At 43.2% G+C, this 242,546-nt stretch overlaps 1 protein-coding gene and 1 long non-coding RNA gene across 3 annotated transcripts; one reads left to right on the forward strand and one right to left on the reverse strand.

The window, feature by feature from the left end:
* The first annotated feature begins 28,300 nt into the window (after window positions 1-28,300).
* LOC129834713 (spondin-1-like) lies at window positions 28,301-192,156 on the forward strand. Of its 2 annotated transcripts, none has more exons than XM_055899948.1 (16): window positions 28,301-29,069; window positions 29,721-29,827; window positions 65,912-66,045; window positions 72,244-72,317; window positions 72,861-72,983; window positions 84,419-84,567; window positions 165,349-165,413; window positions 173,881-174,103; window positions 175,669-175,809; window positions 178,746-178,821; window positions 179,352-179,534; window positions 183,496-183,666; window positions 184,136-184,303; window positions 184,544-184,708; window positions 189,913-190,206; window positions 190,985-192,156. In XM_055899948.1, exons 1-16 carry the CDS (start codon window positions 28,835-28,837, stop codon window positions 191,146-191,148), a joined length of 2,472 nt encoding a protein of 823 aa, XP_055755923.1. In that variant the 5' UTR covers window positions 28,301-28,834; the 3' UTR covers window positions 191,149-192,156. The 2 variants fall into 2 exon arrangements, with proteins under 2 accessions (XP_055755923.1, XP_055755924.1); XM_055899949.1 differs by having other exon boundaries at window positions 173,902-174,103.
* On the reverse strand, window positions 61,805-86,276 carry LOC129834714 (uncharacterized). The gene is made up of 2 exons (XR_008756295.1): window positions 86,042-86,276; window positions 61,805-62,367 (listed from the first exon to the last, which is right to left on the reverse strand). It is a non-coding gene; the product is annotated as an uncharacterized LOC129834714 (long non-coding RNA).
* Window positions 192,157-242,546: the final 50,390 nt, after the last annotated feature.

A 242,546-nucleotide genomic window follows, 5' to 3' on the forward strand; every position in this document is an offset into this window, starting at 1 on the left:
CTGTAGGACACATTCCACCCCTCTCCACTGGATAAAGGTTCCTGTCCGACCCATTCCACCCCTCTCCACTGGATAAAGGTTCCTGTAGGGCCCATTCCACCCCTCTCCACTGGATAAAGGTTCCTGTAAGACCCATTCCACCCCTCTCCACTGCCTGCTTGCCCTGGCTGGGGATTACAGCTCACAGAGATTGGGGCTTAGACTAGTCCAGGGAGGTGACGTCCACACTTTTAACTAGGCTCACACAGATCTCCATGAGCGCCTCGTTCAAAGCCAGACCCAAAAGCACAGGGATATTGATGGACTTACTGCTAAACTGCTTTAATAATGGCTGGGTCTGAGACACTAAGGGCTGGTGAATATCATTATACAACAATGAGAATACTTGGGAAAGACAGAGGTGGAGATTACATGACTATTACTATTAGGCAACACAATGTAAATCCACCTGGATGTGGACAGAGGATCGGATACATGTTAGTTTGACTCTCCCTTTATGTGTAGTGCATACCCATACGTTAAGGGTTGGCAAGCAGCGGTAGAGGAATAATTTAACTTCATTATGGGCAACTGGCTATACACTTTCAACGCATATATTAAAACAAGCGTATGGGTAGAGGTATGGTTTACCATGGCTAATGTGCACACCTTGCTAATAGCATGTACAGCCCCCTCACAAGAATTGTCTATTAGCATGCAGAGTATTGGCACACCTAGCTATTAACATCGGAAGTCCGCACAGCCTGCTAATGGCACGGACACAGGCATCCTGTTCAGCTTGCTATTAGCCTGGCTATCCTGCACAGCTGGACTAGCGCAGCATCCATATCTTACAGCTGGCCCTTGGCACGGTTATAAGTCACAGTCGACCAATAACAGGGAAGCTCGGCTCCACACTTGGCTAATTACACTGGAGCTCCCTTGGTGCCACGCTATTCTAGCAGACGGCAAGACCTCATTGCGGCCCTGACCCTGAAATACTTACCCATGGCCACTTCCCCGGACGACGACCAGAGAAACCAGCCATCATCCATCATGGAGCTAACACTGCAGAGGAGAGAGGGAAAGAGAGAGAGAGGGAAGGAAGGAGGAGAGCAGGGAGGAAGGGGGAGAGAGGACAGGGGGTGAGGGGAAGGTTGTAGTGAGAGGGGGGAAGGAAGCAAGAGGAAGGAAGGAAAGGTGGAAGAGCAAGCGAAGAAAATGAAGAAAAGAAGGAAGAGAGGAGGGGGGAGGAGGAAACGATTGGAGGTGGGCTTATGGAACACTGCCTTGCACTACCTTGCAGCTTGGTTCCCAGTAGGCATTACACAAGCGCATTGTGAAAAGCACAGTGTATACTCATCATTGCCTTAGCTCAAAAATCCAACAGAACAGCTACATCTGTAATTGACTCTTTTGAAACGTGTAATTTGTTGCTTGCTCTCTTATCCCCTCCCTCTAGCCTGCTCTCTCCATTCTTCTTTTCTCTCTCACCCCCCAGCCTATATTTTCCCTCCTATGTGCTCTCTCATCTCATATCACTCTCTAACTTCCCTCCCTCCCTCTCTCTCTCCACTTTTACTCTATATCCCTCTCTCCTTCCCTGTGGGAAGATCTCAATTGCATTTTCCTCATGTCCCCTCTCCTTGTCTCCTTCTCAAAACCCATTGGAAGAGAAGGTTAGAGGGGCGGGACATCTGGCTTTCTCATCCAATGGGATTTGAGAAAGAGACAAGGAGAGAGGAGAGAGGACACGAGGAGTATGCAATTGTGATCTTCCCAGAGTTTCTATACTGAATGTAATGAGGTGAGTGTATATACACTGAGTGTACAAAGCATTATGAACACCTGCATTCCATTATATAGACTGACCAGGTGAATACAGGTGAAAGCTACGATGCCTTATTGATGTCCACTTCAATCAGTGTAGATGAAGGGGAGTAGACAGGTTAAAGAAGGATTTTTAAGTATTGAGACAATTGAGACATGGATTGTGTGTGTGCCTTTCAGAGGGTGAATGGGCAAGAAAAAATACTTAAGTGCCTTTGAACTGGGCATGATTGTAGGAGCCAGGTGCACCGGTTTGTGTCAAGAACTGGAACGCTGCTGGGTTTTTCACACAACAGTTTCCCGTGTGTATCAAGAATGGTCCACCACCCAAAGGACATCCAGCCAACTTGACACAACTGTGGGACGCATGGGAGTCAACATGGGACAGCACCCCTGTGGAACGCTTTCGACACCTTGTAGAGACCATGCCCCCACGAATTGAAGCTGTTCTGAGGTCAAAAGATGCTTCACTCAGATAGATGCAATTACTGGGATTTTAGCCCTCCATTACACCGCAGCTTCTTGTCAGCAAGTAAAAAGAAAACAGCCATTCACCCCTCCTCTTCCTTCCCCCGGTCATGACAGTCTTGAAATGAAGGCGAGGGGTCGTGTTTCGCTCTCTCCAGTTCACCAGAACTATAAACAAGGCATAGCGTGAGATATGAGTTAAGGTTCAAATGATGTGACCGCTCGTCTTGGTTTGGGTACATATGCTCAGCGTACTGATTGAGTCAGCCGCCTTAGAGTCTCGCCTCAGGAAAGACTGCAAGGATGGTAGTAGTATTGTGCTGGATGTGGTCCTCACATTGCACCACCTGGGACTGTTTATTGGAAAGGAGATATTCTAAACATGAATTCAGATTATATTGAAGGTAATGTCCCTGCATTATTTCAGTACCACCTGAACTGAGAAATTCAGAAAAGTAAAATCCCAGCCACACCAGGTAAAGCAGGGTAGGCAGATGCAACTGGAGTCAATATACAGTATGTTCACTTGCAAAAACAGAGCAAATATTCACCCCTATACACACATGCCACATTAACTCCCATTGGCGCACACACACACACACACACACACACACACACACACACACACACACACACACACACACACACACACACACACACACACACACACACACACACACACACACACACACACACACACTACATTAACTCCCAGCGGTACACACACACATACACACACACACTACATTAACTCCCAGCGGTAGACACATTACTCAGGTGAGGACAGCGGTGTAGCTTTCCCTCCCACACACACGTCTCACTCAATGGGTTCTGACCGCAGGGTTGAAACACATCCCATGGGCCCGTTATGATAGTAATAATGAAGAGATAGGCGGATTACCCGTTTATCTTGAGCCACAAATACTCTGTAATCCGCATTGTAAATATATGAGGTTTACTTTGTTAATCATTGGAAATCTATAAGAAATAAATCAATACATTTCTGTTTTGAAAAGTAAAACATTTTCTTCAAGTCTCTGTACCGTACCTTCTGTGCTTATATCACTTATTCTCTCTCTCGAACACAGGTAAGACCCTGCATCCAGAGCCCAAGTGGCTGTGGGTGTTTTGCCTCAAATGTCAAGGAATTCATAAAAAGCCCATAAGGAACGCAGCTCACCTGCACAAAGGCAAAAGGAGAGGGATGTAGGGAGAGACGGGGAGAGAGTCTGTGCTCAGAGCAAACCAACTCACCTCTGTGCTTCACTTCTGTGCCATTGGCACCCCCAGGCTACCACGGGAGATCACTTTTGTGGTTGCCGATGGCGATTTACATATTTATTCATTTGAAATTTTGCAGGACGAAATCTTGTTTTCAAGTCTCCAAACGAAAAAAGCTAAACTAACAAACAATACTTAGTAACAACAATAATATGACAACTATTACATTCTCATCGACGGGGCTGTAGTGGAGCAGGTTTAGAGCTTCAAGGTCCTTGGTGTCCACATCACCAACAAACTAGAATGGTCCAAACGCACCAAGACAGTAGTGAAGAGGGCACGACAAAACCTATTCCCTCTCAGGAGACTGAAAAGATTTGTCATGGGTCCTGAGATCCTCAAAAGGTTCTACAGCTGTCAGGATTCGAGAGAATCCTGACTGGTTGCAGCACCGCCTGGTATGGCAATTGCTCGGCCTCGGACCGCAAGGCACTACAGAGTGTAGTGTGTACGGCCCAGTACATCACTGGGTCTAAGCTTCCTGCCATCTAGAACCTCTACACCAGGTGGTGTCAGAGGAAGGCCCTAAAAATTGTCAAAGACTACAGCCTCCCCAGTCATAGACTGTTCTCTCTGCTACTGCATGGCAAGCGGTACCGGAGCACCAAGTCCAGGACCAAAAGGCTTCTCAACAGCTTTTACCCCCAAGCCATAAGACTCCTGTACAGGTAATCAAATGGCTACCTGGACTATTTACATTGTCTCCATCCACCTCCCACTCACCAACCCCTCTACTCTCTGTTTATCATCTATGCATAGTCACTTTACCTATACCTAAATTAGCCCGACTAACCGGTGCCCACACACATTGACTCTGTACCAGTACCACCTGTATATAGCCTCGCTACTGTTATTTTCACAGTATTTTATTGTTTTTGCTTATCTATTGCTAATACCTATTTTTTACTTAAACAATACACTGTTGGTTAGGGCTTATAAGTAAGCATTTCACTGTAAGGTCTACTCCTGTTGTATTTGGCGAATGTGACAAATGAACTTTGATTTGATTTGAAGTCCTATGAGTGTCATCTGATGAAGATCATCAAAGGTTAGTAATTCATTTTATCTCTATTTGTGTTTTTTGTGACTCCTCTCTTTGGCTGGAAAAATGGCTGAATTTTTCTGTGAGTTGGTGGTGACCTAACATAATCGTTTGTGGTGCTTTCGCTGAAAAGCCTATTTGAAATCGGACAATTTGTTGGGATTAACAACAAGATTACCTTTAAAATGGTATAAAATACATGTATGTTTGAGGCATTTTAAATTGTGATATTTCTGTTGTTTGAATTTGGCGCCCTACACTTTCACTGGCTGTTGTCATATCGATCCTGTTACCGGGATTGCAGCCATAAGAAGTTTAAGCCTCCCGCTTTTTCCTCCAAACATAACAATGACCAAACAGTTCTATTTTTGTTTAATCAGACCAGAGAACATTTTTTCAAGAAGTACGATCTTTGTCCCCATGTGCAGTTGCAAACCAAAGTCTGGCTCTTTTATGGTGGTTTTGGAGCTGTGGCTTCTTCCTGGCTGAGCGGCCTTTCAGGTTATGTCGATATAGGACTCGTTTTACTGTGTATAAAGATACTTTTGTACCTGTTTCCTTCATCATCTTCACAAGGTCCTTTGCTGTTGTTCTGGGATTGATTCACACTTTTTGCACCAAAGTACGTTCATCTCTAGGAGACAGAACATGTCTCTTTATTAACCGGTATGTCAGCTGCATGGTCCCGTGGTGTTAATACTTGCGTACTATTGTTTGTACAGATGAACGTGGTACCTTCAGGCATTTGGAAATTGCTCCCAAGGATCAACCAGACTTGTGGAGGTCTACAATTTTTGGCTGATTTCTTTTGATTTTCCCATGATGTCAAGCAAAGAGGCACAGAGTTTGAAGGTAGGCCTTGAAATACATCCACAGATACACCGCCAAATTGACTCGAATTATGTCAATTATCCTATCAGAAGCTTCTAAAGCCATGACATCATTTTCTGGAATTTTCCAAGTTGTTTAAAGGCACAGTCAACTTAGTGTATGTAATTTCTGACCCACTGGAATTGTGGTACAGTGAATGATAAGTGAAATAATCTGTCTGTAAACAATTGTTGGACAAATTACTTGTGTCATGCACAAAGTAGGTGTCCTAACCAACTTGCCAAAACTATAGTTAACAAGAAATTTGTGGAGTGGTTGAAAAACTAGTTTTAATGACTCCAACCTAAATGTATGTAAACTTCCGACTTCAACTGTACATACATACATGCATATTAACAAATATGGTGAAGTTTCTATTAGTTAAAAACAGATTGAAACAATAGGGCTTCTTAAAATTCACTGTGTGATTGTAATGCCCTGATTTCTATTTGTAAACTATTCCAGTAAGATATGCCTTTGTATCTGAAAGTCTTACTCAAACCTCATGATGTATTTTGTCATTTCTGTTGTCGAAAGGAGTAGTGTGAGTCTTGTAAAGTTAGGTGTTCCTTAATATGTACAGGGAAATGTGAATTGATACATTTCAACATTTAAATATTATGCAGTAGCTACATCAAAATCATTTTTTTTTTCAATGTGAATTAAATCCGAGACTATAAGAAAGGAACTTGTGGTCAGAGTTTATGGTAATATGGCAAAATCCACAATAAGAGGCAATAGGTAGAATCATATTTTGTGGGGTATTTGGTATTTTATTAGGATCCCCATTAGCTGTTATAAAAGCAGCAGCTACTCTTCCTGGGGTCCACACAAAGCACAATACAGAATGACGTAATACAGAACATCAATAGACAAGAAGAGCTCAAGGACAGAACTACATACATACAACTACATACATACAAAGTCAAGGTCAGTATTAGCATAGGCAATAGCATTACAAAAGTCCCATGGCCAACCATAGCATATAATGTCACAAAGTCCAGTGTGCATGTCATATTCTGTGGTTTTTTTCTGTATTTATATCTCTCTGTAAATGTACCTTGACTTTAAATTTAATCTGAATACATATAAAAATGTATCATTATAATGACAGACGTTTTACTACGATGTATGTGTGAGGGCTAGGGGGTTTCTTTTAGAATATAAATGTCATACTGACTGAAAATCACCAACTGTGCAATTGGATTTTCTTTAGATAGCATTGTGGTATTGTCCTTGTATTATATAAGCTAGCCTACAGGCTAGAGAGATCTCTCAGCTATAACACATGCCATGGTTTCTTACTTTTATTTGTGCGGATACATGTGGAGATAAGCATAATATCTTGCATAGCCCAAAACAATACTGATACTATAAACATATTTGTGTGCTTACTCATTTATGCTATATGACAGATTTTCTTCTCAGTTCTGTGTAACTCCTTATTTACCCACCAGCACGTCCAGTATATGTGCATAAAAACACGTTTGCAGTCAGCACTTCACCAAGCTGTGTGTGTGTCTTTGTGTTTGTGTGTGTGTTCATGCGAGTGTAGTGTACGCATATGTATATGCATGTGCTGTGTGTGTGTGTGTTCTTCGAGTGTGTGGGAAGAAAAGAGACTGTATCACCATCCTTTGTGACATCATTCCCTTATTTGTGTTGAAATTAGGCCTTTGATAAATGTGCATGTCTTTTCAAGCAACATTTCTCTTACATTAGTCTGACATGACCTCATTCTGTCAGGCCTTTTTTGTGAGCATTTAGCTGCTGTTTAATAACAGCATAACAGCTTGAATGGTGATAAAGTGAGATGCCTGTAGATGAGCTAGAGAGCACTGTTGCGCCTCCAGGCGTGACATTCAGGAAGGGAAAACACGAGTGCGTCTTCACGTTAACAAACTCGCCTTCCCAGCGAAAGGTCAGCAACCGAGGGGAAGGCCCAGTCGTCAGAGTTGCTTGGAGGGGGTTGTAAACAAAATGACTGACATTGTGAACAAGTGAAATGCATTAGGACTGATTATTGATGATGGTGTAGTATGTGCAGTAGGCTGTGAATAATGACATACTGTTAGTTCAATCTGGGTAACAGCGTTATAGAGGGACTGATATGATCTGCGTCACTGAGTTACAGTTTTTCTTAATCACGTACAATAATTTTGGGGAATAATTTTGTCGATTTTCTAAACAGTGTCCACAATACACAGAACTCTGTGGCCTATTGCAAAAAAGTAAAATGCATTTTCAAAGTCTAGTTGCCTTCTCAAAACATAAATACATTCATCAAAACAATATTATACACTTAAAATTGCAATTACATTCATCAAAAGAACCACCATAATTAGGCTATCTCTTGAGTACAAGCAGAAAGTTAGTATGTCTTTAAAGAATCTCAGTAGAATTATGGGCAATTACTCTCCTTTTATGCATATTTCACCAAACAATTTCATACACATACAATCTAATATTATCCCTGATGAAAAATGTAATAAAAAATAAGCACCTTGTGTGCAGGATTTATTCACACAATCCGATTCCATGTGTTCAATACATATGTTGGTTTGCTTATAGTTTTGTAGACTTTCGATTGGCCCTCAGAAACACAATCCGCAATAGACATAAGGAAAGCTGACTACAATAGAGGAACACAACTAAATCCACACCAAAGGAAAGCTCTATAATGAAAGGTCACAATGTTGGAGATGATGACTTAGAAGTAACCCAACTTCATTCTCTGCATGTCTGCAATATTGTAAAAAAATCAAGAATAATTACACAGTCCCCATTGCCTATATTGTACATGTTCAAATCCTATCCAAAGTACAACAGGTGTGGACTTTACAGTGAAATGCTTGCTTAGATGCCCTTTCCCTACAATGCAGAGTAAAAAAACAACATTTAGAAAATAAATAAATATACAGTAACACAAGCCAGTGCAAGAGAGTCAGTGCCCCAAAAAAAGGGGGGTCAATGCAAATAGTCCGGGTAGCTATTTTATTAACTGTTCAGCAGTCTTATGGCTTAGGGTAGAAGCTGTTCAGGAGACTTTTGGTCCCAGACTTGGTGCTCCGGACCTGCTTGCCGTGTGGTAGCAGAGAGAACAGTCCATGACTTGGGTGGCTGGAGGGTAGCATCCCACTTGGCCAAAATCCAGAAAAAAGCGCGTCAAATTAAAATATATTACTATAAAAATCAATCTTCCATGAAGTCACACATGAAAGACAGCAAATTAAAGCTACACTTGTTGTGAATCCAGCCAACATGTCTGATTTAGAAAAGGACTTACGGGGAAAGCACACCAAACAATTATATTAGCTCAGTACATAGCCACAGAAAAACACAGCCATTTTCCCAGCAAAAGATAGTAGTCACAAAAAGCAGAAATAGAGATAAAATGAATCACTAACCTTTGATGATCTTCATCAGATGACACTCATAGGACATCATAATACACAATACAGTTATATTTTGTTCGATAATGTGCATATTTATATCCACAAATCTCAGTTTACATTGGCGCCATGTTCAGAAATGCCTCTAAAATATCCGGAGTAATTGCAGAGAGCCACGTCAAATAACAGAAATACTCATCATAAACTTTGATGAAAGATACATGTTTTACACAGAATTAAAGATACATTTGTTCTTAATGCAACCGCTGTGTCAGATTTAAAAAAAACTTTATGTAAAAAGCACACCATGCAATAATCTGAGACAGCACTCAGATTTAACAACATTTCTCTGCCATGTTGGAGTCAACAGAAATACGAAATTACATCAGAAATGTAATTACCTTTGATTATGTTCATCAGAATGCACTGCCAGGAATCCTAGCTCCACAATAAATAGTTGTTTTTTTCGATAATGTCCATTACTTATGTCCAATTAGCTACTTTTGCTAGCATGTGTAGAACACGTGTCCAAACGCTCACGCAGATGCAGGCAAACGTCGGATGAAAACTTCAAAAAGTTATATTACAAGTCGAATAAACTGGTCAAACTTAGTAGCGAATCAGTCTTCAGGATGTTGTTATCATATATATCCAATAACGTTCCAACCGGAGCATTCCTTCATGTCTGTATAAGTAATGGAACGCAAGGCGATATCATGAGGAAAGCGCATGACCAAGAACTGGCAATCTGCCTGACCAATGACTGAAACACCTCCCACCCGGCCCCACATCACACTAGAGGCTTCATTCAGCTATCTACAGACTGTTGACATCTAGTGGAAGGCGTATGAAGTGCAAACAGATCCATATATTACAGGGAATTGAATAGGCGATGACTTTAACATCGACCAGTCTCAGAATTCTCACTTCCTGTTTGGATTTTTTCTCAGGTTTTTGCCTGCCATATGAGTTCTGTTATACTCACAGACATCATTCAAACAGTTTTATAAACGTCAGAGAGTTTTCTATCCAACAGTAATACTAATATGCAAATATTAGCATCTGGGACAGAGTAGGAGGCAGTTCACTATGGGCATGCAATTCATCCAAAAGTGAAAATGCTGCCCCCTATATCAAAGAAGTTAACATCACATTAATAATTTCACAAATAGTTTCATCTTTACTCATTCATTTTATACAAGAATTCGATGCAAACCACCATAATTGAGAAATGTACACATTCATAGATATAGTTATGTGTGTTTCCTGTCCTTCGTGAGGTCATCAAATGAAACACATTCAACATAACTGTCCCTTAAGTGTCCATAGACCCTTCCCATATTCTCACAAATCCTTTGTCCACTCTGTGGTCTCTCTCTCTGCATGAAAAGGGGAAGAGAGTCTCCGCCAGGAATTTACTACCTGAGATAACAGAACCTGGGTGTAGGAGCGAGTGAGAGAGGGGGAAGCCATGATATACACCCAGAAAGGGCCACATCATGACACTTGCTTCCTCCAAGGCTCTGATTGAATCTTGATAAGCAACATTAGACGTGCCAACACCAGGGTTAGGCTCAATTCTATTTACATTTCTGTTAATTCAGAAAGTACACTGAAATTCCTATTTGAATTATCTTCAATGCTTTTCAGTTAGGAACATTTGTATTTGGAATTTGGTGTACTTTCTGAATTGAGTAGAATTAAAATGGAATTGATCCCAATCCTGTCCAACACACACATTCTCCCTCACACACAGGCACACAGACCCAGACACATTTTTTTTTAAATTAAAATGATCTCACTCTCCCCCTCTCAGCCCCCTCCACACACACACACACACACACACACACACACACACACACACACACACACACACACACACACACACACACACACACACACACACACACACACACACACACACACACACACACAAACCTATTCCCCCTAAGCTACTTCTTGCTGTCAACCTGGTAAACAGTGCTTGAAGCTGTCAGTTCAGATTGTGTGTATCAGTCTGTATTGATCCCTGTCTTCATGTTGTCGCATTCTATCTAACAGAGTGTAGTTCAAAGACCTATAATGGTGGCTGACATCCGTGCTGAGCAGAGCTGAGTGTTATGTCTGTCTAAGTAGCCCAGTCTGATTCCTCTTATCGGCCCCTTTTGTTCAGATAGGTCCTACTCAGGTTGACATGTGGAGCAGATGGGTGTCTGGGGGAACTCAGAGCTTAGCCAGAGCTACAGGTGTAGCATCTTAATTTGATTACGCTGTTGCAGGGGTAATCAAATTATAATCCACATAATAATTCACATTTTCTGTTGCTGCAGGATTATTTTCCTGATGTAGCAAACTGGCTCAAATTAAGATCCTACATCTGTTTTTACAACTACGCTGGATTCAGGGAATTGACGTTAAAGGTCAAAAATGTCTGGCTACTTGAAAAATAATGCAGGATGAATCAAACCTGCTACTTATATCAAGGCTGTCAAACAGATTCCTACAATCCACTCACTGTCTTAGATAAAACTTGGTTTAGCCAGCCCCTTTATCACTGCCCAACACTCTCCTTCTCATTTCTCTTTCTTAACAAACGTTGGCTGACCCTGGCTGCATCTGAGGCAGGGGTTCAATAGCTTCTGACAGGGTGTATGATTTCCTTAGAGCCACTCGGATACGCCCGAGCCCCTCCAGAGCGGGAGACAGGACCCAATGAGTGACGCCTCAGCGGCTTCCCGTACCTGGGGATGTGGGTCCCCGTACTCCCCTCCCCCTGTTCAGCTCCGTCCACCCAACTGACTCTAATCACTTCTGAAGGACCCCATACGCTACCAGCCCTCGAGTGCACACATTTCACTCGGGCATTTAGACGGACATCAAAACGCATTACTTCAGAAATCACGGGGAGTGTGTGTGTGTCTGTGTGTGAGGCAGGGTGTGGAAATGAAGACATTAACTCTGTCTGCTGACTCAGAGCAACCTGTACAGTTCCTGAGTGGCAGAAAACAGAAGGTCTGTTATGTGTTTATCCTACCAGGGTTATTGAGTACAGCTTGTAGGGAGGTCAGGTAAAAGTAGGCTATAGTTATGATTAAAACATCCTATTGTATCAATCTCTATTTTCATCAACCTTCTGCCTATCTGTCTGTCTGCTGGCATTTCTGTCTAGATTGACATTATTTAAGTCCATAAGATTCCATAAGTCACATTTACATAGATTTTCTTGGGGTTTATACAGTGGAAGTCAGAAGTTTACATACACTTAGGTTAGAGTCATAACAACTCGTTTTCAACTAATCCACAAATTTCTTGTTAACAAAGTATAGTTTTGGCAAGTCGGTTAGGACATCTACTTTGTGCATGACACAAGTCATTTTTTCCAACAATTGTTTACAGACAGATTATTTCACTTATAATTCACTATATCACAATTGCAGTGGGTCAGAAGTTTACATACACTAAGTTGACTGTACCTTTAAACAGCTTGACAAATTCCAGAAAATTATGTCATGGCTTTAGAAGCTTCTGATAGGCTAATTGACATAATTTGAGTCAATTGGAGGTGTACCTGTGGATGCATTTGAAGGCCAAGACCTTAGAAAAAAATTGTACACTTCCACAAGTCTGGTTCATCCTTGGGAGCAATTGCCAAACGCCTGAAGTTTCTACATTCATCTGTACAACCAATAGTACATAAATATAAACATCATGGGACCACGCAGCCGTCATACCACTCAGTAAGGAGACACGTTCTGTCTCCTAGAGATGAACATACTTTGGTGCGAAAAGTGCAAATCAATCCCAGAACAACAGCAAAAGACCTTGTGAAGATGCTGGAGGAAACAGGTACAAAAGTATCGTTATCCACAGTAAAACGAGTCCTATATCGACATAACCTGAAAGGCCGCTCAGCAAGGAAGAAGCCACTGCTCCAAAGCCTCCATAAAAAAGCCAGACTACGGTTTGCAACTGCACATGGGAACAAAGATCGTACTTTTTGGAGAGATCTCCTCTGGTCTGACGAAGGCCCACAGAGAGAGACAGAGGAAATCAAAGAGAAAAGAGAGAGAGAAGGGAAAGATGCAGAGATGAAGATCAACTTTAATCAGATTATAACTTTTTTGAAGATAAACTTTTCACAGTGGCAACATTATCTACATTAAGATAGAAAAGTTTCATAGTGTTAACATTATCTACATTAAGATAGAAACGTTTCATAGTGTCAACATTATCTACATTAAGATAGAAACGTTTCATAGTGTCAACATTATCTACATTAAGATAGAAACATTTCATAGTGTCAACATTATCTACATTAAGATAGAAACGTTTCATAGAGGCAACATTATCTACATTAAGATAGAAACGTTTCATAGTGTCAACATTATCTACATTAAGATAGAAACGTTTCATAGAGGCAACATTATCTACATTAAGATAGAAACGTTTCATAGTGTCAACATTATCTACATTAAGATAGAAACGTTTCATAGTGGCAACATTATCTACATTAAGATAGAAACTTTTCATAGAGGCAACATTATCTACATTAAGATAGAAACGTTTCATAGTGTCAACATTATCTACATTAAGATAGAAAAGATAGAAAAGTTTCATAGAGGCAACATTATCTACATTAAGATAGAAATGTTTCATAGTGTCAACATTATCTACATTAAGATAGAAACGTTTCATAGAGGCAACATTATCTACATTAAGATAGAAACGTTTCATAGTGTCAACATTATCTACATTAAGATAGAAAAGATAGAAACGTTTCATAGAGGCAACATTATCTACATTATGATAGAAATGTTTCATAATGTCAACATTATCTACATTAAGATAGAAACGTTTCATAGAGGCAACATTATCTACATTAAGATAGAAACGTTTCATAGTGTCAACCTTATCTACATTAACTTTTTATGGCTGCAGGGGCAGTACTGAGTAGCTCTGATAAAAGGTGCCCATTTCAAACGGCCTCGTACTCAATTCTTGCTCGTACAATATGCATATTATTATTACTATTGGATAGAAAACACTCTCTAGTTTCTAAAACCGTTTGAATTATATCTGTGAGTCAAACAGAACTCATTTGGCACAAACTTCCTGACCAGGAAGTGGAAAGTCTGAAATCGATGCTCTGTTCTACTTCCTGCCTATACATGGGCATGATACGTATAAGTATACGTGCACTTCATACACCTTCCCCTGGATGTCAAGAGGCGGTGAGAGAAGAAATTTCGTGTTTATCTTGGTCTGAAGTGGAATACAAGCTCTTTGTATGACGTGTCCGCCCATTTCCTGTTTTCTGGAGAGCGCGAAAGGGGACTTGGATTTGCCTTCTGTTTAGCTGCCGTTATAGGCGACTAATATCTCCGGCTTTGATTTTATTTGATACATGTGACCATATCATCGTAAAGTGTGTTTTTTCAATATAGTTTCATCAGATTATTGAACATTTTTCGAGAGTTTTACCGTGTTCCATTCTCTTCCGTTTGTTGACATGGAGAGCTTTGAGCCACTTGGCTAGTGCGCTTGCTAATTCAAGAGGGAAAATGAACGTTCTAAATCCAAACAACGATTGTTCTTGACAAAGGACACCTTGTCCAACATTCTGATGGAAGATCAACAAAAGTAAGAAACATTTTATGACGCTATTTCATATATCTGTCGTGCATGTGAACTAGTCGCCGGCGCCCAACTCAGCTATACCTATGCTGGATGTCGTAATGAAGTTATTTTTTAGAATTCTAACACTGCGATTTCATTAAGAACTAATGGATCTATCATTTCCTATACAACATGTATTTTTTTGTTATGTTTATGAATAGCTATTTGGTCAGAATATGTGTGTCAGAAAACGTGTCAGAAAAATATCGTTGCTGTTTAGACATTGTGGAAAAAGTAGCTAAGATAGCAACATGTATAACCACTGATTTCAGCTCTAAATATGCACATTTTCGAACAAAACATAAGTATATGTATTACCTGATGTTATAGGACTGTCATCTGATAAAGAATATCAAGGTTAGTCAAAAATTATATATCCTTTGCTGGTTTGTTACGCTCGCTAACTTTTACTGCTGGGAAATGGCTTGTCTTTCTGGCTATTGTGGTAAGCTAATATAACGCTATATTGTGTTTTCGCTGTAAAACACTTAATAAATCGGAAATATTGGCTGGAATCACAAGATGCCTGTCTTTCATTTGCTGTACACTATGTATTTTTCAGAATGTTTTATGATGAGTAATTAGGTATTTGATGTTGGTGTCTGTAATTATTCTGTCTGCTTTCGGTGCAATTTCTGATTGTAGCTGCAATGTAAAAAATGATTTATACCTGAAATATGCACATTTTTCGAACAAAACATAGATTTATTGTATAACATATTATAAGACTGTCATCTGATGAAGTTGTTTGTTGGTTAGTTTGGTTGGTTCTTGGTTAGTTAGGTTGGCTTTGTGCATGCTACCTGTGCTGTGAAAAATGTCTGTCCTTTTTTTGTATTTGGTGGTGAGCTAACATAAATATACGTGCTGTTTTCGCTGTAAAACATTTTAAAAATCGGACATGTTGGCTGGATTCACAAGATGTGTACCTTTCAGTTGCTGTATTGGACTTGTTAATGTGTGAAAGTTAAATATTTAAAAAATATATATTTTGAATTTCGCGCCCTGCACTTGAGCTGGCTGTTGTCATAAGTGTACCGACGTCGGGCTTACAGCCATAAGAAGTTTTAAGATAGAAACGTTTCATAGAGGCAACATTATCTATATTAAGATAGAAACGTTTCATAGTGGCAACATTATCTATATTAAGATAGAAACGTTTCATAGTGGCAACATTATCTACATTAAGATAGAAACGTTTCATAGTGGCAACATTATCTACATTAAGATAGAAACGTTTCATAGTGGCAACATTATCTACATTAAGATAGAAACGTTTCATAGTGGCAACATTATCTACATTAAGATAGAAACGTTTCATAGTGGCAACATTATCTACATTAAGATAGAAACGTTTCATAGTGGCAACATTATCTACATTAAGATAGAAACGTTTCATAGTGGCAACATTATCTACATTAAGATAGAAACGTTTCATAGTGGCAACATTATCTACATTAAGATAGAAACGTTTCATAGTGGCAACATTATCTACATTAAGATAGAAACGTTTCATAGTGGCAACATTATCTACATTAAGATAGAAACGTTTCATAGTGGCAACATTATCTACATTAAGATAGAAACGTTTCATAGTGTCAACATTATCTACATTAAGATAGAAACGTTTCATAGTGGCAACATTATCTACATTAAGATAGAAACGTTTCATAGTGTCAACATTATCTACATTAAGATAGAAACGTTTCATTGTGGCAACATTATCTACATTAAGATAGAAACGTTTCATAGTGGCAACATTATCTACATTAAGATAGAAACGTTGTATTGTGGCAACATTATCTACATTAAGATAGAAACGTTTCATAGTGTCAACATTATCTACATTAAGATAGAAACGTTTCATTGTGGCAACATTATCTACATTAAGATAGAAACATTTCATAGTGGCAACATTATCTACATTAAGATAGAAACGTTGTATTGTGGCAACATTATCTACATTAAGATAGAAACGTTTCATAGTGGCAACATTATCTACATTAAGATAGAAACGTTTCATAGTGTCAACATTATCTACATTAAGCGCACATAAACACATACACACATATTGTACACTTACATAGAGACATACAAACACACTTACACATACATACACACATACTGTACACATACTGTACACGCACATACACACATACACACACACATGCACACGCAGACAAACACACATATACACACAGACACATACATACACACACACACATACACACAAACAAACACACATACACACATACACACATACAAACACACATACACAAATACAAACACACATACGCAAATACAGACATACACTTAATGGGTTAAAATAACAACATAGTCATTAAACAGCAACTAGAAGAAGACATATGTCATACATATGGAGGTATATGTTTCTATAGACAGGCAACACACAGTCAGTCCTGTCATTAGATGAGCTGCTTCCTTCAGGAGTGGATACCATTGCGACCACTTCATAACCAACCCTGTGATCGTTTTGTGACCGCGGCGTCACCAGCTAGGAAAACACAACACGGGTGTCTGGACCGGAGGCGACCGCCTCGCGTGCCGGTGTAACCACATTCAGAGGCCACGTGTATTCTCAGAATGATCTGAGAATCCTCACATCTATGTAATCACATTCCTCACATCTATGGTGAGGAAGGATTACCACCTCCTTCCTCTCTCTTTTCCTCTCACTCTCACCACTCTCCATGTTGCACCTCTCCTCTCTCCCCATCCTCTCTCCTTTTCTTCTCTCTCTCCATGTTGCACCTCTCCTCTCTCCCCATCCTCTCTCCTTTTCTTCTCTCTCTCCATGTTGCACCTCTCCTCTCTCCCCATCCTCTCTCCTTTTCTTCTCTCTCTCCATGTTGCACCTCTCCTCTCTCCCCATCCTCTCTCCTTTTCTTCTCTCTCTCCATGTTGCACCTCTCCTCTCTCCCCATCCTCTCTCCTTTTCTTCTCTCTCTCCATGTTGCACCTCTCCTCTCTCCCCATCCTCTCTCCTTTTCTTCTCTCTCTCCATGTTGCACCTCTCCTCTCTCCCCATCCTCTCTCCTTTTCTTCTCTCTCTCCATGTTGCACCTCTCCTCTCTCCCATCCTCTCTCCTTTTCTTCTCTCTCTCCATGTTGTACCTCTCCTCTCTCCCCATCCTCTCTCCTTTTCTTCTCTCTCTCCATGTTGTACCTCTCCTCTCTCCCCATCCTCTCTCCTTTTCTTCTCTCGCTCCATGTTGCACCTCTCCTCTCTCCCCATCCTCTCTCCTTTTCTTCTCTCTCTCCATGTTGTACCTCTCCTCTCTCACCATCCTCTCTCCTTTTCATCTCTCTCCATGTTGCACCTCTCCTCTCTCCCCATCCTCTCTCCTTTTCATCTCTCTCTCCATGTTGCACCTCTCCTCTCTCCCCATCCTCTCTCCTTTTCATCTCTCTCCATATTGCGCCTCTCCTCTCTCCTTTTCATCTCTCTCCATATTGCGCCTCTCCTCTCTCCTTTTCATCTCTCTCCATGTTGCGCCTCTCCTCTCTCCCCATCCTCTCTCCTTTTCATCTCTTTCTCCATGTTTTACCTCTCCTCTCTCCCCATCCCCTCTCCTTTTCATCTGTCCCTCCATGTTACGCCTCTCCTCTCTCCCCATCCCCTCTCCTTTTCATCTGTCTCTCCATGTTGCACCTCTCCTCTCTCCCCATCCTCTCTCCTTTTCATCTCTCTCCATATTGCGCCTCTCCTCTCTCCTTTTCATCTCTCTCCATGTTGCGCCTCTCCTCTCTCCATCTTCTGTCCTTTTCATCTCTCTCTCCATGTTGCAACTCTCCTCTCTCCCCATCCTCTCTCCTTTTCATCTCTCTCCATATTGCGCCTCTCCTCTCTCCTTTTCATCTCTCTCCATGTTTTACCTCTCCTCTCTCCCCATCCTCTCTCCTTTTCATCTGTCTCTCCATGTTTTACCTCTCCTCTCTCCCCATCCTCTCTCCTTTTCATCTATCTCTCCAGTTTTACCTCTCCTCTCTCCCCATCCTCTCTCCTTTTCATCTGTCCCTCCATGTTGCGCCTCTCCTCTCTCCCCATCCTCTCTCATTTTCATCTGTCTCTCCATGTTGCACCTCTGCTCTCTCCCCATCCTCTCTCATTTTCATCTCTCTCTCCATATTGCGCCTCTCCTCTCTCCTTTTCATCTCTCTCCATGTTGCGCCTCTCCTCTCTCCCCATCCTCTCTCCTTTTCATCTGCCCCTCCATGTTGCACCTCCTCTCTCCCCATCCTCTCTCCCTTTCATCTGTCTCTCCATGTTGCACCTCTCCTCTCTCCCCATCCTCTATCCTTTTCATCTCTCTTCATATTGCGCCTCTCCTCTCTCCTTTTCATCTCTCTCCATGTTGCGCCTCTCCTCTCTCCCCATCCTCTCTCCTTTTCATCTCTTTCTCCATGTTGCACCTCTCCTCTCTCCTTTTCATCTCTCTCCATGTTGCACCTCTCCTCTCTCCCCATCCACTCTCATTTTCATCTCTCTCTCCATGTTGCACCTCTCCTCTCTCCCCATCCTCTCTCATTTTTATCTCTCTCTCCATGTTACGCCTCTCCTCTCTCCCCATCCCCTTTCCTTTTCATCTGTCCCTCCATGTTGCAACTCTCCTCTCTCTCCATCTTCTGTCCTTTTCATCTGTCTCTCCATGTTGCGCCTCTCCTCTCTCCTTTTCATCTGTCTCTCCATGTTGCACCTCTCCTCTCTCCCCATCCTCTCTCATTTTCATCTCTCTCTCCATGTTGTACCTCTCCTCTCTCACCATCCTCTCTCATTTTCATCTGGCTCTCCATGTTGCACCTCTCCTCTCTCCCATCCTCTCTCATTTTCACCTCTCTCTCCATGTTGCACCTCTCCTCTCTCCCCATCCTCTCTCCTTTTCTTCTCTCTCTCCATGTTGCAACTCTCCTCTCTCCCCATCCTCTCTCCTTTTCTTCTCTCTCTCCATGTTGTACCTCTCCTCTCTCCCCATCCTCTCTCATTTTCATCTCTCTCTCCATGTTGCACCTCTCCTCTCTCCCCATCCTCTCTCATTTTTATCTCTCTCTCCATGTTGCACCTCTCCTCTCTCCCCAGCCTCTCTCCTTTTCTTCTCTCTCTCCATGTTGCACCTCTCCTCTCTCTCCATCCTCTCTCCTTTTCTTCTCTCTCTCCATGTTGCACCTCTCCTCTCTCCCCATCCTCTCTCCTTTTCTTCTCTCTCTCCATGTTGTACCTCTCCTCTCTCCCCATCCTCTCTCCTTTTCTTCTCTCTCTCCATGTTGCACCTCTCCTCTCTCCCCATCCTCTCTCCTTTTCTTCTCTCTCTCCATGTTGCACCTCTCCTCTATCCCCATCCTCTCTCCTTTTCTTCTCTCTCTCCATGTTGCGTCTCTCCTCTCTCCTTTTCATCTGTCTCTCCATGTTGCACCTCTCCTCTCTCCCCATCCTCTCTCATTTTCATCTCTCTCTCCATGTTGTACCTCTCCTCTCTCCCCATCCTCTCTCATTTTCATCTGGCTCTCCATGTTGCACCTCTCCTCTCTCCCCAGCCTCTCTCCTTTTCTTCTCTCTCTCCATGTTGCACCTCTCCTCTCTCCCCATCCTCTCTCATTTTCTTCTCTCTCTCCATGTTGCAACTCTCCTCTCCCCATCCTCTCTCCTTTTCTTCTCTCTCTCCATGTTGTACCTCTCCTCTCTCCCCATCCTCTCTCCTTTTCTTCTCTCTCTCCATGTTGCACCTCTCCTCTCTCCCCATCCACTCTCATTTTCATCTCTCTCTCCATGTTGCACCTCTCCTCTCTCCCCATCCTCTCTCATTTTCATCTGTCTCTCCATGTTGCACCTCTCCTCTCTCCCCAGCCTCTCTCCTTTTCTTCTCTCTCTCCATGTTGCACCTCTCCTCTCTCCCCAGCCTCTCTCCTTTTCTTCTCTCTCTCCATGTTGCACCTCTCCTCTCTCCCCATCCTCTTTCCTTTTCTTCTCTCTCTCCATGTTGCACCTCTCCTCTATCCCCATCCTCTCTCCTTTTCTTCTCTCTCTCCATGTTGTACCTCTCCTCTCTCCCCATCCTCTCTCCTTTTCATCTCTATCCCCATTATCTCTTCTTTTCTTTTCTCCCTCTCCCCAGCCCTGTAGCGTATGTTACTCAATCAATCTCTTCTCTTCTTTCCCCTGCTGCCCTCTCTCCTTTCCTTTTCCAATGATCTCCCTTTCCCTCTCTTTCCCTTTCCAATTAACAGCTGACCACGTCCCAGCCGTTCATCCCCATGGGATCTTGGTGAACTTTCATCTCTAGATGGAGGTGCATCTAACTGGAGGAGATTGAGCTTCCATCTGGCTAGATGAGATCCACCCCTGATATGAGTTTTCAAAATCAGAACCTGCATGCTACTCCTCTTTCACAATTTTGCTCCCTTCTTCTGTGCCCTCCATCCCTATTGCCTTGCTATTTTATTCCCTCTCTCCCTCTAACCATTTTCTCTTTATCTCCCTCCCTCTCACTCTTAGAGGAAAAAGGCCATCAAACTGTGTGCCATCAGACATTATGTGTCTCCATCCATATGACTGAGTGGATTCGTTACCAGTAAACAGAAGAAACAGACTTTAAGCAAAAATAAAAACAAATTATGACTGAATGATGAAATTTAACCATTTTCCTCAGTTTTTTTACCGCCCCTGCAACAGTCCCCTGGCTCCTAAAAATAAGCACAGCCTTTGCTGTAGGCTACCATTTACTAGAGACTAGAGGGAGGCTGAGGAAGGGTAAGGCAGTCTAACATATGTGTGGTTGCACTCCCCTGTGTAAAGGCCTATACATGATAATTACAAACACAAACCCGTTGGATCGTAAATAATTTTATTACGCAAGTCTGTTGAGTCACTGCTGTGAGCTGGCGGGGAATGAGTCAATGTGCTTCTCTGAAAAATAATAGATGTGATTGTGTTTGTTCGCTTTCATATGCAAACATCAGTAGGCCTACACATCAGGAAATGCTATGAGGAACACGTTCAGTGTGTTGTCTTTTCTATATGAAAAATGTATGTGTTGTAGTTCTATGCTTTGGACAGGAAAAGTTAGACCTAGATCTACAGTCAGGTCCATAATTATTGGCACCTTTGACAAAGATAAGCAAAAAAGATTGTATAAAATAAATTATACAAATACTGAGCTATATTGCATGCAATTGTATTATTTTATACTACAAGAACTGCTCAGAGAAATATACACTGCTCAAAAAAATAAAGGGAACACTTAAACAACACAATGTAACTCCAAGTCAATCACACTTCTGTGAAATCAAACTGTCCACTTACGAAGCAACACTGATTGACAATAAATTTCACATGCTGTTGTGCAAATGGAATAGACAAAAGGTGGAAATTATAGGCAATTAGCAAGACACCCCCAATAAAGGAGTGATTCTGCAGAGGTGGTGACCACAGACCACTTCTCAGTTCCTATGCTTCCTGGCTGATGTTTTGGTCACTTTTGAATGCTGGCGGTGCTCTCACTCTAGTGGTAGCATGAGACGCAGTCTACAACCCACACAAGTGGCTCAGGTAGTGCAGCTCATCCAGGATGGCACATCAATGCGAGCTGTGGCAAAAAGGTTTGCTGTGTCTGTCAGCGTAGTGTCCAGAGCATGGAGGCGCTACCAGGAGACAGGCCAGTACAAAGGATATCAAGGATCTGGAAAGATTCTATATGGCGGAAGATCCTTCCCAAACTGTTCTCCAATCTCTTTTTTTTTATATATATATTTTTTATACTAAATGTCGTTATCCTTGCAAAAGGGGAGGGTGCTATAGTATTGAAAACTGGCTTGCAAATACATTTAACCCATTTACCTCTTTCTCTAAGCAATTGTATTAGTATAAAATAATATAATTTCCCAATTTTAGCATATTATATAATTTGTATAATTTATTTGATACAGTCTTTTTTGCTCATCTTTATGATCTTTATCAAGGGTGCCAATAATTATGGACCTGCCTGTAGGCTACATATAGGATCAAAGGTGAGATAAATAAATGTACGCATTGCTTTGAATTGCCTTCATCAAATATCTCTGAACACAGCACTTTTAGTCTAGGAAAATGTGCATGATATGATCACAGCCTATGTGCAAACTATAAGCTGACTCATTATTTGTTTCCTTGTTGAGGTAAATGAAGGCATTTTCCCAGTCAGTGTCAAACCTTCCCGTCCCAAACAAGAAGGAACAGGAGCAGAGACAAGCATGCTGATAAAAAATAAAAGGTCATTTTCAGCACAGTAAAAGCCTGACTGCTATGCACATCCCCTCTACGCTGCCTTTATCTGCAGTTTTATATAGTCTACTCTGTGGTTGAGTTGTAGGAGGACGAGCTGTGACCGCAGTGGAGGCTTTCATGACACCTGCTGGTGTATTGCCCAGCTATCCCTGGCCTTCCCCGCTCTGCTTGCATCTTCACTGCGGAGAGCACCGTGTCTGTCCGCATCCATTGGACGGATCGACAGGCTTCTATATATTCTCATCTTCCTCCTACGTATTCCTTTGAAGACTGAAATAAACCGCGGGAGATCTTTGAAACAATGTTACAGAAGATGAAGTAGAATATGTCTCGCAGGGAAGATAACGTTTCAATGAAAACGTGTGATTGCACCAACACTTCCCGTTTATCGCGTTTATCGAGAGTGAGATCATTTTAATTTAAAAGAAAATCATTTTAAAGCTGGATTACAGTATGCCTACCATAGGAACTATTGACCTATTTGGAAGATGAAAGTTCACTGAGGCGCCATGGGTATTGTGGGTGATACTGAGGAGAATGAATGACAGGGCATCATTACTCATATTGTTGCTATAACAAAGACAGTCCGCATATATCATTTCTGGTGTTGCTTTCATGATTGTTTTTTTTATTTTATTTTTTATTTTTATTTATTTATATATATATATATTTTTGTATCCCATTTTCTCCCCAATTTTCGTGGTATCCAATCGCTAGTAATTACTACCTTGTCTCATCGCTACAACTCCCGTACGGGCTCGGGAGAGACGAAGGTCGAAAGCCATGCGTCCTCCGAAGCACAACCCAACCAGCCGTACTGCTTCTTAACACAGCTCGCCTCCAACCCGGAAGCCAGCCGCACCAATGTGTCGGAGGAAACACCGTGTACCTGGCCCCCTTGGTTGGCGCACACTGCGCCCGGCCCGCCACAGGAGTCGCTGGAGCGCGATGAGACAAGGATATCCCTACCGGCCAAACCCTCCCTACCCCGGACGACGCTATGCCAATTGTGCGTCGCCCCACGGACCTCCCGGTCGCGGCCGGCTGCGACAGAGCCTGGGCGCGAACCCAGAGACTCTGGTGGCGCAGTTAGCACTGCGATGCAGTGCCCTAGACCACTGCGCCACCCGGGAGGCCCCATGATTGTTTTTAAAGGTCTGTTGTGGTCAGTTATACAGTTGAAGTCGGAGGTTTACATACACCTTAGCCAAATACATTTGAAATCAGTTTTTCAGAATTTCCTGAAATTTTATCCTAGTCAAAATTCCCTGTTTTAGGTCAGTTAGGATCACAACTTTATTTTAGGAATGTGAAATGTAAGAATAATAGTAGAGAGAATGATTTATTTCAGCTTTTATGTCTTTCATCACATTCCCAGTAGGTCAGGAGTTTACATACACTCAATTAGTATTTGGTAGCATTGCCTTTAAATTGTTTAACTTGGGTCAAACGTTTCGGGTAGCCTTCCACAAGCTTCCCACAATAAGTTGGGTGAATTTTGGCCCATTCCTCCTGACAGAGCTGGTGTAATTGAGTCAGGTTTGTAGGCCTCCTTGCTCGCCCACACTTTTCAGTTCTCCCCACAGATTTTTTATAGGATTGAGGTCAGGGCTTTGTGATGGCCACTCAAATGCCTTGACTTTGTTGTCCTTATTAACCTGTCTAGGATGAGAGTGCCGCTAGCGGCACTCCCCCCCCCCCCCCCCCACTGAAAAACCAGTGCCGCGAAATTCAAAAAAAATATTTTTTTTAAATATTTAACTTTCAAACATTAAAGTCCAATACAGCTAATGAAAGACACAGATCTTGTGAATCCAGTCAACATGTTCGATTTTTAAAATGTTTTACAGGGAAGACACAATATGTAAAGATGTACATCTATTACCTAAAAACACATTAGCATAATCCACCATCTTTTATTTGTCCACCAACACCAGTAGCTATCACCAATTCGGCTAAACTAAGATATTTATAGCCCCTAACCAAGAAAAAAACTCATCAGATGACAGTCTGATAACATATTTATGGTATGGGATAGGTTTTGTTAGAAAAAAGTGCATATTTCAGGTAGATGGCATAGGTTACAATTGCACCCACCGTCACAAATGGAATAGAAAAACTACTTAGAGCAACGTGTTTACCGACTTACTAATCATCAAACATTTCGTAAAAATACACAGCATACACGAATCGAAAGACACAGATCCTGTGAATACAGACAATATTTCAGATTTTCTAAGTGTCTTACAGCGAAAACACAATAAATCGTTATATTAGCATAGCACATAGCACATAGCAGCCCAGCATTGATTCTAGCCAAAGTGAGCGATAAAAGTCAACATCGCCAAAATATATTAATTTTTTCACTAACCTTCTCAGAATTCTTCAGATGACACTCCTGTAACATCATATTACACAATCCATATAGAGTTTGATCGAAAATGTTTATATTTAGCCACCAAAATCATGGTTAGACAATGTGAAATGTAGCTCAGCTGGTCAGAAAATGTCCTTGCGCCACTTAGACAGTGATCTACTCTTATACATAAATACTCATAAACGTGACTAAAAAATATAGGGTGGACAGGGATTGATAGACAATTTAATTCTTAATACAATCGTGGAATTACATTTTTTAAATTATCCTTACTTTTCAATACAGTTTGCGCCAAGCGAAGCTACGTCAAAAAACATGGCGTCCTAAGCCACTAACATTTTTCGACAGAAACACGATTTATCATAATAAAAATGTCCTACTTTGAGCTGTTCTTCCATCAGTATCTTGGGCAAAGGATCCTTTCTTGGGTCCAATCGTCTTTTGGTGGAAAGCTGTCCTCTTGCCATGTGGAAATGCCAACTGCGTTCGGGATGAACTGGAAGCGTGCCCAGCAATTCACAGCGTTTCAGAAATAAATGTCCCAAAATCGCACTAAACGGATATAAATTGCTATAAAACGCTTTAAATTAACTACCTTATGATGTTTTTAACTCCCATAACGAGTAGAAACATGACCAGAGTAATATTACTCCCTCCACTAATGCTTGGAACAAGTGCGGGTCGATGTCCTCCAGGCGCATTACGCAGCAAGAAAAGACTTGCTAGCTACAGGTTTTTTTAATTTATAGTGCCTGTGAACGCGCAATCGACCCCATTCAAATCGTCATCACGTAAAGGCATCCAGGGGAAGACGTAAGCAGTGTCCGTATAGTCATAGCAATAACAGTGCCCTTTTAACTGACTCCAGAACAGTGGCCAAAATTTCTGAAATCTGACTCCATGTCAGGGAAATTGCTGTAGAATGGGCTCTGTTCCACTTAGAGACAACATTTCAACTCCTATAGAAACTATAGACTGTTTTCTATCCAATAATAATAATAATATGCATATTGTACGATCAAGAACTTTGTGGGAAGCCGTTTCAAAAATTACACGATTAGCATAAATAGTCACAACAGCGCCCCCATCCTCAACAGGTTAGCCATTTTGCCACAACTTTGGAAGTATCCTTTGGATCATTGTCCATTTGGAAGACCCATTTGCGACCAAGCTTTAAGTTCCTGACAGATGTCTTGAGATGTTGCTTCTGTAACGGGCTTCCTCCTTCTCCTCATCCGAAGAGGAGTAGCAGGGATTTGACCAAAATGCAGCGGGTTGTGAATACATAATGATTTAATAGACAAAACGGAAAAACACGACAAACACTTGAATAATTACAAAACAAATAAACGAATGTAGACAGACCTGGACACGAACTTACATACAACGTGAAGAACGCATGAACCAGGAAAACAGACTACATAAAACGAACGAACTAACAAAAACCGGAACAGTCCCGTGTGGCGTAACATACAGACACTGACACAGGAGACAATCACCCACAAACAAACAGTGAGAACCTCCTACCTTAATATGACTCTCAATTAGAGGAAAACGCAAAACACCTGCCTCTAATTAAGAGCCATACCAGGCAACCCAAAACCAACATAGAAACGGAAAACATAGACTGCCCACCCAAAACTCACGCCCTGACCATCACACACATAAAAACAACAGAAAACAGGTCAGGAACGTGACAGCTTCAATATATCCACATAATTTTCCTACCTCATGATGCCATCTATTTTGTGAAGTGCACCAGTCCCTTCTGCAGAAAAGAACCCCCACAACAGGATGCTGCCACCCCCGTGCTTCACGGTTGGGATGGTGTTCTTCGGCTTGCAAGCCTCCCCCTTTTTCCTCCAAACATAACGATGGTCTTTATGGCCAAACAGTTCTAATTTTGCTTCGTCAGACCAGAGGAAATTTCTCCAAAAAGTACGATCTTTGTCCCTATATACAGTTGCAAACCGTAGTCTGGCTTTATTATGGCGGGTTTGGAGCAGTGGCTTCTTCCTTGCTGAGCGGCCTTTCAGGTTATGTTGATATAGGACTCGTTTAACTATGTATATAGATACTTTTGTACCTGTTTCCTCCAGCATCTTCACAAGGTCTTTTGCTGTTGTTCTGGGATTGATTTGAACTTTTCGCACCAAAGTACGTTCATCTCTAGGAGACAGAACATGTCTCCTTCCTGAGCGGTATGGTGTATATACTTGCATACTATTGTTTGTACAGATGAACGTGGTACCTTCAGGCGTTTGGAAATTGCTACCAAGGATGAACCAGACTTGATGAGGTCTACACATTTTCTTCTGAGGTCTTTGCTGATTTCTTTTAATTTTCCTATGATATCAAGCAAAGAGGCACTGAGTTTGAAGGTAGGCCTTGAAATACATCCACAGGTACACCTCCAATTGAATCAAATGATGTCAATTAGCCTATCAGAAGCTTCTAAAGCCAAGACATAATTTTCTGGAATTTTACAAGCTGTTTAAAGGCACAGTCAACTAGTGTATGTAAACTTCTGACCCACTGGAATTGCATTATAAGTCAAATAATCTGTCTGTAAACAATTGTTGGAAAAATGACTTGTGTCATGCACAAAGTAGATGCCTTAACCGACTTGCCGAAACTATACTTTGTTAACAAGAAATTTGTGGAATGGTTGAAAAACGAGTTTTAATGACTTCAACCTAAGTGTATGTATACTTCTGACTTCAATTGTAGATTCCAGGCTCATGTAAAAACTGTAACATGGACTGCCCCCAACTTGTGAGCATTGTTGATTCATCATTCAAGACAGATAAAAATAATAATTTATTGATTATTGTGACCATTCTCCTTCTCGGTCAGTGACCATTCTCTGTCAGTGGCAACACCTGGACAGTTGGTGAAAGAAGCCAATATAAGGTTAAGAATGAAGTCCCTGGAAGCTCGGTCCACATTCCATATGTGTTTAACTTCATTCCCTCTAAATGAAGGGCTTATCGGCCCTGTCTCGCTCTTTCAAACACAGACACGCACACACAATAGACTGTGCAGAAGGGGGGGGGGACATAAAGGCGACCGTTTAGCGTGCATTATTCATTACTATTTGAGCATCTGTCTGTGTCTGTGCGGTCGGCTAAGGGGGCTTGGGGATCCGCGGCTGAGCAAACACACAGGCAGGTTCCAGCTAGAGTGTCAAACGCGTCCCTCCATCACTGCAGCCATTGGTAGAAATGTCTGTTTCCAGTCTGTTGGCTTGGGTCGTTGGGCTCATAGCCTGCGTCAATGCCTTGGAGACAGCCGCGCTACACTGCTCCACTATTTCCCCTGACCCTGTGTAGGCTCTCGCACTCAGTTAAACAAACACCAGACCCTCTGATCATCAGACGCTCTTCAACAAATCAGTGTGCGATTCTGCGAGAGCGAGTGCACATCGTAAACTATTATTTCTCTGCACTCTATATCTCTCCAGGATGGATTTACCTTTAGCGGTGACAGCTACCTCGTATCCCGAGTGAGGGGTGTCTTATCAATTGCCAAGTTTCGTCAATTCCTGGAGTTTTGAGTGGGGAAGCAAGCGTTTTTTCCTCTCTTGATCCTCACTCGTATTTCACCACCGCATCAGCTGGAACGATAGCTGCTGCTTCACGATGGCAGGAGCGGGAATATTTCGGTGCATTCTGCTGTTACAGTGTTTAATCTCCACTGCGCTGTGCAACGCCGGATTCGCCTTCACGGAGGAGCCCTCGGAGAGAGCTGGGAAGTCAGACGGGTATTGTAGTCGGATATTACGGGCTCAGGGCACTCGTAATGAAGGCTACAACGAGTTTCGGCTCCGAGTCGAGGGGGACCCAGAAAATTATCATCCTGGGAGCACTTACAGAGGTACTGTATTCCGTCCTATTGCGCGCACATTGTCTGACACACAATAGGGTATTTTTTGCCTTTACTCTATTTCTCTTTTGTGTTCAACTCACGTGAAGACGCAGTGTTGTGGTCATTTATAAGGAAGTGATATAAGCCTAGAAGTCAGAGCTGTGTTATGACAAGTCAAACTCTCTTGTGGAAAGAGGAGTTGGCACAGACCAGAATGCCCTCATACTGTAACTTCATAGGCGTCTGTTTATCGCTGAAATATTTGCAACTTGTGATGCTCTAACTTCATTTTTGGTGACCCCACCTGCAAACTCATTGGTCATTATAGTTAACATTTTGATTCATTAGTCTAACAAAAGTCCCATTTTGGCTCAATCACTCATCACATCACAGTTTTACTCAAACACATTATCTCAGGGAAGCTAGTGTTTAACAATACAGTAATGATAATGACACGAGTAATGACAGCAATTGCCAGTTGTTTCAGCAAGTGAAGAGCTAATTTCCCTTCTGATTGATATAGCCTATAAAGATCTCATTCCTATGAGGAACGAATCCAGAAGGGTTAGTACTTTAGGATTTTGCAAACCTTTATTAAACCTATCAATCTGTTTCCCATCAGTTTGTTTTCTTCACTGACTGTGTGTTTGTGATCCCCAGTGACTCTGTATGCATCCAGTCCCGCTTACTTCAGAGGTTTCACCCTCATCGCTCTGAGGGAGGGCAGGGAAGGAGACAAAGAAGAGGACTATGCTGGCAATTTCCAGGTAAGACAACAATTAACCTTGTCATTATATGTCATTGAAATTATACAAAATGAAAATGTAGATATTACAACATGCATATTTTTAAAAATTGTAAATGACCTTCAGTTATTAGGTGAAAGTAATGCTATTTTAAGATGCAGTCAGTCATATCAGAAGCTAGCAGATTCATTACTTACTGCACCAACAGCTGCAAATTCCAATAAAACTACATCACATTTTGAAGTTCACTTTCCTTGCTTTGTCTATCATGAATCTAGCAAATACGTTTTGTAAGTCAGATTTCAGTATTTATTTAATTTCATAGAACAAACGTTTGTTAGAACATTTCTCACACATGCTTTAGCCAGGTATAGAGCAGGCCTGCCCAGGCAAGTGCAGGGGGGTTGCCTGGTAACATGTGCCTCAGAGGGAGACAATGTCTTCATAGTGCTGCAAATTCCCTTGATTTGTGAATCTGTTCGGACTGAACAGCTAGCCAACAGCTAAAATGTCTTTGAAAAATACGATTTCAGCTAATAGAGAGAAGTATCTAACTAAATAACTACATTATGGCGTTCACTAGTCATAAACTATTTACATATAATAGAAATGTGCGTACATTTGTGGAAAAAATTCCGACTTACTCAACCTTTAATAAGTTTATCCACAGTGTAAGTCAAAGACGTTTTGAATATACTGTATTTCAAGTTTGCATGATACAGGACAAAAAGAAGGCTGCACTCAAAGTTCACAAAAGTAGTGTAGGTGTCACGCCCTGACCGGAGAGAGCTTTTTATGTCTCTATTTTGGTTTGGTCAGGGTGTGATTTGGGTGGGCATTCTATGTTCCTTTTTCTATGATTTGTATTTCTGTGTGTTTGGCCGGGTGTGGTTCTCAATCAGAGGCAGCTGTCTATCATTGTCTCTGATTGAGAACCATACTTAGGTTGCCTTTTCCCACCTGTATTTGTGGGTAGTTGTCTATGTGTAGTTGCATGTCAGCACTAGTTGTTTATAGCTTCACGTTCGTTTTGTTATTTTGTTAGTTTGTTTAAGTGTTCTTCGTTGAATAAAGAAGAATGTATTCCAATCATGCTGCGCCTTGGTCTCATCGTTATGACGAATGTGACAGAACTACCCACCACCAAAGGACCAAGCAGCGTGGAAGAGAGGACTGGACATGGGAGGACATACTGGATGGCAAGGGATCCTACACATGGGAGGAGATCCTGGCTGGAAGGGATCGCCTCCCATGGGAACAGGTGGAGGCAGCCAGGAGAGCGGAGGCAGCAGGAAAAGGGAACCAGCGTTATGAGGGAACACGGCTGGCAAGGAAGCCCGAGAGGCAGCCCCAAAACATTTTTTTGGGGGGGGGAACACGGGGAGTGTGGCAGAGTCAGGTTGGAGACCTGAGCCAACTCCCTGTGCTTACTGTGGCGAGCATGTGACTGGTCAGGCCCCGTGCTATGGGGTGATGCGCACTGTGTCTCGGCTGAGCATTCACAGGCCGGTGTGCTCGGTGCCAGCGTCCCGCATTTGCCGGGTGGAAGTGGGCATCTAGCCAGAACGGGTGGTGCCAGCTCTGCGCTCGAGGCCGCCAGTGCGCCTCCACGGCCCAGTGTATCCGGTGCCTCGGCCAAGGAAGAGGCCTCCGGTATGTCTCCTCAGCCTGGTGAGTCCTGTGCCTGCTCCTAGAGCCAGGTCTCATGTGTGTCTCCCCAGCCTGGTGTGTCCTGTGCCTGCGCCCAGCCTGGAGCCTCCAGAGACGGCCTCCAGCTTGGCGCCTCCAGAGACGGCCTCCAGCCCGGTGCCTCCAGAGACGGCCTCCAGCCCGGTGCCTCCAGAGACGGCCTCCAGCCCGGTGCCTCCAGAGACGGCCTCCAGCCCGGTGCCTCCAGAGACGGCCTCCAGCCCGGAGCCTCCAGATACGGCCTCCAGCCCGGAGCCTCCAGATACGGCCTCCAGCCCGGAGCATCCAGAGACGCCCTCCAGTCCGGAGCCTCCAGAGACGCCCTCCAGTCCGGATCCTCCAGCGACGCCCTTCAGTCCGGACCCTCCAGAGGCGCCCTTCAGTCCGGAGCTTCCAGAGGCGCCCTTCAGTCCGGAGCTTCCAGAGGCGCCCTTCAGTCCGGAGCTTCCAGAGGCGCCCTTCAGTCCGGAGCTTCCAGAGGCGCCCTTCAGTCCGCAGCTTCCAGAGGCGCCCTTCAGTCCGCAGCTTCCAGAGGCGCCCTTCAGTCCGCAGCTTCCAGAGGCGCCCTTCAGTCCGCAGCTTCCAGAGGCGCCCTCCAGTCCGGAGCTTCCAGAGACGCCCTCCAGTCCGGAGCTTCCAGAGACGCCCTCCAGTCCGGAGCTTCCAGAAACGCCTTCCAGTCCGGAGCTTCCAGAGACTCCCTCCAGTCCGGAGCTTCCAGAAACGCCTTCCAGTCCGGAGCTTCCAGAGACGCCCTCCAGTCCGGAGCTTCCAGAAACGCCTTCCAGTCCGGAGCTTCCAGAGACGCCCTCCAGTCCGGAGCTTCCAGAGACGCCCTCCAGTCCGGAGCTTCCAGAGACGCCCTCCAGTCCGGAGCTTCCAGAGACGCCCTCCAGTCCGGAGCTTCCAGAGACGACCTCCAGTCCGGAGCTTCCAGAGACGCCCTCCAGTCCGGGGCCCGCAACGAGGGTTCCCAGGGCGGGGTCGGCGGTGAGGGTCCCCGCTCTAGAGGCGCCACCTAAGTTGGCCAAGCCAGAGGTGGAGCGGGGTCTACGTCCCGCACCAGAGCCGCCACCACGGAGAAATGCCCACCCAGACCCTCCCCTATAGGTTCAGGTTTTGCGGCCGGACCGCACCTTTGGGGGGGTACTGTCACGCCCTGACCGTAGAGAGCTTTGATGTCTCTATTTTGGTTTGGTCAGGGTGTGATTTGGGTGGGCATTCTATGTTCCTTTTTCTATGATTTGTATTTCTGTGTGTTTGGCCGGGTGTGGTTCTCAATCAGAGGCAGCTGTCTATCGTTGTCTCTGATTGAGAACCGTACTTAGGTTGCCTTTTCCCACCTGTATTTGTGGGTAGTTGTCTATGTGTAGTTGCATGTCAGGACTTTTGTTTATACTTTTGTTGCATGTCAGGACTAGTTGTTTATAGCTTCACGTTCGTTTTGTTAGTTTGTTTAAGTGTTCTTCGTTTATCTTCTCTGGGATATGTGGGACGCTCACGTCCCACTTAGCCAAAAGCCAGTAAAAATGCAGAGCGCCAAATTCAAATAAATTACTATAAAAATCCAACTTTCATGAAATCACACATGAAAGACACCAAATTAAAGCTACACTTGTTGTGAATCCAGCCAACATGTCTGATTTCAAAAAGGATTTACGGCGAATGCACACCAAACGATTATGTTAGGTCAGTACATAGCCACAGAAAAACACAGCCATTTTTCCAGCCAAAGAGAGGAGTAACAAAAAGCAGAAATAGAGATAAAATTAATCACTAACCTTTGATGATCTTCATCAGATGACACTCATAGGACTTCATGTTACACAATACATGTATGTTTTGTTCGGTAAAGTTCATATTTATAACCAAAAATCTGAGTTTAGGCGGGACGCTACTGTCTCACTTGGCCAAAAGCCAGAGAAAATGCAGAGCGCCATATTCAAATAAATGAATATAAAAATCAAACTTTCATTAAATCAGACATGAAAGATACCAAATTAAAAGCTACACTGGTTGTGAATCCAGCTGTCACGACTTCAACCGAGGCAGGCTCTCCTTCTCGTTCGGGTGGCGCTCGGCGGTCGTCGTCACCGGCCTACTAGCTGCCACTGACTCTTTTTCCTCCCCCTCCTTATGTGTTTATTTGTATCACCTGTGTTCAGTTAATTGTTAATTAGTGTGGCTTTATTAGTCAGCCAGCCCGTACGCTTCTTTGTGCGGGATTGTTTCATTGTGGCTTTTGGATTTCGGGAGTGGATATTATTATTGTGGACTGGGTTCGTTTATTCGTGTCGTTGGACCGTTGTATGTGACACCCAGTATGTCCATGTTGGACATTGTGTTTTCAAGTTGAGTATTAAAGGACTCAACATATTTAAGCTCTGCTGTTCCTGCGTCTGACTTCGCACCTCCCGACACTCAGATCGTTACAGAATCCCGCACCACTAAATGGAGTCAGCAGGAGCAGCAGCCAACCCTCTCCCATCGATGGAGGAACGGGTTCTCCACCACACCACCGTCCTCCATCGGATCGGATCAGCCATGGACCAGATGATGGAGAGAATGGAGCGATGGGAGAGGAGTGGGCTCCTCTCTCCACCTTCGGCTCCCCTTCCTCAGGACTCTCCATCCCCCGGCTCCAGCGCGCTCCGTCGTACGCTTCCGAGGGATTATGATGGAGCGGCGGCAGGGTGCCAGGGGTTCCTACTCCAGCTGGAGCTATACCTGGCCACTGTTCGCCCCACTCCCTCGGGAGCGGAGAGGGTGAGTGTCCTCGTCTCCTGCCTAACGGGTCGTGCTCTGGAGTGGGCCAACGCAGTCTGGAATGGCCCGGACTCAGCGAGGGAGCACTACCCGGAGTTTACCCGTCGTTTTCGTGCCGCGTTTGACCACCCCCCAGAATGCCTAGCGGTGGGTGAGAGACTATTCCATCTCAGGCAGGAGAAGAGGAGCGCACAGGATTTCGCGCTGGAGTTCCGGACCTTGGCCGCGGGATCAGGGTGGAACGACAGGGCCCTTATTGACCACTACCGGTGTAGTCTCCGGGAGGACGTCCGCAGGGAGCTAGCGTGTCGGGACATCGCTCTGTCTTTGGATGAGCTTATCGACATGTCCATCCGACTGGACAATCTGCTGGCTGCCCGCGGGCGTTCGGAGAGGGTCCTGTGCGTTCCACCACCCAGCGCCCCGGCTCCCATCCCGATGGAGTTGGGAGGGGCCGCGCCTAGGGGTATCGGAGGAGGCATCCCCTGCACCAGCTGTGGTCGGAGAGGACACACGGCCGATCGATGCTGGGGGGGTCTGTCTGGGAGTCGAGATGTCAGGCGGAACGCTTCTCGATCACCTCAGGTGAGTCAGCACCAAACTCACTCAGAACCCCCTGTCGGTCACATGTTTGTCTCAATTTTTTTCCTTGATTTTTTCCCCTCTTCCCAGCATAGGGCACTAGTCGATTCAGGTGCAGCTGGGAACTTTATGGATCGCGGACTCGCCCGAGAGTTGGGCGTTCCGCATGTGCCGATAGATTCTCCCCTTCCCGTGCACTCCCTAGATAGCCGGCCATTAGGGTCAGGGGTGGTCAGGGAGGCCACAGTTCCCCTGGACATGGTGACGCAGGGGAATCATAGGGAACGTATCAGTCTCTTTATTATTGATTCGCCTGCGTTTCCAGTGGTGCTGGGTATTCCCTGGTTGGCCCGGCACAATCCCAGTATTTCGTGGAGACAGGGGGTTCTCCAGGGGTGGTCAGAGGAGTGTTCTGGAAGGTGTCTGGGAGTTTCCATTGGTGCCACGTCGGTGGAGAGTCCAGACCAGGGTTCCACGGTGCGCATTCCCCCCGAGTATGCCGATTTGGCAATCGCTTTCTGTAAAAAGAATTACCACCACATCGACCGGGTAGGGATTGTGCGATAGATCTCCAGGTTAACGCTGCGCTTCCCAAGAGTCACGTGTACCCTTTGTCCCAAGAGGAGACATTGGCTATGGAGACATATGTCGCGGAGTCTCTGGGACAGGGGTACATTCGGCCCTCCATCTCACCCGTCTCCTCGAGTTTCTTTTTTGTAAAGAAGAAGGAGGGAGGTTTGCGTCCGTGTATTGATTATAGAGGTCTAAATGCCATCACAGTTGGGGTTTAGTTACCCACTACCTCTCATCGCTTCGGCGGTGGAATCATTTCACGGAGCGCAGTTCTTTACAAAACTGGACCTCAGGAGCGAGTACAGTCTGGTGCGTATTCGGAAAGGAGACGAGTGGAAAACCGCATTTAGTACCACATCGGGCCACTATGAGTACTGCGTCATGCCGTATGGGTTAAAGAATGCTCCAGCTGTTTTCCAATCCTTTGTAGACGACATTCTCAGGGACCTGCACGTGCAGGGGGTAGTTGTGTATATCGATGACATTCTGATCTACTCAACTACTCAAGCCGCGCATGTATCTCTGGTGCGCAAAGTGCTTGGCAGACTGCTGGAGCATGACCTATACGTCAAGGCTGAGAAGTGTGTGTTCTCCAAACAAGCCGTTTCCTTCCTGGGTTATCGCATTTCCACCTCGGGGGTGGTGGTGGAGAGTGACCGCATAAAGGCCGTGCGTAATTGGCCGACTCCAACCACGGTGAAAGAGGTGCAGCGGTTTTTGGGTTTTGCCAACTACTACCGGAGATTTATCCGGGGTTTTGGTCAGGTAGCGGCTCCCATTACCTCACTGCTAAAGGGGGGCCCGGTGCGGTTGCGGTGGTCAGCGGCGGCGGACGGAGCTCTCAACAGGTTGAAGGCTCTGTTCACGGATGCTCCCGTGTTGGCGCATCCGGATCCCTCTTTAGCATTCATAGTGGAGGTGGACGCATCCGAGGCTGGGGTGGGTGCCGTGCTATCACAGCGCTCGGGTACGCCACCAAAACTCCGCCCCTGCGCTTTCTTCTCTAGTAAGCTCAGTGCAGCGGAGCGTAACTATGATGTGGGGGATCGGGAGTTGTTAGCGGTGGTCAGGGCTGTGAAGGTGTGGAGACACTGGCTTGAGGGGGCTAAGCACCCTTTTCTCATTTGGACCGACCACCAGAATCTGGAGTATATTCGGGCAGCTCGGAGACTGAACCCGCGTCAGGCAAGGTGGGCCATGTTTTTCACCCGGTTTAGGTTCACGTTGTCCTACAGACCCGGTTCCCAAAACGTAAAGGCTGACGCACTGTCTCGCCTTTACGACACGGAGGATAGGACCACCGAGCCCACTCCCATCATCCCCGCCTCGAGGTTGATAGCGCCAGTGGTATGGGAGGTGGACTCGGACATCGAGCGGGCGTTACGGGCGGAACCCGCGCCTCCTCAGTGCCCGGCGGGCCGTAAGTACGTACCGCTTGGTGTTCGGGACCGACTGATTCGGTGGGCTCATGTCCTACCCTCCTCGGGTCACCCTGGGGTGACGAGGACAGTGGGGAGCCTTCGGGGAAGGTATTGGTGGCCCACCTTAGCTCGTGACGTTAGGGTTTATGTCTCCTCCTGTTCGGTATGCGCTCAGTGTAAGGCTCCTAGGCACCTTCCTAGAGGGAAGCTGCAACCCCTCCCCGTTCCACAATGGCCATGGTCTCATCTGTCCGTGGACTTCCTGACCGATCTTCCCCCTTCTCAGGGAAACACTACGGTTCTGGTAATTGTGGATCGGTTTTCTAAGTCCTGCCGTCTCCTCCCGTTGCCCGGTATCCCTACTGCCCTACAGACTGCGGAGGCCTTATTCACTCACGTCTTCCGGCACTACGGGGTGCCGGAGGACATCGTTTCTGATCGGGGCCCCCAGTTCACGTCCCGAGTATGGAGGGCGTTCATGGAGCGTCTGGGAGTCACGGTCAGCTTGACTTCCGGTTTTCACCCCGAGAGTAATGGGCAGGTGGAGAGAGTGAACCAGGAGGTGGGTAGGTTTCTGCGGTCCTATTGCCAGGACCGGCCAGGGGAGTGGGCGAGATACATTCCCTGGGCCGAGATGGCCCAGAACTCACTACGCCACTCCTCTACTAATGTGTCCCCCTTTCAGTGTGTGTCGGGGTACCAGCCGGTCCTGGCACCATGGCATCCGAGCCAGACCGAGGCTCCTGCGGTGGAGGAGTGGGTACAGCACTCCAAAGAGACCTGGAGGGCCGTCCAGGAGTCCCTTCAACAAGCCGCTAGGAGGCAGAAGAGGAGCGCTGACCGCCACCGCAGTGAGGCTCCCGTGTTTGTACCGGGGGAAAGGGTCTGGCTCTCGACCCGAAACCTACCCCTCCGCTTGCCCTGCCGGAAGCTGAGGCCGCAGTGTGTAGGGCCCTTCAAAGTCCTGAGGAGAATAAACGAGGTGTGTTATCGATTAAAACTCCCTTCCTATTATCGTATTAACTCCTCGTTTCATGTGTCTCTCCTCAGGCCAGTGGGAAATGGTCCCCTGCAGGACGGTGAGGTGCCGGAGGTCCCTCCCCCCCCTCTGGACATCGAGGGGTCCCCGGCGTACACGATACGGGCCATTTTGGACTCGAGACGCCGGGTGAGGGGCCTGCAGTACCTCGTGGACTGGGAGGGGTACGGTCCGGAGGAGAGGTGCTGGGTACCGGTGGAGGACATTTTGGATCCATCTATGTTAAGGGATTTCCATCGCCTCCATCCGGATCGCCCCGCGCCTCGTCCTCCGGGTCGACCTCGAGGCCGGTGTCGGCGCGTTGCGGGAGCCGCGCGTCAGAGGGGGGGTACTGTCACGACTTCAACCGAGGCAGGCTCTCCTTCTCGTTCGGGTGGCGCTCGGCGGTCGTCGTCACCGGCCTACTAGCTGCCACTGACTCTTTTTCCTCCCCCTCCTTATGTGTTTATTTGTATCACCTGTGTTCAGTTAATTGTTAATTATTGTGGCTTTATTAGTCAGCCAGCCCGTACGCTTCTTTGTGCGGGATTGTTTCATTGTGGCGTTTGGATTTCGGGAGTGGATATTATTATTGTGGACTGGGTTCGTTTATTCGTGTCGTTGGACCGTTGTATGTGACACCCAGTATGTCCGTGTTGGACATTGTGTTTTCAAGTTGAGTATTAAAGGACTCAACATATTTAAGCTCTGCTGTTCCTGCGTCTGACTTCGCACCTCCCGACACTCAGATCGTTACACCAGCCAACATGTCAGAATTCAAATAGGCTTTTCGGTGAAAGCAAGCAATGCTATTATCTGAGTTAGCACCATTGTAATCAAAGAGAGATAAGCATATTTCAACCCTGCAGGCGTGACACAAAACGCAGAAATAAAAATATAATTCATGCCTTAACTTTGACGAGTTTCTGTTGTTGGCACTCCAATATGTCCCATAAACATCACAAATGGTCCTTTTGTTTGATTAATTCCGGCGATGTATATCCAAAATGTCCATTTATTTGTCGCGTTTGATCCATAAAAACACCGGTTCCAACTCGTGAAACATGACTACAAAATATCTCAAAAGTTACCAGTGTACTTTGCCAAAACATTTCAAACTACTTTTGTAATACAACTTTAGGTAATTTTTTCAGTAAATAATCGATAAAATTGAAGACGGGATGATCTGTGTTCAATACAGGATTAAAACAATCTGTAGCATGATATCTGGTCATGCGCCTCTATCTAACAGTACACAACAAGTGACCCTGATTCAAAATGGCCGTACTTCTTCATTACACAAAGGAAAAACGCTCAACCAATTTCTAAAGACTGTTGACATCCAGTGGGAGCGGTAGAAACTGCAAGAAGGTTAATTAGAAATCTGTATTCCCAATGAAAATCCATTGAATAGAGAATAACCTCAACAAAAAAAAGAAATCAGAATGGTTTGTCCTTTGGGTTTTGCCTGCTAAATAAGTACTGTTATACTCACAGACATGATTCAACCAGTTTTAGAAACTTCAGAGTGTTTTCTATCCAAATCTACTAACAATATGCATATCTTATCTTCTGGGGATGAGTAGCTGGCAGTGTAATTTGGGTATGCTTTTCATCCAAACGTGAAAATGCTGCCCCCTATCCTAGAGAAGATAATAAAGAAGAATGTATTCCAATCCCGCTGCGCCTTGGTCTCATCGTTACGACAAACGTGACAGAACTACCCACCACCAAAGGACCAAGCAGCGTGGTATGGAGGAGCAGAGGGTTCAGGACTCCTGGACATGGGAGGAGATATTGGACGGTAAGGGACCCTGGAGACAGGCTGGGGAATATCGCCGCCCGAAAAAAGAGCTGGAGGCAGCTAAAGCGGAGAGGCGGCAATATGAGGCAAGGCAGCGCAGCAGGCACAAGAGGCAGCCCCAAAACATTTTTTGGTGGGGGCACACCGGGAGATTGGCGGGGTCAGGCGATAGACCTGAGCCAACTCCCCGTGCTTACCGGAAGCAGCGTGGTACTGGTCAGGCACCGTGTTATGCGGTGAAGCGCACGGTGTCTCCAGTGCTTGCTCATAGCCCGGAGCGGAATATGCCAGCCCCCCACAAGTGCCATGCGAGAGTGGGCATCCAGCCAGGGCGGATTGTGCCAGCTCAGCGCGTTTGGTCTCCGGTGCGCCGTTTCGGCCCAGGGTATCCTGCGCCGACTCTGCGTACTGTGTCTCCGGGGCGCTGGGAGGGTTCAGTTCGTCCAATGCCTGCGCTCCGCCCGTGACGGGCGAAAGTGGGCATTGAGCCAAATGGAGAGGTGCGAGTGTTAAGCACCAGATCTCCAGTGCTCCCCCACAGCCCGGTTCGACCTGTGCCTGCCCTCTGGAGGGGCCAGGCTAAAGTGGGCATTCAGCCTGGAGGAGTGGTGCCAAGACTGCGCACCAGAGCTCCAGTGCTCCCCCACAGCCCGGTTCATCCGGTGCCTCCTCTACGCACCAGGCCTCCTGTAGGTCTCCCCAGCCTGGTGTGCCCTGTGGCAGCCCCACGCACCAGGCTGTCTCCGCGTCTCCTCCCTCCAGAGTCGCCCTCCAGTCCGGATCCTCCAGCGACGCCCTCCAGTCCGGAGCCTCCAGTGTCGCCCTCCAGTCAGGAGCTTCCAGCGACGCCCTCCAGTCCAGAGCCTCCAGCGACGCCCTCCAGTCCTGACCCTACAGTCCGGAGCTTCCAGAGGCGCCCTACAGTCCGGAGCTTCCAGAGGCGCCCTTCAGTCAGGAGCTTCCATAGGCGCCCTTCAGTCCGGAGCTTCCAGAGGCGCCCTCCAGTCCGGTGCCCGCTCTGAGTGTGTGCCCAGTCCGGCCCCCACAACGAGGGTCCCCAGTCCGAGGCCCGCTACAAGGGTGCCCAGTCCAGTCCCCACAATGAGGGTTTCCAGTCTGGGGCCCGCTACGAGGATCCCTAGTCAGGGTGTAATTTGGGTGGGCATTCTATGTTAGTTTTCTATGTTTTGTATTTCTTTGTTGTTTTCTGTTTTTGTGTCTTCACCAGACAGAACCGTTTCGTGTTGTTACATTTTGCTATTTTGTCTGTGTTCAGTTTTTGAAATAAATAATCATGAACACTTCCCACGCTACGCTTTGGTCCACACCTTCTTCATACGACGACCGTTACAGTAGGTTTTTATACCCTGTTCGTATTATGGAGTCAGTCAGTTATCCAGTCAGTTGCTATGGGCACAGCAGTCCCAACGAATAGGGAGTGTATTGATGCAGTCATGTGATATACAGGTGCAAGGATATCCTCTCTCCCAGAGCAGAGCAGAGCCAACACACTTAACCACACCTGGCAGAACACTTACATCAACACCATATGCTGCCTGTGCCAGCTCTCACCCTTTCCGCTCTGTGTGTGAGAGAGAACTCCCAACATAATCTGTTCCCCTCTCAGACCCCTCCTGCCAGAGTCGTTCTGTTTCACGCATCATCTTGGAGGAAGCGCGATTACTTTCACCTCGTTTCCTCTAATACCTCTAGTTATGGCCCCCTCTGTATTCCTTTGTGTGTGTGTGTGTGTGTGTGTGTGTGTGTGTGTGTGTGTGTGTGTGTGTGTGTGTGTGTGTGTGTGTGTGTGTGTGCGTGTTTGAAAATGGGAAAAGGATCTTTGTGCCGGTCACGGAGAGCCCAGGTGTATGAAATTTGGCAATGCATGCATGTATGGTGCGCACACACACACACACACAAATCTGGCCAGGATTAGTGCAAAGATTGTTCCCAGCCTACACAGACGGCTTCAACTGGACTGGAAAAGGGAGGGAGCGAGAGAGGGAGAAGGAGGGATGGGGGAAGCGTTTTCACACTTAGATGTCAGGGGATATTGTAGGACATGTCCCCAGGTCTGATGAGGCCCTCCGGGTTCTAGCGTGGTGAGAGATGGGCTGGGGGAGACAGAGGTTTCAGGCCAAGAACACACAGCAGGTGAATTGGCCAATAACATGTTGTGTATTGGTTTTATAACCAGATTGCTGGGCCAGAGGACTGATACTCCTCCCTTACAGACACTATTTTAAACAAACAATGTTATGAATCAATTTGATAAACTAGTCACGCACAACCTGACTGAAATCTTTGAGTGATATGAATAAATCAATGAAAACTGTGCTCCTATAATGCTTCGGGAAAGAAAATCTTCTAACAAGGTGGAACTTCTACAATATATATTATATTTATGACCTTTATTTAAATCATTTTTGCACCTTGTAACAACGATAAATGTAAAAACACCTGTAAATGTAATAATTCTCCTTTCAGACTCATATTAAGCATATCCAATACAAAATTAAACCTAGAATCGGCTTCCTATTTCGCAACAAAGCCTCCTTCACTTATGCTGCCAAACATACCCTCGTAAAACTGACTATCCTACCGATCCTTGACTTCGGCGATGTCATTTACAAAATAGCCAACACTCTACTCAGCAAATTGGATGCAGTATATCACAGTGCATCCGTTTTGTCACCAAAGCCCCATATACCACCCACCACTGCGACCTGTATGCTCTCTTTGGCTGGTCCTCGCTACAAATTCGTCGCCAAACCCACTGGCTCCAGGTCATCTATAAGTCTTTGCTAGGTAAAGCTCTGCCTTATCTCAGCTCACTGGTCACTATAGCAACACCCACCCGTAGCAAGCGCTCCATCAGGTATATTTCTCTGGTCATCCCCAAAGCCAACACTTCCTTTGGCTGACCTTTCTTTCCAGTTCTCTGCTGCCAATGACTGGAACGAATTGCATAAATCACTTAAGTTGGAGACTTATATCTCCCTCACTAACATTAAGCATCAGCTGTCAGAGCAGCTTACCGATCGCTGCAGCTGTACACATCCCATCTGTAAATAGCCAATCCAATCAACTACCTACCTCAGCCCATCCCTACCTCATCCCATATTTGTTTCTCTTTTTCTGCTCTTTTGCACACCAGTATTTCTACTTGCACATCCTCATCTACACATCTATCACTCCAGCGTTAATTGCTAAATTGTAATTACTTCGCCACTATTGCCTATTTATTGCCTTACCTCCTTACTTAATTTGCACACACTGTATACAGATTTTTCTATTGTGTTATTGACTGTATGTTTGTTTATCCCATGTGTAACTCGGTGTTGTTGTTTTTGTCGCACTGCTTTGCTTTATCTTGGCCAGGTCGCAGTTGTAAATGAGAACTTGTTCTCAACTGGCCTACCTGGTTAAATAAAAGTGAAATCAATTTGAAACATTTAAAGATATATATATTTTTAATAGTTTTACATAATGTTGGTATAACTTGCCGATAAACATAATTCTTCCGCTAAATGTAGTACGTTATTACATTAACCGGTGGTTAATATGTTAGCTGGTGGTTTCATGAATAATGTAATAACTTCATCCAATCATGTAATAACATACCAAAATATATACATTTTTTATGTAATACTTCAGTCAATGTGATGAACATACAGTACCACCACCCACTGCCAATTACAACACTAACAAACTCGAGACACTCACAAGCACACATTGAAATATACACACACACACAGTCACACACACACACACACACACACACACACACACACACACACACACACACACACACACACACACACACACACACACAGATAGAAAGAAAAATACCCGAATGACTCTGTAGGCCCTGGTATTAAACATGTCATCTGCAATATTTCCCTGCAAACAATAATGAATCATTAGGAGGTCACAAAATCACCTAAAGTCGCCAGGATGTTGTGTCATGGTCCCCTGGAGTTTTTTTCTAGTTCGCAATTTGACCCGGAGACGTCCCAAAGGACGTTGTGTCATGGTCCCCTGGAGGTTTTGTCTATTTCCCAGTTTGTCCCGAGGACGATTTTGGGACGTTGTGTCATGGTCTCCTGAAGGTTTTGTCTAGTTCCCAGTTTGTCCCGAGGAACGATTTTGCGACATTGTGTTATGGTCTCCTGGAGGTTTTGTCTAGTTCCCAGTTTGTCCCGAGGACAATTTTGCGACGTTGTGTTACGGTCTCCTGGAGGTTTTGTCTTGTTTCCGGTTTGTCCCGAGGACAATTTTGGGACATTGTATCATGGTCTCCTGGAGGTTTTGTCTAGTTTCCGTTTTGTCTCGAGGACGATTTTGGGACATTGTATCATGGTCTCCTGGAGGTTTTGTCTAGTTCCCGATTTGTCCCGAGGATGATTTTGGGACGTTGTTTCATGGTCTTCTGGAGGTTTTGTCTGGTGATCCATTAAAACTTCTTGACGCACGGATCCCTTTAGCGGGATCATTTTCATCAACAACCGCTGAATTGCAGAGCGCCAAATTTAAAAATAAAAATTGCTAAAGAAATTTATATTCATGAAATCACAATTGCAATATAGCAAAACACAGCTTAGTTTGTTGTTAATCCACCTGTCGTGTCATATTTTGAAAATATACCTTACAGCGAAAGCAATCCAAGCGTTTGTGTGAGTTTATTGATCACTAGACAAACATTACGAACACCTAGCAGCAATGTAGATTGGTCACGAAATTCAGAAAAGCAATAAAATGAATCGCTTACCTTTGATGATCTTCGGATGTTTGGACTCACGAGACTCCCAGTTACACAATAAATGTTCCTTTTGCTCGATAAAGATTATTTTTATATCAAAAAACCTCCATTTGTTTGGTGCGTTATGTTCAGTATTCCACAGCCTTTAGGCAGGTCATCAAGGGTTGACGAAAATTCCAAATAGTATCCGTAAAGTTTGTAGAAACATGTCAAATGTTTTTAATAATCAATCCTCCGGTTGTTTTTAACATAAATAATCAATAATATTTCAACCGGACGGTAAACTATTCAATAACAGAGATAAAGAAAACGTCGAGCTACAACTTTCGCGCGCATTAACTATTGGAAGGACATTCAGCTATCCACTGACGCGATTTGATAACTCTGGCTCATTTTTCAGAATAAAAGCTTGAAACTATGTCTAAAGACTGTTCACACCCTGAGGAAGCCATATGAAAATGAATCTGGTTGATATCCCTTTAAATGGACGAAAGGCAGGCAATGGAACAGTGATTTTTCAAAATAAGAGTCACTTCCGGGTTGGATTTCCTCAGGTTTTCACCTGCAAAATCAGTTCTGTTATACTCACAGACAATATTTTGACAGTTTTGAGTGTTTTCTATCCTACTCTGTCAATCATATGCATATTCTAGCATCTGGACCTGAGAAATAGGCAGCTTACATTGGGGACGTTATTTTTCCAAACATAAAAATTCTGCCCCCTAGCTTCAAGAGGTTTAAAGCTCTTTGTCTTTTGGCAATGCTAGTCACACACACACACACACACACACACACACACACACACACACACACACATATGTACTCACACAGTGCTTTTAACATAGTGTTTCAACTCACATATTTGACACACGTCGTGTATGCTTATTCATACAGTAATATATATATATATATATATTTTTTTACATACATGTTCTCACCTGGGATTTAAACTTACAACCTCTTGGTTCACTGCAATCTTCCTTCTATGCCACCATGTCTGTATCATTGATTGATTTCACATGCAATCCTATCCCTACACTTTACACTTCAAAGTAACTGTTAAAAATACACTCTCTTAAAAATACACTCAAGAAAAACTATTGTATTTATCGAGTCAGTTTAAAACAAAATAATATGCCCCACTAACATTAGACAACTTTACTAAAAACCCAAACTGAAATATCTGAAATAAGTAAATGAAATCAATGAGAGAATAGTCAGATTACCTGATAGCTTAATGGCACACTTTTGCTAAGTACAGAGATGTATTATAAGTAATGTATATGTAAGGGTCATCTGAAATTCTACAGACTTTGTGGCACAGCAGAAAGATCAGCATTCCCCAAATCCAGAGGTTGTGAGTTTAAATCCCATTGTTGGCGTCATATTGATAAGTCAGTACTGAAGTTATCATGTCAAGTGTAATCATACTGTCATTGATTAAATATTTTTACACTGTTTTAGCTGAACAGCTTACCACTAACCTAACACCCATACCATTTCATTACTTTACTTATAACGGGTTGGGACACCTAGGACAATCACATGACACATTCCTCCAAGAATGTCCAGTGCACAATGACACAACATCGCAAGAACATCCTCGGGGAAGACCCGGGACCAACTGGGAACTAGACAAAAGCTCCAGGGGACCATCACACAACATCCCAAGAACATCCTAAAAACTTTCTCTGGCACAAATCGAGAACTACGCAAAACCTCCAGGGGACCATAACACAATGTCCCAAGAACTTCCTAAAAACGTACCTGGTAACATCCCCGGGACAAACCGGGAAGTAGACAATACCTCCAGGGGATCATGACACAACCCCCCAAGAACTAAAACATTCCTAAAAACATTCGGGGACGCCAAACATTTTTGAAATAGGTCACCCAGAGACCTTTCCCTTGGGACAATCATGCAACGTCCGAAGCACTACTAAAATTAACGTACTGAAAAGGTCATAAAAAGTTCATGCCATGGTCCTCAGTGATGTCCTGGAAACTTATAGGGGATTAGACAAAGGTCCCCTAGAGAACGTTCCCTTGGGAACATCACTTGACGTCCTAAGAACTTGTACAATGGAATTCCTCTAAAAAGGTCCTGACATGTCCCTCTGTGATGTCCTGGGAACATACAGCAAACTAGACAAAGGTCTCCGAGAGAATGTTCCCTTGGAAACATCACGCAACATTCTTAGAACGTTCTCAGAACAACAGAGCATAACGTCACAGCGAAACCCTTAAGGGACATAATGAAAACGCCACCAAATGCCTTTTAGGACGTCCCATGTTTGCTGGGTTACTGCTGTTCAACTTTCATCTCAACAAATTTATGAATGTGCATGTATTCTGTTTTTGCTGTTTATAGTGTGCAGATTCGTAAATTCCTTGTAAATTCGTAAATTCCTATTCGTAAATTCCTATTCTGTCTGTATATTATGTTTATTGTCTATATTCACCATTTCACCAAATCAAATTCCAGGTACAGTGGGGCAAAAAAATAATTTAGTCAGCCACCCATTGTGCAAGTTCTCCCACTTAAAAAGATGAGAGAGGCCTGTAATTTTCATCATAGGTACACTTCAACAATGACAGAAAAAAAATCCAGAAGATCACATTGTAGGATTTTTTATGAATTTTTAAAACCATGACCTAGTGAGATATACATGGAGGAGACTTAATCAAGCAAGTCGTCTTGACTACTTTCTTGTCTCTTTCTCTCTTGCATCAAAGGCTAAAAAATATTTAATAGGAGAGAGAATGCGATCGGATCATCATCTATTTGGCATTAACATAACTCTTATAGATTTTCCACGTGGACGGGGATATTGGAAATGTTATCAAAGTTTACTGGAGGACAACTTATTTTTAAATAAGACAAAAGAATTTACAACATAATTTTTCCAGTATAATTTAGGTTCAGCAAATCCCCTTATTGTTTGGGATACCTTTAAATGTACATTCAGGGGTCATTCAATTCAATATTCATCAATAATAAAAAAAAGCAGTTTCTGGCTAAAGAGACAAGACTAACAAGGGAAATCCATGAACTAATGGTACAGGTAGATAGCAATAAAGACGATACTACAGAGATACAAAATAAGTTCGAGGAAAAACAAAAATAACCTGAGGAATTTATTCAAGATCTAATGTAATCTATTACAAAAATAAAGCAAACTGGATGGAATATGGAGAAAAATGCACAAAATTCTTCCTGAATCTCCAATACAGGAATGCTAACAAAAATAATTTGCAGAAACTCATTACTGAAGACGGAGTCATCTATGATATTCCGAAATTATATTTTAAAAGAGGAAGCTAATTATTTTAGGCAAATGTTCTCTTTTCTGTCTCATCCTTTCCCATTGAATGAAGATTATGGTAAGGAATTCTTTCCAAATAATATAAAAAATGGAATATTAACAAATGTACAGAAAGATCAGTGCGTTGGCCAAATTACAGAGGAATAACTTTTTGAGGCTGTTAAATCCTTTCAGTCTGGAAAAACCCCAAGGCTTGATGGCATACCGGTAGAGGTTTATCAAGTCTTGTTTGATATACTAAAAGCACCATTGTTAGATTGTTTTAACCTCTAACGAGCCTCTACCCCGGATCCGGGAGCACCCCCCACCCCCCCCCACACTGATTAGCATCGCTAGCATAGCGTCACAATTAAATAGTAGCATCTAAATATCATTAAATCACAAGTCCAAGATACCTAATGAAAGATACAGATCTTGTGAATAAAGCCACCATTTCAGATTTTTTAAATGTTTTACAGGGAAGACACAATATGTAAATCTATTAGCTAAACACGTTAGCAAAAATCACCATTTTTCTTTGTCCACCATTTTCTCTCAACACCAGTAGCTATCACCAATTCGGCTAAACTAAGATATTGATAGCCACTAACCAAGAAAAAACCTCATCAGATGACAGTCTGATAACATATTTATGGTATAGGATAGGTTTTGTTAGAAACATTTGCATATTTCAGGTAGATATCATAGTTTACAATTGCACCCACCGTCACAAATGGACTAGAATAAATACATAGAGCAACGTGTATTACCTAATTACTAATCATCAAACATTCGTAAAAATACACAGCATACACTAATCGAAAGACACAGATCCTGTGAATACAGACAATATTTCAGATTTTCTAAGTGTCTTACAGCGAAAACACAATAAATCACTATATTAGCATACCACATACGCAAATGTTACCCGAGCACTGATTCTAGCCAAAGAGAGCGATATCGTATCATCGCCAAAATATATAAATTTTTTCACTAACCTTCTCAGAATTCTTCAGATGACACTCCTGTAACATAATATTACAACATACATATACAGTTTGTTCGAAAATGTGCATATGTAGCCACCAAAATCATGGTTAGACAATGACAAAAGTAGCACAGCTGGTCAGAAAATGTCGTGCACCATATTAGACAGTGATCTAGTCTTATACATAAATACTCATAAACTTGACTAAAAAATATAGGGTGGACAGCGATTGATAGACAATTTAATTCTTAATACAATCGCGGAATTACATTTTTTAAATTATCCTTACTTTTCAATACAGGTTGCGCCAAGCAAAGCTACATCTAACAAAATGGCAGAACGTGCGTTTGACATTTTTCTACAGAACAACGATTTATCATCTTAAACATTTCTTACTATGAGGCGATCTTCCATCAGATTCTTGGGCAATGAATCCTTTCTTGGGTCTAATCTTCTTTTGGTCGAAAGATGTCCACTTGTCCGTCGAAATGCCCACTAACGTACGACCGGGACCCCAAAACGTGCCCGGAGCTTCAAAGTCTATTACAAAGCAATGCCTCAAAATCGCACTAAACGGATATAAATTGCTATAAAACGGTTTAAATTAACTACATTATGATGTTTCTAACACCTATAACGAGTAAAAACATGACCGACGCTATATTACTGGCTAAACCAAGACTTGGAAAAAGGCCAGTCAGATATCCTTCTTGCGTTGAGCGCAGACTCCAAAGGAATCCTACTTCCGGTCTTCGGTCATTTATAGAGCCTGTGATTGCGCAATAGACTCCATTCAAATTGTCATCACTTACTGACATCTAGTGGAAGGCGTGGGCAGTGTTTGTATCTCATAGGATTAACAGAGACTTTAAAAACTGATCTGGAACCAGAGGCCAAGATGTCTAAATCTCACACACTGGGAGGAAAAGTGCTGTAGAATGAGTTCTGTTTCACTCAGAGACATAATTCAAACGACTATAGAAACTAGAGAGTGTTTTCTATCCAATAATAACAATAATATGCATATTGTACGAGCAAGAATTGAGTACTAGGCAGTTTAATCTGTAGAGTTAATTATGCTAATGCGAAATAGCACCCCCTATAGTTGCAAGAAGTTAACTACTCCTATAAAAATGGTAGTCTGTCAGGTACTCAGCAGGAAGGTCTGATTTCTCTATTATTTAAACAAGACCCAGATGGCAAATATAAAGACCCAGTCGATCTAAAAAACTGGAGGCCCCTTACACTTCAATGTCGTGATGCAAAAATACTAGCAAAATGCATAGCACTCAGAATTTAAAGGGTTTAACCAGGTATTGTTCATCCTGATCAGACAGGTTTTTTACATGGACAATACATTGGAGATAATATACGACAACAACTCAAAATAATAGAACATCATGAAACATATAAGAAGCCAGGAATGGTATTTATAGCGGATTTTGAAAGGCATTTGATGAAGTAAGACTGGATTTTATTTATAAATGCCTGGATTTTTTAAATTTTGGTAATTATCTTATAAAATGGGCAAAACAAATGTACAGCAACCCCAGGTGTAAAATAGTAAATAATGGCTACTTCTCAGAGAGTTTTGAATTGTCAAGAAGAGTTAAACAAGGGTGTCCGCAGTCACCATATCTATTCGCTATGGCCATCGAAATGTTAGCTATTAAAATCAAATCCATTAACAACATTAGAGGATTAGAAATCCAAGGCTTAAAAACAAAGGTGTCCATGTATGCCGATGACTCAAGTTTTATATTAAGTCCAGAAAAGATATAACAAATATTACAAGAAATATTATGGCTGAACTCAAATGTGCTGGTTGATAAAATACCTGTAATTATGGGAAAGATGTTTGAAAAGGGTATTTTGTATATTAGGGTATATTAAATTGGAATGGTAGAGTCATGTCCCTCATGGAGTTATCAGAATTGTGCGGAAAGGTCTGCTCAATCCAAGAGTACAACCAATTGATTACAGCATTACCCCAAAAATGGAGGAGGCAGGTGGCAGCGGGAGGAGGTAGGGAACTGGTCTGTCTGCCCAATATATAGGAATATAAATAGCATGAATAGGAAAGTATTACAGTTTCATCTGAGGACCAGGATGTTGACAACTGTGTCATACAGATTGCAAAATAGTATGGAAGAGAGTTTTGATGTACTGAATCCATGGTATGAGTTGATATATAAAACAACGCAAGATTCAAGACTTTGTGCTTTTCAGCTAAAATTATTATATAGAATTCTTGCCACCAACAAAATGTTGAATATTTGGGGCATGAAATCATCGAAGCTCTGCAGATTTTGCTAAGAGGATACAGGATCAAAAGACCATTTATTTTGTTATTTCCCTCAGGTAGCCTGTTTCTGGTCTCAGGTTCAGGAATGTCTGAAAATGCATAGCATTGATCTAAAATTGACCCCAGAAATAGTACTCTAGGAGATCTGGAGAGACCGGGTCAGTCAATTACTAATATACTAATACTCTTAGTAAAAGTATTTATCTTCAACTCGCAATCTGTGGATTCTATTCGATTAGATAGATTGAAATTGTAGGTTAACCTCTACAGAGTACCTAACCCGGATCCGGGAGCACCCCCCACACCCCCCACACTGATTAGCATCGCTAGCATAGCGTCACAATTAAATAGTAGCATCTAAATATCATTAAATCACAAGTCCAAGACACCCAATGAAAGACACAGATCTTGTGAATAAAACCACCATTTCAGATTTTTTAAATGTTTTACAGGGAAGACACAATATGTAAATCTATTAGCTAAACACGTTAGCAAAATGACACCATTTTCTTACTCCAACAGTTTCTTACTCCATCAGGTGCTATCACCAATTCGGCTAAACTAAGATATTGATAGCCACTAACCAACAAAAAAATTCTTAAGATGACAGTCTGATAACATATTTATGGTATAGCATAGTTTTTTTTTTTTAAATGTGCATTTTTCAGGTATAAATCACAGTTCTACATTGCAGCTGCAATCTGATATAGTGCTGATGCAGCTAGAACAATTACAGAGACCAACGTTATATAACTAATTACTTGTCTTAAAACATTTCAGAAAAAATACACAGCGTACAGACATTGAAAGCCCAACATCTGGTGAATCCAAACAATATTTCAGATTTTTTAAATGTTTTATAGCGAAAACAAAATGTAGCGCTAAATTAGCATAACCAGGCCAGCCAGAACCAGCTGGACGCGCGCGACCAGTTCACATGCACGACAGATATATGAAATAACATCGTAAATTGGGTCTTACTATTGCTGGTCTTTCATCAGAATGTTGATCAAGGTGTCCTTAGTCCTGATGAGTCGTTCAATCCATTCACAATGGCAACCTCCCCTCTTCATTTAGCCTGGGTACTGGTCGACTGGCACGGTCCATGTCCAAAGTTAAAAAACTCAAAGAACGGAACACGGCAAAACTCCCGAAAAAATTCTAATAATCTGATTAAACTATATTGAAAAAACATACATTACGGTGATATGGTCACATGTATCAAACAAACTTCGACACGGAGATAGTTTTCATCCGTAACGTCAGCATAACAAAAGACAATGGCACCTCTGAAAACGCGCATCTCAGAAACCGGAAGTTGTCGGTCACGCTAAAGAAATAGGTCTTATTTCACGTCAGTACAAGATAAACAAAAAATTTCTCCTCTGACGTCTTCCAGACACCCAGAGGAAGAAGAAGGAAGTGTGTTTCGGGTCATAGGTCGCGTGACCATATATAGGCAGAGCTTTGAAGCGAGCATACACATCTTGCAATCTTCTTCTGGCTCAGGGAAAGTGCTGTGAAATGACCTGTGTTTGACTCAGAGACAAAATTGGAACGGTTTTAGAAACCATAGCTTGTTTTCTATCCAATGGGATATGGTTATATGCATATAGTAACAGCAATAATTGAATAAGAGGCAGTTTTATCTGTAGAGGCAATTATGCTAATGTGAAAACAGCACCCCCTGTATTCTCAAGAAGTTAAACATCACAGCATAGTTGAAAGATATGTGTTGCGTAGAAACCCGAAGTGGGTGGCCAGCAGAGATAGATGGGATGGGCTGAGGGAAGCTGAGGGTTGGTATGTGGAATTGTAGACAAGTGGGAGTGGAGTTAACCTGTCTAGGATCAGCGTGGCGCTAGCGGCACACCCCCCCCCCCCCCACTGAAAAACCAGTGCCGCGAAATTCAAAAAAAATATATTTTTTAAATATTTAACTTTCACACATTAAAGTCCAATACAGCTAATGAAAGACACAGATCTTGTGAATCCAGTCAACATGTCCGATTTTTAAAATGTTTTACAGGGAAGACACAATATGTAAAGATGTACATCTATTACCTAAAAACACATTAGCATAATCCACCATCTTTTATTTGTCCACCAACACCAGTAGCCATCACCAATTCGGCTAAACTAAGATATTTATAGCCCCTAACCAACAAAAAAACTCATCAGATGACAGTCTGATAACATATTTATGGTATGGGATAGGTTTTGTTAGAAAAAAGTGCATATTTCAGGTAGATGGCATAGGTTACAATTGCACCCCCCGTCACAAATGGAATAGAAAAACTACTTAGAGCAACGTGTTTACCTACTTACTAATCATCAAACATTTCGTAAAAATACACAGCATACACGAATCGAAAGACACAGATCCTGTGAATACAGACAATATTTCAGATTTTCTAAGTGTCTTACAGCGAAAACACAATAAATCGTTATATTAGCATAGCACATAGCACATAGCAGCCCAGCATTGATTCTAGCCAAAGTGAGCGATAAAAGTCAACATCGCCAAAAGATATTAATTTTTTCACTAACCTTCTCAGAATTCTTCCGATGACACTCCTGTAACATCATATTACACAATCCATATAGAGTTTGATCGAGAATGTTTATATTTAGCCACCAAAATCATGGTTAGACAATGTGAAATTTAGCTCAGCTGGTCACAAAATGTCCTTGCGCCACTTAGACAGTGATCTACTCTTATACATAAATACTCATAAACGTGACTAAAAAATATAGGGTGGACAGGGATTGATAGACAATTTAATTCTTAATACAATTGCGGAATTACATTTTTTAATTTATCCTTACTTTTCAATACAGTTTGCGCCAAGCGAAGCTACGTCAAAAAACATGGCGTCCTAAGCCACTAAAATGTTTCGACAGAAACACGATTTATCATAATAAAAATGTCCTACCTTGAGCTGTTCTTCCATCAGTATCTTGGGCAAAGGATCCTTTCTTGGGAGTAATCGTCTTTTGGTGGAAAGCTGTCCTCTTGCCATGTGGAAATGCCAACTGCGTTCGGGATGAACTGAAAAGCGTGCCCAGCTATTCACATCGTTTCAAAAATAAATGTCCCAAAATCGCACTAAACGGATATAAATTGCTATAAAACGCTTTAAATTAACTACCTTATGATGTTTTTAACTCCTATAACGAGTGAAAAGATGACCGGAGAAATATAACAGGCTAAACTAACGCTTGGAACAGGAGCGGGTCGGAGTCCTCCACGCGCGTTACGCACCAAGAAAAGACTTGCTAGCCTCAGGGTTTTTTCATTTGTAGTGCCTGTGAACGCGCAATCGACCCCATTGGAATCGTCATCACGTAAAGGCATCCAGGGGAAGACGTAAGAAGTGTCCGTATAGTCATAGCAATAACAGTGCCCTTTTAACTGACTTCAGAACAGTGGCCAACATTTCTCAAATCTGACTCCATGTCAGGGAAATTGCTGTAGAATGGGCTCTGTTCCACTTAGAGACAAAATTTCAACTCCTATAGAAACTATAGACTGTTTTCTATCCAATAATAATAATAATATGCATATTGTACGATCAAGGATTTTGTGGGAAGCCGTTTCAAAAATTACTCAATTAGCATAAATAGTCTCAACAGCGCCCCCATCCTCAACAGGTTATTAAGGTGTGGGACATAACATGGAGTCAGTTTTTTTAAAATGTAATAAAAAGGAAAACATTTGAATGACACTAAGTGGCAGTGTTTTTACAACTAATGCCGGTTTGCCTGAGGCTGATATGATATGCACAAACATATACAGTTGGCATTGCTGCTATGATTTTAGTTGTCCTTGATGGCCTTTGTTTTAAATGTATTATTCTTTTTTGCATTGTTGTTTGTTGTTTTCTTCTTCTTTGTTGTCTTTTCCTTTTTTCTCTTTAGTTCATTATTTTGGTTGTTGGTGCATTGGGGGGTTCTTGGGGGTGGGGAATGGAATTAATTGTGTTTAAAACATTTCTTCCTGGGGGGATTTTGGGAGGGGTCTCGAATGGTTGAGGTACAGCTATTGGGGAACTGTGGGGGGATCTTGGAGGGTTCAGGTTCACATCTTTTGGCCTGGTGGTAGATCGGTCAACATGCCCTTGAGCTCTGAATGGGAATCTTTTGGATGACTGGTATGATGTTGTTGTTGAGCTGTATGTTTTGAATATTCGTGCACAATTATCAGTTTCTATTTTGGTTTATGTTGCCCATTCATTGTCAGTTAGAGACACAGTAGGACCCAAAAGCATAATCAGTGCTCTAACTATATAGCCCTTGCGCTGGTCTGGAGCAATGAAGTGGTGACGCAGGGTACCGTACTAAACCACAAATTACCTAAACCACAAAGTCCCGCAGCGTAATCGCAAAACTTTTATTTAGTGGAGCAACCATTGTACATATATTGATAACACCTTTATGAAATTATTCAAGACCCCTTTATGAATGTTGCAGTATCTTTCATACCACATAAAACATCAGTCATATGCAATCTTCACAACAAAAGTAATGTTTTCATTACAGTATTATAGTAGAAATATCTGGTTGGATTGAGCTTGATCGATGCTGGTGCTACTGACTGGGTTAGTTCTGCACAGCACAAGACTTTGATATCCTCTGCTGAGCTGAAACCAAGGTGTTAGTTTGTGGAGCTAATGCAAGTCTTCAGGTTTCAGGCAAGTTTTCTCAACATGTACATTTGACACAATTTGCCCTGGTGTCAACCAGATCTGCCATACAGATTTGAAATGGTTTAAATACTTTGACCGTTTGCTTGAGCCTGCCTGGAGTGCCAGATTGATGAGTTTTGCACTTTTAGGACTATTCCATGCCCATCAAAATAAGGGAAGTAGGACATGAAGTCGCAAAATGGCGCCGGAAGAAATGGCAGCAGTTTTACGGGCGCCCAACCAATTGTGCTACTATGTATTTTTTTTCACGTTATTCGTAACTTATTTTGTACATAATGTTTCTGCAACTGTATCTTATGGCAAAAAAAGAGCTTATGGATATCAGGACAGCGATCACTCACCTCGGTTTAGATGAAGATTTTTTTCTTCAACAAGCAAGAAGCACAAGACATTCTCCAAACACCCGACAGTGCCATCATCCCCAGTATTTGCATGAGGAGGCGACGCAGGTACAGAGGACATAGAGCCGGATGCCTGGTCAGGACCCGGAAAGGCGAGTGGGAAACCTGCCGTTACGGTCAATACTACTCGCCAACGTGCAATCATTGGATAATAAACAAGACGAGGTACGAGCACGAATATCCTACCAACGGGACATCAAAAACTGTAATATCCTATGTTTCACGGAATCCTGGCTGAACGACGACATGGATATTCAGCTAGCGGGATATACGCTGCACCGGCAAGATAGAACAGCACTCTCCGGTAAGACGAGGGGGGGGGGTCTGTGCATATTTGTAATCAACAGCTGGTGCACGAAATCTGAGGAAGTCTCTAGATTTTGCTCGCCTGAAGAGTATATTGTGGAGTATATTGTGATAAATTGCAGGCCACACTACTTGCCTAGAGAGTTTTCAGCTATACTTTTCGTGGCTGTTTATTTACCACCACAGACAGATGCTGGCACTAAGAACGCACTCAGACAGCTGTATGAGGAAATAAGCAAACAGGAAACCACTCACCCAGAGGCGGCACTCCTTGTGGAGACTTTAATGCAGGGAAACTTAAATCAGTTCTATAAAATATCCGTCAACATGTTAAATGTGCAACCAGAGGGAAAAACTGTCTAGATCACCTGTACTCCACACACAGAGCTCTCCTTCGCCCTCCATTTGGTAAATCCGACCAAAACTCTATCCTCCTGATTCCTGCTTACAAGCAAAAATTAAAGCAGGAAGCACCAGTGACACGGCCTATAAAAAAGTGGTCAGATGATGCAGATACTAAAATACAGGACTGTTTTGCTATCACAGACTGGAACATGTTCCGGGATTCTTCCGATGGCATTGAGGAGTACACCACATCAGTCACTGGCTTTATCAATAAGTGCATTGAGGACGTCATCCCCACAGTGACTGTACGTACATACTCCAACCAGTAGCCATGGATTATAGGCAACATTCGCACTGAGCTAAAGGGTAGAGCTGCCGCTTTCAAGGTGCGGGACTCTAACCCGGAAGCTTACAAGAAATCCTGCTATGCCCTGCGACGAACCATCAAACAGGCAAAGCGTCAATACAGGGCTAAGATTGAATCATACGACACCGGCTCCGACGCTCGTCTTATGTGGCAGGGCTTGCAAACTATTACAGACTACAAAGGGAAGCACAGTCGCAAGCTGCCCAGTGACACGAGCCTACCAGGCGAGCTAAATCACTTCTGTGATCGCTTCGAGGCAAGCAACACTGAGACATGCATGAGAGCATCAGTTGTTCTGGATGACTGTGTGATCACGCTCTCCGTAGCTGACATGAGTAAGACCTTTAAACAGGTCAACATACACAAGGCTGCGGGGCAAGACGGATTTCCAGGACGTGTGCTCCGGGCATGTGCTGACCAACTGGCAGGTGTCTTCACTGACATTTTCAACATGTCCCAGTCTGTAAAACCAACATGTTTCCAGTAGACCACCATAGTCCCTGTGCCCTCTCCACCTTACTCTGCTTCACTACAATCCCCTTTGGCACTGCATGTTCCTTCACGTCCCTCTTCATTCTTTTGTTTTTAGTCCTTTGAAAAGAAGAGTGCAGTTAGTTCAACACGTCTCCATTCACTGGTTAAGTGATAAAGGATTAGTGGATGAAGGGAAAAATCTAACTTCAACAATGTAAAGGAAACAGGAGGGTGAGGGAATGCCTCTGTCCCTGATCCATCCCACCCAACTACTGCCAACCGACCTCGCTGTGGGACTCTCAGCAGTCAAGTTCATCGTCCCCTGCGCCTTTTGCTTACCAACTTATCTCCCTTTTTCACCTCCCAAACGTGCTTCTCTGTTTGCACACCAGTCTTGTCTCCCTGTATTTTCATACGTTAAGTCTCTCGCCATCCTCCTTTAGGGGAATATTATTCACGATTCCACTCAACCTCACTCCTTACTACCTGGCAGAGGTAGTATACAGTCACCCAATCAGCAAGGGGTAAATGTATGTGTACAAGCCAGACCTCATCAATTAGAGCCTGTTACATTGGTTTTAAGAGCAGCCATAACTGTAGCAGAACTCGTGTCAGACTCTCGTGAACCTTTTGGTTTCATTCCAATAACAACTCAATGTTTATATCCCAGGACAAATTAGCTAGCAGCAGCAAGCTAGCTAAATAGGACAAATTAACGTTATCTAGCAAGTGCAAGCTAGATAGGTAAATTGCCATACATGTTTAATGCTGTTCGACCTGTCCCCAAATTAATGTCATTGGTTCAGAGTTTGTTTTTATATTTTAACCTGCGTGTCGTGATCGCGTTTGGTGTGGGGGGGAAAAATACATTTATGCACGACAGCGCACGATGGTGCACACGCACAGCCGGTTTGGGTTCCGTGTTATGCATAATAGTAATTACTGTCTTGTGTTTATGTTGATACTAATGTATCTATCAATTTAAAGCTTCTTATGGCTGCAATCCCGTTAACGGGATGGTATGACAACAGCCAGTGAAAGTGCAGGGCGCCAAATTCAAACAACAGAAATATCATAATTAAAATTCCTCAAACATACATGTATCTTATACCATTTTTAAGGTAATCTTGTTGTTAATCCCACCAAAGTGTCCGATTTCAAATAGTCTTTACAGTGAAAGCACCACAAATGATTATGTTAGGTCACCGCAAAATCACAGAAAAACAGTCATTTTTCCAGCCAAAGACAGGAGTCACAAAAAGCAGAAATAGAGATAAAATGAATCACTAACCTTTGATGATCTTTATCAGATGACACTTATAGGACTTCATGTTACACAATACATATATGTTTTGTTCGATAAAGCTCATATTTATATCCAAAAATCTCAGTTTACATTGGCACCATGTTCAGAAATGCCTCCAAAGTATCCAGAGAAATTGCAGAGAGCCACGTCAAATAACATAAATACTCATCATGAACTTTGATGAAAGATACATGTTTTACATAGAATTAAAGATACACTTGTTCTTAATGCAACCGCTGTGTCAAATTTCAAAAAGCTTGACGGCAAAAGCACAATATTCAATAATCTGAGAACAGCGTTCAGCCACAAAAGGAAGCCATACAGTTACCCGCCAAATTGTGCAGTCAACAAAACTCATAAATAGTATTCTAAATCTTCATTTACCTTTACTGATCTTCGTCGGAATGCACTCCCAGGACTCCCACTTCCACAAGAAATGTTTGTTTTGTTCGGTAATGTCCATAATTTATGTCCAAATATCTATTTTTATTAGCGTGTTTGGTAACACAAATCCAAAGTCATGTAGTGCGTTCACTAAAAGCAGACGAAATGTCAAAAAGTTCTGTAACAGTCAGTAGAAACATGTCAAACGATGTGTTGAATCAATCTTTAGAATGTTTTTAACATAAATCTTGAATAACGTTCCAACCGGAAAATAACTTCAGATGTGCGATGGAACAGAGCTCCCTCTCATGTGAACGCACATGGTCAGGTCATGGTAGACCTGACTAATTCCTGTCTCCTTCGGCCCCACTTCACAGTAGAGGCATTAGACAAGGTTCTACAGACTGTTGACATCTAGTGGAAGCCGTAGGAAGTGCAAACATATCCATATCCCACTGTGTATTCAATAGGGGCTGGGTTGAAAATCGACCAACCTCAGATTTCCCACTTCCTGTTTGGATTTCTTCTCAGGTTTTTGCCTGCCATATGAGTTATGTTATACTCACAGACATCATTCAAACAGTTTTAGAAACTTCGGAGTGTTTTCTATCCAATACTAATAATATGCATATATTAGCATCTGGGACTGAGGAGCAGGCAGTTTACCATGGGCACCTCTGGGCACCTTTCATCCAAGCTACTCAATACTGCCCCTGCAGCCATAAGAAGTTAAATGGGTGTTTATTGTTGTATTTATAGGTACACAGAATGTAATTAATCAAAACACACAAACACACTCATACAATACCAATACCCATTACTATATGTGGTACGGCACACAGTACACACAGAGTACAATATCGCTCCTTCCCTTTCTTCTTCCCTTTCTTCTTCCCTTCTTCCCGTCCTCTCTTTCTCCCCCTATTCCTCTGCTGCTCTAGAGGTGTTCCTTTCACTGTCAACCTCAACTACATACAAACAATCCACATACACACTCACACACACAAACATGCATGTACGCATGCACGCACGCACAAACAAACAAACAAACAAACAAACACACACACACAAACATGCATGTATACAAGCACACACAAACACTCACACACGCACACACACGTACACGCACGCACGCGCGCACACACGCACGCACGCACACACACACACAATGACGCACAGCCCCTTTCAAACACAACTATCTGGTCTTGACTGGTAGGACAGAAACTGTATCAGATTCAACACTGATTCAATGTTCATACCCAGCACAAACACTTCTAAACTCAGCAAAAAAAAGAAACGTCCCTTTTTCAGGACCCTGTCTTTCAATGATAATTCGTAAAAATCTTAATTGATCTTCATTGTAAAGGGTTTAAACACTATTTCCCATGCTTGTTCAATGAACCGTAAACAATTAATGAGCATGCACCTGTGGAACGGTCGTTAAGACACTAACAGCTTACAGACGGTAGGCAATTAAGGTCAGTTATGAAAACTTAGGACACTAAAGAGAACTTTCTACTTTCTTCTCTAAAAACATGCCCAGGGTCCCTGCTCATCTGCGTGAGCATGCCTTTAGGTATGCTGCAAGGAGGCTGGAGGACTGCAGATGTGGCAAGGGCAATAAATTGCAATGTCCGTACTGTGAAACGCCTAAGACAGACAGCTGATCGTCCTCGCAGTAGCAGACCACGTGTAACAACACCTGCACAGGATCGGTACATCCAAACATCACACCTGCGGGACAGGTACAGGATGGCAACAACAACTGCCCGTTGTTACACCAGGAACACACAATCCTTTCATCAGTGCTCAGACTGTCCGCAATAGGCTGAGAGAGGCTTGACTGAGGGCTTGTAGGACTGTTGTAAGGCAGGTCAGACATCACCGGCAACAACGTTGCCTATGGGCACAAACCCACCGTCGCTGGACCAGACAGGACTGGCAAAAAGTGCTCTTTACTGACGAGTCGCGGTTTTGTCTCACCAGGGGTGATGTTCAGATTCGTGATTATTGTTGAAGGAATGAGCATTATACCGAGACCTGTACTCAGGACCTATCCAGAGAGCTCAATAAAAAGCACTTTTCTTCGAGTCGGGAGCTGTCCAAAGACAGCTGAGATGGAGCACACTTTCAGATTTAAAATGAGCTGTACGTCAAGTAGACGCTGTCGTGTGTGTGTGTGTGTGTGCGGGTGTGTGTAACGTGTAATCACTTTTCATGTTGGCCCACAATAGTTTGGGCAGAATGTTGTTGAATGTTATTGTTAAAGTCTGACCAGCTGTTGCAAGCAAACACACTCTCTCTGACAGACTATACCTCAAACAGTCTTCCCCTTTCTCTGTTTCTCACATTTAGTCTCTCATGCAGGGTCTCAGTCTCTGTCACTCGCTCTCTCAAACGCGCACACACACACACGCAGTCAGAGCCATAGGTCAGTTGAATGGCTGCTGCTTTTCACAGATGGCGTTTAATGCATTCAATCAAATCAATCAGTCAATCAAATGTATTTATAAAGCCCTTCTTAAATTAGCTGATTAGTCACAAAGTGCAGTACAGAAACCCAGTCTTAAACCCCAAATAGCAAGCAATGCAGGTGTAGAAGCATGGTGGCTAGGAAAAACTCCCTAGAATGGCCGGAACCTAGGAAGAAACCTAGAGAGGAACCAGGCTATGAGGGGTGGCCAGTCCTCTTCTGGCTGTGCCGGGTGGTGATTATAACAGAACATGGCCAAGATGTTCAAATGTTCATAGATGACCAGCAGGGTCAGATAATAATAATCACAGTGGTTGTCGAGGGTGCAACAGGTCAGCACCTCAGGAGTAAATGTCAGTTGGCTTTTCATAGCCGATCATTCAGAGTATCTCTACCGCACTTGCTGGCTCTAGAGAGTTGAAAACAGCAGGTCTGGGACAGGTAGCACGTCCGGTGAACAGGTCAGGGTTCCATAGTCGCAGGCAGAACAGTTGAAACTGGAGCAGCAGCACAGGTGGACTGGGGACAGCAAGGAGTCATCAGGCCAGGTAGTCCTGAGGCATGGTCCTAGGGCTCAGGTCCTCTGAGAGAAAGAGAGAGAGAGAAAGAACGAGAGAGAAAAAGAGAGAGAATACTTAAATTCACACAGGACACTTGATAAGACAGGAGATATAACAGTCTGACCTCAGCCCCCCGACACATAAACTATTGCAGCATAAATACTGGAGGCTGAGACAGGAGGGGTCGGGAGAACCCTGGGTCGTCACAGACTCCAGTCGGCTCAGTCAGCCCCCACCCCAGGGATGCCTGTCAGAAACCATGGGAACCCAGCAAGGTTTTTTTGACCTCTGGGTGTGATTCAGAGGGCTGGATACAGACGCAGCCAGGCCAGTCAATCCCAGAGCTCTCTCTCACACACACACACACACATACACACAGTTCAGTCCAGAGTAACCTGATTCATAACATGGCGTGACAGAGGGAATTCTCCGCTGACAGCTTTAATGAGTGAGAGAGTTCTGAGCATTTATCGCCCTGATGTCACTTCCTGTCAAATAGAACTGTGGAGAATGTTGTCACAAACATGCACAAACACGCACACACATGCACGTACCCACATGCACACAAACGCACAGGCACGCACGCACACACACGCACATACACACGCGCACACACATGCACACACTCACACCAAAAGCACTTGGAGTTGAAAATGAGCACTCTGAAAATGACCCTTCAAGGACGGCACTTAAGCCCTTCATTCATTTGCTAAGAATTGTGGCTGGCCACGGTATGTCTGTGAAATGCACTATCAATCCTACAGTATAACTAATGGCGCGTGTCACAGAGTTTGTGAGTGTGTGTGTGTTTTCGTGTTTGTGTGCGTGCGTGTGTGAAAAACCATTATATATTTGCTGTACAGCTGTCAGTTAGCCACCATAGGATAGACTTATGTATGTATTCAAACACAATATATTAAATTGCATACCAGCCAGACGTACAGTGCCTTGCAAAAGTATTCATCCCCCTTGGCGTTTTTCCTAGTTTGTAGCATTACGACCTGTAATTTAAATGGATTTGTATTTGAATGTCATGTAATGGACATACACAAAATAGCCCAAATTGGCGAAGTGAAGAAAAAATATTGTTTAAAAAAATTAAAAACAACTAATAAACGGAAAAGTGGTGTGTGCATAAATATTCACACCCTTTGCTATGAATCCCCTAAATAAGATCTGGTGCAACCAATCAGAAATCACATAATTAGTTAAATAAAGTCCACCTGTGTGCAATGTAAGTGTTACGGCAGGTAGCCTAGTGGTTAGAGCGTTGGACTAGTAACCGAAAGGTTGCAAGATTAAATCCCCGAGCTGACAAGGTAAAAATCTGTTGTTCTGCCCCTTAACAAGGCAGTTAACCCACTGTTCCTTGGCCATCATTGTAAGTAAGAATTAGTTCTTAATTTACTTGCCTAGATAAAACATGATCTCAGTATATATAGGTCCCAGAGTCTGCAACACCACTAAGCAAGAGGCACCACCAAGCAAGTTGTAAAACTCGTCTTCCTCCTCTTCTGAGGAGGAGTAGTAGGAAGGATCGGAGGACCAATGCGCAGCGTGGTAAGTGTCCATATTTAAAAAAAGAAATAGAACACTGAAACAAAAAACAACAAAGTGAACGAACGAAAACAAAACAGTCCCGTATGGTAAAACACAGACACAGGAACAATCACCCACAACTCACAATGACAAACGGGCTACCTAAATATGGCTCCCAATCAGAGACAATGACTGACACCTGCCTCTGATTGAGAACCATATTACGCCAAACACATAGAAACAGAATAACATAGAAAAAGGAACATACACTACCCACCCAACTCACGCCCTGATCATACTAAAACAAAGACATAACAACAAAACTAAGGTCAGAACGTGACACGAGTGGCACCATGAAGACCGAGGAGCTCTACAAACAGGTCAGGGACAAAGTTGTGGAGAAGTATAGATCAGGGTTGGGTTACAAAAAAATCTGAAACTTTGAACATCCCACGGAGCAACATTAAATCTGTTATAAGAAAATGGAAAGAATATGGCAACACAACAAACCTGCCAAGAGAGAGCCGCCCACCAAAACTCACGGACCAGGCAAGAAGGGCATTAATCAGAGAGGCAACAAAGAGACCAAAGATAACCCTGAAGGAGCTGCAAAGCTCCACAGCGGAGATTGGAGTATCTGTCCATAGGACCACTAAGCCATACACTCCACAGAGCTGGGCTTTACGGAAGAGTGGCCAGAAAAAAAGCCATTGCTTAAAGATAAAAATAAGCAAACATGTTTAGTGTTCGCCAAAAGGCATGTGGGAGACTCCCCAAACATATGGAAGAAGGTACTCTGGTCAGATGAGACTAGAATTGAGCTTTTTGGCCATCAAGGAAAATGCTTTATCTGGTGCAAACCCAACACCTCTCATCACCCCAAGAACACCATCCACACAGGGAAGCAAGGTGGTGGCAGCATCATGCTGTGGGGATGTTTTTCATCGGTGGGGACTGGGAAACTGGTCAGATATGAATAAATTATGGATGTAACTAAATATAGGAAAATTCTTGAGGAAAACCTGTTTCAGTCTTCCAGAGATTTGAGACTGGAACGGAGGTTCACCTTCCAGCAGGACAATGACCCTAAACAAACTGCTAAAGCAACAGTCAAGTGGTTTAAGGGGAAACATTGAAATGTCTTGGAATGGCCTAGTCAAAGCCCAAACCTCAATCCAATTGAGAATCTGTGGTATGACTTAAATATTGCTGTACACCAGCAGGAACCCATCCAACTTGAAGGACCTGGAGCAGTTTTGCCTTGAAGAACGGGCAAAACTCCAAGTGGCTAGATGTTCCAAGCTTATAGAGACATACCCCAAGAGACTTCCAGTTGTAATTGCTGCAAAAGGTGGCTCTAAAAAGTATTGACTTTGGGGGGGGTCAAGTTATGCACGCTCAAGTTTTCAGTTTTTTGGTCTTATTTCTTGTAGGTTTCACAATAAAAAATATTTTGCATTTTCAAAGTGGTAGGCATGTTGTGTAAATCCAATGATACAACCCCCCTATGAATCCATTTAAATTCCAGGATGTAAGACAACAAAATAAGAAAAATGGCAAGTGGGGTGAATACTTTCGCAAGCCACTGTATCCACTGAGTCATAGTGTAGAATGACACAAGGAGCTTAAAATTGATCAAATTAATTTATAGCACTCATTTAATTGAAAATAATTTGTGAAATGCAAAATGTACTGTTACTTTGCAATGAACAGATGTTGCTAATGAATTAGATAATGTCTAATTGTAGCGTTCTAATTAAGCCTGGTAATGAAAGCTAATGGCAGTTAAATGAAGTTGCACTTGAACTCACATTGAGAGAGGGAATCATATGACAATAGTAAATACATAGTAATGAAATATATGGTATAATACAGAGAGAACATAAGGTACCATGCAATGACTATTACATTACCTTTCCTCATTTGCTTGTCCTTATTTAAATCAAATCCATGCTGTGTGTGTGTGTGTGTCTTTGTCTCTCTATCCGTCTGTGTGTGTGTGTGTGTCTGTTTTTATGTGTTATACAGATCATCGATGAAGAGGACACCCAGTTCATGATCAACTGTCCCCCGGCAGTGACAGAGAGTACCCCTCGGAGACGCACCAGGATCCAGGTGTTCTGGACAGCACCCCCCAGCGCCTCTGGTTGTGTCACCCTCAAGTAGGTACATGTACTTGGGCCTCTCTGAAGAACCCTAAAGTAAGGATCTATATGACTGTGTCCCCATGTTCCACCCCTCTCCTGAAGTGTGCACTTGTCCTGCATACTCCCCATTATGGATGCAACAACAGTGGAAACTCCCTCCAGCCAATGCTTATACCAATCCAATGTGCAAGTGCACACTTTGGGAGAAGTGTGGAGAATCGGGATGCAGCCATATGTGATCACCACCCGTGGTACTGGAGAGCTACGGTGTTTAGAGGCTTTTATTCCAGACCAATGGTAATATAATCTGATTCAACTAATCAATGTTTTGATGGCTTGGTGATTAGTTCATCCAGGTGTGTTAGTGCTGGGCTGGAACAAGACATTCACAACCTTTAGCTTGTGTATAGGACCAGAGTTGGTGACCATACTATGACATAAATCCAGTGTAGCTGTGACAGTGTGTGGGTGATCGTATACTGTGAATAAGGAGCTGTATGTGGACCCCTCAGGCATGTTTACATACAGTATCGTACTCACATGTGTCCTATTACTGTACATGGAAAGCTATTACTGTACTCCTCCACTCCAAACCCAACCTAAGGTTTCCCTCAGAATATATGATCAATGTTTCTTCCAGAATGTATGTTGCATAAAGAATTCATAATAACAAGATTGGCTGCAATGGCTTGGGTTGATGTTAATTTATTCATTTAACGTGTCGTGTGCCTCCAGGGCTTGTTTAGGTGCAGTATGTGTTAATTACCTGTACCAAACATAGATCACAGTACACTCCCATGCATTGAGGCAGGATATTGTTTGAGGGTAGGGCTGAGAGAGAGAGCGAGTGTTTGTGTGTGTGTGTGTGTGTGTGTGTGTGTGTGTGTGTGTGTGTGTGTGTGTGTGTGTGTGTGTGTGTGAGAGAGAGGGTGTGTGTGAGAGAGAGAGGGTGTGTGTGAGAGAGAGAGAGGGTGTGTGTGTGTGAGAGAGAGAGTGCATAATCTAGAGAAAGAGTGACAAAAGGAGGAGGAGGAGAGATGGCACAGACGTCAATTCAGCATCTATTCCACGTTGGTTCAGCGTAATTTCATTGAATTAGACGTGGAAACGACATTGATTCAACCAGTGTGTACCCAGTGGGGGGAGAAGAGAGAGAAGAGAGAGAGGAACAGAAACATAGGGGTGGTGCCCTACATGGCATGCTAATCTCTGCAATATTAAAGAGTTCAGTTGGCCTGTCACTTTCTCTCCTGGCCCGTTTAAATCTCTCACCGTGCCGTCGTTACGTGTGTAGGGGCGTAAAAAAAAGGCTTGCATTTCTTATTAATGCACGTTATTATGTGCCTGTCAGAGTGAGTGATGAGATGTCCTTGCCTTCGTCTCTGAACTCCCCCTTTCTTTGGCTTTCTTCCTCCCTCCCTCTCTCTACTCTCACTCACTCTTCTCTCTCCTGTCGGTTTCTCTCGCTACTACACACCCTTTTCATTCCTTCCCCTCTCTCTCTCCTTTTCCGCTTCACTCTTTCTGCCTTTCTCAACCAGGGCGTAGTTGTGCTGTTCCCACAGCACACTAACCAGGCAGGCAGGCATCTTCTCCTACTTTACCTCTTAGCTATCTTATATCTATTGGGAGAAAGGATGTGGGACAGAGAGTGGGGGACAGAGGTAGAGAAAGGGAAAGAGGTAGAGAGAACAGATGAATGGATAGAATGGAAAGAGAGTGGCAGCATGTGAGATGAGGAGAGAGTGAGATATAGTCACTTGTGGAGGTTAGGGAGTGGGGATGTGATACTAAGGTACGTCCAGTGGGGAAACTTGTTTTTCACTGTAGAGTGATGACACCAGGCGAGGACAGGTTCATAGTTGAGTGTTTTTGTGTTTTTGGAAACTGGAAAGTTGAATTACTGGGTGATCACACTTATTAAAGTTTTGTCAGTTAAGTGGGGCAGGTGTACCCCTAAACATCATACTGATTGATTATTATTGAGAAGCTGTTGTATATCTCTAGCTAGAGCTCAAGCAGCAACAGCCTCTTTTCTCTCTCTTCCTAAACAAATGCAAACACATATTGGTCATCTACACACAGCATACACATTCCTGCACACACACACACACACACACAGACAGACAGACACACAGACAGACACACAGACAGACACACAGACAGACACACAGACAGACAGACAGACAGACGGACAGACGCGCAGACAGACGCGCAGACAGACAGACGCGCAGACAGACAGACGCGCAGACAGACAGACGCGCAGGCAGACAGACGCGCAGACAGACGCGCAGACAGACGCGCAGACAGACAGAAGCGCAGACAGACGCGCAGACAGACAGACAGACAGACAGACGCAGGCAGCATTGAATCTGAAATGGTTGATTATAGTGTGTCGTTTACGGGATTCCCAATATTGTGACTTTACTAGCTTAAATAACAAATGGACGGAGAGCGAAATATGGTTAATGCCAACAGGCGTTTTTATTTTACACTGCACGGGGTAATGGGGAGCTGCACAAAACAACCAACCTAGCCTGAACTAGCTAGGCATAAATCACAATCCAGCAGGAGGGATCTCCCCAGAGATATAATCACGAGAGAAAGAAAATGGTTCTCTCCCCATTAGATATTTCCCCACAAACCTACATGCTGCTCGCCCCTCTTATATTACCATGACAACCCCATATACAGTGAACGTGACTGGTGCTGCCAGCCTGGGGGAGTGTCTGCCCACCTTTCCCCAGCTATAATAGTATTTTTTTCATCAGAGAATGGGGGATTTCATTATTGATACGAGTTTTTAATTTCAACGCTCTCAGCATGCCTATCTGCCTACCTGTCAAATAACCTGGTTAACTCAGACACCTCTGGCAATAACTAGTATGGAAAAACAGACTGTGTCTGGTGCCTGTGTGTGTGTTTGTGTGTCTTTACATGTACGTGTGCGTTTGTGTGAGTGTGTGTAATACAGCATAATGCAACATGTGTAGATGTGTACTGTGTGCGTATTACTGTGTATAGTGTCATCATCGCTCAGTGTGTCTGTGTGGAAAGTGATCAGTTCAGAGCATGGTCAGAGTTTTTGAGAGCTCCTCTAGTCCTGTGGCTAGAGAGGCTGTGGTGTGGCGGCCTCTCCTCCCTGATGGTTAGCTGTAATTGAGGAGTAGCTGCTGTCTCCTGGTGGCTGGAAACAGTGATCTGGCTCATCATGATTATGGGGGTCAAAAAGGGACAGATTTCTGGACCACTCTCCCTGTAGAATCTTTATATTTTTGTTCATTTATACATTTTTCAGGTTCACCTGACTTAACGTGTAGTACAGTTTTGACAGTCAGAACATGATAGTGTCAAAACCTATTTGAAATCTCCAGGAATTGAATGACATGAACACAATGGCAGGTAGATTAAAAAGCCTTCCCAGAGAGAATGGCAGTCTAACTGTGCAGTTATTACATGTGAGATGAGTAGGAATGGTTCAATGAAACTGGTACAGTATGTGCCTTTCCAAAGGAACAAACTGTAAACAAATAGCTATGTTTATTTATCCCTCTCTGACCTGGCCACACACACACACATGCACACACACACAAACACGTGCGCACACACGCATGCACACACACACCCTCCTACCCACCCAACATACCGGAGCGCTTTGAGGCGATAACCATCAGCGGTGTGGAGCCAGGAAAGTGAGTCTGGCTTTAATAGCATCTCATTGATAGAATTTAAATTGGATGTTAAATAAGCATTACTGTGCCTGATTGCCTGGCCGGCCCCAGAAAGTGGGCAGCTAGTGAGGCAGTTTGTGAGCGGCTCGCTCAGGGAGAGATGTCTGAAATTGGGGTGAGATTGAATTAAGGTGTGAACAATTAGAGATATGCTGGCGGTGTGTTTAGGAGCGCCTGGGGTGGGGTACCCCTGTCACCTCTGTACTTCTAGGTACACCCATCAGACAGGTTTCTTCATGTCCTGCTACTATCCCCTTCCAAACCCATTCCTTGTTTTCGGATGGGATCTGTTGTGTTCTTCTTATTTCCCTCTCTCTCTCTCTCTCTCTCTCTCTCTCTCTCCTCTTTCCTCTCTGTCTGTCTGTCTCTGTCTCGCTGTGTGCCTTGGAGAGTAAAAAATGCAAAAAAAAACAAACGCAAGAGAGAGGGTGAGAAAAAGAGAGATGAAGAAAGAGTTATGTTATGTTAATAGGGGCATATAGCTGTCACTCCGTCACTGTAGAGATACCGTCCCTTCTCTGGCCGGCCTGCCTGACACAGCCTCCTCTGCCACTGGTCCAGCCCTTAGATCATCAAACATAATCCTCTGATAGCCTGCTCTGGAGACAGGCAGGATAAACAGACAGGAGGTTTTTTATAATAAAATCAAAAAATGTACTTTTTACCCCTTTTTCATGGTATCTAATTGGTAGTTACGGTCTTGTCCCATACGGTCTTGTCCCGTACGGACTCGGGAGAGGCACAGGTCGAGAGCCATGTGTCCTCCGAAACACGGACGTGCCAAGCCGCACTGCTTCTTGACACACTGCTTGCTCAACCCGGAAGCCAGCCGCACCAATGTGTCAGAGGAAACACTGTACAACTCTCCCATAACCTGGATGACGCTGGGCCAATTGTGCGCCGCCTCATGGGTCTCCCGGTCGTGGCCGGCTGCAAAACAGCCCGTGATTGAACCCGGGTCTGTAGTGACGCCTCTAGCACTGCGATGCAGTGTCTTAGACCGCTGCGCCACTCGCAAGTCCCTAACGGTAGGAGGTTTGCTTTGGGAATAGGTTGGAATCCCATCAGAATTGAGAGATAATGTATTGTTCCAAAGCAGCTCATCTGAAGTGTGTCCTTCAAGAATAAGGTGAAATTATGTGTCTTCTTTGTCCTTGTCTTGTATCTCTCTTTCTTTGTGCCGTTTCTCCTCCTCACTACCACGGCTTCCTGAGATGAGCATATAGTACATCTCTCTGTCTTTATACCTTTCCTCATCTACGTCTACGTCTCCTCTCGCTCTTCTCCCTCCCTCTTTCTCTTGCTCTTTCTTTATTTTTGTGACTGTGGGAGAGCACAGTGACAGCGGTGGGCTTGGCCTAGCTCGGACTCCTGCTCCATAAACAGTCCAGCTGGACAGGAACCACCTGGACCAGACCCAGAACCCAGACAGTCCAGAGCCTAGAACCTACACCCTGCTGCTACCCTCTGCCCACTATCACCATGGAAACCTGCAGCCTGTTGTGGGAGGCCAAGTCTGATGTAATGCACAGCACCTAAATGGAGTTTGTTTGTGACAGCTTTTGGGCCCTGAAAGTAATTTGTTTGCGATCGTTTCTGGCCCACACACCCTTCTGGCCATTGAATGGGTTTGTTTGTGTCTGATTTGCATGTCAAGGCCCCACTAAGACCTGTTTCCACCCAGCACTCAGTGGCTCTGTCCCCAGACAGCTCTATCAGAACAGTCTCTCTGCCAGGACCAGGAGCAGGACTTTAGCTCTGGGAAACTTAACTTTTGGCCTGTCACTCAGTCTTATCTCTGACACACTGTAGTTCCTCTTGCCTGAGTGTGTGTGTGAGCTCGTTCACTCTTGATCGTTTCTCAAAAGCGAAGCTTACTTTCTGACTTTTTTCTCTCCTTTTTCTCTTTCTCTCTAGGTTTTCAATCTCTTTTCCAACCGCATCTCTCTCCTGCTAAATACAAGTCTTTATGTTAATAAATACTTTCTGTAAGAGCTAGCAAATCCCTCCGGTCTGAGAGTGCCTGTGATTCAGCACCCCTGTGTGCTCTAGTAGCTGATCTCAGACCTGTCCGCAATCACATTCAAAAGTTGATAACACAGAACCTGCTCTAGTAGCCGATCTCAGACCTGCTGGGAGACCTGTCTGGAAGCACAAGAACACTCATCTTGAGTTCAACATTACTCCAAATGCCCACCGGTTACTCCCTGTGCTAAAAGTACTGTATGAGTATTTAACTCTTCTCTTCTTTCTCATCTCCTGCTTCTTTCCTCCCTTATTCCACCTGATCTCCTGCCTTGTACTTCTCTCATCCTTTCTTGTCTTTTCTCCTCTGTCCATTCCCTATCTCTTTCAACCCTCATCTCCACTTTACCCTCATCTTTTCACTTTTCATCTGCTTTCTCTTTCTAACCTTTCATCTCCTTTCTCTTAACCTGAAACTTCCTCTTCACTTCCTCCCCTCCTCCATCTTTCTCTGCAGGGCCAGCATTGTCCAGAAGAGGATCATCTACTTCCAGGATGAAGGCTCTCTCACCAAGAGGATGTGTGAGAAAGGTATGTCCTCCATTACCGAGACGTAGTAAAGGGCGCTACATGTCTTCCACTCCTCCTCTCTCTCCCTTACAATATCTCAGTATCTCCTGTCTTACTCTCTCTCGCTTACAATATCTCAGTATCTCCTGTCTTACTCTCTCTCCCTTACTATATCTCAGTATCTCCTGTCTTACTCTCTCTCCCTTACTATATCTCAGTATCTCCTGTCTTACTCTCTCTCCCTTACTATATCTCAGTATCTCCTGTCTTACTCTCTCTTCCCTTACTGGGTCAGGATCTTCACGCTTGTGCTGTATCTCCCAAGCTGTGCGTGACATTGGATAGAGAATTTACAGAGACTGATCAAAAGAACAGCTTTACACCTCCCTCCCTCCTTCCCTCACCCCTCCCTCACTCCCTCCCTTCCGCACCTTTCTCTCCCTCCCTTCTTCTCTCCCTCACCCTTACCCCCTCCTCCCTCCTCCCCTCCTCCCGACATCCCTCAACCCTACACCACGTCCTCCCACCCTCTCCTCCATTAACCTCTCTTCTCTCCCTTCTCAGAGTCGTTGTATTGGGAGACCACAGAGAAGCCTCTGCTGGATTGCTGTGCCTGTGGAACAGCCAAGTACAGAGTCACCTTCTATGGCAACTGGTCAGAGAAGGTGCACCCAAAAGACTACCCTCGTAAGTACCCCATAACTTCCAAATGACCCAGGCACATACCCCATTTAATCCCTGAAAGACAACTTTAGTTAGTGCCCCATTTCACCCCAGGGCTACACTAGTTGGTGCCTCCATTGCGTCAAAAATACCCCTTTACTCATAAAATTGCAATACTGTTCAATTACCTAGCATCACAGTCTACCGAGAATACTACAACCTCCATGGTCACCCCAGGATACTCTCTCCCCAGGGTGCTGTGCCCCTGTCTCATTCCTCCCCCAGCTTGGCCCTGGGCTTCGATCTGTGGTGCTGAACTGTATAACCTTGAGCCTGACTCCTCGGCAGGCAGGCAGGGTGTGAATGGAGATGGGGATACTGGGCTCTTCCTTCCTTCGAAGACACTCCTCTCTCTCACAGCCCAGATCAATATAATAATTATCATGGAGTCCCACAGTAAGATAAACCTGCAGATCGAGTGACACCCTAATTTATTGGCTTAGGAGAGACAGGAGTGTATGTGTTTGAGAATGTGTGTGTATGTATCTTTCTGTTTGTATGTCTTTCTGTTTGTGTGGATGTCTGTCTATGTTACATTGTGTGTGTATGTGTGTGTGCTGTTTATGCATGCGTTTCCACTCTGTGTCTTAGGAAACCCATAATTGGTTTTGTGGTTTCATAATTGAGTTCTCCTCACCACCACAAAGTCATAGCCAAGGTAACCATCCCTGGTTGTTATACATACAGCAGATCACCATAAACAACTTCCTCCCCAAGCATCATTTGTATCTGGTAGAGACCATTTGTTAATGTGCCTGTGTTTTTTCTATAACTACTGTCAATCAAACACAGATAGAACCATTGCTAAAAGAGGTTTTAGCAATGTTTTTCACACGCTATCCACGGTCATGATGGTCTGTGAGTGTCTGCTTCTTCATTGCTAGCAGCAGGAGTGAGAGAGAGAGAGGGAGAGAGAGAAGAAGATACAGCACAATGTCACGTCAGGCTGATATTTTTACAAGGCGTCCATTTGTCCTTCAAACAGAAGAGAGGCACACGTGAAGGGCCGATGCCATATATTCTGATGTTGAAGGTTACTCTAAAACAGGCTAGCAGGTTTTTTATTCTCCTCGCTCCCGACATCGTCACATGCACAGCTTTTATTTCCCTCTCTGTGTGATTATAGTTAAACAATAAGGTCCGAGGAGGTGTGGTATATACGGCTCATTTACCACGGCTAAGGGCTGTTCTTTCGCACGACACAACGTGGAGTGCCTGGACACTGCTCTTAGCCGTGGTATATTGGCCATATAGCACAACCCCCTGAGGTGCCTTATTGCTATTATAAACTGGTTACCAATGTAATTAGAGCAGTAAAAATAAATGTTTTTTCATACTCATGGTATACGGTCTAATATAGCATGGCTGTCAGACAATCAGCATTCAGGGCTCGAACCACCCAGTTTATAATAAGTAATACACCACTGAGAAGCTTTTCAACCATTATCTGTGGAGAGCGGAGATAGCCAGCAGGTTTCCTGGTTACCTGAACCCATTCAGACACTCAGGAGAGAGACAGGTAGAGAGAGCCCAGCCAAGATAGCCATGACTGGTACTCAGGTGGCTAAGTGTACCAGAGAATTGCCCTGTTGTTTCGATGGATTTGATGTTACATCCAGGGATTCCAGGGTGTCATTTCATGTCTACTGTGGATATGGGTTCTCAAAAGCATTTCTACCAGATTCACACAAAGCTGAAATATGAGCAATATAGCAATCACGTTGCTGTTAGGACAGAACACAGACTAGACCAGAAATTCAGCACGGCTCTTATTAGACTGAGAGAAAGAGAAATAGAAATAAAGGAGTTTTTTAGAGAATATGAAAATAGGCTGTGGAACATCAGAGTATATGATCGAGATTGGATACAGTTCTGATGGATCTAGAGGGAATAACCTTAGTGAGTTTGTGGTGACCACTTCCCCTATTTGTGTGTGTGTGTGCGTGCGTGTGCTTGTGTGTGTGTGTCTGTGTACACCCCATCACGCCAGAGGAGTGTTATAAATTGCAAAAGGAAATGAGACAGAAGGATTTGATTTGTAGATAGAGAGCCTCCCTTTTCTGAACAAAGACTTTCCGATAATATGTGTGAGTTGCTCTTGACGAGGATAGGAGGGAGGGATGAGGAGGAGAGGAAGTGGGATATGAGTTTATTTTGTAGCAATAAAGAAGATAATTATCCACTCGGAGGTCTTTGACCTTGGGAAGTGAAGAGAGGACAATATATTGCATCAGCAGACCGAAGTTTGACTTTATATTTGGAAACTCAGTATGCTATTTCAAGTTTTTAATGTCACTTGAACAAGTACAGTGAAAGGCCTTTCTTGCAAGCTCTAAACTCAACAACGTAGTAATCAATAACAATGTAATACTAAAAATAACATAAGGTAGAAAAAGACACACAGAAAAATAAAAATAAGAAATAAGAAGAACACAAGAAAGTAAGTAAGCATACTATATACAGGTTCAGTCAGTTCCAGTACAATATTTACAATGTGCAGGGATACTGGAGTGATAGAGGTAGATATGTATAGGGGTAAAGTGACTGAGTATCATGATATATGTGTAACGTCTGCTTCCAGCTCACACTCTCAAACACGTAGATCCCCTGAACGCAGCTCACTTTCCAGCCCACTTTCCAGCTCACACTCTCAAACACACAGATCCCCTGAACGCAGCTCACTCTCCAGATCGCAATCACCTGAAATCTGATCACCTGTTCACACACCTGTATGTCATTATCACACACTATTTAGTTCAGTTCTTTGCACCCCATCATTGTGAGGTATTGTTTGTTTTGTGACACACTTCTATTGGGAGTGCTGGTTTTCCCATAATGTAATCCTCCCGTGTATGATAGTTTTGGCCTGCCTCACTAACGACGCATTTTGCCTATTCCCTGCCTGTACTTTAGCCTATCGGATTTCCTGTTATCAACCTATTGCCTGATCTCCCGGATGACGTTACTAGCCTTTTCCCTGCCTGTACTGTTGCCTTTTGGACCCCCTGTGTATGACCTTCTGCCTGTCCCTGGACCCAGCTACCTGCCTCTTCCTGTGGTCCTTTACAATTAAACACCTGCTGCACCCTGCGCTTGAAACCAGCTCTCTGTCTCCCATCGTGTTCATTACAATATGATAAACAGAATAGTAGCGGTGTATATTATGGTTGTATGTGAGTGGGTGTGCGTGTGTGTGGAGTCAGTATAAATGTTTGTGCATATTATGTGTGTGTGAGCAAATTATAAAGTGAGTGTTTGTGTGTGTGTTGGAGTGTCAGTGTGTGTGAGTGTGTAGGGAGGGCACTATGAGTGTGCACAGAGACTGTGCAAAAATAAGGGTCAACTCAGAGAGTCCGTGTACCAATTTAGTTAGCTATTTAGCAGTCTTATGGCTTGGGGATAGATGCTGTTCAGGAGCCTGTTGGTGTCAGACTTGATGCACCGGTACCGCTTGCCGTGCGGAAGCAGAAAGAACAGTTTATGGCTTGACTGGTAGGAGTCTTTAACAACTTTTCTGGCCTTCCTTTCACACCGAGGTCCTGGATGGCAGGGAGCTCGGCCCCAATGATGTACTGGTCTGTCCGCACCACCCTCTGTTCGGCCATGCGCTCAAGGACGGTGCTATTGCCATACCAAGCAGCCATACCAAGCAGTGATGTAGTCAGTCAAGATGCTCTCAATGGTACATCTGTAGAACTTTTGGAGGATTAGAGGGCACATGCCAAACATGTTCAACCTCCTGAGGTGTGTGTAGACCTTTTTGATTTGGACACCAAGGAACTTGAAGCTCTCAATCCCCCCCAGATGTGATGTTTGCCTACCTTCACCACCTCAGGTCAGCCCATCGGGAAGTCCAGGATCCACTTGCAGAGGGAGGTGTTCAGTCCCAGGGTCCTAAGTTTGGTGACGAACTTGGAAGGGACAATAGTGTTGAACGCTGAGCTGTAGTCAATGAACAGCATTCGCGCATAGGTATTCCTCTTATCTAGGCAGTGTGGATTGCAATTGAGATTGCGTTGTCTATGGGTCTGTTGGGGCAGTATGCAAATTGAAGTGCGTCTAGGGTGTCTGGGATGATGGAGTTGATGTGTGCCATAACCGGGCACTCAAAGCACCTCATGATTACAGATGTGAGTGCTACAGTGTGGTATTCATTGTGGCAAGAAGTCTCAGAGTTCTTAGGTACAGGGATGATGGTAGTCATCTTAAAACATGTGGATTACAGACTGGGACAAGGAGAGGTTGAACATTACCATGAATATGCTTTCCAGCTGTTATTTACATGCTCTTAGAACATGCCATGGAATACCGTCAGGCTCCGCAGCCTTGCGGGTGTTGAGCTGATTAAAGACCTTTCTCACTTCAGCCTCAGAGAGCAATGGTGGCGGCACTCACACCTGGCACAATGTTGTTATTGACGAAGCATGCATAAAATACATGGAGTTTGTCTGGTAGAGAGGCATTGTTTGGCAGATCACAGTTGGGTCTTCCGTTGTAATCCGTATTTGACTGTAGCCCCTGCCACATGTGGCGGGAATCAGAGCCTGTGTAATATTATTCCACTATATTCCTATATTGTCCTTTTGCTTGTTTGATTACTCTGCGGAGGTCAAAGCGGGATTTCACATATTTGTTCCAGTCCTCAGCCGTAGCGTCTGGGTTGTCTGCGATGTTAATTTATTTTAATTTAACTAGGTAAGTCAGTTAATTTCTTATGGCTGAAGGGGCAGTATTGAGTGGCTTGGATTAAAGGTGCACAGAGGTGCCCAGAGTAAACGGCCTGCTCCTCAGTCATAGTTGCTAAAATATGCATAATACTATTCGTATTGGATAGAAAACACTCTGAAGTTTCTAAAACTGTTTGAATTATGTATTTGAATGTAACAGAACTCATAATGGCAGGCAAAAACCAGAGAAAATATCCAAACAGGAAGTGGGAATTCTGAGGCTGGTGGATTTTCAACCAAGCTCCCATTGAAATCCCAGCGAGATATGGATGAGTTTTCACTTCCTTCGGCTTCCACTAGATGTCAAAAGTCTGTAGAACTTTGTCTGATGACTCTACTGTGAAGGGGGGCTGGATGAGAGGAGAATTAGTCACCACTGCCATGAGGTGACCATGCTTTGACCATGCGCGTTCACATAAGAGGGAGCTCCGTTCCATCGCTCATCTGAAGTCAATGTAATTCTTCAGTTGGAACGTTATTCAAGATTTATGTTAACAACATTCTAAAGATTGATTCAATACATCGTTTGACATGTTTCTACTGACTGTTATGGATATTTTGGACATTTCGTCACGTTTTAGTGAACGTGCTTTGTGACTTTGGAATTGTTTACCAAACGTGCTAACCAAAGTAGCTAATTGGACATAAATAATGGACATTATCGAACAAATCAAGCATTTATTGTGGACCTGGGATTCCTGGGAGTGCATTCCGATGAAGATCATCAAAGGTAAGGGAATATTTATCATGTAATTTCTGGTTTCTGTTGACTCCAACATGGCGGCTAATTTGACTATATTTCTGAGCGCCGTCTCAGATTATTGCATGGATTGCTTTTTCCGTAAAGTTTTTTTGAAATCTGACACAACGGTTGCATTAACCTTTCACGAGTATCTACCCGGGGTCCGGGGTCCGGGGTCCGGGGTCCGGGATCACCCCCCCCCCCCCCCCCCCCCCACATTGAGTAGCATAGCCTAGCATAGCGTCACGATTAAATAGTAGCATCTAAATATCATTAAATCACAAGTCCAAGACACCTAATGAAAGATACAGATCTTGTGAATAAAGCCACCATTTCAGATTTTTAAAATGTTTTACAGGGAAGACAAAATATGTAAATGTATTAGCTAACCACGTTAGCAAAAGACACCACTTTTCTAACTCCATCAGTTGCTATCACCAATTCGGCTAAACTAAGATATTGATAGCCACTAACCAAGAAAAAAACTCATCAGATGACAGTCTGATAACATATTTATGGTATAGGATAGGTTTTGTTAGAAAAATTTGCATATTTCAGGTAGATGTCATAGTTTACAATTGCACCCACCGTCACAAATGGACTAGAATAAATATATAGAGCAACGTGTTTACCTAATTACTAATCATCAAACATTTCGTAAAAATACACAGCATACACTAATCGAAAGACACAGATCCTGTGAATACAGACAATATTTCAGATTTTCTAAGTGTCTTACAGCGAAAACACAATAAATCGTTATATTAGCATACCACATATGCAAACGTTACCAGAGCATTGATTATAGCCAAAGAGAGCGATAACGTAAACATCGCCAAAATATATTAATTTTTTCACTAACCTTCTCAGAATTCTTCAGATGACACTCCTGTAACATCACATTACAACATACATATACAGTTTGTTCGAAAATGTGCATATTTAGCCACCAAAATCATGGTTAGACAATGACAAAAGTTGCCCAGCTGGTCAGACAATGTCGTGCGCCATATTAGACAGTGATCTAGTCGTATACATAAATACTCATAAACGTGACTAAAAAATATAGGGTGGACAGCGATTGATAGACAATTTAATTCTTAATACAATCGCTGATTTACATTTTTTTAATTATCCTTACTTTTCAATACAGTTTGCGCCAAGCGAAGCTACGTCTAAAAAGATGGCGTCATAAGCGATTAACATTTCTCGACAGAAACACGATTTATCATAATAAATTGTTCCTACTTTGAGCTGTTCTTCCATCAGAATCTTGGGCAAAGAATCCTTTCTTGGGTCTAATCGTCTTTTGGTCGAAAGCTGTCCTCTTGCCATGTAGAAATGCCCATTGCGTTCGGCATGAATTGGAACCGTGCCCAGAGATTCACAGTGTCTCAGAAATAAATGTCCCAAAATCGCACTAAACGGATATAAATTGCTATAAAACGGTTTAAATTAACTACCTTATGATGTTTTTAACTCCTATAACGAGTAGAAACATGACCGGAGAAATATAACTGGCTACACTAATGCTTGGAAAAAGAACGGGTCGGTGTCCACCGTGCGTCCGACGCAGCTGGAAAGGAGTTCCTACCTACACGTGTTTTTGTTTTATAGGGGCTGTGATTGCGCAATCGATACCATTCAAATCGTCATCACGTAAAGGCATCCAGGGGAAGACGTAAGCAGTGTCCGTATCCTGATAGCGTTCACAGTGGCCTTTAAACTGACTCCAGATCAGGGGCCAAAATGTGTGAAATCTGACTCCATGTCAGGGAAATTGCTGTAGAATGAGTTCTGTTCCACTCAGAGACAAAATTCCAACGCCTATAGAAACTAGAGACTGTTTTCTATCCAATAATAGTAATAATATGCATATTATACGATAAAGAATTTAGTAGGAAGCCGTTTAATCTGTAATGCAATTATGCTAATGAGAAAACAGCACCCCCTGTAGTCGCAAGAAGTTAAGGAGAGGTATATCTATAATTCCATGTGTATAATTTATATTATCATCTACATTTATGATGAGTATTTCTGTTGAATAGATGTGGCTATGCACTATCACTGGATGTTTTTGGAACTAGTGAACGTAACACGCCAATGTAAACTCAGATTTTTTTATATAAATATGAACTTTATCAAACAAAACATACATGTATTGTGTAACATTAAGTCCTATGAATGTCATCTGATGAAGATCATCAAAGGTTAGTGATTCATTTTATCTCTATTTGTGCTTTTTGTGACTCCTATCTTTGCCTGGAAAAATGGCTGTGCTTATTCTGTGGCTTGGTGGTGACCTAACATAATCGTTTGTGCTGCGTTCCCTGAAAAGCATATTTGAAATCGGAAACTTTGGTGGGATTAACAACTAGATTACCTTTAAAATGGTATAAGACACATGTACTGTATGTCTGAGGAATTTTAATTATGAGATTTCTGTTGTTTTGAATTTGGCGCCCTGCACTTTCACTGGCTGTTGTCATATCATCCCGTTATCGGGATTGCAGCCATAAGAAGTTTTAACTTCTTGAACAAATTCTTATTTACAATGACGGCCTACCCCGGCCAAACCCTAACCCGGACAACGCTGTGCCAATTGTGCGCCGCCCTATGGGACTCCCAATCATTGCCGGTTGTGATACAGCCTGGAATCGAACCAGGGCCCGTAGTGACGCCTCTAGCACTGAGATGCAGTGTCTTAGAACGCTGCACCACTGGGGAGCGATACGTCTGTGTGTGGTAGCCCTGACCTCTAGTTTAGCGCCAACCTCGGTGTTAATCCAGGGATTTTGATTGGAGAAGCATCGAACCTACACTGTGGGGACGATGTCACAGATTAATTTCCTAATGAAGCTGGTGACGGACGTGGTTAGCTCGTTGATTTTATCGGCGGAGTCTCAAAACATATTCCAATCAGCGCTGTAGCATAGTATCTGATTCTGGTGATCATTTCTCAACGGGTACTTCGTGTTTGAGCTTCTGTGTAATATTATTCCACCATATTCCTATATTGTTATTTTTCTTGTTTGATTACTCTGCGGAGGTCATAGCGGGATTTCTCATATTTGTTCCAGTCCTCAGCCGTAGCCTCAGGGTTGTCTGCGATGTTCATTTATTTTAATTTAACTAGGTAAGTCAGTTGTACGGAGTCATGATCTCATTTGCAGAATGGCGGATGAGACAGGGCCTTGTATGCCTGCTTGTGGGTAGAATAACAGTGGTCTAGGGCTTTTCGCCCCTAGTGGCGCGAAGGAAACTCGTTGATGGAAGTTGGGCATCATGTGTCTTAATGGCACGGAATTAAAATCGCCGTTAATCAGAAAAGCAGCCTCCGGATATAAGTTTTCCTACTTGTTTATAGCCTTGTACAGATCGTTATTGTGTCTCTCCGAACATTGCAATAGACGGTAAGGACCAATTGCAACCATCGAAGCCACCAGATTATCGCCAGCTGATCTCTCGTTAAACCATCAATAGACAATAAAGTCACCCGCACAACTGATTCCTCATTAAACCATCAATACACACTAAAGTCACCCGCACAACTGATCTCTCATTAACTTCTACTTGGTCACAATCCCGGATCCGGGAGCACCCTCATCAGTAAAAAAGCTGACTAGCATAGCCTAGCATAGCGCCACAAGTAAATACTAGCATCTAAATATCATGAAATCACAAGTCCAAGACACCAGATGAAAGATACACATCTTGTGAATCCAGCCATCATTTCTGATTTTTAAAATGTTTTACAGGGAAGAAACAATATGTATTTCTATTAGCTAACCACGATAGCAAAAGACACAACTTTTTTTTCCACCATTTTTTCCCTGCATAGGTAGCTATCACAAATTCGACCAAATAAAGATATAAATAGTCACTAACCAAGAAACAACTTCATCAGATGACAGTCTGATAACATATTTATTGTATAGCATATGTTTTGTTAGAAAAATGTGCATATTTCAGGTATAAATCATAGTTTTACATTGCAGCCACCATCACAACTCTCACCAAAGCAACTAGAATAACTACAGAGACCAACGTGAATTACCTAAATACTCATCATAAAACATTTATGAAAAATACACAGCGTACAGCAAATGAAAGACAAAGGTCTTGTGAATCCAGCCAATATTTCAGATTCTTTAAGTGTTTTACAGCGAAAACACAATATAGCATTATATTGGCTTACTACAATAGCCAACCACACAACAGCATTGATTCAAGCCAACAATAGCGATAACGAATAAACCAGCAAAAGATATACATTTTTTCACTAACCTTCTCAAACTTCTTCAGATGACAGTCCTATAACATCATATTACACAATACATATAGAGTTTGTTCGAAAATGTGCATATTTAGCGGCACAAATCGTGGTTATACAATGAGAATAGTAGCCAAGCTGCCAACAAAATGTCGGGAGAAATCTTGGGAGAGGCACCTAATCTAATTAATAACTAATCATAAACTTGACTATAAAATACAGATTGGACAGCAAATGAAAGATACATTAGTTCTTAACGCAACCGCTGTGTTAGATTTTTTTAATTAACGTTACTACGACATACAGCATGCGTTAAAGCGAGACCGCACCAAAATTAATGGCGGAATAGTAGTTTGACATTTTTCAACAGAACAACGAATTAACATCATAAATAGTTCTTACTTTTGATGAGTTTCCATCAGAATCTTGGGCAAGTTGTCCTTTGTCCAGAGGAATCGTTGCTCGGTTGTAGATTGTCGCCTTCAACTTTGGAATTAGCAGTAAACATTAGCCATGTGGCGAAGATGTGCCCAACTCACTACAACACAGCACTAAGAAAATTCCGAAAATCGCAATATACTGATATAAAATGATATAACTTGGTTTAAAATAACTACATTATGACGTTTTTAACACCTATATCGAATAAAATCAGAGCCGTATATATCTAAGGCCTATAACGAGAGCTTTCCAGAACGCCATCCTGAGGTCTGTCTTGCGTCATGGCGAATGTTGAAAAGAGTGTACCCCACGTACCAAGACCCTTTATATGGCCTCAGATCTGCCTAGCAACTCCATTCCAATTCCCACTACTTGCTGACATCTAGGGGAAGGCGTATGCAGTGCATGTCGACCAATCGAATACATGCAAATTAATAAACTGACCCTAGAACAGACTGCCTGATTTCAGATTTCTCACTTCCTGACTGGAAGTTTGCTCCAACTTGAGTTCTGTTTTACTCACAGATATAATTCAAACGGTTTTAGAAACTAGAGAGTGTTTTCTATCCAATATCAATAATAATATGCATATTGTACGAGCAAGAATTGAGTACGAGGAAGTTTAATTTGGGAACGAATTTTTACAATGTGAAAACAGCACCCCCTATTGAGAAAAGGATAATCCCTTGACATGGTAACGAGAGATCAACTGATCTGATGGTTTATCCTTGTGGGGTTTTCATTGCAATCAAGCTTAGTTTAACACGCAGGTGCATGTAATCTCCCATTCGTTAGTAGTGTTGAAAAAAATATCCAGTGGTAACCTGCAGGAGCGTGTTAAGTTCTACCTGTTCATTGCAATCTAGCGTAAATGTCTACAGAGAGAGTTAGGTACTGAGCCTCTGAAGTCAAAAAATCTGTAAAATAATACTGTAATTACTGTGTCACGATCTGATATGTACATTACTTCTATATGAATCATCATCTGTCATTTTCAAAGTGAATAAGAAACAGAACATTCCGTAACCTTACATTAATCTTATCCTTTTCACTTTTTATACACATAACCATTACCTTTTACCTATATATATATTATGCCTTGCGGAATGGGAATAGGTGCAAACCTTTCACTGGCACAAATGTTTGGCCAGCCTGCCTCCTGGATTGTAAGAGATGATGATAATTCTGGTGTTGTTTTGTTTCTTAACCTCACCAGGGCGTGCTAACCACTGGTCGGCCATCATCGGAGCGTCCCACTCTAAGAACTACGTGCTGTGGGAGTATGGTGGCTACGCCAGCGAGGGCATCCAGAAGGTGGCCGAGCTGGGATCACCTGTCTCCATGGAGGAAGAGATCAGGCAGAAGGTAAGACTTGGCATGGCCTTATACACGTACACTTGCTATTGATATTGCAGCACATTTTAGGGTCCAACGATTGACAAGCCAACACCTTATCTGTTACGCCAAGAGATCTGCATCCCTTTCTGATATTCTGGGTGTTGGGTTAAGGTCGCTACAATATGTCACTTTTTATCTGACCAAGATGATCGGATCACTCTCCGATTATGCTTCACTGCGTCCTCAAATGAAGTCCAGATTAGCATTGTATTCTGAGTGGGGAAGCAATGTTGTTCAAATGTGGTTGAAAGCTTGAGAATCCATTATAAACATGTTGGTAGTGCTATTGCTACTGCAGTGGAGGATCTATGAGTATTTTATGGATGTCAAGGATGGCAAACCCATGAAATTATTTGAATCACCATCCCCACTCAAGTCATTGTTCAACTTGCCTGGGTTTGAGGGGCTTTTCCCATTCTAGTAATTATATCTATATGGGCCAGCCAATGGCTATACTCTCTGGATAATCCAGGTGGCTGTGGTATCAGTACAGTAAGTAATGGAGTTTACATATCTCAGTGGGCGTTCTGATCGATCCGTACAGTAAGTCTCTCAACCTGCCCCTTTATGTGGTTTTATACTTCACAGCTGTGAAATGCATGGTGGACACTGTTGCGTTATCTACGTCCTTTGGATTTTCAAAGTAGATCGTGTCTACTTGGTATTTACAGTATAAAGCCATGGATTTGGAACATGGAATGTTTTCCAAAGTGTGTTGAAGTATTCAATACTTTTGCATAATGATTTCCACAAGCGATGACCTAAATGAGAGACAAACATCTGTACTATAAGGATCATTGCAAATGTTGGTTAATGGTCTGCTTAATCGTCTGCAGTAGTTCCTCCTTTAAAAGTTGCGAGCTTGCACCGCGGGACTTAGAGGTACCCAGCGTCACGGCTTCATTGCTCCAGAACACCACAAGGGGGAGTTAGAGCACTCATTATGCATTTGGGTCCCAAGGTTTTTATATGACCAATCATATCGAGTGGTTCCAATGACGAATTCTGACGCGAGCCAACCGTGCCTGGTAGCATTCTTCAACAAAGATGGCTGACAAAACATTACGGTGGAACCAAATGTAATTAGTTATAACGTCATAATGAGTCAAGCAAAACATGTACAATTGAGAGGAATATGTTAGTTAATGTAGAGACAAACGTTTGTGCATATTTTTTTGTCATAAAGTTCATTTACGAAAATTGCTTTTTGGCAAGTTATCTGTCTATCTAACATTAGCCAGCTAGCCCGTGTTAGGAGAATGTCCCTTGCAACTGTTGATGACCTCAAATCCTAGGAAGTACACATTCATGCAAGGTTAATAGATACATTCATGTTCGTAGGTACGAGAGCTCCTCTCTTGTTCAATAAATATTAAATATGAAAATATAGTTTAGCAGTTTTACCTCTAGTAAAAAATATTCCTCTGTTTCAGTTTCTCACCATATTTCAATGTCTTTGCATGTCTTTCACACTCTCTCCCACTCCCTCTGTTACTTGTCCTTTTTCCATCTATCTCTCTCCCACTCTCTTCTCCAAACCTCTCCCCTCTCTCTTCTTCTCCTCTTTCTGTACAATCTCTCTCTCTCCTTCTCTCTCTCGTATTCTTTAAATAGCCTGTGCTAGTGTGTAGCAGATGGGCCCATAGAGTGTATTATTGTAGGGTAATATTGAAGACCTGGAGTCACGGCACATAATGAGAGCACACTGTGAGAGCTGGGCTCTGTGCGTCATCACCGCCACCTATCCACAAGGCTGTATTATCCACAATACTGTCTGCTATAGTATCTGTATTAGTCCGCCTGGACCTTCTCCAAACGATTAGAGCAAATGGAGGATTTATGGAGAGACGGCCACAAAGCACGGTTGGCTTCAGTTTTAACCCTACAGTGCAGAGTAGTTACAGTACTGTTGAGTGACAAGAGAATTGATGACATAAAATGGTTGATAGTTCTTTTCACCCACTTGTGTCAGCTATTATTTGATATTCTAGGTAGCTCTCTGTAGAATATTATCCCAGTGGGGGGTGGTAAATGATCCATTCCCCCAACCCACTGAACAGACCTAAATTTAAACCAGGTAGAAAGCAACAGGATCAAACCATTACCTTCTCCCTAGGGAGATATATTACATATGGAATATTGCATAGTACTCTACATGGCAGAGGAGAAAGAGAGATGATTTATGTAGCCTGTTGTTTTCAGTGGAGATTGCTGGGGTAAACATGATTGGCTGTCACCAGTTCCCATGATGATAAGCCTTGTTCACACTGCAGGCCTTAATGCAGCGCTTTAATACATGCGCTGACCAGCTGGCAGGTGTCTTCACTGACATTTTCAACCTTTCCCTGACCCAGTCTGTAATAGCTATGTTTAAAGCAGACCACCATAGTCGCTGTGACCAAGAATGCCAAGGTAACCTGTCTAAATGACTATCGCCTCGTAGCACTCACATCTGTAGCCATGAAGTGCTTTGAAAGGCTGGTCATGGCTCACATCAACACCATCATCCCAGACATCCTGGACCCGCTATTATCAGCATACCAACACAACAGATCCACAGATGGCACAATCTCTATTGCACTCCATACTGCCTTTTCTCACCTGGACAACACCTACGTGAGAATGCTGTTCATTGACTACAGCTCAGCATTCAACACCATTGTGCCCTCCAAGTTCATCACTAAGCTAAGGACCCTGGGACTGAACACCTCCCTCTGCAACTGGATCCTGGACTTCCCGACGGGCCACCCCCAGGTGGTGAGGGTAGGCAACAACACATCCACCGTGCTGACCCTCAACACTGGGGCCCTTCAGGGTGCGTGCTTAGTCCCCTCCTGTACTCCCTATTCACCTACAACTGTGTGGCCATGCACGACTCCAACAACATCATTAAGGCCTGATCACTGACGATGATGAGACAGCCTATAGGGAGGAGGTGATAGTGTGGTGCCAGGACAACAACCTCTCCATCACATCAGCAAGATAAAGGAGCTGATCGTGGACTACAGGAAACATCGACGGGGCTGTATTGTAGTGAGTTGTGAGCTTCATGTTCCTCTGTGAACACATCTCTAAAGACCTACTATGGTCCAAACACACCAAAGCAGTCGTGAAGAGGGTATGACAACTTCACGGTATGACAACGCCCCCACTCAGGAGGCTGAAAATATTTGACATGGGCCCTCAGAGCCTCAAAAAGATAGAGCGTATGGCCCAGTACATCACTGGGGCCGAGCTCCCTGCCATCAAGGACCTCTATACCAGGCGGTGTCAGAGGAAGGCCCTAAACATTTTCAGACTCCATCCGCCCAAGTCCTAGACTGTTCTCTTAGCTACTGCACAGCAAGGGGTACCAGAGCGCCATGTCTGGGACCAAAAGGCTCCTGAACAGCTTATACCACCAAGCCTTAATACTGCTCAACAGTTAATCAAAATTTGTCTACCCGGACTATTTACACTGACTCTCTTGCACTGGCTCTATGCACACTCACTGGAGTCTACCCACACACTCACACATACTACACTGACATTCCAACACACACATATACACACACACACTACATACACTCACATGCATATTGACACCACACACACTCACTACATTCGCACACACACACATCCACTTTCACGTTCTTTCACACTCTTCACATACACTGCTGCTACTCTGTTTATCATCTTCCTGATTGCCTAGTCACATCAAATCAAATGTATTTGTCACATACACATGGTTAGCAGATGTTAATGCGAGTGTAGCGAAATGCTTGTGCTTCTAGTTCCGACAATGCAGTAATAACCAACAAGTAATCTAACCTAACAATTCCACAACTACTACCTTATACACACAAGTGTAAAGGGATAAACAATATGTACATAAAGATATATGAATGAGTGATGGTACAGAACAGCATAGGCAAGATGCAGTAGATGGTATAGAGTACAGTCTATACATATGAGATGAGTAATGTAGGGTATATAAACATAAAGTGGCATAGTTTAAAGTGGCTAGTGATACATGTATTACATAAAGATGGCAAGATGCAGTAGATGATATAGAGTACAGTATATACATATACATATGAGATGAGTAATGTAGGGTATGTAAACATGATATTAAGTGGCATTGTTTAAAGTGGCTAGTGATACATTTTTACATAATTTCCATCAATTCCCATTATTAAAGTGGCTGGAGTTGAGTCAGTATGTTGGCAGCGGCCACTAAATGTTAGTGGTGGCTGTTTAACAGTCTGATGGCCTTGAGATAGAAGCTGTTTTTCAGTCTCTCGGTCCCTGCTTTGATGCACCTGTACTGACCTCGCCTTCTGGATGATTGCGGGGTGAACAGGCAGTGGCTCGGTTGGTTGTTGTCCTTGATGATCTTTTTGGCCTTCCTGTGACATCGGGTGGTGTAGGTGTCCTGGAGGGCAGGTAGTTTGCCCACAGTGATGCGTTGTGCAGACCTCACTACCCTCTGGATAGCCTTCGGTTGTGGGCGGAGCAGTTGCCGTACCAGGCAGTGATACAGCCCGACAGGATGCTCTCGATTGTGCATCTTTAGAAGTTTGTGAGTGCTTTTGGTGACAAGCCGAATTTCTTCAGCCTCCTGAGGTTGAAGAGGAGCTGCTGCGCCTTCTTCACAACGCTGTCTGTGTGGGTGGACCAATTCAGTTTGTCCGTGATGTGTACACCGAGGAACTTAAAACTTTCCACCTTCTCCACTACTGTCCCGTCGATGTGGATAGGGGGGTGCTCCCTCTGCTGTTTCCTGAAGTCCACAATCATCTCCTTTGTTTTGTTGACGTTGAGTGTGAGGTTATTTTCCTGACACCACACTACGAGGGCCCTCACCTCCTCCCTGTAGGCCGTCTCGTCGTTGTTGGTAATCAAGCCTACCACTGTAGTGTCGTCCGCAAACTTGATGATTGAGTTGGAGGCGTGCATGACCACGCAGTCGTGGGTGAACAGGGAGTACAGGAGAGGGCTCAGAACGCACCCTTGTGGGGCCCCAGTGTTGAGGATCAGCGGGGTGGAGATGTTGTTACCTACCCTCACCACCTGAGGACGGCCCGTCAGGAAGTCCAGGACCCAGTTGCACAGGGCGGGGTCGAGACCCAGGGTCTCGAGCTTGATGACGAGTTTGGAGGGTACAATGGTGTTAAATGCTGAGCTGTAGTCGATGAACAGCATTCTCACATAGGTATTCCTCTTGTCCAGATGGGTTAGGGCAGTGTGCAGTGTGGTTGCGATTGCGTCGTCTGTGGACCTATTGGGTCGGTAAGCAAATTGGAGTGGGTCTAGGGTGTCAGGTAGGGTGGAGGTGATATGATCCTTGACTAGTCTCTCAAAGCACTTCATGATGACGGAAGTGAGTGCTAAGGGGCAGTAGTTGTTTAGCTCAGTTACCTTAGCTTAATTGGGAACAGGAACAATGTTGGCCCTCTTGAAGCATGTGGGAACAGCAGACTGGGATAAGGATTGATTGAATATGTCCTTAAACACACCAGCCAGCTGGTCTGCTCATGCTCTGAGGACGCGGCTGGGAATGCCGTCTGGGCCTGCAGCCTTGCGAGGGTTAACACGTTTTAATGTTTTACTCACCTCGGCTGCAGTGAAGGAGAGCCCGCAGGTTTTGGTAGCGGGCTGTGTCAGTGGCACTGTATTGTCCTCAAAGCGAGCAAAAAAGTTATTTAGTCTGTCTGGGAGCAAGACATCCTGGTCCGCGACGGGGCTGGTTTTCTTTTTGTAATCCGTGATTGACTGAAGACCCTGCCACATACCTCTTGTGTCTGAGCTGTTGAATTGCGACTCTACTTTGTCTCTATACTGGCACTTAGCTTGTTTGATTGCCTTGCGGAGGGAATAGCTACACTGTTTGTATTCGGTCATGTTTCTGGTCACCTTGCCCTGTTTAAAAGCAGTGGTTTGCGCTTTCAGTTTCACGCGAATGCTGCCATCAATCCATGGTTTCTGGTTTGGGAATGTTTTAATCGTTGCTGTGGGTACGACATCGTCAATGCACTTTCTAATGAACTCGCTCACCGAATCAGCGTATTCGTCAATGTTGTTGTTGGATGCAACGTGGAACATATTCCAATCCACGTGATCGAAGCAGTCTTGAAGCGTGGAATCACATTGGTCGGACCAGCGTTGAACAGACCTGAGCGCGGGAGCTTGCCGTTTTAGTTTCTGTTTGTAGGCTGGAAGCAACAAAATTGAGTCGTGGTCAGCTTTTCCGAAAGGAGGGCGGGGGAGGGCCTTATATGCATCGCGGAAGTTAGTATAACAATGATCCAAGGTTTTACCAGCCCTGGTAGCACAATCGATATGCTGATAGAATATGCTGACATTTACCCCTGCCTACATGTACTGTACATATTACCTCAATTACCACGTATTCCTGCACATTGACTTGGTACTGGTACTCCTTGGAGCCAGATCCAGCCAATCAGAATGAGTTTTTCCCCCAAAAGGGCTTTATTACAGACAGAAATATTCTTCAGTTTCATCAGCTGTCCGGGTGGCTGGTCTCAAACGATCACGCTGGTGAAGGAGCCGGATGTGGAGGTCCTGCGCTGGCTTGGTTACACGTCTGCGGTTGTGAGGCCGATTGGACGTACTGTTAAATTCTCTAAAATGACGTTGGAGGCGGCTTATGGTAGAGACATTAACATAAAATGCATGCCAATTGCACTCTCCCTCATAAATTGAGACATCTGTGGCATTGTGTTATGTGACAAAACAGCATATTTTAGTGGCCTTTTATTGTCCGCAGCACAATATGCACCTGTGTAATGATCATACTGTTTAATCAGCTTCTTGATATGGATTATCTTGACAAAGGAGAAATGCTCACGAACAGGGATGGTAACAAATGTGTGCACAAAATATTAGAGAAATACGCTTTTTGTGCATTTGGAACATTTCTGGGTTCTTTTATTTCATTTGAAACATAGAACCAATACTTTACATGTTGCGTTTATATTTTTGTTTGGTATATTTCCTTTTTTTAGCAAATTTTTCTTACTTTTTAAATCTGCTTTGTTGGTTAAGGGCTTGCAAGTAAGCATTTCACGGTAAAGTCTACACCTGTGGCATTCATGTGAGAAATGAAATAACATTTGATTTGACTTAATTTGAATGCTCAAATCAGTTTTGTTTTTCAAATCTGTTTTTGAATACTGACTGTCCGAGATGAAAATGTAATGAATTGAAGGTTATTTGTTAGGCTGTGTCTTTAGATTTGGGGTTGGGTCGCGAGAAATTCTTGCCCAAAAAATGGGGTCCCCAGAAATTCAACCAGAAAAAATGGATTCCCTGCTGAAAAAGTTTGAACACCACTGCACTAGTGGATAAATGAAGAGTCCGATTGTCTGGTTCAAATCGTAGCAGCATGGTGATTACCAGCTGATTACCAACTGTCTTGTAAAACAGGTTGGACGAACATGCTGTATCAAATTAAAAAGCTGTATCAAATCAAATGTTATTTGTCATATGCACTGAACCTTACAGTGAAATGCTGACTGACAAGCTCTTATTAACCAACAATGCAGTTTTAGAATTTAATAAAATAAACTGAAGTAAAACATAAATTAACAAAAAATAAAAAATAAGAAAATTTAAAAATAACAAATAATTAAAGAGCAACGATAAAATAACAGTATCAAGGCTATATACAGGGGGTACCGTTACAGAGTCAATGTGCGGGGGCACCGGTTAGTCGAGGTGATTGAGGTAATATACACATGGCTTAAAGAGTGTGTGTGTGTGTGTCATTAGTGTGTGTGCTGTGGAGGAGATGAGCCTGTAGTCACACACAACCTCTCGTTATGTCAGAGGGCGTACAGGGCACTAACTGGTGAGCTCCATACAGTATGTGCTGTGTTAACTAGGAGTTGACAGCTCCATTGCCCTGGGCTGATTGGCTGTCGCCTGCATTCATAGTGTTCCCTTTTAATATTTCTCAGAGAACACACAAAGTCTCTCCTTGTCCTTGAGGGAAAGTTAGCCTCTAGTGTGAAGGAGACGCTCTGTTTTTTGAGCAGCGGAGCAAGAAAGCACTCTCTGGTATAAATGCTGACACAAACAAAAAGGTGCTTTGCTTTTGTGTCAGGTAGGGTGTCGGGGCTAGCAACGTAGCAATGAATGCAGTTATAAATTGATATTCATAGAAAGCAGAAATTGATATTCATAGGCAGGCTCGACACGAGCCAAGGGGTGCACTGATCTCAATGTTCATACAAAGTTTCATTTGCCGAGCCAAGCAGGCGTTGAGTATGCACGCTCACATACTGTACACACACAAAACACAACACACACACGCACATGGACGCACGCACACACACACACACACACAGAGAGATTCGTAAACACACACACGCAACCCAGCTCCCCGTCATCACGTCAGCACAATGCGGTGCGTGATGGCTTTATTTTTTACTGCCGGGACCAAGATGTGCCAACTGTCTAGCTGTGTCTCCACGTCGGGATCCTTTTGATATATGGGGTGTGTTCTTTACCCACGATGCCTCTCTCCTGGGGAGAACAACAACTTTCCAGTCTGCATACAGAAGTGAAACCCATATCGATTTGCCCTTTCTCTGTATGAACCAATAGGAAACACGTCACACATCATGCATTACATACACAGAATGTTCTTTGTGTTTTCACTTCATTACGGCGTCTGTGTTGAAAAGAGTGGTGAAGATACATGCATGATAACCACACTTGGCTGGATTCAATTTGTCCATCCCACACAGCCTGCATGTTTTCACAGCCAGCCGTATGCTTCTGCCTGGCCAACTCGTTACAATCTCTCCCATGTGACCCGCTGGGAATGAAAATATGATTGCATGTAAGAGCCTCCTCAAACAGAGCCCTCACCCACATACTCTCAGCATCCCTACTCCACCATATTGAGTCAGACATGACACAGGGCCACTTAATCACATTTAAATGATCTGTTAGAAAAATTCCAAGGGTCACCATTGTTGCTCTAATAAGAATGATTGTATTTTAGTGGACGGGTGAAGGTGGGAAAGGGTAATGTGTGAGGAGGTTTGTTGTATAGATCCACATTGTGTGTGTGTGTGTGTGTGTGTGTGTGTGTGTGTGTGTGTGCGTGCTTACCTTTGTGCGTGAGTCCACATGATCTGTTCCTGCTTGTGTTCTTAATGTACCGAATGAGAACATTTTCTTCCTCCTTAGTCCCCACTCCATATGTGTCTTTACGTTTCATTAGCCAAATGCAAATCTGATTTACAGGAAACTTGGTATTATGTAGTGTAACTGAGGCACTGCTGCCCTCTCCCCCCTCCACACATACATGATTTGTGTATGCGGTCAGCCATTACAAAGGCACTAATGACAGTCAGATAAACAATACTCTCCCTCCACAGGGGTGGGGGAAACGTGGCGAAGGGACTCTCGAACGCATTGTGAAATCTGACATTTCCTCGAACTCTATGGGTGCGTTTTGTTACTGCACAGTAGCTTACAGACACCCACAGAATGCAGAACTATGTGAAACCACAGAGTAGACAGTTACAGATGCCACAGGCTGGACCAATGAGGGATGGCACAACCTGACTTGCAGGAGATAGAGGACTCAGGAGAAGTTTTCTAGGAGTATGATTGGCCTGGGCATTTTAGTAAGTCACAGATCCTACTTTTCTCTCCAGCTGTTTATCATGCGAGAGTATCAATCAGCCTGCATAATTATAACTGAATTGGCGCCTCAAATAAAGAGACTAGCTACCACCTGTGTGTGAGAGAGGATCAGGATATTTGATCTGGAAGACATACATGTGAGAGAAAGTGAGTGGGAGAAAGCAGGTCAGTTTGAGACAGCAGGTCAGTTTGAGACAGCAGGTCAGTTTGAGAGAGCAGGTGAGTGGGAGAGTAAGTTAATTTTTTTTAAATATTATTTTTATTAAGGGATTATATTTACAAGCTTTTACTCTCCCTGCCATGAAATATATTAGGTGTGTGTGTGTGTCTGTTTTTGTTTGTTTGTTTGTTTGTTTGTTTGTTTGTTTGTGTGTGTGTGTGTGTGTGTGTGTGTGTGTGTGTGTGTGTGTGTGTGTGTGTGTGTGTGTGTGTGTGTGCGCGTACGCAGTGTTTTTCGTAAGTACATGGAGTAGCCAGCCAAACAGAAACATTTGCCAGTCAGGGAGTTCCGGCGTGCAGAAAACAATGCAGAATGAGCTCTGTTTTGGTGTCCACTGGTACATTTTAATGCTTTAATTCCATCCAAAATATACTGCTAAATTATTGAATACTTTAAACGACTTTACCTCCCAGATTCGTAAAATGAATTGTGGTATTGCAATTACATGACTTTGCAATTAAAGTTACTGAAAATGGATGAATCAATGTGTAATTTTACAATTTAAACTGTCCCTTTAAAAAGTTGCCATGCCAATCAAATCAAATTTTATTTGTCACATGCGCCGAGTACAACAGGTGTAGGTAGACCTTACCGTGAAATGCTTACTTACGAGCCCTTAACCAACAATGCAGTTCAAGAAATAGAGTTACGGACATATTTACCAAATAAAATAAAAAGTAACACAATAACGAGGTTATGTACAGGGGGTACCGGTACAGAGTCAATGTGCGGGGATACAGGTTAGTCCAGGTAATATGTACATGTAGGTAAAGATAAAGTGACTATGCATAGATAATAAACCGATGCATCAATCACTGTGGGTGGGATTGTCAGGGAAGAGGGCATTTTTGTGTCACAGAGTTGGTAGGGTTTCAGACCTGTCAATCTATCTATGTGGGTGGGACTGATGAAAGGCGGTAGATTAGTAATCTAGTCAGAAAAACAAGTCTAGTCTACCTTTTCAATTTAATTTATTGTAGCAAAAACTAAATCTACTTTTTCAATTTATTTTATTGTGACAAATACCTCAGAAAAAAGGTTGTGTTCTGTCAAGGTAACATGGACTCCCTTTTGAGAAGCAATAAGGAATTGCAGAAAAATGGTTTTAAAAATGCAACAGTTTTCAGGGGGAGGACCCCAGACCCTGCCAGATTGTGCACCCCAACTTTTATACAAAGTCAGGCGCCCATGAATAGACTAACGAGTGCGCTGAGAGTTGGGAAGCAAGTTCAGGGAGTGAGTGTTTTAATAAATAAAATAAAATACAAACAATGCACCGACATGAAAACAGAGTCCAATAGCACCTGAGGAGAGAAACAAGGGAAGTGACAGATATAGGGAAGATAATCAAGGAGGTGATGGAGTCCAGGTGAGTGTCATGAGACGCAGGTGCGCGAGACGATGTGACAGGTGTGCGGGACAATCAGCAGCCTGATGACCTGGAGGCCGGAAAGGGAGTATACATGACATACACCTACAGATACGATTGAAGAATGAAGCAGGTGTTAAACATGGGCTTTGCTGCACAGAAAGCAGCAGTTGACTACTCCATTGTCGACACTAATCAAATCAGTAGTTCTATATCAATATCCTTAATAATACCATGTTGTCACGATCGTCGTATGAGTGAGACCAAGGAGCAGCGTGAATAGAGTTCCACATATTTTTTATAAACTGAAACTCACCAAAACAAAACAATAAAGCATAAACGAAACCTGAAGCTACTGGTGTGCACTCGGGCAACTCAATGTAGACAAGATCCCACAAATACCAATGGGGAAATGGCTACCTAAATATGATCCCCAATCAGAGACAACGATAAACAGCTGCCTCTGATTAGGAACCATATCAGGCCACCATAGAAATACAAAAACCACCTAGATGTCACTATCACGCCCCAACCAACACAGAGAAAAAACAGCTTACTAAGGTCAGGGCGTGACACATATAGCCTAAGTATCATGACATTAGCGTTTATAACCTTCAATCTGTTTTCTTTTCTCAGGCTTTCGCTCAACCACGTATTATTCCTGCAGTGAGGATTCAACATCTTCATTGAATATTTTCATAATTTATCTGCAGAAGTACTCTACCACACAGGTGTCAAACTCATTCCACGGAGGGCCGAGTGTCTGCGGGTTTTCGCTCCTCCCTTGTACTTGATTGATGAATTAACATCACTAATTAGTTAGGAACTCCCCACACCTGGTTGTCTAGGGCTTTATTGAAAGGAAAAACCAAAAACCTGCAGACACTAGGCCCTCCGTGGAATGAGTTTGACACCCCTGCTCTACCAGTATGCAAATTAGGGAGCCAAATGACCTGCTCTCACCGATGGGATTCTACTAGCTGACATATGGAATTCTTTCAATATGGTCATACCATGGATCATTTAACTATTGGATTTTTTAATTTTAGGACCCCTTTATGTATGTAAAAAAAAGAATTTGGCCTTTACTATTATAGCCCATTAAAACACATTGAATAACACATTCATGGCAAAAAATTCATGGCAAAAAATACAGTTACAAAATGTATCATAAGGAATAATGTTTTGAACTGTCTGTCCTATATTTACCACTATTTTTGAGGGGCACAAAACTACTTCCAGACTTCCAATAATTTGTTTAACACTTGTGGGGGTCACAGAACAAAATGGAGAACATCATAGTGGGGTCATATTAGTTTGTAGTCCAGACAGTTTCGACGATACAGGCGTTTTTGTCTCCTCGTCTGACAAACGCCACTGTCGCTCTGTCACTTTCCACCTCAGATGCGGAAGGCGTCAATTGACTCTAAGGGTTTTTAACCTGTCTAGGATGAGGGTGCCGCTAGCGGCACTCCCCCCCCCCCCACTGAAAAGGCAGAGCCGCGAAATTCAAAAAAAATATTTTTTTTAAATATTTAACTTTCACACATTAAAGTCCAATACAGCTAATGAAAGACACAGATCTTGTGAATCCAGCCAACATGTCCGATTTTTAAAATGTTTTACAGGGAAGACACAATATGTAAAGATGTACATCTATTACCTAAATGTACATCTATTACCTAAAAACACATTAGCATAATCCACCATCTTTTATTTGTCCACCAACACCAGTAGCTATCACCAATTCGGCTAAACTAAGATATTTATAGCCCCTAACCAAGAAAAAAACTCATTAGATGACAGTCTGATAACATATTTATGGTATGGGATAGGTTTTGTTAGAAAAATGTGCATATTTCAGGTAGATGGCATAGGTTACAATTGCACCCACCGTCACAAATGGAATAGAAAAACTACTTAGAGCAACGTGTTTACCTACTTACTAATCATCAAACATTTCGTAAAAATACACAGCATACACGAATCGAAAGACACAGATCCTGTGAATACAGACAATATTTCAGATTTTCTAAGTGTCTTACAGCGAAAACACAATAAATCGTTATATTAGCATAGCACATAGCACATAGCAGCCCAGCATTGATTCTAGCCAAAGTGAGCGATAAAAGTCAACATCGCCAAAATATATTAATTTTTTCACTAACCTTCTCAGAATTCTTCAGATGACACTCCTGTAACATCATATTACACAATCCATATAGAGTTTGATCGAAAATGTTTATATTTAGCCACCAAAATCATGGTTAGACAATGTGAAATGTAGCTCAGCTGGTCAGAAAATGTCCTTGCGCCACTTAGACAGTGATCTACTCTTATACATAAATACTCATAAACGTGACTAAAAAATATATGGTGGACAGGGATCGATAGATAATTTAATTCTTAATACAATCGCGGAATTACATTTTTTAATTTATCCTTACTTTTCAATACAGTTTGCGCCAAGCGAAGCTACGTCAAAAAACATGGCGTCCTAAGCCACTAAAATTTTTCGACAGAAACACGATTTATCATAATAAAAATGTCCTACTTTGAGCTGTTCTTCCATCAGTATCTTGGGCAAAGGATCCTTTCTTGGGAGTAATCGTCTTTTGGTGGAAAGCTGTCCTCTTGCCATGTGGAAATGCCAACTGCGTTCGGGATGAACTGGAAGCGTGCCCAGCTATTCACAGCGTTAAAGAAATAAATGTCCCAAAATCGCACTAAACTGATATAAATTGCTATAAAACGCTTTAAATTAACTACCTTATGATGTTTTTAACTCCTATAACGAGTAAAAACATGACCGGAAAAATATAACAGGCTAAACTAACGCTTGGAAAAATAGCAGGTCGATGTCCTCCACGCGCATTACGCAGCTGCAAAGGAGCTCCTACCTACAGGGTTTTTTAATTTGTAGTGCCTGTGAACGCGCAATCGACCCCATTCAAATCGTCATCACGTAAAGCACAGGTGTCAAACTCATTCCACGGAGGGCCGAGTGTCTGCGGGTTTTCGCTCCTCCCTTGTACTTGATTGATGAATTAACATCACTAATTAGTTAGGAACTCCCCACACCTGGTTGTCTAGGGCTTTATTGAAAGGAAAAACCAAAAACCCGCAGACACTAGGCCCTCCGTGGAATGAGTTTGACACCCCTGACGTAAAGGCATCCAGGGGAAGACGTAAGCAGTGTCCGTATAGTCATAGCAATAACAGTGCCCTTTTAACTGACTCCAGAACAGTGGCCAAAATTTCTGAAATCTGACTCCATGTCAGGGAAATTGCTGTAGAATGGTCTCTGTTCCACTTAGAGACAAAATTTGAACTCCTATAGAAACTATAGACTGTTTTCTATCCAATAATAATAATAATATGCATATTGTACGATCAAGGATTTTGTGGGAAGCCGTTTCAAAAATTACACGATTAGCATAAATAGTCACAACAGCGCCCCCATCCTCAACAGGTTAATGTCATAATAGACTCTGAAAGCTTTACTCTCTGTGAAGTAAAAGTACAGGAGAGTGTGTTCATCAAATAGCCTGCTTAATTATAACTGCGAGACGAAATAAATTGACGCCTCAATTTAAGGCGTTCCGCTAGCGGGACAACTTCCAGTGAAACTGTAGGGTGTGCAATTCAAATAAATAATCATAACAATTATGGATATTAAACATTTAGGTACATATAAGTGTCTTATATTGGTTGAAAGCTTAAATTCTTGTTAATCTAACTGCACTGTTGGATTTACAGTTGCTATTACAGCGAAAACATGCCATGCGATTGTTTGAGGACGGCGCCCCACATCAAAATATTTTTACACCGCACAGGTTTCATATATTCACAAATAGAGATTAAATATTCACTTACTTTTTGAAAATCTTCCTCTGATTTGTCATCCAAAGGGTCCCAGCTATAACATGTAGTGTCATTTTGTTAGATAAAATCATTCTTTATATCCCAAAAAGTTTGTTTAGTTGGCGCCATCGATTTGAGTAATCCACTCATTCAACTTGCAGAGAAAGGAATCCGATAATCTACCTCTAAACTTTGTTTCAACAAGTCAAAATACATTCTATTTACTCCTCAGATACCCTAAAATGTAATAAAACTATAACATTTCTTACGGAAAGAAGTATGTTCAATAGGAAACCGATTTTAGCAGGTGGGTCCTGTCTTCATGGCGCGCGCAAACACGAATTTCCAAGACTGTGTCCTTCCACTAAAACTGTTATTTCCTATTCGTTTTTGAAGTTACAAGCCTGCAACCTTGAACATAGACTGCTGACACCCTGTGAAAGCCAAAGGAATTGCATCCAGGGAGCTAATTTTCAGTATGAGCTTATACTTGACATTGTAAGAGGATGGTCTCTCAAAAAAAAAGATATTCTGGGTTAGTTTTTCTTTGGATTTTCTCCTACCATATCTATTGTGTTATATTATCCTACATTATTGTAACATTTCTACAAACGTCAACGTGTTTTCTTTCCCATGGTATCAGTTATATGCATATACTGGCTTCAGGGCCTGTGCAACAGGCAGTTTACTTTGGGCACGTCATTCAGGCAGAAATTGAGAAAGAAAGGCCCTAGCCCTAATTGGAATGTATTCTGGGTGACTACCTCATGAAGCTGGTTGAGAGAATGCCAAGAGTGTGCAAATCTGTCATCAAGGCAAAGGGTGCCTACTTTGAAGAATATGAAATCTAAAATATGTAGGGATTTTTATTAAATGTTTTTCTCCCCAATTGGTAGTTACAGTCTTGTCTCATCACAGCAACTCCTGTACGGACGAAGGTCGAGAGCCTAGCGTCCTCCAAAACACAACCCAACCAAGCCTCACTGGTTCTTGATGCAATGTCCACTTAACCCGAAAGCCAGACGCACCAGGAAACAGCGTTCACCCGCGACCGTGTCAGTGCGCACTGCGCCCAGCCTGCCACAGGAGTCGTTCGTGCGCGATAGGACAAACCCTCCCCTAACCCTAGTCTGGACTCTAACCCAGAATCTCTAGTGGTACAGCTAGTACTGTGATGCAGTGCCTTAGACCACTGCGCCACTCTGTAGGCCATTGATTTAAAAAAAAAAAATGGTTACTTATTATTATTTCATAGTGTTGATGTCTTATTCTACAATTGATAAAATAGTAAAAATAATGAAAAACCCTTGAATGAGTAGGTGTGTCCAAAGTTTTGACTGGTACTGTATATATATTTTTACATACTTTTATTCATTTTACAATGTCAATATGTTTTTGTTGTAAATGTTTTGGCTCCAAACTGGTGTCAGTTGTGAAAAAGTCACTAGTTGGAAGAGTTGCAGAGTTCATTGAACATAATGCCATTGTTGATTAGATGCTTTTTACTGTTTAAATTCTATATAAATATATATATATTTAAGTTATTCAATTCTATATTACCAAGGTTACCATAGATTGCCATAGATTACCAAAATTACAAAACATTCCAGTAACTTTTGTAAATTACTTGTAGCTTTGCAACCCTACTCACAAGCTTTTACTCTCTCTGCCTTAAGAGCGTTCAGTTGTGTGTTTGTGTTGTGTTGTGTGTGTGTCTGTGAGTGAGTGAGATTGAGTAGGTTAACGTCGAATAGACTCTGAAAGCGTATTAACATAATGCATTAACATAAATTAACATTGGATTAACATAATAATAAAAATCCATCAAAATCTGTCTGTTTAAGCTAGAGATATCATCTGTGGTGAAAGGTGGCAGAAAAACGATCTAATGTCAAAAGCGTCCGAACGGTTTGGCCTAAAACTACACTCATGACACGACCGGAATATCGATTAGGCCTATACGTTTAGTATAGAGGCTTTTTCATAACATTTAGTTTAATTAGGTCTAACGTAATGATATTATAAAAACATAAAGTGCATATTTTTCTCTAATGACCATATAATAAAAACATTGCAACTCAACATCATTCAATACGATGTTTATATTTTTTGTCGCTGAATCAGTGGGAGCCATGAGCTTGTTTCCTGGCAACAAGATGGTCCCATCTAGGGATGATGGGAGACAGTGATGTCCAGTCTACTCCGTCATTTCGTTTTTGTTGCCGTCATTGAAGAAAAGCCCGCTTCGCAGAGATAGGATGTTGGAAATAGATGCAGCGTTTTCAGTGCTTTTGTGGCTATCTATTCAGCCTTGATTTTAATCCAGAAGGTCAGCAGAGATTAAGTTATCTCAAACATACTTTTAAGGCCACCGTCATTTGCAACCTCAAGGATTTGATATTTTTCCTGACGGACATGGACGATTCACCTGGGACATTCACAAATGGGTCGCGGATCCATTCCTTCGCACTTCGTGGGTCTTTGGTGGTTGGGAAGTAGTGCTCGAACTCAGCTGGGAGAAAGTTTGGAACATGTCAAATATGCCCATGTTCACTCGCCGTCCCCACAGTTTCAGTATGGCTTTGAATGCAGCCACTTTATCTGCCAACTTAAAGACAGTTGTCATTCTCCCCTGAAATGACAGATTTAGTTTGTTGAGCAGGTTGAATATGTCGCACAGGTAAGCGAGTTTTGCGACCCATTCCTCATCATTGAAATGTGCTGCCAGTGGTGACTTTTTTCTGAAAGAAATCTCTGCAGCGGCTCTCGTAACTCAAACACTCTGGCAAGCGATCTCCCCCTGGATAGCCATCTGACTTCTGTCAGATGTCTGACTTCTAAGAGAAGGCGTTTGTGCTCTGTGTCCATTTCCTCACAAAGCTGCCCAAACAGACGCGAGTTAAGGGCTTATGCTTTGATATGATTGATAACTTTAATAACATCATTCAATACGATGTTAAATTCAGGTTATATTTTTTTGTGAATGACATGGTGCGTAGACTCACATTCAGGCGCAACCTCTTTAACCCGGGTTGTGAAACCAGACATCGTCCAGTATTGGCAGCAGCCCCATCCGTGCATATGCCAACACAGAATGACTAATTCAATTTTCCTTGCATGTAATCATCCAAAGACTTGAATAGTTCTGTAGCCGTTGTGTTAGTCAGCAGGGACAGTGAACACAACAAATCCTCATGCACATCATCCTGAAATATATATTGCACATAAACAAGCAGTATTTCCTTGTTGTCGACATCGGTAGATTTGTCTACCTGGATTGCATACCACGGTGACTCGTTAATCCTCTCTAACAATTGTGCCTTAACGTCCTCCGCTATTTCATCAATTCGCCTAGTGACGGTGGTAGCCGAAAGAGAAACCTGTGCTAAGAGTTTATGGCAAATGTCCTTAGCAGCAGGTAGAATCAACTCCTCGCCAATAGTAAAAGGCTTCTTGGCAATATGGCTAGCCACTAAGTATGACGCTCTCAGTGCAGCCACGTTTGTTGATGCGGTGGCTTTCAAGACTTGTTTCTGTCCTTCTTGTTCACGTTTTCTTCGCTCAAATAATTCAACAGGTTTGTCTTTAAGTGCAGGGTGCTTGGATTCGATGTGCTGAAGCAGTTTTGAGGGCTTCATTGCCTCATTAGATAGCCTATCTCATACTATACACAGGGGGCTTGGAGCATGTGAGTCACCTGTCGCAATAAAGCCATATTTTAGGTAGGACTCATCATATTTTCTATTGGATGAGGCTTTCTTTTTTTTTGCAGTCTCGGGCTCTGCAGTCTACATTATCGACATCGTTGTTGGCCCTCCCTTACCCCTTCCGAAGAAGCTCGCCAGCGACCTTTGTTTGTTTTTATTCATGTCAGCTAACATAGCTAGTTAGTACAAAGTTGGCGGGCAACACAGCTCACGCAGACCGTGATGAACTCGCGGCATGCGCATTACTCAAGTTCAAAATCTGTGAACAGTTGTGGGCGTGACAGAGATATTACAGTGGTGAGAACAGGACCAACAGACTGCACCAAGTGCAATGTAATTACTGCACAAATAGCCTATAATTGTATATCATTAATATTTTATTTTACAGATTTAAAAAAAAATATATATAATAATTTTTCCTTTCCATGCGGCCTGGTAGCGAATGTGCCGCGGACCAGTACCGGCCCGGTGGTTGGGGACCGCTGTGTTATTCAATTATATTTCTATGGGCTAATAGCAGTAATGCCAATTTCAATGTTTCATCAAATCATTTTTTATAGATTTTTGATACCTTAAGAGGTCTTAAAATTCCAAATCAAATAGCTAAATGATCTTTGGTATGACAGTTTTAAAACAATTCCATTATGTTAGCTTAGTTGAACCACCCCTCCCCCGGCTCGGGGGCTTAGACTTAGAGTGTTCCAATAGACGTTTAGGAGAAACAGCCATTAGGAACACTAGTATCAATCCACCTCTGAACATTAAACAATGTTTCTGCTCTGCTGTGGAGAAACAGGAAAGGGTGAGGCAGAGAGAGAGATGTGGAGAGAGAGATGTGGAGAGAGAGATGTGGAGAGAGAGATGTGGAGAGAGACATAAAGGAGGTGTTTACATCGTAAATACGCTATTAAAACCCAAGCAGAACATCTGCTCAGCTCCTGACTGCTTTATGTGGTGTCTCAGAGCGAGGAATGTATCCCAGATTCCACCGGGACCATTAGCCTGACAAGCACTAATGAGCAATGTGGCCCTGGCTCATTCTCTTCATTCTCTAAACGCTTTCATATATTTATCCTTAATATGTTTGGATCAGCAGCAGTGGTTACACACAAACACACACACACACACACACACACACACACACACACAGACAGACAGACAGACAGACAGACAGACAGACAGACAGACAGACAGACAGACAGACAGACGCACAGATAGACAGACGCACAGACAGACGCAGGCAGCATTGAATCTGAAATGGTTGATTATAGTGTGTCGTTTACGGGTTTCCCGATATTGTGACTTTACTAGCTTAAATAACAAATGGACGGAGAGCGAAATATGGTTAATGCCAACAGGCGTTTTTATGTTACATTGTACGGGGTAATGGGGAGCTGCAATACGGCTCCCTCCTCAGCTACTTCTATTAATGGTTGACATATGTATATTGACCAGACTCCCTCCCTTATCTCTCTCCCCTTCCTCTGTCCCCTGTTTCAAGCTAATACATCTGGGAGGGCTTAATGTATTGGGATATTTTGGATAGGCTCAGCTCCTTTCTTGCATCATGAGGTTTCATAAAGTCTCAATCGGATCCGGGCTCTCATAGAGCAGAGTAATGTGTACAGTTCAAACAGGGCTGCACCTTCACTTCAGTTACAGTATGAGTTTTGAACTATCGCGCTAGTTTTCTGTACTGTCTCTGTGGATTAATAACATCGCCAACCAGTCAGCATGAGCTTGAATCGGCCAGATGATACCTGCTGACCCATGTGGAGTTAAAATATGTAGTGTGTCTGCCTTCAGTCCTCCTGTCCTCCAGGCTTATGTTTCTCTAGGTAGCATGTTCCTTCAGAGAGTGAAAACTTGTCAAGCAATAATAATAACTTTCAAAAATCTACAGCAATGTTGATTGTTCATTAAAAACCTTCACCATGCAGTTATAAGCCAGTTAAACCATTTTGTTTGCTCATTTAATAGTGAATAGATTGAAACCCGGTATTTACAAACTGCCAGGGTTTATTTTTGAGCACAAACTGAACAGGCAGGCATTCTGTATTATTAAAGTAAATGCCTTTACTGAGGCAGGATGACAAGTAGGTCATTAAAGGGGGTCAGGTTGTGATGGGTTTTGTAGTTTAAATGGGGTCAGGATGCTCAGCGGTTTGTAGTTCCTCTCATGAGTGCCTGCCAGCTACATCCTCTCTCTCACTCTCTCTCTCTCTCTCTCTCGTTCTTTTACTACACAAACCTAAACCCATGAAGAAACTGGTATAATTCCATCTTGATGAATAGCTGGCATCCCATCAGTCACTGGCATATGCTGCCAATGGGGACTGTTGTTATTTTGTCAATGTGTTGACATAATGATGAGTGGACCTGTATTCTATGATTGATGTCGACCGTAGCCTGTCTAGAGAGGCTCTCATAGGTCATGTCTCTGTTAGATATGTTACTGGACAGATACAGAGCAGAGTGTGACTCGGGAAGCAATAAGTGACCTGGCTGCAGACCATGGTTCTATCTTTCTCTATCTATCTTTTTATTTATGTATCTCTCCCCCTCTCTCTCTCTCTGGCCCTGTCCTTCTCTGTACCTCTTTTTCCAGTCCTCTAGTTCTCCCTGTCAGAGGTTGTCTCTCTCCAGGAGGGCCGAGGTCAGCTTGGCCAGAGTGGGGAGCAATTAACCGTAAACGGCTTCCCCAGGGGGTGAGCGCCTGACCCCTAGCCCTGTGCCAAACCCTGGCTGAATCTCACTGAGCCGTGCCAAATCCTGAGACAAGCGGGCTGAGAACTGCGAGCTGACAGAGAACACATTCCCCTAACTCCTGTCTACAGACAAACAGGTCTTAAGCTAGCTGGGCTTTGGGTGGCTGCCACCACATCCACGTTGCCCATCCCCCATCCCTCCTCCACCCCCCTCGCAATGCCATTCTTCTGCCCGCTGAGCCTTTTGTTTGCCTGGTATCCGCATAGCCCACGTTCTGTTTGCAAAGCGGGCACAAGAGTTTTAGCAGGCACAATTGTTTTATTTTAACCAACTGGCAGTTTTCTGGTGGCCTGTCAAGTTGTCTTTGTGAGTCGTGCAGAGATATTCCTGTTTGTGAAAACGAAGAGCTCAGAAAGCTTAATGCTTGCCTGCCTTGGCCAGCAACTCTGTTATTATGACTGTCAAATAGGGACAATACAGCCAGAGTCAAGCACATTCTGAGATGTATTGGGGTAGAGAGCTAGCCAATATGTTCATTGCATTGTGTCTGTGTGTGCGGATCTGGAATCCAAATCCTTCTCAGTGCACAGATACCAGAAACATCTCAAGTACTAGAAGGAGATTGTACATAAAGTGTTTTCCTCATACTGTAGCCAGTGAAATGTAATACTGTACAAAGCACTGATTTAATAAGTTGTCTGTAGTCATCACCACAAAGCTAATGTACATAGGCCTACTTTTAGAGGATTTTACAGATAGAAGGCTGTTAGTGAGTGATTATTTGGAGCTCTGTGCAGTAGCCAGAATGGTCTGGAGTGCTGACTCTGGAGGTCCGTTTGGCCAGCCTGAAGGGTCCGCATCAGGAGCTGCAATGTTCCCAGGATGAAACCTGGATTATTCTGGAATCTCATACATCTAGGCAGAAGGTGGCTTTGATAACACCAGTGCCCAAAAGATATCCACTGAAATCCAAGACTAGCAGGTACTGATGGGAAGGTCGGCCAAGCGCTAGAGGTCACAGCTGTATCCCATCCCTCTGTTCCAAACACATCACAGTGTGAACCAAATGCAGTGAGTGTGTGTGGGCCGAGTGTGTTAGACTATCTTTTCTGTCAGGCAATGGGAGTTTAGTGGAAATGTGTGAGTTCTTCTGCCAGTGTGTGAGAGGAGAGAGGGTGTACCACAGACAGAGCTCAAGCTAATTAAAATGTGAATTATTCCAAAACATTGCAATGATTTCAGTGAGGGTTAGATCTGCAGTATCGAAGGGGCAAATGATCCTGTATTATCATTAATCAGTGCTGTTAATACCTTATTAAATATGTGTGTATGTGGTTGTGTGCCTATGCTTTCTGCATACCTTGTCAAATCAAATCAAACGTGTGTCCTTGTACATGCGTGTGCCTAGGTTTCTGTCTGTGAATGTGCTTGTGTGTCAATGGTCTATGCATTCATTAGGGTTGGCCGACATTACGATAGTATCAGATATCCACGATGATTGACAGCCATCATCAATGGTGAAGACATCGTGATGTGACAGATGATGTTTAACCTATTTCTACTTGACCGGCACCGCGCAGTAAAGAGCTGCCCGGGCAGCCCACAGTAAGGCCATGCTAAGTGGCCTATTCCTAGTACCTGGAAAACACCAGTCTCAACGTCAACAGTGAAGAGGCGACTCTGGAATACTGGCCTTCTAGGCAGTTGCAAAGAAAAAGCCATATCTCAGACTGCCCAATAAAAAGAAAATATTAAGATGGGGAAAAGAACACAGACACTGGACAGAGGAACTCTGCCTAGGAGGCCAGCATCCCGGAGTCGCCTCTTCACTTTTGATGTTGAGACTGGTGTTTTTTTTGGGTACTATTTAATGAAGCTGCCAGTTGAGGACTTGTGAGGCGTCTGTTTCTGAAACTAAACTCTAATGTACTTGTCCTCTTGCTCAGTTGTGCACCGGGACCTCCCACTCCTTTTTCTATTCTGGCTAGAGCCAGTTTACGCTGTTCTGTGAGTAGTACACAGCATTGTACTAGATCTTCAGTTTCTTGGCAATTTCTCACACACACAGACACACACCAACATGTATAAGCTACTAAAAAAGTTTTAGCTCCAAAATATATTTGGTCAGGATTCCTCTCGTCTCCCCCGTAGCATGCGACCCCGCGCTAGCGGCCCATTTTAACTGTATTTTTTATTAAATGTTGTCACTTTGTTTCTCCAATGATTTATTTAATTTAATTTGGCCAATAGGGGGCAATACCATTGTAAATCAAAATGTTTTATTGATACTTAATCATGATAGGACAAAGGTTGACATTGCCCAACCCTATCATGCATCATATCATGCATGTGTTTGTCTTTCCATATTTGTTGAGTCTCTCAGAATTCTGCTCAACCGAGCATGCCAAAATGAAACTCCTACTGCCATGTCAGAAGTGAAGGGAATAGACAGATGGTGGACAGTGATTGGCTAACAGAATGTAGGAAGTGTTCCAGAGACTGACATATAAAGCCCAGAGCAGTAGAGGGAGATGGGTGTGGGCATGGATAAAAGCCTGTTGGTATGACACCATATGCCCGCCTCTCATGTTAATCCCACCATCGCTGCACCGGCACCAAGCACCTTCAGAAAGTATTTACACCATTTAACTTTTTTGTTGTGTTCGAGCCTGCATTTAAAATGGATTAAATTGAGATTTTGTGTCACTGGCATACACACAATATCCCATAATGTCAAAATGGAATTATGTTTTTTTTTATGTTTACAAATAAATTTAAAAGAACATCTGTAATGTCTTGAATCCATACGTATTCAACCCCTTTGTTATGGCAAGCCTAAATAAGTTAACCTGTCTAGGATGAGGGTGCCGCTAGCGGCACTCCCCCCCCACCCCCACTGAAAAACCAGTGCCGCGAAATAAATTATTATTATTTTTTTTTAAATATTTAACTTTCACACATTAAAGTCCAATACAGCTAATGAAAGACACAGATCTTGTGAATCCAGCCAACATGTCCGATTTTTAAAATGTTTTACAGGGAAGACACAATATGTAAAGATGTAAATCTATTAGCTAAAAACACATTAGCATAATCCACCATCTTTTATTTGTCCTCCAACACCAGTAGCTATCACCAATTCGGCTAAACTAAGATATTTATAGCCCCTAACCAAGAAAAAAACTCAATAGATGACAGTCTGATAACATATTTATGGTATGGGATAGGTTTTGTTAGAAAAATGTGCATATTTCAGGTAGCTGGCATAGTTTACAATTGCACCCACCGTCACAAATGGACTAGAATAATTACAATGAGCAACGTGTTTACCTAACTACTAATCATCAAACATTTCGTAAAAATACACAGCATACACTAATCGAAAGACACAGATCCTGTGAATACAGACAATATTTCAGATTTTCTAAGTGTCTTACAGCGAAAACACAATAAATCGTTATATTAGCATAGCACATAGCACATAGCAGCCCAGCATTGATTCTAGCCAAAGAGAGCGATAACGTAAACATCGCCAAAATATATAATTTTTTTCACTAACCTTCTCAGAATTCTTCAGATGACACCCCTGTAACATCACATTACAACATACATATACAGTTTGTTCGAAAATGTGCATATTTAGCCACCAAAATCATGGTTACACAATGACAAAAGTAGCCCAGCTGGTGAGAAAATGTTGGTGCGCCATATTAGACAGTGATCTACTCTTATACATAAATACTCATAAACGTGACTAAAAAATATAGGGTGGACAGCGATTGATAGACAATTTAATTCTTAATACAATCGCGGATTTACATTTTTTAAATTATCCTTACTTTTCAATACAGTTTGCGCCAAGCGAAGCTACGTCAAAAACATGGCGTCCTAAGCCACTAACATTTTTCGACAGAAACACGATTTATCATAATAAAAATGTCCTACTTTGAGCTGTTCTTCCATCAGTATCTTGGGCAAAGGATCCTTTCTTGGGTCTAATCGTCTTTTGGTGGAAAGCTGTCCTCTTGCCATGTGGAAATGCCAACTGCGTTCGGGATGAACTGGAAGCGTGCCCAGCGATTCACAGCGTTTCAGAAATAAATGTCCCAAAATCGCACTAAACGGATATAAATTGCTATAAAACGCTTTAAATTAACTACCTTATGATGTTTTTAACTCCTATAACGAGTCTTAACATGACCGGAGAAAGATTACTCCCAACACTAATGCTTGGAACAGGTGCGGGTCGGTGTCCTCCACGCGCATGACGCACCAAGAAAAGAGTTGCTAGCTACAGGGTTTTTTAATTTATAGTGCCTGTGAACGCGCAATCGACCCCATTCAAATCGTCATCACGTAAAGGCATCCAGGGGAAGACGTAAGCAGTGTCCGTATACTCATAGCAATAACAGTGGCCTTTTAACTGACTCCAGATCAGGGGCCAACATTTCTGAAATCTGACTCCATGTCAGGGAAATTGCTGTAGAATGGGTTCTGTTCCACTTAGAGACAAAATTTCAACTCCTATAGAAACTATAGACTGTTTTCTATCCAATAATAATAATAATATGCATATTGTACGATCAAGAATTTTGTGGGAAGCCGTTTCAAAAATTACACGATTAGCATAAATAGTGACAACAGCGCCCCCAGCCTTAATTAAGGAGTAAAATATGCTTAGCGAGTCACATAGTAAGTTGCATGTCAAGGTGAAGTTATTAATTACACTTTGGATGGTGTATCAATACACCCAGTCACTACAAAAATACAGGTGTCCTTCCTAACTCAGTTACTGGAGAGGAAAGAAACTGCTCAGGGTTTCACCATGAGGCCAGTTACAGAGTTTATTGTTGTGATAGTTGTAAACTGAGGATGGATCAACAACATTGTAGGTACTCCACAATACAAACATAATTGACAGTGTGAAAAGAAGGAAGCCTGTACAGAATAAAAAAATTCCAAAACATGCATCCTGTTTGCAATAAGGCACTAAAGTAAAACTGCAAAAAATGTGGCAAATAAATGAACTTGATGTCCTGAATACAATGCGTTGTTTTCGGGCACTGAGTACTACTTTTCATATATTCAAGCATGGTGGTGGCTGCATCATCGGCAAGGACTAGGTAATTATTGTTTTGATAAAAATAAACAGACTTGTGCTAGCGCAGGCAAAGTCCTAGGGGAAACCTAGTTCAGTCTGCTTTCCAACAATAATAATAACCTAAAACACAAGGCCAAATATACACTGGAGTTGCTTACCAAAACAACATTGAATGTTCCTGAGTGGCCTAGTTACAGTTTTTACTTAAATCGGCTTGAAAATCTATGGCAAATCTTGAAAATTGCTATCTAGCAATGATCAACAACCAGCAACCAGAGCTTGAAGAATTTTAAAAGAATAATGTGCAAATATTGTACAATCCAAGTGTGCAACACTCAAGAAAATCAAGAAAATGTGGAATACGTCAAGGGGTATGAATACTTTCTAAAGGCACTGAAAGTCTTACTCACTCTCTTCATCCCTTCTCCATTGTCTATATTTTGCTTGACATACTTGAAGTGCATCCACAAGATCTAGGGTATGTTCAAATGGGAGCAATGTTCAAGACCTTTGCACATCGCTATGCAGTGCATAGACTGATCATTGTCAGTCATGTGCGGCTACCTATACATTCCATTTCTATGTTTGAGGCTTCAAAGTGAGAAGTTCAGTACTGCTCTAGACTCAACTGGCTAGCTTGCTCATTTGCTATCGATTGTGTGTTTTTCTCAACTACTTGAGTCATTGAACTTCATCAGGACTATTTACGTATCTCTCATGTGTCATCTATTTCTCTGAAGAGAGGAGAGGCTGCTCAGCTGCTGCGAACTTCAAATGTCTATCAGATGCCAAACCTCTTGTCATCTCTGAAGCGTATTGCTAACACACGCTCACTAACAAACAAGTTTTTGGAAGCAAATCTCAAAACCGGGAATCGCTTTGATAATGTTTATCTTCTCAGCCCGTTGACAGCCATCGCCACCGGAGAGGAGGAACGGAAAAACACAGAAAAACTGAGAATCTACTGATGACAACAACAACAGTAGACAGAAACAAGTGGGAAAAAACCTGTGGATATAGATATTCACCAGAAACAGCTCTGAGATATTCAGCCGAGCTGGAGCGACAACCGTTCGCTGCAACACCAGGATACTGAAATCCCCACAGAGTTGTTACACTGTTACAGTGGGAGATCTAAAGTGATGTGCTGTCACAGACCGTGCTTCCCCTATAGAACTAACATGCAGTAAACGCCTTTAGATTGCCACCGCTGAGTCACACCGCTCCTCTGACTCCCATACTATTTCAGTGTTCCCAGAAGTCCACTCCCAGCCTAGCAGCATAGGGAAGCAGCATTTCCCTGGATTAACATTCCGGAGATGCCATTTTCTATTTTCTTCCCTTTTAAGATCTTCATAACATCAAGTGCTGCTAAATACAATAAACCTGTGTAATGCGTATTTTATTCATGAAATGGTCTGGCTAAATCTGTTTTCAGTAATGGTCTCCACCTGCCATGTTTTCCATATGTAAATAAGATCTTGGCTCTAAGGGCCCCATCAGCCCCATCCAGACAATCTCCATATTATTTGACTGGTTGGATCTTTCCTTCTGATGGATCCCCAGAGGGGCAGCGTCTCGCAGGCACAGGTCACACATAGCGAGCATACAGGGCTTGATTGGCAGCCTGAACCCCAAGTGGAAAATCACACATTACAATGCTCACACAAACATGCATATGCTGCAGACCACAGTCACACAAAGGCTGATGGACTCACACACAAGGGAATACAGACATGTACAAGCTAGTTTGCGTACACATGCACATGCGCACACCTGCGCACAGACGCTTGCACGTACACGAACTGTGGACACTGCATAGAGATTGATGCTTTTCCTGGTCTGACAGCTTTGCCTTGATGTTGTGAAATCCTCTACAGATGTGATGTGATGAGATGTGATGAGCAGCCAGACCAGACTGCATCAAAAGCAATGCCATCATCATATCTACCGCTTAAACATATTAATTATATATGGAATAAGAACAAAATGGCTTCAAATGGAAGTTATTGTAATAGCTGTTTATGTGTAGTGAGTTGATACAATATTTCAGCAGTGATGTACAGGTAACTGCCAAAGTAAAGGAAACACCAACATAAAGTGTCTTTATAGGGTGTTGGGCCACCACGAGCCAGAACAGCTTCAATGCACCTTGGCATAGATTCTACAAGTGTCTGGAACTCTATTGAAGGGATACGACACCATTCTCCCACAAGAAATTCAATAATTTGGTGTTTTATTGATGGTGGTAAAAAACACTCTCAGGCACCGCTCCAGAATCTCCCATAAGTGTTCAATTGGGTTGAGATCTGGTGACTGAGACGGCCATGGCATATGGTTTACGTCGTTTTCATGCTCATCAACCCATTCAATGACCACTCATGCCCTGTGGATGGGGGCATTGTCATCCTATGGGGGCATATCCATGATAGCCAAAATAATGGCCTGCCCATATGTTTACACATAACCCTAAGCATTATGGGATGTTAATTGCTTAATAAACTCAGGAACCACACCTATGTGGATGCACCTGCTTTCAATATACTTTGTATCCCTCATTTACTCAAGCGTTTCCATTATTTTGGCAGTTACCTGTAGCTCGTTTACTTCATTATAATAAATTAGGTTTAAATACCACAACAGCGAAAATCATTTTTTTTCAGGTGAAAGACGACGCCCAAAGCTTACCCATGATGTGCACATCAATTTAAGTCAATAAGTCATCGTTTTTGTCGAAGTATGGTATATGTGAGCTTGAATTGGGAAATCCGAAGTGGGAACTTTGTGAAAATCTGTGTCAATGCCGTATGTTTCTGCTATGAGATGATGTGCAGATACTTTTCAGACTACGTTTCTTTTCAGGGCTGGATTTTATTTGAATGTTACCACCCACCAGCATGGCATTGTTGCTAGATCAAATCCCCGAGCTGACAAGGAAAAAATCTGTTGTTCGGTCACTGAGCAAGGCAGTTAACCCACTGTTCCCCGGGTGCCGAAAACGTGGATGTCGATTAAAGCAGCCCCCTGCACCTTTCTGATTCAGAGGGGTTGGGTTTAATGCGGAAGACACATTTCAGTTGCCCTTTGCCTTTCCCTTTATTACAGTTTTTTACGATTGCTTACACACTAAAATTGAACTTTTCCCACAATTAGCAAAACCTTACACTCAAGGAGCAAAACACAAGGCTAGATTTGCACAACTGTAAGCACATTGTCAGCTTCACAATATTTGCAAAACATTACACACAGTGATTTGCAAAACACAAACACACTTGTATACATCAGACACAGAAGTATATCATGATGTCACTTCCTTGCCATTCCAAAGCACTGACTGTCAAATTACCACACCTATGAGCCAATCTGTTAAACACAGCCATCAGGTGCACAAACACATGATTGCTAAATTGTAGACACACCAATCAGGTTTAAGCACTATAAAAATGCAGCATGTAGGTTCACCTGCCTTCAACCAAAATGGAAGGAGTCAGAAGAAGAGTGAGGGTGAGAGGAGGAGTACACAGAGGAGGAGAAGGAGGTAGAGGCAGAGGCCGAGCCAGAGGTCGAGGAAGACCTGAAGCAGGATGAGAACGTGCACAAAGAAGAAGAGGACCAAACTTATCAAATGACATTCGTGCAACACTAGTGGACCATGTTGTGAACCACGGATTGACGCTGAGGGATGCTGCACTGAGAGTTCAGCCAAATCTTAGCAGATATACAGTGGCATCTGTCATAAGGACTTTTCGACAGGAAAACAGGTAAAAGAAGATCTGTCTACAGTTATAGTAATCAGCCGCTTATTGTATGCACCATATCAGCACTTGTGATACCCCTTCCTGTGACATTGTACAGTAAGTTACATGTATTATTCTCTACATAGGATTGAGGATTGTTTTGGCCAATAATGCTATCAGGCTCAGAACTACAAGCCAACATTATCGGTGACCATGCCATGCCATAATGTCCATCAGGTCTCTCAGTCAACACTGGCACGCATCCTGAAAAGACATCAGGTTCAAATGAAACAACTTTATCGAGTGCCTTTTGAGCGGAATTCAGAGAGGGTCAAACGGCTGCGGCATGAGTATGTGGAGGTTTGTATTGTTCAATTTAGCACTGTGATGTTGCATACTGCACACACAACTTTTGTTTTTACATTGACTGTATACTAGACCTATCCTGAACTACACAATCTTGTCTTTCACTGTATTTCAGGGAGTTTTGCAGATGGATGCTGAGGAAATCCTGCATGAATTCATATACACTGCTCAAAAAAATAAAGGGAACACTTTTTTTATTTGTATTTTTTTATTTCACCTTTTTTAACCAGGTAGGCTAGTTGAGAACAAGTTCTCATTTGCAACTGCGACCTGGCCAAGATAAAGCATAGCAGTGTGAACAGACAACAACACAGAGTTACACATGGAGTAAACAATAAACAAGTCAATAACATGGTAGAAAAAAAGAGAATCTATATACAATGTGTGCAAAAGGCATGAGGTAGGCAATAAATTGAGTAATTACAATTTAGCAGATTAACACTGGAGTGATAAATCATCAGATGATCATGTGCAAGAAGAGATACTGGTGTGCAAAAGAGCAGAAAAGTAAATAAATAAAAGCAGTATGGGGGGTGAGGTAGGTAAATTGGGTGGGTAGTTTACAGATGGACTATGTACAGCTGCAGCGATCGGTTAGCTGCTCGGATAGCAGATTTTTAAAGTTGTTGAGGGAGATAAAAGTCTCCAACTTCAGAGATTTTTGCAATTCGTTCCAGTCGCAGGCAGCAGAGAACTGGAAGGAAAGGCGTCCAAATGAGGTTTTGGCTTTAGGGATGATCAGTGAGATACACCTGCTGGAGCGCGTGCTACGGGTGGATGTAGCCATCGTGACCAGTGAACTGAGATAAGGCGGCACTTTACCTAGCATAGCCTTGTAGATGACCTGGAGCCAGTGGGTCTGACGACGAACATGTAGCGAGGGCCAGCCGACTAGGGCATACAGGTCGCAGTGGTGGGTCGTATAAGGTGCTTTAGTAACAAAACGGATGGCACTGTGATAAACTGCATCCAGTTTGCTGAGTAGAGTATTGGAAGCTATTTTGTAGATGACATCGCCGAAGTCGAGGATCGGTAGAATAGTCAGTTTTACTAGGGTAAGTTTGGCGGCGTGAGTGAAGGAGGCTTTGTTGCGGAATAGAAAGCCGACTCTAGATTTGATTTTGGATTGGAGATGTTTGATATGAGTCTGGAAGGAGAGTTTGCAGTCTAGCCAGACACCTAGGTACTTATAGATGTCCACATATTCTAGGTCGGAACCGTCCAGGGTGGTGATGCTAGTCGGGCGTGCGGGTGCAGGCAGCGAACGGTTGAAAAGCATGCATTTGGTTTTACTAGCGTTTAAGAGCAGTTGGAGGCCACGGAAGGAGTGTTGTATGGCATTGAAGCTTGTTTGGAGGTTAGATAGCACAGTGTCCAAGGAAGGGCCGGAAGTATACAGAATGGTGTCGTCTGCGTAGAGGTGGATCAGGGAATCGCCCGCAGCAAGAGCAACATCATTGATGTATACAGAGAAAAGAGTCGGCCCGAGAATTGAACCCTGTGGTACCCCCATAGAGACTGCCAGAGGACCGGACAACATGCCCTCCGATTTGACACACTGAACTCTGTCTGCAAAGTATTTGGTGAACCAGGCAAGGCAGTCATCAGAAAAACCGAGGCTACTGAGTCTGCCGATAAGAATATGGTGATTGACAGAGTCGAAAGCCTTGGCCAGGTCGATGAAGACGGCTGCACACCGCTACCTCCGCCTTTGTGGCCTGCTGGAGGTCATTTTTTTAGGGCTCTGGCAGTGCTCCTCCTTGCACAAAGGCGGAGGTAGCGGTCCTGCTGCTGGGTTGTTGCCCTCCTACGGCCTCCTCCACGTCTCCTGTTGTACTGGCCTGTCTCCTGGTAGCGCCTCCATGCTCTGGACACTACGCTGACAGACACAGAAAACCTTCTTGCCACAGCTCGCATTGACGGTGTTGGGCCACCAGTATGACCACACAGTATGACCATTTTATAAATTATATAACTGCATGATATGATTGCATTTTGCAACCCTGCTGCCCCCATCACCCCAAGACCACTAAAGTGTTGCTGCTTCGCTACACGTACCACTGCTGTGATTAGTGCAGCTAGAAAGCACTATTTCACAAGTGTCTATCCTATAATGAAAAGGCCCCTATTGTCACACCCTGACCATAGAGAGCCTTTTTATTCTCTATGTTGGTGAGGTCGGGGTGTGACTAGGGTAAGTAATCTAGGTTGTTTTATTTCCATGTTGGCCACTTGTGCGTTTCACAAATAAAAAGATGTGGAACCCATATCACGCTGCGCCTTGGTCCGAATGTTATTTCGACGATCGTGACACCCATGAAAGTAAATTCAAGGAACTTGTTTAGCTTTTTTGTTCTGCTGTTGTTACATTTGTGTTGGTGTTTCCTCCAATGCACTCAGGGTGTTGTTACATATCATTTGAGCAGCATGCATCATGAGCGAAGTCATTTTTGCATATTATTTCACTTCTCCTGTAAGAACCACGAGCACGGGCTGACTTGGATTTACTGTACTACAGCAGAATAGCATACCAGCAGCCTACCAAAGTTTGCACCTTGTACATTACAATGTAGAAAAAATGCATGTCTAGCCCAAACCGTTCAATTGTTATCCATATTAACTTATTCTTTCGAACTATTGCTATGATGGATTTGTGGCCGCAATTTATGGAAGATGTAAAAACTTTGGAGATAACAATAGACGGCGAAGTCAAAGTTGCTGGTTTCCCCCTATCCATCTGTGGCGAAGTTTTCGCAAAATGGTTATGACAAATTCTCCTCCAGAAGCAGCCATAGCCAGCTGGCTAATCTTTTGAATAGTGTATAGTAAAAAAGAACCCAGCAACAACAGATAACAGCTAGCTAGATAAGATTAACATGCTAGTTAGCTACAATGACAGCTGTCAGTGCCTTATTTGCTGTTGTTTTTCTCCACTCCACATGGAATGCACAATGATATTCACAACCTCAATTCGTGAATATGTATAAGGAGCCTTCGTCATTCTTTAGATGTGGAACAAAACAAGCATTTCCACTCTAGTACAGGAATTACATTGAAATAGTTGCGTCTACTTCTTCCGGCTTTTACTGTCAAACAATCAATCAAATGTATTTATAAAGCCCTTTTTACATCAGCTGATGTCACAAAGTGCTATACAGAAACCCAGCCTAAAACCCCAAACAGCAAGCAATGCAGATGTAGAAGCACGGTGGCCAGGAAAAACTCCCTAGAAAGGCAGGAACCTAGGAATAAACCTAGAGAGGAACCAGGCTCTGAGGGGTGGCCAGTCCTCTTCTGGCTGTGCCGGGTGCAGATTATAACAGTACATGGCCAAAATGTTCAAACATTCATAGTTGACCAGCAGGGTCAAATATACTAATCACAGTGGTTGTAGAGGGTGCAACAGGTCAGCACCTCAGAAGTAAATGTCACTTGGCTTTTCATAGCCAAGCATTCAGAGTTAGAGACAGCAAATGCAGTAGAGGGTGAGAGAGAGTCAAACAGCAAAACCCATTCTCACTGATCCTCTTCTGCTTGTAGGACACATGAGGATGAGATGATTTTCCACTCAAACTATTTTGATGCCTGATGATGGACTGAAAGGCCAGGGAGATGGGTTTCACCTTTATGTGAATCACTATAAATAAGATAATCTTTTATACATCTTTATCATCTTTTCCCTGCCTTGCCTTGCAGTGCATTGTGGGAAAGTGTGACCAAGGGATAGCTTCTTCTGGCAGTGTCGTCTCAGTGTGCTTTAATGAAAGAGAGAAAGAAGAAGGGCATGTGGGAGTTACTTTTGACATTCTCAGTGTGTTGGACGGTGCTGCTGAGATAAATGTCAAGAGACCTCTCCCATCCCCTCTTCCTTTGTGACATCACTTGCACAATTAGTCTGACGGCTTGGTACCGACACTGGTCATTATTCTCCTCCATGTAATATTGATTGTGTTATACGGTAAGTTGATTACAGTGATTTCTGAGCTCGTTGTTGCAGAAACAGCTCTACTGGACTCCCAAACTCGACTTTTAATTAAGATTGTGATCAAGACACAAGGATTCATGAATGATACAGTGTTTGTCTGTCTATGTAGCTTTTAAGAGGCCCCTGATGCGACCTAAGTTGGATGTAATTGCTAATTAAAATGGAAGATTAAATCTCAATGTTATATTGATTGTCTTATTGTAAGACTAGGATCCATGTGGGAGGCAGAATATTTTAAACGTGTGTTCCTTTCTCTATATAGCTAAACAAATACAATATTATTGGTCGCGTACACATATATAATGGTGTGTATGGACAGTATGGACAATACATTAATAGAACAGGTGTGTACGACAGTAGTTATATATGATGAGCCTTGACTAGAATACAGTATAAACACTCAGTGTACAAAACATTATGAACATCATGCTATTTCCATGACATAGCCTGACCAGGTGACTCCAGGTGAAAGATATGATCCCTTATTGATGTCACTTGTTAAATCCACTTCAATCAGTATAGATGAAGGGGAGGAGACAGGTTGAAGAAGGAATTTTAAGCCTTGAGACAAGGATTGTGTATGTATGCCACTCAGAGGGTGAATGGGCAAGACAAATTATTTTAAAGTGCCTTTGAACAGGGTACGGCAGTACAGTGGCTTGTGAAAGTATTCACCCTCCTTACCATTTTTCTTATTTTGTTGCCTTACAACCTGGAATTAAAATAGATTTTCGGGGGGTTTGTATCATTGGATTTACACAACATGCCTACCACTTTGAATATGCAAAATATATTTTTTATTTCGAAACAAACAAGAAATAAGACAAATCAACAGAACTTGAGCATCATAACTATTCACCCCCGCCGCCCCCCCCCGCCCCCCCCCCCCCCCCACCCCCAAATCAATAATTTGTAGAGACACCTTTTGCAGCAATTACAGCTGCAAGTCTCTTGGGGTATGTCTCTATAAGCTTGGCACATGTAGCCACTGGGATTTTTGCCCATTCTTCAAGGCAAAACTGTTCCAGCTCCTTCAAGTTGGATGGGTTCTGCTGGTGTACAGCAATATTTAAAACTTCTTGTCAATATGGGGGCGCTGTTTTCACTTTGTAAAAATTCGTTCCCAAATTAAACAGCCTCGTACTCAATTCTTGCTTGTACAATATGCATATTATTATTACTATTGGATAGAAAACACTCTCTAGTTTCTAAAACCGTTTGAATTATATCTGTGAGTAAAACAGAACTCAAGTTGCAGCTAACTTCTTGTCAGGAAGTGAGAAATCTGAAATCGGGCACTCTGTTCCAGGGTCAGTTTATTAATTTGCATGTAATCTATGAGTCGACATGCACTGCATACGATTTCCCCTAGATGTCAGTAAGCAGTGAGAATTGGAATGGGGTTGCTAGGTAGATCTGAGGCCATATAAAGGCTCTTGGAACGTGGTGTGCACTCTTTTCAACGTTCGTCATGGCGCAAGACAGACCTCAGGATGGCATTCTGAAAAGCTCTTGTTATAGGCCTTAGATATATCCGGCTCTGATTTTATTCGATATAGGTGTTAAAAACATCATAATGTAGTTATTTTAAACCGAGTTATATCAGTTTATGTCAGTATATTGCGATTTTCTGAATTTCTTTGTGCTGCGTTATGAAGAGTTGGACACGCCTGGGCCACATAGCTAATGTTTGCTGCTAATTCCTAAGTTGAAGACGACAATCTACAACCGAGCAACGATGATTCTGGACAAAGGACAACTTGCACAAGATTCTGATGGAAGCTCATCAAAAAGTAAAAACTATTTATGATGTTAAGTCGTTGTTCTGTTGAAAAATGTTACACTACTATTCCGCCATTAATTTCTGTGCGGTCTCGCTTTAACTCACGCTGTATGTCGTAGTAACGTTAATTTTAAAAATCTAACACAGCGGTTGCATTAAGAACTAATGTATCTTTCATTTGCTGTCCAACCTGTATTTTTTAGTCAAGTTTATGATTAGTTATTGATTAGATTAGGTGCCTCTCCCAAGATTTCTTCCAACATTTTCTTGGCAGCTTGGCTACTATTTTCATTGTATAACCACGATTTGTGCCGCTAAATATGCACATTTTCGAACAAACAATATATGTATTGTGTAATATGATGTTATAGGACTGTCATCTGATGAAGTTTTGAGAAGGTTAGTGAAAAATTTAATATTTTTTGCTGGTTTATTCGCTATCGCTAACGTGCATGAATCAATGATGCTGTGTGGTTGGCTATTGTAGTAAGCTAATATAATGCTATATTGTGTTTTCGCTGTAAAACACTTAAAAACCTGAAATATTGGCTGGATTCACAAGACCTTTGTCTTTCATTTTCTGTACGCTGTGTATTTTTCATAAATGTTTTATGATGAGTATTTAGGTAATTCACGTTGGTCTCTGTAGTTATCTTCTTGTCAATAGGGGGAGCTGTTAGCACTTTGTAATAATGACGTTCCCAAAATAAACTGCCTCGTACTCAATTCTTGCTCGTACAATATGCATATTATTATTACTATTGGATATAAAACACTCTCTAGTTTCTAAAACCGTTTGAATTATATCTGTGAGTGAAACAGAACTGGACTTATAGCAATTTTCCTATGTGTATGTGAGAATGCCAAATTTTGCAAGCTGCTCTGAGACCTGTGTATAAATCTGCCTGTCTTCTATTGGTTGAGATGCACTGCATACGCCTTCCCCTGGTTGTTAGCGAATAGTGAGACTTGAAATGAAGTCTCTAGGCAGATCTGAAAGGTTATAAATGGCTTGGGAAGGAAAGTACTGGTCTTTTCCCTCTTCGCTCTGACGCACTGAGGACCTTGGCATATTGTACTAGAACCATCGGTTATAGATCTTAGAAATTTCCGGCTGTGTTTTTATTCGATATAGGCTTTAAAGACATCATAATCTTGTTATTTTAAACCGAATTATATCAGTTTATGTCAGTATATTGCGATTTTCAGGTATTTCATTTCCTGGCATTCTAGGGGGTTGGGTATCTCTCTCTCACATGCTAATGTTTACTGCTAATTGCAACGTTGAAGAGGACGTTATACAACCTAGCAACGATTCTTTTGGACAAAGGACACCTTTCCCAAGATTCTGATGAGAGTTCATCAAAAAGTAAGAACTATTTATGCTGATAATTCGTTGTTCTGTTGAAAAATGTCAAATGCATAAGCCGCCATTAATTGCAGTGCAGCCTCGCTTTAACGCACGCTGTATTTTGAAGTAACGTTAATTTTTAAAATGTAACCCAGCGATTACATTAAGAACTAATTTGTCTTTCAATTGCTGTCCAACCTGTATTTTTTAGTCAAGTTTTGGAATAGTTACTGATTAGAATAGGTGCCTCTCCAAAGATTTCTCCTGACATTTTCTGGGCAGCTTGGCAACTTTTCTCATTGTATAACCACGATTTGTGCCGCTAAATATGCACATTTTCGAACTAACTCTATATGCATTGTGTAATATGATGTTATAGGACTGTCATCTGAAGAATTCTGAGAAGGTTAGTGTAAAAATGTATATATTTTGGTGGTTTATACGTTATCGCTATTTTTGGCTTGAATCAATGCTGTTGTGATGTTTGCTATTGTGGTAAGCTAATATAACGCTATATTGTGTTTTCGGTGTAAAACACTTAGAAAATCTGAAATATTGGCTGGATTCACAAGATCTGTGTCTTTCATTTGCTGTACGCTGTGTATTTTTAAGAAATGTTTTATGATGAGTAATTAGGAAATACACGATGGTCTCTGTAGTTATTCTAGTTGCTTTGGTGAGAGTTGTGATGGTGGCTGCAATGGTAAACTATGATTTATACCTGAAATATGCACATTTTTCTAACAAAACATATTTATTGTATAGCATATGTTATCAGACTGTCATCTGATGAAAGTGTTTCTTGGTTAGTGGCTATTTATATCTTTATTTGGGCTTTGTCGTGCCCTCTTCGTGACTGTCTTGGTGTGTTTGGACCATTCTAATTTGTTGGTGATGTGGACACCGGGGTGTACTCGGTCCTCCTTTTCCCGTAGTCCACAATCATCTCCTTAATCGTGGTTACGTTGAGGGATAGGTTGTTATTCTGGCACCACCCGGCCAGGTCTCTGACCTCCCTATAGGCTGTCTCGACGTTGTCGGTGATCAGGCCTACCACTGCTGTGTCGTCTGCAAACTTAATGATGGTGTTGGAGTCGTGCCTGGCAATGCAGTCATGGGTGAACAGGGAGTACAGAAGGGGACTGAGCACACACCGCTGGGGGGCTTCAGTGTTGAGGATCAGCGTTGCAGATGTTATGCTACCTACCCTCACCACCTGGGGGCGGCCCGTCATGAAGTCCAGGATCCAGTTGCAGAGGGAGGTGTTTAGTCCCAGGATCCTTAGCTTAGTGATGAGCTTCGAGGGTACTATGGTGTTGAATGCTGAGCTGTAGTCAATGAATAGCATTATCACATAAGTTTTATTGTTGTCCAGGTGGGAAAGGGCAGTGTGAAGTGCAATAGAGATTGCATCATCTGTGGATCTGTTTGGGTGGGATGCAAATAGGAGTGGGTCTAGATTTTCTGGGATAATGATGTTGATGTGAGCCATTACCAGCCTTTCAAAGCACTTTATGGCTACGGACGTGAGTGCTACGGGTCTGTAGTAATTTAGGCAGATTGCCTTTGTGTTCTATGGCACAGGGACTATGGTGGTCTGCTTGAAACATGTTGGTATTACAGACTCAATCAGGGACATGTTGAAAATGTCAGTGAAGCCACCTGACAGTTGGTCAGAACATTTTTGTATTTTTTTAATTTAACCTTTATTTTACCAGGTAGGCTAGTTGAGAACAAGTTCTCCTTTGCAACTGCGACCTGGCCAAGATAAAGCATAGCAGTTCGACACATACAACAACACAGAGTTACACATGGAATAAACAAAACATACAGTCAATAATACAGTAGAAAAGAAGAAAACAAAAAGTCTATATACAGTGAGTGCAAATGAGGTAAGATAATGGAGTTAAGGCAATAAATTGCTCCATGGTGGCGAAGTAATTACAATATAGCAATTAAACACGGGAATGTTAGATGTGCAGAAGATGAATGTGCAAGTAGAGATACTAGGGTGCAAAGGAGCAAGATACATAAATACAGTATGGGGATGAGGGTAGTTGGATGGGCTATTTACAGATGGGCTATGTGCAGTGATCTGTGAGCTGTTCAGACAGCTGGTGCTTAAAGCTAGTGAGGGAGATATGAGTCTCCAGCTTCAGTGATTTTTGCAGTTTGTTACAGTCATTGGCAGCAGAGAACTGGAAGGAAAGGCATCCAAAGGAAGAATTGGCTTTGGGGGTGACCAGTGAGATATACCTGCTGGAGCGCGTGCTACGAGTAGGTGCTGCTATGGTGACCAGTGACCTGAGATAAGACGGGGCTCTACCTAGCAGAGACTTGTAGATGACCTGGAGACAGTGGGTTTGGCGACGAGTATGAAGCGAGGGCCAGTCAACGAGAGCGTACAGGTCGCAGTGGTGGGTAGTATATGGGGCTTTGGTGACAAAACGGATGGCACAGTGATAGACTGCATCCAATTTGTTGAGTAGAGTGTTGGAGGCTATTTTATGAATGACATCGCCGAAGTCGAGGATCGGTAGGATGGTCAGTCTTACGAGGGTATGTTTGGCAGCATGAGTGAAGGATGCTTCGTTGCGAAATAGGAAGCCGATTCTAGATATCATTTTTGATTGGAGATGCTTAATGTGAGTCTGGAAGGAGAGTTTACCTTATAATCAGACACTTAGGTATTTGTAGTTATCCACATATTCTAAGTCGGAGCCATACAGAGTAGTGATGCTGGACGGGAATGCAGGTGCGGGCAGTGATCGGTTGAAGAGCATGCATTTAGTTTTACTTGCATTTAAGAGCAGTTGGAGGCCACGGAAGGAGAGTTGTATGGCATCGAAGCTCGTCTGGAGGTTAGTTAACACAATGTCCAAAGAAGGGCCAGATGTATACAAAATGGTGTCGTCTGTGTAGAAGTGGATCAGAGAATCACCAGCAGCAAAAGCGACATCATTGATGTATACAGAGAAGAGAGTCGGCCTGAGAAATGATAGAGACTGCCAGAGGTCCGGACAACAGGCCCTCCGATTTGACACACTGAACTCTATCAGAGAAGTAGTTGGTGAACCAGTCGAGGCAATCATTTGAGAAACCAAGGCTGTTGAGTCTGCCAATAAGAATGTGGTGATTGACAGAGTCGAAAGCCTTGGCCAGGTCGATGAAGACGGCTGCACAGTAATGTCTCTTATCGATAGTGGTTATGATATCATTTAGAACCTTGAGCGTGGCTGATGTGCATTCACGACTAAAGACTAAAGCTTTCCAATCTTCACGAATCTCAGACGATACGAAAGAGAGGTTGAACAGGCTAGTAATAGGGGTTGCAACAATTTCGGCAGATAATTTTAGAAAGAGTGGGTCCAGATTGTCTTGCCCGGCTGATTTGTAGGGGTCCAGATTTTGCAGCTCTTTCAGAACATCAGCTATCTGGATTCATGTATAGGAGAAATGGGGGAGGCTTGTCGAGCTGCTGTGGGGATTGCAGGGCTGTTGACTGGGGTAGGGGTAGCCAGGTGGAAAGCATGGCCTGCTGTAGAAAAATGCTTTATGAAATTCTCAGTTATAGTGGATTTATTGGTGGTGACAGTGTTTCCTAGCCTCAGTGCAGTGGGCAGCTGGGAAGAGGTGCTCTTATTCTCCATGGACTTTACAGTGTCCCAGAACTTTTTTGAGTTTGTGCTACAGGATGCAAATTTCTGCTTGAAAAAGCTAGCCTTAGCTTTCCTAACTGCCTGTGTATATTGGTTCCTAACTTCCCTGAAAAGTTGCATATCGCGGTGGCTATTCGATGCTAATGCAGAACGCCACAGGATGTTTTTGTGCTGGTCAAGGGCAGTCAGGTCTGGAGAGAACCAAGGGCTATATCTGTTCCTGGTTCTACATTTTTTGAAAGGGGCATGCTTATTTAAAATGGTGAGGAAGGCACTTTTGAAGAACAACCAGGCATCCTCTACTGATGGGATGAGTTCAATATCTTTCCAGGATACCCGGGCCATGTCGATTAGAAAGGCCTGCTCGCTGAAGTATTTTAGGGAGCGATTGACAGTAATGAGGGGTGGTTCTTTGACCGCAGACCAATTACGGATGCAGGCAATGAGGCAGTGATCACTGAGATCTTGGTTGAAAACAGCAGAGGTGTATTTGGAGGGCAAGTTGGTTTGGATGATATCTATGAAGGTGCCCATGTTTACGGATTTGGGGTTGTACCTGGTGGGATCATTGATCATTTGTGTGAGATTGAGGGCAATAAGCTTAGATTGTAGGATGGCCGGGGTGTTAAGCATGTCCCAGTTTAGGTCACCTGGCAGCACGAGCTCTGAAGATAGATGGGGGGCAATTAGTTCACATATGGTGTCTAGGGCACAGCTGGGGGCAGAGGGTGGTCTATAGCAAGCGGCAATGGTGAGAGACTTATTTCTGGAAAGGTGGATTTTTTAAAGTAGAAGCTCGAATTGTTTGGGTACAGACCTGGATTGTAAGACAGAACTCTGCAGGCTATCTCTGCAGTAGATTGCAACACCGCAGTTTTATCTTGTCGGAAAATGTTATAGTTAGGGATGGAAATGTCAGGGTTTTTGGTAGTCTTCCTGAGCCAGGATTCAGACACGACTAGGACATCCGGGTTGGCAGAGTGTGCTAGGGCAGTGAATAAAACAAACTTAGGGAGGAGACTTCTAATGTTAACATGCATGAAACCAAGGCTTTTACGGTTACAGAAGTCAACAAATGATAGCGCCTGGGGAATGGGAGTGGAGCCTGGATTAACCTCCACATCACCAGAGGAACAGAGGAGGGGTAGGACAAGGGTATGGCTAAAGGCTAAAAGAACTGGTTGCCTAGTACGTTCAGAACAGAGAGTAAAAGTAGCAGATTTCTGGGCACGGTAGAGTAGATTCAAGGCATAATTTAATGTCTCTAGAAAAATAATTTAAAACAGGTGATGTCATCGCATGTTTGGTAGGTGGAACTAAAGTGTTTAATGAGGCGTATTGAGGAGGGTTAGAGGCTCTACAGTGAAATAAGGCAATAAATATTAACCAAAATAGCAAAGGACAAGGCATATTGACGTTAGCGAGAGACATGCGTAGCCGAGTGAATCAAAAGGAGTCCAGTGAGTGGCTTCAGGCAGCAAGTTAGCAGAAAGGCCTTGGAGGGACGTCGCAACAGACGGAAGTCTGTTGTGGCCCCCTCGTGCTATTACGTCGGCAGACGGATCAGCAGGGCTCCGTGTGGTAAACCAGGTCAATTGGCAAAATAGGTATGGTGGCCAAAGAATTTGTCCGATGGGCCTCTTAAGCTAACAGTCCGATGTGCTCTGGAGAGCTAGCAGGCCGCGGCAAGCAGACTAACAGATGGGCATTCAGGGGACGACGCGAAGGCAGAGCCAGTTGAGAAAACCCCCTCGGGCAAATCACGCCGGTGTTCCAGTCGTGATGGGTCGGTGGGGGTCCGGGCCAGTTGGCAAACTAAGTATAGTAGCCCAGGGAGTGGCTGATGGGCCTCTTTGGCTAGCCGGGAGATGGGTCTGGCAGGGCTATCTCCAGGCTAAATGGTTCTTGCTTCGGGACAGGGACATTAGCCAGGAGTGGCCACTCGGATAGCAGCTAGCTAGCTGCAATGATCCATGTGAAGAAAAAAAAGAAAAAAGTTGAGAGCTTGCGGTAGGAATCCGGAGATATGGAGAAAAATAAGTCAGATTTGCTCTGGTTTGAGTCGCGCTGTGTAGACTGGCGAAAGTTGTCCATTCTAGAGGTAGCTGATGACCGCTAACAGCGGCTAGCTGACTACTAGCTAGTTAGCTGGCTCACTTCTGTTGGGGTTCCGGTTCAGAAGACGGATCCGCAGGGCATCGTGTGGTAAACCAGGCCAATTGGCAAACTAGGTATAGTGGTCAAAGAATTTGTCCGATGGGCCTCTTAAGCTAACAGTCCGATGTGCTCTAGACAGCTAGCGGGCCGTGGTTAGCTCGTAGCCGGATAGCTAGTAGCCAGTTAGCTGGTAGCCAGTTAGCGAGCATAGAAGTGATTTAGCTCGTCTGGTAGGCTCGTGTCACTGAGCAGCTTGTGGCTGTGCTTCCCTTTGTAGTCTGTAGTAGTTTGCAAGCCCTGCCACATAAGACGAGCATCGACGCCGGTGTAGTAATATTCAATCTTAGCCCTGTATTGACGCTTTGCCTGTTTGATGGTTTGTCGCAGGGCATAGCAGGATTTCTATAGTTATAGTCCCACACCTTGAAAGCGGAAGCTTGCCTGTATGGATGGTGTTCTCGGGATGATGAGAGGTGTTGGGTTTGCGTCAGACATAGCATTTTCCTTGATGGCCAAAACGCTAAATTTTTGTCTCATCTGCCAAGAGTACCTTCTTCCATATGTTTGGGGAGTCTCCTAAATGCCTTTTGGCGAACACCAAACGTGTTTGCTTATTTTTCTCTTTAAGCAATGCCTTTTTTCTGGCCACTCTTCTGTAAAGCCCCGCTCTGTGGAGTGTATGGCTTAGTGGTCCTATGGACAGATGTTCCAATCGCCACTGTGGAGCTTTGCAGCTCCTTCAGGGTTATCTTTGGTCTCTTTTTTGTCTTTCTGATTAATGCCCTCTTTGACTGGTCCATGAGTTTTGGTGGGCGGCCCTCTCTTGGCAGGTTTGTTGTGTTGCCATGTTCTTTACATTTTTTATAACAGATTTAATGGTGCTCCGTGGGATGTTCAAAGTTTCAGATATTTTTTTATAAGCCAACCCTGATCTGTACTTCTCCACAACTTTGTCCCTGACCTGTTTGGAGAGCTCCTTGGTCTTCATGGTGCCACTTGCTTAGTGGTGTTGCAGACTCCAGGACCTTTCAGCACTTCATGATGACAGAAGTGAGTGCTATGGAAAATATGAAAATATGTGAAAATATGATGCAACCTAGGAATTGGAAATTAGCCAGCAGCTTCTCTGACCCTGTGTAAACCAGCCATAGGGTTAGAAGTCAATTTAGCACTGTGCTAAACAGCACTTGTTAATTTTTACAAACCCATTAAACACAATTAGAAATCTGCTCTTCTATATTTTACTTAATGTAAATTATAGATACCCCTTCTGTTTTATTGTTCACATGTTGGAAGAGAGTATGTTTTATTAGGCCGGTTGCACATCATTTTGAAAGATAAGGTAGGATTTAGTAGTATTTGTATTCACCGCCACTCATTGTTTGTGTTGGGAAGCGAGAGTCATTCAGATTGCTTGTCTGCATCTTGACTTGAGTGTGTCATTATGCATCTGTCCATTCCCTGTCAGTGTGTATTGGGCATATGTGGTTGACTGACTACAACAGTTCAACAGCCTTTCTCTAGCCCGGCTTCATTGCAGTTCATTGCATTCCATACCACTGTTTTACTGCAGATGCTGTAACAGTATACAAGTCTGTCAGCACTGTAAAACCTGTGTGAGCAACCCATAAAGGATTTCATGAGCAGTGAGGCAGTCGGTGCCAGCAATCACATCTACAGCCAGTCAGTCCAGAGGACCTTTCCTGCTGACCTGTGATTAAGACAGAGTCAACAAGGCACTGAAGCATGTCAGAATCAAATCAAATCAGTTTTTGGGCTTGCATACAAAGTTTGGCAGTCAATATACTTATTTTAACCTAATGCCTAAAATACCCTTTGGCATAGGCTAGATGTTTGTCATTCGTTTTGGAGTCCTTTATTTTGTAATACAATCAGTTTTTGTGTTTTTGTCAGCTACGAATGCTCAAACGTTCTCCAGTGAGAAGCTTTCAATAAGAACACAAGTGTATCCTCTGCCAGGGTTGGCTGGGTCTCCTGAGAAGTGATGTGGTGCTTCGATGAGCATCTAAAAGCTGGTGTTTGACATTTCAACTAAAGGAAGCTGAAATAATGCTGTGAAGTGAAGTGTGTGTTGGGTGTGTGTGTGTGTGTGGATGGTATCTGAGCGAGTAGCCTCGTTCAGCCTGAATTAGGCCTGGCCTTGGTCTGAGATAGTGGAGCAATCATCAGTCACCTTCGCTGGTCCCCACGGTGTGCTGCAGACCTCCCACAGCGCATCACTGCACACCAGCTCTTAATAAACACTGACCTCTTTAAAGAACAAAGGATGTGAGGGGAGAAATAAAAAAAGAATAGAACAAGTGGCCTGGAGAGGAATAGAGATTGAATTGGGGCATCAGAACCAGTTACCTTAATAATACCCCCTATCCCCCTTGTCCCTTGCCCCTGGTTTCTGCTGAAGCTACCTGTGTGTTGTCAGGCACTGGGTTGATGAATGAGTGTGCCAGACAGCAGCAGTGGATCCAGGCTGCGCTGTCTGGCTTACCGATAGCCACTCAGGACGTCTACGGTCGGTCAGCAAATCAATTTACAGCCCTACTGAGAAGCAGTGGCGGACGCTCTCAGAAACTTGTCGTTCCTAAACATGGAAAACATTTTGTCACCGCGTTGCTTCCCCCCTCACCTGTGGGCTGGAATCCGTTTCATGGGAAGATTTATACATACAGTATGTACCTGCTGTGGTGTTACCTACCCCCACACTATCTGGGCTGCAGATTTTCCATCCTGTGGGCTGGGAAGGCAAAACGTCAATGGAGATTTAATGAACACCTGAAGGCTGTGTAAAGCTACGCTAGCGTGCAGATAACATTGTGTCCCATTGGAATTCCAAGACATCTTTTCTGTCTATTAATAGTTTTTAAGGACGTGCTGGAACAGTCCAATATGAGATGCCTGAGCAGAGCTTTGATTACAGCATCACAGCAGCTCCTTGCTCACCCAGGGAATGGGCCTTGCTAGACCAATGAGAGAGTAAGGAAGGAGTCGCTGCCTCACAGGCAGAAAACAGCTCTTAATTTGACATAATTGTGGTCTCCCAGGGAATATGTGGTAGGCTTGGCATCGTTTGTTAATGCAGAAGGAAACAAATGGTGTCTTCACTGCCACATATACTTACCCTATTAAAGTACTGTACGTCTGTGTTTTATTCAGTTTCCTTGCCAAGAGATTTGGGTTGGTAGCATTGATTGTGGTGTTTTTGACACACATCTAATTTGTTCCTGTTGCACACACATTAGTTGAATGTGATAGCTACACCGTAGGACAGTCACCATGAGATCCCAACACATTAATCCCATCCCACTGCTCCTTTCATTGTAACAAATGCAGAAGGCCCTTGTCGCTAAGCCACCACGCCACATTACTTCAGCAATAGAGGAAGTTATTGTCTAATCTCCATAGTTATGTGCTCGGTGGAAATAAGCTTTCCTCTTAATATGAATGGGGTGAATAAATAACAGAGGTATTTGCATGGTAATTAGCACTAATGACCTTTTAAGCATGATGATTAGCTTAGCGCATGCAGCGGGGATTCCAGGGGCTCCAAAGAGGCATCAGCTCCAGCTGCTGTTGCCTAGCAAGGTTTTTGTTTTCGCTCTAGTGGCCTAGAGTGTGCCGAGGATGCCTAGCTGCCACAAACTGTTAGCAATGACATGCAGGAGCCATATTAGCATAGTAGCCTTTTTCTCTTAGGTAAAAGCTGTAAAGTGATGTGGGTTTATTCCATGGGGTATTCACCTTGTCTGCTGTCCTTTTTGTCACTGTCAGACTAGCATAGTTAACAGAGAAAGTGGCCAGATAACTGGGATCTGCCTTAGGACCCCAGTGATTACCCTGGCCAATACACAGTAATGGGAAACATGTGCATCATTATTACATTGTCTGATTTGACTATGGTCCCAGGTATTGTCTGGTATCGGAGAATCGTTAATGACTATCGACCTATATTCAAGTTCTGTTCAGTTTGACAGGATGTGTGTGTGTTTTTTTTGCCATGGTTTCTGTGATAACCTTCTCTTTATAGCCAGGAGACATGATGATTTGCTAGTGCATGCCTGTTAGCCGAGTCAAGTTTATTTGAGCATGACATTTGTTAGAATATCCAGTAATTGCTCTGGATTTTAATTGTAGTCTGGAACATTGTGTTAAACAAATCTCTGGGCTGCTCATACAACCAACACAACACCTCTGAAAGAAGCAGATATACTATGGCTGTCTTCCCACTCATCCTCATACTAAATAATAACAAGTGTCATCGGAGCAAGGAGGCGATATTTAAAGATGTTAACACTGTGACTCCATTCCTAACTTTCCAGTTTGTAATGATGCCAGTTTAAATGTCGTTCCTCGCCTAACGGGAAATTAGAAAAGCTAAATCAAGCATTGCAAATGAAGGTTCACTGCACTTGTCAGCGCTAGATTGAAATTATTAACGCAATGTAAATCTTTTCCCTCCAAGATGAGAGTGTGTCATTTCTGCTTCCTGGTGTATTTCCTCTGATGGATAGAAGCAGTTCCGTGTTCCAGAAATGTCTCTGCACTGACAAGTTTGACAAATTATGATTTTTTTTTCTCACAATTTAAACTCATTTGTGTGTAGCCCTTTACACTCGTACCTTCAGGTTGAAAATGGAAGATGTGGCTGTGGCTATACAGTAATATGCTATAAATGACGTCAGAACTCAGGCTCAGCACTTCACAGCTCTGTATGGGTTTTGACTGACAGCCGTTTTGAACTTGAGCACTGCACGCGACAAGAAGCTGACCCCATCCAACCCGCTAATTGGGCAACTTTTGCAAATGTTTTCTTGTCTGAGTGAGAGAAATGCAGTAAATTCAGAGGACTCTGTGTATTTAAATACCGCGTTGATGTCATACAAGCAAGACAAACACCCATGACTCCAAATGTGCACTTCACATTTCCATATGATATAACTCATGTCATTCCACAGGAGGTTGGTGGCACCTTATTCCGGGAGGACGGGCTCATGGTAATGGCTGGAGCAGAGTTCATGGAATGGTAGCAAATACATCAAACACATGAATGCCATTCCATTCGCTGCGTTCCAGCCATGAATAATTAAGCCTCCACTGTGTCATACAGTATACAGTGCCAACGTTTATGTTCACTATATTTTCTGGACAGTTACAAGATGACATGGCGTTATACCCTGGGTTGTTCTGAACAGAATGAGCTGATGTTTGTCTATTGTGAAGAACATTTTCTGCGGAACACGCACCTGAATGCACGCATTACTCTTTTCTATGCGCATCAAAATGATGTTTGGTTTCTCTGAATTGCCTTGTGAAAGCCTGACACTGTAAGGTCATATTTTGTAACTTAGCTAGTCAGGTTGGCAATAGAACAAACTTTCATATGATCCCCACCTGACCCAGATTGTGATTTATAATGGGGATGTTTATGGATTGCGTAAACAACAACAGTATTTGTGTGATGGCGGGGATGCAGGGCTGTGTTCCAAACAAAACAACTGCAGGGCTGTGTTCCAAGCAAAACAACTACAAGTGTATTTGCTCTAGCTGGTAGCTGCACAGCTAAGAGAGCTCAAAAAAGCCCCTTGTAGTTGAAGACTTCTTTGAGTTATAGAAGTGCAAATGGGAAATTCTTTGCACACTTTGGAGAGGTGTGTGGCCACATGGAGACACTACTTAGTCCTTTCTCTCAAACCCGTGTCATTGTGTTGTCTTATGTTGCACCTACCCCACATTATCCAGGAATATTCTTATCATGTTACTGAATGTATTCGGAGTATTTTCAGATTTCGTTATCAACAAATGCGGCAAAAAGTACAGTAAATGTAAAATGCACATAGCATCAACAGTGTAATGTTTGGATTCAGTCTTGTGTCAGGTGAACTGTTGGTCTAATAATTGTCCTGTAACCTCCAAACGGTTCCCTTTCCATTACTAGAATGCCTACTCATTTTCATACTTCTTTTGCAAGAAACATTTCAATTTAGCCCGATCCATATAGGCCAATTTCCAGGAGTGTAAAGCGTTAACCGTGACTAGCTAGATAAGTGTGTTGCGAGGGCTATTAAAATGAGAGCACATCAAATCAACCCTCAACTGTAGGCAAATGGGTTCATATTAATCTCACAACTTGGTTGACAGGGATGTACAGTACCAGTCAAAAGTTTGGACACACCTACTCATTCCAGGGTTTTTCTTTATATTTGACTATTTTCTACATTGAAGAATAATAGTGAAGTCATCAAAACTATGAAATAACACACATGGAAACATGTAGTAACTAAAAAAGTGTTAAACAAATCAAAATATATTTTATATTTGTCACGATCGTTTGTAGAGAAGGACCAAGGCGCAGCGTGATTACAGTTCCACATAATTTTTTTCAGTGAAACTATAAGCAAAATAAGAAACAAACAACGAACTGTGACTACAGAGGTGCTACATACACTAACTCAAAATACCAAAATTCAATATCCCACAAAACACAGGTGGAAAAAAGGCTACCTAAATATGATCCCCAATTAGAGACAATGATTACCAGCTGCCTCTAATTGGGAACCATATCAAGCATACCAACATAGAAATATGAAAACTAGAACGCCACATAGAAATAATAAACTAGAACACCACATAGAAATCATAGACTAGAAAACCCCAGTCACGCCCTGACCTACTATACCATAGAGAAACAATGGCTCTCTATGGTCAGGGCGTGACAATATTTGAGATTCTTCAAAGTAGCCACCTTGAGATAGTCACCTGGAATGCATTTCAATTAACAGGTGTGCCTTATTAAGTTAATTTCTGCATTTGAGCCAATCAGTTGTGTTGTGACAAGGTAAGGGTGGTATACAGAAGACAGCCCAATTTGGTAAAATAACAAGTCCCTATTATGGCAAGAACAGCTCAAATAAGCAAAGAAAAACAACAGTCCATCATGACTTTATAACATGAAGGTCAGTCAATGCGGAAAATTTCAAGAACTTTGAAAGTTTCAAGTGCAGTCGCAAAAACCATCAAGCACTATGATGAAACTGGCTCTCATTAGGACCGCCACATGAAAGGAAGACCCAGAGTTACCTCTGCTCTAAGTTCATTAGAGTTACCGGCCTCAGAAAATGCAGCCCAAATAAATGCTTCACAGAGATCAAGTAACAGACACATCTCAACATCATCTGTTCAGAGGAGACTGTGTGAATGAGGCCTTCATTGCTGCAAAGAAACCACTACTAAAGGACACCAATAAAAACAAGAGACTTGCTTGGGCCAAGAAACACGAGCAATGGACATTAGACCGGTGGAAATCTGTCCTTTGGTCTGATGAGTCCAAATGTGAGATTTTTGGTTCTAACCGCCGTGTCTTTGTGAGATGCAGAGTAGGTGAACGGATGATCTCCGCATGTGTCCTTCCAATGTGAAGCATGGAGGAGGAGGTGTGGGGGTGCTTTGCTGGAGACACTGTCAGTGATTTATTTAGAATAAACAACATTCTGCAGTGATATGCCATCCCATCTGGTTTGTGCTTATTGTGACTATCATTAGTTTTTCTACAGGACAATGACCCAAAACACACCACCAGACTGTATCTCCACCAATTGAGATGGTTTGGGATGAGTTGGACCTGAGAGTGAAGGAAAAGCAGCCAACTAGTGCTCAGCATATGTGTTAACTCCTTCAAGAATGTTGGAAAAGCATTCCTCATGAAGCTGATTGAGAGAATTCCAAGAGTGTGCAAAGCTGTCTTCAATCAAATGTATCAATCAAATGTATATATAAAGCCCTTTTTACATCAGCCGATGTCACAAAGTGCTATACAGAAACCCAGCCTAAAAGCCCAAACGGCAACAATGCAGATGTAGAAGCACGGTGGCTAGGAAAAACTCCCTAGAAAGGCATGAACCTAGGAAGAAACTAGAGAGGAGCCAGGCTATCAGGGGTGGGCAGTCCTCTTCTGGCTGTGCCGGGTGGAGATTATAACAGTATATGGCCAAGATGTTCAAATGTTCACAGATCACCAGCAGGGTCAAATAATAATCACAGTGGTTGTAGAGGGTGCAACAGGTCAGCACGTCAGGAGTAAATGTCAGTTGGCTTTTCATAGCCGGTCTTTCAGAGTTAGAGACAGCAGGTGCGCAGTTGAATACTGCCAATAAGGCGGACCTGTCACTCCAAAAGCTCTCATTCGGACTCACATCAAGCTAGACACCCCATTCAACATTCTACTGCCTGTTGACATCTAGTGGAAGGCGTATGAAGTGCGTACAGATCCATAAATATAAGCCAGTTGAATAGGCAGGCCCTGACACAGAGCCCCATTTTCAGAATTTTCACTTCGTGTTTGGAAGTTTGCTGCCAAATGAGTTATGTTTTACTCACAGATATAATTCAAACAGTTTTAGAAACTTCAGAGTGTTGTCTATCCAATAGTAATAATAATATGCATATTGAATGATCTAGAACAGAGTACGAGGCCGTTTAATTTGGGCACGATTTTTTCCAAAAGTGAAAATAGTGCCCCCTATTAACAAGAAGTTTTAAGGCCCAATTGATGATTATGTTTGCCCATCATAGCTAAGGCCACAAGGATGATTATGTTTTCCCATCATAGCTAAGGGAACGGGGACATTTGTGTTTTTCCGTCATACCTAAGGCCACAGGCTCGTTCCGTGACAGCAGCTCATTTCTCCTCAGGTGGATGGATGTTGTTTTTCTGTCTGACTCACTCCGGTGGTGTGTTTAAAAAAAAATCCTTAGTCGGGATAATTGCACTGTAGAGTGCTGGAGTGATGAAGACCACATGTAAAAAAAAAAAAAAAAAAAAAAAAAAAAATACTACCTAAAGATAGTGTAGATCACACCAGAGTATCAACACACTGGTCAATCACTGAGCAACAGACCTTGTGTTACAGTTATTCTCATCCCCTGACTGTAGAGTGGGAACAGATGTGTTGTTCTCTGCCAGAATGTGGATAAGGACCATTGGTAGATTCCATTCAAGGCACACATCCAATGGATCAGTGGTTCACCTTAATAGTGTGTGTATGATTGTGTGTGTGTGTGTGTGTGTGTGTGTGTGTGTGTGTGTGTGTGTGTGTGTGTGTGTGTGTGTGTGTGTGTGTGTGTGTGTGTGTGTGTGTGTGCATTCGGCACAAACTGTCAGCTCCCATTTTGCTATGATGTAGATCTGCATGGTGATCATTTGTGTCTGCTAACCATGATGGTCAGTGACTCCAAACAGTCTATTCTCACACATATGACTTCAGAAGACAAAGCCCGCCAAAAAACTTCAATCAAACAAGTTTTAAAAGTTTTACATTTTAAATTCCAATAACGCAGCAAGGCAGAAGTTAGGGGAGGGCTAGCCTCGGAAGCCCAGGCTTACTCACGTTAACGTTGATAACCTGTAAAGGTTCTCTTCAGAAAGTAGTCTCATATGGGTGGTGTTTGGTAGATTCTAGATGGAAACTAGGAACGCATTGCCACATCAAACCAATCAAACATTTTGGATGGGCGGAGTTCCAAGGAGACGTGTTTGTAAAAAAAAAAATTGGACTTTCAACAATCTAGCATGCACAAGATGCAAAGGAATACGGCATAGGCTACTAAGACACCGGACAAAAACCCGGACGAAGAAAAAACTAAAAACTAAACACAAGGAAATGCCTCTCCTGAAGGGAAATGTCATTTCTACTCAAAGCCAGTGAGTAAGAGTGTTGAATGGCACTGTTCTCATTTAAACTCGAAATCCAAATGTGAAATTCGCCAGACTTCCAATTTGCCAGACTCCAATCGAATAAGACAGGAGGCTGGCCACGCAAGATTAGGGGAGGGCTACAGAAGTCAGGGAATGACATTTCTAATTCATCCAAAATGGCTGTTCATGCTGCTGTCACATTTCACATTGATTCCCTCTGTCTGTGCTTCAACACATACATCCTCTTCGACAGGCATTTATAGCCGTCTCCAAAGGGAAAAGCTGTTCTCTCTCGCCAGCTGCTTGAGAAGCCCTGCAGACGGTGAAGCAACCTGTACGTGCTCAATGGGAGCTCACTGGGAGCTCACTGGGAGCTCACTGAGAGCTCACTGGGAGCTCAGAGATGTACCACTGCTGTAAGCAGGCTCATACCTCACCTCAGCATGGGACCTAGCCAGGCTTGTCTCATCTACCAATACTTTGACAAAACCTCAAACAGACAGGGGGAATCAGTGTATCCCCATGCAGATTGTAAACTAACACCATGTAAGTGTACAACCTCGGTCCAGAGCTCCAAATGGATGCTTGATAGTTTTGGCACTTTGCCGAACACAGAGTAGAAACTGGGAGCGAGAGAGAAAAAATACAGAAAATGCTGTGAAATTCAAATCCTCCTCCTCCGTCTCCTCCTCCTGCCCCAGTAATGACACCCTGAGAAGAAAGTGAGGGAGAGAAGAGAGTAGAGAAAGGAAACTGTCATCTGCTTCCTTCCTAAGGCTCTCATTTATTTGATAACCCCCTCCCCCTTCTATCTACGCTCCCTTATCTGAACTCCCCAACTCCCTCCCCATCAAACTTAGGCCTGTAAGAAACCCAAATCTCCAGTAATTTCGGCTGCCGATAAAGCAAGGCAGGAGAGGATGGAGGGATATAAACGATTTGATTAGATAACTGATCTATTCAGTCATTACTCGGAGAGGAATTTTGTCCCTAATGAGATAAGGGCTTATGAATATGTATTGCGACGCCTGCAAGGCAATAAATGGAAATCACTGTTGGACGATGGGAGTTTTGTTTGGAGAACCTTTTCTCCTGGTGGTGGAGGAGCTCTCAAACAAGGCCACACACCTGCTGTTTTGTTTGGCTGGCAGTGACATCACAGGGTGGTGGCTTAGAATCAATTACCCAGAATTCCCCAGTGTGGATATTGGGTGAATAATGGAATCGTAGTTCTGAATTAGCGAGGATGAGCCTTGAGTCGTGTGTGTGTGTGCATGCGTGAGTGTGAGAGTCTGCAGATTGTGCAGCCATGATGCTTGGGTGTGCATATCCGACCAAAACAAGGAGATTAAAAGATCTGGGAGACAGATTGGAGTCTAATTGGGACACTGTCCCTATCCCATCCTTAGAAACACAAAAAATGAGCCTCTAAGTTTTGATTAAAGGAAGATTTGTTTTTTTGGAAGGGAACAAAGAAAAGACTAAAGAGAGGATGAGCTTGGTGAGGTTTTGCTGAACTTGAAAGAACAAGAGATCATCCTGAATTGTTAGGTGTGGAGTGAGGTTGTAGGTGTGGACTAAGGTTGAGGATGGAGGTAGGTGTGGAGTAAGGTTGAGGATGGAGGTAGGTGTGGAGTAAGATTGAGAATGGAGGGTGTGATGGAAGATGGAGGTAGGTGTGGAGTAAGGTTGAGGATTGAGGTAGGTGTGGAGTAAGATTGAGAATGGAGGGTGTGATGGAAGATGGAGGTAGGTGTGGAGTAAGGTTGAGGATTGAGGTAGGTGTGGAGTAAGGTTGAGGATGGAGGTAGGTGTGGAGTAAGGTTGAGGATGGAGGTAGGTGTGGAGTAAGGTTGAGGATGGAGGTAGGTGTGGAGTAAGGTTGAGGATGGAGGTAGGTGTGGAGTAAGGTTGAGGATGGAGTTAGGTGTGGAGTAAGATTGAGGATGAAGGGTGTGATGGAAGACGGAGGTAGGTGTGGAGTAAGGTTGAGGATGGAGGTAGGTGTTAAGTAAGGTTGAGGATGGAGGTAGGTGTGGAGTAAGGTTGAGGATGGAGGTAGGTGTGGAGTAAGGTTGAGGATGGAGGTAGGTGTGGAGTAAGGTTGAGGATGGAGGTAGGTGTGGAGTAAGGTTGAGGATGGAGTTAGGTGTGGAGTAAGTTTGGGGATGGAGGGTGTGATGGAAGATGGAGGTAGGTGTGGAGTAAGGTTGAGGATGGAGGTAGGTGTGGAGTAAGGTTGAGGATGGAGGGTGTGATGGAAGATGGAGGTAGGTGTGGAGTAAGGTTGAGTATGGAGGTAGGTGTGGAGTAAGGTTGAGGATGGAGTTAGGTGTGGAGTAAGATGGGGGTGGAGGGTGTGATGGAAGATGGAGGTAGGTGTGGAGTAAGGTTGAGGATGGAGGTAGGTGAGGAGTAAGATTGAGGATGAAGGGTGTGATGGAAGATGGAGGTAGGTGTGGAGTAAGGTTGAGGATGGAGGTAGGTGTGGAGTAAGATTGAGGATGGAGGGTGTGATGGAAGACGGAGGTAGGTGTTGAGTAAGGTTGAGGATGGGGGTAGGTTTGGAGTAAAGTTGAGGATGAAGGGTGTGATGGAGTTGAAGATTTTGGGAACTGAACCCGTGGAGGTGTGGGAGTTTTTCCCCTTTTCCCCACTGTGTGTGGATGGTTTTTGGCTTCAAGCACCTGGCAGCTGCTTTTGAGTATTTTGGATTTAGATGCTTTCTCCCTAATTTCCTCTGTGTTCTTAGACAGGTGTGGAGAAGGAGCCTGCCAAATGACTGGCTTTAAGTGCTGTTTCTATTCAATCTGCAGACACCTCAATGCTGTTATTTACAATGGTATTCATCATAATGGCATTTGTCTTTTCATTCTCGAGTGAGAATGACAGTGAGACGAATAGGAGGCGTCATTTGATTGTAACAGGGATTTAAAATTTAATTTGGGTAATAATTAAACGTTAGGTAATTATTCGATAAATAGCATGTCATCACATTAATGATAGTCATGTCACAACACCCCCCTCTCAAAGCCTTTCCAAGCCAATCATTAATCACACGCTAGCATTCATGTGTTGATGGGGTTTACCTCAATGCTGTTATTAACAATGGTATTCATCATAATGACATTTGTCTTTTCCTTTAGCTTTGTTTAGTGTCTCTGCCCACCCTGTTGTCTCTGCCAACCTGTCTCTACCCTACTATTGGGTGAGGCTAGCATATTGCGTCCTGACAGGCATCACGCTCCTCTAGCTAGCTAGTGTACAGTACTGTAGCACTGCGTCTCTCTAAGCTGCTGTACACGGCCTGCCTCCTGTCTCCCGCCTCCGCTCTCATCTGTTTGTCTAATTAAAACAGAGCTGGATGTGGAACAGATTAATACAGACGAGATGACAGGACACACGTACATTATACATACACACACCCAGATGTTGAGTGTGACAAGGTTGGCATTTGACAGCCAATTAATGCACAAGTAAACACACACTCACACACTGTCATGCACACAGGCACAGGTGGGGTTACACACAGATGAGCATGCACACACACACACACACACACACACACACACACACACACACACACACACACACACACACACACACACACACACACACACACACACACACACACACACACACACACACACACACACACACACACACATACTTACACCCAATGTCAAAAACAATTCTTTGCCTCTCAAGCTTAGAGGCTATTTGTGAAAACTCGCCCTTGTCATCTATGCTAAATAGATTTTAGGGGATAGGGGGCGACATTTTCACTTTTGGATGAATTTATGCCCAAATTAAACGGCCTCGTACTCTGTCCTAGATCATATGATATGCATATTATTATTTATATTGGATAGAAAACTCTCTGAAGTTTCTAAAACTGTTTGAATTATATCTGTGAGTAAAACAGAACTCATATGGCAGGCAAACTTCCAAACAGGAAGTGAAAATTCTGAAATGAGTCGCTGCGAAAGGCATCGCCTATTCAATTGACTTATATTTATGGATCTGTATGCACTTCATACGCTTTCCACTAGATGTCAACAGGCAGTCGAACGTGGAATGAAGCATATAGCTTCATGTGGGATCGGATGAGAGCCAATGGAGTGACTGGTCAGGCATATTGCCAGTTCTTGGCCACGCAGACTATGCATGTGATCTCCTTGTCTGCAATGCGTTATATAGACATGAAGAAAAACTCTGTCTGGGACGTTATTGGATATATATGAGAAAAACATCCTGAAGATTGATTCTCAACTGAGTTTGACCAGTTTATTCTATTTGTAATATCACTTTTTGAAGTTTTCGTTCATTTGCGTAAAGTTCGATGGACACGTGAACTACACATGCTAGCCAAAGTTGCTAATTCGACAGACGTAATGGACATTATAAAACAAAAAAATGATTTATTGTGGAACTAGGATTCCTGGCTCTGCATTCTGATGAAAGATCATCAAAGGTAAGGGAATATTTATGATGTAATTTCGTATTTCTGTTGAAGGCAAAGAAATGCAATGTGCCACGAGAGAACTAGTGTTGCAGAGTTAGGTTCTCAACAAGCCACTGTTTCTTAGCAGCTAAGGGAAGAAAAGGGAAAGTCTGGTCATGAGAAGTAGAGTTGAGGAGAGAGGCAGTCAGGAATGTAAAATAAGATAATGTAAGTTTGTTTATAAACCAAAAACGAAGCCATTTACTTTCTAACATGCCACAGTCAAAACTGGATAACTGCTTTCAAGCAGTCACAGTGAAACCGATGGACCCTCCCATTATGAGAGGAGCACAATATGTGTCCATTGTTCTCCCCCTGACCCTAATAACCTGAGAGGCAATATTTAAATGCCTTGAACCAATTTCATGGCTGATCTCCCCAATATGAGGGCCCACGACAGGCCAATTCCTTCCCAGATGAGAAGCTTGGCCCTGGGGTCCGGGGCCTCTGACAGTGGGCTCACATCCAACACGTAATGTCCCTATTTAACAGGTCAAGAGCAAATTGAAATGGACCTCAGGGAGAAGCCTAATCTAGCATTAACAAGCCGGTAACGCAGTTATAAATATTCATAAGTGTCCTTGTGAATTGAGAAGTGCATTTGTATTATAACTGTGAGATCAGATCTCCTCCTCCTTACTTTTGATCAAAGGATGAAAAAAAAGAAACGGAAAGGCTGTTAAGCCAGGGCTATCATGTAATTAACCATAGATAGACAGAGTAAAGTCTTCTTGTGAGCACTATTGAGCACTGTCATCACTAGCTGGAAAAATTCCACATTCAGAAGTGAGATTCAAGACATGAAAGTACAAGTGTAAAAAAGAGGAAGATAGGAGGAAGTGTACAGAAAAGAACAAAAATGAATATGTTTGGATTCTGACAGACAGACAGACCCAGGGAGATAGCTAAATAGGAATATGTTACTGGGTTTAGGAGTGTAAGCAGATGGTGACATATGTTAGCCTAGGTTGTCTTAAGTGTATTCACGGGAGCATTACGTTTGGACAGGAGGTGTCATCGTTCAGTCATGAGAAAAAAGAACTCCGCTGGGTAGACCTCAGACATGCACACATGCATGCGTTCACACACACACACACACACACACACACACACACACACACACACACACACACACACACACACACACACACACACACACACACACACACACACACACACACACACACACACACACACACACACACACACACACGCAATGCTTGCACACACACACACGCGCACACGCGCACACACACACACACGCAATGCTTGCACACACACACATGCCAGGTACCTATCTGAATTGTATGCTCAGTTGCTTCTCTTCCCCAGTTCATCAAACTCTTTAACTGACGTATAGCGCCTGTTTAAAAGTATTAGACTACACTTGGGAATTAAATGAATATGTCATGTAATTAATATTTACTGTTGTTTCTAGTGCTAGTAATCATTACAGCCAATTATATCCATAATACTCCATCCTGTCAAGCCTTTTCCCACACAAATGTTGTGTTAACCTGGCCCACCATCTCTAAATTAATTCAAATTTTGCTGCAACATGGAAAACTAATTCATTGGAGTGATTTCCATGCACAGAAAATGCCAAAATTCAGGACGGAATTGCATGCTTGGCATTGACAAATGCGCCTTTTGCTCGCCATGCTGGACTACAGTGAGATAATTAATTTGGAGCAGATGTTTTGTTATCGAATAGCAAATTTTAATCAGGCCCACCTTTCTGCCTTTCCCTGGAGTAGCAATGTTCCTGTCCGCTTGGTCAGACCTGACTGGCTGGTTTAGGCTGACACTGATTAATGAGATAGAGAGACTGTGATTCACCGCAGTACGCCCCTACCAATGCTGTCTCACAGGCGACACACTACCAGCAAAGCTATGATGTCATCTAGGAAGTCTAAAACAATGAAGATTGGGATGAGAAAAAGATGGTTTGTCTAAATATGGTGAAGAGATAGAGAACAGGGTCTGGTTGTACACATTTTTTCCCTCTGAAATGCATTAGTAATCAGCATCTAAAAAATGTATTCAAGTATTTTTATCTACTTCTTGCACAGTGATTTTAGGATATTTTACTGCAATTAGTTAAGTGCTTGAATATGGCATCAAATGGGACTTCCATATCTTTTTGGAAAGCAAGAAGAAAGCTTCAATGTACTCAACCAAAAGATCCAGAAAGAAAATAATTAATTGAAAGTTGAGTGTTGGATACTCAGACCCAGGCAAAGCTGATTCTGAATGGCATTAGTATGTATTTATTCTGCGACAGAGAGCAGAGAGAAAGGGTGGCGGCTGTGTTAATGCCGACTCTTATTAAAGTGTAAAACAGGGAAATGACTGCTTGAGCTCAACCAAATGAACATCATGAGAGGTTCTCTCTCTCTCTCTCTCTCTCTCTCTCTCTCTCTTCTCCTATTGAATTAGTCTGGGGGAAACAACTGACTCTCTGAACAGCTAATTGGTGGGTATCTGTGGTGGGAGAACCCAGGGACCATGTCCTGTTAAGTAGCTTAGTGTTAATGCTATGCCTGCCATTGTGTCAGAGGAATCACATCTAAGGAAACATGCATTGCTAAAGGACAAGTTTAGAATGTTGTTGTCCTGTGAAGTACCTTCCCAGAGATTGAAGCATTGACCACCTCTGACAAGAAGAATGCACTATGGGCTTTTGGTGTGAAGCCCAATCCACTTTTCTGCTGATTCATCAGTCTCCAAATGCAAGAGATCCCTCCTTCCTCTCCTGCCCTGAGAATGGACTAGGAATCAGAGCAAAAATGGCAATCTGTGCCACTGTATTTATCTGAACACCGTAACCACCTTATCCCCTTATCAGTGTGTGTGTGTGTGTGTGTGTGTGTGTGTGTGTGTGTGTGTGTGTGTGTGTGTGTGTGTGTGTGTGTGTGTGTGTGTGTGTGTGTCTGGCAGGTAAAGTGGCCAATTCACTTTCATGTTTTTCTTTCCAGTAGCCTACAGTACCTGATACTATAAAGAACATGGACATCATCCTTTAGCGACTCACATTAGGCCTTTGTTGTTTCATGGACTTTAGACGCTGTTATCTGATGTAGTAACAGGCATGGGGGCAAATACTCTTTAAGCAGGGTTGTGTGAATCCTCTATTAATCCATTCACTTGATGATAAAAAGCATGACTGTTTCCCTTATTGCTTTCTTTCTTTGCTGAGGAAAGGTATGACATGTTTATTTATCCTAGAGAGGTACATTCTCAGTTTCTCCATAACTACATGAAATGGCTGCTCTATAACATGCGTAAATGTACTGTAATGTTATTTCAAGGCAGAGTTGACATCTGTGTTGATTCTACAATAAGTTTTATCTGCCACCACTTCCATCATAGTCCAGAGATCCTGCGTTGTATCTTTATCTGTGTTTCAGTATCAAACTGTCATAATAATCACGTTCAAGTTAGACAGCAGATATTACTAACCTACTGTCGCGGCTGCAGTGGCAGTGGCAGCAGGCGGAGATTCTAATGTGTTCATTATATTGGAAAGCAAACAAATCGGTGCGGGAGTGGTTCCTGTCATTAATTGAGTTGTGCAGGCGTGGGCTGCAGCGTGCATTGCTAAGGTAATGATATGTGGCGCGTGTGTCATTCAGCCAATAAATCCAGGCGTTACCGGTCATTAACCATAATGGCAAAGTTGTGTGAAGCGGCACAAGTGGCTGGGGTTTATTTATGGCAGGCTACTTTGGTGTTTGCGGCGAACTTATCAACTTAGCGCCATAGCTAATGAACAGATTGGACTCAGTGATCCCAACACACACTCTCTCTCTCTCTCTCTCTCTTTTTCTTTCTCTCTCTCTCGGTCTCTCAGGATGAAGGAGAAGAGATTCAGCAGGGATGGGATGTGAGGAGAGGGTGGTGGATGCAGCAAAACAGTCTAGATAAAGTCTCATGCACTTTCAAAATTGTGTTTTAAATCAACATTTTCATTTGTTCGTTTTTTTCTTGATTGGTGCCTTTAAAAATCACTTCTGACTCATGGCTTCATTGTTCCAGGAGATAACACATGACATTCAGAAATGTTTGAATCACATCAGGAAAGGAAATATGATTGCCTTGCTGGGAATGTTGCGTGGAGGGGGGTACTGTATGATGGCCTGTGGGAGGTATACCAGCGGTAGTGGCTATATAATTGAAGTAGTGCTCTCTCAGCATTTGAGGGAGCAGATTGACACACTCCCGAATCTCAGAGAGCCCCATAAATCTATTTTTTATGAACGGAGCAGCCCACTGATGACGTCATTCACTTTTATATTCAATTTATGAGTTGATGAGCGGCTGATTGAGACCCTACACTCTGGGGAGGCTGTGTCAGAGCACTCTGTCCTGACATTGAGGGAGAGTGGCTCAGAGGATGGGGAATGAAGGGTGACTGACACTGTGGGAGAGTGGTTCGTACATAAGGGGTCTGTACTAGTGGGGAGAGTGATTTTAACATAGGGAAAAGGAGGTCTGTACATGGGGAAACAGTAGATCTATGGATGAAGACAGTGATAGAGGTTCTGAGGATAGTGGTGGAGGGTAGTGGTGGAGGGTTCCCCATCTGACATGGGGAAATTGGTTCTGACACAGGGCTCTGAAGGGACCATCACAATCACCGATCAGTCGCTTTCATCCCAGTCAAGTGACCTTTCCCATTCTCTTCCCTGGAAAATATAGAACTTCTCCTCCCAGGAAGATCATCCATGTTGTTGGGATTTTGTGGAAGTCATAGCTGTGACCTTCCATAATGTATTCCCTCTGAATGACAGTTACATATTGATGGGTGACACACTGACACATCACTCCTCAATACGCAGAAGAAAGCTGGGAACAATGAATGACCCTTGAATTAATAGATCTGAGTTACTGATTGGATGAAGAATCCATCCACTTCTCATCACAGTCTGAAATCAGTTTCTGATTAGAATGCAAAACATAAAACCAGAAGTGGAATGGGAAATTCCATTTGGAATCACTTTACAGAAAAACAAATTACACAATGTCACCTAATACCTACATGCAAAGATAAGAGCATGATATACACGCTGTACTACAGGAATATCTAGACACATCTATTTAGTAGGCCTGCAAATAAACAGTTTCTTCCCTTTGAGTCTAAAAAAAGGTTGAGAGAGAGAGAGAGAGAGAGAGAGAGAGAGAGAGAGAGAGAGAGAGAGAGAGAGAGAGAGAGAGAGAGAGAGAGAGAGAGAGAGAGAGAGAGAGAGAGAGAGAGAGAGAGAGAGAGAGAGAGAGAGAGAGAGAGAGAGAGAGAGAGAGAGAGAGAGAGAGAGAGAGAGATGGGGGGGACACACAGATGGCAGCATGAAACCACCCAACACCACCACACAACCATCAGCCACTGTCAAACCTCATGCTCCGGAGCTTATAACATGCAGTGCAACTGTTGGCTAAATAACAAACACAGTTAATATGTTCTCCCCGTCAGGTTCCGAGGGAATCTGTAGTCCAAAAACAAACAGCGGATTTGACAGGTCTGGCAGCAGCAGCACGTCCATATCCAAAGCTGACTGAGGGTTGATTTGAAAACCCAGCTCTGCCCAGTCTAATGCTGTGTGATATGAACAGGAAAAGAGAGTTTGTACTGTAGCCTATCTGGGCCTCTAGATTAAATTGTGGTATTCGATAACATTTAATGACAGTGGTGATGTTGAAGCCATGCAGTGTATGAGGCCCTGCTAAAGTGGATAGGGCATTAGCTTTCTGTTCACGCTGCCCTAACCCCAATCAATCATGTAATCCGATGAACCTCTCTCTTAGCAGTTTACCCGTTGTTGTCTTAGCCGTCCCAATCAACACCTGTGATTGCTTTATGCCTCCCTCTAATGTCAATATGCCTTATATATTGTTGTTTAGGGTAGCTCTCATTGTTTTGTTTTACTGCGGACCTCCTAGTCCCGCTCTACCTGCCTCGGTTAGCTCCCTTGCCCCACCCCCCACATATGCGGAGACCGCACCTAGCTTTACTGGCGCTTCCAGAGATGCAGCCTCTCTCATTGTCACCCAATGCCTAGGTTTACCTCCACTTTACTCGCACCCTACCCTACCCTGGTCTATGCATTATTCCCTGAATCTATCCTACCAAGTCTGCTCCTTTTACTCTCTGTTCCGAACGCAATAGACGACCAGTTCTTATAGCCTTTAGCCGTACTCTTATCCTACTCCTCCTCTGTTCCTCTTGTGATGTAGAGGTTAACCCAGGCCCTGTGTGTCCCCAGGCGCTCTCATTTGTTGACTTCTATAACCGGAAAAGCCTTGGGTTCATGCATGTTACCTTTAGAAGATTCAGAAAATTCTGAAATTTACATCTCCAATTACAATATTTTCCGTCAAGATAGAACTGCTAAAGATGGCGGAGTTGCAATCTACTGTAGAGATAGCCTGCAGAGTTCTGTCCTACTATCCAGGTCTATGCCCAAACAGTTTGAGCTACTACTTTTAAAACTCATCTCTCCAGAAATAAGTCCCTCACTGTTGCAGCTTGTTATAGACCCCCCTCAGCTCCCAGCTGTGCCCTGGACACCATGTGAATTGATTGCCCCCCATCTATCGTCAGAGTTTGTACTGTTAGGTGACCTAAACTGGGATATGCTTATTAACACCCCGGCCGACCTACAACCTAAACTAGATGCCCTCAATCTCACACAAATTATCAAGGAACCTACCAGGTACAACCCCAAATCCATAAACATGGGCACCCTCATAGATATCATCCTGACCAACTTGCCCTCTAAATACACCTCTGCTGTTTTCAACCAGGATCTCAGCAATCACTGCCTCATTGCCTGCGTCCATTATGGGTCCGCGGTAAAACGACCCCCCCTCATCACTGTCAAACGCTCCCTTAAACACTTCAGCGAGCAGGCCTTTCTAATCGAGCTGACCCGGGTATCCTACAAGGATATTGAACTCATCCTGTCAGTAGAGGATGCCTGGTTGTTCTTCAAAAGTGCCTTCTTCACCATCTTTTTAAATTATTATTATTATTATTATTTTTTTTTTTTATCCCCTTTTCTCCCCAATTTTTGTGGTATCCAATCGCTAGTAATTACTATCTTGTCTCATCGCTACAACTCCCGTACGGGCTCGGGAGAGACGAAGGTCGAAAGCCACGCGTCCTCCGAAGCACAACCCAACCAAGCCGCACTGCTTCTTAACACAGCTCGCCTCCAACCCGGAAGCCAGCCGCACCAATGTGTCGGAGGAAACACCGTGCACCCGCCCTCCTCGGTTAGCGCGCACTGCGCCCGGCCCGCCACAGGAGTCGCTGGAGCGCGCTGAGACAAGGATATCCCTACCGGCCAAATCCTCCCTAACCCGGACGACGCTAAGCCAATTGTGCGTCGCCCCACGGACCTCCCGGTCGCGGCCGGCTGCGACAGAGACTGGGCGCGAACCCAGAGACTCTGGTGGCGCAGCTAGCACTGCGATGCAGTGCTCTAGACCATTGCGCCACCCGGGAGGCCATTCTTCACCATCTTAAATAAGCATGCCCCTTTCAAAAAATTCAGAACTAAGAACAGATATAGCCCTTGGTTCACTCCAGACTTGACTGCCCTTGACCAGCACAAAAACATCCTGTGGCGCACTGCACTAGCTTAGAATAGTTGATGCGATATGCAACTTTTCAGAGAAGTCAGGAACCAACATAAACAGTTGGTTCCTGGCTAGCTTTTTCAAAAATAAATTTGCATCCTGCAGCACTAATTCCAAAAAGTTTTGGGACACTGTTAAGTCTTTGGAGAATAAGAGCACCTCCTCCATCTGCCCACTGCACTGAGGCTAGGAAACACTGTCACCACCGATAAATCTATGATAATCGAGAATTTCAATAAGCATTTCTCTACGGCTGGCCACGCCTTCCACCTGGCTACCCCTAACCCGGTCAACAGCTCTGCACCCCCGGCAGCAACTGGCCCAAGCCCCCCCCCTGCTTCTTCTTCACCCAAATTCAGACAGCTGATGTCCTGAAAGAGCTGCAGAATCTGGATCACTACAAATCAGCTGGGCTAGACAATCTGGACCCTCTCTTCCTTAATTTATCCGCCGCCATTGTCGCAACCCCTATTACTAGTCTGTTTAACCTCTCTTTCGTGTCATCTGAGATTCCTAAAGATTGGAAAGCGGCCGTGGTCATCCCCCTCTTCAAAGGGGGAGACACTCTAGACTCAAACTGTTACAGACCTATATCCTTCCTGCCCTGCCTTTCTAAAAGTCTTCAAAAGCCAAGTGAAGAAACAGATCGCCGACCATCTCGAATCCCACCGTACCTTCTCCACTATGCAATCTGGTTTCCGAGCTGGTCAGGGGTGTACCTCAGGCACGCTCAAGGTCCTAAACGATATCATAACTAGCATTGATTAAAAAAAACAGTACTGTGCCGCCGTCTTCATCGAACTGGCCAAAGCTTTCGACTCTGTCAATCACCGCATTCTTATCGGCAGACTCAACAGCCTTGGTTTCTCTAATGACTGCCTCGCCTGGTTCACTAACTACTTCTCAGATAGAGTTCAGTGTGTCAAATCGGAGGGCCTGTTCACCGGACCTCTGGCAGTCTCTATGGGGGTGCCACAGGGTTCATTTCTCGTGCCGACTCTTTTCTTTGTATATATCAATGATGTCGCTCTTGCTGCGGGTGATTCCCACCCGCCCGCCTAGCATCACTACTCTGGACGGTTCTGATTTAGAATATGTGGACAAAAATAAATACCTAGGTGTCTGGTTAGACTGTAAACTCTCCTTCCAGACTCACATTAAGCATCTCCAGTCCAACATTACATTTAGAATCGGCTTCCTATTTTGCAGCAAAGCCTCCTTCACTCATGCTGCCAAACATACCCTCGTAAAACTGACTATCCTGCCAATCCTTGACTTCTTCGATGTAATTTACCAAATAGCCTCCAATACTCTACTCAGCAAATTGGATGCAGTCTATCACAGTGCCATCCGTTTTGTCACCAAAGCCCCATATACTACCCACCATTGCGACCTGTATGCTCTCGTTGGCTGGTCCTCGCTACATATTCGCCGCCAAATCGACTTGCTCCAGGTCATCTATAAGTCTTTGCTAGGTAAAGCTCCGCCTTATCTCAGCTCACTGGTCACCATAGCAACACCCACCCGTAGCACGCACTGCAGCAGGTATATTTCACTGGTCATCCCCAAAGCCAAAACCTGCTTTGGTCGCCTTTCCTTCCAGTTCTTTGCTGCCAATGACTGGAACGAATTGCAAAAATCACTGAAGTTGGAGACTTATATCTCCCTCAATAACTTCAAGCATTGGCTGTCAGAGCAGCTTATCGATCGCGGCAGCTGTACACAGCCCATCTGTAAATAGCCCATCCAACCTTCTACCTACCTGATCCCCTTATTTGTTTTTTGTTTTTTTTTCTGCTCTTTTGCACACCAGTATTTCTATTTGCACATCCTCATCTGCACATCTATCACACCAGTGATAATTGCTAAATTGTAATTACTTTGCCACGATGGCCAATTTATTGCCTTACCTCCTTACTTAATTTGCACACACTGTATACAGATTTTCTATTGTGTTATTGACTGTACGTTTGTTTATCCCATGTGTAACTTTGTGTTGTTGTTTTTGTCGCACTTCTTTGCATTATCTTGGCGATGTCGCAGTTGTAAATAAGAACTTGTTCTCAACTGGCCCAGCTGGTAAAATAAAATCTTTCTTTCTTTCTCTCTCTATCTCTCCCGGTCTCTCCCGGTCTCTCCCGGTCTCTCTCTCTCTCTCTCTCTCTCTCTCTCTCTCTCTCTCTCTCTCTCTCTCTCTCTCTCTCTCTCTCTCTCTCTCTCTCTCTCTCCCGGTCTATGTATCTCTCTCTCTCTCTCTCTCACTCTTTCCCTTTCTGTCTGTCAGATTGCCACAAAGTGTGGCCAAACACTATTGGAGTTTTTTTCCCCCTCACCAGTCTGTCAAGGGCCCATTAGTGATTATGTGTGTATGTTAAGCTGGGCGTACACTACACATTTTGGCGACAAATTAGCTGTCCCAGACAGGTTTTTGAGATTGTACATGAATCCCCATGTTGTTGCCTATTCGTGCCTATCACAACGCTCATTTAATATGTGCGGGTTAGATACACAATCTGAGGGCTACCGAACCGGTCTTTCAGCCATCCCAATATTTTCAAACATCCCAATGGGCAAAAAGTGGTTGAATCAACCTTGTTTTCACATAATTGAAACCCCCCAAAAAGCAATGTGAGGACGTTGACTCAACGTGGAAACCTAAAAAGGCAAAAAGGCATCAACGTAAGGGCATTTCATATTTTTTACCTAAATACAATGACATTGTGAAATAAATGTAAATAAAATGTCAATAAAAACTAGACGTTGAACTGACGTCTGTGCCCATGGGATGTTTGATTTTATCCTCACAAAATCTGCAAGGCTCTGGTAGTTTGAGAACGGTGATCAGCAATACCCAATGATATGATGTCGTTGCTTCGCATCACCCAGAACGTGTAGACTCTCGAGCAGGAGCGATGACTACTACTAGTATGCGTTTGTACTTGCTTTTAACCAAAGCCAAAGTGTGAAATCGTTACAGCTCTGAAGTTCACAAGCATTGTTATTCATTTCTAAATGTATTGGCTAGATATTTCAACTCTGTATGACAATGTCTTACTGAAAACATGTATGAGTCTGCTTTGAGCCAGAGCTCGGTTTAGCTACTTTAACAATCTAATCACTTCATCACCTCATTTATTTTTTTGCGAGACAGCATGGTATCGAGAATGCATTTACAGACGTAAATCACAAAGCTCGTAAGTCACAAAACGTTCATTAGTCTGTGTGTGTGTGTGTGTGATCTGCAGTTAATGTATCTGCGACGAGTCGATTACTAAACACCCCCTCACTCCTCAGTTGAAGAGTTTTGCCTCCAAATCACTGCATGTCTGATGTAGAAGCCTTAGAAACAACTTGAACAGAGATTTGGTATATCCATCGACAACTCATGTCGATTCTCTCTACAAAGTACCACTCTTTCACTTACAGTAGACTCTCTTATTGTTTTCACTAGACGTCTTTCTCAACCAGATTAGAAAGTGTGTGTGGGAAGCTTCTATTTCCTGCCAAGTAGCATTTTGGCGTTTCTCTTTGCGTTGTACTTAGGCTACCACATTTATCTTCACAAACGTGTGCTATCTGCTGGTCCCCATCGCAGCACTGTGTTTCGGTCACAAATTCCACTGCTCACTACGTTTGTCATTTTGGAAGATTAAGTACACTGTAGTCATTACTGACAAGGGTTTATTTTTCCCTGTCTCTTGACATCGCTCTTGGTCATTCCCACTTTCCCTCTTACAATTTTAGGTTAACTTCTTGTCTTTCTTTCTTCTGTCTCCCTTCTTCCCCTACACCTCAATCTCTATCTCCTTCTGATCCCTGTTCGTATTCTACAGGGTATCTTAAACCTTGAGTCTCTGTTGTTTTTTCCTGATTGCTCTGCCAAGGGAGGAGAGCTTTTGAACCCTCCCTCCACATCATTATTTAAGAATAAATGGCATTAAGTGTGAGCTGCGTGGGAGCAACCTGTCTCTTAAAGCCAGGAGGGAGCAGGTCCCCCATGCTCCATCTCAAAGAGTTATGGCTCACCTTTTACCGCCGCCTCATCTCCTCCCTCTCCTCCTCTCTCACTCCACTTCAAGTGCTACAAGTGAAGGAGTGAAGAGACCAGGAGCCATCTCTCTCTGTCCTTCTCTCTCTTCTCCAGGACCTCTCTGCTTCCCTGCCAAGCCACACCTGTGCCAAGCAGATTGTGCGTATCACCTAGGAAAGATCTCTTGAACCCAAAGTGACAGTACAGCACAGTGAAGGGACTGCCATCGGCTCCACCAGCATCAACTTTTATACTGTAGGCACATGTACAGAGCAGTCAAAGCCAGTTGCCACTGCAATATTTACTGCCTGGACTAAAAATGAAATAGAATATGTTTTCCCCCCTGTATGCAAGGCAAGTACAGTGTGGCTCTAGTGAGGCCTCTACATCAAACGTTTCATTATGGATTAAAAGCAGTGGGTGGGAGAATGAGGCAGACGAGGCTACTGCTTGCACTGACCGTGATCAGATAGATAGACTCCAGACCGGCCAATTAAAAGGCCACATTTTCAATGTCCTCTCTCCAAAGGGACTGGGGATGAGACGGGACCACTGTGAAAGTATGAACCTTTTAAAGCACACAGCCTTTCACTAAGTGTTATTTATCTTAGTGATGGAAGAATAGAAAATGATCTGCTGTGCTGGTTTATAAGAGAGCCCGTGCAACTATATCAAGTTATCAAGTTTTACCTGCTTGGCTACCACTAGCTAGAACTTGACAGGTGGGAGGCTTTGTCATGTAAATTCTACCTAGCCCGCTGGTTTATAACTATGGTAATTACCAGGTTAAAATACTTTGGATGAAGTGGCACTCTATCAGGCAGACAACTAATGTGTTCTGTCGAGGCATGGTCCATTTGATGATCTAGAGATGGGGATAAAGACAGCGCACCTCTGAAGACACTCTTCTGGTAAAACCACCAACATGTATTTTTTTCATCTGTGTCCTTCCGGAAGCCATTATTGCAATCTGATGGCTTTAGAGAGTGTATGTTCAATGTGTTGGTTCCCTAGTATGACCAAGGCAAGGAAATATCTAGCACTATTGTGTGATTTGCAGTCTCCCGACAATGTCATCTTTTGGATGCATTTTGTGTCGACTGTGTGGATTAGTGGCATGTATGCTTGTCAGAAAGGGTCGACAATAATGCATGTTTTATGGTTGATCCTTATATACCTTCCACCAATCATTGTGTCTCAATCCCACAGAAGTGCAATGTAAGTTGTTTTAGTCGCGTTATTTACAGAGGTCTGTGAAATTATCCTTAACTTTCACAGATGTACCTGTCTGTACTGTATATTGAACTCTGGTGTTTGTTTCTATTAAAGCCTACTGGTTAGATGTAGCCTGTAAGCCCTCTGTGCAGCAGATCAGCTTGGCCTCTCCTAGAGGGAGAGATGCTATAAATTCCCTCCCAAGGTTTTTATGGTAATGAGCAAGGCCCCAGTGAGCAGAGAAGACCTATAGAAGGAAGGTCAGACACAAAGGCAACTATAGAAAGTTGAGGAAAAAGCAGACATCTGTCCGAGCATGCAGAACACACACATGCACAAACAGTTATGCACACACACTCACACACACACACACATCCATCTAAACTTAGCAAAAAAAGAAACATCCTCTCACTGTCAACTGCGTTTATTTTCAGCAATCTTAGCATGTTTAAATATTTGCATGAACATAACAAGATTCAACCACTTGAGACATAAACTGAACAAGTTCCACAGACATGTGACTTACAGTGTAACGATCGTCGTGGGCTGAAGGAAGAGTGGACCAAGGTGCAGCGTTTAAAGTGTTCATGATTTAATAAAAAATTAAAAAATCTAACAAAAACAACAAACAGGAGAACGAAAGCGAAACAGTTCTGTCTGGTGCAGACACAAAAACAGAAAACAACTACCCACAAAACACAGGTGGGAAAAGGCTACCTAAGTATGGTTCTCAATCAGAGACAATGATAGACAGCTGCCTCTGATTTAGAACCACACCCGACCAAACACATAGAAATAGAAAACATAGAACAAAAACATAGAATGCCCACCCCAACTCACGCCCTGACCAACCCAAAATAGAGACATAAAAAGGATCTCTAAGGTCAGGGCGTGACATACAGACATGGAATAACTTGTCCCTGAACAAAACGGGGGGTCAAAATCAAAAGTAACAGTCAGTATCTGGTGTGGCCATCAGGTGCGTTAAGTACTGCAGTGCATCTCCTCCTCATGGACTGCACCAGATTTGCCAGTTCTTGCTGTGAGATGTTACCCCACTCTTCCACCAAGGCACCTGCGAGTTCCCGGACATTTCTGGGGGGAATGGCCCTAGCCCTCAACCTCCGATCCAACAGGTCCCAGACGTGCTCGATGGGATTGAAATCCAGGCTCTTCGCTGGCCATGACAGACCACTGACATTCCTGTCTTGCAGGAAATCACGCACAAAACGAGCAGTATGGCTGGTGGCATTGTCATGCTGGAGGGTCATATCAGGATGAGCCCGCAGGAAGGGTGCCACATGAGGGAGGAGGATGTCTTCCCTGTAAAGCACAGCATTGAGATTGCCTGCAATGACAACTAGCTCAGTCTGAGGATGCTGTGACACACCGCCCCAGACCATGACGGACCGTCCACGTCCAAATCAATCCCACTCCAGAGTACAGCCCTCGGTATAACGCTCATTCCTTCAACAATAAACACGACTCCGACCATCACCCCTGGTGAGACAAAACCGCGACTCGTCAGTGAAGAGTACTTTTTGCCAGTGTTGTCTGGTCCAGTGACGGTGGGTTTGTGTCCATAGGCGACGTTGTTGCCGGTGATGTCTGGTGAGGACCTGCCTTACAACAGGCCTACAAGCCCTCAGTCCAGACTCTCTCAGCCTATTGCGGCCATCTGACCACTGATGGAGGAACTGTGCGTTCCTGGTTTAACTCGGACAGTTGTTGTTGCCATCCTGTACCTGTCCCGCAGGAGTGATGTTTGGATGTACCGATCCTGTGCAAGTGTTCTGCCACTGTGAGGACGATCAGCTGTCCATACTGTCTACCTGTTGTGCTGTCTTAGGCGTTTCACAGTACAGACATTGCAATTTATTGCCCTGGCCACATATGCAGTCCTCATGCCTCCTTGCAGCATGCATAAGACACGTTCACGCAGATGAGCAGGGACCCTGGGCATCTTTCTTTTGGTGTTTTTCAGAGTCAGTAGAAAGGCCTCTTCAGTGTCCTAATTTTTAATAACTGTGACCTTAATTGCCTCTCTTCTGTAAGCTGTTAGTGTCTTAATTAACGCTAGGGGTTAGATTTTAATTTTAATTTTAAATAACGTTCCCAAGGTAAACAGACTATTTCTCAGGTCCAGATCGTAGAATATGCATATAATTTACAGATTAGGATTGAAAACACTCCAAAGTTTTCAAAACTGTCAAAATATGGTCTGTGAGTATAACAAAACTGATTCTGCAGGCGAAAACCTGAGAAAATCTAACCCGGAAGTGATTTTTTATTTTTTTTTATCTGTGTTTCCTGGCCTGTCTTTCTTCCATTTAAAGGGGTATCGACCAGATTCATTTTCCAATGGCTTCCTCAGGCTGTGACCAGGCTTTAGACATAGTTTCAGGCTTTTATTTTGAAAAATTAGCGAGATTTTTCAAAAGTAGTCAGGTGTTCTCTGATTAGTTCCTGCACGCGAGAGGGTAGCTCTCCATTTTCTTTTTCGCTCTTATTGAATAGGTTACGGTCCGGTTGAAATATTATCGATTATGTTTGTTAAAAATAACCTGAGGATTGATTATAAAAAACATTTGACATGTTTCTACGACCATTACGGATACTTTTTGGAATTTTCGTCGAACGGAACGAGGCTTTGGTTTTCTGAACATAACGTGCAACCCAAATGGCGTTTCTTTGTTATAAAAGTAATATTTATCGAACAAAAAGAACATTTGTTGTGTAACTGGGAGTCTCGTGAGTGCAAACATCCGAAGATTATCAAAGGTAAGCGATTAATTTTATTGCTTTTCTGACTTTCGTGACCAAGCTAACCAAGCTAATATAAGGCTAACTGTTCTAGCATTGATTGATAAACTGACAGAAGCTTAGATTGCTTTCGTTGCAAAGCATATTTTCAAAATCTGACACGATAGGTGGATTAACAACAAGCTAAGCTGTGTTTTGGTATATTTCACTTGTGATTGCATGATTATAAATATTTTTAGTAATATTTTTTTGATACGTTTGGGAATTTTCTTCTGCCTTTCAGGACCGGAAGGAGGCTGTAGTTTTCTGAACATAACGCGCAACCCAAATGGCGTTTTTTTGTTATAAAAGTAATATTTATCGAACAAAAATAACATTTATTGTGTAACTTAATTTTATTGCTTTTCTGACTTTCGTGACCATGCTAATTTGGGGCTAGGTGTTGTAGCATTGATTGATACACTCACAAAAGCTTGGATCTCTTTCTGTGTAAAGCATATTTTCAAAATCTGACACGATAGGTGGATTAACAACAAGCTAAGCTGTGTTTTGGTATATTTCTCTTGTGATTGCATGATTATACATATTTTTTGTAATATTTTGCTTCCTGCAATTCAGCGGTTGTTTAGGAAAATGATCCCGTAAAAGGGATCCGTAGCACAGAGAAGTTAACGACTGTTCCACAGGTGCATGTTCATTAATTGTTTATGGTTCCTTGAACAAGCATGGAAAAAATTGTTCAACCTCTCTTGGGTACGTGAGACGCTAGCGTCCCACCTCTTCAACAGCCAGTGAAACTGCTGGGCGCCAAATTCAAATACAGAAATACTCATTATAAAAATTCAGAAAACAAAACATATTTTACATAGGTTTAAAGATTAACTTGTTAATCCAACCACCGTGTCAGATTTTAAAAAATGCTTTACGGCGAAAGCATACCTTACGATTATTTGAGAACATAGCCCAGCAGACAAATCATTACAAACAGTAACCAGCCAAGTAGAATAGTTACACAAGCCAGAAATAGAGATAAAATGAATCCCTTACCTTTGATGATCTTCATATGGTTGCACTCAGCAGACATTCATTTACTCAATAAATGTTCCTTTTGTTCGATGAAGTCTCTTTTTATCCAAAAACCTCCGTTTTGTTTGCGCGTTTTCTTCAGTAATCCACAGGCTCAAACGCAGTCAAAACAGGCAGACAGAAAATCCAAATTGTATCTGTAAAGTTCATAGAAACATGTCAAACGATGTTTATATTCAATCCTCAGGTTGTTTTTAGCCTAAATAATCGATAATATTTCAATCGGACAATAATGTCGTCAATATAAAAGGTAAACAAGAAAGACACTCTCTCGGTCGTGCGCATGAAAAAGCACTGTGACACTTTAGGGTCCACTCATTCAGACTGCTCTTACTTCCTCATTTTTCAGAATAGAAACCTGAAACAATTTCTAAAGACTGTTGACATCTAGTGGAAGGGAAATGAACTGCAATTTGAGTCCTAAGTCAATGGATACTGTAATGGCATTGAATAGAAAACTACAAAAAAAACAAAAAACTACTTTCGAATGGATTTTTCTCAGGTTTTTGCCTGCCAAATCAGTTCTGTTATAGTCACAGACACTATTTTAACCGTTTTGGAAACTTTACAGTGTTTTCTATCCAAATCTACCAGTTACATGCATATCATATCTTCTGGGCCCGAGAAGTAGGCAGTTTAATTGGGCATGCTTTTCATCCAAAATTCCAAATGCTGCCCCCTACCCTTATTTGGATTTTTACGAATTCTCTTTGAAAGACAGGGTCCTGAAAAAAGGATGTTTATTTTTTTGCTGAGTTTATATATCTCTAACATCACCTTGTTGTAACTGTACAGTGTGATTACGTTTACAACCTCTGTCAATTTCATAACATTTTTTCTACAAGCAACAACCTGAGCTCATCCATCAAATTAATTTAGAATCTTTCCTAAAAAGAGATGGAGGGCTTTTAAAAAGAGATAACCTTGTTATTTTGTGCTGAAATGAAATTAGTTTATTTGTTTGTCAGGCTGGTCCCCCTCCTCAGTCTGACAATGAGAGGAACAGAGACAAATCTAAGCTCTAGACAAAAACACTTTATTTTACAATGCCAATGCAGCTTTCCCAGATAGTCTGTTTACATGTGATAGAAAAGACCTCTGCCACAATCGACAGTCTCCGGTACTATTCTCGCATGTCAGTAACCCACTCACTCAGTATGAACTCATACGTTTATTGACTATTGTACCAGTCATTATAACAATAACATCATTACACTATTATCTGTTGATCATCCTCAATACATATCCTCCCTGCAGTTGGCTAGGTGATGTTGTGTTAGCATTCACAACACGCTGAGTGGATGTTACAATCATTAGCACAGTGGTTTCCAATCAGAGACTTCCCAGGTGCTACTCTAGGATCATGTTCATTATCTATTGTATGAGATTTGAGAGTATCATCACAGAGAGGAATTGAGAGAGAGAGCGGAAGAGAAAAAGAGAGTGCTGAAGAGGGGAGCGTAAGAAAGAGGTAGAGAGAGGGAGAATGAAAGAGATGGAGGGAGGGAGAGGGAGAAGGAGAAGGAGAAGGAGAGAGAGGGAGGGGGAAGGAGAGAGACGAGTGAAAGAATCACCAATTTGCTTTTCAAATCAAGTTTGAAAATTAGTTCCCCGAAAAAAGGGACCATGATCCCAAGTGATGGGGCGGCTAAGTTGCTTATAGCATTCAAACACATTTTGAATGCATTTCCTTTTGGTAAAAATGAAAAAATGAGAGAAAAAAGTAATTTGCACATTATTTTGCACTAGTAAAAAGCACATTATTTTCATCCTTGCCGCTTTGTGATGAGAAGCCTGTTTCGGTGTACTCTTTTGACGGCGTCCTGAAAGTGGTGGAGGAATAGGCTACCTTAATGATCCGAGCAAAGAGCACTACCTGTGGGTGGTTCAATTAAATCAAATTGATTTTAAAGTGACTGGGGAATGGGGCTGGCTGACATGTCACAGAATGCAGGATGTTCTGAAGTGGATTGAGTGTGCTTCGAAAATCTGTCCCCCTTCTATCCCTTTGTTCCCTGGAGTGCCTTTTGAAGCAGACCACACACACACCACACATACACTGCCATCCACATCCAGAGATCTGTCAGTGTGTTCCTTCTGGGTCAGTGAGAGGAGACAACAGATCCTGTTGTAACCACCCTCTCTGCCTTGGGAGTAATGCTATAATGAAGCTCTATGGGGGCTGGAGATTGGAGTCTGGAGTGGAGTATTGGAGTCTGGAGTAGAGCAGTGGTGTCATTAGACATAGCTATGGTTCACACAGACCTCTGAGTGCTCAGACCCATTCCTCATCAGCACACGTCCCACTACAGTGGCTGGCTCATTCTCATTCTCCCTCTCTCTTTTTCTCTTTCATCTGCTTTTTAGGGACTTCTGTCAGTCTCTCTCTTCTCTCTTTGCTCTCTCTGTCTGTCTCTCAATCTCTCTCTCTCTCTTTCTTTTTCTATCTTCCTCCCTTCACCATGAGTGGAGAGTTTAAATAATCTATTTCCCTGATGTTTCCTTTCAAGTCCAAATCTAAAACACAATCATCAAGCCGACAGAGCTATTCTGAACAACACTGGGCCATTATGTTTCTTTGGCAACAAAGCACTTGTCTGAAACAAAGATGAATCAAATCGTATTTTTCCGGATGCGTCGGAGAGACATAGACTTGCAACAATAGATACAGCGGGAACTGAAGAGCAGTCTTGGCGGGTGTATGCTATGAGCAGCCTTAGTATATCAGTTTGTTTTACTATACTTTCTGGTACAGACTAACCTGTTCTTTGACACTGAGGTGGTCCACAATAGGGGATGTCCTTATGAAACTAGAACAAAACAGGACCATGATCTTTTTCATTTTCACTAAATTGTATCCATAGACGGGTCCTTTGGGGGAAGGATTGTTGACATTTGTATCTTAAAGCATAATAAAAAAAAGTAGGAATATGTGTGAAATGTTGACCTTACCCAGGCCTCCTTTATTCATGTTTATATTTTTCAATATTCATATATTAATGTAAGAGAATTGTTATTGCAATCAAACTAGTCATTACAGAGCAAGCGGTAACGCTTCATATGACAAATATTTAATTTCTGGCACTTACAGATGAAACATTATCGTGGGTAAGGCCAAAATGTTCCAACTTCAATTACTTATTTCTCAATTATGCTTTAAGATACATACAACAAATGTATGTCAACAATACTTCCTCCTGTTACGCGGAGTGGAACAGGGGAACCCAAGAGCAGACTCAGACGAGGAGACTGGGATGAAGTAACCAAGGTATTTATTGAAACACAGGCGGAAGACGGAGTGCAGGTCAAGGGAAGCTCAGGCGGGTTGCTGGAAACCAGGTGCGGAGGCTGAGACTGGAGCGAGAGGGGTCGAGACAGGGTAAGCAGGTCCGGAGGGGAATCCAAGGGAGTGTAGAGTGGGGAATCCAGGACAGAGTAGCAGGACTGACGAGAAGTCTAACTGGAGACAGTGTCCAGAGTCAGAGCGGGCAGAACTGTAGTGGAGAGGAAAACAGCATCAGGCAGGAAAACAGGCACAACAGGATGACAGGATCTGAATAGTAACAAACGGCTAGAAATGTAGACTGACTGAGCAGAGATTACGATCTGGCAGCGTGGAAGTGGCAGAGTATTTGTAGAGGTCTTGATTATGGAACAGGTTGTAGCTGGTGGGGGATCTGCTCTGACTCCAGAACACCTGTCTCTGCCCACACAATCACAAACACACAGAGAGAGAGGGAGAGGGAGAGGGTACTGTGGGAGTTGCGGCAGGTCAAGGAGACACAGGATGAGCAGTAGAGGGTGTTGCAGGAGCAGATGTGACACCTCCAAAGGACGCTTCTATGGACAACATTTTGTCAAAATCCTCAAAATCATGGTCCTGTTTTATTCTAGTTTTGTGATGAATCATCCAATACATACAGTACAGTATGTGATACACATTCTGCCATACTGTAAGATGTACATCTAGTTGATAAGTATGGCCACATTCTGTTACATATTCTGTGTATTCTGTGTCCAATTCATGTAGTTTATGTATTCAGTCACAGTAACCCGTTCCCTCATGGCATTTGGAAAGAACCATAATAAGGTCTTTGCTCTCTCAACCAGAGCTAGCTGGATCCTGCACTGCCTTTCCCAGCGCATTCAGGAGACAGAAGCAGTGAAGTTCAGAGGTGCTACGCTAAACCCAACTCTCCACAAACCCCCCCGATTAGGTTCCAGTCAGGCTTCCTGGCTGATTACAGAGTGCTCATCACTTAGCCGGAGGGGAACAGGTTATTCTCAAGAGCTGATGGGGCAATCAGGCCAGGTCTCAAAGGGTGTGTGGCTTTTGCTGACTGCTGAAGTGAGACGGTTTTACCACGAGCTAGCTGTGATCCCATTGGTATTACAAGTAAATGTGTGAAGAGAGGTGTGGAAAAAGGTTCAGAGGTCATTTGCAGTATGAATAAGCCTTATGACTGCTTACGTGTACTGGCAGTGCAGATCTAGAGGTCAGAACGGGGGTTTTAAACTGCTGTCAGTGCGTGCAGGGTTTTTTCCCACCCAGCACTAACACAGCTGATTCAAATAGTCTACAAATTGTGGTCTTCGATGAAGACCAGTTTGTTAAATCAAATGTGTTAGAGCTGGGCTGGAACAAAAGCCTGCCTGCGCTGCAGTTCTCGAGGACAAAGAAAGAACATCAGCTCTGTATGACTGGGTGGGGCTCACAGCTTTTTAATATGGGTAATTATCTTACAGGAAATAATTTATTAAAAAGTGATTACCCAACACACAGGAATGGGACTGGATGGTACTGGAACAGAATCCTCTATTGGAAACATTAATTGGTGGCTTGTAAAGCAATTATCTGGCATTGGATACTTAACTTTGATCTTTATAGAAGCCACTGGTGCAAACATGCCCGGTGGCAGATGTCTGACAGGAGGTGCTGAGCTGCAGTTTTCTTTTCTTCTGAGGACTTGTGTTCGATGTTCATTGTTCATCGGGACACAGGGTTCTGCCAGAGCAGGGTTTGGTTCATCGCACATATGGCAGAATGTACTCTTCATTCTATTGTACATCACACAGTCTCTCTCGTCTATAGCAATACAAACAGAATGTTCTAGTCAGCTGCTAGCCAGCTATTCACAGCCAAAGAGCCATTACTGCCACAGTGTGATGTCATAAATCGCAGCCGTAATGAAAAAGTCTGGGCGCAAATGAGCCAGTGTGGTGCTCAAACACTTTTAATTGTGTCTTTTGCAGTAGCAGTGATCCTATTGTGCTCCAAGTGAATTGCGCTTAAGAAATATGATTTCCACTTGGAATGGGCCAAAGTGTTTATTATGTATAATGCTGTTTTCCAAAAGATATGTTTAATGTTGAACATTAAACCGATTATATAGGCCATATAATAAATACAATTTGATTTGATATAATATTTTCATGTCCAGACCACATTTCTATGATATGGACAGGAGAAGTATTATTTCACAAGCCAATCTAGTAGAAAGGAAAAACTGATAATTAAACATTTGCTCATAACTCTCAAGGCTTCTCCTTTGTTGTGATTGGATGTCGATGGAGCTGTGTCTCTCTCAGGTCTGAGTTCAGTCTGGGGTTAAATCCTGCTCTATGCATTGACTGTTTTATCTGATCTGGGACCAGTACAGAGACATTCCCTCTCTCTCAGGCAGTGACACAGAGAACCCTGCGATGTCCAGAGCTACTGATTAAATATTTATGCAGGTTTTATGAAGTGGTGATGCCGGTGCTCCATCTGAAGTGACGCACGCTGTCTCAGAGAGAAAAAGGGAAGAGGGGGAAATAAACTGACCTTCATCCATTCTCTCCCCTCATCTGTAAGTGTAATGTGGTGAATATGGCTGGGCCTCTATCTGTCAGACGACAAGTTAATTTTTCTCTCTCTCTCTCTCTCTCTCTCTCTCTCTCTCTCTCTCTCTCTCTCTCTCTCTCTCTCTCTCTCTCTCTCTCTCTCTCTCTCTCTCTCTCTCTCTCTCTCTCTCTCTCTCTCTCTCTCTCTCTCTCTCTCTCTCTCTCTCTCTCTCTCTCTCTCTCCTCTCTCTCTCTCTCTCTCTCTCTCTCTCTCTCTCTCTCTCTCTCTCTCTCTCTCTCTCTCTCTCTCAGGGTGATGACGTTCTGACAGTCATCAAAATGAAGGCTCAGTGGCCTGCCTGGCAACCCTTGAATGTGTGAGTAGTCCAACAGCAACCTCCTCTATCATCTCTCTCTGTTTCTTTCACTCTCTCTTTGTCTAACTCACTCACACTTTCTATTGAGGGATTGACCCATCCTGCAGCAAGTACCCTTTGCCACTTCCTCTCTCTCCTTTCTGTATGCCACCCTCACCCTTCTTCTCTCTCCTTTCTGTATGCCACCCTCACCCTTCTTCTTCTCCCTCCTTTCTGTATGCCAACCTCACCCTTCTTCTCTCTCCTTTATATATGCCACCCTCACCCTTCTTCTCTCTCCTTTATATATGCCACCCTCACCCTTCTTCTCTCTACTTTCTATATGCCACCCTCACCCTTCTTCTCTCTCCTTTCTATATGCCACCCTCACCCTTCTTCTCTCTCCTTTCTATATGCCACCCTCACCCTTCTTCTCTCTCCTTTATATATGCCACCCTCACCCTTCTTCTCTCTCCTTTATATATGCCACCCTCACCCTTATTCTCTCTCCTTTCTATATGCCACCCTCACCCTGCTTCTTCTCTCTCCTTTCTATATGCCAACCTCACCCTTCTTCTCTCTCCTGTATATATGCCACCCTCACCCTTATTCTTCTCCCTCCTTTCTATATGCCACCCTCACCCTTCTTCTCTCTCCTTTATATATGCTACCCTCACCCTTCTTCTTCTCCCTCCTTTCTGTATGCCACCCTCACCCTTCTTCTCTCTCCTTTCTATATGCCACCCTCACCCTTCTTCTCTCTCCTTTCTATATGCCACCCTCACCCTTCTTCTCTCTCCTTTCTATATGCCACCCTCACCCTTATTCTTCTCCCTCCTTTCTGTATGCCACCCTCACCCTTCTTCTCTCTCCTTTCTATATGCCACCCTCACCCTTCTTCTCTCTCCTTTCTATATGCCACCCTCACCCTTCTTCTCTCTACTTTCTATATGCCACCCTCACCCTTCTTCTCTCTCCTTTCTGTATGCCACCCTCAACCTTCTTCTCTCTACTTTCTATATGCCACCCTCACCCTTCTTCTCTCTCCTTTCTATATGCCACCCTCACCCTTCTTCTCTCTCCTTTCTATATGCCACCCTCACCCTGCTTCTTCTCCCTTCTTTCTATATGCCATCCTCACTCTTCTTCTTCTCCCTTCTTTCTGTATGCCACCCTCACCCTTCTTCTCTCTCCTTTCTATATGCCACCCTCACCCTGCTTCTTCTCCCTTCTTTCTATATGCCATCCTCACTCTTCTTCTTCTCCCTTCTTTCTGTATGCCACCCTCACCCTTCTTCTTCTCTCTCCTTTCTGTATGCCACCCTCAACCTTCTTCTCTCTACTTTCTATATGCCACCCTCACCCTTCTTCTCTCTCCTTTCTATATGCCACCCTCACCCTTCTTCTCTCTCCTTTCTATATGCCACCCTCACCCTGCTTCTTCTCCCTTCTTTCTATATGCCATCCTCACTCTTCTTCTTCTCCCTTCTTTCTGTATGCCACCCTCACCCTTCTTCTCTCTCCTTTCTATATGCCACCCTCACCCTGCTTCTTCTCCCTTCTTTCTATATGCCATCCTCACTCTTCTTCTTCTCTCTCCTTTCTGTATGCCACCCTCACCCTTCTTCTCTCTCCTTTCTATATGCCACCCTCACCCTTCTTCTTCTCACTCCTTCCATGTTTTCTCTCTTTTCACAAATGCATGAGTTACACCACACTGCAAGGTCTTCTTCATCGCTCATCGCTTACCTCCCAAGCACACAAATGAGGTATCACAACTCATTGATCCAAAGTTCTGCACTCAACTTGTTGCTCTGTGCCATGGAGCCAATTAAAAGCATATGGCCTGAATCTGTGAGCTCATCTCCACCTGCACCAAGCTGATCAGTGTAAATAGGCTTCCTTTAGACTCCTGCATGCATAAACCTTCATTTAATCTCTTATTTAGGAGAAAAACAAGGAGCTAGTTAGCCCAGGTAGCGCAGACAGAGAAGCATTCTCAATGTAAGAAACACTCTCACAGAGGACCTGAGTGTGAGACTCCAAAGAGAGCTTCCAAAGGCAGCCACAGCTAGAGACAGAGCCAATCAAATACACAGAGGGTAATTAGCTCGCTATCTTGTTTTTATGTCAGCAAATTAATTGTATCATAAAGTGGTTGTGTAAGTGCAGAGGAAATCAAATCAACTGGTTTAGGGGATGGGTGGTAGGAAAGGGAGGATGAGAGGAGGGGAAGAGGAGTGAAGGAGATGGAGGTTCTTGCTTGTAGTGTGATGTGGAAATGCACACATTCTGTTTATACATGAGGTTTTCTTCCTTGAAAGTAGGGTACAGAAATGGTTAAGTGCGAACTTTCCTCCTACAATTGAAGGATGTTTCTTTTTATTCTTTAAAATGAGTCTTTTGGGATTGCATGCGATTTTTGTTCATACATGTTCGTACACGTTTTTGAAGATGTTTATAAATGTTGTTTGTACGTCTTTGTACATGTGATTCATAAAGTTTGTGTGTGTGTGTGTGAATTAGTGAAGGGGGCTTATGTTACTACACTTGTGTGTACATGTGTATGTATGTGTGTGGGTTAAGAGGGTGTGTGCTTTGATGATGCTTGATAGAACTCCTGGAGGGGTTTTTCTCCATCAAGGTTAATGGCCTCCAGGCTCCTGTGTATCAAGACATCAGGCTGACCTATACTACACAGCTGCCTGCCAATTAACAAACCCTCCTACCCTGCCTTTGAAGAAAATGAAGAGGGAGAAAAAAATAAACAGAGAGAGAGAGCAATAGACGTTGATTAATTATCCGTGGTTAGAAAACCAGCTCTTTATTATGTCTTAAGGATCCAAGGCAGATCTTTAGAGATGGAGCTTCAGGTTCAGGGATATCTGGGATCAGTGTTGGGTTAGGAGGGGTTTGGAAGAACTATCATCATGGGACTAGAACATTAATGAATACACTGTGTTTATGTAACCACGTATTTCTTTACCTGTCTCTCTATCCATCTTCCTTTATGGTGCCTTTGTTCCACATTGATCACTTGATTACGAACTAAAGTGGTCATCTTGAGAGAGATGTGGTGGCTGGAGCAAAGGAAAGGGAGAGAGAGTCTGAGGAAGGTGGAGAGGGAGCGAGGGAGGTGGGTGAGCGGAGGGGTGCACATATGACAGCCATTATTACACACAGCAGAGCTACAGCAGTCTGTCTCCTGAAACTCATAACATGTTCAAGGGAGAGAGAGAGAGAGAGAGAGAGAGAGAGAGAGAGAGAGAGAGAGAGAGAGAGAGAGAGAGAGAGAGAGAGAGAGAGAGAGAGAGAGAGAGAGAGAGAGAGAGAGAGAGAGAGAGAGAGAGAGAGAGAGAGAGAGAGAGAGAGAGAGAGAGAGAGAGAGAGAGAGAAAAGGCAACATGGAGGACGATTATGCTGAGCTGGGTTAACTAATTCTACTGTTTCTCAAACTCTGGTTTGAGAGAGATAAATTTGCCAAAATAGGGAAAGATGGACACAGAGAGAGCAACAGAGGAGATGTGGTCAGAGAGAGAGAGGGAGGAAAAGAAAGTGAGAGAGGGAGGAAAATAAAGTAATGGAAGGAGGAATAGAATTCCACCAGAGCCGTCTCCAACCAACCAACCGCTTCACGCCGCCACACCAAGGTCAGCATTATGGTCATCACGGAGACAGATTTACGAGGCTTGCTGGACCTATCTTTGAGGGAAGCTCGCCTAATTAAAAACACTGCGGCACACTGATGAAATTACCCCCTGCCCGCCTCATTTGCATACACGCCAGGGGATTAGCCGGGCTGGACTTGGAAGGAATCAATTTCCTTTGTGTTGTGTTCACGTTCCTCCTACTTCACTCTGGCCGTGTTTTATTGACGTGTAAACACATAGTTCTCCCTGCCTGTCGTTTTCACAATGTCCTTTTAAATGACATGTTTGCTTTTGCCCTCCCCGGCTGGATTGATGAGGAGTACATTTTACACAATAAACTGGAGACTCAGGGGCGCTGCAGCTGCTTTCCCCTTTGAATTTGAGGTATGTGTCTGTCTGTCTGTCCTTCATAGGTGAACCACGTTTAAGAGGATGTCTGGTTTCATCTAGGTTCCCTCTCAGTCCCACAAGTCTACCTGCGCTTCTAGATAACCTGACATAATCTGCTTCAATGTTTCTCTGGGAATATCTCTATCTCACGCATACACCTGCCACCTGTACACACGTATGCACACATCCGAGCACACACACACACACACACGCACACACGAACATACACACACACACACACACACATACACACACACACACACACACACACACACACACACACACACACACACACACACACACACACACACACACACACACACACACACACACACACACACACACACACACACACACACACTCGTATGGTCAGGTGCTATGAGAGGGACCTCGGAAAAATACAATTGGCTCAGAACAGGGCAGCACTGCTGGCCATTAAATGTACACAGAAAGCTAACATTAATAATATGTATGTACATCTCTCATGGCTCAAAGTGGAGGAGAGATTGACTTCATCACTACTTGTTTTTGTAAGAAATGTTGACAAGCTGAATGCACCGAGGTGTCTTTTTAAACTAGATATGCAACCAGAGGTCTCTTCACAATCCCCAAGTCCAGAACAAACTATGGGAGGCGCACAGTAATACATAGAGCCATGGCTACATGGAACTCTATTCCATGCAAGCAGTAGAATAAGATTTTAAAAAAACAGATAAAAATACACCTTATGGAACAGTGGGGACTGTGAAGAGACACACACACAAGCATAGACACACACACACCTGCACCTTAGAGACTATTTGCACGTCAGAGAATATCTGCACTGACTCTCCAGATATGAACCCTTACACACAAGCACACACACACACACACACATGCACACTCACATGATGCGCACACACACACACACACACACATGCACACTCACATGATGCACACACAAGCACACACACACACACATGCACACTCACATGATGCACACACAAGCACACACACACACATGCACACTCACATGATGCACACACACACACACACACACACACACACACACACACACACACACACACACACACACTCACATGATGCACACACACACACACACACACACACAATGACTTGTTAGTTTTGATCGACCTCTGATTAATATTGTTTGATATTGTAATGCCATGTTGAGGGGTGAGCACGCAAGTATTTCACTGCACCTTTTATACCTGCTGCCAACTGTGTATGTGACAAATAACATTTAATTTGACACACACACAAAAACAGTCACACAATGTCCTAGTGACACAGACAGAGCAATCTGCTGTGGGAATCTTCATCGCTGGGCAGTGTTCTCTGTCACTTTCACAGTACAGAGCCCTCCCTCTCTCAAACACACATTTGGACATGAAGGCAAGCATGCACACACACCCTCCAGAGTCCTAATGTACTCAGACGGTCCCCACAGAAGACAGCCTACAACCCTCTCTTTCTCACCATCTTCCTCTCTTTGTTCTGCTCTCTCTGACCCCCTCCCACTCACACACCTATATCTCTCTCAGAACAGGAACGGCTGTGCCGGTGACAGCTACAGTTACCTCCATGATGTCCAGTAGTGAGTCCCTCGTCATTTTAAAGCACCCTATACGTCTCATCAGACCCTTTCTAAAGACAGCAGGACAAGCCCAGCTCTCTGAGGCTTCCAGCTGATTAGCACTGTGCTGACAGACAGAAACAGAGAAATAAAGGGTTGTCAGTGAAAACGCAGCTCTTAATGAGCTAAAGGGTTTGTCTTTGTCACTCAGAGACAGCATGTTTCCTGGGGATGTGGGTGGTGGGAAAGATGGAGGGAGGGACAGTGTCAGAGTCACCGAAGAGAGAAGGAAAAAAGGGAAGTAGAGAGAGAGAGTCTAATCAGATATACTGTATACCCATTACAGGATATCTATCCAACTGTCCCAATAGGAGATGGACAGTGATGTTCACTGTACTTAGACTTGAACAGATTAAAGGATAAACATTTGAAAGTTGAGATCTGGGCTCTTCGCTGGCCATGGCAGAACACTGACATTTCTGTCTTGGTCAGACAAAACCGTGACTCGTCAGTGAAGAGCACTTTTTTCCAGTCCTGTCTGTTCCAGCGACGGAGGGTTTGTGCCCATAGGCGACATTGTTGCCGGGGATGTCTGGTGAGGACCTGTCTTACAACAGACCTACAAGCCCTCAGTTCAGCCTCTCTCAGCCTATTGCAGACAGTCTGAGCACTGATGGAGGGATTGTGCGTTCCTGGTGTAACTCGGGCAGTTGTTGCCATTCTGTACCTGTCCCGCAGGTGTGATGTTCGGATGTACCAATCCTGTGCAGGTGTTGTTGCACGTGGTCTGCCACTGTGAGGACGATCAGCTGTCCATCCTGTCTCCCTGTAGCTCTGTCGTAGGCATATCACAGTACGGACATTGCAATTTATTGCCCTGGCCACATCTGCAGTTCTCATGCCTCCTTGCAGCATGCCTAAGGCACGTTCACGCAGATAAGCAGGGACCATGGGGATCTTTCTTTTGGTGTTTTTCAGAGTCAGTAGAAAGGCCTCTTTAGTGTCCTAAGTTTTCATAACTGTGACCTTAATTGCCTACCATCTGTAAGCTGTTAGTGTCTTAACGACCGTTCCACAGGTGCATGTTCATTAATTGTTTATGGTTCATTGAACAAGCATGGGAAACAGTGTTTAAACCTTTTACAATGAAGATCTGTGAAGTTATTTGGATTTTTACGAATTATCTTTGAAAGACAGGATCCTGAAAAAGGGACATTTATTTTTTTGCTGAGTTTAGAACCGTAGAGTATATCATTTTCCCAACATGCTCTATTGCGTGATGATTTTCAGAATTGTTTATTTTAATGTGTTTTTGCATGGACATTGATTGGTTGATAAATGGTATGCTACACAAAGATAAATAACACATTTTTTGTAAACTAAAACAATTTGTTAATAATTTGACTTATTGCACCCATTACTGAGATGGTTGTTCCAGTTTAGATTATTGAGGTAGTATCTTCCCTACCATGGCAGTCATTCTCAATGCAAATTGCGGGTGATAAAAAAATCCACTTGTTGGATATCCTAACTCCGGCTAGATTCCAATAGGAATTGAACATCACTTTGCAAGCCAACAAAGTGATGCAAACATCACTTTGCAAGCCAACATGATTTTGCAAGCCAACATTACTCTTTACCACTTGCAGGCCTGATGTGTCCCGTAAACCAGGGGTTTTCTAACAACACTGTGTTAGGGTATAACATGGCCCTCAATGAAAGGTGTTATGATTTACTGTATGGTTCTACATAGCACCTTCTAAGACTGTACGGAAGCTCAATTGTCACCTGAAACAATTATCCCTCCTGCTATTTTCATGTCACTATTCTGTTCTTCATCTGCCGGTAAATCTATCAGATTTTCTATCACCACACACACCTCAGCCCTGTCCAGTTCTGTCCAGCCCTGTCCTATCCAGTCCTGACTTGTCCTCCCATACACAGTAATAATCACCTCTAAGGATGTGTAAGAGCTCTAATCCTCTGGGAACACACAGCAGGCTGCCAGCCATCCCCTCTTCCCCCTCACCGCGTGTCACCACGTCCCTTTGCTTAGCTCAGCCAGTCTCGGAGGCCTTAGGTTTATTTCTGACAGCCACATTGGACCCAACACAAAGCCAACTTGTAATTGACAGGGTGGCAGGAGGGATAGGGTGTAGGAGGGTGGGAGGTATCTATCAACCCCTGATAAACGTTCATTAGAAGTGCTGTGGTTTGGTACTAGGAAAAAGGTTTTCTGAACAGACATTTGTGCTGCCGTGTGCATTATTGTGCTTGTGACTGTCTGTGAACTAACATCTCTTAGGGTGTGTGTGTGATCTCTCATCACATCACAAAACACACACACACACACACACACACACACACACACACACACACACACACACACACACACACACACACACACACACACACACACACACACACACACATATATATATATACATGGCTCTCTGCCACCAGTAAAGTATTTAGTGGTGGATATTACTCTTTACCTCTGGCTGGCAGCTCTGTGTTGAACTGTTGTAGGGGGTGAGCTGGATGCGTAGGGCATGCCTGAGGCAGCAAAGAAACTTCTCTACATCTCTGTGGACTTAAGTACCGCTTCTATCATCCTTTCCTCGTTCTTCATATCCCTTTCCTTGCTATCCCTCTTTCACCTTTTCATGCTTTTTAGAGACTTCAGTCAGTATTTATGTTCTCTCTCTTCCTCTCGCGCTATACTCTCTCTCTTCTCTCTTCTACTTTTCATATTTAGTCATTTAACAGGCACCTTTATCCAGAGTGACTTGCAATCTGTGCATTGATCAACTAAAGGTAGGTAAAACATCACATATCACAATTATTGCAATTGTGACTTTCTTCAAAATAGTCCCTTCTCTCTGTCCTCCAGTCGTGCTGCCCCGTCGGCTGAGTTCTCAGTGGACCGTACCCGTCACCTGATGTCCTTCCTCACCATGCTGGGGCCCAGTCCTGACTGGAACGTGGGGCTATCTGCAGAGGACCTCTGCACCAAGGAGTGTGGTTGGGCCCAGAGGGTTGTCCAGGATATGATCCCCTGGGATGCAGGCACCGACAATGGGGTCACCTATGAGGTCAGTGACCCCCTCAAAATGTCACAACTACACGCTCTAATATTCACACTATCTCTACCACAGTGATTCTTACCATAACCCTGGAGCGCAAGCCCCAGACATCACTCACACCACCTACTGTATAGAATCACACTTCTTATAGGGCTGGGAGTTGCCAGGGACCTCACGATACCATATTATCATGATGCGTCAAGAAGGCTGGAGGTCCTTTGGGTGGTGGACGATTCTTGATACACATGGGACACTGTTGAGAGTGAAAAACCCAGCAGCATTGCAGTTCCTGCCACATTCAAAGCGGTGCGGCAGGCACCTACTACCATACCCCCGTTCAAAGGCACTTAAATATTTTGTCTTTTCCATTTACCTTCTGAATGGCACACATACACAATTCATGTCTCAAGGCTTAAAAATCCTTCTTTAACCTCATCTAAACTGATTGAAGTGGATTGAGCAAGTGACATCAATAAGGTACTATAGCTTTCACCAAGATTGACCTGGTCAGTCTGTCATGGAAGAGCAGGAGTTCCTAATGTTTTGTACACTCTGTATATATGTCAATATATACTTTTTCCATATGGACAGACTGGTTGAGGAGAGTCTATGGCTGTGCTGTGCTGTGTGAGCTCACAGACAGACCTTTGGCTGATCCCTGGGAGTTCACAGACGAACCTGTTGAACTCTTACTCCCCTGTTTGATTTGGCTCGCCCCACCAATGACCTTACTCATATCAAATGTCTGTAGCCTCAGACATATTTACAGTGTACCTGGGTGGAAGAAAGAACAAGTTGTGTAAGAACCGGTCAAGAGTTATGAAATGAGGTTGTAGAGTGTTTTGTTATTGAACAGTGTCTATATATTTTAGTGGTCTCTGTTGTTTCAGGAAGCCTGAAGTTGACGTTTGGAGTTGTTAAAACAGCTCCTGGTAACCTCCTGTGGTGTTCTCTCTCACTGTGTGACTCCGCTCTACACTGGTGTGAAATAGTAGGATGTATGTAGTGATGTACCAACCACATTCTGTACATTCTAATTCAATCAGAAGTTCACAGGTGTGAAAGATTTTGATCACCATAACACAACAGCACTTTTACGAAGTTACATGTCAACCCTTCATGTTCAGACTAGTGGATGTCTTGTTTTCCAGTGGTGTGCCTTCAGAAGCCCTGTGGCTGTGTTTGCTGTGTTAGCCCCCTGCTGGCAGACGTTTGCTGCAGACTAACAGTTTCACCACATATCCCCATAACTCACAGTGTCCCTGACCAAGATCTATGGATTCATGTTGTTTTAGTGGATGTGGCTTTGTGACTTGTATAATCTAGGTTTGCCAGTCTTAGGAGGTCGTATGTTATTTGTGCTGGAACGAGACTATATTATAGATGTGTTGTATACCTCCATATTGAACATGAAGAGACCTATTGCAACCTTTCAAGGTTATCTGCAAATACATATTTTATCACTGATATCATGACACTGTTCCTCAATACTACAATGGAAAACATATTGACATGAAAAGCCCAGTCATGTATCTCTGTTGACTCTTCATTTGTGTGTGTGTTCTGACCTCCAGTCTCCCAACAAGCCCACAGTCCCTCAGGAGAAGATCCGCCCCCTGACTAGCCTGGACCACCCTCAGAGCCCCTTCTACGACCCTGAGGGGGGCGCCATCATCCCCGTGGCCAGGGTAGTAGTGGAGCGCATCGCCCGAAAGGTCTGTCCATCCATTCATCTCTCTCCATTCTTTCCGTTCCTTTGGCTGCTAAATCTCTCCCATCTCTCCCTCTCTCTCTTTTGTTGCCTCGATCCTCTTTCTTTGCTCACTTCAATTCCTATTTCCATCCTCATCTGTCTCACGCTCTACTCACTCCTCATGTTCTTTCCCTCCAGCTGTCACCAACACAACCTGATTTCATGCGCATCAAGGCATGTTTGAGGTTGGCTCTAAGATCTCGAAGCGGTTACAAACGTTTGATTATGTGCCTGTGTTCATAACGCTGTTTCGGTATACGATTCGAAATGAGAAGGTAAACAAACAGAACTATGGAACATATTGGTGTATTGAACTAGAAATGTCAACTTTAAATCTTCAGACACTGAGAGGAAGATACATATTTTTCAGTCAGAAGAAAGTAACTTTATTTTAACTCCCTCTGCATTGTTCCAGTGTCTAACTGAAGACGTTGTGGGTCAATACAGCTGTAGATATAGATGTTAGTTGTATAGGTACAGTTTGAAGAGAACAGGCGTCGAACAGTGATGTAAATGTCAGTGGACTATAGCATTTACACAGCATCCAGCCTGACAGACTCAACTGGAATCTCTCCATCTACTCATAGTCTTTATCAATATATTGATCCTCACACACTGAAGCACAATCCTGCTATGCCCTCCGACGTACCATCAAACAGGCAAAGCGCTAAGATTGAATCGTACTACACCGGCTCCGACGCTCGTCTTATGTGGCAGGGCTTGCAAACTATTACAGACTACAAAGGGAAGCACAGCCGTGAGCTGCCCAGTGACACAAGCATACCAGACGAGCTAAACCACTTCTATGCTCGCTTCGAGGCAAGCAACACTAAGGCATGCATGGGAGTATCAGCTGTTCCGGACGACTGTGTGATGACGCTCTCCGTAGCCGACGTGAGTAAGACCTTTAAACAGGTCAACATACACAAGGCTGCAGGGCCGGACGGATTACCAGGACGTGTGCTCCGGGCATGTGCTGACCAACTGGCAGGTGTCTTCACTGACATTTTCAACATGTCCCTGATTGAGTCTGTAATACCAACATGTTTCAAGCAGACCACCGTAGTGCCCAAGAACACTAAGGCAACCTGCCTAAATGACTACACACCCATAGCACTCACATCCGTACCCATGAAGTGCTTTGAAAGGCTGGTAATGGCTCACAACACCATTATCCCAGAAACCCTAGACCCACTCCAATTTGCATACCGCCCAAACAGATCCACAGATGACGCAATCTCTACTGCACTCCACACTGCCCTTTCCCCCCTAGACAAAAGGCACACCTACGTGAGAATGCTATTCATTGACTACAGCTCAGCGTTCAACACCATAGTACCCTCAAAGCTCATCACTAAGCTAAGGATCCTGGGACTAAACACCTCCTTCTGCAACTGGATCCTGGACTTCCTGACAGTGTGGCCCCCAGGTGGTGAGGGTAGGTAGCAACACATCTGCCACGCTGATCCTCAAAACTGGAGCCCCTCAGGAGTGCGTGCTCAGTCCCCTCCTGTACTCCCTGTTCACCCACAACTGCGTGGCCAGGAACAACTCCAACACCATTAAGTTTGCAGACGACTCAACAGTGGTAGGCCTGATCACCGACAATGTCGAGACAGCCAATAGGGAGGAGGTCAGAGACCTGGCTGGGTGGTGCCAGTACAACAACCTATCCCTCAACGTAACCAAGACTAAGGAGATGATTGGAAAAGGAGGACCGAGCACACCCCCATTCTCATAGACGGGGCTGTAGTGGAGCTTGTTGAGAGCTTCAAGTTCCTTGGTGTCCACATCAACAACAAACTAGAATGGTCCAAACACACCAAGACAGTCGTGAAGAGGGCACGACAAAGCCTATTTCCAGGAAACTAAAAAGATGTGGCATGGATCCTCAGATCCTCAAACGGTTCTACAGCTGCAACATCGAGAGCATCCTGACTGGTTGCATCCCTGCCTGGTACGGCAACTGCTTGGTCTCCGACCGCAAGGCACTACAGTAAGTAGTGGACCTCTACACCAGGCGGTGTCCTGAGGAAGGCCCTAAAAATTGTCAAAGATCCCAGCTACCCCAGTCATGGACTGTTCTCTCTACCACCGCATGGCAAGTGGTACCAGAGTGCCAAGTCTAGGACCAAAAGGCTTCAAAAACAGCTTTTACCCCCAACCCATAAGACTCCTGAACAGGTAGTCAAATGGCTACCGGACTATTGGCATTGTCCCCCCCCCAACCCTTCTTTTACGCTGCCGCTACTCTCTGTTTATCATATATGCATAGTCACTTTAACCATACCTACATGTACATACTACCTAAATTAGCCCGACTAACCGGTGCCTGTATATAGCCTCGCTACTGTTATAGCCTCGCTACTGTATATAGCCTCGCTACTGTTATAGCCTCGCTACTGTATATAGCCTCGCTACTGTTATTTTTCACTGTCTTTTTACTGTTTTTTTTATTTCTTTACTTATCTATTGTTTACCTAATACTTATTTTTTACTTAAAAACTGCACTGTTGGTTAGGGCCAACAAGTAAGTAAGCATTTCACTGTAAAGTCTACACCTGTTGTATTCGACTCACGTGACAAAAAACTTTAATTTGATTTGGAATCGCACACACACAGCAACGCACCCAGCCCTATCACTCTGATCGTTTGTCACTTGCCCTAAGCGGACCTCTGTTGTTATGACAGCTGAATGTCATTATCAGCATGTCCCCATATCACCTCCCCGTTTGCCAGAAAGACCGATAACTAAATACGCTAGCTAGATAGCGACAACGTGTATCTGTGAGCACCACCCCCTTCTCTGTCTGATAGCCGCCAGAGGCAAACGGAGGATCTTATCACAACAGAGTAGTATGTATTTCACAACGCAGGCCTGTGTTTGTCTGTCCGCAGGGAGAGCAGTGCAACGTCGTGCCTGATAATGTGGATGACATTGTGGCTGATATCGCCCAGGAGGAGAAAGAGGAGGGTCTGTGTCTCTCTTTATCTCTCTCTCCCCTCTGTGTCCCTGTATCTCCTCAACTCTGCCAACAAAGGTTGTAACAGAGGAGCGATAAGCAAGAGAGAGGAGAAAGGCATGTCTCTCGCTCTCTCTCATTCTCCCTCTGCCCATCTCCAGGAGTGGGAGATTAGAACCAGAGTTTGAGAAACAGTAGAATTAGTTAACCCAGCTCAGCATAATCGTCCTCCATGTTGCCTTTTCTCTCTCTCTCTCTCTCTCTCTCTCTCTCTCTCTCTCTCTCTCTCTCTCTCTGTCTCTCTCTCTCTCTCTCTCTCTCTCTCTCTCTCTCTCTCTCTCTCTCTCTCTCGCTCTCTCTCTCTCTCTCTCTCTCTCTCTCTCTCTCTCTCTCCACATCCCTCTCTCTTCCTCTAAGCCCTCTCTCTCCTCTCCTCTGCCACCCTTTCTCCCCCCTCCCTTCCCACTCTTGCTCTCTCTCTCTCTGTCTTGCTCTCGCTCTCTCTTGCTGTCTCTCTCGTTCCCACTTTCCCTCCCTTCAGACGACACTCCAGAGACGTGCATCTACTCCAACTGGTCTCCGTGGTCAGCCTGCAGCTCAGCCACCTGTGACAAGGGCAAGAGGATGAGACAGAGGATGCTGAAGGCCCAGCTGGACCTCAGTGTACCCTGTCCTCACACCCAGGACTTTGAGCCCTGCATGGGGCCCGGCTGCAGCGACGAGGGTCAGTATGTTGGATGTACTTGGCAGCTCATGAGACATGGCGGGTTTCGAACACAGGTTAACCTGAGATTTACAAGACTGTGTTTACAAGACTCCTGAGCTAAAGCCGGATATATTAGCTCAGGGATGTTACTCAACACGTGAACGTGGTTCACCGAACCACCCCCGTTACACAAATGTATATTGACATGAACAGATATACTACAATACAATCTAGGATACAATCTGGAAATGTGTATTTCTTTTTGCTGTCTTGGTGTTTAAACACCCATCTAAAAACAAACTTTAACATCCGACCAAGTCCCTGTATGAGCTGTAGGAGCTTTATTAGTGTGGACGTCATCTTTGTTAGCATTTCATAGGTTATTGCAAAGAGTCAGACAGGGAAAGGTAAACTCTGGTTTACTGCAGGTCTTTATTGGTGTTGGATCATCGATAAAGCCCCCGGCTCGTTTGTAGCTCAGCCAATGAAGTTGTAGAGGCATAGAGGTGAGAGGGACAATGTGTTTCTGAGACAGGCCTATAAAATGTGTAATGGGCTAAAGCTGCCGGGAGGCCACAGTGGATACTAAGGCTTTATTAAAAGACATATAACAAGTTATGAGAATACACACAGGGGGCATCACATCTTTGCTGCTTGCAGTGAAAGACTAATGAATAATAAAATAGGCTTGGTATGTGTGTGTGTGTGTGTGTGCGTGTGCGTGAACGGGTCCCGTACACACACACATGGGCTCTTATTCGGGGCTCTTATTCATGATTTGCTTATTATTAATGATTCATTAATGATTTGCTCATCTTATTAATGATGAGCTGCTTTATTGAGCAGAATTTAATGAGTCTTTCAGTCTGGAGAGGGAGGGTTTAGATATAAATCCATGTGAGTCTCACCCAGAACGACTCTTATCCTCCCTCCCTCCCACCTGAACATAATGCAACAACAGCAGGGGTTTTTATTAATGAGGAGAAACATTTCTGTTTCATAAATGTGTTCACAGCTCATGCATTTTCAAAGCTTGTGGGTAACACTTTGGGTACAGGCGTACTGGTACAAGCTCTTGGGTAACAATGTGGGTCACATACGTACTGGTACAAGCTCTTGGGTAACACTTTGTGTACAAGCGTACTGGTACATGTTCTTGGGTAACACTGTGGGTACAGGCGTACTGGTACAAGCTCTTGGGTAACACTGTGGGTACAGGCGTACTGGTACAAGCTCTTGGGTAACACTTTGGGTACAGGCGTACTGGTACAAGTTCTTGGGTAACACTGTGGGTACAGGCGTACTGGTACAAGTTCTTGGGTAACACTTTGGGTACAGGCGTACTGGTACAAGTTCTTGGGTAACACTGTGGGTACAGGCGTACTGGTACAAGCTCTTGGGTAACACTGTGGGTACAGGCGTACTGGTACAAGCTCTTGGGTAACACTTTGGGTACAGGCGTACTGGTACAAGTTCTTGGGTAACACTGTGGGTACAGGCGTACTGGTACAAGTTCTTGGGTAACACTTTGGGTACAGGCGTACTGGTACAAGTTCTTGGGTAACACTGTGGGTACAGGCGTACTGGTACAAGCTCTTGGGTAACACTGTGGGTACAGGCGTACTGGTACAAGCTCTTGGGTAACACTTTGGGTACAGGCGTACTGGTACAAGTTCTTGGGTAACACTGTGGGTACAGGCGTACTGGTACAAGTTCTTGGGTAACACTTTGGGTACAGGCGTACTGGTACAAGTTCTTGGGTAACACTGTGGGTACAGGCGTACTGGTACAAGCTCTTGGGTAACACTGTGGGTACAGGCGTACTGGTACAAGTTCTTGGGTAACACTGTGGGTACAGGCGTACTGGTACAAGCTCTTGGGTAACAATGTGGGTCACATACGTACTGGTACAAGCTCTTGGGTAACACTTTGGGTACAGGCGTACTGGTACAAGCTCTTGGGTAACAATGTGGGTCACATACGTACTGGTACAAGCTCTTGGGTAACAATGTGGGTCACATACGTACTGGTACAAGCTCTTGGGTAACACTTTGGGTACAGGCGTACTGGTACAAGTTCTTGGGTAACACTGTGGGTACAGGCGTACTGGTACAAGCTCTTGGGTAACACTGTGGGTACAGGCGTACTGGTACAAGCTCTTGGGTAACACTGTGGGTACAGGCGTACTGGTACAAGCTCTTGGGTAACACTGTGGGTACAGGCGTACTGGTACAAGTTCTTGGGTAACACTGTGGGTACAGGCGTACTGGTACAAGCTCTTGGGTAACACTGTGGGTACAGGCGTACTGGTACAAGCTCTTGGGTAACACTGTGGGTACAGGCGTACTGGTACAAGTTCTTGGGTAACACTGTGGGTACAGGCGTACTGGTACAAGCTCTTGGGTAACACTGTGGGTACAGGCGTACTGGTACAAGCTCTTGGGTAACACTGTGGGTACAGGCGTACTGGTACAAGCTCTTGGGTAACACTGTGGGTACAGGCGTACTGGTACAAGTTCTTGGGTAACACTGTGGGTACAGGCGTACTGGTACAAGCTCTTGGGTAACACTGTGGGTACAGGCGTACTGGTACAAGCTCTTGGGTAACACTGTGGGTACAGGCGTACTGGTACAAGTTCTTGGGTAACACTGTGGGTACAGGCGTACTGGTACAAGCTCTTGGGTAACACTGTGGGTACAGGCGTACTGGTACAAGTTCTTGGGTAACACTGTGGGTACAGGCGTACTGGTACAAGCTCTTGGGTAACACTGTGGGTACAGGCGTACTGGTACAAGTTCTTGGGTAACACTGTGGGTACAGGCGTACTGGTACAAGCTCTTGGGTAACACTGTGGGTACAGGCGTACTGGTACAAGCTCTTGGGTAACACTGTGGGTACAGGCGTACTGGTACAAGTTCTTGGGTAACACTGTGGGTACAGGCGTACTGGTACAAGCTCTTGGGTAACACTGTGGGTACAGGCGTACTGGTACAAGCTCTTGGGTAACACTGTGGGTACAGGCGTACTGGTACAAGCTCTTGGGTAACACTGTGGGTACAGGCGTACTGGTACAAGTTCTTGGGTAACACTGTGGGTACAGGCGTACTGGTACAAGCTCTTGGGTAACACTGTGGGTACAGGCGTACTGGTACAAGCTCTTGGGTAACACTGTGGGTACAGGCGTACTGGTACAAGTTCTTGGGTAACACTGTGGGTACAGGCGTACTGGTACAAGCTCTTGGGTAACACTGTGGGTACAGGCGTACTGGTACAAGCTCTTGGGTAACACTGTGGGTACAGGCGTACTGGTACAAGCTCTTGGGTAACACTGTGGGTACAGGCGTACTGGTACAAGTTCTTGGGTAACACTGTGGGTACAGGCGTACTGGTACAAGCTCTTGGGTAACACTGTGGGTACAGGCGTACTGGTACAAGCTCTTGGGTAACACTGTGGGTACAGGCGTACTGGTACAAGCTCTTGGGTAACACTGTGGGTACAGGCGTACTGGTACAAGTTCTTGGGTAACACTGTGGGTACAGGCGTACTGGTACAAGCTCTTGGGTAACACTGTGGGTACAGGCGTACTGGTACAAGTTCTTGGGTAACACTGTGGGTACAGGCGTACTGGTACAAGCTCTTGGGTAACACTGTGGGTACAGGCGTACTGGTACAAGTTCTTGGGTAACACTGTGGGTACAGGCGTACTGGTACAAGCTCTTGGGTAACACTGTGGGTACAGGCATACTGGTACAAGCTCTTGTAATGTCCACGAGCTGACGTAGATGCTCATAGTCTCCTATTGTCTTATCATGATAAATGAAACCATCAGAAGGTCCCATGATGTAGATGCATCATACACTGGTTGATTATATAAAGTGTCATGTAGCTACTAACACTGTAATGACATTAAAATCCTGAATGCAACTCAAATGCCATAACTGACTGTGACATTCTGCAATTTGCCCCCGACCTCTCAGAAGGGTCCACCTGCACGATGTCAGAGTGGATCACCTGGTCTCCGTGCAGCATGTCATGTGGGATGGGCCTGCGGTCCCGGGAACGCTACGTCAAGCAGTTCCCTGACGATGGCTCTGTGTGTACCTTGCCTACTGAGGAGAACGAGAAGTGTATTGTGAACGAGGAATGCAGTGAGTAGCTTTAACCCCTGAAATCAATGGTTCACAAAGTCATTTATCACAAACATTGCTGCATTTACCAAAGTTTTTGTTTCAATCAGGTAAACAACATTTCCCGAGGTATAGGAAACGTTTGATTAATCTGTGTATGCACTTTTCATACAAACACATCTATGTATTTCTAGGCTGTAGATAAATGAGGCTCATTGTGTGCATCAATTCTCAGTGGAAGAGCATCTGCTAAATTATTCAAATGTACTGTTCAAACTATTAGGATGATGTATAATTATGCGTGATTACAGGACAAAGTAATGCATATGTGGATTAAGTTCTGTCTCTCCCATTGAACACAACCACTTCACTCCCCTTCTCTTCATCCCCCCCCCTCCCCTCTCCCCTTCTTATTCCCTCCTCCTCTTCCCTTCCCCCTCTCCGCCTTTTCCCCTTTAACTGTCTTATCCCCCCCTCTCCCTCTCTTCAGCCCCCAACAGTTGTCTGGTGACAGAGTGGGGTGAGTGGGACTCCTGCAGTGCCACCTGTGGGCTGGGCATGAAGAGGAGGGAACGCATGGTGAAGATGCCACCACCAGACGGCTCCATCTGTGGGGCTGAGGTGCTGGAGGTGGAGAAGTGCATGATGCCAGAGTGCCGTGAGTAACACACACACGCACTCACACATACTCACTCACACACACACATACTCACACGCACGCACTCACACTCACACAGATAAGCATAAGCAGGCTTATACAAACAAACATACACATGCACACACACGCTCATCTGTACACACACCTGCACACTTACACACACCACAACAAATGCAAACTACATGAAATCAGATAGATACTGTGTGTGACGCTGATTCTGTGTGTGTCCTGTGTGCACAGACACCATCCCATGTATGCTGTCTCCGTGGTCTGACTGGAGTGACTGCAGTGTGACGTGTGGGAAGGGCATGCGGACGAGGCAGCGCGTGCTCAAGTCTCCTGTGGAGCTGGGAGAGTGTACAGAGGACCTGGAGCAGGTGGAGAAGTGCATGCTGCCAGAGTGTCGTAAGGAACACACACACACACACACACACACACACCACACATTGGAGCGAACCTACTTTATTAATGTGTGGACACACCAACTGAAACAGTACTGCATATGTGTAATTCAAGATAATGCTGATTAGTATCTTCATTGTGCAACCTAAACATCCGTCTGCTTATAATACTCTCCCTATCATATCCACTTGCATACACACTTAAAACACACTTGGCTTGTTAGTGTGTACACATCTGTTTGACATCTGCGTTAGGAGTGCCCATAGTCTCATCTCTCCAGCCCAAACTCTCCTAGGGAGTGTTATCATGGGAATACCCTGCTGGGGTATTAGCTGGTTTATATGAGAGGGAACAGCTTCCTGAAGCTGCTTCTCAATTGGAACCCAGAAGTGCCCATGTGATCTCACATTTAAGCCTGACTTAATCGGTTATATACAGTTGAAGTCGGAAGTTTATATACACCCAGGATGGTCATTAAAACCCGTTTTTCATCCACTCCACAAATTTCTTGTTAACAAACTATAGTTTTGGCAAGTCGGTTGGGACATCTACCTTGTGCACAACACAAGTAGATTTTCCAACAGTCGTTTACAAATCAAATCAAATCAAATTTATTCATATAGCCCTTCTTAAATCAGCTGATATATCAATGTGCTGTACAGAAACCCAGCCTAAAACCCCAAACAGCAAGCAATGCAGGTGTAGAAGCACGATGGCTAGGAAAAACTCCCTAGAAAGGCCAAAACGTAGGAAGAAACCTAGAGAGGAACCAGGCTATGAGGGGTGGCCAGTCTTCTTCTGGCTGTGCCGGGTTGAGATTATAACAGAACATGGCCAAGATGTTCAAATGTTCATAAATGACCAGCATGGTCAAATAATAATGATCACAGTAGTTGTCGAGGGTGTAACAAGTCAGCACCTCAGGAGTAAATGTCAGTTGGCTTTTCATAGCCGATCATTGAGAGTATCTCTACCGCTCCTGCTGTCTCCAAAGAGTTGAAAACAGCAGGTCTGGGACAGGTAGCACGTCCGGTGAACAGGTCAGGGTTCCATAGCCGCAGGCAGAACAGTTGAAACTGGAGCAGCAGCATGGCCAGGTGGACTGGGGACAGCAAGGAGTCATCATGCCAGGTAGTCCTGAGGCATGGTCCTAGGGCTCAGGTCCTCCGAGAGAGAGAAAGAAAGAAAGAGAGAATTAGAGAGAGCATACTTAAATTCACACAGGACACCGGATAAGACAGGAGAAATAGTCCAGATATAACAGACTGACGCTAGCCCCCCGACACATAAACTACTGCAGCATAAATACTGGAGGCTGAGACAGGAGGGGTCAGGAGACACTGTGGCCCCATCCAATGACACCACCGGACAGGGCCAAACAGGCAGGATATAACCCCACCCACTTTGCCAAAGCACAGCCCCCACACCACTAGAGGGATATCTTCAACCACCAACTTACCATCCTGAGACAATGCCGAGTATAGCCCACAAAGATCTCCGCCATGGCACAACCCAAAGGGGGGGGAGGGGGAGGGGGGGGGGGGGGGGGGGGGGGCGCGAACCCAGACAGGAAGACTACGTCAGCGACTCAACCCACTCACGCACCCCTCCTAGGGACGGCATGGAAGAGCACCAGTAAGCCAGTGACTCAGCCCCTGTAATAGGGTTAGAGGCAAAGAATCCCAGTGGAGAGAGGGGAACCGGCCAGGCAGAGACAGCAAGGGCGGTTCGTTGCTCCAGAGCCTTTCCGTTCACCTTCACACTCCTGGGCCAGACTACACTCAATCATATGACCTGCTGAAGAGATGAGTCTTCAGTAAAGACTTAAAGGTTGAGACCGAGTCTGCGTCTCTCACATGGGTAGGCAGACCATTCCATAAAAATGGAGCTCTGTAGGAGCTCGATACCAAATCGAAAGATAGGTAGGCGCAAGCCCATGTAATGCTTTGTAGGTTAGCAGTAAAACCTTGAAATCAGCCCTTGCCTTAACAGGAAGCCAGTGTAAGGAGGCTAGCACTGGAGTAGTATGATCAAATTATTGGGTTCTAGTCAGGATTCTAGCAGCCGTATTTAGCACTAACTGAAGTTTATTTAGTGCTTTATCCGGGTAGCCGGAAAGTAGAGCATTGCAGTAGTCTAACCTAGAAGTAACAAAAGCATGGATTAATTTGTCTGCATAATTTTTGGACAGAAAATGTCAGATTTTTGCAATGTTACGTAGATGAAAAAAGCTGTTCTTGAAACAGTCTTGATATGTTCGTCAAAAGAGAGATCAGGGTCCAGAGTAACGCCGAGGTCCTTCAGTTTTATTTGAGACGACTGTACAACCATCAAGATTAATTGTCAGATTCAACAGAAGATCTCTTTGTTTCTTGGGACCTAGAACAAGCATCTCTGTTTTGTCCGAATTTAAAAGTCGAAAGTTTTCAGCCATCCACTTCCTTATGTCTGAAGCACAGGCTTCTAGCGAGGGCAATTTTGCGGCTTCACCATGTTTCATTGAAATGTACAGCTGTGTGTCATCCACATAGCAGTGAAAGTTAACATTATGTTTTCGAATGACATCCCCAAGAGGTAAAATATATAGTGAAAACAATAGTCGTCCTAAAACCGAACCTTGAGGAACACCGAAATGTACAATTGATTTGTCAGAGGACAAAACATTCACAGAGACAAATTGATATCTTTTCGACAGATAAGATCTAAACCAGGCCAGAACTTGTCCGTGTAAACCGATTTGGGTTTCCAATCTCTCCAAAAGAATGTGGTGATCGATGGTATCAAAAGCAACACTAAGGTCTAGGAGCACGAGGACAGATGCAGAGCCTCGGTCTGACGCCATTAAAAGGTCATTTACCACCTTCATGGGGTCTAAAACCAGACTGAAGCATTTCGTATACATTGTTTGTCTTCAGGAAGGCAAAAATTTTAGAGAGGAATGGAAGATTAATATATGCCGATAGTTTTTTAATTTGAGGGGTCAAGGTTTGGCTTTTTCAAGAGAGGCTTTATTACTGCCACTTTTAGTGAGTTTGGTACACATCCGGTGGATAGAGAACCGTTTATTATGTTCAACATAGGAGGGCCAAGCACAGGAAGTAGCTCTTTCAGTAGTTTAGTTGGAATCTGGTCCAGTATGCAGCTTGAAGGTTTAGAGGCCATGATTATTTTCATCATTGTGTCAAGAGATACAGTATAGTACTAAAACACTTATGTGTCTCCCTTGATCCTAGGTCCTGGCAGAGTTGTGCAGACTCAGGACAATTGAGCTTTGGAGGAATATGGAAAATGTTTACAGACAGATTATTTCACTTATAATTCACTGTATCACAATTCCAGTTGTTTTACATACACTAAGTATCCTTAGCTTGGATAATTCCAGAAAATGATGCCATGGCTTTAGTTTCTGATAGACTAATTGACATAATTTGAGTCAATTGGAGGTGTACCTGCGGATGTATTTCACGGCCTACCTTCATGGGAAAATCGAAATAAATCAGCTAAGAATTTGTTTTTGTAGATCTCCACAAGTCTGGTTCATCCTTGGGAGCAATTTCCAAATGCTTGAAGATATCACCTTCATCTGTACAAAGAGTAGTACGTAAGTATAAACATCATGGGACCACGCAGCCGTCATACCGCTCAGGAAGGAGACTTATTCTGTCTCCTAGAGATGAACGTTCTTTGGTGTGAAAAGTGCAAATCAATCCCAGAACAACAGCAAAGGACCTTGTGAAGATGCTGGAGGAAATAGATACAAAAGTATCTATATCCACAGTAAAACGAGTCCTATATCGACATAACCTGAAAGTACGCTCAGGAAGGAAGAAGCCACTGCTCCAAAACCGCCATAAAAAATACAGACTACAGTTTGCAACTTCACATGGGGACAAAGATCGTACTTTTGGGAGAATTGTCCTCTGGTCTGATGAAATAAAAATAGAACTGTTTGGCCATATTGACCATCATTATGTTTGGAGGAAAAAGGGGGAGGCTTGCAAGCCGAAGAACACCATCCCAACCATGAAGCACGGGGTAGGCAGCATCATGTTGTGGGGGTGCTTTGCTGCAGGAGGGACTGGTGCACTTCACAAAATAGATGTCATCATGAGGTAGGAAAATTATGTGGATATATTGAAGCAGCATCTCAAGACATCATTCAGGAAGTTAAAGCTTGGTCGCAAATGGGTCTTCCAAATGAACAAGCATACTTCCAAAATTGTGGCAAAATGTTCTATGGACAACAAAGTCAAGGTATTGGAGTGGCCATCACAAAGCCCTGACCTCAATCCTATAGAACATTTGTGGGCAGAACTGAAAATGTGTTTGCGAGCAAGGAGGCCTACAAACCCAACTCAGTTACACCAGCTCTGTCAGGAGGAATGGGCCAAAATTCACCCAACTTACTGTGGGAAGCTTGTGGAAGGCTACTCAAAACGTTTGACCCAAGTTACACCATTTAAAGGCAATGCTACCAAATACTAATTGAGTGTATGTAAACTTCTGACGCACTAGGAATTTGATGAAAGAAATAAAAGCGGAAATAAATCATTCTCTCTAATATTATTCTAATATTTCACACTCCTAAAATAAAGTGGTAATCCTAACTGACCTAAGACATGGAATTTATACTAGGATTAAATGTCAGAAATGTGAATAACTGAGTTTAAATGTATTTGGCTAAGGTGTATGTAAACTTCTGACTTCAACTGTATATTCTAGTCAGGTACGGGACTGGCAGACACATTACCATAAGAAAATAGTCTCCTTCTCCTCTCCTTTCTCCTGTTCCCTAGAAAATGAGGGAGCTAATTTAAGGGCTGTATTGTGAAGAAAGGGATTAAAAGGCAGAAATAACCAGCTTTAACTTTGGCAGACATGTCATTGTATTGCGGTGAAAAAGCTTGTTAACTGGTCTTCCTTCAGTCTTAGTGATGGGATAAAGCTGGCCATATTATTCTGGCCATCCCTAATCATCCTTGCAGTTTGTAAGAATGTTCTCGTTTTGGACATAAGTCAGAGAATCTGATTCCAGGGCATTCATATTGTGTTATGTTTAGAACAAGGAACGCTAATGCAAAGAGGTGTATCTACAAGCTTTCTTCCCATATGAACTCTTCAACTTTCTTACTCCACCCTGTCCCCCTCTTCATTATCTCTCACCCCCCCCCTCTTCTGTCTCTCTCTCTTTCTCTCTCTCTGTACAGCGACAGACTGTATGGTGTCAGAGTGGACGGAGTGGTCTGAGTGTAACAAATCCTGTGGTAAAGGTCACATGATAAGGACACGCATGGTGAAGCTGGAGCCCCAGTTCGGAGGGGACTCGTGTCCCGAGACAGTACAGAGGAAGAAGTGTAAGATCAGAAAGTGTAACCGTGGTGGTGGCCAGGGCCAGGTCAACAGCGACGAGAAGAAACGACGCAAGGAGGCAAGGGAGAAGAGGAGGAGCAAACAGGGGGGTCGACAGGGGGAGGAGACCACGTCGACCGCTGAACACCCAGGTTGGTGGGACTCATTATCACCACCATAACCATTGTCAGCAGCAGTTTTATAGTCATTATCATTTGCATAATCATCAACTATGTAATCATCATCACTGTCATCACAAATCATAGCAAGCTAAATCATAGAGTGTGGATACATGCACATAATAATGTGATTATTGTGGATAGTCAGGTTAATATAATAGTTTGATTAAAATGTTTACATGCAATGCAAGAAGAACGATTTCCCTAATAACCCTGTTTACATGGACACATCTGAAATCAGGCTGCCTGATGGCACTCTGATAAGTGTACAAAAAAAAAAAAAAGTTCTACCACAGCGAACATGTTATTTGTGGGAAGCATATTTGATTCTGAGTTGGGACATATAAGGTTTGTTTGTGAAAACTACTTATAAGACACGTACATTCAGTTGTTCCGAACACACTTTACTCGCTCTAAAGAGGGAGGCTCACTCAGCTGGTGCTATCACATTCACAGATCAAATACACCGCTGACACGCCGATTAAGGTGTTTACATGTCCTCATAATTGCTTACTTCTTTTGACCCCGATTAAGATGAGCAGAGTAATTTGTTTACATGACTATTGAATAATCTGCCTACTGCCATAATCAGTTTAATATTGCATTAGTGTGCATGTAAATGTACTAATAGAAAACAAAATCACAGTCAGTTTTGATAGTAAGTATCTTCAATATGATCATTGCTATTCTTTAACAAGGAACAATTTTCAATGAAAATGTATAAAATCTCTCTCTCTCTCCTTCTCATCAGGCTGTAAGATGAGGCCGTGGTCCAGCTGGACGGACTGCACCAAGCTGTGTGGCGGGGGGATCCAGGAGCGGCTCATGACAGCCAAAAAGAGGCTTAAGAGCGCCCAACTCCCCAGCTGCAAGGACAGGAAGGAGATCCGAGCGTGTAACGTGTACCCCTGCTAGATGGACCAAGGTGGGCAGGACGGGGATGGGATGGGTACGGAGTGGGTGGCGGTTGCCCATAAACACTGGTGTGACCTCAGTTGTTTTCCCCTCTGACAGTTCAGGTTAGGTTTGGGGATTGTAAGCTGATCCTACATCTGTGCCTATGGGCAAGTTGGTTATGGGACGGAGCGTGAGGTGGCATAGTGTCACTCAATGATCCAATGCACTCTGTTTAGGGCTGGCACAGACCTTAATCTCTCTTGGTTTAATCTAGGGCTGAGTCTGAAGATTCTAGATTGGGGAAGGTACACTGGTTCTGTATACACCTCTAGTCTGAGGTTTGAAAGAGTTTGGCAAATTCTGAAATGACCCATCCTTCAAGGTCAATGGTCATGGGTTATTTTACAAGAAGGAAGGAAGGAATTCCCTTGGTCTCTTCTCAAGCCTAAAACAAACAGCCATTTTGAGAGAGGATCTAGGCGTCCCCAAATAACGCCTAGCCTATGATGAATCTGACGGATTTTCCTCTGTTCGTAAATTAACTAGCTCTGTTACATATAGGATTCTTCTGCAAGATTACTGTAAACTTGTTGTGGTATAATATTCTTGAATAATGATAATGATGAAAACACCAATTGATTTAATAGGAGATAGTACTGTTAGGCTATATCCTGTAGTATCCTCTTTTGCAGTATATTTAATCCCAGAACTTAAAGCACAGTTACCCAGCCATTCCAGCATTTTATAATCCTTCAGAAAATAAATATGTTTCTAGGATCAAGAAATCTCCTGTTTGAACATTTACTCAGCTGTACTGCTGTTCATGTAGACACATTGTTATTATAAGATCATTTTAATTTTTTTTGCTGTGGATTTTTTGATAACAATATCACCCAAGAGTCTTACCAAAGTCTTGTGTAGATGTTTTTTACGTGTCTTTACGTCTCTTTTTCCTCTGCTCCTCGAACATATTAATATTTTGGAATATATCACCTTTACAATAAAAGTAAATGTTAGAAATTGTCATACGGATGTTTATTTTTGTTTGAATAGCATTTATATTGAGGTAAATGTATTATATTACGTTGAGGTCGAAATTCATACCAGGGTTAACATACAATACATAAACCAATGCAATTCATACTCTTGGCCACTAGATGGAGACTATAAGCTGATTAGAAGTGAGTTCTTTTTCATTTGACAGGTGGAGTCAGTAAACCAGTAGGTGCCATCTAAGCCTGTGCTATTTCAATACACTTTGGTCATACATAGTACTGTAACAGCATACTTGATTAGCATGACCCCTTTTTCTCAACCCATAACCAGAGATATGTGAGTGTCTAGGCAGGGAGCTGCATAAGCAGCACAGTAACACTGCTCTGCAAAAGGGTGACTTCCCAGTGGTGCAGTACATACACATTTACCAGACGGTGGCAGAAGATACCTATTTAGTGTCGAGCCTTGAGGTGTTGAGGGTTTTATTTTTTTAGCCTTCAGGCAACACTTGATTAGTGCTGAGTGTGTGTAAAGGTCCACATATTAGGCCACTTCACTCTGTCAGAAATGTATGGAAATCCAACATCAGTCTCATACAGTGAGACATGTGCCTCGTCCCATCAGCGTTTGGCCTTAAACACAGTCACGAGGGCCATGTTCAGTATCCAAACATTAGGAAACGCTGTAGATAGAAATGTCATGAGTAGAACTGATATGATTCCTTATTCTACATGTCAGAGAGGCATGTTTGATCTACATGCTATATTTCTACATGCTATCTGAACGTTGTACAACGTTGTGCTTTGCTGAATGCACCCAGGCTGCTCATAGTCTGAGCTCATCTTCTAAAGATATTCACAGTGACACAATCAGGGACAGTTAGTTGCCAGCTTTGCTCATTAAAGCAACATGCTTTGGTTTCAATTTGCGTCTTCATTAAGTAGTATTTCACTTAAAACAAGCAGAGTAAAGAGAGGGGAAATAATTGAACAGAGATGTCATGCACTGGCGGCCATCTTGAAGAAAATATTTAAATGAGTCTGACAGCCTGAGGGATAGGATGGTGTCCTATGGGTGGTGGAATTCAGAGGGAAAAGGTGAATAATGCAACACAAACACACTTTACAATGGTATACACAATGCTATAACAACCACACATTAGGTTCACACTGCAGCTTTGGGAGACTTCCAACATGAATTGTCAAGGTGATATCTGCTGAAATATACGTTAAATATCCATGGTGATAGTGGCTAAATGGGAGAAGAGACATGTGAGATAAAGAGTTGCATAAGATCGTTGTTGCCGTCTTTGTACTCGGATGAGTGATGCTGTTGATGTGTGTGTGCGCGTGCGAGTGTGCATGTTTGCATGTGTGTGTGAGTGAGTGAGAATGCAGCACACGGCGACTTATCTCAAAGCGCTCCCCCCGGACCTCATCAGGCATTGTTTTTTTGCATTCACTGTTGCCACAGCAACCACTCACAGCAGATCATAAGCAGCTCTCCAGGACTCGCCACTGCGGGCCTATTTGAAACGTTGCCCACAGTAAATAAGGGAGGTGCTACAGCTTTACACACACAGACTGGGGGCAGTGCAGTGGTCAACTGTGTGGGAGTGTTCCAGAGTACCCATAAGGCATCCATCAACATGAACTGTCTCTTCTCTGACAGAGGGCTGGCTTTCTTGATTCTCTCCGCCTTCTCTCCCTGTTGGCAACAAGGCAGGATAGGTGGGCTCAAAATAGATGTGATGTCTACCTCTCTATCTCAGGCTGCCTTTAGGCTATTGCTGGTGAGGTCTCAAGTCAACTGATGAAAAACTTTGAGTCCAATGAGAAGTATTGCTTCGGTATGTTAAGTGCTCTGTGGTATAAACATTGATAAAGCCACTAGTAGGAAAAGCTTCCTTTGTGCTGCAATGGCACTGCATAATGTATGGTGAGACTCTTTATATGCCTCTGCATTCCTTTGCATTGAAAATCACTCTGATTGACTTACGGTGTAAAATGACTGTGCATAGTGTGAAATTGGCATGAATAGTTTTACATTTATATTAACAATAGAGAGACTGAAACAGTCATGTGGAAATGGAGCTTGAAGACACAAAATAGTAAATCTGCCCTAACATCATGATGCTGTACTGTAATTGATGACTTATGGTGATATATCATCACAGAGTAATCTAAAACATTCATTACGAGACATTTAATATGAAATACATATCTTCCCCGGGGTCTTTTGGTGTTATTTGAATAATTATTGTGCGCATTGAGATTCGGGTAATTAAGTGTTTCGGTCCTGCATTTGTTTTCTGTATCATTCCCAAAAACAAATCTACATAAACACAACACTTGTTTTAAAACACAGCAGGTGGCTGCTCGTACATATGGAGCTTGTACACATGCTTGTACAATTCCTGATATGGAGTCAGTCAAAAAATGTCAAAAGCCCTAGAGCTGAAAGAAATGACTGTTGCTATAGGAGCTGTGATAACACAATGTGATACCGTTTTATTTAACTACCACACAAAGCGGAACCTAGTAGATAAGCAATGGAATTCCAATTTGGCCAATTGCATTATGCAAATGTTGCATGCTTTCAGTGAATATTAATATGAATACTAATTTCTGTCCAAACATGGCTATTCTTATTGGGTACTTGTATGAGCTCTGGTCAAATATATCAAATGACTGGAAAGCTAATATTATGGGTATTTTACAGTATAGCACCTTATACCCTCTCATTTGGCAAACGTGTCTTTCTTTCATTCTCATGTAATGGGTGTCTGAATTCTCTTTTAAGCTGCAGTGATCAGAATGGCTTGGCTGCAGAAGCAGGGCATGGAAAGGGTTAACCACATACACATCTCAGTCTAGTGTGGCTAAAAGGAGAGATGTGTCTCTGAGATAATTGCTCTGTGATGTGCCTGACACTCAAATCATCCCAGTTGCTGACAGACTGCAAGACGAAAGAGAAAGAAAGAAAAGGAGAAGAAAAAAACAATAACTTGATTTTCAATTTTCAAACTGCATTGGGAAACACAGCAGCTCTTTCCTTCCCTAGCCAGCTCTCCATCTGTCTGGAGAAGGAGTCAGAGGAAATCTAAGATTTCATAAACCAATAAGCCAGGCTAGTAAAAATCAATACGAAGACCAGACCTCCAGAAGCTCTTTTCCACAAATGTATAGACCTCAATTGGGCTCCATGGCAGTGATAAAGTCATATAGGGAGGGGAGGGGACGGTGGGGAGTACTGACTATGGCTGTTCATATTAATATTGGTGCATATGAAGAGTGATATGTGGCATGGCAGAACAAGGCCGGTCGTCTCGTTAAACGCACCATGTCTATAGACTGGCACTGAGCTGCAATGTTAGAATTTAATGCCAGTGGTGTAAAGTACTTAAGTAAAAATACTTTAAAGTACTACTTTAAAGTACAACGTTTTTTTGGTGTCTGTACTTTACTTTACTAATCATATTTTTGACAACTTTTACTTTTAATCCACTAAATTCCTAAAGAAAATTATGTATTTTCTACTCCATACATTTTCCCTGACACCCAAAAGTACATTTTGAAGGCTTAGTGTAACGGATGTGAAATGGCTAGCTAGTTAGCTACTAGCGTTTCAATCAGTTATGTCACTTGCTCTGAAACCTAGAAGTAGTGTTGCCCCTTGCTGTGCAAGGGCCGCGGCCTTTGTGGAGCGATGGGTAACGATGCTTCGTGGGCGACCATTGTTGATGTGTGCAGAGGGTCCCTGGTTCGCGCCCGGATCGGGGCGAGGGGACGTACTAAAGTTATACTGTTACATTAGCAGGACAGGAAAATGGTCCAATTCATGCACTTATCAAGAGAACATCTCTGGTCATCCCTACTGCCTCTGATCTGGCGGACTCACTAAACACAAATACTTTACTTTTCAAACTTAGGTATATTTTCGCTTTTACATTTACTTTTGATACTTAAGTATATATAAACCAAATACTTTAAGACTTTTACTCAAGTAGTATTTTACTGGTTGACTTTCACGTTTACTTAGTCATGGTTTTGTTTTTCCATGTTCACTGGCCCAGCATATTTCATGTATATAATATGCAATTGTCTCTGCTGGCAGGTGTCATACAGAGGCTCAGTCAGTCAATATCATGGTTGAGTATAATTTATAATTTACTATGGATAGTTTGTTTAGTCTTGTCTACATTTTTATATACATTTTTATTTTATTTACTGTCTTTCTTCCCCCATTACAGAAAGAGAAAAGAAAATCCCATCCTGGCGATAGCAGAAAACAAATTCCCTGTCATGTTATCTCACTGTTGCTTGGGAAAGGGATTTCACGGGATTTCACTACGCACTAACCAGAAATTGACTGCCGTTCCACAGCAATGCCAAAGGACTCCAAACAATGTGGCGGTTGGCTTGGTAGCCGCTGGTCATTGTTTAATTAAAGTTAGAGGAATGGATGAGTTCAGAAATAATACGAGTGTTTAATAATGTATTAAATAATGAAGATGATCGTTAGACATAACAAATGTCTGGTGTAACCTAAACCCAAACGATCCCTTTCTCTCCCTCAAGCCTCAATGAAATCTAATGAGTTGTTTCCTCTCCACTCAATATGTGTTTGTCTCTCACTCTTTCTGTTAGCCATGATATCAACAAAGTGGAGGTCCATGAAGTCCACAAATATAGAAAATGTCATATCATGTTGGACAAGAGAAAACCCAACAGGTAGGTGGTCAAGCCTGAAGAAGAGTATCGGTTAGCCTGAGGGTGTATCCATATGTTGGTGTGTTGAATTCTTTCCCCCGTGGTGTGACACCTCCTGCTCTCTCTCTCTCTCTCTCTCTCTCTCACACACACACACACACACACACACACACACACACACACACACACACACACACACACACACACACACACACACACACACACACACACACACACACACACACACACACACACACTAGAAAACCACATGTACAGTCATGGCAAGAGTACAGACACTCACACCCATTCCTCCTCTCTCCCACACTCTAACATTCATCCATCTGCTCTGCTGCATTTAGATAAAGAGTGGTTGTTATGTGGCTCTAGGATCTCTGTCTTACAGCCTCTCCCCACACGTATACACACCCTGCTGGCTCACCTCTCTTATCTCAACAGCCCAACACGTATAACTCAAACACCTAGGAGGGTGTCTATGCCCAGTCAGGAACCACACATGCTACTCTGAGGGGATCTGGACTCACCCACTGAAAAACACAACTATTCAGACTGGAAGCCTAACATAAGAGTGTAATGGTTTGGCCTGCATATATACGATAGATAGATCAATAGGATAGATGGCATTTTTCTTATTTTGTTGCCTTGAAACCTATAATTAAAACTGATTTGGGGGGGTTTGTATGATTTGATTTACAGAACATACCTACCACTTTGAAGATTACAAATATTTTTTATTGTGAAACAAACAAGAAATAAGACAAAAAAACTGAAAACTTGAGCGTGCATAACTATTCACCCCCACAAGTCAATAATTTGTAGAGCCACCTTTTGCAGCAATTACAGCTGCAAGTATTTTGGGGTATGTCTCTATACGCTTGGCACATCTAGCCACTGGGATTTTTGCCCATTCCCAAGGCAAAACTGCTCCAAGTTCTTCAAGTTGGATGGGGTCCACTGGGGTACAGCAATATTTAAGTCATACCACAGATTCTCAATTGGATTAAGGTCTGGGCTTTGACTAGGCCATTCCAAGACATTTAAATGTTTCCCATTAAACCACTCAAGTGTTGCTTTAGCAGTTTGCTTAGCGTCATTGTCCTGCTGGAAGGTGAACCTCTGTCCCAGTCTCAAATCTCTGGAAGACTGAAACATGTTTCCCTCAAGAATTTCACTGCATTTAGTGCCAATCATCATTCCTTCATTTCTGACCAGTTTCCCAGTCCTTGCCGATGAAAAACAGCCCCACAGCATGATGCTGCCACCACCATGGTGTTCTCGGGGTGATGGGAGGTGTTGGCCAAAAACTCCATTTTAGTCTCATATGACCAGAGTACCTTCTTCTAAATGTTTGGGGCGTCTCCCACATGCCTTTTGGCGAACACCAAACGTGTTTGCTTATTTTTTTCTTTAAGCAATGGCTTTTTGCTGGCCACTCTTCCGTAAAGGTCAGGTCTGTGGAGTGTATGGCTTAAAGTGGTCCAATGGACAGATACTCCAATCTCCGCTGTGGAGCTTGGCAGCTCCTTTAGGGTTATCTTTGGTCTCTTTGTTGCCTCTCTGATTAATGTCCTCCTTGCCTGGTCTGTGAGTTTTGGTGAGCGGCCCTCTCTTGGCAGGTTTGTTGTGGTGCTATATTCTTTTAATTTTTTATAACAGATTTAATGGTGCTCCGTGGGATCTTCAAAGTTTCTGATATTTTTTTAGAACCCAACCTTGATCTGTACTTCTCCACAACTTTGTCCCTGACCTGTTTGGAGAGCTCCTTGGTCTTCATGGTGCCACTTGCTTGTTGATGCCCCTTGCTTAGTGGTGCTGCAGACTTTGGGGCCTTTCAGAACAGGTGTATATATACTGATATCGTGTGACAGATCATGTGACGCTTAGTTAAATAAAGTCCATCTGTGTGCAATCTAATTATGTGACTTCTGAAGGTAAATGGTTGCACCAGATCTGTTTTAGGGGCTTCATAGCAAAGGGGGTGAATACATATACATGCACCACTTACTTTTATCTATATTTAGAAAAATTTTAAACAAGGAATTTATTTTATTTTATGTATGTCCATTACATGAAATTCAAATGAAAATCCATTTCAATTACAGGTTGTAATGCAACAACATTCTTAAAATGTGCAAGGCACTGTAGATAGATATATGTAAAGTACCAGTCAAAAGTTTGGATACACCTACTCATTCCAGGGTTTGTCTTTTTTTAAACTATTTTCTACATCGTATAATAATAGTGAAGACATCAAAACTGTGAAATAACACATACGGAATCATGTAGTAACCAAAAAAGGGTTACATTTTTTTTGAGATGCTTCAAAGTAGCCATCCTTTGCCTTGATGACAGCTCTTGGCATTCTCCCAAACAGATTCATGAGGAATGCTGTTCCAACAGTCTTGAAGGAGTTCCCACATATGTTGAGCACTTGTTGGCTGCTTTTCCTTCTCTCTGCGGTCCAACTCATCCCAAACCATCTCAATTGGGTTGAGGTCGGGTGATTGTGGAGGCCAAGACATCTGATGCAGTACTCCATCACTCTCCTTCAAATAGCCCATACACAGCCTGGAGGTCGGTTTTGGGTCATTGTCCTGTTGAAAAACGAATGACAATCCCACTAAACGCAAACCACATGGGATGGCCTATAGCAGCAGAGTGCTGTGGTAGCCATGTTGGTTAAGTGTGCCTTGAATTCTAAATAAATCACAGACAGTGTCACCAGCAAAGTACCCCCATGCTTCACAGTGAGAATCACACATGCAGAGATCATCCATTCATCCATTCCATTCACGCGTCTCACAAAGACAAGGCGGTTGGAACCAAAAATCTAATTTGGACATCAGACCAAAAGGCAGATTTCCACTGGTTCAATGTCCATTGCTCGTGTTTTTTGGTCCATGCAAGTCTCTTCCTTTAATGACTGTTAGTAGTGGTTTCATTGCAGCAATTTGACCATGAAGGACTAGTTCATGCCGTTTCCTCCTTCCGGATTAACTGACCTTCAAGTCTTAAAGTAATGATGGACTGTTGATTCTCTTTGCAATCAGAAGGAAAGAAATTCCACAAATTAACTTTTAACAAGGCACAACTGTTAATTGAAAAGCATTCGAGGTGACTACCTCATGAAGCTGGTTGAGAGAATGACAAAAGTGTGCAAAGCTGTCATCAAGGCAAAGGGTTGCAACTGAAGAACCTCAAATACATTTTGATTTGTTTGACACTTTTTTGGGTTACTACGATTCCTTTTGCTCTCTCTCTCTCTGTCTCTCTCTGTCTCTCTCTGTCTCTCTCTGTCTCTCTCTGTCTCTCTCTGTCTCTCTCTGTCTCTCTCTGTCTCTCTCTCTCTGTCTCTCTCTGTCTCTCTCTGTCTCTCTCCCTCTCTCTCTCTGTCTCTCTCTCTCTCTGTCTCTCTCTCTCTCTCTCTGTCTCTCTCTCTCTCTCTCTCTCACTCTCTCTCTTTCTCTCTCTTTCTCTCTCTCTCTCTCTCTCTCTCTCTCTCTCTCTTTCTCTCTCTGTCTCTCTCTCTCTCTCTCTCTCTCTCTCTCGTAGTGTATAGTTTAAAAAGTAATGATTGAACACTTTCTTCAATGTATTTTACGTGGAGTATAACCCTTTCATTCTTATTTTGAATGTGATATATTTGATTGAACACACCTCTCATATCTCTAAATCATATTTTGACCACTCTGCTGTGTTAAGACAAATTACTGACTCAATTCCCATTGCCAACAAATATACAATCACATAATCTGAACTGATATAGGAAAGGCATATGATCCATACTGTACTTTCTCAGCCAATACAAAACAGTTCCCATCATGTGCCAACGTATGTTTGCATCTTTATTTCCATCTAACTTTTATTTAACCAGGACTTTAAGGTCTTGACTGTTTCACAGCTGGTTAGAATGGTCTGGTGTTGAAGTGATTTATACATACAATTGGAGAGCTTTGAGATTCTGATATTCAGTTTTTTCTATGACAACATAACCTTTGTTATATTGTGTCATATCCATGTTATTAAGTACTGTACATGTCCCATGTGGCTCAGTTGGTAGAGCATGGCGCTTGCAATGCCAGGGTTGTGGGTCTGATTCCCATGGGGGACCAGTACGTACAAGTATGAAAATGTATGCACTCACTACTGTAATTCGCTCTGGATAAGAACATCTGCTAAATGACTAAACTGTTATGTAAATATAATAATCAGGCACTCATCTGCAGTACTTTTCTGAGAAGTCACCCTATATTAATACAACTTAACATGTACGCATTATTCATAACAGGTGTAAAATTAGTCCTGTGCAGAATATTTACATTTTAATAATTGGATCTACCTACTCTATAAAAAAAAAAGTAATCTTATGCACTATTGTGATGGCATTTGTAATTTGAGTCCAACCCAATCATGGTCCTTCTTTGAGGGAGGCTGAACTTCCATTGTTATAAGACATTGCATCAGTTATGAAGATATTACACCATGCATCTACCATCAGTCATCCTGTTATGTTCCAACTGATTCATGTTCCTGAGAATCATGTTGTCTTGAGCATACCGCACAATCAAACAAGCCCAGCTCTCCCCTGCGGCTTGCACTCCTTGGTTTGTGTTTCCGTGGCAACAGCTTCCCTCGTGTCAGAAATTGCGATCTGTGGGTGTGGGTGGGCGTATCAATGTGTGTGTGTGGTATGTTTCCGTGGGTGGGAGTGTATGTGTGGGTGGGAGTCCGAGTATCTGTGTGTGTCCAAACATACATAGATTGTGTGTGTGCGTGCCTGTGTGCGTGCGTGTGTGTGTGTCATTGAAGAACACATCTCCATGTGCACTATTCCACACAAAGGGAGTGTTGGAATCCCACACACCCATATGGAGGCATCGATCGGCTGCTTCCTACGGGTCGGGCTGCCATAGTTCTAAAACGAGGTCACAATGAATTATCCCAGCTCAGAGTAGGCAGGAGAGAGAGAGGGAACCAGAACACACTCACGCACACACACACTCATCCATCAAACTGTGATCCACTTAAATGGAGCGGAAAGAGAGGGTTAACCTCTTAACTGGCCCCCACGCCCTGTAGTAAAGCCATAAAAAGACATTCTCATGGTATCATCCCTCCTTCGATAGATTGCTGTTGCTGAGGAAGATTAACAATTTATATTATTGATACATTGAAGGAGGTGGAACTGTCTCCAAAGTTAAGTTACCCTAGGTCATTTGGAAACTTCAGTATTGGGATTTTCCTTACCCTTTCCATCTTTAATTTCCATTCACCTGTGTCACAAACTGCCAGGCTCAAGCTCACACTCTATGTACTGTCTTTGTATGTCACAGAACACTCCAACAGGGAACTAGCAACAGGACACTACAGAGACAGCCCTTGGACAGAGTATCACTCCACCATGCTGTTACTGTACTATCCTCTATGAGTCATAAAACATACTCCCTATGCAATAGAACACGCTCCCCATGCAAGGCCTGTTTCTCCCTCTGTAAGTTCTCCCTGGTTGTGTTCCCCTGCTGTGGTTTCCTCTCCTTTAGGTTGCCTCTTCCAGTATCCCCTGTCTCCATAGTGTTTCCCCCATTACCCGTAGTCTCTGCATACTGCTCCCGACACCCTAATGTCCCCTATTCTCCCCTAATTTAACCCAGCCTCACCTTGCCACCTCAGCCTTCCCCAGCCTCCCCCAGCACCCCAGCTTTCACCCGCCTACAACAGTCTCTCGCAGCCTCCCCTCTCCCAGGCTGGGTAGAGACAGACGGATGAAACATGGGCCATGACAGCTAGTGCCAAATTAGATCAAGGCTCTGTCAATGTGGCTGGCAGGCAGCACAGGGACGGGAACGGAACCACACACTCAGCAGGTAGTCTACTGAGTCTACTCCTTACTTCACTACCAGACAGCATAGTAGCTGATCGGAGCTGTGTAGGGAATGGCAATGGCTGTGTCTCATCGATCACAAGATCACCGGAAGAAGGCTTTCATAGTGAGATATGTGTAAAGAGTTCAAATGATGCATTTTGGAGTTTGGGGATTTTGAAATACATTTTAGAACGAGTAATTATACTGTACCTGGCAGCCTGTTTAGGTGATGGTGCTTGATCATTAATGAACACATTTGTGAGGTATGTTTTCAGTAAATCTGCCATGGAATAGAAATTATAACCCTTATTATGTAAACAACAATGGGGTTAAAGATCCATCCCTTTAGATTGTATAAAGAATTTCTGTTTAACGTTTACATACATGAGACTTAATACAAATAACTTATAATAGGTTGGTTGCTATACAGTTATAGTACAGTCCTTAAGTTCATAGTCTGATTTGGAAAGTTCTGGATGTTCGACTACATGTGCGCCTGGAGGGAGGGAGTGGAGAGAGATTATCTGTAAATCAAGGTGCAGAGCTCTGGGGAGGAATGGACTATTTTCACAAGGTAATGGCTCCCTTAGCAGAGCCTGGGGACATACAACTCTCACTAATAATTTACTCTCTACTGTGGATAGGTCACTGTCTGTCCATCTGTTAGTTCCACGCGATATCTCAGACAGCAATGGCACGATTTTAATGAATCTTGGGTGAATGATGCTTATTGCCATTGTATTTACAAAATTATACTGATTGGCCCAAGGCGAGAGCCATAGTAATTAACTGAAATTTAAGTCACACCAGAGAGGATGAGGTGAAGCGAGAGTGACAACTGGGCCCAAATTCTGTCTTCTCCAGAAGGTGGCTGTTTTTTGGAGGCACATGACATTGAGTACAGGCAGTGGATTAGCTAAAGAAACTGCAGTTGCTGGCCCAGCAACATCTGCCAGTTAATCAAGCTTTCATACGGCCCACTTGGGCCAGTAGGCTACATTTTCTAACTCCAAAACAAATATATTGGTATTTAATCCTTCACAATCTCCCTGACGTCTGACACTTCACACTTGTTATCAACCAGCATCCTCTCTCAAGTGAGCCCCGCCTCACAGTACATTTTGACCAGATCGACGAGAGCCATGCATCCTCGAAACACGACCCTGCCAAGCCGCATTGCCTCTTGACACACTGCTTGCTTAACCCGGAAGCCAGCCGCACCAAAGTCTCGGAGGAAACACTGTACAGCCGGCTACCGATGACAATGTGCATGCACCCGGCCTGCCACAAGGAGCCGCTAGAGCGCTATGGGACAAGGTCATCCCAACCAGCCAAATCCTCCCCCAACCAAGGACGACGCTGGGCAAATTGTGCGCCGCCTCATGGATCTCCCGGTCTCGGCCGGCTGCGACACAGCCTGGGATCAAACCCTGGTCTGTATTGACGCCTTTACCACTGTGATGCAGTGCTTAAGACCTTTGTGCAACTCGGGAGGCCTGTCTAATTATTGCATAATGAAGCCTGTTTCTTTGTGCTGATGTCTGTTCTCAGATATGGAGGCCTGCGAAAGCCTCTCTGCAGATTAATTGGTCACAGTGAATGCCCCAAGAGACTGCTGGCACATCCTTTTATGCAATGGGTTGTATGTGTACTTACAGTGCATTCGGAAAGTATTCAGACCCCCTTGAATTTTTCCACATTTTGTTACGTTACAGCCTCATTCTAAATTGGATTTTTTTTTATATCCCTCATCAATATACACACAATACCCCATATTGACAAAGCAAAAACAGGTTTATAGAATGAAAAAGTATAAACAAGAAATAACCCTTTACGTATTACTTTTGTTGAAGCACCCAGTCCCTGCCGCTGAAAAAGGAATGGAATGGTGCCAGGTTTCCTCCAGACGTGACACTTTCCATTCAGGCCAAAGAGTTCCATCTTGGTTTCATCAGACCAGAGAATCTTGTTTCTCGTGGTCTGAGAGTCCTTTAGGTGCCTTTTGGCAAACTCCAAGTGGGCTGTCATGTGCCTTCTACTGTGGAGTGGCTTCCGTCTGGCCACTCCTCCATAAAGGCCTGATTGGAATGCTGCAGAGATAGTTGTCCTTCTGGAATGTTATCCCATCTCCACAGAGGAACTCTGGAGCTTTGAGTGACCATTGGGTTCTTGGTCACCTCCCTGACCAAAAGCCCTTCTCCCCCGATTGCTTGGTTTGGCCGGGCGGCCAAGTCTAGGAAGAGTCATGGTGGTTCCAAACTTTTTCCATGTAAGAATGGTGGAGGCCACTGAGTTCTTTGGGACCTTCAATGCTGCAGAAATGTTTTGGTACACTTCCCAAGATCTGTGCCTCGGCACAATCCTGTCTCAGAGCTCTACAGACAATTCCTATGACCCCATGGCTTGTTTTTTTGCTCTGACATGCACTGTCAACTGTGGGAACTTATATAGACAGGTGTGTTCCTTTCCAAATCATCTCTAATCACTTGAATTTTCCACAGGTGGACTCCAATCAAGTTGTAGAAACATCTCAAGGATGATCAATGGAAACAGGATGCACCTGAACTCATTTCGAGTCTCATAGCAAAGTGTCTGAATAATTATCTAATCAAGGCATTTCTATTTTTTGTCTAAAACACTGTTTTTGCTTTGTCATTATGGGTTATTGTGTGTAGATTGATGAGGATTTTTTTTATCTAATACATTTTATAACAAGGTTTGTAACGTAACAAAATGTGGAAATTAGGGAACCGGTCTACGAACTAGAGATAGCTATATGTTCTCAATTTAAAATTATACCAGTATGTCATGTATATTAAGCTAACCATAAGCTAGATTTTCTACATTATTTTTCTGACATATTAAATTGTTTAGGCAAATCCAACCCTTGTATTCTAGGTACTGTACTGTACATGTAAATAAGGAGCTGACAACTTGTAGGATAAAATGTCAACAAAGGAAATAATGGGGCGTGGGGAGCATTGTAATTCTACCTTGTTTATTTGCTGAGAATGATTTTTAGAACACAGAGACAAAATCAGAAGGTCAATGGGGTGGAGGAGGATTGCAGATTGTTGGTGTTGATGGTGTGTGAAGAGAGATTTGCACAACAATGTTTGCAAGTCAAACCCCAATTCCTTTACCCAAAGTACCCTTTCATGTGCGTTTTACATGCAGGCCTATGTATTTTACAGGAAGTGAGCTATAACCATCAATGTCATGACACAGGTATAATGAAAGAGCCATTAGATATAATATATGAGAATCTTAATGTTAAAATATCATAATCCAATTGGTAGCATATTGCATGGGAAATGTATGCTTAGTGTCACCCCCTGACCTTAGAGAGGCTTTTTATGTCTCTATTTGGTTAGGTCAGGGTGTGATTTGGGGTGGGAATTCTATGTTTTGTTTTCTATGTTTCTTTATTTCTATGTTTTGGCCGGGTATGGTTCTGTACGCTCACGCGCTTTGGTCCAGTTCTTTCGACCGCCGTGACACTTAGTGTATAATTTGCAATGTTACTGTATGTGTGATTTCTATCCTTTGGCGGTCACAATTTCATTTAGTCAACACAATGGTGGCTTTGATCGCAGTTTTGAGGTTTGAGTTGATTGACGTTCATATCTAGCTGGCAGCACAAGCACATCTCTCTTCACCCATCATCAACACCAACACTCTCTGCAGTCCTCTTCCATTCCATTGACCAATCACATCTCTCTTCACCCATCATCAACACTAACACTCTCTGCAGTCCTCTTCCATTCCATTACCAAGCACATCTCTCTTCACCCATCATCAACACCAACACTCTCTGCAGTCCTCTTCCATTCCATTACCAAGCACATCTCTCTTCACCCATCATCAACACCAACACTCTCTGTAGTCCTCTTCCATTCCATTACCAAGCACATCTCTCTTCACCCATCATCAACACCAACACTCTCTGCAGTCCTCTTTCATTCCATTACCAAGCACATCTCTCTTCACCCATCGTCAACACCAACACTCTCTGCAGTCCTCTTCCATTCCATTGACCAATCACATCTCTCTTCACCCATTATCAACACCAACACTCTCTGCAGTCCTCTTCCATTCCATTGACCAATCACATCTCTCTTCACCCATCATCAACACCAACACTCTCTGCAGTCCTCTTTCATTCCATTAACAAGCACATCTCTCTTCACCCATCGTCAACACCAACACTCTCTGCAGTCCTCTTCCATTCCATTGACCTTCTGATGTTCTGTCTTTATTCTAGCATTGTTGCTTTTCATCAATATGTTATTGGGCTCATCATTTCTAGAGGAAATATTACATTTTAAACAGTTTAATATAAGCTATATGTCAACATTGAGAGGGGGATGGTTGAATTTTTGCTTTCCAAACAATCAGTGTAAACATCAGATTTGATGGTTTGACGTAATAATATAATGTAGTTGCCCAGACTGCAAATAAAACATGAAATCAACCACGATTTAAATTCTGCGTGCATAACTTGCTGTGATCTTGGCCCAGGCCAGTCATTTTCTGGTACTGGCCCGGTGTGCCACTGGCAAATTTACCTGAATGTCAAGCCCCGGACTGGTACCCAGGCTAACTGCCTTCCATTTTTAAAGACATTTATACTCATTGTTAGAGCGGCCATTTGCATATCTGGTCAATATCATGGATAATCTGTGGTCACACATGATAGTCACACGTGATATCTTAATTGGGGGGGGGGAGGGGGGGTGCTGCATCCTCTCTTTCGCTCTCTTCTCTCTCTCTATCTATCTCTTTCTTTCTCTCTCTCTCTCTCTCCCTCTCCTTCCCTCTCTCTCTCTAACTCTCTCTCTCTCCCTCTCCTTCCTTCCCTCTCTCTCTCTCTCTCTCTCTCTCTCTTTCTCTCTGCCTCCCTCTCCCTCCCTCCCCCTCTCTCTCTGTCTCTCCTCTTTTATTGTGCACTTCCTTAATGTGCATACTGTATTATATATAAATTTCTTACAGTTATTACTGTTATTTCCTTTTTTTACGTCATTATTTGGTTGTGTAATGAAATTCAAGAGGGTAAGTAAAACGAACTGGAGGAGGTTTATGTGGGCTTATAGCCACACTCTTTATCTTCTTTTTTATTGTTGGTGTTTATATTCCTTGAATAAAGTTTAAGTTAATGCCTCTACACAATGAATGGCCGCCATCAACCACTCATGTTCATTGTTTATTTATCTGGAGTTACGATTTGTCACTTTGAGGGTTGGTTATTAACAGGAATTAGGAACTGTGTGTGTGTGTGAATGCACGTGCATTCCAGTGGAGAGAATTCAGTGTTTGCCATCCTAGCCTGAGGGCAAACTATTTCCTACTATACCCACTGGGGAGTCTGTCACACACAGGTCAATGTGAACTGGAGAGGAGTTAAGCCAGGGTGTTGGGCAAAATGTCATACAGTCCTCTCTCCATCCACTGACTGTACTCAGATCAGTTGTGATACAGTATTAATGCCCTGTTCCTGTGTGTGAGGCATGCTGCCTAATGTGTGCTGTGTTCAGGAACGCCACCAAATTAGTCATAGGCCGATGTGTGTCTACAGAGATATACAGTGACATGAGATATGCAGTATCATCACATGATAAGGAAAGTGCATGAACCCTGGCAAAAGGGCGGCATGTAGCCTAGCGGTTATGAGCGTTGTGCCAGTAACTGAAAGTTTGCTGTTTTGAATCCCAGAGCCGACTAGATTAAAAATCTGTTGAGGTACCCTTTAGCAAGGCATTTAACCCTACTTGTTCCTGTAATGTAAGTGGCTCTAGATAAGAGCATCTGGTAAATAATGTAAATATAAGGACACAGGGAAAGGCTAGACATTAATTTAGTGTCAAACTCAAATGTTGCCTGACCGTTGTTTCATTGTTGCTTCAGTGTCACACTATGGTTGTGTTGAATTATTCAGACATAGCACATCATGGGAACGCCACCTGAACATACAGGCTGTCTTTGTTCGTCAAAGCAAACTGCAGTGGCCTTTTGTTAGCTAGAACAGATCTGTGAAGGTGGGTAAGGACAAGGACACGTTGTCTTCCCTTCATCAATCAATCAATCAAGTTTATTTTATATAGCCCTTCGTACATCAGCTAATATCTCGAAGTGCTGTACAGAAACCCAGCCTAAAACCCCAAACAGCAAGCGATGCAGGTGTAGAAGCACGGTGGCTAAGAAAAACTCCCTAGAAAGGCCAAAACCTAGGAAGAAACCTAGAGAGGAACTAGGCTATGAGGGGTGGCTAGTCCTCTTCTGGCTGTGCCGGGTGGAGATTATAACAGAACATGGCCAAGATGTTCAAAATGTTCATAAATGACAAGCATGGTCAAATAATAATCAGGAATAAATGTCAGTTGGCTTTTCATAGCCGATAATTAAGAGTTGAAAACAGCAGGTCTGGGACAGGTAGGGGTTCCATAACCGCAGGCAGAACAGTTGAAACTGGGACAGCAGCAAGGCCAGGTGGACTGGGGACAGCAAGGAGTCATCATGCCCGGTAGTCCTGACGTATGGTCCTAGGGCTCAGTTCCTCCGAGAGAGAGAAAGAAAGAGAGAAGGAGAGAATTAGAGAGAGCCAAGATGTTCAAAATGTTCATAAATGACAAGCATGGTCAAATAATAATCAGGAATAAATGTCAGTTGGCTTTTCATAGCCGATCATTAAGAGTTGAAAACAGCAGGTCTGGGACAGGTAGGGGTTCCATAACTGCAGGCAGAACAGTTGAAACTGGAACAGCAGCAAGGCCAGGTGGACTGGGGACAGCAAGGAGTCATCATGCCCAGACGTCCTGACGTATGGTCCTAGGGCTCAGGTCCTCCGAGAGAGAGAAAGAAAGAGAGAAGGAGAGAATTAGAGAGAGCATACTTAAATTCACACAGGACACTGGATAAGACAGGAGAAGTACTCCAGATATAACCAACTGGCCCTAGCCCCCCGACACAAACTACTGCAGCATGAACACTGGAGGCTGAGACAGGAGGGGTCAGGAGACACTGTGGCCCCATCCGATGATACCCCCGGACAGGGCCAAACAGGAAGGATATAACCCCACCCACTTTGCCAAAGCACAGCCCCCGCACCACTAGAGGGATATCTTCAACCACCAACTTACAATCCTGAGACAAGGCCGAGTATAGCCCACAAAGATCTCCACCACAGCACAAACTAAGGGGGGGCCCCAACCCAGACAGGAAGATCACGTCAGTAACTCAACCCACTCAAGTGACGCACCCCTCCTAGGGACGGCAAGAAAGAGCACCAGTAAGCCAGTGACTCAGCCCCTGTAATAGGGTTAGAGGTAGAGAATCCCAGTGGAGGGGAACCGGCCAGGCAGAGACAGCAAGGGCGGTTCGTTGCTCCAGAGCCTTTCCGTTCACCTTCACACTCCTGGGTCAGACTACACTCAATCATATGACCTACTGAAGAGATAAGTCTTCAGTAAAGACTTAAAGCTTGAGACCGAGTCTGCGTCTCTCACATGGGTAGGCAGACCATTCCATAAAAATGGAGATCTATAGGAGAAAGCCCTGCCTCCAGCTGTTTGCTTAGAAATTCTAGGGACAATTAGGAGGCCTGCGTCTTGTGACCGTAGTGTACGTGTAGGTATGTACGGCAGGACCAACTCGGAAAGATAGGTAGGAGCAAGCCCATGTAACGCTTTATAGGTTAACAGTAAAACCTTGAAATCAGCCCTTGCCTTAACAGGAAGCCAGTGTAGGGAAGCTAGGACTGGAGTAATATGATCAAATTTCTTGGTTCTAGTCAGGATTCTAGCAGCCGTATTTAGCACTAACTGAAGTTTATTTTGTGCTTTATCCGGGTAGCCGGAAAGTAGAGCATTGCAGTAGTCTAACCTAGAAGTAACAAATGAATGGATTAATTTGTCTGCATCATTTTTGGACAGAAAATTTCTGATTTTTGCAATGTTACGTAGATGGAAAAAGGCTGTCCTTGAAACAGTCTTGATATGTTCGTCAAAAGAGAGATCAGGGTCAAGAGTAACGCCGAGGTCCTTCACAGTTTTATTTGAGACGACTTTACAACCATCAAGATTAATTGTCAGATTTAACAGAAGATCTCTTTGTTTCTTGGGACCTAGAACAAGCATCTCTGTTTTGTCCGAGTTTAAAAGTAGAAAGTTTTCAGCCATCCACTTCCTTATGTCTGAAGCACAGGCTTCTAGCGAGGGCAATTTTGGGTCTTCACCATGTTTCATTGAAATGTACAGCTGTGTGTCATCCGCATAGCAGTGAAAGTTAACATTATGTTTTCGAATAACATCCCCAAGAGGTAAAATATATAGTGAAAACAATAGTGGTCCTAAAACGGAACCTTGAGGAACACCGAAATGTACAGTTGATTTGTCAGAGGACAAACCATTCACAGAGACAAACTGATATCTTTCCGACAGATAAGATCTAAACCAGGCCAGAACTTGTCCGTGTAGACCAATTTGGGTTTCCAGTCTCTCCAAAATAATGTGGTGATCGATGGTGTCAAAGGCAGCACTAAGGTCTAGTAGCACGAGGACAGATACAGAGCCTCGGTCTGACGCCATTAAAAGGTAATTTACCACCTTCACAAGTGCAGTCTCAGTGCTATGATTGGGTCTAAAACCAGACTGAAGCATTTCGTATACATTGTTTGTCTTCAGGAAGGCAGTGAGTTGCTGCGCAACAGCTTTTTCTAGACATTTTGAGAGGAATGGAAGATTCGATATAGGCCGATAGTTTTTTTTATATTTTCCGGGTCAAGGTTTGGCTTTTTCAAGAGAGGCTTTATTACTGCCACTTTTAGTGAGTTTGGTGCACATCCGGTGGATAGAGAGCAGTTTATTATGTTCAACATAGGAGGGCCAAGCACAGGAAGCAGCTCTTTCAGTAGTTAGGTAGCAATAGGATCCAGTATGCAGCTTGAAGGTTTAGAGGCCATGATTATTTTCATAATTGTGTCAAGAGATATAGTACTAAAACACTTAAGTGTCTCTCCCGATCCCAGGCCCTGGCAGAGCTGTGCAGATCCAGGACAGCTAAGCCCTGGAGGAACACGCAGATTTAAAGAGGAGTCCGTAATTTGCTTTCTAATGATCATGATCTTTTCCTTAAAGAAGTTCATGAATTTATTACTGCTGAAGTGAAAGCCATCCTCTCTTGGGGAATGCTGCTTTTTAGTTAGCTTTGCAACAGTATCAAAAATAAATTTTGGATTGTTCTTATTTTCCTCAATTAAGTTGGAAAAGTAGGATGATAGAGCAGCAGTGAGGGCTCTTCGATACTGCACGGTACTGTCTTTCCAAGCTAGTCGGAAGACTTCCAGTTTGGTGTGGCGCCATTTCCGTTCCAATTTTCTGGAAGCTTGCTTCAGAGCTCGGGTATTTTCTGTATACCAGGGAGCTAGTTTCTTATGACAAATGTTTTTTGTTTTTAGGGGTGCAACTGCATCTAGGGTATTGCGCAAGGTTAAATTGAGTTCCTCAGTTAGGTGGTTAACTGATTTTTGTCCTCTGACGTCCTTGGGTAGGCAGGAGTCTGGAAGGGCATCAAGGAATTTTTGTGTTGTCTGAGAATTTATAGCACGACTTTTGATGCTCCTAGGTTGGAGTCTGAGCAGATTATTTGTTGCGATTTCAAACGTAATAAAATGGTGGTCCGATAGTCCAGGATTATGAGGAAAAACATTAAGATCTACAACATTTATTCCATGGGACAAAACTAGGTCCAGATGATGACTGTGGCAGTGAGTAGGTCCAGAGACATGTTGGACAAAAACCACTGAGTCGATGATGGCTCCGAAAGCCTTTTGGAGTGGGTCTGTGGACTTTTCCATGTGAATATTAAAATCACCAAAAATTTGAATATTATCTGCTATGACTACAAGGTCCGATAGGAATTCAGGGAACTCAGAGAGGAACGCTGTATATGGCCCAGGAGGCCTGTAAACAATAGCTATAAAAAGTGATTGAGTAGGCTGCATGGATTTCATGACTAGAAGCTCAAAAGACGAAAACGTCATTTTCTTTTTTGTAAATTGAAATTTGCTATCGTAAATGTTAGCAACACCTCCGCCTTTGCGGGATGCACGGGGGATATGGTCACTAGTGTAACCAGGAGGTGAGGCCTCATTTAACACAGTAAATTCATCAGGCTTAAGCAATGTTTCAGTCAGGCCAATCACATCAAGATTGTGATCAGTGATTAGTTCATTGACTATAACTGCCTTTGAAGTGAGGGATCTAACATTAAGTAACCCTATTTTGAGATGTGAGGTATCACGATCTCTTTCAATAATGTCAGGAATGGAGGAGGTCTTTATCCTAATGAGATTGCTAAGGCGAACACCGCCATGTTTAGTTTTGCCCAACCTAGGTCGAGGGACAGACACAGTCTCAATGGGGATGGCTGAGCTGACTACACTGACTATGCTAGTGGCAGACTCCACTAAGCTGGCAGGTTGGCTAACAGCCTGCTGCCTGGCCTGCACCCTATTTCATTGTGGAGTTAGAGCCCTGTCTATGTTGGTAGATAAGATGAGAGCACCCCTCCAGCTAGGATGGAGTCCGTCACTCCTCAGCAGGTCAGGCTTGGTCCTGTTTGTGGGTGAGTCCCAGAAAGAGGGCCAATTATCTACAAATTCTATCTTTTGGGAGGGCCAGAAAACAGGTTTCAACCAGCGATTGAGTTGTGAGACTCTGCTGTAGAGCTCGTCACTCCCCCTAACTGGGAGGGGGCCAGAGACAATTACTCGATGCCGACACATCTTTCTAGCTGATTTACACGCTGAAGCCATGTTGCGCTTGGTGACCTCTGACTGTTTCATCCTAACATCGCTGGTGCCGACGTGGATAACAATATCTCTATACTCTCTACACTCGCCAGTTTTAGCTTTAGCCAGCACCATCTTCAGATTAGCCTTAACGTCGGTAGCCCTGCCCCCTGGTAAACAGTGTATGATCGCTGGGTGATTCGTTTTAAGTCTAATACTGCGGGTAATGGAGTCGCCAATGACTATGGTTTTCAATTTGTCAGAGCTAATGGTGGGAGCCTTCAGCGTCTCAGACCCCGTAACGGGAGGAGTAGAGACAAGAGAAAACCCGGCCTCAGACTCCGACTCGCTACTTAACCTGTCTAGGATCAGCGTGGCGCTAGCGGCACACCCCCCCCCCCCCCCCTCACTGAAAAACCAGTGCCGCGAAATTCCAAAAAAATATTTTTTTAAAATATTTAACTTTCACACATTAAAGTCCAATACAGCTAATGAAAGACACAGATCTTGTGAATCCAGTCAACATGTCCGATTTTTAAAATGTTGTACAGGGAAGACACAATATGTAAAGATGTACATCTATTACCTAAAAACACATTAGCATAATCCACCATCTTTTATTTGTCCACCAACACCAGTAGCCATCACCAATTCGGCTAAACTAAGATATTTATAGCCCCTAACCAACAAAAAAACTCATCAGATGACAGTCTGATAACATATTTATGGTATGGGATAGGTTTTGTTAGAAAAAAGTGCATATTTCAGGTAGATGGCATAGGTTACAATTGCACCCACCGTCACAAATGGAATAGAAAAACTACTTAGAGCAACGTGTTTACCTACTTACTAATCATCAAACATTTCGTAAAAATACACAGCATACACGAATCGAAAGACACAGATCCTGTGAATACAGACAATATTTCAGATTTTCTAAGTGTCTTACAGCGAAAACACAATAAATCGTTATATTAGCATAGCACATAGCAGCCCAGCATTGATTCTAGCCAAAGTGAGCGATAAAAGTCAACATCGCCAAAAGATATTAATTTTTTCACTAACCTTCTCAGAATTCTTCCGATGACACTCCTGTAACATCATATTACACAATCCATATAGAGTTTGATCGAAAATGTTTATATTTAGCCACCAAAATCATGGTTAGACAATGTGAAATGTAGCTCAGCTGGTCAGAAAATGTCCTTGCGCCACTTAGACAGTGATCTACTCTTATACATAAATACTCATAAACGTGACTAAAAAATATAGGGTGGACAGGGATTGATAGACAATTTAATTCTTAATACAATTGCGGAATTACATTTTTTAATTTATCCTTACTTTTCAATACAGTTTGCGCCAAGCGAAGCTACGTCAAAAAACATGGCGTCCTAAGCCACTAAAATGTTTCGACAGAAACACGATTTATCATAATAAAAATGTCCTACCTTGAGCTGTTCTTCCATCAGTATCTTGGGCAAAGGATCCTTTCTTGGGAGTAATCGTCTTTTGGTGGAAAGCTGTCCTCTTGCCATGTGGAAATGCCAACTGCGTTCGGGATGAACTGAAAAGCGTGCCCAGCTATTCACATCGTTTCAAAAATAAATGTCCCAAAATCGCACTAAACGGATATAAATTGCTATAAAACGCTTTAAATTAACTACCTTATGATGTTTTTAACTCCTATAACGAGTGAAAAGATGACCGGAGAAATATAACAGGCTAAACTAACGCTTGGAACAGGAGCGGGTCGGAGTCCTCCACGCGCGTTACGCACCAAGAAAAGACTTGCTAGCCTCAGGGTTTTTTCATTTGTAGTGCCTGTGAACGCGCAATCGACCCCATTGGAATCGTCATCACGTAAAGGCATCCAGGGGAAGACGTAAGAAGTGTCCGTATAGTCATAGCAATAACAGTGCCCTTTTAACTGACTTCAGAACAGTGGCCAACATTTCTCAAATCTGACTCCATGTCAGGGAAATTGCTGTAGAATGGGCTCTGTTCCACTTAGAGACAAAATTTCAACTCCTATAGAAACTATAGACTGTTTTCTATCCAATAATAATAATAATATGCATATTGTACGATCAAGGATTTTGTGGGAAGCCGTTTCAAAAATTACCCAATTAGCATAAATAGTCTCAACAGCGCCCCCATCCTCAACAGGTTAATGGGGAAAACCGGTTGAACGTTTCTGTCGGCTGAATGAGCGACACCAGTTGAGCATTCCTACAGCAGTTCCCTACAGAAGCCATGAGAAAGTTGTCCGGCTGCGGGGACTGTGCGGGGGGATTTATACTAACGTTAGTATCTGTACTTACTGTTGGCACAGACGCTGTTTCTTCCTTTCCTACACTGAAATTACCCTTGCCTAACGATTGCGTCTGAAGCTGGGTTTGCAGCACAGCTATCCTCGCCGTAAGGCGATCGTTCTCCAGTATATTATGAGTACAGCGACTGCAATTAAAAGACATCATGTTAATGTTACTACGTAGCTTCGGCTGTTGAAAGTGCTGACGAACCATGTCCAGATAAAGCGTCCGAGAAAAAAAATAAAAAAAAAGTTGAATGAGGGAAAAAAGTTGTGATGGAAAAACTAAAAATATAAACGGTAATTAAAAAGTAAAAAGAAAAAAAACGTAAATTTGTCAGCTAGCAAAGTAAGGTTGGCAACAAAACGCACAGCAACAAAACACACAGCAACACGTCTGCAAATTCAAGAGGAAGTGACGTCCACACTCATGTGTCTCTGAACGTTCCATGAACGTTCATCCATATGGTTCTCTCATCTTTTGCAATGTTTTGAGAGGAGTGTGTATTTTTACATGCTATGTGATCTTAGAAACAGAAGGTTTGTTGTTTAGAGGTATGGTTCCTTTAGTTCCTTTATGAACATAATCGGTTTCCGCCAAATGTCTCAACAATGCTCTGAATGTCAATATTCAATGTCCCTAATTGATTTGTGTTTTTCATGCTTTTTCCATCACTGCATGTAGACTATGTCCTACTGCATGTGACTATAACTAATCCATTGGGCCTATCAATGGAAAACACACACAAACACACAACTTCCCAATCACCTAACATTTTACATTTCGCCAAGCAGTCTCAATAGCAAGGGAGCCCAAGTAGTCATATTTTTTTAACAATTACCTGCTCAACTCTTGCACTTCTTACACAGCAAGGCAAAGCTTGTACCGAGCCCACACTATTCCATAACACCATGATTGGAAACATATTATAGAGGCAATCTCAGACAGCACGATTTTATCAGTCAACACCTCTCTACTTCAATCTCATATGGTGCCCATTCCTGAGCGTTCTGCATCAGTGGTAACCTGTGTCTACCACTTAGAGAGCGGGCCAACAATCACTTCAACTTGGAATGGAATGAGACAGGCTTTACTGAGGGGGATCTGGGAGACAGGCTTTACTGAGGGGGGATCTGGGAGACAGACTTTACTGAGGGGGGATCTGGGAGACAGGCTTTACTGAGGGGGGATCTGGGAGACAGGCTTTACTGAGGGGGGATCTGGGAGACAGGCTTTACTGAGGGGGATCTGGGAGACAGACTTTACTGAGGGGGGATCTGGGAGACAGGCTTTACTGAGGGGGATCTGGGAGACAGACTTTACTGAGGGGGGATCTGGGAGACAGGCTTTACTGAGGGGGATCTGGGAGACAGACTTTACTGAGGGGGGATCTGGGAGACAGGCTTTACTGAGGGGGATCTGGGAGACAGACTTTACTGAGGGGGGATCTGGGAGACAGGCTTTACTGAGGGGGGATCTGGGAGACAGGCTTTACTGAGGGGGGATCTGGGAGACAGGCTTTACTGAGGGGGGATCTGGGAGACAGACTTTACTGAGGGGGATCTGGGAGACAGACTTTACTGAGGGGGGATCTGGGAGACAGACTTTACTGAGGGGGGATCTGGGAGACAGACTTTACTGAGGGGGATCTGGGAGACAGACTTTACTGAGGGGGATCTGGGAGACAGACTTTACTGAGGGGGATCTGGGAGACAGACTTTACTGAGGGGGATCTGGGAGACAGACTTTACTGAGGGGGATCTGGGAGAGTGAGTGAGGTGCCGGTGGTGGTGGTGGTTGCTGGGTTGCTATGGCAACAAGAGTGTGGGAAACAACATACAGCTGAATATGGAGTTTTACATGGGGTGTTTGAGGATATTTGTGACTCCCCTACACTCTTAGAAGAAAGAGTTCCAAAAGGGTTCTTCGGCTGTCCCCATAGGAGAACCCTTTTTGGTTCCAGGAGAACCTTATTTGGTTCCAGGTAGAACTTTTTGGGATTCTTTATAGAACGTTTTGGGGTTCTATGTAGAACCCTCTGTAGAAAGGGTTCTACATGGAACTCAAAAGAGTTCTACCTGGAACCAAAAACGGTTCTTCTTGTCAATATGGGGGCGCTGTTTCCACTTTCTAAAAAATCGTGCCCCAATTAAACTGCCTCGTACTCTATTTTAGATCGTACAATATGCATATTGTTATTACTATTGGATAGAAAACACTCTCAAGTTTCTAAAACCGTTTGGATTATATCTGTGAGTAAAACAGAACTCATTTTGCAGCAAACTTCCTGACAGGAAGTGAAAAATCTGAAATCGAGGCTCTGTTCCAGGGCCTGCCTATTCAATTGCTTGAAATCTATGGATATACATGCACTTCATACACCTTCCACTAGATGTCAACAGGCAGTGGGAGGTGGAATGGGGTGTCTAGCTTGATCTGAGGTCGAACAAGAGCTCTTGGAATGACGTGACCACAATTTCCTTTGTCTACCAAGGCGCGGGAAGGACATCAGCATTGGCTTCTGTAAAGCGTTCGGTATAGAGGGTGGATGTCTCCGGCTCTGATTTTATTTGATAGATGTGATAAAAACATCATAAAGTAGTTTTTTTCAACCGAGTTGTATCAGTTTATTCAACGTTTATTGCAAGTTTTGCAATTTTCCTTTCTTTGCGTCAGGAGAATTTGGGCAAGTTCGCGCCACATGGCTAGCTAATGTTGCTAATTCGACAGGAGAAGTGGACATTCTAAAACCAAACAACGATTTATTCTGGACAAAGGACTCCTTGTACAAGATTCTGGTGGAAGCTCAGCAAAAGTAAGAACCATTTATAATGTTATTTCGTATTTCTGTGGAAAATGTTTAGTCCTATTTTCCTTCATTTTTGCGGGCGCTGTCTTGCTATAACGTAAGCGGTTTGTTATGGTAAAGTTATTTTAAAAAATCTAACACGGCGATTGCATTAGGAACTAGTGTATCTTTCATTTGCTGTCCAACATGTATTTTTTAGTAAAGTTTATGATGAGTTCTTTGATTAGATTAGGTGACTGTCCAAAATATCTTCGGAGATTCTGGTGAATTTATGCTACATATTCACAATGTATAACCACGGTTTGCAGCTCAAAATATGCACATTTTTGAACAAAACATAAGTGTATTGTATAACCTGATGTTATAGGACTGTCATCTGATGAAGTTGGTCAAGGTTAGTGATTCATTTTATATCTTTTGCTGTTTTTTGCAATCGCTACCTTTTGCTGCTGATAAATGCATTTGTGTGTTTGGCTATTGTGGTAAGCTAATATAATGCTATATTGTGAATACTATACTGTGAATCCAGCCAGATCTGAAATATTGGCTGGATTCACAAGATGTTTATCTTTCATTTGCTGTACACCATGTATTTTCATAAATGTTTTATGATGAGTATTTAGGTATTTCACGTTGCTCTCTGTAATTATTCTGGCTGCTTTGGTGATATTTTTGATGGTAGCTGCAATGTAAAACTATGATTTATACCTCAAATATGCACATTTTCGAACAAAACATAAATGTATTGTATAACATGTTATAAGACTGTCATTTGATGAAGTTGTTTCTTGGTTAGTGACTAATTATATCTCTATTTGGTCGGTTTTGTGATAGCTACCTATGCGGTAGAAAAATTGTGAAAATATGCGGTTGAGTCATTTGCTATTGTGGTTAGCTAATAGAAATACATATTGTGTTTTCGCTGTAAAACTTTTTAAAAATCGGAAATGATGGCTGGATTCACAAGATGTTTATATTTCATTTGCTGTATTGGACTTGTGATTTCATGAAAATTATATTATATGATATCCCTGTCGCGTTAGGCTATGCTAGTCAGCTTTTTTGATGAGGATGCTCCCGGATCTGGGATGGGTAGCAATGAAAGGTTAAAGGGTTATCCTATTGGGACAGCTGAAGAAGCCTTTTAGGTTCTATATAGTAAGCATAAATACACCTGTTGTATTCGGCGCATGTCACCAATAAAATTTGATTTGAAATAGCACCTTTTTTTCTAAGAGTACACCTTATTGGTGGTAACAAACCTGGTTAATTTTTTTCCCATTATTCACCCCAAAATATGTCGAATTTGCCAATATGGTTTTCAATTACCCCTTCTCAGTTCCATAGGAGCTGAGGTCCAGGGTTGGAGAGGGACACTGTCACACTGTAAAACTAATCTCCCATATTGAATAATAATTGATGCTGGCCATGGGGATACTGAATAATAATTCATACTTTTTACAGACAGTTCCAGCATACCTTAAATCCTGCGTTGACACTGGTGAGAAGATATAATTGTTTTTGAGGCTCATGGTAGCATGTGTCATGCAAGGACACGCACACCAAAACGTCCATTGAATACGGCACATATTTAATATAGCCATTAGACCAACTGACACCAGCTTGATTAATGGGAGCTAATTGGCTCATCCATCCCGAACAAATCAAAGCCATATAATGAAAATTATGTGAATCTATAGGAAGTCATATTTAGTAAATATCATGAGAGACATCTAGTTCATAGTAGATCAGCAGGGCCAGTTTAAGGCACAGACAGTATTTAGCTGTATACTCCCTAATTACACCATTATGTCATGTCCCAGAAGCTGAACTGTCTTGTTGATGTAGCTGTCTGTGTATCCTCCTCTACAGTATACTGGCCCATAGGGACACATAGCTTCCACTCAATGAATTATCACTGATTCATCAACACACACACACACGCACACAAATATATTGATGTACAAACAGATGTACATCCATAAACAAATAAACACATACACGGTGTACACATGTACACAAACATGCACACACTTGCAAACTCACCCACACAAACATACACACAATCGTACATCTATCTCCACAGCCCATCCCCATGAGGCCATTTAGAATGCTCTCTGAGTCAGAAGCCATGAGCCCAGTGATGTGGAGTTGGGAATGTGTCGACTAACTGAGAGGAGTGTAACTGCACCACTCAGACTACTAACCATCCTTAGGATTAGGATCTTACTTTCTGTAACCACACACACTGTATGAGGAGTATTTTTACCATGGATGTGTGCTAGTCTTAAAATACAAAGTAGTAGATGCAAGCTTTGGATGTCACATGCTCACATGCATTATTTTAAAGTATTCTAGTCACACATAAAGCAAATGTCATGATGTCAGTCTAAGGGAGAAAGCATAATGGTTGTGCTGCTGTGATGCAGACTTTCAGATCCCAATTTGAATAGAAACGTGAAGATACGGAAGTGAATCTGATAACCACACAAAACGAGGAAGTTGATATCATACCGAAGCCAGTCTAAACTGAGACTGTGAATAAGGTTGAGGTTCAAAGGTTTGTATGAATGGAAGAGGACCAGTGTGTGAGGTTCTTACCTGCTGCAGCATCTCTTCTGTAGAGTTTAGCTTGTGTTGGTGTTCCTCCAGAGAACTTCCAGATCACTGATCTTTACACCCTGGTCCGTCAGAACGCTCACCTTTGTGTGTGTGTGTGCGTGCGTGCGTGCGTGCGTGCGTGTGTGTGTGTGTGTGTGTGTGTAATGAGAAACTTAGTCACACCAGTAGACAGCAATACTTCAACATTTCTGACCCCTTCTTTCAATGTTGTCAAACCTCTTGACCTCTGTTCATCCTTCATTCCCACTCTCTCTTTCTCCCTCCCTTCTTTCCCCCTTCCTGGCTCCACCCTTTACTCCTCCTGACCTGGGAAGTTATCTAACCCCAACATCCACATGCATTTTCTCAAAGTCATTAAAATCACCTCTCTTTGCCTGCCATCCATTTCACAACATATCAGTTCCTTAATTGATATACACTTCACACTGCCAGATTAAACAGTGCAAATATTTCCAAAGCTGAATGAAGGACTCTTTGTCCTTCAGGAGTTTTTCTCAGTTCAGCCCATCAGGCCGGCTCTGCACTACTCATGATATAGATAAAGCTGTTGAGAAAACAAACTAGCGAAAGAGTCAATCAGTTACAAAAGGCAGGGCTCAACCAGCCAATCAGGTGGAGTTTAGTGGAGGAATGTGTTAGTGTGTACATGAGACCTATACACAACAGCAAGTCATCACATCTGCCAACAAACAGAGGTGTGTTGTAGCCAGCAAGTCTGGACCTGACTGCAGGAAAACCCTTACTCAACAGCCCTGAGAACTAGTGTACACACACACACACACACACACACACACACACACACACACACACACACACACACACACACACACACACACACACACACACACACACACACACACACACACACACACACACACACACACACACACACACACACACACACACACACACACACACAGTGGGTGGCAGGTAGCTTAGCGGTTAGAGCAATGGGCCGGTAACTGAAAGGTACATAGTTTGAATCCCCGAGCCGTGAAAAATCTGTCCATCTGCCCCTTGAGCAAGGTGTTCAACACTAATTGCTCCAGGGTCGCCTAATTGCTCCAGGGTTGCCATCAATAATGGCTGATTTCTGTCTGTGTCCCCATTCTCAGGGATATGCAATTTCCATTTCACACCACACACTTGTAAAGGTTACCTGTACTGACTTTATTGTGCCCTTTAGGACATTTTGTTGCAGTGTCATGTGCACATTTAAAGTGGTGTTTTAAATACAAAAAAATTGACAATATAACTTTCATAACAGTTACATACCAACAAAAAGTTACTAGCCTGCTGGCCTTACTGGGTCGATAGGAACATTAGCCCGAGCTATTTAGGAGGGATTTCACACCTGGCACAAATTGTTGTCTAGTTGTGTTTTTCCTGCTGAGGGGTGCCCTATACCTGCTCCCAGAGGGGAGTACTTCAAAGTCCGGGTACAGGGGGTGGCTAGGATCTAAAATGATTTTATGAGCCTTGTAGTCTGACAAGATTTAAAAAATCTGAGCAACAGGTAACTCCTCCAAATTGATTCATCCTTCAAATCGATGCATCCCCCAAACCTCCCCGACCACCTCATCTACGAAGGGCCAATGTGATGCTTCAATAAGTGATGAGGCCTTTATGAATGATGCATTCATTTGTTCAGTGAAATATACATAGGCAGAACAGTTTTGTTCGCTGTCGCATTTTAGCCCTGAAAAAATTACTAATATCCTGGATTTGTTCAAGTCTCATCCTCTCTAAATGGTTATGCTTTTAGCGAACAGTAAATAATACCTCTATAGAACTAGAGACCATGAGCTTCTAGGGCTTTCTATCAAAACTAGCTGCTAATTAGCTACAAATATGTCCTACATAATAGTCTGTTTTTGACTAAATGTTTCTATCATGGACAATGATCATAGCTAGGGTTGCAAAAATCCAGTTACTTTCCCAAAATTCACAGGTTTTCCAGAAATCCTTGTTAGAAGATTCCCAGAATCAGGAGGGAACAAGAAGGAAATCCAACAGTTTTGGAATACCTGGGAATTTTGTGAAATGTTTTGAGTTTTTGCAACCCTAATCATGGAAGTTGGTTGTTGGCGGGATTTAGCTAACTATGCAATCTATACATCAAACTCTGGCAGCATTATCACCCAAATCAAAAGTAACATTGAAATATAGTCATCAATATATAGAGAAAAACAGAATCCCAAACACCAAGTATGATGTTCATAAATCTGAGTGTTGTGTGGTGTATACACTTCTTATGTGTCATTTGAACATGTTTGTTTGCTAATTGCAGTTATACACAATGAGAGAATGAGACAGATCTGGGTGTTTGCTGTAGACACGAAACTGCCTGTAATTTGCATGTTTCATCATAGAGATACAATGCAATATATTTAATCATGTGGTTCATAGTAAAGTGTAGTGCAATACTGATCAGTAATGCTGGCTTGTTCCCAAGGGCCGAGGGAGGGAAAACGGAGAACATCAGCCACTGCAGAAACCCCTCCCTCTCCCATTCACATTCAAATTTCAGTTATTGTCCACAAATAAGTAACTTCATTTTCACAGCTTGAGGAAAACAACGAGACGCATGAGAAACAACAACCGGCAATTTCCCACAAGGCATTTCAGAATTCCAAGTAGAAGCAAACAATAATGTTCCAAATGATTCACTGCAGTTGATCCAAAATTCCTACGTGGGCCATATTGCATCAGAGATATCCATATTAAACCGATAGCATAGACTAGAAACATGTCTTCTAGCTAGGGTAAGACACTGATTTATGTTGTCATCTGGTATCTCAGTCTGTATCCAGTGTCAAGGATTACTTTTGTATTGACATGTCGAGGTTCAGAGATCCACAGTTAAGACACTGAAGCCTCCAGCCAGCAACTACAGGCTTTCCTCAGGATTACAGGCTAACCACTCCACTGCAGACTTAGGTACCCCCACAGCGAGACTAAGACCTGAGTCAATGTGAAGAGATACAGTAAACAACTGGCAAAACGAGTGAAGGGGAAGATGAGGTGTGAGCAGAATATCCTTAACTGTAATCTCTAGCAATTTTTCCTTACTCCATAAGAGAAGGTTTCGTGCTGTTTGTAATCGGCTGTTTGTAGAGATGCCGTCAACCGGGAGAGGGGAGTTCTCTGAGACAGACGATTGTTGCTTAATGCTTTGAGGTAAGGTATAGCAAACACCTACTCACGTAAACACACCTACACACACACACACACACACACACACACACACACACACACACACACACACACACACACACACACACACACACACACACACACACACACACACACACACACACACACAACTACCCCCCCACACGCAATCCCCCAACACAGCTTAATCCTTCATCCTCCCATGAGGGCCAGGTTTCTGCAGGTCTAACAGGTGTGCTCCAGTATCAGCAGGGTTCCCTAACCCCCATCAAGGCTGCTTCCCCCTGGGGTAACACCTAGCCTAGCGGAGCACCAGGTCTCATCCCTTCAGCAGCTCTCGTTCCGTCATTCACCCAGGTGGAGCCAGGAGACAGGCAGAGGGATGGGAGAGGGGGTGTCTTCCTCTCTCAGTTTGACAGCTGTGGGACTCCCAGAGTGGATGGGAGCTAAGCCAGTGGAACAGCATCAGTTTCAGATCCTATTCAGGCTTTCTCATTAGCATACTCCCAAGCCAATACTGACAACCACACACACACTATGTGGGCTAGCAAGTATAAAGAGAGTACATAGTCATTATGGGTACGAAGACGCTACATGTTTTGGGACAACTCCATATGAGTGCTGAACAACTCATGTCTGTACAACTCACATGACCCTCAATCTGCTGGAACATGTGTACTTGTTGTCCATAGAGACAGGACAGCATCAAGGTTGGTTATTTTGATCTCTATGCAGATGCATCAGTTTTTGTATTACGCACTGCGGACGTGACCAAACTCATGAATACAGACATATTAACAATAGCAAAGTGACTTCAGCTATCATGAACACGATTTCCATCCATTCAGCCCATGTGTTTCTTTTTCATGTGCACATTACACATCTGCATTCACCGCTGTAATATGGATGGACACTCAAAAGGTTTGGGCCAGAGCCGAGGAAAGTAAAGTAAAATCATCCCCAGGGATAGGTTTCCATTGTCCAGTCTGCTGTTATGATATAATGTTGAGTCCAGTACAGTACAGCTATGTAATAGAGTTGAGTCCAGTACAGTACTTCTATGTAATAGAGTTGAGTCCAGTACAGTACAGCTACGTAATAGAGTTGAGTCCAGTACATTACAGCTATGTAATAGAGTTGAGTCCAGTATATTACAGCTATGATATAGAGTTGAGTCCAGTACAGTACAGCTATGTAATAGAGTTGAGTCCAGTACAGTACAGCTATGTAATAGAGTTGAGTCCAGTATAGTACAGTTATGATATAGAGTTGAGTCCAGTACAGTACAGCTATGTAATAGAGTTGAGTCCAGTACAGTACAGCTATGTAATAGAGTTGAGTCCAGTACAGTACAGTTATGATATAGAGTTGAGTCCAGTACAGTACAGCTATGTAATAGAGTTGAGTCCAGTACAGTACAGTTATGTAATAGAGTTGAGTCCAGTACAGTACAGCTATGTAATAGAGTTGAGTCCAGTACAGTACAGCTATGTAATAGAGTTGAGTCCAGTACAGTACAGCTATGTAATAGAGTTGAGTCCAGTACAGTACAGCTATGTAATAGAGTTGAGTCCAGTACAGTACAGCTATGTAATAGAGTTGAGTCCAGTATAGTACAGCTATGTAATAGAGTTGAGTCCAGTATAGTACAGTCATGTAATAGAGTTGAGTCCAGTATAGTACAGCTATGTAATAGAGTTGAGTCCAGTATAGTACAGTTATGATATAGAGTTGAGTCCAGTATAGTACAGCTATGTAATAGAGTTGAGTCCAGTACAGTACAGTTATGATATAGAGTTGAGTCCAGTACAGTACAGCTATGTAATAGAGTTGAGTCCAGTACAGTACAGTTATGATATAGAGTTGAGTCCAGTATAGTACAGCTATGTAATAGAGTTGAGTCCAGTATAGTACAGTTATGTAATAGAGTTGAGTCCAGTACAGTACAGCTATGTAATAGAGTTGAGTCCAGTACAGTACAGTTATGATATAGAGTTGAGTCCAGTATAGTACAGCTATGTAATAGAGTTGAGTCCAGTATAGTACAGTTATGATATAGAGTTGAGTCCAGTATAGTACAGCTATGTAATAGAGTTGAGTCCAGTACAGTACAGTTATGATATAGAGTTGAGTCCAGTATAGTACAGCTATGTAATAGAGTTGAGTCCAGTATAGTACAGTTATGATATAGAGTTGAGTCCAGTATAGTACAGTTATGATATAGAGTTGAGTCCAGTATAGTACAGTTATGATATAGAGTTGAGTCCAGTATAGTACAGTTATGTAATAGAGTTGAGTCCAGTATAGTACAGTTATGTAATAGAGTTGAGTCCAGTATAGTACAGTTATGTAATAGAGTTGAGTCCAGTATAGTACAGTTATGATATAGAGTTGAGTCCAGTATAGTACAGTTATGATATAGAGTTGAGTCCAGTATAGTACAGTTATGTAATAGAGTTGAGTCCAGTATAGTACAGTTATGATATAGAGTTGAGTCCAGTACAGTACAGTTATGATATAGAGTTGAGTCCAGTATAGTACAGTTATGATATAGAGTTGAGTCCAGTATAGTACAGCTATGATATAGAGTTGAGTCCAGTATAGTACAGTTATGTAATAGAGTTGAGTCCAGTATAGTACAGCTATGTAATAGAGTTGAGTCCATTATAGTACAGTTATGATATAGAGTTGAGTCCAGTATAGTACAGTTATGATATAGAGTTGAGTCCAGTATAGTACAGTTATGATATAGAGTTGAGTCCAGTATAGTACAGGTATGTAATAGAGTTGAGTCCAGTATAGTACAGTTATGATATAGAGTTGAGTCCAGTACAGTACAGTTATGATATAGAGTTGAGTCCAGTATTGTACAGTTATGATATAGAGTTGAGTCCAGTATAGTACAGCTATGATATAGAGTTGAGTCCAGTATAGTACAGTTATGTAATAGAGTTGAGTCCAGTATAGTACAGCTATGTAATAGAGTTGAGTCCATTATAGTACAGTTATGATATAGAGTTGAGTCCAGTATAGTACAGTTATGATATAGAGTTGAGTCCATTATAGTACAGTTATGATATAGAGTTGAGTCCAGTATAGTACAGTTATGATATAGAGTTGAGTCCAGCACAGTACAGCTATGTAATAGAGTTGAGTCCAGTACAGTACAGCTATGTAATAGAGTTGAGTCCAGTACATTACAGTTATGATATAGAGTTAAGTTCAGTATAGTACAGTTATGTAATAGAGTTGAGTCCAGTACAGTACAGCTATGTAACAGAGTTGAGTCCAGTACAGTACAGCTATGTAATAGAGTTGAGTCCAGTACATTACAGTTATGATATAGAGTTGAGTCCAGTATAGTACAGTTATGTAATAGAGTTGAGTCCAGTATAGTACAGTTATGATATAGAGTTGAGTCCAGTACAGTACAGCTATGTAATAGTGTTGAGTCCAGTATAGTACAGTTATGATATAGAGTTGAGTCCAGTATAGTACAGCTATGTAAGAGAGTTGAGTCCAGTACAGTACAGTTATGTAATAGAGTTGAGTCCAGTACAGTACAGCTATGTAATAGAGTTGAGTCCAGTATAGTACAGCTATGTAATAGAGTTGAGTCCAGTATAGTACAGTTATGATATAGAGTTGAGTCCAGTATAGTACAGTTATGATATAGAGTTGAGTCCAGTATAGTACAGTTATGATATAGAGTTGAGTCCAGTACAGTACAGCTATGTAATAGAGTTGAGTCCAGTATAGTACAGCTATGTAATAGAGTTGAGTCCAGTATAGTACAGTTATGATATAGAGTTGAGTCCTGTATAGTACAGTTATGATATAGAGTTGAGTCCAGTATAGTACAGTTATGATATAGAGTTGAGTCCAGTATAGTACAGTTATGTAATAGAGTTGAGTCCAGTACAGTACAGCTATGTAATAGAGTTGAGTCCAGTACAGTACAGCTATGTAATAGAGTTGAGTCCAGTATAGTACAGCTATGTAATAGAGTTGAGTCCAGTACAGTACAGCTATGTAATAGAGTTGAGTCCAGTACAGTACAGTTATGTAATAGAGTTGAGTCCAGTACAGTACAGTTATGTAATAGAGTTGAGTCCAGTATAGTACAGTTATGTAATAGAGTTGAGTCCAGTACAGTACAGTTATGATATAGAGTTGAGTCCAGTATAGTACAGTTATGATATAGAGTTGAGTCCAGTACAGTACAGTTATGATATAGAGTTGAGTCCAGTATAGTACAGTTATGATATAGAGTTGAGTCCAGTATAGTACAGTTATGATATAGAGTTGAGTCCAGTACAGCTATGTAATAGAGTTGAGTCCAGTACAGTACAGCTATGTAATAGAGTTGAGTCCAGTATAGTACAGCTATGTAATAGAGTTGAGTCCAGTACAGTACAGTTATGATATAGAGTTGAGTCCAGTATAGTACAGTTATGTAATAGAGTTGAGTCCAGTATAGTACAGTTATGATATAGAGTTGAGTCCAGTATAGTACAGCTATGTAATAGAGTTGAGTCCAGTATAGTACAGTTATGATATAGAGTTGAGTCCAGTATAGTACAGTTATGTAATAGAGTTGAGTCCAGTATAGTACAGCTATGTAATAGAGTTGAGTCCAGTATAGTACAGCTATGTAATAGAGTTGAGTCCAGTATAGTACAGTTATGATATAGAGTTGAGTCCAGTACAGTACAGCTATGTAATAGAGTTGAGTCCAGTATAGTACAGCTATGTAATAGAGTTGAGTCCAGTACAGTACAGCTATGTAATAGAGTTGAGTCCAGTACAGTACAGTTATGTAATAGAGTTGAGTCCATTACAGTACAGTTATGTAATAGAGTTGAGTCCAGTATAGTACAGTTATGTAATAGAGTTGAGTCCAGTACAGTACAGTTATGATATAGAGTTGAGTCCAGTATAGTACAGTTATGATATAGAGTTGAGTACAGTACAGTACAGTTATGATATAGAGTTGAGTCCAGTATAGTACAGTTATGATATAGAGTTGAGTCCAGTATAGTACAGTTATGATATAGAGTTGAGTCCAGTACAGCTATGTAATAGAGTTGAGTCCAGTACAGTACAGCTATGTAATAGAGTTGAGTCCAGTATAGTACAGCTATGTAATAGAGTTGAGTCCAGTACAGTACAGTTATGATATAGAGTTGAGTCCAGTACATTACAGTTATGATATAGAGTTGAGTCCAGTATAGTACAGTTATGTAATAGAGTTGAGTCCAGTATAGTACAGTTATGATATAGAGTTGAGTCCAGTATAGTACAGCTATGATATAGAGTTGAGTCCAGTATAGTACAGTTATGTAATAGAGTTGAGTCCAGTATAGTACAGCTATGTAATAGAGTTGAGTCCATTATAGTACAGTTATGATATAGAGTTGAGTCCAGTATAGTACAGTTATGATATAGAGTTGAGTCCATTATAGTACAGTTATGATATAGAGTTGAGTCCAGTATAGTACAGTTATGATATAGAGTTGAGTCCAGCACAGTACAGCTATGTAATAGAGTTGAGTCCAGTACAGTACAGCTATGTAATAGAGTTGAGTCCAGTACATTACAGTTATGATATAGAGTTAAGTTCAGTATAGTACAGTTATGTAATAGAGTTGAGTCCAGTACAGTACAGCTATGTAACAGAGTTGAGTCCAGTACAGTACAGCTATGTAATAGAGTTGAGTCCAGTACATTACAGTTATGATATAGAGTTGAGTCCAGTATAGTACAGTTATGTAATAGAGTTGAGTCCAGTATAGTACAGTTATGATATAGAGTTGAGTCCAGTACAGTACAGCTATGTAATAGTGTTGAGTCCAGTATAGTACAGTTATGATATAGAGTTGAGTCCAGTATAGTACAGCTATGTAAGAGAGTTGAGTCCAGTACAGTACAGTTATGTAATAGAGTTGAGTCCAGTACAGTACAGCTATGTAATAGAGTTGAGTCCAGTATAGTACAGCTATGTAATAGAGTTGAGTCCAGTATAGTACAGTTATGATATAGAGTTGAGTCCAGTATAGTACAGTTATGATATAGAGTTGAGTCCAGTATAGTACAGTTATGATATAGAGTTGAGTCCAGTACAGTACAGCTATGTAATAGAGTTGAGTCCAGTATAGTACAGCTATGTAATAGAGTTGAGTCCAGTATAGTACAGTTATGATATAGAGTTGAGTCCTGTATAGTACAGTTATGATATAGAGTTGAGTCCAGTATAGTACAGTTATGATATAGAGTTGAGTCCAGTATAGTACAGTTATGTAATAGAGTTGAGTCCAGTACAGTACAGCTATGTAATAGAGTTGAGTCCAGTACAGTACAGCTATGTAATAGAGTTGAGTCCAGTATAGTACAGCTATGTAATAGAGTTGAGTCCAGTACAGTACAGCTATGTAATAGAGTTGAGTCCAGTACAGTACAGTTATGTAATAGAGTTGAGTCCAGTACAGTACAGTTATGTAATAGAGTTGAGTCCAGTATGGTACAGTTATGTAATAGAGTTGAGTCCAGTACAGTACAGTTATGATATAGAGTTGAGTCCAGTATAGTACAGTTATGATATAGAGTTGAGTCCAGTACAGTACAGTTATGATATAGAGTTGAGTCCAGTATAGTACAGTTATGATATAGAGTTGAGTCCAGTATAGTACAGTTATGATATAGAGTTGAGTCCAGTACAGCTATGTAATAGAGTTGAGTCCAGTACAGTACAGCTATGTAATAGAGTTGAGTCCAGTATAGTACAGCTATGTAATAGAGTTGAGTCCAGTACAGTACAGTTATGATATAGAGTTGAGTCCAGTATAGTACAGTTATGTAATAGAGTTGAGTCCAGTATAGTACAGTTATGATATAGAGTTGAGTCCAGTATAGTACAGCTATGTAATAGAGTTGAGTCCAGTATAGTACAGTTATGATATAGAGTTGAGTCCAGTATAGTACAGTTATGTAATAGAGTTGAGTCCAGTATAGTACAGCTATGTAATAGAGTTGAGTCCAGTATAGTACAGCTATGTAATAGAGTTGAGTCCAGTATAGTACAGTTATGATATAGAGTTGAGTCCAGTACAGTACAGCTATGTAATAGAGTTGAGTCCAGTATAGTACAGCTATGTAATAGAGTTGAGTCCAGTACAGTACAGTTATGTAATAGAGTTGAGTCCAGTATAGTACAGTTATGTAATAGAGTTGAGTCCAGTACAGTACAGTTATGATATAGAGTTGAGTCCAGTATAGTACAGTTATGATATAGAGTTGAGTACAGTACAGTACAGTTATGATATAGAGTTGAGTCCAGTATAGTACAGTTATGATATAGAGTTGAGTCCAGTATAGTACAGTTATGATATAGAGTTGAGTCCAGTACAGCTATGTAATAGAGTTGAGTCCAGTACAGTACAGCTATGTAATAGAGTTGAGTCCAGTATAGTACAGCTATGTAATAGAGTTGAGTCCAGTACAGTACAGTTATGATATAGAGTTGAGTCCAGTATAGTACAGTTATGTAATAGAGTTGAGTCCAGTATAGTACAGTTATGATATAGAGTTGAGTCCAGTATAGTACAGCTATGTAATAGAGTTGAGTCCAGTATAGTACAGTTATGATATAGAGTTGAGTCCAGTATAGTACAGTTATGTAATAGAGTTGAGTCCAGTATAGTACAGCTATGTAATAGAGTTGAGTCCAGTATAGTACAGTTATGATATAGAGTTGAGTCCAGTACAGTACAGCTATGTAATAGAGTTGAGTCCAGTACAGTACAGCTATGTAATAGAGTTGAGTCCAGTATAGTACAGTTATGTAATAGAGTTGAGTCCAGTATAGTACAGCTATGTAATAGAGTTGAGTCCAGTATAGTACAGCTATGTAATAGAGTTGAGTCCAGTATAGTACAGTTATGATATGGAGTTGAGTCCAGTACAGTACAGCTATGTAATAGAGTTGAGTCCAGTACAGTACAGCTATGTAATAGAGTTGAGTCCAGTACAGTACAGTTATGTAATAGAGTTGAGTCCAGTACAGTACAGTTATGATATAGAGTTGAGTCCAGTACAGTACAGCTATGTAATAGATTTGAGTCCAGTACAGTACAGCTATGTAATAGAGTTGAGTCCAGTACAGTACAGTTATGATATAGAGTTGAGTCCAGTATAGTACAGTTATGATATAGAGTTGAGTCCAGTACAGTACAGTTATGATATAGAGTTGAGTCCAGTATAGTACAGTTATGATATAGAGTTGAGTCCAGTATAGTACAGTTATGATATAGAGTTGAGTCCAGTACAGCTATGTAATAGAGTTGAGTCCAGTACAGTACAGCTATGTAATAGAGTTGAGTCCAGTATAGTACAGCTATGTAATAGAGTTGAGTCCAGTACAGTACAGTTATGATATAGAGTTGAGTCCAGTATAGTACAGTTATGTAATAGAGTTGAGTCCAGTATAGTACAGTTATGATATAGAGTTGAGTCCAGTATAGTACAGCTATGTAATAGAGTTGAGTCCAGTATAGTACAGTTATGATATAGAGTTGAGTCCAGTATAGTACAGTTATGTAATAGAGTTGAGTCCAGTATAGTACAGCTATGTAATAGAGTTGAGTCCAGTATAGTACAGCTATGTAATAGAGTTGAGTCCAGTATAGTACAGTTATGATATAGAGTTGAGTCCAGTACAGTACAGCTATGTAATAGAGTTGAGTCCAGTATAGTACAGCTATGTAATAGAGTTGAGTCCAGTACAGTACAGCTATGTAATAGAGTTGAGTCCAGTACAGTACAGTTATGTAATAGAGTTGAGTCCAGTACAGTACAGTTATGTAATAGAGTTGAGTCCAGTATAGTACAGTTATGTAATAGAGTTGAGTCCAGTACAGTACAGTTATGATATAGAGTTGAGTCCAGTATAGTACAGTTATGATATAGAGTTGAGTACAGTACAGTACAGTTATGATATAGAGTTGAGTCCAGTATAGTACAGTTATGATATAGAGTTGAGTCCAGTATAGTACAGTTATGATATAGAGTTGAGTCCAGTACAGCTATGTAATAGAGTTGAGTCCAGTACAGTACAGCTATGTAATAGAGTTGAGTCCAGTATAGTACAGCTATGTAATAGAGTTGAGTCCAGTACAGTACAGTTATGATATAGAGTTGAGTCCAGTATAGTACAGTTATGTAATAGAGTTGAGTCCAGTATAGTACAGTTATGATATAGAGTTGAGTCCAGTATAGTACAGCTATGTAATAGAGTTGAGTCCAGTATAGTACAGTTATGATATAGAGTTGAGTCCAGTATAGTACAGTTATGTAATAGAGTTGAGTCCAGTATAGTACAGCTATGTAATAGAGTTGAGTCCAGTATAGTACAGTTATGATATAGAGTTGAGTCCAGTACAGTACAGCTATGTAATAGAGTTGAGTCCAGTACAGTACAGCTATGTATTAGAGTTGAGTCCAGTATAGTACAGTTATGTAATAGAGTTGAGTCCAGTATAGTACAGCTATGTAATAGAGTTGAGTCCAGTATAGTACAGCTATGTAATAGAGTTGAGTCCAGTATAGTACAGTTATGATATGGAGTTGAGTCCAGTACAGTACAGCTATGTAATAGAGTTGAGTCCAGTACAGTACAGCTATGTAATAGAGTTGAGTCCAGTACAGTACAGTTATGTAATAGAGTTGAGTCCAGTACAGTACAGTTATGATATAGAGTTGAGTCCAGTACAGTACAGCTATGTAATAGATTTGAGTCCAGTACAGTACAGCTATGTAATAGAGTTGAGTCCATTATAGTACAGTTATGATATAGAGTTGAGTCCAGTATAGTACAGTTATGATATAGAGTTGAGTCCAGTACACTACAGTGATGATATAAATTTGAGTCCAGTACAGTACAGTTCAGTAGCAGATGTAATAACAGTGGCCTGGACTTCCTGCTATGTCCCCTGGTTTGTTCACTCAATTATTTAAATGATCTCTCTATCTGTGTTTTGTCAAAGGGTCAGAGAACACACAGCAGCCTGAATACAGCCTGTTAATAGTGCCAGTCTCCTATTTCACATTAGTCAGACAGATGGAAGAGTGGACACATACATGCCCATATGCAGGTAGGCAATCAGACTGAAAGGATGCACACACGCACACACACTGAAACCATTATACACGGGTAACATTTGTTTGACTAATGGATGTTTATTTAGTCTCTTATCACCAAGGGGATGATATATACCATAGAATTTTGTCTTTGATTCCACCATGCAACGCTATTTAGCTCCATTCATCACAGGCCCATTGATATCGTGTGGAGGTATCTTCCACCCAAGTACAGTAGAAATGGAGAGTCATCTAAATGGTTTGTATCTCTATCAGGTAATGGCATTGAAAGGAGAGATCTAAGGGAGATAGAGTGTAATATCAAATGATATCTAATTATCTCTGCTTGTTACACAGAGAATAAAAGACGCTGGGTTTATTTTTAACTTCATTCAGGCCCTTTCTTCCGCGCTGCTCCCTGAAGACACTACTACCATGTGTGAAGAATGCTTCCGTTCAATTAGCATTGGGCTTTTCGGGGTTGACGGCTGTTCACGGCTCCAAGTTAAAATGGCTTCTTTTTAATTTGCGTCTTTGGTGCTTCCACGTTCCCGTGTTCCCATCCTCTCCCTCTAGCAAACCCATTCTCCTGAAAATCTGATAACGAGGGTTTCATTTAAAAATTTTAAGGGGCCTAGTTTTTAGCAGAGAGCCGAGGAAATGGGGAAGCATTGTGTTGCTTGCTCCAACACAAAACTACAGCAGGAGAATGGTGGGGGTGGGAATCTGTGTGTGTGTAACTGTGTCTGTAACACTGGGGCATATCCACACACTTTCTTAGTGTTTAGTGTGGGTCCAGCAAACCCCGGTCTGTTATGAGGGTATTGTGTCTGGTAAATGGCCAGGAGAGGCGCTGGCCTGGGGGACTCATAGATTAAGCCTTACAATACAGTGGTGGTCATCTCAGAATGTAAATGAGGCAGTTTTTACTCAAGGCACACTCTCTGTTCGCAGCTATCTAATGCCTGGGTTAGTTTGATCCTCTTCTCTGATTTCTCAGCTCTTGTATAGGGTAGTGAAATGCCTGTTCGATATTTCAAGAGGGTTGTGTGTAAGCATGTTACGATGCAATTAATATACACATTTCACAATAGATATCTTCATCGTTTTACTATACATTATTAATAAACTTGTTTCACATCCATACTGTATTGAGAGGTATGTATACTTGGTGTAGAAGTGTAAGCCTGATATACAATGGAGTAAACACATAAGCTACTGTGAATGGTGAAGGTTGTGCGAGAGTGTACCAATCTGCCACATCTCAGGAAGATGGGATAACGAGTGGGCTACAGGAAAGCTCAGGCCATCCAGACGATTACCGAAAGATTACAGGATACTCAGAGTGCTTAACTGTAGAACACAAGGGAGCCATTTTACATCTCTCAGTCTCCTGCTCGCTAAAAAGCCTAGCACTGAAGATGTGAGTGAAATGCAAACAGGTTTGATGAGACGTGAGGTGAGATGCTAGATAATGTTTTATACAGAAATAGTCATCAGTTTCCGCCAATGGAGGAATGACTCATACATGGAGGAATGTGATGGAGTGATGTTTGGTTTGCTGGAAGTAACAGAGATTTCATTCAAGATATGAACTCTGAAGCGAAAAGGTTAGCTAAAGCTTTCAGGGATGCTGGTCTCTGTCATGCATACTAACTACAAACAATACAGCGCAGTTATCACAAGCCAAATCAGTAACAAACAGAAACAGCTCTTGATGAAGTCTCAATGAGACATCACTGTCTCTCTTTAGGGCTGAGACACAGAGAGAGATATCTGCCTACTCATTTGCTTCAGATGTAAATTAAATGCACGATTGTCTGGCACATGAGTTCGCATTGCCTCAGAGAAGTTTTCGATGTAGTGTTTTACACAAGGGAATTCAGGCAACCACAGAGAGAGATGAGGAAGTAGAGACTGCTGTGCAATGCTCTCTCCTCTGGAGCAGATAGTAAAGTGTTCCTCGTCGCAGCTTCGCTACTCCTTCTCTCGGTCTCTCCAGGGAATACGTTGATGAAAAATAAATATGTTTACGGCTAAAGCTCTTTGGTTGCGTGTATGTATTCCCTGGGGTTCCCGCTTTAGCGTGCTGGTCTTCTAGAGGGAGAGAGCAGACGAGGCGGGTGGCGCCAACACACGCCTGTCAAAACACCCTCAGGGCGACCTCTTAGTCCTAAGCCACAACGCATGTTTCATAAATCCATAAGCACACATACATACATACACGTAAATACAAACAAACACGCCTTTTGAAATGTATTGGAATATAAAAAGGGCGTTAGCACCTCGGAAGCTGATACATGCATGTCCTGAAGCCTACTGTGTCTTTCTAACAGATGTTTGCACGCTGGCCCTATGCATGTGGCTAGCATAGAGTGAAGGCTCTGAGACCAGCAGGAATCAATGGTAGACTATATTTGTATGATTTTGCATTCCGAGCTAGGGAGATAGACAGGTGCGATGTCGGCCAGATACTCTGAATGGTGATTGGGAGCAAATCACTCAAATTAACTGCAATTACGGCACTGGCACAGCCAGGTGAAGGTCTCATCTCCCTAGTTAATCAGGCAAGGGGGTTGTGGTGAAATGACCATAATGCCTCTAGCCAGTGGGCTCTGAGCATGGACATGGTCATGACCAGCTGTGGTCAATGGTTAATGACTGCCTGCTGCCAGATCAGTGGTCCTAGTCTAAGCAGAACAGGTTACCTGTGGAATTCTTCTTCACATATAATTTGTGTGATAGAGAACCTGCTGGTTGTGTAACACCAACCTTTGTTTTAAGACATGGAGTTAAGAGGCTTGGGCACCGCTTGTGAGCTTCTGCCTCCAATAAACAGTAATGAATCATCTGAGTTATGAGATGCAGAACCATCTCTCTTCTCCATTTGACATTTCAGAATCCCCTCACTCCGTCCTACCTTCTGACAGTGATGGCTTAATTGTGTACTGCACAGAACAGTAAAGCCATTTTGGATAAACTTTGTATTTGGAGGGATTTTTAAAAATGTATAATTATCCTCTTTCTGCAATTTACATTTATTTTTGGGCACTCATGTTTATTTGATGCGATGATGTATAAGAGTATTTAAGATTGAACACTTAAAACCATACAGACCAATTGCAACAGAAAAGAGCCAGAGGCACAATTCAGCCTAGCTTCCTAGCATAACACACCTTGAAACGGTTATAGTGCTCAATAGTGCTTAAACCCTATCCACCACTGGCCCACAGGATACGAGAGAAGGAAATAGAAAAGGAGAGAGATCCGTAAAACAAGAGAATAAGAGAGAGATCCATAAAACAATATCAACCACTCATTACAGAATGTCTCCATCACAGAAGAATCATTCAGAATGTGTTTAGAGATGGGCCTGGGGAGCCAGTCTATTGGATTAATGTTACAATAATCAAAACACAGGGTCAAAACACTACAGAAAGAGCCATATATCCTGGTTGTATTGTGGCACTGATTAGTTTTGAATTGATCATGCCATATGCTTTGTTTTAATAAACAAACACCAACTGAACTGCACAATCTGTACATGTATATAATTGATACAGTAGGTTGAGCTTTTTATAATGTCTTCTTGGTTTCCCATCATATGATTACAGCTTAGATCATCCCTTTCTATATTGGCTGTAGCCATATGCTCCAGTGCCCAGAGTTATCTCATAGCCTCTGAGAGACTACAGTATGAATATGGGTTTGGGGGAAATACAGAAAAATACATTCCAGAGACTTTCTCCTCTATTACTCAATTTCTCATACCTTCCCTATTGCTGGGGTGGGCTGGAGGGGGTTAAGGGTTGGGGTGAAGTGGTGATGAGGATGTGGATGCAGGCTGTGTGTGCCCAGGGGCTCTGTGATGGTGTGTGTGTGTGTGTGTGTGTGTGTGTGTGTGTGTGTGTGTGTGTGTGTGTGTGTGTGTGTGTGTGTGTGTGTGTGTGTGTGTGTGTGTGTGTGTGTGTGTGTGTGTGTGTGTGTGTGTGTGTGTGTGTGTGTGTGCGGTAAGGCTCTGCCGGTGCATTCCACAAGCCTTTTATCACTGTGATGCTCTGCCCCATTGAGCTGCTTCTCAGCTACAGACTGTAACACACTGCCATTATTGGAGCAGAAGAGAGAGAGGGATGGAGAGTGAGAGAGAGAAATAGAGATATGGATACAGATGGGATTATGGGTAGGAAAGAATTGAGGAGGAAAAGGAGACCATGTGGATGATTGAGCCGTAGAAAAACTGGAGGGATGATGGGAGAAGGTGCATAGGGATAGATTGAGAAAAGAGGCAGGGTAGAGGAGTCAGGGTAGAGGAGTCAGGGTAGAGGAGTCAGGGTAGATATTGAGAGGAGGCAGGGTAGAGGAGTCAGGGTAGAGGAGTCAGGGTAGATATTGAGAGGAGGAAGAGTAGAGGAGACAGGGTAGAGGAGGCAGGGTAGATATCGAGAGGAGTCAGGGTAGAGGAGTCAGGGTAGAGGAGTCAGGGTAGAGGAGGCAGGGTAGATATCGAGAGGAGGAAGAGTAGACGAGGCAGGGTAGAGGAGTCAGGGTAGAGGAGGCAGGGTAGATATTGAGAGGAGGAAGAGTAGAGGAGGCAGGGTAGAGGAGTCAGGGTAGAGGAGTCAGGGTAGATATTGAGAGGAGGAAGAGTAGAGGAGTCAGGGTAGAGGAGTCAGGGTAGATATTGAGAGGAGGAAGAGTAGAGGAGACAGGGTAGAGGAGGCAGGGTAGATATCGAGAGGAGGAAGAGTAGAGGAGGCAGGGTAGAGGAGGCAGGGTAGATATATAGAAGGAGCAGGGGAGAGGAGGGAGGGTAGATATTGAGAGGAGGAAGAGTAGAGGAGGCAGGGTAGAGGAGGCAGGGTAGATATATAGAAGGAGCAGGGGAGAGGAGGCAGGGTAGATATAGAGAGGAGGCAGGGTAGAGGAGTCAGGGTAGATATATAGAAGGAGTAGGGGAGAGGAGGCAGGGTAGATATAGAGAGGAGGCAGAGTAGAGGAGGCAGGGTAGAGGAGGCAGGGTAGATATATAGAAGGAGCAGGGGAGAGGAGGCAGGGTAGATATAGAGAGGAGGCAGAGTAGAGGAGGCAGGGTAGAGGAGGCAGGGTAGATATAGAGAAGGAGCAGGGGAGAGGAGACAGGGTAGATATAGAGAGGAGGCAGAGTAGAGGAGGCAGGGTAGAGGAGGCAGGGTAGATATAGAGAGGAGGCAGGGTAGATATATAGAAGGAGCAGGGGAGAGGAGGCAGGGTAGATATAGAGAGGAGGCAGAGTAGAGGAGGCAGGGGAGAGGAGTCAGGGTAGATATCTAGAAGGAGCAGGGTAGAGGAGTCAGGGTAGATATATAGAAGGAGCAGGGGAGAGGAGGCAGGGTAGATATAGAGAGGAGGCAGAGTAGAGGAGCAGGGGAGAGGAGGGAGGGTAGAGGAGGCACGGTAGATATAGAGAGGATGCAGGGTAGATATAGAGAGGAGGGAGGGGAGAGGAGGCAGGGTAGATATAGAGAGGAGGCAGAGTAGAGGAGGTAGGGTAGAGGAGGCAGGGTAGATATAGAGAAGGAGCAGGGTAGAGGAGTCAGGGTAGATATTTAGAAGGAGCAGGGGAGAGGAGGCAGGGTAGATATAGAGAGGAGGCAGAGTAGAGGAGCAGGGGAGAGGAGGGAGGGTAGAGGAGGCACGGTAGATATAGAGAGCAGGCAGGGTAGATATAGAGAGGAGGGAGGGGAGAGGAGGCAGGGTAGATATAGAGAGGAGGCAGAGAAGAGGAGGCAGGGTCGAGGAGGCAGGCTAGATATAGAGAAGGAGCAGGGGAGAGGAGGCAGGGGAGATACAGAGAGGAGGCAGAGTAGAGGAGGTAGGGTAGAGGAGGCAGGGTAGATATAGATGAGCAGGGGAGAGGAGGCAGGGTAGATACAGAGAGGAGGCAGAGTAGAGGAGGCAGGGTAGAGGAAGCAGGGTAGATATAGAGATGGAGCAGGGGAGAGGAGGCAGGGTAGATATAGAGAGGAGGCAGAGTAGAGGAGGCAGGGTAGATATAGAGAAGGAGCAGGGGAGAGGAGTCAGGGTAGATATAGAGAGGAGGCAGGGTAGAGGAGTCAGGGTAGATATAGAGAGGAGGCAGGGGAGAGGAGGCAGGGTAGATATAGAGAGGGTGCAGGGTAGATATAGAGAAGAGGCTGGGTAGAGGAGGCAGGGTAGAGGAGGCAGGGTAGAGGAGGCAGGGTAGATATAGAGAGGAGGCAGGGGAGAGGAGGCAGGGTAGATATAGAGAGGAGGCAGGGGAGAGGAGGCAGGGTAGATATAGAGAGGAAGCAGGGTAGAGGAGGCAGGGGAGAGGAGGCAGGGTAGATATAGAGAGGAGGCAGGGTAGATATAGAGAGGAGGCAGGGGAGAGGAAGCAGGGGAGATATAGAGAGGAGGCAGGGGAGAGGAGGCAGGGTAGATATAGAGAGGAAGCAGGGTAGAGGAGGCAGGGGAGAGGAGGCAGGGTAGAGGAGGCAGGGTAGATATAGAGAAGAGGGAGATATGGGAGTAAGGGATCAAGTGCAGAATATGCTGTAGAGGAAAAGGGGAGGAGGAGGAAGAGAGCATAATGGAAGATGTAAGGGAGAAGAACTGGATGAGATGAGGGAAAACAGAAAGTGAAGTGGGAAGAGGAGTGGGAATGGGAGGGTAATTCCCCACTTGAGCTACCTCATTTCCCTAAACCCAACCATCATATTGACTGAACAATAAGGGAGGTTAAGTAGCTTACTGTAACAGACATATGCACACACACATATTTTCTGTGAAAGAGAGAGAGAGAGACAGAGACAGAGAGACAGAGAGACATTATAGAAGAAGAGACAGACAGAGATTCACAGAGAGGCACAAGTGTCTCTTAGTTGCCATGGACACCAAGAAAGCTGACTTGAGGCTGTGCAGAAAGAATTTCTCACAATTCACACACACCAACACAAACACATACACACAGCATCATTGCCCCCACCCACTTTTCTCTTCAGCTTTCTCCCCTCCAGCTGGGGATGGTGGAGTTTAGATACAGAAACATGCCTGTATGAGAAAGAGAAAATGGTATACAAATGGTGTGCTTTTAACAGAATGACTGTGGTAATCGGTGCACAGTTTTCTGATGTTGTTGTGTGATAAGTATGCATTGTAGGATAAAACTGTTCTTTATTGAATGCAGGTGTGAAAGCACAGCACGCAATTGGAGAAGCGAAGGAGGGCGAAAGCGGGAATGCGAACACACTGGTTACAGTTCACTGTGAGTCGTGCATGTCTTTGATGGCATGAACACTGCTGGAATCTGTGTTCTTATTTGAGAGCAGGCAGAAAGCACATGAAGGCTCACTCATCTCTCCTCTACTCCCTCGAATTCTTATATGTTCTGTGTGTGCGGGGGAGTGGTGTGTGTGTGTGTGTGTGTGTGTGTGTGTGTGTGTGTGTGTGTGTGTGTGTGTGTGTGTGTGTGTGTGTGTGTGTGTGTGTGTGTGTGTGTGTGTGTGTGTGTGTGTGTGTGTGTGTGTGTGTGTGTGTGCTGGATGTATGTTTGTGTGTGTGTTTGTGTATGCGTGCGTCAAAAGAAATTCTAATGTCACCATATTTGCAATGCTTATACCTTCACGTATATCCTACTCGACAAACGGGGGCCCAGAAAATCATAGTTGAAAGATGATCCTATTGTTTTCTCAATAGTGATACTGCAGTTAGCGTGGGTGCACTGAGATGGAAGGCTCTGATCATGTGTCTCACTGATTGAACTGCATACTGTTATAGATGTAGGATATGATTGGACCCACTGATCATTCAGTCTGTTTTGATGTAGGCTATGATTGGTTAAAAAATAAAGGTGAGCCGCACACTCTAGGAGCTCAGATGCAAAAATTCTATTTGCGCCCCTGCTGGATGGAAATTACACGTGTAATGGCTGTGCTCAATACAATGGCACTTATAAATGCAGATCCTTCAAACACCCACAAACAGGGAA

Source organism: Salvelinus fontinalis, chromosome 35 (assembly GCF_029448725.1).
Source record: "Salvelinus fontinalis isolate EN_2023a chromosome 35, ASM2944872v1, whole genome shotgun sequence".
Classification (NCBI taxonomy): domain Eukaryota; kingdom Metazoa; phylum Chordata; class Actinopteri; order Salmoniformes; family Salmonidae; genus Salvelinus; species Salvelinus fontinalis.

Bases quoted from the DNA above. Each gene is read 5' to 3' on its own strand.
- LOC129834713 (XM_055899948.1), top strand. From the start codon at position 28,835: ATGGCAGGAGCGGGAATATTTCGGTGCATTCTGCTGTTACAGTGTTTA. The intron at 178,822-179,351 runs GTCTGTGTCTCT...CCCTCCCTTCAG, and splicing joins CCAGGAGGAGAAAGAGGAGG to ACGACACTCCAGAGACGTGC. The intron at 183,667-184,135 runs GTGAGTAGCTTT...CCCTCTCTTCAG, and splicing joins TATTGTGAACGAGGAATGCA to CCCCCAACAGTTGTCTGGTG.